The sequence below is a fragment of the Pinus tabuliformis genome, chromosome 7, assembly GCF_031772625.1.
Source record: "Pinus tabuliformis cultivar Carrire ecotype Pingquan chromosome 7, CPIR1, whole genome shotgun sequence".
NCBI lineage: Eukaryota > Viridiplantae > Streptophyta > Pinopsida > Pinales > Pinaceae > Pinus > Pinus tabuliformis.
This window is the reverse complement of record NC_142293.1, coordinates 1105457713-1105746070: the sequence shown is the minus strand read 5'-3', so window position 1 is coordinate 1105746070 and position 288358 is coordinate 1105457713. Positions and strand designations below refer to the sequence as shown.

Below are 288358 nucleotides of genomic sequence, written 5' to 3'. Positions count from 1 at the left end.
ATATGTATGATAGGATTGAGAGTACTGTTGAGATGGTCTCCATTGTTGCTGTGGGTGGTTTTGGTGCTGCCATGGCATGGGTACATTCCATGAATTCTGTGCATACATTTGATCATTTACAGGAAATTGCAAATTTTGATTTGGAAATATACCTTGAGGTGCTGGCCTTGGCTGCCATGGTCTCTTTGTGCCCATGTAATACACGTTTTCCATCTCTGCATTGGCTGCCATATTACAGTTCTGCAAAACCTTAACTTTAGGACAATTAAACATATCATGATGTTCAGTACAGAAAGCACAAACTTGGATATTTTCTAGTGGGCAGTCTTTTAATGCATGTTTCTTCCGGAATTTTGGGCAGAAGATAGCCATTATCTGATCTTCATCTTCTTGTTTCTTCTTAGCTTTTAAAGTGTCAATTTGGTTCCCTAGGGTGCTTAACAGATCTGTTTTAAACTCTTCTAACAGATTCCCTATTTCAGCCCTTGTGACACTTGCGGAGGCAGATTTTGTGACTTTGGATGATAGGGTTCTTTTTCCCATTTTAGCTTTGCTCCTTGAATACTTTTTGCACAACTCAACGATTTCTTCAAAGGGTAAGGCAGAAATGTCACCTTTGCCCATCAAGTTAAGATCATCCATGTATTCCTCTCGGATACCTTTCAAGAATATTGTGCGGATCAGATCAAGAGGCATAGTTCGGTGTTTGGATTTTTGTAAGTTGTAGACAAACCGTTCTAAGTATTCCTCTAAGGTTTCATCCTCTTGCTGGCTCATTCTAAAGATATCATCTTTATAATATTTGGATCTACAATAAGGTTGATATTTCCTTAGAAATATTCTTCTCATGCCATCCCAATCAACTATAGCATGCTCACCAAGCCTCATGAACCATCTTAAGGCTGATGCCTTTAATGTTGCTGGGAAGAGTCTAAGCCTATGGGCATCATCTGTATAGCCATATGTTCGACATACAATGTAAAACTCGAACAAGAATGAGTCTGGATCTTCCGAAGCCATACCATAAAAGTTTGGTAGCACGGATGGGGGTATGTTTTTCATTTTGATCTCATCATCTTCTTGTGGTTCATGTATAGGAAACTTAAAAGTTGACTCCTCTTCATCTCTCTGTCCTTGATGTGGTACTGATCCAGCTCCTTCCTCAGCCATTCTAATAGGTCTCTCTGTGTCAGTGTCACTTGTTTGAAAGAGGAGATTAAAGAAAGATTGTTCGGTCACTGTGCTACTTTCTCCTTGTGTGGAAGATCTAGGAAAGTGCTTCTTCTGCAATTTATGTGTGAATAAAGTTTGCCTTTCGATGAGAGTAAGTCTTTGTCCTGACTTTTGTTTTTCTTCTAATGCTTGGATGACTTCCTCAGCTGGTGTTGTATTCCCTAAAGAGTCTGCTCCTGATGATGATGGGTTAGTTTTTAGATGGTGGGGGGTTTTTACGAATCTACCCTGACTGTCTCTAAATCTAGGCATAAATGAACATGATTTCTAACTGTGTTTTTGCTTGTTTTTGTTTATTGAATTTTTTTATTTTTAAATCCTTTAAGTACGCCTCCCCGGCAACGGCGCCAAAATGTAGTGTCCTATCTAGGGTGCTATACTAGGCTATATTTATTATCGACCAGGATGCGTAGACTTAGAGGCATGCGTCTAAAGTATATAGACATAAAGGATTATTAGCTAAGTGGTTATGATGGTAGGTCACAGGACTTCTTTACGGAAGATTGAGGTATGTTACCTATCACCCAAACACTTAGGTCACTCAGTTAATCTACTTAATTACAACACTGTCACTCAATGCATTTACCAAATTAAAACACTGTGTATCACTTCAAACCAAGATTTCAATCTCCTTACAGAGACACCATGCACGAAACCCCTGTTCAGCAAATACTCAACATTCACTAATATTCATGCAAGATAAAGACATATGGAAATTATAAACATACTTTGAAATGAAAGCAGAGTTCATGACATTGCTTTAAAAGACAACAAAGGATCGAATCCCTTACAGGATACGATTCACGATCTCAGTGATGAACTGCTCAAGCACTATCATAAACATAAACCATACACATTCTATTGAAATCGAAAACCAATCTTAACTGCTATGAACATCATTTAATACCCTAACTTGCAAGTAAAAAGGAAATAACAGTATACCAGTTTAACGCAGGGCCCGTCCGCGTTCCAGAGGTATACTGGACTGTGATCAACCGATTATGAAATCAACGCAACAAGACAAAGATCGTGACTGCAACTGTGTTCTTGATATTAAGTTCAAACTCTGTTTTCAACGATACAATGATAACCAAAACATTGACTACTCAGAACTGTTTTTACATATGTTTTTACAACCCTTACATTTCGAAAACGAATGTACATTCATGATATGGCTGTTGCCGCTTTTATCATGTCGATATTTTTAAAATGTTTCTATCATAAACTGATTTAAAAAAGGAACAAAACTAAATCAATTTAGAATGCTTTGCTGTTGCTGCCTTTGTCGCCAACATGCTATACTTTGACCATTGTTGATCGCGCATGTAGGAGGGTCGATTCTGCTGTAGGATAGGTATTCGTCCATGCTTGGACATTCTACTTTTCATCCCTACCCTTCGCTCTAGCCTAGCTGTCATGCCACATGTCAAACAATGAACCAATTACAGGATGTTGGAACTTCCTGTAGCCATTTTACCAAAAATTCCTAATTCTTTAACATAAAACTCCTAAATCAATTTTAATGCATTTTAATAACTATAGGACTATTAACTAATCAATTTTCAAGGGATCTAAGAGATATATTATGGAAAGAAGTAGGCAAATGATATGTTTTAGGAGGAAAAAGGAGGTCATAGGATGGTACCAACAAGGAGCAACTTCGAAAGGAACATGAGCTGCGCAAACTTGAGAGGGAAGCGCAACAATAATAGGTACAACAGGGGGTGCAACATGTGAAGATGGATGAAACAACGCCCGTATAGGTAGTGGACTCATCAGAACAGCTGGCATCAGACAAACAAGGTGAACCATCGCAGGAGTAGGACTTTGCTAAGGAGATAGAGCGAGCACTTGAACATATGGACACAGACATGGAGCAACATGAGTTAGAGTAGGACATCGACCTCATGTCTCACCACCAAGAGGTCGACCACCATCTTCGCCACATCTAGAAGATGAGAAAGTCCCAAGCAACCAAGGAGACACTGAGATCCTTGGAGATCAGCGGGAAGGAGAGATGCATAACATCTCATTCGAGGAGTCTCAACATAGAGTTGTGCAATCTCATAGTATCAACTCTAGAAGATCATAAATTTCTTGTGCAGTATGAGGAACGAGTGATCATGTGTGACGTGCACAAACATCCAACAACATTAGCTGATGCCACTAGAGCATATGTCGAAGCCACTAGCTGAAGCGTTTTCTTTCTGATAGCTGAGAATGAGCGAATGGCTAAGGAGCTGCAATCGACCAAGCAAGGAGGAGAGTTGGTGACAACGTCTGCCCAAGCAGAACTGAACTTGAAGGAAATACTAGATGAAGTATTGTCCCTTGACATAGTTATGCAGGCGTTGTATTCCAAGTTTGGTACCCTGCATAAGGAAATTGTCCATCTCAACGGATGGCGGCCGCAATGTGCTAGAAGACCACGTATCTTGTCGAACATGCATGCTACCATTGATTACATGCAAACATGGACGATGAGATACAAGGGAGCCCCGCTTCACTTACCTAAGATGATGAAGCCTAGAGCGGTCGAGTTGAAGGCACATATCTGGAGTCAGATCCGAAACTATGAAGAGCTCCCGCAACTCATCACCAGTCTACAGGCTTCCCATACACGAGTATTCAAGACTATGGTTGTTGTGGTGTGCGCACATGCGATCCCATCTATTAGGACTCTCACCCAAGTGAAGACAAAGGCATAGGTCCGAATAGAGCTTGACTCATACTTTGACAAGTTAATGCGCATATCCACCAGCTCAAACTTGCCAATTAGTACAAACACCATGCACAAGTATGTTGCTGACCCGACTACATTGAAGACAATGATGCACATGCTTTCAGGCGAGTTGGATAAAGGAGCCCGAGCAGTGTACCCAGATTCTATGGAGGCAAGAGTTAGGTTCTAGAAAGATGTCATTTTGGAGTACACAGACACCAATGTGGACTACTGATCTTGGTATCAGTATGCTACTATTGATCATCGTGAGGATGTTGAAGAGTTGGACTTCCCAAGATTGTCCGAGTCATAGTGATGTCTTGCATGTCTTTCTCAAGCCATTTTGTCTCACATGGGTACATGTGCATTATAATGTAACATCTTGTCAAGTGTAAGCTCAAGTGTCGATAGTTGGATGTAATAGTCATAGAGTAGATGAAGAGTCATGAGGGTAGATGAACTGTCAAAAAGGGGAATGTTAAGGGTCACCCCACCCTTTGCTATAAGTAGACCCTCATAACTCATTGTAAAGGCTTTTGGTTAGCCAAGATTCCAATAGGACTGTCTTAGAGAGAGCTTGGATAGTATCGTAATAAGCCTTGGCTTCTCCACTACACAGAGCTCGTACATCTCTTTGGAGGAGTAGGTGTTTGTGGCTGTAACATTCCACTGTCGGAAGTGGTTCATGGTTGTATTGTATGTCTGGAACTTACACTTCTTAATATAACAAGAGCCGACACATTTCATGGATATGTTGTATTGTATTTCAACTATCTGTTTACTCTAAATGATATATGTATTTGTTTGATTACGCATGCATGTATAACTATTCTGTGTATGTATGTATGAGTCTTCCTGAAATGTGTTGTTGGTTTAACCATCACTTTGGATTTCTAGCTAACTTGGCTTCCATGTTGTGATGTATCCTTGCTCATGTGTTCCCTTCTTAACTCCATGCAATCATAGGTTTCCAAGGGGCACACTCATCTCAACCCCCATGTGTTAGAAACTCTCATGCACCTTACGTTATATACCTAGGGGGGATAATATGGGGTACCAAGGGAGGTACCCAAGGTAATAATGTAATAATGGGATGGGCCATAGTAATAAATGGTATCAGAGCTATGATACCACTTGTTATAGCTCTGATACCACTTGTTATATATCTGATCCAAAAAATAAGAGAATAGAAATAAACCCAAGAATAACAAGATCAAATATAGATAAATGCTTCTTTATTGATCAAACCCTTAAGGTAGGGCAACACCATACATTCACTCCTTAAGGAAGGAGAACACTCCACAAACCATATGCCTGTTCATACAATAATCCTTCACTATCTCTCTATGTGGAGTCTCTAGCCTCTATATAGGCCTCATACATACAATACCATGGATCATTACCATGGTTCCCTCATACCATCAACTAATACCATGGGCCCATTACATTATTATTAACTACTTGCGGTCCCTTACATGATATGGGTTAACCACCTTATTTATTACTATGGCCCATCCCATTATTACATTATTACCTTGGGTACCTCCCTTGGTACCCCATATTATCCCCCCTAGGTATATAACAAACTTAGAAAAGGAATTCACGCCTTACTTTGTCAAATGCATTATCCATGTCTATTTTTATGACGATTCCCATCTTTTTGTTGAATTGATTGATGTTTGATAAATTATTGAAGAATAATAGTGATATATTATCCATATTTTCTTTATAAATCTCATTGATTCTCCAAGATAACATAAGATAGAATATGACTCAACTAATTTGTTGACATTTTTTCCAGGATTTTGTAGGGAGTGATACATAGAAAAAATATGTCTAAATTCGGAAAATGAGATGGGATTTTTTTTTTCAAGGAGCTAGAATGAATGAAATTATCCCTCCTCCCAATTTTAGCTTCCATATTGATCTATGTAGAATATGATCACGATTATGCTTGATAATGTTCTAAAAACCCTTGTAGAAGTGAATAATTAATCCATATAGCCCTAGTGTCTTCTCTAGTTCAATACCACAAATAATAGGATTAACTTCCTCTACTTCAAATAAGCCTCATCATCTTGAGCCTCAATCTCTAGTAATGTATTCTTCCTTCCCCAAGGAAATTTAGTAAAATTCATCACTAAGAGATTACTAGTCATATAATCAATCCTTAAATCATCAATACCAAAATTAAAATCATTTGATTTTACATCAATTTACACCTTTGGCTTAACCATTCCAATACTGCTATATGTGATAGCATATAAAATCTACATCATCATGGTTTAATTTCCTATAATGCTTAATTCACTTGCACAAAGTAATGATTAATCCATAGTGATTTATCCATCACTTTTTATAATTATTCATCCCCACAAGGACTGAATCATCTCATCATGTTGCCAACTCAATACCCCTTGATTTCTTTTATTGTAGATGTACCCTTCTTCAATTTGGACTAGGGATTCTTCCCCTTCATCTTTGGGCCTGTCCGATACTATTTTTGGTTTAGAATTTGAATCACTTGAAACCACTACTACCACTATCGTTCAAAAAAAGGTTTTGTATATCTGACATACTTGGGAAATAACTTATTTCAATGTTAATGGTACAAATTAATAAGTTTCTTTATATGATGTCTAATAATAATCAACCCACTCATGAAACAATGAGTGTAAAACAATCAATTAGACACTCTATTAGTCAATTTGTGTATAATTCTTCTCAAGGTCTCCTTATGGAATTTACAGAAATATTCGTTCTTACACTTCAAATTTTATCTTCAACCATTTAAAACCTTAAGCATCTATTTTGCTATCACTTATCATCCTACATCAACTAAGTGTTATGGTTCATAGTTGAAAATCTTGACACTTTAGAATTATGTGACTTATGTGAGTCATCAATATAACCCTCCAAGTCATCACCAATCATCATTTGTGTTTCTCGATATGCTTAGTCTACATCGTTAAGAGGGCTTGGCATTAACAGAGACACTCCTTCATTGTCATCACATAAGTTGGTCATAGGATTTATTACATTTTCATAGTTAAACGTAATACTTAAATGTTGTTCACTAGGTGTAAATCCCAAGGAAGTTGGCTAAGATTTAATCAACTTCTTTAATTAAAGGATTTCCATATTATTGTTATTCAATGGGGTACCTTACTTAACTATCAGTAATAGTTGACTAGCTAGGAGATTATTTCATTTACGCTAGAGAGTTTCCTCTTTTCCCTCTTTTGCCTTCTTGTTTCCAACCTACAAGTACTAATTTTGTCTAATGCCATCATAGTTTCTATGGCTCCTTAAAATGATCTTCATCATTATCATGATCATTAACTTCTATGATTCCACAACCGTTTGTCACATGGTTAATTGTTCACTTGATACCTTAAGAGTGTCGAGTTATTTAATCATGATTATTCCCTCAATCCAAAATTCACCATGTTTTAGGATAAGGTACTACTTCTTGTTGATTACTTCTACTTGCTTGTGAAATTCCTACTCACTCACCTTAAGTATTTATTTATTACCACTTTATTCACTCATGTATCTATCTATGAATCATTTCAATTCATCTCTTCCTTCAAAGTTGGTTTATGATTATGAATAAAGTAATAATCTATCATCATTGGAGAATCTATTGTAATGAATTATATATACCTATTAATGGTTGAAAATCAATACTTAAAAAACCTTCTTTCCTTTCTTAAAATCCTTTTTTCTCTACACTTATATTTTCATCTTCCCACTTTATAGATAGGTTAACCATCTTTCTAGGTGCAACAAATATTTATAGTATAAACACTTTATCCGAGTTTTGACTTAATTTTATGTGTACCCATGCTCTCAAATTGATCAATAATTTCCTCACATCTTGCTTAAATAGTGAATTACATAGGATAGTTTAGCACATTAAGTGATGCTAAAGGACTTCATGCTTGATGATCTCTTCGTAATGTCCATAACCAAGGTTCTAATTCTATAATATCAAGCATAAAGGAAACAAATAAGACACATTTTGATTCTTATCCTGCACTCATTAGTGCATGTCAACATAATTTTGTTATCTTCTTGGTTTGATTATGAGCATTGACATGCTATAAGGAACATATCGAAGGGTGTTTTCATCCCAATTGAACTAGCTACAAGTTTCTTCTCCACGTTAACATATGGGATTTCATATCAGTATCCTTTTAGGATATATTATCATTCTTTCCTCTTCAAGGAGTGACAACCTTAGAGTAATGTTGACCAATTAAACTTTTGGTATACCCAAATGACTATGAGAATTCAATCACATATTCTTCAATCATACAAATTGTTGGAATCACAATTTTCGTTAGAACAAACTTGTAGGCATTAGTCTCCACTACAATCACCCGAGTTAGGATCCATGAGAGGCAATTAGTCCATGTCGTGAAACACACGGGGAGCGCTAAACCCAATGTCCAAAAATCTCCCCCCAACATGAGCTGAGTGAGTTTTGAACTTGAAACTTGTCACTCTGATACCACTTGTTGGAATCACGATTGTATTTAGACCAAAACCTACAAGCATTAGTCTCCTCTACAATCACCAGAGTTAATATCCATGAGAGGTAGTTAGTCCATGTCATGAAACGCACGAGGAGCGCCGAACCTAATGTTCAACACAAATTGCATCTATATCATTATATAAACCAGCATAGATCCATCTTAAATATGGATCTAACATGAGCTGAGAGGGATCCAATTTCTTCACGTGCAATTCTTTTTATGAGCCAATGTTATGTACATGTTTTTGTATAAATATTTTTTTTTTAGTTTTTTTTGGCCAATATAAGAGAAATTTCAACTTTGATGATAGACCGACATTACACATCATAAATGTTTTTGTATAGCTATTAAATTTTTTATTTTGGCCAGTATAAGAAAACTTTCAACTTTGATGACAGACGTACAACATTACACATCATACTGGGCTGTAGAACAAGCCTCTTGACTCAATGATACTCCCAACCGTAAATGACAACCCAAAATCACACAAATGTACACCCTTGTAAGGTAAAACTGTTACATGAATTCCATAAAAAGATAAAATGCTAGCAACTAGGATACAACATAGAGATTGATCACATTATTGCAACCAACTCATGAATAAATATATTTAGCATTATCAAAATAATCAATAAATTATATTTTAGATGACTTACTATAGATCAACAACAAGACAAAACTTGGTACATCTATAATCAATTACTGAAATCAAGTCATGATTGACACAACATAAAAAGACTCACATAATTCAATAAGGGACACCATATTATCAATTAAAAAACTAATGTTGACAAGGTCTAGAGAATTCTCCCTAGGTCAAATGTAAATCTAATATATTAGTACCAACAACATTAATTTCTAGAACAAAATAAACACAAACGATAAATAAAATTTACATCCTAACTTAATAAAAAAGCATACATTAGGTAAGAAATCAATATTTTTTAAAACTAAAAGATTGAGTTTCCAACAAGGTGCATTATTTGAATGAAAAGACATGGTTTAAAGAACAACATCCCATATTTATTAGTCCCTTGTGGTCAAAGTACATTGAATCTGCATTATTTTGCAGTGTTTTTGCAATTTTAACTAAAGTTTCAGGAAAATGCTGAATATTTCCTTTTTTCATAAATTCAATTTTTTTCTTTCTTTCTAATTTTTGGAAATATTATTTCTAATTTTCGATTGGCCTAGCGAGCTACGATGAACATAATTCCCCTGGTGGAGGGCATTTTATTTTTGGTATTTGTTAGGGCCTCACAATTCATTAAAAAAAAAATAATAAAAAAAATTGTGAATGGTCATTCGCTTGGTGAGTGCTACACTGATACTTTTATGCTACTGCTTTTCCCAATGATTGCATAATTGACATAGTTTTAGGCCCTTTACCTAGGCAGGGAGAGGGCTGAAAAAAATATCCAATTAATGTAATTATGTTTCATTATGCAGAGCTTTCCTTCTATGGAGCTTTCACTATGCGGAGGAACAGAGTGTGGAAGAGCCCCCACTCTTGGAGCTTGGTAATGGTTTCTAATCATGACCAATGGCTACTTACCACTTGGTTTGAAACTTTCTTTGCTAATAATTGTGTTTGTTGAATAATTCATTGGCATATCGAGATGGAGGTGCCTTTGAATTTACCGCTTCTGTTTCTATCTTAAAAAATACAAAGAGATTATAGGAAATACTTAGTCACATTTAATGAGATCACTATTTAATCAAAACATTTTCCATCTTCCGTGAGTGAGGAATTTATCGATGGAAGACTGAACCCCTCGCGACCTTTAAAAGGTATGAACCCTGCCATGTTGAGCTTTTAGGTTTTCTATGTACCATTTTGTTGCAGTTCTTTTCACATTTGTTCCTATGATCGTTTTTCTGTAGTTGTTACCTTCGATTTCGTTTACAAATAACGAGAGGTAATCATGCTTCAAACATCATTTAGCTTTGGATTTTTGTTCAAATATTTGATTTTCAAGATGACTTATGTATTGATTTCTCTATCCAGATGTGTAAACGTCGCACTATTGATTGTGCATTATTGCCTTAAAAAATTGCTCTTGAAGTAAGATTGTTAATGTGGATAGCTTCAACTGTGCGGAATGCAGAGGAAGTTCATTGTGCATCTACACTCCACATAATGAACTGGCTACTTCGGGAAATTTTTATGGTGTCTTTATTGATGAGCTATTCCAAATAGGTGATGTATATATACATACACAAGCACAAGCCCTTGCAAAAAGCACCAAGCGTAAGAGTTACATTGTTATTATAGTATGCATGTTTTGAAGTTTTGGTTCTTAAGGGCTTTGATGAAACTTGGCTAGCCGTGATGTATATTGCACGTGCTCCATATCATGTTTCCCTCTCAATTCACTTTCCCTGGTACAAAAATAAATGCAATGTAATTCAATCAACAAACAAACAAATAAACAGGGAGGAGTGGCGCACAATTTTTAATTTGAGTGAACACGTCAAGTGTCGTTTTCGATTTGGGTGGCAGACATGTTTATATATAAAGGATGAGAAAGCAAGAGAAGAAAATAAAGGAGATTCCACCAAAGTTTCCAAAACTTGGGCTCAAGTTATTAGCAATTCTGCTAATAAGGAAGGAGAAACAAACATTCGAGTTGACAACATGCAAGATAAAGAAGGCAAGGAAAGACAAAATAGGGCAGCAAACATAATTATTGAAGGGGTGAAATACTATGGGAAAAATGAATGTACTCTTGACCTTGCAAGAGACTTCTTGAAAGACAAGTTGCTATGGCAAAGATAAATATGCTAAGGATGGAGGGTGGGTAAGTTTAACGGTGAGAGAGCCAGGCCCATAAAAGTCATCATGCCTAGCTTGCGTGATAAATATATCATTCTAAGCAAGAAGCATCTCTTGAGGGGTTCTTGCTTTTTTCTAGAAGAAGATTTAACTATAAGACAACAGGAGGAAAGGAGGGAGGAAATGTTAAAGGTTAGGGAAGCAAGAGATGAAGGCAAGAGAGCATGGATTTATAAAGGTAAAGTTGTGATAGCGCGATTTGGACCTCCTTCCAAAATAGAGCAACAAGATGGTAATAAAGAAGAGGCAACAAAATCTTCAACAGGAAATCAGGAAGCAAGGTTAGTATGGGAAAGCAGGGACAAAGACTCAAATGTGAGTCTTGCATGTCAAAATAAATAGAAATCAAGTCATACCTAGGTTTCCTTAAGATTAGTTTGTTGGAACTGCAGAGGTTACCCATGGAGATGAGGACCCGGGTTAGGGCCTATTGCGTAAGATAGAGACATAATTTGTCTCATAGAAACACATGAACATGAAGGGCGCAAGACACCTTTGTTTGAAGGATACTGGAAGATGGAAGTGTGGAACAAGGTAGCAGGGAACGACAAAGGGAACGAGGGTATCATGGTTTTAGTGAGGGAGAAAGAAGGTCATCTCATACAATTAGAAAAATAAGACTCAAATAAACAATTCATTTGGCTTAAAATATCAGAAAATGGAAACCACATCAGAATTGCATCATGCCATTTTGCACCGCAAGTTTCAAAAATCTACAAAGGTAGAGCGCTTCACCATAAAGATCCATTTACAACCTTAAAAGCAGATATTGCAACATATTCTCATCTAGGTGAAGTCCTTATAGTGGTTGATTTCAATGCTAGGACTGCAAGTGAGCAAGCTAGCATTCTTTGCTGTAAAGAAGATTGTGACCCTATTTGGCTTACAGAAGAGAGTAATAATCAGTGGGAAATAATTTCAGAGCACAAGGGCTGCAATCTCTTTGGTGCACAATTGCTTACTCTATGTGGGGCATTTGATTTAGTCATTTGTAATGGCTTGAATAGATGGAAAAGTCCGGTAGTTTCACTTGCATTACTTACAATGGAGAAAGTGTAGTAGATTATGTAATTTTATCGCATGGTTTGTGTGAGAAAATGGAGGAAGTTTTGAGTGGAGATCATCTTTGGGACTTAAAATCAGATCACAAGCCAATTTATTTAAGTTTCTCTTGGATTGGAAAGAAACAATTAGAGTAAAAAATTAAGCATGTCCAACAAAATCTCCCAAAGGGCAGAATTCTTTTGACTCCATAAAGTTGTAGTACCTTCAAAATGATGCTAGAGAGGCTCTTTGAGAAGGATAAAATCATAATTCACGACCTTCATAGTCATGAATTAACACATTTAATTCAATGCGCACTTGCAGAGTGCAAAAGAGAAAAAAATTACAAGTCTAAAAAAAATTGCTTTTTGGTTAATGCTTGGTTTGATGAGGAATGCAAAAAGGCAAGGAGAATGTGGAAAGAGTCAAACAAGGATAACATAAAGCTCAAAGCTTAGAAGCAGTTATTAAGCAAGAAAAAGGCTAATTTCATGGTTTCAATGAGGGAAGAACTAATCTTCCTTGGGAAAAAAATCCCAAATTATTTTTGAAGGAGCTCCAATTGAAAAAGATACAAATTGGAAATAATATTACAACTTCTAAATGGTTTGACTATGAAAGACAAATATATGAGAAGGATGCCAAGGTTGACCCTCCCCCCCTTGGTCAACACTGATATTGAACTCTTCATGGTGAAAGAGGTAGAGATGGGTATCAAGAAGTTGGGTGTTGGAAAAGCAAAAGACTTAGCTAAACTCCAAGCAGAATATCTAAAGTGGGACTCAAAGATTCTTGCACCTCACATTACAAAAAATTTCAACAACATCTTACAACAGGGGCTCCCCACAGATTGGAAAACTAGTATGGAAATACCTCTTTTAAAGAGCGATGACATTAATAATCCCTCCAATTATAGGACCATCATGATAAACCCTTTGTTTGCAAACATATTTGGAAGCATGCTAGAAAATAAAATTAACAAGTGGAAAGAAGAAAGAGATAATCCTGTTACAGGGAAATCATGTTTTAGACCTAAACATTCCACAGTTGATCATTGTATAATTTTAAGGCACATCATTGAAAAATTTTGGGAGAAAAAGGAAGAAGTCTTTTGTTGTTTTGTTGATTTCAGAAAAAGCGTTTGACATAGTTCCTAGGAATAAGCTTTGGCAAAGAATGGAGGAACTTGAGGTTCCTAAAAATTTGAGAGCAACTATGCATAGGCTGTATGAAGAGGTGAAAGTCAAAATTTGAACTTCAACAGGCATTTTTGAAAGTCTTAGAAGTGATATTGGGGTCAAGCAAGGTTTCCCACTGTCTCCTACCCTTTTTGGTTTGTATATCAACAAGCTTGAGGAGTGGTTAAATTTGCAAGAGGGTGATGGTATCTATTTGGGTAAGTTTGTTATAAGGCTTCTTTTGTATGCATATGACCTTATTCTGATTGCTAAATCGGCTCTTGGTTTGCAAGATCACTTACTATCCCTTGAGCATTTTTTTGGAAGTGCAGGGATGCAAGTTAATATCAGAAAAATGAAAGTAGTGGTTTTATCTAAAAAAAGAAAACATAACCAACATAAGTTATACTTTGAAGGCAACATTTTGGAAGAAGTTGCGGATTGCAAATACCTCGGAATTGACTTCAACAAAAATCTAAGCTGGGATGGTTGTAGAAAGAAGAGAACTTTGGGGGGTTGGAAATCATTTTATGCTTTTCAAAATAGGTGTAGAGAGGCAAAGTTATGGGGCTGGAAAACCGCTCAAACTCTTTTTAGGTTTCTAGTGATTCCAATGATTCTCTATGGTTGTGAAATATGGGATAGTAGTACATCTGACATGCAGTGGAAACAAATTGAGACAATTTAGAAGCGTTTGATTACAAACAAGTTCAAGATTAAAAGTGCAGTTCCTTATGCTATATTGTTAAGTGAAACGGGGGTTGCTCCTATTGAAGCAATTGTTATGGTGCGAGTCATAAGGTATTTAAAAAAAATTGAGCAAATGGAAGAGGATATACAACCTAAGGTTGTATTTAATGACATATTGTGCAACAAAAAAAAGACTTGGATGCAACAAAATAAGAAATGGTTTAGTAAATGGGGTATTTGGTTGAAAACGTGTCCCATAAACAAAAAAGAGATAAAATCTTTTGTTATGGAAAAGTTCCACAATCGTACTTGGGATAAGGAGCTAGGAAGAAATAAAAAGTACTATATTGAAGTGTTTAATCCCACTCATAGTCATCAACCAAAAGCATACATAGAGGCCAATATCTCTTGGAGAGCCAAAATTCCTATTTCTCAGTTAAGTACTAGTTCTCATCAACTCTGTTGTGAAACAGGGCGCTGGAAACGGCCAAAAGAAGTGTGGGAGGAAAGAGTATACATTTTTGTTCTTCCGAAAAAGTGGAAACAAAAGAATTTCATTTTCGAATGTGAGGCCTTCAAAGACAACAGGGAAATTTATGTAGATATGCTGGCAACTAGCTCTTGGGATAATCTATTTAGTGAGGTCTTTGTCGAGAAGTTGAGAGAATTTATTGTGAGGCTTCATAGAAAAAGGGCCGAATACATCAAGTAGATGAAGAAGCAATATGTCCCATAGGCTATCTTTAGCCTCATGGACGTTAAAATAATTTTCTTTCTTTCTATATCCTCCTCGCTTATTTGTCGTTTAGTGCCCCGCGTTGTTGAGCATATTTGAGCGTTAAAGATAAAAAATGATTAAATTAAAATGAGAAAAATTCAAAGTATCAAAAAAATTCAAAAGTAAAATTGAATCCTTTAATGAGCATGAAATTCAATGAGGACTTCATTGTATCAATCAATATTTCAAATAAAAGTGCTTATGCAACTTGGAATCATAAATGCATTAATATTTTAACCATGGATCCAATACAATGGGAAAATTGGGATGGTTGCGCTGAATGCAGAGGTGGATTTTATTGTGTGGACCTAGTTTTTCAATTCACACAATAAAAGCCACCTCTGCACTCCGTACAACAATTTCCATAAGTTGATGAAGTTGAAATTGTTTTGAATAATACGTATAAGGATTTTTAATTAAAATTTATGCTGAGTGCGAAGAAAACTATGCACGATAAAATCTCTCAACATAATGAAAAATCTGAGCACAATGAAAATTCTTTACACAATAAACCCATTAAAACATGAAAATTCAACACATTTTAACTTCAAGCATAATAACATACTAAGATTAACATATTAATATATCCTCGTTTGTTTAACATGCAACTCTGCTAATTCAATATTTACAAGTAGGCGCAACTCACCTGGATTTAAAAATGTATAGTACAATTATTCCTGACATGTATTAAAGAGTCATTAAACTAAAAGAAGGTGCGTTAGGGGAGGGACGCCTTTACCTGTGCGCCCTCCCCTCCACCTGGCGGAGAAGCACGTGGACGACACGCGGCGGTGTACGACACGCATCTAGCTTGGAGAGCCACCTGTTCTGCAGTGTGTCAACCATTAAAACTTCAACTGCCGACCTCCCGCCCGCTCGTTTCCGCCTTTACGCCGCGATGTGTGGTTTGCCTGTGGGTTTTTTGTTCGGGTTCGGTGTTTGTTCGAAGCCCTCCGCCGACGATGGCGCGGGAGGGCTCCATTACCTGCGCATGATGTCCGCCATGGTTGAGCTCATGTCCGCCATTGCTTGCTTGCACGAATCCATAGTTGGAACAGGGTTTCTATTGTTCTTGTGGTTTTCCGCTTGCAATTGTTGTTCAGTCTGGACCGCCGGTGGTTTAAGGTTTCCTGGGTGGTTGTTTAATTCGTGCTATTTGCTGTTTGGGGAGGAGACAGTATCAATTTCAGCCAGTTCGAGGTCGAAGGTGGCATTTACAGGTAATTGCAGGTTTTGGTGGTATTTGTGTGGTTTTTTGGGGTTTTTTTTTCTCCATTTGCTCATTTGCTAATTTTTCCCACTTGTTGCAGGTGTGGCAGGTCCGGCGAGCGCTGGAGAAGGTACGCCGAATGTGTGGCGAGCTCTGGACTTATGGATTTAGTGAGCTCTGGACTTATGGCTTCTATCTGATAGGAATTTAATCCTACCAACCATTTTCTGAAGTGTTTTTCAACACCTCACTGTGTGTTTCTCAACACCTCACCTGGTTTATTGGAATTTTTGTTAAATTTGGAGATAGGTTTTGGGTTTTGTCAATTAAGCCATGGGATGTTGTTGGGTTTTGAGAAAAGTAATACCTGTATATAAAGATAGAGTGTCTTTTTTTTTTTGTCAAATGTTAACCTGAAAATCTTGAAAAGTTGTTGTACTTCAGAATCTCCAATAAACAGGGCTTGCAGTCTGACCATTTCAGCTGAAAAATTGAGAACAGTTTCCATGTCAGACACCCTAGTATACATATGACTCAACAAATTGAAACATCCAAGTAATCTGTCTACAAATGCTTACCGAATATACAACCAACAGACCATATGTCTACAGGTGTAGAGTAGTGAGTAGCCCCCAAAAGAACTTCAGGAGCCCTGTACCAGAGAGTGACAATCTGCAGCACGAGCCCACTAGTTTGTCAAAGGAGAAAGAACCTTGTCATGATAATGATAAGAAAGATTTCTCCACCCTTAACCCTTTTTTATTCCTTTGTAATATAGAAAGCTATGAAGGTAAGTTTTATGAAGAGGATATATAAAGTTACAAGCAATAACCCACTCAGCACTGTAACTCTCGAAATTGAATCAAAACTTGTTATTGCATTAAATTTCACGCTGTTTGATTGAGAGGTCTAACAAGCTCTGTAAATGGTTGCTTTTGAAAGGCCAAGCAAAGGGTCAAACCTGGTCTTACGTCCCCACTATAGAAAGAAAAGGGTTACAAATACGATGTGAATCCTCAGCCTATGACAGTAATCCTATATGTCCAAAAACCCTAAACCTCTTCCCTTATACCTAGAAGTTAAATGATATACACTATGAAACCTAAACGACCAAAATCAGGAATGGCCAAATTTCCTGCTAAACCCAGAAGCAAATGTGGACTATTCCCAAAATATGAATACAGAAAATGTGAGTCTGACATGCTCTGCAAAGGGTTGATCCTAAAAGGCCAAATCGTCCAACAAGAAGTTGAACACTCGAAACCTCTAACCTTAGTGCTAAAAATTAGATATTATTCACCAAGAAACCAGAACCAAACCGTCTCTAAAATCCGCGAGGACAAAATTTCTACAAAAACCAGTAGCAAATGTGGAAAATGCAGTTAAAGCACTCACCTCATGTGTATATTTCTTAATAGGAATTGTAAATGCTCTTCCGAGGCCAAGATCTGCTATTTTTACTACACCTCTTTGCTTATCCACTAGGAGATTGTGAGGCTTCAGGTCCCTGCCATATTATAGGCTGCCTTTCAATATTGGAGCATGAACAGAGAATGTTTTAATGACATCCTATTCCTCCTTGGGTATCCTTCGCATTTATGGGAATTTTCTTGTGTAACCAAATTCCTCCATGATAGGTTTGCAATAGTAACAACCTTACACTCTTTATCATCATCAAAGAGTTTCCAAAACATGGGATAGGCAAGAGGATGGTAATACTGGATTTGAATAAGCAATTGAATGACATGAAAATATTGGTCTTCACATCCTTCAATTTGAGTGCTTCGGATTTTGAGTTTAGATGTGCCCAAAGAGATTATTTTATGTTCGAACTCATGTAATTTGACAAATCTGGCCCTATTGACTTATCTTTTATTGTTTCAACTCCCTTTCGAGCTTTTTTGCCATTCCATATAATTTATTAGTGCTTGCAGTAGCTTGGGTTAGGTTCCTAAAGACTATCTCCCATGTCTGCCTATGCCATTCAATTTTGTCTATCACATGCATTTTGTTCGTTTCCTTGGAACAATTCTTAGCTCAATTATTTTAGAACTATATATGACTACATATTTGATTGTATTAAAATTAGATTTGTTGGATTTATTTACTTATTTATGGTTGAGAATTTATTTGCAGCTCTGTGTCTTATTATCTCAGTGTTTCAGGTTTTATTCAGCAAATTTAAATAATAATTACTTCAAAAATGAAGAAAATGACTTCAAAGAGTCCACTAATTCCAATTGTAACTCTTTATGATCTTTGTGGAGTACATATGTTGTGTAGGCTTTAAGTTTAGTTTAGTTTTGAGGGTGCATGCATGGTCCGTTTTTCAAATAGCGTACATCCTTAGGCTGCCCAAGGTTCTTTTATGGGAGTTGTCTATTTCTGGATGAGAGCTTAGTTCTATAGCAGGCACCAACAGATTTGCCTGATGTGTAGTTATCCATGGAGCTAGGGTGTACTAGGTGTTCTGAGTAGGGTTAGGGTTTGACACAGTGAAACCAAGTTCTTATTGCATGTGTTTAGAGACATTATTTTACCTTATTCTGTTATCTAAGAAAGGAAATGTAGGGTGCGCCACTGTGTTGGTTAGTGAGTTTTGGTTTTGAGCTATTGTTGTGTGTTAACTTCTTTCTGTATTCAATAGAAGATGGATGTGTTTGAGAGTTAAAATATTTTACAGAAGTATGTGCTTGTAGGTAAGCTTACTTAGATCTAGGTTATTCTTTCAAAGTTGGAAAACTGCTTACAACGGCCTGCTTTCTATGATCCTTGTTGACTGCAACGAATGATTAGATCTGAAGAATATTGCTATTGTGACTTAATAAATACCATAAGACAATAATAATAAGCCCAAGACCATTTCACATTGACCATAAGAGGCTAATAAAGTCATATGTTTTTCTGTTGGTGACTTTTCAAGTGCTTTTCTAAGGTCTGGTATATGTTTTATGATATCTAAAATATGCTTTTCGAAATCTGGTGTACTTGTTTCAGTAAGAAGAAATCAATTTTCTAAGGTTTAATATCCATAAGAAATCACTTATCAGTCTTCGGAGCATCATTTTGAAGCTAATGGTGAAGTATTAAGTGATTTATTTTGTGAAATATTGTTCATCTTTGCAGTGGAAAAAGATGCCCCAAGACATAATATGAATTGACATAACAATTTCAAAAGGGGAATAAGTATCTAAGTTATCATTGTAGCATCTTTTGTGGACTGATATCATTTGTGCTTAGCTCGCAAATAAAACTGCTTTACAACCAACCAAGCTACTGTTGGCTTTTCAATGTAGTGAATGCATAGAACCATAATGTTGTTAGCATTTGAAAGCAATAAAACAACCTAGGTTGTAAGCCAGAATGTTTCTGTGACAAGAAAAAGACACAATCCATCCAAAATCCACATCATAATGTGGTTACAACCAAAAACATATGACACCCCTATTCTTTATGGCCCTGAGAATCTTGAGTGCCAAAACTCCCCGAGTTACCTTCTTGAGCCAGGTAGGTTGGCCTACCTGTCAAGGTTTGATTAGGAAATGGTTGATTGCTGCCATATTATTGAATCCAATTTGCAGCTTCCAACCATGGAGTTATTGAGTACCCATACCTCACCTTTGCACTACTGACCCCTGCATTAAGTGGAGGTGTGTAATGAGCATACATAGAATTGGAACCAACTCTGGTAGGAATAAGGCAAGTGGGTAAACCCTCAGTTTGATAGTGAGGCACTTGAATGTTTATGAGATCATGGAATAATGGTGTATTATCTGCAATGAAGTTCAATGTGTTTGAAATAATCCTGGTTTCATTAGCTATTCTTGTATCGTTGTCAACCATATTGATCATCCCTTGTTCCTTTTCAAGCATTTGTTGTGCCTTTTGTTTTTCCTTTTCCTGTCTTGCCATTTGCTTTTGTTGGTCCTTAACTTGCCTTGCTTTATCTCTTTCAATCCTTTCATCTGCTCGATGTTGTGCTGCAACAATCCTTGCTGCCTTCTTCTCCTTGACTAGATCCTTATTTTTCTATTTTAATTCTTGCATTTCAATTTTTTTTTTTGTTTTTTGTTTTTTGTTTTTTGTTTTTTTGTTTTGTTTTGTTTTGTTTTTGTTTTTGTTTTGTTTTGTTTTGTTTTGTTTTGTTTTTTTTTTTTTTTCAGACTCAACTAACAGGTTTATATAGTCCTCTGAGGTGAGTAACTGTGAGCTTCGACCTAGACGAAGACTACCCGGTGCACCTTGCTTTTTTTCATTGATACTCTCTGTATTGGTAGCTTTAGGAACCGTCCAAGTGTCTTGTCCACCCCTCCCACTTGCATGTCATTGCTTGGTACTTCCCTTTCAGTATCTGTTGGAACTGATTGAACTATATCATTATCTTCATTTGATGCCTCATTATGTCCTTCATCTTCTTCCATTGATCTATTGTCCACAAAAAAGTGAACAATTTCACTATTCAATTTTGCTGGTTGTGAGGGCATGTTCATGCTTTCTTCATTGGTTGGTGAGACACTATGTGCATTCATATTCATCATTGCTTCTGCTAGCCATGAAGGTGGGGTTACTTGGCTTGGCAATGTCGATTGGTCATTGTCAACTGCATGTTCAACAATATCATTAACAATATCAGCAACAAGAATTTCATGTTCTTGAGTTGGTGGAACGATCTCCATGTTACTGCGAATTTGTTCATTGTTATATTGTGTTTCACATACAGTTTCATCATCTTCAGCATTTAAGTGTCCTTGAGACAAGGAAATCATATTACTAGCTGCAACAACATCATCTTGGTCATCTACTTCTTGCACTTCAACACCTGTTTGGGCATTCCCTTCTTCCTGACCATCCACATGAAACGCTTGGCTACAACCAGTATCATGCATAAGAGCATCATAGTTCAGTGGCCAGATTCTTGTCCTCCTAAAGCCAACCTTGATATTTGATGGTGTCAAATCCCTTTTAAAAGCTTTACTTGCAAGCTCTGCTAGCTCAAACCTTTTCACCTCAACCCCTGGATTCTTTGCCACCCATGTAGCGCGCTCCGACCTGAAATAGTTCTTGAAAGGGCCAAACACACTAACATCAAGGGGTTGCAGTCTATGAGTGGTATGAGTTGGCAATGTCAACAGGTCGATGCCTAAATTGTTTGCTTCCTCAATTGTTTGTACATCCATGTGGTTCCCATGGCCATCTAATATCAAAAGGTGTTTGTTATTAGGCGAGACACCACCTGGTATCGATGCAGCAAAGTGAAAAAGCCAACTTAGAAACAATTCTTTAGTCATCCATGCATGGGGATGTGCAACCATGCATGCACCTGGTTCACAGTTCTGCATATAGTTTTTTCAGTTGATTTTTACCTTTGAATAGATAAAATCCTGGGATTGAAGTACCAATTGCATTGACACAACATAAAATAGTTATCCACTCCCTGCCCTTGGGCAAAATCTTTGGCACATTTCGACTCCCTCTCTTGGCAATTACCCGCATGCCACAATTCCTCCCTGTCTGTAAACCTGTTTCATCACAGTTCCATATATGGTCTGCTCCATAAGAATGTTTATCGTAAGCACTAGAAAGTGTGTCATAGAACTTTTGCACAACTGCAGGGCGCAAATTTAATGCTCTGTCTCTGTCAAGGCCCTCAGCAGTACGCAATACAAGTTCTGGATGCCTTTTTTTAAACCCAAACCACCATGATTTACGAGGAAACCCATCTTTGAATGGGTTTGGCCTCCCTTTACAGATTTGAGCAACTGTTGATTTGAGTTGTATCAACTCTAGCCCATGTCCCAGTTGGGCCATCTCTTTACACCACTCAACCACCTCGGCCTCCTCCTCCTCAATCATAACTGTAAGAGGCCCTCTACGTTTTGTATGAGTCAGTCCATTTATCCAATAATGTATTGATGAGGGAGGAATACCATGTATTTTTGCAGATGCCCGAACTGAGTGTCCATGAAACTATATGTCGTAAATTGGAACTAACATTTGTTCTTTTGTCCATCCTCTTATAGCACTGATCTTTTTAGTTGAGCTTTCCCCTTGGACTATTGTTGATGGTGGTTCTGTGGTTGATGGTGTGTTAACATCAGCTGCTGTCACATGGTCATCCTCAACAATGTTCTCTGGTGCATTGTTGGCATTGACATCTGCTGGCCTGTCATCGTCAGACGATGTGCATCGCAGCTGTGCACCCCTTGTCACTCTCCTGCCACTTCTCCTTGTATGAGTAGAGTAACTTCCTTTTGCCATAGATGCAACAACCTGTAAAATTATTGCTTGCATTTAGACATTAGAATATTTGTAAATTATGCTTTATTACTTCTGCAAAAATACTTTTCCTTTATTACAGGAAATTATCAGCATTTATGTTACAGGAAATCGAATTGCATTACTTATGTTACAGGAAATTGAATTGCATTACCTGTTTTGCGTTTCTGATGTTGTTTCTTGTTGATGTGGCTTAGATTCATTTGAAATGATGTTTTTTGCATGTATTAATAGCCTTACAATGGATCGGGGGTTTTGATACACAGCCTAAGTGTTTTTGCTTTAAACCCTTGTAAATCTATCTGTGCCAGATTCCTTGAAGAGTCCAATAGTTCCAATTGTAACTCTTTATGATCTTTGTGGAGTACATATGTTGTGTAGGCTGACAATGGCACCAAATGACCGACAATGTAACACTTGCTTATAAATTCTTATAACCCAAACCCACAGTGATCCAAGAAATTTTGCAATTAAGCTATTTTTCCATGTATTCATCTGTTTTCATAATGAGAGTAAATGTTTCACTTTCATAGGGCAGTGTCAAAATTTTGCAAATGTCATTCCAAGTAAATCCATAGTTCATCAATTTAGCAACTTTTATATGGATTCAAGTAGGATTCTATGATAGTTGTTTCAAATATCATTTTCCATTTACTTTCAACAGCTTCATACAGCTAAACCAATGATGTATGTAAACATGTATGAATTACGCCATTCTCCTTATACCTGTTAAAGATTAGGGAATACAGGTAATAAGCAGGTCTATTCAATATGTACTTACCCTATAGAGTAGAGTGTAATCATTACTAATGGTTGAATCACTGCCATAAGTAGAACCATGGAATCAACGTAATGAGGAAACAGAGCTTGTTACATTAGGATATGCGTATACAGTGATTACAGTCTATCCATATGTATTGATTATGGAGAGAACAATACTCTATATACCAATAAGAAAAAAGGTATTTATATAATAGGAATGACTAAGAGAGAGAACCCTGGGATATCATGTTGTATATTGATTAGCTTGTCACCTTTGTACCTTATCTAAGCTTATGACAATCTATGGAATTAGAACACAGTAGTTACACATGACTCTTTCTAACCATGCTTGTTTACCTAATCACTTGCTTGTCTCATTCTCATTACACTCGGCATAAGTAATAGCACAGATATTTTATAAGTAACATCATCTAAAGGTTGACCTATCAGTACTAACCTAAGAAATACATGTATAGATATGATAAAGTACGTGTATCATAGGTTGGTTATCTCCCTAATAGATTGGACTCAACTTTAATATAGATGTAACATATGTAATTATACAGAGCTTTGTTCTAGCTCACTCATAGATAAGGGTGAACTAAAACCATGTTTAGATACTAATACGAGCCTTTTAGTGTATAGAGCTTACTAGTGATAGAGATGAATGAGATCCATTGAATATGATACATACCTTTGTTCAATGTATTATGTTATATATCTTATACAACTTAGCTTCATACTAGATCACGTATTGAGTAAGATACACGAGTTTCATCAATTCCAGTACTCTGACCGTAATCATACTAGTATACCTGTTCTAACTTATAAGTAATCTGTATAGGTCTATCCCTAATTAACACTATCATAACATGTAAGAAACATAGACCCTTAGTAATACATGTTCCTTATCACTAGTCTCAAGCTTCATTAGTATCACTAAACAGTTACTTAGCTTAGGCTATGATCAGAGCTTGTATCGTTTCATCATAGTTCATAAGGTAAGCATATCCATATTCAACATACAAAAAACAACACGTTTTAAGCATAAGATGTAATCAGAGCTATGACCAAGTTGGTTGATTAGATGGATACGACTGTATTCAATAGGTTCAATTCCTATAAGCTAAACAAGCTGTGACTACAATACTAACACGACATACGTAACCTCTGTGATATGTAAGTTGTAATCACTATGAAGCTGATGATCGAATAAGTGTTGCCATAATAAGCTAGAACACATACATGAACTCTGTATAAAAAAGGTTAACTATAACCCTATGGACAGAACTGTAAGAACAACGGCTTTCAATGGCTGTTTGTGAAACCATCCAGGTATCCTTCTAGCAGTTATGGCCAGACAGATCATGTAAGAAATCTGATAAGTGAAAACAATGAAAACAGAACTATAAGAAGAATGAGTTGTAATTCATATAACTAACTTGGATATATTGGCCACTATTTTGTGATGTTGTCTTCAAGTTTGCTTAATAGTTTGAAAGCATAAGATGCAACTTCAACAGTGGGTGGACTTCTTTTATAGTTTTGGGTACTTGAATTTAATTGGTGGACATGGATGCACATGGATTGCAATGGCTTCATTTTGAATGTGTGGTATGGATTTAATTTGATGTGATCTAATGGTTGGGAATTGGTTATTTGTTGATCCATGTGCTTTGATATGTTTTAATGAGAAATAGAGTGAGTTGGGTGTCATTTATTGCAGTTATTGGGTCTGGGTGTCATTTATTGAACAAAGTCGGTTTAAATGTTATTGGGTTGGGTGTCATTTATTGAACATAGGGTGTTTAGTTGTTGAACAACACAACAATTATGGCTGACATACATTCCCTTTTGTTAGGTGTAGGTAGGCATATTTATTTGGGATGCAAAGCTGCAGTTCTGATGAGTGGGGGTTGAAGTGGCTGCTGCTTTGTACTTCTGGAATAGACCATTTTGGAAGCCTTTATGGCTTTAGCTGTTTTCTACTTGGGTCAATATGGTTTGCAGTATTAAGTAGTAAAATACTATTTATGGACAGTTGTGGGCCCAGTCAATGTATGGGGAAATTTTGGACATAAACTAATACTTATTTATACTTAATATTATTTATTTTTCTTTAAATTTTGGTTTCAAAAGTCTTAATTTATGGTGGTTTGGTGGGACCAGTACTATATCAATTACTGGTCCCTGCACAACATTAGGAATCTCTCCCCTAGTGGAGAAATCTGGTGAACTCTTTGTTGAAAGTGAGGACAACTTACATAATTGTTTCATTGTCCAACTCATCGCTCAAACATGAGGTGAATACGATGCACCAAATGGTGGCTTAATTGGTAGTACTTAATTGATTATATACGTATAGGCTTCTATGCAATTTGTTGGTCCTACCTTCAACATGAATTATAACAGTGAATTATGACTGCCCGTACTCACAATGCACTTTAGGGAATCAGTCCGGATTATCATCCACCAACTTTTCAATTGATGTTTTACATTGCAATTCCATACCAATTATAGAAAATGTACATCGATGAGTTGTTCTATAAGCACATGTCCCTATGAATTAATGGATCTTCTTTTAGTGGGCTCAATTTCTGATTCCAACTCAAATGGGAGACCATAGTTAGCGGCCTTGGGATAGGCACTTTGGTCCATCGGGATACCACAGTTCCACCTTTGCCACTAGTTCTCGACCAACATATCCCCGATGGTGCCAGATTTTAAGGTCGCGACCTTAAGGCAGCCCTTAACATTGTGAAGAAACTATATAAGCACTCAAAATTAATTAAAATAATATGTTGTAGAGACATTACCTATGAACATTAGTGAAGGGACTGACATAATGCATTGGTGTAGCACTCTAACTAGTCTTGTGAGAATCACAATTGTAGTGCTGTAGTTAGCACTGAGAAGATCTAGCACTTTCATGTGTCAAGAGATGCTCGTTTTCATTTCAATCATTTCAAATACTTCCTTAATACTATTTATGCAACATTTATGATTGTATATGATCACATTAATAATACGGCCCTAGTATTAGGCATGTAAATTTTATCATCTACAATTATACTACATAAGCATTAGACACTAAGTTATGCAACATTTATCACTACATTATGAAATTTACGGAGTTGAATATGTGGACATCTACATGCAACATGTAAATATGAGATTAAATGACAAGAGATGTTGCATGGCTTGTGTTGAATGATTTCCGGATGCTATGCATAATGAATGAACATGATTTTGAATAATTTTTTGGCCAGGGTAAAAATTAAAATGACAAACATTATCAAGAGCCTCACAGTAGTCTTTGACAATGGTTTGTGATGTCAAAAGATATGGGCCAATTAAAACTCAATATTATATACAATGATGTAGAGCAATAGTTTCTATAAAAACACAATGTTAGAGAGGAGCTATATGATTAGTTTCTTTGTGTTTTTCCTAATGGCTATGGGAAAGAAGTCCAATCTAATTGAATATTTCTATAGAACGAGACTATTCATAGAGTCAAGGAAGCTCCAACTCACTATGTGGAGAGGAGGTTTATTGTGTGGGAGTGTGAAGTGCAGAGGTTTATGTTCCTTACCTACACACCATCCTTCTGCACATATTTGAAAGTGTTATGTTGTTATTTTGAAGCAAGGGCATTGATTTTGTTGGGGCCTGACCTCATTATGCGGAAGTTCTGAGGTTTATGTTCCTTGTCATTTTGAAGCAAGGGCATTGATTTTGTTGGGGCCTGGACTCGTTATGCGGAAGTGTTGAGGTTTATGTTCTTTGCTCTGCACACCATCCTCCCACACATATTTGAAAGCATTATGTTTTCATTTCAAATCTTTAATAAGTGGGGACTAGGTGCCTTGTTGGACAAGCTTTACAACTGCACAACATAGATATAATTTTCCATCTTCACAATCACAATACTATTTCACATGGAGCTATGGATAGGTTCTCTGTCGACGTTCTACCAAGTTCCTTCAATCTGCTAACAAATTGTTAGCCTTTGCTACGTGAGAGTGGTTGTAGTATGTATTCATAAAACTAATAAATAATCCCTCCTCCATAAGATCCAAGGCCACTTGCATCATGGGATTTATGTGGCCTTGCACAGGAAAAGGAACGACAAAAAAATGGTTTTTCTTGCTGTAACTGATATCCATAATTCCTCCCTTTCTTGATGCCATGATCTTAGCAATTAGATTCAGTTTTTCATCCCGATTGATATGACAAGTACGTCGTTCCTGGTCTTCAGATTGATGCTTTATTATCTATAACAATGTGTGTGACAGGTCCTTGTTGTTTTTTAGGGTTTAGGTGGGGTTTCTCTACCTTTTGTAATGTGGAATAATCACCCACATGATACTCAACACCCTTTGAATTCTTCATTATCATACCCTGCAACGCTTTCCAAAAACGAAAGAAAATGTTAGGAAAAATACTAAGAGGTGGGAGGGGGTGAATCAATATTTTTATTTCACTTAATCTTCAATTTCAAATTCAGAGAAGTGTACGCTACTATTATTGAGACAACTCATGTGTTTACGCTCGTTTAGTGAATGAAAATTGCGTATGTGCAGAACACTGTTTTTTCATAATTTCGATTAGTTGTTTAACCATTGCATCATTATTTCATTAGCCATTCATTAATAATGAGTTGTAAGGAGCAGATAATCCATAATAGGTAAACAAAACATCAACACATAAGGACACCAAGATTTTAGGTGGAAACCCAATGTGGGAGAAAACCATCGTTGCTGTCAATCTCTGTCTTTTTTCTTATTATAAAGAAAATCTTCATACATCTAGTACCGGTGCAGGCTCTTACCAACACACAAGCTTCTACCTGTAGGAGACTATAACCTCCACAAATTCTCCAGCTTCTATTAGAAGGAAGCTACTACTCCCTGTCAAGTTTACCGACCCCTACTGGAAAGAAGCTACCCTCAGTAACTCTATGGACCATGTTTCAGAATTTTCATACTGGATCCACCTGTCTCAAACATAAACCAAAAATTGTGGGCCACCATCCACATTCATAGGAAACTGAATGCCGAGATAGAAAATACTGATCAAACTGAACCACGTATACCAATGTACTAAATCACTGAACACCAATTATACCTCTATAATCAATCACTCATCAAATCAATATGCTCATACCAATATAAATAATCTACGAATCATAGATTAACCAAATTCTGACCAATAACCAACATAATAATAATTAATACATCCTTGGTGAACAACAAAAAACAACAAAAGGATTATTTAGTGTCATAGTAAGAGAAACACTGCAAACCCTACACAATTCAGAATGTACATGCTACTATCATTAGGGTTATCCACATATGTATGCGACTCTTGTACATGAAACCAATGTACGTATCTCAGTTCATTATCAACTAAGTCAACCTCTTTGCCAAACTTTCCATGCAATAAACATAGCCTATAAATCCAGCCAAACAAGTAAGCCACCCAGTCATTTTATTCTTTGTAATAACATGAGAATATATATGCGACTGCTTTGAAGAAAAATTGCATATATACACATTTAGAATGCATAAGAACTGCGTACATATCTAAAATCAATATTTATCAAGCTCTGGTAGTAAACCATTCATCACAATGACTTCATCAAGCTCTGTCAATCATCAACCAATAACAGAAAGGACCATATTCATCTATAAGTGACAACATTAACCAAACCACAAATATTCGGAATATATACGTGACTTTTCAAAAACAGATTCATGCATGTACATGAGATTCAAGAATGCAGGTACTGTACAGATCACAAAACAATTAGACAGTCAACCATATCTCAAAGGAGCAATAAGCATAGACAGATCTACTGTAAATAAATTTTGCATAATCCCTGCATAAGCACATTCATATTGATATGCAATTATTAGATCATTTCATTTTCCCTCCAATATACTTGCAATGCATTCATTACTTTACTTACACAACTTGAAATCTTTTATAGTTGTTCCTCCTCCTTGGTGCACAACTATTCCAGATTAGATACATATGTGTATAACTTATTGAATGCACACACAACTCCTTGATCTCATTCTCCTTTTATAGCTATTTGTCTTGCTAATACCATAGGCAAATCCCTTGGGTTTATTGTTAGTAATTGTTTGACCGGATCAAATATCTATTGTCATCACAAAAATATAGGACATTACCATGGGAAAAGTTCATTTTTTATTGGTATTTTCCATGGGTAGGGCTCGTATGCGACTCTTTTTCATTAAACCTGTGTATATACACACTTTTGCTTCACAAAGGTCACGTATACTTTACCAAATTCAGTTTTTCATCCAAATATTGTCGGAAATATTAATCCCAACCACTGCCTTAAACACACTGACAAACACCATGCTTGCCAAGTCAACTATTGCAGGTTGCGATTTTGTTTGCAGGCGGAAGGACTAAATTTCTGAGCATAAGTATAACGCTGACCATTCCGCAACACAACCAATATTTTAAGGCACTTAATGAATTTTGGTAAACACGTATGGGCAAATATTCACTCCGTGACTGTTATCTACACTCCACAACACCTACAAGTTCAGAAAACCATTTATTATGTAAAATCGTCCATACTATGTATTAATGTTTTGTATAGTTATGAATTAATGAGTCAAAAGTATGTTCTAGATAAATATGAAAGTAAAAGTCATTTGTATGGTCGAGCAAGTTGAGAGGAGTCGAGGGTGAAAGTCTATGAGGTAGTGCAACATCAAGCACAAGCTTGACTAATCCTTAGATACCTCAGTTTAATGGAAAAAATTATGATTATTGGGCTATTACAATGAAGGCCCTGTTTTCTTCTCAAGACATTTAGGATTTGGTGGAGAATGGTTTTCAAGAACCAACAGATGCAACAATATGCAATGCCTTGTCTCAAGAAGAAAAGGATTTGTTGAGGGACAATAGGAAGAAGGATGAAAAATCCCTCTTCTACATTTTTCAAGCAGTTCATGAAAGTAGTTTCCCAAGGGTTGAAACAACAACGAAGTCCAAGCAAGCATGGGAAACTCTTGAGACAACCTACCAAGGCATGGCAAAAGTGAAGACATAAAAGCTACAAATGCTAAGGAGAGACTTTGAGACACTTTGTATGAAAGAGTTTGAGAATGTAGACTCATTTTTTACACATGTAATTGGGTTGGTTACTCAAATAAGGTCTCATGGTGAGACACTTGAGGAAAGGAGAATATTTGAGAAAGTTTTGAGAAGTTTTCCAACAAGGTTTGATGCCATTGTTGTGGCCATAGAAGAGACAAAGGATCTCTCACAGTTCTCAGTGGATGAGCTTCATGCATCACTGATTTCTCATGAACATAGACTGAATAGAGAAACAATCTCCTCATTGGAGCATGCCTTCAAGACACAAGTTTCATTTGGTCAAGGTAGAGGGTGCTAGAGGAAGAGGAAGAAGCCCACACAGAGGTGGAAGAAGCAACCTTTCAAGCTCAAGTGGAAGGGGAAGTAATCAAAATCCAAGTCAAGGCCCAAGCCAAAATCAAGCACAAGGTCAGAGGTATGATAAATCTCAAGTCCAATGTCATTACTATAAGAAGTATAGTCATTATAAAAATGAGTGTAGAAAGAAGCAATATGACATTAGTAACAAACCAAGTGTAATTTTCACAAAAGAAAATCAGAATCATGATAGCATGTTTTTAGCTTGTAATGTAGCATAAGAAAAATAAAGTGATATATGGTATCCAGATTTAGGGTGTAGCAACCACGTCAGGGAACAAAGAAATGTTTTCCAATCTAGATGAAAGTGTGAAATCTAAAGTGACATTAGGGACTGATAGCAAAGTCTCTGTCATGGGAAAAGGAAGATTAAATATCCTAACAAATAAGGGGGAGAAGAAGTACATCTCAGATGTTTACTTTTTCCCCAGTTTGAAGCATAACCTCATAAGCATTGAACAACTCATGCAAAAGCGTTACAATGTCTTTTTCAAAAATGATGACTGTAAAATTTTGGATAAGACTCCAAGCAAACAACTAATTGCAAAAGTTCAGATGACAAACAATAGAATGTTTCCCCTAAATATAAGATAATATTTGAAAGAAGAAGGTGCACAAGCACAACTATCAATGAAATCACAAGAGGATGGAAGAAAAGATGCAACTGTCACACAAATCCCTTAGGCAAAAAGTTATTTTTAAGGTTTAAAATTTCATAATCATCATTGATTATTTCTTCTATTTCTACTTTTTCTAAGTTATATATTTCTACTCTAGTGAATTTAGTGGGTTTATTTACATCTAGAGCATTTATATCTATCTCAATATTTATGATGTTATGGAATTTGAGATTATTTCAACTTTGGAGGTTTGAATTTGCTTCATAGGAAAGGCATGGTGAAGGGGTTTCCACTCATAGAAAAACCAGACAACCTATGTGAAGGATGTATCCTGGGCAAACAACATGGTGAGACATTTCCAACAGGAAAGTCAGTAAGGGCAAAGGCACCTTTGGAGATTGTCCATTCAGATTTATGTGGATCAATGCAAACACCATCAATTGGAGGCAGCCATTACTTATTGACCTTCATAGATGACTACACAAGGAAGACATGGGTCTATCTCCTAAAACAGAAAAGTGAAGTGTTTGAGCGCTTCCGTCAATACAAAGCTCTTGTTGAGAAGCAAAGTGGACACTACATCAAACTCTTGAGGACTGACAGAGGTGGCAAATATATCTCAAATAATTTATATCTCAAATAATTTCCTTAGGTTTTGCAAGGATCATGGAATTCACAAGCAATTTACAACAAGGTATACACCTCAACAAAATGGTGTCACAGAAAGGGAGAATATGACCATTATGGAAATTGCATGGATCATGGAATTCACAAGCAATTTACAACAAGGTATACACCTCAACAAAATGGTGTCGTAGAAAGGAAGAATAGGACCATTATGGAAATTTCAAGGAGTATGTTGAAGGCAAAGCATTTGCCAAATGATTATTGGGCTGAAGCTGTCGCTTGTGCAACATATATAATTAATAGGTTTCCAACTAAAAGTGTCAAGAATGTGGTTCCTGAAGAGGCATGGAGTGGAAGAAAGCACAATGTCACTCACATGAGAGTGTTTGGATGTGTGGCGCATGCACATGTCCCGAATGAGTTGAGGAAGAAGTTGGACAACAAGGGGGAGAAATGCATATTTGTTGGATATAGTGATGAATACAAGGAATACAAGCTTTACAATCTATCAACCAAGAAGGTCATAATCAGCAGAGATGTGCAGTTCATAGAAGAGGAAGCATGGGATGGAAATTTAGAGAAGACAGTCAATGTGAAAGCATGTACACCACATGAGGACAAAGAGGAATTGACAACAACAAGCAATTCCTCAACAATGACTCCATCTACTGCTATTCAAGCACAACAAAGCATGCAACAAGTAACACCGTCAACAAATAATGTGACAACGTCACGCAGTCAAGCAAAGCACGCCGCAAAGTGCAACACGAAGTGACATGTCAAGCCCATCTTCAACAAGCACAAGAAGACCAAATGAGATTTATGAGCAAGATGAAGTTGATAGTAGCGCTGGTCTAAATTCCTTATTTGCATTATTTTGTCATGTAGATGACCCAATCCATTTTGAGGATGCAGTCAAAGAAGAAAAACGGGTTGCGGCAATGGAGGAAGAAATAAAAGCAATAGAAAAGAATGACACATGGGAGCTAGTGAACCTTCCGCAAGGAAAATATGTCATTTGAGTGAAGTGGATCTATAAGATGAAGAACAATGTTGAGGGAAAGATTGAAAGGCATAAAGCAAGGCTAGTTGTTAAAGGATACAAGCAGTAACATGGAAGAGATTATTCAGAGACATTTGTGACAGTCGCGAGGATGGAGACAGTGCATACAGTTGTAGCGATTTCCATGCAACATAAATAGAAAGTGTATCAAATGGACGTAAAATCAACGTTCTTGAATGGAGCGCTGAAAGAGGAAGTTTATGTTGCGCAACCACCTGGTTATGAGGTTGAAGGCAAAGAAGACAAGGTGTGTAGGTTGAGGAAAGCTCTTTATGGGCTGAAGCAAGCACCATGTGCATGGTATAGAAAGATAAATGCTTACTTGTTGGGCAATGGTTTCGATAAATGTGACGGTGAGCTCACTCTCTACATCAAAGAGAACGATGGTAAGATTCTTATTGTTGTCTTATATGTAGATGATTTGATTTTTACAGGCAGTGATGATTTCCTCATCACTAATTTCAAATAAGTCATGAAGAGGGAATTTGAAATGAATGACTTGGGGTTGTTAAGATATTTTTTGGGCATAGAAGTGAAAGAAAACACCATTTTTATTTCTCAAGCAAAGTACGTAGCATACATTTTGGAGAGGTTTAATATGTAGAACAACAAGCCTGCACCAACTCCAACTGTCATGGGGTTGAAGTTGAACAAAGAATATTGCAGCAACAATGTCAATTTGACATTATACAAAAGTATGATAGACAGTTTGATGTATTTGACCGCTACTAGGGCAGATATAATGTATGCAGTGAGTTTGGTGTCGAGGTTCATGGAGACACCCAAGTAGACACATTGGAAAGAAATGAAAAGGATTCTAAGATATGTCAATGGGATAAAGGAGTATGGTGTTCAGTATGCCGCAGCAAATTATTTCACGCTAGTTGGTTACACTAATAGTGATTGGGCAGGAAGTGTCGATGACAGAAAAAACACTTCAGGTTATGTTTTTCATTTGGGTTCCAGATCCATTTCACGGACCTCCAAAAAGCAGCCAATAGTGTCACTGTCAACAATAGAAGCTGAATATGTCGTCGCAACAACAACAATGTGTTGGGCAGTTGGATGAGAAGGATGTTGAGGGATCTTCGCCATGACCGAGAAGGAACGACAACTATTTTATGCAACAACACTTCCGTAATTGCATTGTCAAAGAATTCTGTCTTTCACAAAAGGACCAAGCATATTGATGCTAAATATCATTTTATTAGAGAGTTGATTAACAATGGTGAAATTGTGTTGTAGCACTGCAGGTCACATGAACAATTTGATATTTTCACAAATCCATTGGCACGTGAAATTTTTGTTTATCTTAGAGACTGTTTGGGAATCGTCAATAGCGACAGTTGTGATTAAGGGGGAGTGTTGGAAATATTAATCCTAACCACCCCCTTAAACACACTGACAAACCCCATGTTTGCCAAGTCAACTATTGCAGGGTGCGATTTTGTTTGTAGGCGGAAGGACTAAAGTTCTGAGCAAAAGTATAACGCTGACCATTCTGCAACACATCGAAGATTTTAAGGCACTTAATGAATTTTGGTAAACACGTATGGGCAAATATTCACTTTGCGACTGTTATCTACACTCCACAACACCTACAAGTTCAGAAAACCATTTATTATGTAAAATCGTCTATACTATATATTAATGTTTTGCATAGTTATGAATTAATGAGTCAAAATGTTTGTTTTAGATAAATATGAATGTAAAAATCATTTGTATGGTTGAGCTAGTTGAGAGGAGTCGAGGATGAAAGTATTTATATATATTTTATGATATAATTCAAAGTTTGGTTTGTTACAATATGGCCTTAAACTTTGATGAGTAGATTTACCCAACCACATTGCTTTATTCTTTGGCGGTGAATTATTTTGTGTGTTTTACTTAAATCTCTGTCCAATTGCGATTTGCTTACTGCAGATTTGACTTGCTGCAACTGTTCTCGAGTCAAACTCCTCTCCTATGCGCCCTTAAAATTTTTCCAACAAATATGTGACGAGACTTCCAATACACTTCCACATTTCTGCTATCCCTGTACCAATATTTATGTCATCTGCAACAATTCTATGATCCTTAAAGACAACAAATCATAGTTGACATCATGGACACATTTGACACATCAATGACATATTTGACATGCAAGTTGTCACAAAACACAACATATTAGCCATAATGGCAACAAAAAATCTATCAGGTAGTTCTATAGTGTCTGCTTTTTAAAAGTTTTTAGCTTATGACCTGCAACTTGCAACTGGGAAGCTTTCCGGTTACGAAACGGGCCCAGAGGTGACCCCATTTGCCTCCTGAACGGAAAACCATGAAGGAACTGCAGCAGATTCAGAAATGATTCGGGGTTCAATTCTTATTCACGCTCCTCTTTCGGAGGGTGTAGACGATGACAAGTAAGGTTTTGAGCAAAATAGTGTATCGAACGAAATGGAGTCGAGAAAAAAATTTACGCGAAAGATTCTGATCGAAGCTTGTGAGTCGAGTCAAGGCAAGAAGGGCCACACCAAAAACATGAGAGCTATTACAAAAAAAATTATTTCTTGCAGCCATTCACATGCACATGCAATGGCTAATTACGACACAGACTTTGAATTTTGTGTCGTAAGTAGGAGTTGCAATGGCTGGAATTCAACCTCTGAATAAAATCTCCTCATTGTTGCTGACGAACTGTTAATGGATGACAAAATTCTGCTTTTAATTCCTAGGCATCGAGCTTATGCAATAATATTCAATTTGACGCTGAGTATCTTGGTGAGCAAAAGCCAAGATTATAGGTCGAATACGACAAAGCTGAAACGAAGGCGAAACATACATGTAGTAGAAGCAAAACCAGTTCAGGACGGGCTTTGGACAGTGAACGAACTATCAGAAGGGTTCTTGGTGAGTTGGAGAATTCCATTACTAGAGATGCAAAAGCTGCCAGCTTGGATTCCCCACAGCCTGGAAGACCGATGGTGGAGGCTTCCTTACAACTCAATGGCAACAAAGGAGGCATGCGTCTGAGTCCGGCGTGGAATGTGGGAGGCAGCTGGAATGGGGCTTCTTCTTCAAAAGATGCAATAAGCAACCACATGCATTTGATCATTACAATCATGCCTCTACTTCAATTCCCCTGGTTATCATCTCTTCAAAAGCATTGTTTATCATGAGATGTTGCCCCAAATTCATCTTTGTTAATTGGAATATATGATGTTTCGAGCTACACTTCTGTGCAAGGATAGGAACTTTATATTAACTCTATTTTAGTTCCGTGCTTATGCCCTCCATTGCTTTAATGGAGCTGTGAATGCTTACAAATGCATGCATTTTTTTTTGCGACGACTTCCAAAATTTGCATCATCCAGTGATATTGTCATGACCAATCTGTAAGTTCTAAGGCCCATAATAACGATTTTGAAGCCACTGAGAATGTTGGGTATTTTTGATGGGAAAATACCAAAAACAAACAAAACTAAACACAGAGGCAATGCTCTGTTTCCTTCACTCCAGGATCTTTGCACAGAGAAGCTATTTAAAAGAAATTATCTCAGAACAAACCATTACACAGCCATAACACATTTCTATTGATTAAAAACAAAAGACTGATACAAACTTCATCCTCTTTTACTGAGAGGGATTTACCAAAAATAATATTCAACCAAAACTCTGTTTTCACCTGAGAATTTACTGAGCTGGGTTTACTGCTGTAAAACCCCTTTTACATTCACTGCTGTGAAAAACACTTTACTGCTGTAATAAAAATTTACATATGCATACAAAAATGCGCTCCACCATTTTCTTTATGCACTGCTGTGCAATATCTTCACATGCTTCATGTGCATTCCCCTGGTTTTTTTAAGCTGCGTGCTACAACTCTCACACATACAACCAATACAACAACGAGCATATATTTCACTTGGGTCGTAATAATAAAAAACTACCATGGGGTTTTTTTTAATACATATGGTCAACGCTCTATAAAAAAATATAACACGTTTTTATGAACATTAATATATGCCGTATAAAAAAAACTTAACTATTCACCTACATATATGACACTTCATTAATTAAAAGGTATGGTCAACCAAAATTGACATTCACTCCACGCAATCCTTGATTTAATGCGGGCCCATATGCAACTTCAGACAATCGACGGTGGAGAGTGATGGAAACAATCGAACGGTGGAGGAGAATATCGGAAGGCCTCATTTGAGTGAACGATAGCTCCCGAAAAGTTGAACTTGCTGACGTATGGTGAGAGCCACGCGTCTGCACCATATCGTATCGGAGTCGATCGCCGGATTATTCCTTCGCCGGAAGGCTGGTGCGAAATATTTCAGGCGGGTATGTTGAACGGATTCGGGCGTTGTACGCATGCGTTGAAATTACGACTTCAACACTCCCCTTTAATTTCAACAGCTGGGCATTCGGTCATACCGAGACACTTCCTCAAAAATTCAAAGCTTTTCTGATCCAGTGGCTTTGTCAAGATGTCTGCTACCTGTTCTTGGGTCCTGCAATGTTCTAGGACAATTTCTCCATTGTTCACCAATTCTCTGATGTAGTGAAACCTTGTATCAATGTGTTTCGTTCTCTTATGAAACACTGAATTCTTTGACAATGCAATAGCTGAGCTATTGTCACAAAAGATCACTGTCGCTTTTGCCTGCTCTTGGCCTAAGCTTCTCAACATTCTTCTCATCCACACTGCTTGACATGCTGCTGCTGTAGCTGCCACATATTCAGCCTCTGCTGTAGACAATGCTACAATGGACTGCTTCTTAGAAGCCCATGAAATGGCTCCTGAACACATATGAAAGACATAACCGGAAGTGCTTTTCCGATCATCTACACTTCCAGCCCAATCACTATCAGTGTATCCAACCAAATCTGAATGTTCTGAGACATTATATAAAATTCCAAACATTTTGGTACCTTTGACATACCTCAAAATTCTTTTTGCTGCCTGCCAATGTGCCTCCTTTGGCCTCTCCATGAATCTGGAAATTAAACTAACAGCATACATAATGTTAGGCCTAGTAGCTGTTAAATACATAAGGCTGCCTACAATACTCTTGTACAAACTAGGATCAAAATCCTTGCTGCTGTCCTCTCTGCTGAGTTTTAATCCCATTACTGTGGGAGTGATCGCTGCCTTGCATTCTTGCATGTTAAATCTGCTCAATACTTGATTTATATATCTTGCTTGTGAGATAAAAATTCCTTTTTCATTTTGATCTACTTCTATGCCTAAGAAGTATCTCAAGAAACCCATGTCAGTCATTTCAAATTCCTCTTTCATGACTGATTTAAAATTCTCAATGAGCTGATTATCATTACTTGTGAAAATAACATCATCAACATATAAGACAACAATAAAAAATTTACCATCTTTTTCTTTGATGTAGACTGTGGGTTCTCCTTCACATTTGTCAAATTCATTATCCAATAGATATGAATCTATTCTGCTGTACCATGCTCTTGGCGCTTGCTTCAGCCCATAAAGAGCCTTCTTCAATTTGCATACTTTGTGCTCTTCACCTTTCTTCTCATAGCCTAGAGGCTGTTCAAGGTAAACCTCTTCCTTTAACACTCCATTTAGGAATGCTGACTTCACGTCCATTTGGTAGACTTTCCATTTGTTTTGTGCTGCTATGGACAACACTGCTCTCACGGTTTCCATTCTTGCAACCGATGCGAAAGTCTCCTCATAATCTCTCCCATACTGCTGCTTGTACCCTTTGACAACCAGCCTTGCCTTGTGCCTTTCTATCTTACCTTCAGCATTGCTCTTGGTCTTGTAAACCCATTTCACTCCAATGACTTCTTTGCCTTTTGGTAGCTCAACCAAATCCCATGTTTTGTTTCTCTCTATGGCATTCATTTCCTCATCCATAGCTTCTATCCATTTCTTATCTTTAATTGCATCCTCGAAATGAATAGGATCATCAACATGACAGTACAAGGCAAATAAGGAATTCATTCCTTCATTATAAATATCACTTAGATTTCTAAATTTCTTACCTCTTTCACTTGGTGTGCAAGTGCTTGAAGATGCACTTGAATTTCCTCCTTGTGGTGTGCTTGGAGAAGCACTCTCATTGATCCTCAATGGTGTCCCTTGCTGTCCTTGTGTTGGCGCTGCTGTTTGGGGATGCATTTCAGCCACCTCCTCTTCATCTTCATCATGAGACACAGTTTTTAACATTCACTGTTTTCTCTATGCTTCCATCCCAAGCTTCCTCTTCAATGAATTGAACATCTCTACTGACAAAAAACTTCTTGGTGGATGGGATATACAACCTGTAGGCTTTGGATTCCTCACTGTATCCAATGAAAAGACATTTCTCCCCTTTGCTGTCCAACTTCCTCCTTAGCTGATCTGGTATGTGTGCATAAGCCACACATCCAAAAACTCTCATGTGGGTGACTCCTTGCTTTCTCCCACTCCATGCTTCTTCTGGCACCTTGTTCATCACTGCTTTTGTAGGACACCTGTTCAAAATATACACTGCACAATTTACAGCTTCAGCCCAATAATCATTTGGAAAATGCTTTGCCTTTAGCATGCTCCTCGCCATATCCATGATGGTCCTGTTTTTCCTTTCAGCAACTCCATTTTGCTGTGGGGTGTACCTTGCTGTAAACTGTTTATGTATACCATTTTCTCTACAAAATCTTAGGAATTCCTTGGAGATATACTCACCTCCTCTATCAGTTCTCAAAACTTTAATATGCAGCCCGCTTTGGTTTTCCACAAATGCCTTGAAATTTTGGAATTTCTCAAACATTTCACTTTTGTTTTTAAGGAAATATATCCAAGTTTTTCTTGTAAAGTCATCAATAAATGTTAGGAAATATTGGCTGCCTGCTAATGATGGAGCTTGCATTGGTCCACATAAATCTGAGTGGATGATTTCTAAGGGTGCCTTTGCCCTTATGCTCTTCCATGATGGAAAACTTTCTCTATGTTGTTTTCCCAAAATGCAACCTTCACAAAGGCTGTTCGGTTTCTCTATCAATGGTAATCCTCTTACCATTCCTTTCCTACTCAACAAATTTAGACCTCCAAAATTGAGATGTCCAAATCTCAAGTGCCACAACCAATTTTCATCCTTTGGCATGCTTTGGAAAGCCTCTTGGGTAACTGCTGCAATTTCTCCTTTGTTTTTCAAATCTGCCCTTATTCGGGGAGGGAACATCCTGTTCCTTGTCATTTTTACTTCAGCAATGCATCTTTTGCTGGGTGCTATATCCATGATGGTGCATACATCATTTTTAAAGAAAACATTGTACCCCTTATGGACACGCTGTCCAATACTCAAGAGGTTACATCTCATTCCAGGGACATAGTAGACATCTGCTATGGTTTTCCTTTCTCCTTGCTTTGTAAATATTTTTACCTCACCTTTTCCCATAACAGATACTTTGCTATCAGTTCCTAATGTGACTTCTGATTTCACATTTTTATCTAGGGCAGAAAAGAAGGCTATGTTTCCTGTCATATGGTTGCTGCAACCTGAGTCTAAAAACCATATGTCTTCACTGTTTGTTTCAGCCATGTTACATGCTAACAACACATTATTTTGACTGCTGTTTTCTCTAGTAACATTTGCATTTGGTCTATTATTTATATCATGCTCCTTCTTCCTACATTCACTGGCATAGTGCCCATATTTTTTACAATAATAGCATTGGACATTGGATTTTTCATACCTTTGTCCTTGAGCATGATGTTGTCCTCTTTGTTGGCTGCTGCCTTGGCTTTGGTTCTGATTTGGATTGCTGCCTCTTCCTTGAGCATTTGCTGGACTGTTCCTTCCACCTCTGTTTTGGCTTCTGCCTCTTCCTCTTTTGTTTCCTCTGCCTTGACCTCTTCCTCTTCCAAAGGACATCTGGGTCTTGAAGGCTTGCTCTAGAGATGAGTTTTCATTCCTACTCAACCTCTGCTCATGTGTTATCAGTGATGCATGTAGCTCATCAACTGAATAGTTTGAGAGATCCTTTGTCTCTTCAATGGTGGTGACTATGGCATCAAACCTTGAGGGTAAGACCCTCAATATTTTCTCCACAATCCTTCTATCTTCAATGGTTTCTCCATGAGTTCTCATTTGTGTGATTACACCAATCACATGAGTGAAGAATGAGTCAATGTTATCTGACTCCTTCATGCACAGATTCTCAAAATCTTTTCTCAGCAATTGTAGTTTTGCTGTCTTCACTCTCTCCATGCCTTGATAGGCTGTCTTGAGGGTTTGCCATGCTTCATTTGCTGTCTTAGCTGCTGCTAACCTTGGAAACACACTCTGGTCTACTGCTAGATACAACAACATACGGGCTTTTGAATCCTTCTTCCTATTGCTCTTCAGCTGATCTCTCTCTCTCCCTGAGTTAATGCATTGAACTCAGTTTCATCTGCTGGTTCTTCAAAACCATCTTCAACTATTTCCCATAAATCTTGAGAGGCAAACAGGGCTGTCATAGTTATTGCCCAATAGTCATAGTTTTTCCCATTAAACTGTGGGAGCTGGGTAATAAACATACCCATACCAGTGCTTGTGCTGGCCATTCCTTGCATTCTGATCTATGCCTCTAAATCCTTGACTGTATGTTTAAAACAACTGACTGTTTCTTCAGCAACACAAAAAAAACTTTGTGAAATACCTGAGTATTTTCCTGACTGAGCCTTCACTCTGCTTGAGAAGTTTTACTGCTGCAACAAGCTCCTCCCTTCAGCTTCTTTGTCACCTTCACAGAGCCCAAGCCTGCTTTGATACCACTGTTGGGTATTTTTGATGGGAAAATACCAAAAACAAACAAAACCAAACACAGAGGCAATGCTATGTTTCCTTCACTCCAGGATCTTTGCACAGAGAAGCTATTTAAAAGAAATTATCTCAGAACAAACCATTACACAGCCATAACACATTTCTATTGATTAAAAACAAAAGACTGATACAAACTTCATCCTCTTTTACTGATAGGGATTTACCAAAAATAATATTCAACCAAAACTCTGTTTTCACCTAAGAATTTACTGAGCTGGGTTTACTGCTGTAAAACCCCTTTTACATTCACTGCTGTGAAAAACACTTTACTGCTGTAATAAAAATTTACATATGCATACAAAAATGCGCTCCACCATTTTCTTTATGCACTGCTGTGCAATATCTTCACATGCTTCATGTGCATTCCCCTGGTTTTTTTAAGCTGCGTGCTACAACTCTCACACATACAACCAATACAACAACGAGCATATATTTCACTTGGCTCGTAATAATAAAAAACTACCGTGGGGTTTTTTTTAATACATATGGTCAACGCTCTATAAAAAAATATAACACGTTTTTATGAACATTAATATATGCCGTATAAAAAAAACTTAACTATTCACCTACATATATGACACTTCATTAATTAAAAGGTATGGTCAACCAAAATTGACATTCACTCCACGCAATCCTTGATTTAATGCGGGCCCATATGCAACTTCAGACAATCGACAGTGGAGAGCGATGGAAACAATCGAACGGTGGAGGAGAATATCGGAAGGCCTCATTTGAGTGAACGATAGCTCCCGAAAAGTTGAACTTGCTGACGTATGGTGAGAGCCACGCGTCTGCACCATATCGTATCGGAGTCGATCGCCGGATTATTCCTTCGCCGGAAGGCTGGTGCGAAATATTTCAGGCGGGTATGTTGAATGGATTCGGGCGTTGTACGCATGCGTTGAAATTACGACTTCAACAGAGAAGACTTATAACACGTGTTTTACATAATTCTGACTCATAAACTAGAATACTTCGCATCTTACAGCCAATATTTGATTTCTAGGGCACAAAAGAACGATTTTGAAGCCATAGAAAAGATCTTACCACAGCATAAACATGCCAACCTTTGAAACACTGTTTTCTTCGGTGTGCCATGTTCCTAGAGATGCTGCGATTACCTGTAATGTGAGTTGTAGTTTAATCAGATTGTTTTTCCTTGAAAATTATAGAAATTTTGGTAATATTTGATAAATAATGATGCTTAATCTATTTCCACCATCAAACATATGACTTAAATACTACTTTTGCAAGATTTATTGAATTTTTTTGGTTTCGGATTCCAACTATTTTTAACCAAACAAATCCTCCGCCTCCGCCTCTATAGAGTACACTGTAATTTGATAGATACTGCAATGAATCACGGTAATTTGTTGTCATTTTCCCACAATTCGTGTTGATAAAAAATAACTGCACTTCAGTACGTATAAACATAAACATTGTGCGGTTGTGCGGAGGCTTTTATTGTGACTGTTCTTACTCCACACCTCCGCACAATGGTTATATGTATGGAAGTGTGGCTATTTTTAGACCAACGGGAATTGCAGGAATATAACGACAAATTCTTGGGTTCCCTGCAACCAAGGAAATGGCACTGGCAGTAATACCCACATTATTTGTCGAGCATTCAACATTCTATCACTTATATTCTTAATATCTTTGAACTCCTAAGTTAGCATCGTATGTGGTTCCGGAAACCCTTATGCTTACATTTAAAACGATTAGCAAGTGGCTTAGAAGGAGACTTTAGGAACTATAAGGAATTTGGAAATTGCAGGCTTCTCTAGCTACCACTTGCAGGCTTCTCCTCTTTGTCTCCATATTGTGGTTTAAATTGATGTGCCTGTCATCGAATTTGCATTGTATTGGTTAATGTTAATGAATCAACTATCTCTACTTTTTTTTCCATTAAAAAAGAAAAGAGAAACATGTCTTCATTTCTAGAGGCATAACATCTATTGTAGGTCTTGCCCAATCTACTTAGCCAGATTGTTAGCTCCAGAATATAAATAAAATTGAACCACTGATATGCCATTAGAACATCACTATGAGATTGTCATAAAAGAGTACTCACACAGAGAACAAAACAAATGTAGATAGACAAAGTACAAAATTCCCTGGAAAAAGCTAAAATTTTGAAAAGGGTAGAAAGTTACCGGAATGTCTCTCCTTCAGATCTCAAAATATCCTTGGCCATAAATGATACCATCAACCTTGTATTCATAAGTCACATGCCTATCGGAGAAAGCCACACCACGCTATACATGCTGAAATGACACATCATATAGGGAGGTCTTCAAGTCTCGAATTCATTGCATCCAATTGCATAATGGAAGGACATCTGGGTCGCTCCTGCCCTGTATCCACTGAATTAAAGTGAGGGAGTCTCCAATGATCTTAACCTTCTCAATACCTATCCACGAGACACATTGAAGAGCTCCCCATAAAGCAATCATCTCTGCCCTGCAATTGTCCGAAACCCACCAAACCAATAAAAATGATATAGAGAAGAGGGATCAATACAAAGGTATACACCACATCCACATCTTCCCCTTGTAGATGCACCATCAAAGTAACATATGGGGAATATACCATCCAAATCTACCAAAGTGACCGATCAAGAAGTAGCCTTTGGATGCCATGGTCCAATTTCATTGAAGTATGCAACAATATTGAGGGCCAACATCTTGATATCTGAGACTTTACCCTAAAAAATGAGGTCGTTCCTGGCTCGCGAAATCCCCCAAAACATATAAAATGGGATTTCCCTGTAAGCTCTGGCATGTTGGGCCCATGATATGAGACAATATGTAATTGAAAATACTTCACAAGTGACATAAACTCCCAGGAGATGAGATACCTCCTCCCAAACAACACTAACAAAAGGGCATTTCAAAAATAGGTGAGAGCTGTCATAGAAATCTGATTTACAAATAATGCATCTGCGAGGACCGATAAATCCCAATTTCATCATTCTATCCCAAGTCAAAATGCGGTTGTGGATGGTTAACCAAACAAAGCATTTTAATTTCAAAGGGACATGCCAACTCCACATATGAGCTATCCAGTCAGCATAAGGAAGGGACGCGATGTTTGAGGAGATGAGTGTATATGCTTTCTTGGCACAAATCCTCTCGTTCACTATGTGACCATTCCATACAAGCTGATCCCTACACTGTGCAAGTACGATGCCCTCTTAGTAGAGTAGGTTCCAATAGCTCTCCCACTCCTCTTCAAAGAGTTGAGGAATTCCAAGATGCCATGCATGGGGCCATACGGAGGAAGACAACGAGATGTAGCCCCCCATCCTCATACTGGCTAGAGTATCTGTCCCCTATTGATTTAGGACATGGATCAAAGGGGCAAAGAGAAAATGGCATCTCGATACACCCTTAATGATATCCCTTCCAATTAAAATACTATGTCCATTCCCCACTAGCCAATGAAGGTTGTTACATAACCATGGGATCACATTCTTGAGGCTTCACCATATGATAGAGGAACAAGCATTCGAGGGTGCCCCTGCTCTAACCCATTCCTCCATGCTTTGTTGGTTGATGTATTTACCAAAACAAATTCACTTCCATGGGCCATATTCATTGAATACCCTCCGCAAGTTTGTTGCCAAAATAACCAGATTGAACCTTCTGGAAACTAGAATGCACCATCCACCCAAATGTGTCAACTTAGAGATCCCTGATAGCCTTATTAGATGTATCTTGCTAGAGTTACCAGAACCAAACCATAGAAATTTTGAGATTTTGGCATCAATCTTGTGTATGATTTCCAATGGGATGTGAAAGAGGTGCATCCAATATACTAGAATACCTTGTAAAACAACTTTAATCATTATGACCTGACCTCCAAGGGAAAGCCACTTATGGTCCCAATAGTGAAGTTTCTTTCCAAATTTTGCAAGCAATCAATCCAAATCTTGATTTTTGCGCTTATCTTCTTTTAAAAAGCATCCCAAATACTTAAACTTGATGTGTAGGGGGCAGACTCTCACTCCAAATAATGCAACAATATTTTGGATTTGTTCCGAGTCGACCTCATATATGATAATCTCCGATTTGCTGTCGCTGATGTGAAGACTTGAGGCTTTTCCAAAATGGTCAAAAACTTTGTGGAAAGATATCCATTCACCTATGTTTACCTTCCCCGCACAAAGGACGTCATCCACAAATAATATATGAGACATTGTGTAATTCCTGGCAGCTTTACAACCCACAATATGACCAATCTCCATCTTGGATTTTATACCTCTACTGAATGCATCCATTAGAAGTATGAATGCATCCATTACAAGTTAATGTGAAGACTAGAGGCATTTCCAAAATGGTCAACGACTTTGTGGAAATATATCCATTCACCTATGTTTACCTTCTCCACACATACAATGTCATCCGCAATAATATATGATACATTGTGCAATTCTTGGCAGCCTTACAACCCACAATATGACCAGTCTCCATCTTGGCTTCTATAACTCTACTAAATGCATCCATTACAATATGGAAACAATTTATCTCATCCTTTTAAAGCTAGTAGAGTTGCTACTGCATTTATGGAAACAATTCAAAAGCTTCATGGAAACACAAAGATTATTGTAAATGACAGAGATCTTATTTTAATTGGAGAGTTTTGGACGGAATTATTTTATTGTCTTGGTACTCAATTAGCTCATAGCTCATCTTATCATCCTCATTTTGATGGGAAAATTGAAATAGTGAACACATGTTTGGAAGGATATCTTCGTTGCTTTGTATATGATAAACAAACACAATGGGTCGAGTGGTTACCTCTAGCTGAATGGTGGTATAATACTTACTTCCATACTACAACAAAAATGACCCCATTTATGGCACTTTATGATCCGAATTGGATCCATAAAGACCTGTCAAAGAACCATCATTGTATCAGGTCGGGAAGACTTCAAAGAATCGAAGACAGCGATCAAAAACACCCTGAACCAGTGGTAATGGCAGCCAACGTGGAACGATGAGGACCTCGGTCAAAGCGTGCTGACCGAGGCCCATGGAGACTGCGTAGGAGGCCGAATTAGCCCCTGGGAGGCCTGAATCGGGAAACGGAGATGGATTTTGATGCGCGCACGCTAATCGCACATTGCTGGGCGAAAAGGCTTGAAATGGAGAAGCCCCGAGCTACGATCGCATGGAAGAGCCGGAGAACCGAAGGACAAGGTGGGACTCGCACTTCGAAAAACCGGTGGTATTGATTAGGGCGCCCTCAAATGGTAAGCATTTTTGGAGAAATTGGAGCGATCCCACTCAACGATCGATGTGTGGCAAGCGGAGGAGAGAGAAAACTGCCGTTGATCGTGCACTAAAGGTCGAGCAAGTCAACCGCGCGAAACGTGCGTATGGCGTTGGATCTGGGGAATCCAGATCGAACAACTGAGATCACTCTCGATGGGGAAGTGGAATCGACGAAGGAATGAGCCGCGATTTAGAAGGATTTGGAGTCCGTTTTGACTGCCACGGTGGAGGAAGACTTCATCCATGACGTAACTGAAGAATCGAATCGACGAAGCAGGCTGGCACCGTTTACAGGAGGACATGTGGCCACTCCCTGCGAGCTGATGATGATGTCGAGCCAGGGAACTCCAAGCGTAGTTGCAGAAGGTGATTCGCGGAGGTGGAAGAGGAACCGAACATACAGGGGAGCGAATGGCTTCAAAGCCATGAACAGAGATAGAAGACAAAGAAGGAATCCCGAGAGGAGGACGAAACACAGAGAGACAGAAAACAGAGAGAAGAAGACAGTGAAGCAAAAGCAGAAGAAGACAGAGGGCTGAGCTGACCAAAGGCAGCATCGAGCACCAGAGAGCTTGAGAGATTCAAGCCATCCCAGAGAGGATTTGTCCGGACTGAGCTCCACATTGGGCTCTTTCCACTGTAGACCAGAAGATCACAGAGCTGGTAGGCAAACAGAGTCTGTGCACTCCAGTGGCTTGGGGAATCCAAGAACCACCCTGCCAAGCAAATTTGTTTTAGGTGACTCATATTGAGCTCTTGCACTGTAATTCTCTGCTTAAGACACAATAAAACAAGGCCACCACTGAAAGTTGGACCAGAGATGTAGCCCTGGAGAATAGGGTGAACTCCTTATTAATTTCTTGTGTTCTTGTATTTGCTTACTATATTTCTCTGTTGTCTTTCCATTTAAATGTCTGTGTATTGGCAATCTGATCGATCCGTTGCTTAAATAACATAGACACACACCAGCACATGAGTCTGTAATACCTTTATTCAATAAATCTTTAACTGAGGTCACTCATAGGGTGATTATCAGATCAAGTGGTATAAGAGCTTTAGGCTGTAAGGTTAGACAAGCTTGTGTTGGTTTAACTGTGAATGCTCACTAGATCAAAGCTCAAATTAGGAGAAGGAGAGTTGGTGGAAACTAATCCTGAAATTGAGAGAGTCTATCCTCGGAAGACAATGTCAGAGGAAGGTTCTGTGGGGCCAAACCCTCAATTCATAGAAAGTTTCCTAGCTATAAAGTCTATGGTAGAAGAAATGTACAGGGGCTTTAGAAAGCATAAGGTTGAAGACTCCTCAGGTTCTAAGCAAGATAAAGAAGAAGATAAGTCTCACTTCCATGACCACTCCAAAGGAAAAGGGAAAGAGGAAAGCTTTCTCACACCTCCTAATAGCCCTGTGCATAATAAGAAAGAATCTTTGATCAAGCTAGATGTTAAATTTGATTTGCATATATATGATTAGATAAATTGATGTGTATTGCAGGGTACAGAACATAGACTCATACAAGAGTAAGATTCAGCTGGCAAGCCTACGCCTAGGAGGCATTGCCTTGGTTTGGTGGGAAGGTAGGACCCAAGCTGATATGAAAAGACATGGTAAGACATCTCTGTCTGGAGTGAATTTGTTTCTGCAATCAAAAAGCAGTTCTATCCATTGGCCTACATGCAACAAGCCATGATGAGTTGGCAAACTCTCCGACAGTTGAAGGGGTAAAGTGTGCAAGAGTATACTCAAGAATTTAGAAAGAGAGCATTGATGTTGGGTATCTCATTAGACTCACCAGAGACTCTTTTGAAGTACATTGGTGGTCTACACAACTACATGAGGCATACCATCCTCATGTTCAATCCCACTAGTATAGATGAGGTATCTGTACAAGCTACTCATCTAGAAGCTAGAGGAAAGAATGGAAATCCAGAAGTTGGGGGACCATCCCAACCCACTATAAGCAAGAGAAAGGAGAAAATAAAACAGAAGTGGAAAGCAAGGAAGGCTAACACTGCATAGAAAAGCAAAGCTTCATGCACTCACTGTAAAAAGGATGGGCATGATGATGAGCATTGTTGGATTCTGCATCCAGAGCTGAGACCTAAGAAGTCCGAGGGCAGGAAGAAGAAGAATGCTGCAGCTATTCATAAAGATTTGGAGTCAGACTCAGGAGATGAAACAACTATAGCAGCCACAGGTATAAAAGGTAAGAATTCTGAAGCATCTATTAGTAATTCTGGTCAATCTGTTATTGATGAAGAAAATGAGAGAAAAAGGCATGAGCTTTTCCATATTCGAGTTATTTCCAAAAATCAAAAGATTGATACTTTGTTTGATAGTGGCTCACAACTAAATCTAATTTCTTAAGAAATTGTAAAGAAATTGGGATTAGCAACTACACCTCACAAGAAACCATACCCATTAGGATGGTTGAATGATAAGGCACAACTACAAGTGACTAGACAGTGCAAACTCAAGTTCACTTTTGGGTCAACATTTGTAGATGAGGTTGAGTTGACATAATTCATTTGGATATATGTGGAATTGTTTTAGGAAGTCCTTACTTGTATGATAGAAAGGTTATTTTCTATAGAGTTGAGAACAAGTATCTGCTTGTTAAATATGGAATCAAATACTTTATAAGAGCTCATAAGCTCAGGAATAATTATACTCTCATAAACTCAGGGTAGATGAAAAGAATGATAAATTCATGCAAACAATTCTTACTGATGGTTGTAAAGGAAAAGAAACCTAATAAAACCAATGTATTTGAGGGCTGTAATGCTGAACAACAAGCTGATATAGAAAAGGTTGTTTCAGAGTATGATGTATTATTTCAAGAACCTAAAGGTCTGCCACCCAAAAAGGGAATAGTACATGATATTATTTTGCAGTAAGATGTTCCATTGCCTAACATTGGGATGTACAGGTTGTCTGCTTTAGAGAATACTGAAATCAAGAAGCAGGTGCAGGAGTTGCTCGAGAAAGGGTTCATCAGGCCTAGCACATCACCATGTGGGTCACTAATCGTTTTGGTGAGAAAGAATGATGGCTCATGGAGAATGTGCATTGATTACCGAGCACTGAATAAGATAACAATAAAAAATCGTTACCCCCTTCCTCGCATAGATGATCTTCTAGATCAATTGAAAGAAGCTGTTTATTTCACCAAGCGGGATTTGCACAGTGGATACCATCAGGTCAGGGTTGCAGAGCAAGATGCATGGAAGACTGCTTTCAAAACAAAGCAGTGATTGTATGAATGGCTAGTTATGCCTTTTGGCTTAACCAATGCTCCTACTACTTTCATGAGATTAATGAATGATGTACTCAGACCTTTTCTTGATGATTTTGTTATTGTGTACCTGGATGACATTCTAATTTTTAGTAAAACGTGGGAAGAACATTTAAAGCATGTTAAGCAAACACTAGATGTTTTGAAAAGAGAAAAACTTTATGTTAAACTCTCAAAATGTGAATTTGGCAAAACATCTCTAAACTACTTGGGTCATATAGTAGGGGGAGGTGAACTGAAAATAGATCCCTCTAAAGTGGCAGTCATTGTGAACTGGCCTAAACCCAGGTCTGCTACAGAAGTGAGAAGCTTCTTAGGAGTAGCACAATATTGGAGAAAGTTCATTTTTAACTTTTCCTCAATTGTAGCTCCCTTACATGCTTTAACAGGATTGAACAAGGTGTTTCAGTGGGGAGACAAACATCAAAAAGCCTTTGACACCTTAAAAGAAAAGATTAGTACAACACCTATACTAGCACTGCCAGATCTGCAAAGACCATTTGAGATCCAAATTAATGCCAGTGACTATGCCATGGGAGCAGTGTTGACATAGCACGGTAAACCCATATGTTATCATTCTGACACTTTTAATCCTGCAGTAGTTAACTATCCTACATATGATAAAGAATTGTATGCATTAGTTCAGAGTGTGAAAAAGTGGAAACATTACTTAATGGGCAAAGAGACAGCAATACATACTGATCATCAACCAATTCAATATCTACACTCCCAAACTAAGTTGCAGCAATCAGGACATTACAGATGGATGGGGTTTCTACAACAGTTTCATTTAGTCATCAGATATAAAAAGGGCATACATAACAAGGTTGTAGACATGTTATCTAGACCCATTATAAATGCATCTACCATACTTAAGCATAATTCTGTACTACATGAGAGCTACATTGAAAAATATGCTCAGGATATGGACTTTAAAGATGTATATGTAACTTTGAGTCAAGGAAAAAGAGTAGAAGAATTGGACTATCACATGAAGGACTGACTCTTATACCATTGTGGGAAACTCTGCATTCCACATACTGAGAGAGTAAAGATAATTAGGGAGGCACATACTTCTTTGATATCAGGTCACTTTGGGGTAAGCAAAACAGTTGCACAACTGTAAAGGTTTTGTTATTGGCCGAAAATGAATGAGACAGTTTCTAGATATGTAAGAGGGTGTACTATGTGTGCTAAAAGCAAGCCTAGCAATAGAAAACTAGGCTTGTACACTCCATTGCCAGTTCCTTCTCACCCTTGGGAAAGTGTTTCCATGGATTTTGTTGGAGGACTGCCTAAATCTAGGAAAGGTCATGATTATCTATATGTTGTTGTGGATAGGTTAAGCAAAATGTGTATTTTGATACATTGTAATAAACATATTACAGCTGAATAGACTGCAAAATTGTTCTTTGAACATGTATGGGTTCATTTTGGATTACTCACTTCCATTGTATCTGGTCGAGACACCCGATTTATGGGGAAGTTTTGGTCAAGTTTGTGGGAACTGATGGACACCAAACTGAAGAAAAGCACAGCTTTTCATCCACAAACAGATGGCTAGACAGAAGTAGTTAACAAAATAGTGATCCAGTTACTGAGAGGATATTGCAGCAAACATCCTAAGCTTTGGGATGAAAACTTGTGTTATGTGCAGCACGCTTAACAGAGAAAAATACTCTTCTACACATAGATCTCCATTTGAGACCTGTTTTGGTTTCACACTAAGGTCTCCTTTGGATTTTGTCTTTGGTAAAGATACCATGGTTGATGGACACAGTGATGTGGATAGGGCAACTAGGTTCATTGAACAGATCCGGAGATCCACCAGGCAGTACATGAACAACTGGAAAAGAGCCAAGCCAAGTACAAGGCTAGGCATGATAAGCATCGGATGGAACATAGTTTTCAAGTTGGAGACCAGGTCTGGCTATATATCAGCAAGGACAGGATGCAAGGTGAAGGTAAAAAGCTAAAGCCTATCAGGTATGGACCCTTGAGGATACTTGAGAAGATTGGTGAAAATGATTTTTGCCTTGATTTACTAGCTTACATGCACATCTACTCAGTCATTAATGCAGATTGCTTGAGATTGTTTGAATCTTCAATGATTGAGGACCCTGAAGAGTAGAGTCAATTGCCTTATATTGATGACCTACTACCTGAATATCTTAATGAATTGCAGGAAGACACAGTGCTGGACATGAAGGTGAGGACAATGCGCAGGGGAGATGTGGAGTACCTCAGGATTGGGCTCAAAGGTTCAAAGCCGAGCAGTGCAAAGTGGATTGAGATTGGACAAGTGAGAAAACAATACCCTCACTTAGTTGATGCTTGAAAACTAACTTTTGGTGGTCGAAAAGCTTTTTCAGTGGGAAGGTCGTGATCCGAATTGGATCCATAAAGAACTGTCAAAGAACCATGACTGTATCAGATCGGGAAGACTTCAAAGAATCTAAGACAGCGATCAAAAACACATTGAACCAGTGGCAATGGCAGCCAGCGTGGAACAATGAGGACCTTGGTCAAAGAGCGTTGACCGAGGCCCATGGAGACTGTGCGGGAGGCCGAATTAGCCCTTAGGAAGCCCGGATCGGGAAACAGAGGTGGAATTTGATGCGCGCGCATTGCTGGGTGAAAAAGCTTGAAATGGAGAAGCCCCGAGCGATGGTTGCATGGAAAAGCCGGAGAACTGAAGGACAAAGAGGGACCCGCGCTCCGAAAAACCGGCGGTATTGATCGAGGCGCCCTCAAACGGTAAGCAGTTTTGGAGAAATTGGAGCAATCCCACTCAAAGATTGATGCGTGGCAAGCGGAGGAGAGAGAAAACCACCGTTGATCGCGCACTAAAGGTCGAGCAAGTCAACCGCGCGAAACGTGTGTATGGCGTTGGATTTGGGGAATCCAGATTGGATGGCTGAGATCACGCCCGGTGGGGAAGCAGAATCGATGAAGGAATGAGCCGCGACCTAGAAGGATTTGGAGTCCGTTTTGGCCGCCACAGTGGAGGAAGACTCCATCCAAGACGTAACTGAAGAATCGAACCGACGAAGCAAGCTGGCGCCGTTTACAGGAGGACATGTGGCCACTCCCTACGAGTTGATGATGACACTGAGCCAGGGAACTCCAAGCGCAGCTGCAGAAGGTGATTCGACGGAGGTGGAAGAGGAACCGAACAGACATGGGAACGAATGGCTTCAAAGCCATGAACAGAGACAGAAGACAAAGAAGGAATCTTGAGAGGAGGACGAAACACAGAGAGACAGAAAACAGAGAGAAGAAGACAGTGAAGCAAAAGCAGAAGAAGACAAAGGGCCGAGCTGACCAAAGGCAGCATCGAGCACCAGAGAGCTTGAGAGATTCAAGCCATCCCAAAGAGGATCTGTCTAGATTGAGCACCACATTGGGCTCTTTCCACTGTAGACCAGAAGGTCACAGAGCTGGTAGGCAAATAGAGTCTGTGCACTCCAATGGCTTGGGGAATCCAAGAACCACCCTGCCAAGCAAATTTGTTTCAGGTGACTCATATTGAGCTCCTGCACTGTAATTCTCTGCTTAAGACACAATAAAACAAGGCCACCACTGAAAGCTAGACTGGAGATGTAGCCTTGGAGAATAGGGTGAACTCCTTATTAATTTCTTGTGTTCTTGTATTTGCTTACTGTATTTCTCTGTTGTCTTTCCATTTAAATGTCTGTGTATTGGCAATCTGATCAATCCGTTGCTTAAATAACATAGACACACACCAACACATGAGTCTGTAATACCTTTATTCAATAAATCTTTAGCTGAGGTCACTCATAGGGTGATTATCAGATCACTTTATGGATATTGTCCACCATCCATCACATCATCTTTAAGAGAAAAGTCTAAGGTTCAAGCGGTGGAGATCACATCGAGCATTAACAACAAGTTCTCCAACTCTTAAAAGACAACCTCACTCTGGTGCAAAATCGAATGAAACAACACGCAAATCAAAATCGTAGTGAAATAAGTTTTGACATAGGCGACTAGGTATTTTTATGACTACAACCATACAAGAAAATGTCCCTTAAGCAAGCTAAGAAGGATAATAAATTATCGCCCAAGTACTATGGTCCTTACAAGGTGTTGCAAAAGATTGGTACTATGGCATACAAATTGGAGTTGCCTACATCTTCCTGAGTACACCCAGTTTTCCATGTTTCATGCTTAAAGAAGGTTATTGGTGACAACCTTCGAGTTCAAATAGTGTTTCCAGAACTTGACGAAGAAGGAAAAATTATACTTGAGCTTGGAGTAGTCACGGAAACAAGAACTCGACAACTACGGAATCAATCAATTTCAAAGTATCTGATTAAGTGGAAGAACTTAACCGCTGAAGATTCCACATGGGAGGATGAGAATTTTATACAGGAGCATCCAAAACTACTCAAGCGTTGAGGAAAACACTTTTTTGAAGGAGATGGGCATGTTAGATCCCTACAATACTAGTGTAGCCCCCTTATTGTTATTGTTGTGCCCATTTAGTCCCCATATTTTTATTGTTGTGCCCCATAAAATCCCATTATTGTTATTGTTATACCCTTACATTATTATTGTTATGTAGGCTCTGATTATATTGTTACCCCTTAGACTCCTATATATACAAAGGAGGTATTTTCATTTTTATCATCCAAAAATTGTTCATTTATGTAATGCAAAGGAGGTTTCCCCCTCGAAGAGGATAATTTTTAAGTCATTGATCTATCTATTTGTGAGATTAACAGTTTATGTTGCTAACCATTTTTGTAATGTTTTTTCTTTGCATAAACCACTTTGTTTAAATTTACTTAATCTTATATACAATGCATATAAGTTTAGTTATATACTTAAATTTTGAGTTTGGGATATCAAATGTCAAGGTGAAAATCAAATTATGATTAATGAGAACAACTTATGGAAAATCTTGTATATAAATCACGTGGATAAAATTGGTGATGTGTATGGATTATAGGTGGTAGGGGCGGTATGGAAATTGGGATAAAATTATGTAAGCAACTAATATTAGCAAATGTACAATTGAAGGACAACAACAACAGTACAATAGTGTATGTAGCAAGGGCACCAAATAGTACAGAATGTAGATTGAAAATACAACTATGTATGGATTAAGCTTATGAATTAATTAATGGTTGTGTACAATTGTAATTCACTATGAGGTATGAAAGAATGGGAAATACATGTGCTTTGCCAATTATATTGTATAATAACAGTGATTTGTACAAAATGTCCAACTATTTGAATTTGACAAACTATGTACAATGGACATGATATGTGTTCTTTGGTAGAAATAACCCATAAATTGGCCAAGAGTTGACTCTAATACCAAACTAGATAAACAATTCATGTTATTACAAGATTGATAGAGTATTTTTACAATTATGTAGAATATTGAATAATGATTGATAGTACGAATTAATAATTACAACGAGCCTTGTGACACTGAAATTATATGCATTGATTAGCCACAAGGTGAAGAGGTATTTGACCTTTGACCTTTTATTAACTTTATTATTATTATTATTATACAACACGTTGAAAACAAAGTCCCCTAAAGGATTTGAGATATGTTTCAAAGAAGGGCGTTATTGCATGGGTAGATTGTTAGCCTTTTGGCTCCTAATCTAATTCATTGACCAACTTTATGTACATATTATGATAGAGCCTTACCCCAAGTATTATGTACTCAATTACATGTTATAGTTCACTATTATATGATGGCCTATTATAAGATGGTTATGATTAATACATTATATAATATACTTCATTATGTGAATATAATTAATTGGTTTTTGGACATTTTTTCCACTTCCTTTTTGGTCGCATTTCATGATGTTTTTTATTTTTATTTTTTTCAATAAGTACCATGGCATGCTTACAACCAAAACTTATAGTTAGGAAGGCATTTCTATTACAAGGACACTAGTTTCCCTTCAATGACAATTGTTTTTTTCCTTGTTTGAAAAGTAAAGGGTTTGGGAGGAGAATGGAAATTTAAGAAGAAACAATTGCCATATAAGATTCCTACAAAAGAGACTCAAGATAAGTATTTAGATTTTATTAATGCACCTACGGTAACTCTCCTCTGAATGATAATACCATGGATCACATTAGCATCCACTAAGGAAGATATGAGTCATTGATTGGAAGATATGCATTGATGTATTTAAATATAGTTTAAATAGGTTGGTGTTTGTTCTTTATCAAACTATAATGTACATCAAAAGATATACATGGATTTAGTGAACTCTACAAGGTGGTTGATTGATATATTTTCTACAATTACAACATGTTGTTTCTTATATCTCAACCCATAGTGAAGAATGGTCCATAATGCATTTGTGATAGCAATATCAATTCAAAAAATCATAACAAAATTTAGAGGAATTGTTTGGATCATGTACTTCATTGTGGTGCTAAAAGAAATGTTAGAAAAGGCGTTATGACAAATGAAATGAGAGAGGAAATCATTACATATTCGTTGTAGCATAGACCTAAGTGTATCAAGAAAAAGTGCATGGTTCTTGCCATGAAGGTTGTTCCTCACTTGGATTGCATATGGTTCAGTTTGATAATAGACTCATTGAGAACAATATTTTCTTGCCTCTATTACCATTTGGGATGTATAAACGGTCATTTGTTTCTTATTTATCTAATTATTGTATTTTGTATCCAAGTGATTTCTTCTTCCAAAAGATGGCTCTAAATGCATTGTGTTTGTCTTATTATTGTATTTGTATTTCCTAAGGTTTTAAGTGATTTCTTCTTCCAAAAGGTGGCTTGCATCATGTGTTGTCTAAAGTAGAAGGCAACTGGTTGAACTTGAAGAGGTCTTGAGATATGTGTCAAGAGAGGCATATCTTGTATTGAACGAGAAGATCCCCGGTATGGGCATAATTTCCATGACCAACCAACATCTCTACTCTTTATGTAGATCAACAACTCTAGTGAAAACATGGAGCTTCACAAGAAGGCAAAGAAGGGTCCATCAATAAGCGTTTTCTACACATCCAAAGTCGAAGACTACCATATATAGAAGGCTACTAATACACAAGTGAAAATTAATTGGCCATAAAGTTAATATCTTAAATGTTTTACTTAATGTTGGGTCCCTATAATACTAGTGATTACCCCATTACTATTGTAGTTATACCCCTATTTATGTTGTTGTGCCCCTATTACCCCCATATTGTTACTATTATGCCACATAGAATCCCTCTATTGTTATTGTTGTGCCCTACAATATTATTGTTAGGTAGGCTTTGATTGTATTGTGACCACTTAGACTCCTATATATAGAAAGGAGGTATTTTCATTTGTATCATCCAAGAATTGTTCATTTATGTAATGTAAAGGAGGTTGCCCCCTCGAAGAGGCTGAATTCTAAGGCGTGGATCTATCTTTTCTATCTTTTCTTGAGCTGGTTTCATAACATTTGGTATCAGAGCTTTGGATTCTAGGGTTTCGCTGCTCCAAACAGGTCATCGTGGCATTTTCGCTATAACTTTTTTCTGTGACGTTTCAGAAGTCACAAAAAAAACCCATTTGAGAAGAATTGACGCTGAACCTTGGGTCCGAATTTCAGAGCTTTTCGCGCGATATTTTCGGAGATATGATCTGAGGAAGTTGGTCTTTTTGCAGACTCCTGAATTACATTCAAAACAGGTGACCTGGGGAAAATCGTCATAACTCTCTCTCTGAGGATCGGATTGAAATTTCGTAAAAAGGTACAGAAAGAGGACGGACTGTAGTTTCTTGTGTGTGTGTTTCAGATTCAAAGGTTGAAACAGTGACTCGTGGCACGTCGTACAAGTTCGCTCTACTGAACCAGTCTAAAAGCAAGTCACTGTGGGAGATTTCACATAACTCTTCCTTGGAGAATCCAATTTGGCTCAGACTTGTGGCATTGGAAAGAGGACACAGAAGGCTACTACAGGTAGCAATTTCAGAATTGGATGATTCGAAATTACAGAGATACATCAGATTCAATATCAGGCTTCTATAAAGTGAAAAAAGGTGTGTAGTTTTTTTTTTAATTTTTGTGTAAGCTTGGTTTAACGGAATTCAAAGGGCATAGTAAAGCATTATTATCGGTAACTGATGCCCCGAGGAAAGAAAATGCAAACACCTAGTAAGGAACCTGAAAGCTCTAGCATGACTCATGAAGAAGAGGAAGAAATGCTACATGATATATCAAAATTACAAGAACAAGTGCAACAAATGTCACGCTCACAAAAGCTAACAGAAGCTAAGATAAGTGGCGTGGAATCTAAGATAAAGGGCATGGAAGCTAAGGTGAATGGCATGGACGCTAAAATTGATGGCATGGATGATAAGATGGATGAATTGAAGAAGTTGCTACAAGAAAGGGTCACTAATGGTGAAAAGGTAGTAAAGGAAACTCATGATGAGAACAAAAGAAATGTTAATCATGATTCCATAGACTCTAATGTTGGATCGAAGAATCACCATGTTCCAAAAATCGATATGAGGAAGTTTGATGGCAAGGATCCCGCCACATGGATATTACAGATGGAGCAATTCTTCGATCTCAATAATGTGCAAAACACACAAAAGGTACGTATGGCAACTTTATATTTGGAACCAAATCAGTTTGTATGGTATCAATGGCTTTGTTCTCGTAAACAATTTATCACTTGGGCAATTTTTACGGAAGAATTGATAGCACATTATGAGGATACAAAAAGCAACACTTTTTTTAGCCAATTGATAAGTCTCAAACAAAAGGGTTCAATAATGGAGCACATTGAGGAGTTCCAAAAATTGAACATAAGGGTAAAAGATATTCCAGAGGAGCATAGGATTGATGTGTTCATAGGGTCTTTAAAGGATAATATCCAACATGATGTGCGCCTTTGGGAACCTGATTCATTAGAGAAGGCATTCAGGTTAGCAAGAAAAATGGAAAGCAAAATTATGGCAACTAGGAAGCATACCACTCACAACTATAAAGACGGAAGTGTTGTTGCCCATAGTCTTCCACAACCTACAAGGTTGACACCACAACAATTGGAAGAAAAAAGAGCAAAAGGGCTTTGTTACAATTGTGATAGCAAATACACAAAAGGTCATAAGTGTGCTGAGAAGAAATTATTCTACATAGATTGTGAAGAGGAAGAAGAAAAGGAGCAAGAAAGGTCAAAAGAAGAGGATATATTCCAGGAACAAAGCCTAGATGAAGAACAAATAAATCCGACCATATCTTGTAATGCATTGGCGGGAATTACCACTCCTCAAACCATCAAGATAGAAGGACAAATCAAGAAGAAAAAGGTAATAGTGTTGATTGATTCAGGAAGCACCCACAATTTTATTCATTGTAGGGTAGCAAAAGAATTGAATTGCTTCCTATATCCAGCACCAGAGTGTCAAGTGATGATTGCAAATGGAGGAACAATAAATTGTTCTGGAAAGTGCCATAATATCAAGCTATCCATGGGAGAATATGTATTGACTAGCCCAATGCTTTCCATTCCAATGGGAGGTGCTGATGTTGTACTAGGAGTCCAATGGCTACAATCCTTGGGTACAATAGCTTTTAATTTTCAAGAACTTTTCATGAAATTTTCTGTGGAAGGAAAGGAAGTTGAATTAAGGGGTATTGCAGGGAAACCAGGAAAGATAATCAGCTCTAATGGCATGACAAAGCTTCTAAAAAAGGAGCAAAGAGGTGTAATTGCACAATTATGTTCGCTAGATGTTTCCACATTGGAATCATCTATTTCTCCAGATCTCCAAAAAGTCCTGGACAATCATTCCAAGGTATTTGAGACTCCCAAAGGTCTCCCACCTATGCGTGATCATGATCATGCTATTCATCTGATTCCAGGAAGTGTTCCTCCAAACATCAGGCCGTACAGATATCCCTATGTCCAAAAAAGTGAAATTGAACGTATGGTTGCAGAAATGCTAGAGGCTGGTATAATTCAACCGAGTCAAAGTTCTTTCTCAGCTCCAGTAGTATTGGTGCACAAGAAGGATGGATCATGGCGCATGTGTCCAGATTATAGGGAGCTCAACAAGCTCACTATTAAAGATAAGTTCCCCATTCCTGTCATTGATGAATTACTGGATGAATTGCATGGATCAATTTACTTCACCAAGTTGGATCTTCGTTCGGGATATCATCAAATCAGAATGAAGATTGAAGACATTCCAAAAACGGCATTTAGAACTCATGAGGGTCATTATGAATTTTTGGTCATGCCTTTTGGCCTTACCAATGCACCTTCAACATTTCAAGGTTTGATGAATTCAATTTTCAAACCATTCCTTAGAAAATTTGTGTTAGTATTTTTTGATGATATACTAATCTACAGCAAGTCTTGGAAGGATCATGTTGAACATGTTGACAGGGTGCTACAACTATTGGAGGAGAAACAATTATATGCAAAAAGATCCAAATGTTTCTTTGGAGTCCAGGAGGTGGAATATTTGGGTCATATTGTATCTCATGAAGGAGTTAAGGTAGACCCTAGCAAAATTAAAGCCATTAAGGAATGGAAAATCCCCACATCCATAAAGCATCTGCGAGGATTTCTTGGGTTGACAGGGTATTATCGCAAGTTTGTTAAGAATTATGGGAGAATAGCAGCACCTCTAACAACATTATTGAAGAAAGATTCATTTTCATGGACTCCGGAAGCAACAAAGGCCTTTGAACATCTTAAAGAGGCAATGTGCCAAGCACCGGTCTTAGCTACACCGGACTTCACAAAAACCTTTATTGTGGAATGTGATGCTTCAGGAAATGGAATTGGTGCTGTTCTAATGCAAGATGAAAGACCCATTGCTTTTGAAAGTCGTCCAATCAAGGGAAAGTTTTTAAGCAAAGCTATTTATGAGAAGGAAATGTTGGCAATACTCCATGCACTTAAGAAATGGCGACCCTACCTAATGGGAAGACACTTCAAGGTAAAAACGGATCATGATAGCCTTAAATACTTTTTAGAACAAAGATTATCCTCTGAAGAGCAACAAAAGTGGGTCACAAAGATGTTGGGTTATGACTTTGAAATCATCTACAAAAAAGGGAAGCAAAATGTGGTGGCAGATGCACTCTCAAGAAAGGATGAGGATGTGGAAGCATTGTTGTGTGCCATTTCTATTATCCAACCAGATTGGATAAACGAAGCAAGGGAGGAATGGAAGAATGACGAAGAAGTGTGGGCACTTATTCGAAAGCTACAACAAGATTCCAGTACTTCTGATACATTTAGCTGGCAAAATGATTCGTTATGGTACAAAGATCGCTTATACCTCTGTAAGAATTCCCAGCTAAAACAAAAGATTCTTATGGAATTGCACACTTCTCCCTTAGGAGGGCACTCAGGATTTTTAAAAACTTACCACAGGGTTAAGAAGGAATTTTTTTGGGATGGCCTTAAATCAGATATTCAAAAGTTTGTGGCGGAATGTTTGGTTTGCCAACAAAATAAAGTTGAAACAATTAAGACACCGGGTCTATTACAACCTTTATCCATTCCAAGCCAACGTTGGGAGGAGGTTTCAATGGATTTTATCACAGGTTTACCCAAGTCTGAGGGAAAGAGTGTCATCATGGTGGTAGTTGACAGACTTACCAAGTATGCACACTTTTGTGCATTATCACATCCATTTAAAGCCAGTACAGTTTCTACTGCATTTATGGAAACAGTTCAAAAGCTACATGGAAACCCAAAGATTATTGTAAGTGACAGAGATCCCATTTTCACTGGAAATTTTTGGACAGAATTATTTTCTTGTCTTGGTACTCAGTTAGCTCATAGCTCATCTTATCATCCTCAATCTGATGGGCAAACTGAGATAGTAAACAAATGTTTGGAAGGATATCTTCGTTGCTTTGTATCTGATAAACAGACACAATGGGTCAAATGGTTGCCTCTGGCTGAATGGTGGTATAACACTTCCTTCCATACAGCAACAAAAATGACCCCATTTATGGCACTTTATGGGTATCAACCACCATCCATCACATCATATTTAAGAGAAAATTCTAAGGTTCAGGCAGTGGAACATCAACAAGTCCTCCAACTCTTAAAGGATAACCTCGTGTTGGCACAAAATAGAATGAAACAACAGGCAGATCAACATCGCAGTGAAAGAAGTTTTGATGTAGGTGATTGGGTATTCCTACGGCTACAACCATATAAGCAAATGTCCCTAAAGCAAGCTAAGAAGGATAATAAATTATCACCAAAGTATTATGGTCCGTACAAGGTGTTGCAAAAGATTGGTACTATGGCATACAAATTGGAGCTTCCTGCAGCTTCTCGATTGCACCCAGTTTTCCATGTTTCATGTTTAAAGAAGGTTATAGGTGACAAGCTCCCAATTCAAACAATATTGCCAGAACTTGACGAGGAAGGAAAAATTATATTGGAACCGGAAGCAGTCACAGAAACAAGAACTCGACAGCTACGAAATCGATCAATTTCAGAGTATCTTATCAAGTGGAAGAACTTATCCGCTGAAGATTCCACATGGGAGGATGAGAATTTTATGCAGAAGTATCCAGAACTACTCAAGCGTTGAGGACAACACTTTTTTGAAGGAGAGGGGCATGTTGGGTCCCTATAATACTAGTGATTACCCCATTACTATTGTAGTTATACCCCTATTTATATTGTTGTGCCCCTATTACCCCCATATTGTTACTATTGTGCCCCATAGAATCCCTCATTGTTATTTTTGTGCCTTACAATATTATTGTTATGTAGGCTTTGATTGTATTGGGACCCTTAGACTCCTATATATAGAAAGGAGGTTTTTCATTTGTATCATCCAAGAATTGTTCATTTATGTAATGTAAAGGAGGTTGCCCCCTCGAAGAGGCTGAATTCTAAGGCGTGGATTTATCTTTTCTATCTTTTCTTGAGCTGGTTTCATAACACTTAATTACATATTCTTGTCAACACATGTAGAGGTAGCGCTGCGGATGAGAGGTCTTTATGTACTTTCGAATATTTTTTTCATTGATGTGTTTACAATGAAGAAATTTTCAATAAAAATAGATACTTGGCAAGAAAAATATCCAATTCAAATTGCTCAATATGCATAAAACATTTCACACCTACATAAAAAACATAACACTTGATCAATAGTAGTGAGAGAGTGAATAAGAAAAGAAAATAGTTATAAAAAAACATAACATTCCTATCAATTCCATATTCAAACACAAAAATTTTCTCTTCCTATTTTCAAATTATTTTGCATAGAACATTTCACACCTACCTAAAGAATATAGAGATTGATTAATAAGTGCGTGCATGATAAAAGAAAACAATTTAGAAATTAAGAAAAAAGGTATTTTGGTATTTAGCTAATAGCAATTCCACTATTCAAACATGAAAATATTATTTTCCTCGTTTCAAATTAATTTGGTGATAGTGGTTTCAACGTATCTCACATGGAGAAAATGATGGAATAAATTGGGGTATACTGAATTGTGATACTTATTGTGAGAACAAATAATGCAGAAGTGAATGATGTATTGGAAAGGGAATGGTTCTACTAAAAGTTGAATGTGGTAAGGAAATTGAGTAAAAGATGTATTGGAAATGTGTGACTTGATTTAAATTGATTGTGGTGCGGCAACATAAATTCTTTAACAAGATAACATTTTTTAGGAAAATTGTGGTGGGACAATTTAATTTTTTTAATGAGGTAACATTTTTTAGGAAAATTTTGTGAAAAACACTTTTAAGGAAAACAATTTAATTTAATTTATTAATTTATTTATTTTTTAATAGAGGAGAGACAAGTTCAAATGTTTTATTAAATTTTTTAAGAAAAATGTTTTTCAAGAAGTTTTCTCAATTAAATTGTAAAAGCTAAACCTAGTTCAAATGTTTTATTAATTTCTATGAAAAACCTTTTAAGGAATGGGAAGGAATGTAACTATTCAAAGAGGTTTCCTAATTAAAAATTGTAAAGGGGAGACTCAATTCAAGTATATTATTAATTTTTCAAAGGAAACTTTCAAGGAAAGGGGTTTTCTTAATTAAACTTACAAAGGAGAGATTTAATTCAAATATTTTATTATTTTTTATATGAAATTTTTTTAGGTAAGAAATTTTTTTAAAAAGTTTTCACTTAAAATTGTAAAGGAGAAATCTAGTTCAAATGTTTTATCAAGGAAATTTTTGAGAAAATATATTTTTCAAGAATCTTTCTCAATTAAAATTGTAAAGGGAAGATCTAGTTCAAATGTTTTTTTATTTTTATTTTTCTAAGAAACTTCTTAAGAAAGGGGTTTTATCAATGAAAATTGTAAATGGAAAATCTAGTTCAAATGTTTTAGTTTTATTTTTTTAAATCTTTAAAGCCTTTTGTAAATGGGAACCTATTTCAAATGTTTTATTTTTACTTCTTTCTAAATGGGATACCCAATTCAAAGGTTTTTAGAAGAAATACAAGAAGAATTTCAAATTTGTAATTGTAGGGTTTTCAAGTCTTTGTAAAGGCTTAGAATTTTTCATAAAATATTATTGTTTTTTTCCTAAAGAGGAGACCCAATACAAATGTTTTATTTTTAAGTCTTTTGTAAAAGGGGACTTGGGTTAAATGCTTTCATAGATATAAGGAAAAGTTAACTTTTGTAATTTTCTAGTTCATTTAAAATTGTTTGCAATGGCTCATCTCCAAGTTTTCTTAAGAGTGTCTTTTATGTTTAAATAAAATTGAAGTTTTACACATGTTCTTGACCCATGTGAAATTGAATAGGGAACCTAACAAACTACGTACTAGTGATTCATGCTGATTTTTTTTGTGCCTTGTGATTGTACTAGCTCATTTATTTGCTTAGATTGTTTTGGCCAAACAAAATCAAATAAATACATTAAATAAGTTGGTATGTAAAGAAGGTAACTCATAAAAAATCAAAGCTAAGGGACAAATTCATAGTGGAAGACAATGCAATTTTCTTTTGACACATCAATGCACTTGGCAAATCAACACAAAATTTCAATTTGAAGTACTTTAGAAAGTCTTTGGAAGCCCTTTGTGTCAAGATTGATTGTATCCCTAAAGTTTGGGTATTTTTTTAAGTCTATCTCTCTGTGAGTCTTTTGGGATAAACGGTAGAGTTACTTATTCAAGATGTTTTTTTAATTGCCCACAAAATTGTGTAGATGAATCTTCCTAGAGTTTGATTAAGGAAGTCTTGTATGACTAATCTTAGAAGGCTCAATTTTCATGTCTAAAATAAGCTTTTATAAACGCCCCTAAAATTGAATAAGTGTGTTTGGAAAGGAGTCTTATCAATGTTTGTGTCTTAAAATAGTTTTTGTGCATCTTGCATCATTGGTTTGAAGATAGATAAATAGTGGCACAAGTCCAAAGAATGCTTTCTTTGTTGCAAACATTGACAAACATAACTACAAGATCAACAATTCTTATAAACAATGAAATACTTAGTAATGTTCTTGCTTATGGGTAATGCACAAAAGGGTGAATATGCTTCAAGCATAACATAATGTTTAACTAGAGCGTCAAAGTGACTTAATGATGACACCGATAACGTTGAGTTGGATGATTGCGCATTGAGGTTCTTTTCATTTGATGACAATGAAGTTAGTGAAAGACAACAGGAAGACATTGATGAGGAAACCGAGAGGAATAATTTCTAACCACATACTAAAACTAAATTTCAAAGAAAGTTGTCATACCTTTGTAAGAGTTGCAATTAAAGAAGAATAAATATGGCTTAGGTTGTACAAAGAATGAGTATGACTTCTTTCATATTCCTAACTACTCCAAACCTATTGTGTTTGTGAGCATATGGTTTCTTTACAATGATTTGTAAATCCATATTGCTTATGGGAGTTGAAGTTATAGAGAAGTAACATAAGAATGAGGATGACGCATTTGATGATCATAAAATTGATTATGATGATAATTAGCTGAAGCTACCATAGAGATGGTCATAATGAGTTGCATTATTTTGATATTATACGATGCAGTGTCCATGGAAGACAAACCACCTTTTAAAAAAGCGTCAAAGGCAAAAAGGTTCATCTAAAATAGGTATATTTTGGATGTTTAAGTACTTGGAACTAGAATTTGGAAGCGGAGCTATTTAAATGACCTTACCATCGAATTCATACACAAGTACAATTAGGTTTATTCAAAGAGGTTTCTCCTACATACGAACATGAATGTTTTTAAGGAATCAATGAGTTAGGCCATGATTAAGGCCCAATAACTTGGAGTCATCTTTAGCATTAAACAAGTCTTACGACTTTACTAAAAGACATTGTGGTCATTCTTTTCCACTTTTCGAGGGGTTATATTGATGGTGTCGATTTACAATAGATTTCTCACATTTTAATGGAGAGAGAATATATTGATGATAATTTTCAAAGATCAACTTTTGAAGTCTACTCAATTATTTTGAGGAATTTGCACTGTTCAAGATGATGGGCTAATGATTTTGATATTGATCGCTCAAAATTTTGAAATCTTTTTATGATTGATTTTGAGAATATTAGATTAGTTGATCTAACCTTTAGAGGATATTTGCTAAGACAATTTAACACTTTTGAGGATTTTCAGGATTTTAAAAGATATTGACATTAATTATATTTTGAAAGATGATTTGTCCTTTTTTCATTTGAGTATTCAGTAACTTATTTCAGGTTTGTGACTTACATGGTTAATTGACATGTTTTATCAATATTTTTATTTCAAATTTGAGGTATCAATAGTTCACTTGGTTTACCTAATGAATTTTTGGTGAGATTATGATTCCATTTTTGTTAAATCATTCGTGGGGTTTTATACACATTTCTTTGTATGAAAGATTGAGATGTTTACTATCACTTATTTCTATCAATTGGATTATTGACGATTTTTGTGTGATTTCTTAAGAGCAATTTTATAAACACATTTGTAGAGTCTTTCGACCTAGCAAAACACATCCAATTATTCTGTAATTTTGCTTAACACGTCAGATTGTGAAGTATCTTCGGTATCTGGGATGTTTTGGAACTTGGGACTTAAATTTTGGAATCACATCAATGAACATTTGCAAGTTATCTAGCTCAATTGTTGCATAATAATATTTTAAAACTTGGTATTCAACATCCACTTTTGGTGGTTGCTCAAGCGAATCTTCCTCAACTTGTGATGTTTCAAACCATGGGTTTCAAGTTGAAGACTTGGAAATGTTATCAATATTTGCACTGGTCTTTGTTGCCTAGCTGGTACACTTGTCCATGTATACCATCACTCTGCATGCAAAGTTAATTCACCCAGATAATAAATGTAAGTTGTACAATAACTGAGCATGAAATGAATATATCGTGAGCTAAAATCACATCTAGTACCTTCAAAAGTTAAAAATAAAATTAGACAAATTATAATTTAAATGAAAACAATTTGTTAAGACCTCTTCACTGATTTATATCCTTGCCTACATCTTTAGTGATGCCCAATGTACATTTTGGAATTCTTATTTGTCGGATTCTATTGTCTTGATCAAGAGAACTCTCGATACCGAAAAGAGATAATGATAGGCAATACTATTCAAAATAATTTGTTTCCTTCTTCTGGAATTCTTATTTGTCGGATTCTATTGTATTGATCAAAAGAACTCTCGATACCGAAAAGAGATAATGATAGGCAATATTATTCAAAATAATTTGTATTCTACCCAGCGTAGAAGACGAACCTACCCTGCATGTTGGGAGAAATTCAAGTTCTCTAGATACTATGCCTGTGAAATCCCCAGCATGGAAGATCTAAAAATATTTTTTACACAAAAGTTGCCATTCTGTCTGCTTCAGCTGAAGTTGCTGTTCGTGATATGAAAGTGCTTTGTCCAAAATTTATCTCCTTCATCCGAATTCAATATCTCATAACCATGGTTTTTAGGAATCTAAAGCATTCTCCAGATATTAACAACGCTCCTCACTCTTCATGAAATCCACAAATTCGTCGTTTATATGACCTTTATTTGTAGGCCTGAAATTTCTCGAAAAAATTTTGCTTCCAAGAAGCAAATCAAAATTTTAATTAAAATAAAATAGCATACTGCAATATTAACCCATAAAAAATAATGTCATGAAATCCACAAATTCGTCGTTTATATGACCTTTATTTGTAGGCCTGAAATTTCTCGAAAATTTTTTGCTTCCAAGAAGCAAATCAAAATTTTAATTAAAATAAAATAGCATACTGCAATATTAACCCATAAAAAATAATGTCATGGGTTCATGAGATCTTCGGATACCTTGCTTCTCATGTTACTGCCAGTGATAAGATGATAATTAGATGGGAGCATCTGGCTAAGCCTCCCGAATTTTTCTTCATAGCAGTTCCATATCTCAAACCTGGACATAAAGAAAGGCAGCACAATTGTTTGCTTAGTAGCACTTTGATTAGAACTCATTAAGGAAACATTGCATTCTCCTTCAAAAAAGCAAACTAAAGAAATATACTTGAATAAGAAACCTATTTTCAAATATAGAAACCTTCATAAGATTAAAAATTGTAGATTGTAGTAAATTACTACCAGTATGCTAAAAACTGAAAAGGGGCATATTTTCCATAGACCTCTTCAACTTCTCTTTGAACAGTACCTGTAGTGCATTGAGACCTCCCATGGACCTGAAAAAAAAGTCAAGTATTTATTTAAAGTCCTGGCAAACAACTTTAGACTGAGAAGAGGAAGTGCCATTATTTGGGCAGCATTGAATCACGATGTGTAGTACCACAGGGCAGGAAGAAGTATACGTTGGAGCCCATCACGTGGTGTGCTGGGGGCGTCATGACATGCTGGTGTTTGACCAACGTTCCCCCATGTTTCCAGGACATGGGAGTGGGGAAATGCACAATGGGGAGGAGACACCCCCAAATTTTAGAAAAAATCGTTGGGGGAGGGGGGCACATGTTGGAAATGTAACTAGTTTCGGTTTTCATAATTGTTGTTGTATTCATTTCAATATGTATTTTATGTAACAAACAAAAGAAGAAAAGAAAAAGTTACTATTTTAAAGCATGGATTTCACGCTCATTATTGATGGTCTTTTAGGTAAAAGCATGTTCTTCGTGCTTCTAGGATTTGTTAGGTCATAGGATATATTGTCATGAGTCAAAAGAGTCAACATCATGCTTATAAGGCCCTTCCAAGGAAAATATATCTTGTAAAAGAATTTATTTTGAGTCTAGAAAGTCCAGGAAACTTCCAAAGTACAAGTCGGCCCTAGAAGCTTCAAGTCAGCCTGAAGGAGGGAATTCGACCCCTTGGAAAGGCTACATAAAGGAGTAGTTCGACCTCATTTAGCACTCGCTCATTATCAAGTTCAACCTCTCTTGAAAATGTTTGATCGAAAGCAAGAAGAATCAAGGGAGGTGGAGCGAAGTTCGAGAACGCAAAAAAGGCAAAGAAATCTTGTTTTTGGGCTCTATCTCTCTCTCACACATGCGAGGTTGTAGGGTTACTGCAGCTACCAAGAAGGCTGAAACTGCAGGTCCAAGTTGCAGGAGGGCGAGGTGCAGTGTCAAGTTGCTGGAAGAAGAAATATTCTTTCTTGAATTCATTGACCTTGGCAAGAGCTATCTTTCTCTAAGAAGGATCTCTTGAAGAAGTACAATTAGGGTTTCTACAACAGCTTCAGGGCCGAAGTTGTAGGGTCGAAGTTGTGGTCAAGGTTGCAGCTAGAAGCAGGTTGATGCAAGATTGAGTTGTGATATTGGAAGGGCTGACTTGGTACTTGGAGGATGACTTGGTCTAGGGTTTGGGTCTTTCTGGTCTCATTTGAAGTAGATTCTATAAGGAGAGTTTCTGGGTTTTGCCCTGGCTTGGAGCCTAATTTTTGTGTCCATTGTCTTTATTATTTTGCTCTTGATACTTGTTTGATGAAGAAGATCTAATGAAGAAAACACAAGAATAATAATAAAGTTCACAAGCAAGTATTAAGGTCAAGGAAAATTGAATCAATAAGCGGCCACTCTGCATTTTCCAACAGCAAATCGAGGTCCCTAACATAAGGGACTTGTGTTTAAATTTTTTTAAAAATAGGTAAAAAATAAAATAAAAAATAAAAACTAAAAAAATTTCAACAATAACAATTCATCCCATGTAAATTCATCATCATGCAATGTAAATACTAAATTCAAATTTGTAAATGATAGACACGATTCATCAATCACCCTTGTTACTATCGTATTTCCTATTGATTCAATGATATACGAACATCCAAAGTCAAATTTATAACATTTTTCCAAGGAAATTCTCATGGAAAACCCTCCAAAGTACTGCCACATGTTCCATGGATGGTAAAATGGGTAAACAGTTGGCCCTAATTATGCAGCCTAAGTCCGAGGGATCAAAAGAATTGAACCCAATGCCTCTCCAACTTTAGGGGAAATATTTCACATCTGACTCATCACGGCTTGAGCTAATTTTCAGGGCTAGTTCAAATTGAGAACTTGTAACAAAATGAAATACATTTATTCAAATTCCAAAGAACGACAATTAAATAAATATTACTGCTATATAAATATTTACTACAAAGTATTAAATAGTAGACATGGTAATCTGAAATAGTAAATTTAAATTACTCAAAAAATAGTAATTAGTGACAAGTCAAATACTTAGTCACCAATATCTAAAGTCAACAGTTGCAACTGAAAATTAACCACGAGCAGTGAAAACTAAAAGTAGCTAAAAGAAATCAACATCAAATATGCATCAAGGACTTAATGCCATTGATTGGTCCTCTACATATGTCTATTGTATGAAGGCATCTAGACCATCAATGGGACTGTCACTCTATGTATTAAAGTCACTCTCATGAGTAACCAAGGCAAATTGTAACTTACTCTGTCAAATGTTAAATGACTTGTAAATGTCAAATAAGAGGGATGTATAGGTAAAGGTGAATTAAGTTTAGTAGTTTACTAAGTTTTCTTGGATCTTTTTTTAACATTTTTAAAGTTTCTTGTTCTTTTAAGTTTTTATGTATTTTGGAAAAAAAAATGGAAGGTTCCCACAAAAGTCCCCTTTTTGTCAAACACATCCCGCAACTTAATGAAATGATTTGGAGTGTGTTTTGCAAAGTTTCACCAAAAGGGGGGCATGGCAAAACATTTCGCTAGGTGCCCCTGTATCTCGTGGGCATGGGGAGCGAAGAGGGCATGCCCCCAACCCTATAGGATGCATCCCCATGAAACATTGTGTTTAAAGGAAACAGATCAAGAGAGGCAAGAGCCAAGCTAGGGCAGGTTTATGGACACAAAAGCAAGTTTCAAGGTCCCTCTGCACCCCCTAAGTTCATCCTCTTAATGGAAGTTAATGGCTCTTGTTTTGTTGTGGTACAATAATTTGATGCCTAATTCACTAGTTTGGGCACTAGTTTTGGGTTGCAAAATTTTAGACTAGCTATGAAGGATGTCTTTATGATGGGGTTGAGTCTCAATTCAAAGCCCACTAATCCAAGGTTTACTAGATTTTGTGGCAACATTTTTGACATCGTTGAAGGGGAGGAAGCGAGTCCACCTTCCCATAAGCATCTAGCTTATTTGAAGAGGTCAATTCTCTGATGACAAGATAGATCCTTTCTAGTGACTCCTAAATCAATTGGTTCTGAATTTCCAGAGGCTTCTCCTAAAAGAACCATAACTTCAAGAACTAGAATTGCTACTAGAAGGGGCATTGAGCCTATCCCTTCCCCTATTAGACAACCTACCCCTGCAGCTAGGCAACTCTTCCCTAATAATCCTCCTCCAACCATGAATAGGCCTTGGGAGCTTGCATCCTTCAAGCTTCTAGACTTTAGTAGGTTTCCTGATGCCCCTCATCCTCTACCTAACAAATACCATGAATGGATACCTAAATTTAGTGGCAATGAGGTCACCACCGCAGAAAGACATGTTCACAACTTCTACTAGGCAGTGGGTCCCAAGTGCATTGACCATGAGGATGTTATCATGATGCTCTTTGCTCTATCATTAGATGGTGATGCTAGGGATTGGTATTTTAGCCTTCCACAAGGAAGCATCACTAATTGGGATCAATTTCACGATGCATTCAAGAAGAGATGGGCATCTGAGTTGGATGGGAGTATGGCTCTTGATAGATTCCTAGCTATGGCTAAGACTGACAAGGAGAACATTAAAGAGTTCATCCAAAGGTTTGACAATCACCTTAGGGAAATTCTTGATAATCTTAAACCTAATAATGATTCATTAAAGGCTGTCGAGGGCACTTAACTTATGTCCTTAGAGACAAGGCCCCTAACTCCTTGACTGAGGCCAAGAAGATAGTGATGGTTGTTGAACAAAACTTAAATGTTGCACAAATTGACATGTTCAACTATCCTAGGGTTAAAGTTGAGTCTAAACCAAAGTCAAAATCTTATCTCGATGAGCTTATACAAGCCTTTGCTCAAAAAATAGAAAAATTCACCAATGAAGTCACTCAAGGCCAAAAGACTCTCATGAATAGAATGATCGTTTTAGAAAAAAAAACAAGAGTTTAGGTCAAATTTCCCTCCTAGAAATCAATTCAACAAGGACAAATCCTTCCCTAAGGAGGTCACCAAAGGAGACCAAACCATTCAACAAAATGTGTCAAACACTCTTGCTCCAACCAATTTGGTGGGGCAAGGAGGGTCACCTTTGGAACAACCTTTTGAGGATCCTCAGGAGGATAGTTCGTTTGAGCAAGAAGAAGAGGAGGAAGATCCTGAGCATTTAAACATTGTTGGAAAAATTCACCCCTTCAACATCTTTGCTTGGAGACTCCTATGTTCACCCACAACCCCATGAAGCTCAAACCAAAGCTAATCAAACTGAGCTGATACTAGCTGTGGAAAATGCTGGGAGGTTTAAGGGTCTACAATACTCTAGAAAGAGTAATGACCAAACCCAAGTAGGCTCTACCTTAGGAAATCCATCTCAAGGGAAGAACACTCCCCAAGGACCACCTGAAAGCAAGCCAAAACCCAAGCCTTGAAATGATGAAATTGAGTTGGATATGGACACTAGTAATGCAGTGGCTAAGCTCACTATGCAAGTCCCCATTAAAGAGATGGCTAAACTCCCTCATAGGAGACAAATAAAAAACGATTTAGGTCTCGATGACCCTCCCATTATATCACAAAACATGAACTTTGACAAAGGAAACAAATGCCATGAACCATTCTTATTATCCCTAGTGATCGATAGACTTATACCAATGTTGTTAAAAGCGCGAGCGGGATTAAATCGGCGCCGGGAATGAAGCGGAAAAAATCGGAAAAAGCGGGAAAAAAGCGGAAAAAAGCGGGAAAAAAGCGTTTGGTACAAAAATATTCATTTTTTTTCAATTTTTTTAATATCTAAACCATCTACAACATAAAATAAATACATTGACACATAAATATGATAAGAAAACTAATATATAAGATGTTTAATATCATTTCTAGCGCTAAAATCACACATAACATTGAATCATGTCCTGAATAGTAAGTCCTGACTCCTGAGTCCCAGCTCAGCCTCAAAATATCAACAAAAAATATGATAATGTATCTCATCATGTCATAATGTCATAGACTCATATACAATAAAATGAAAGTCTAATCCTATTGATTTCCTCTGCCCCTCTTGCGAGAAAATGTCACAGCTTTCTCTTTCCCTCTAGATGTAGATGCTGGTGCCTGTGCTGGTGGAAATGGCAATGGAGTCTGATGTGCTCTAGAAGCTGAAGAACTAGAAGTATGAGCTACAGGAGGTAGACCACGTCCTCTACTGGTCCTAGTGGTAGCCCGGGTAGGCGGTGTCACCTCCTCCTCCTGCTCCTCCTCCTGCTCCTCCTCCTCCTCCTCCTCCCCCTCATCCTGCACTAACCAATCATCAGTAGAATCCATGAGAGGCCTCTCGGCCTCAACCCTCCATGCAGCAGTGGTGTCAATCCCATCCAATGAGATGGCATCCACATCAGGTGTCCTCTCAAGTTGCCTCACCCACAATCGAAGATTGTAGTAGACGTAGACCATGTCATTAAGTCGCTAGGACTCCAACCTGTACAAAGATCATGAAATAATAATTAATAAATCCAAATTTTCATTATAAATCGTGCTGCCACGGACCCCCGAGCTTTTTTATGAAAAAAGCGCGCTTTTTTCGTTAAAAGCGGCAAAAAAAAATTTAGGCGCTTTTTTCCCATAAAAAGCGCGATTAAATCGGCTTAGGTAAAAAAGCTCGCTTTTTTGAAAAAAGCGCGATTTAATCGCGCTTTTAACAACACTGACTTATACTTCATAATTGTATGCTTGACTCAGGAGCTTCTGCTAATGTCATGCCATTAAAAGTCATGCATCAATTGGAATTGGAAATCACTAGGCCATATAAGAATGTGTGTGGTTTTGATTCTAGGTCAATCCTCGTTTATGGTCTTATTAAAGACCTTAAGGTTCTTTGGCTGCTAATAAAGACATTTTAGTGCTAATGGATGTTGTCTTCGTTGATGTGCTTGATGTTTGGGGGATGTTACTATCAAGGAAATGGAGTGCCTCGGTTGGTGGCCAATTACAAATGGACCTATCATATGCCACTATTCCTGATGGGACCCCCTTCATTCTCTATAGGGAACCCCAACTCCCAAATCATGTGGATAGTGACCCCTTTTCAATTATGAATCATCAACATGAGACCATGAACCAAAACCATTCAAGCAAGTCATCTAAGTTGGCCAAATCTCCCCCTTCTCAGGAAGTCTTCCATGTCAAGAAGTCAAACCCAACGCTGACTATTCCTAAGAAACAATGGGTCCAAAAACCAAAGAAAGATTTCCAAATAGGAGATCTTGTCTTGGTTAACAAGGACCTTGTCCCTGTCAAGATTCATGGGAAAGTGGTTGTAGGATACTTTTATATTGCCAAGTTTGATGGTGAACTTTTACCTTCACCGGTGAAAGGGAGCCGCCTCACCTCATTCATGTGACTTAACATTCACATGTTATGCATGGTATTGTAGGTGCATTGCATATTCTTTTTTCGCATGCTAATTTCACTCATATCATGTTCTCATATAGATTAAAATGCATTTAGATTAAACTTCCTGTATGGATTTACTATTATGAAAAACATGGGCGATGCCTTATGCCTAGTGCACATGCTCCCAAATAGGTTTATTTGTAATGTGTAGGATACAGGTCTGTGTTCCTAGGAGATTGTTCGAGTTCTCATCCACTCAACATTCAAGTACATGGATTTGCGCTCTACAGTGAGCTCACGTCCCAGTTGGAGCCATATGTTACCCACCAAAAGTGGGTGACCCCATAGGAGAATTTTATCTCCCATCGTCTCTTCCAATTGGCAACCAACAACCCCCAACAACCACTAGTAGCCAATGATGATGTGTTGTTCATTTCTACGCCACCTGCATCATTTATATGTTTTCTCGCCCATTTGGTAAGACCATAAGAGTGCATGTTGGAAGGTAGGCTTCCCATCAAAAGGTACTTTATTTATTTTCCAATTGAGGCTTATGGTTGTTTGTATTTTCAGTATTTGACATGGATTATTGGGTAGCCTGGAAGGAAGAGGGGTTTTGACCATGATCTTGTTCCTTCACCTTAAATGGGGAGTTAATATTTCATCCTAGTCGAATGGGACCTCTTGTAATGGCCCAATGGGTATAGGAGGGGCACTACTTGGGAAACATCTATTGAGATAGTGTAGTCCCATCTCTCCCTATTCCATACTTACTACTTTCCATCTCACACTACAAGCCCTATATTCCACCTTCCTTCTTCTGGTTCAACTGACCATTAGCTCTTCGGGATCTGGCACCATACTGTTAAATTTCAAATTGTTCCATGTTGTTTCAATTACTTTAGCCCAATTCAATTCTTGTATTAGAAATCTTTCAATAACAATTAATATTTCCAATCATCAACAGTAATTGAAGATAAAACAATAAATGCAATGATAAAGGAGACAATCAACACATCAACAAGAGACACCAGATTTGGTCAAAGACTAGGGAAAAACCCTTTACGGAGAAAACCCTTTGCAATTCTTCTTCTTGTTAGATTGTCATATAATGTTTAGCAGAGAGTACAATGAGCCCAATACAAAATCATCCAGCAAAATTAACCCAACAACATTTAGAAATATGTTCCCAGCATCAATCCAGATCAGAGTCAACTTGTCCTGCCTTCGGTCAACTGCGGTCAAATGTCAAAATCCAACCCTAGAGCCCAACCACACAAAGGAAGAAGGATGTGTGCGATTGATACCTTCCAACCGTACAGACGAGCTTGCGGTTGTAGCCAAAAATTGCCTGTGTGCAGCCTGTGATTGGAAATGAAAACCCTAAAACACGTACGAGCTTCAGACCCTGTAATCTTGGACACACCACTTTCCTTGTCCCAACTTCAAACTTGTGCGAACCAATCAATGAAGAAGAGAAGAAGAAGATGCTTGGTGATATCTAAATGAGCTTGAGGTCACTTGTATTTATATGCTTCCAAGGGTGACCAATTTCCTGTTAAGGCCGACCTGATCAAATGTGACATTGTGGACTTCAAATAAAAAATGCACTTTCCCTTGTCCAAATTGAGCACTTGAATAGTCAAAATTGGTCCTCTCGAAAAGAGGAATCTAGTCCCATGGTTGAAATTTGTCACTGAGTTTCCAAAATAACACTCCCTCTTAGCGAGGGAGAAATTCCAACTACATCATGTAATAATCGCCATATGTATCCAGTCATCATGTCCCATCTCTGCTCAACTCTATCTGTTGAAACATTCTCGAACCTAAAGAAGAAGAATCGTCGGGGAACATCAACTACCACCCTCACAAGACAATGATGAAGGTGCTATAGGACACTCTCACCTCATGTCATCACATAGGGGAGAAAACATCTTCCACCCTATGTTGAGCACTAGGAGTCATTGCATAGGGGAGCAACCATCTTCCACCTGTGTCAATGCAATGTCTCATCCATCTTATTGCTCCCTGATCTTCCCAGAAATGACCCTTAAGAGTCATATGATAGAACACCTGCATCATAATTAGCTTGGGTAACACAACTCCAAGCAGTCTCTCAACCTGTTGGCCAATCAGGGAGCGGTATTCCCAACAAGCCCTGCTTGTGGGTATGATGCCAACTAGGGTATACTCTACAAAGACCAAGATAGGGGAGCAACATCTCCAACCCTATGGGTAACAGATAGGGGTGATACCCTATTGTCCAGAGATCACTCAACCCCAGGAGCTCTCCATCTCAATTCCTCACCCTAGGAGCTCAGACAGGGGGGAAGAGTTAGCTCAGTGTTCTCGATCAGCGATGCCCCTTATTAGGAGGGGTCACATCCATCAATCCAAGCTGCTCTCTGAAGACCAAGAAATTCCCTTTCGGCAAAGCCTTGGTGAGAATATATGCAATCTGCTCATCTGTCGATATGTGATGGAGTCTAACGGCTCCTCTCTGCACCATGTCTCAAATGAAATGATATCGGATCTCTATGTGCTTGGACTTGTCATGAAACACAAGATTCTCTGCCAATTGGATCCCACTCTTGTTGTCGCAATATATCATTGTAGTATCTAGGACTTGCTCAAATAGCTCTCCAAAGAGATTCCTCAACCAAACTGCTTCGCAGCTAGCCATGCTAGCAACAATGTATTCTGCCTCAGCGATACTCAATGCAACAGACTTCTGCTTCCTCCTCATCTAAGATCTCATGGCAGATCCAAGGCTAAAACATCCAAACGTACTCTTCCTATCGACAACGTTTCCTGCCTAGTCAACATCTGTATATCCATGAAGTCGAACATCTCTGGCAGAATATCTCAGACCAAGGGTGATCGCTCATGCAAATATCTCAAAATGTGTTTAGAAGCAATCCAATGTGCATGGAGAAGTTCAGTCATGAATTGACCCAATGTGTTCACTGCATAGCATATGTTCGGACAGGTGTTCACTAAGAACATTAGAGCCCCAATTAACTGTCTATACTCGGATGGATTCGCCAAATCGGGTCCTGCAGCTTCTCCACATAACTTCTTAAAATTTATTTCCATTGGTGTGGGCAGGGACTTGCATTCTGTCATTCCAAATCTCTCCAACAACTTCACGACATATTTTCCTTGTGAAAGGAAAATATCACTGGGCCTTTGCCACACCTCAAGGCCTAGAAAGTAGTGCATGAGTCCAAGGTCCTTCATCTCGAATTCAGAGGTTAACTCCCTCTTACACTTGATCATTAGGTGCTCACTACCCGTCAAGAATAGATCGTCAACATATAAAACAAAAATCAACGGCATACCTTGGACTACCTCGAAGTAGAGATTGGGATCGACATTACTTCTTGTGAATCCTAGCTTCACTAAGTAACTGTCAATATGGGCGTACCATGCTTTGGGGGCTTTCTTCAAACCATACAATGCCTTCTTCAACCTACAAACATGTGTCTTTCGATCCTCTACTTCAAATCCCTGTGGTTGCTCAACATACACTTCTTCTTGTAACATGCCATGAAGGAATGCAGTGTTTACGTCCATCTGATGAAGAGTCCATCCTTGACTTGTGGAAAGAGCACATATTGAACGAATGGTTGTATATTGAACCACAGGTGCAAATATATCATCATAATCTTCTCCCTCTTTTTGGGAGAATCCTCGAGCCATGAACCTTGCCTTATATTTCTCAATGCTTCCATTGACTCCATGTTTGATCTTGAATAGCCATTTTGAAGTCACCACAGATTTCCCCTTCGGTCTCGGCACAACATCCCATACGTCATTCTTCATAATTGATTCATATTCTTCGACCATAGCATCCTTCCAAACTTGTTCTTTCACGACTTCTTCAAAGGTGGGAGGTTCGACTTGAATCATAGTGCTCATGGCTGCAACATATCCCTGGTACCTGCATGGCTTCTTACTTTCTCTAAATGATCTTCAAATGGGGACGTGTCTCTCGTCATCCTGTAACGTGTCACGAATCCAAAGAGGCCTCTTCCTGGCAGGAGGATCTAAGAGATCCATGGGCTCCATGGGATCATCAACAATGTCTATCTCAGATTTAGGCATGGAAGAACCATCTAAAATATCCATATCATCATTCTTCTTCTCAGGAGGAGGAGGTGGAGGAAGGTCCCTTGCTTTCCCAAGGGCAACATCTTCATCGAACGTTACATCCCTGCTAATTTAAACCTTCCTTTGACCAAGAATATATATTCTAAATGATTTAGAATTTTCACAATATACAAAAAATGTACCTTTTTTTCCTGTGGCTTCAAGTTTGTTTCTTTTGTCTTTCGACTCGTGGAAATATATGGGGCAACCAAAGATACAAAGATGGCCAACATCGGGCTTGACACCTGTGAACACTTCTTCGGGGGTCTTGTTGTCCAATGCTTGATGAGGTACCCTGTTTTGAACATATATGGCAACATTTGTTGCTTCTCCCCAAAGGAACTTCAACAAATTTTGATCATGGAGCATGGCACACGCAGCTTCCACAATAGAGCTATTCTTTCTTTCAACTACTCCATTTTGTTCGGGAGTATAGGGCACAATCGTCTCTTTCTTGATACCTTCCTTCTTGCAAAAATCGATGAACTCATTCAAAATGTACTCTCCACCATTGTCAGACCTGAATATCTTAATTTTCTTCCTTGTTTGATTTTCGACCAAAGCTTTGAACTCTTTGAATATTTCGAAGGCTTCATCCTTGTGCTTCAAATAATATATCCACGTCTTTCATGAGAAGGCATCAATGAAAGTGATGTAGTAGAGATGGCCACCAATAGAGTGTATGGGCATCCGACCACATATGTCGGAATGAATGAGATGGAGGACGTCATTTGTCTTGTCCTCGCTAGAGGGAAATGGTCCCCTTGTCTTCTTTCCACTCGCACAACCTAGACATACTCCATGTTGGGCTTGAACATCGGGAAGAACAGAGACCAATTTCTTCAATTTAGAGTATCATAATATAGATGGGCTAATCTTTGGTCCCTGTTACCGCTCAAACTAGCAGGGGTCCTAGGAGGGGATCCTATAGAGCAACTACTAGCTCAAGGGGCAAAAATGGAGCGATAGCCCATTGTCACCTCAACTAAGGCTCCCTACTCTTTACGGGCTTTCATCGATGGGAGGATGTCTTGTAGGAGGAACCACAATGATGAATATGTCACTAGAAAGGTAAAAAGGTGATTCCTAAGGCCTATTCACAAGAGAGACTCAAATCTATAGCTTTCTTGCTTGAAAAGCAAGGTGATAGGCTCTCTAGGAAGGGCTAAGAGGGATTTTGAGGTTAGGGTTTGAGAATATGTCTTATCAAGGAAGCCCCTAGACTCAAAAGGCCTTATGAATGCTTGGCTTCTAAGTGGTCTTTGTGGAATTGGAGTCAACAAGTTGCGGGACCACAAAGGGCCAAGTGGACCCAAAATTAGGTCAAGAATATGGAGTTGATCAACCAAGGATGTACTTGACCTAATTAGGAAAAGGAAGAGGATCAAATAAAGAATCTTCTTTTAATGATTTAATGATATGATCCTAATGAGGTCACTAGCCAATGGGAAACCAAGGGCAAGAATCAATCTTTGAGCTAGGGCTTGGAATATCTCAAGATCCCACTGTCGGAATTTCGTGAAACTTGTAGGGCCTCTAGATCACACACCAACGCATTGAGGGCAAGAGATCGAATTCTTTCGATGGTTAGACCGTGAGAAAAGTGATGCCCTAGGTGACCTATGGACGTTAGGCCTAAAAAAAGAGGGGAAGGTCAAAGAAATACGCTTTGAAAGTGATCACATATGGAGGATTAGTTCCTTGCACTTTGGGAGACATGGAGTCAAGGAGAATTTATTGTTCTGAAAAAGTTCACCCAATCAAGGAGGCCTTCAAACAACTTCGCATGGCATTAGGGCATGAGAACAACTGATTCAAGGACTTTATACTTCTACTTGCAATAATTGATGACTTATTGAGATACATTTAACACAAATTATCTCTAGGAATATTCACCCATTCATACATGGCCCATGACTTGTAAATTTCAGACTTGTATAGCAAAAATCCCAGCAACATTCATGTGACAAAAGTAAATAACAAGAATAAGCATGAAAATAACACATACATGTACAAAAGAGTATATCCAACCATCAAATTATGCCAATAATGAAGCTCCAAGACAAAAGAGAGAGATCCAAACATCAAAATTCATCCACATCATCCAAACTTGTCCTCCAAAAGGGATAGTGAAAATCTCACAAGAGCTAATAACCCAATCCAAGTGATGATGATGAAAATGAATCACCTCACTTGTATTTATACAATCTCTAATGAATTCGAATGGCCTAATTTGGACTAGTAATGCCCCTAAAAAAAAATAATGTGCATAATAACAATACTTTTGGTGACAAGCCCACCAAATAGCTCAATAACATAAAGATAACTCTCTAAAGAGGGTAGAATGATCAACATAATGAGTCATTGGGCATTTGAAGAAGCCTAATGAAGTCCAAGGGGTGTCGTGATGTGAAAATGGACTCCCAACATAGTAGACAAGGGGTTGGTCTCTTGTTTTCCAAGTAAGAACTTGTGGTGCTCCCAAGTGGGTGTGGGGGGCACAAGGACATCCTCATGTGTCTCCAAGTGGATCAAAAGTGCTTGTAGACCATTTGTAAGGCTTAGGATGATGATGTAAGCCCTCCCTCTGCAGTGGGAGACATCCTCTAGACCCTAGAACATTTCCAAGTGTATGGTGTAAGTATGGAGCTAATTGGGCATGGTGAACCAGGTGCATCATCCTCATCCAAAAGGTGGAACACAATCAATCGATGAGTGGTACTGGGGATCAATGACATACTCTCTGCTATGGTGGAGGCCCATGGCTCTCAACGTTCACCCTACAAGTGCCAATGTGGCCCTATGGAGGGCTAGGAGCCCGTATAGGGAGACTAAAATGGAGACCCACCTGCAATCTTGAATAAGATCCAATGTGTCCCCTTGCCCTCCACTACAACAAATCATTAGAATAATCAAGTAAAAGAGCTTATAAGTCATGGAATGAATGGGGCACTTCATGGTGGCATGCCCTTCCTGGTGGCCTCTAGCATGTACAAGTCTCTCCAAGTTCAATAAGGGGGTTAGCCAAGGGACCCTATTAGGTCGTTTCAACTTTTAAAGGGGGTGAATGTCCATGGTACATCCATCAGGTGGAAGGTGGCAAGTGACATAATAATGGAATGGAGTGGGGGTCAAGGGAATGATTCAGGGCATATGTGATGGGACAAAGGGTAGCTATAATTTGGGAAGCCCACACTTGAGTATATGAGTGTAGGAGAGAGAAATAGTGGTACATAAGTTACCCCGACCTTTGTTTTTCCACCCTTTTTCATATGTTTTTTTTCATTTATTGATTTTTCTTCGTAACTGCTTGGGGCTCAAGGGGATGAGAGCATGATGCGTAGTAGGTACCCCCTTTTAAGGTGGGGCTTTTCATTGCCCACTAGGGGTTGGGACAATCATCAGTTCCTTAATGTGGAGGGGGCTCATCTAGGGCCCATAAGAACCAGGGTGATGGCCATATATGAGGGGTAGATCTTATGTTCAACTTTTTCCCATGTGCTAAATTTGTATGTCATGACCATCTTTTGCATCTTGTGGTACATTTTCCTGTTGAGAGTGGCCAAATTATGCTTTTTCTTTTCTTTTTAGCTTCACCAACCTTCGGGGCATCGTTCTAGGCCTGATCCAAGGTGTGGGTAAGGGGAAGGGGAGGCTAACCCTATGTGGACCTAGTAGGCACATGTGGACCCGGACAGGATAAATGATGAATGGGGTCAAAAGGAGCAGAAAGGGGTGATGTATATGGTGTCGGGAAGCGAGACCACGCAACCAAAATCAGGATTTCTCATGTAGTGCCAGCCCTAGAGCCAATAGCCAGTAAAGGAGATCCCACAGGATTAGGATACAAGGTTAACCATCAAATTGGGCAGAGGAGACAAGAGCACAGACCTAGCCCACTCTTCCACTGAATCTCCCCACCAATATATGCCCAAAAGTGTCCATGAAAAGTAAACAAAATCACTCAATTAAATCAATGAAAAGTCATACCTTTGGGGTCTGGAGGCTCACCTTCAAACATACAATCATAACAGATGGACGAGGGACCACATGGCCGGTTCAAGTAGCAGAGAAAGTGGCACATTGAGCTGTCTGGTGGTTGCAAGGGGCTGCTGACTGCTGAGGACCATCTAGGAGAAAATTTTCACTTATGCATACTACCCACAGGTAATGGGTAACAGTGCCATAGCTCGCTTAGATGATTAGTATCATGGACCAATTCTAGAAGAGGTCTACCAGTGACTCTATAGAGTCCTTGAAATCTCGATCCCAATGTAAAAGCATCTTTCATAGAAGTTCCAACTGGCCAAGTAAAAACTTTTCCCTTGATGAAGGAAACCCTCATCCCTTTGTATTTCAAAGCAAATATTGATACCAAATTCTTCTGCAATCCCGTCACATACATCACATCATGGAGCAAAACAGAGTCCCTAAAATTAAAATGAAATTTGACAGACCCAAAGCCTTTGACGGGATGAGTGGAGTTGTCTCCAAGAATAATTTTCAAATTTGACTCCCTCTCTACCAAATTAGAGAGAACTTCGTTATACCTAGAGAAATGATGAGTAGCCCCACTATCAACCAACCATCCCACGAATCCAGAGGACAGAAACTAGTAAGAGCTGAAATAAGAATATATTCATATTGATTGCCAACATTACTTTCATACTTGGAGTATCTTGACTTCTTTTGAGGATGATGATCTTCTTCATGATCACTTGGAGCATCTCTTCTTCTTCTTAATCTCTTCCATTGCGATCATTCCTTTGGTCATCTCTTCTTCTTCGATCATCAAACCTGTTGTTGTTGCTTCTAGTGTTGTAGTGTGGACCTTTGTTCTTCTCGGGGCAATCTCGAGCATAATGACCTTTCTTGTGACAATTGAAACATTCAATGTGTGATGATTCTCTATCATTCCTTTTCTTTGAGCTTCGAGGAGGAGGCTTTCTTGAATTTGATGGACCTCCTTTTCCTTTCTTCTTCTTGTTTTGAGTGACGAATGCAGTGGTCTCTCCTTCTTCATGCTTTTGAATCCTGCCTCTTGATATCATCCTTGATTCTTCTTGAGTGAGCTTTCCAACAATCTCATCAAATGATGGGAAGGTATTGTTGTTGCTTATAGCCGTAATGAAGGTTTCCCAAATGGGAGGGAGACCTCTAAGAGATACAATCACCAATTCCCTGTCCGGCACGGATTCCCCAACTCTTTGCAATTGATCTCTAAGACGAGATATCCTCATAATGTAGGATTGCATAGAATCTCCTTTATTCATCTTCATATCTTTGAGTTGATCTTTCAAAGAGAGGATTCATTCAAATTGTTGACTTTGTACATGCCAACTATCTTATCATTCATGTCCTTAGACATCCTTAAATTTCCAACATATGCAAGTAAATTATCTTGTAAGCCATCAACTATAATTTGCTTTGCTTTTAAATCACCTTTCTTGTGCTTGTTATTGGCAGTAGCGGAAGCATTCTCCAGAGGCTCAAGTGCCTTCCTTGAATGAATTCTAAAACATCATTGATATCGGTTATGATCTCCAACCCGATTTTCCATGCAACAAAGTTAGATGAGTCACCCAACTTCTCATGTTCCTTGAAGAAAGAGGAAGACATCTTGACTTGACTAGATAGGCTCCTTCAACTTTCAAAAGATGATTGCTTCAAATCTTGACTCCTTTTGGGCTTGTCCTTCACCTTATCTCTGATACCATGCTAAATGTTAGATTGTTCTATGTTGTTTCAATTACTTTAGCCCAATTCAATTCTTGTATTAGCAATCTTTCAATAACAATTAATATTTCCAATCATCAATAGTAATTGAAGATAGAACAATAAATGCAATGACAAAAGAGACAATCAACAAGAGACACCAGATTTGGTCAAAGACCAAGGAAAAACCCACTATGGGGAAAACCCTTTGCAATTCTTCTTCTTATTAGATCATCATAAAATGTTCAACAAAGAGTACAATGAGCCCAATACAAAATCATCCAGCAGAATTAACCCAACAACATTAAGAAATATGTTCCCAACATCAATCTAGATCAAAGTCAACTTGTCTTGCCTTCGGTCAATTGCAGTCAACTGTAGTCAAATGTTAAAATCCAACCCTAGATCCTAACTGCACGGAGGAACAAGGATGTGTGGTTGAGACCTTCCAACTGCATGGACGAGCCTGCCAGCTTCTGGTTGTAGCTGAAAATTGCTTGTGTGCAGCCTGCTGTCGGAAATCAAAACCCTAAAACATGTGCGAGCTTTGAACCCTGTAATCTCGGACAAACCACTTTCCTTGTCCCAACCTCAGACTTGTGCAAGCCAATCAATGAAGAAGAGAAGAAGAAGATGCTTGGTGATATCCAAATGAGCTTGAGGTTGTTGAGAAATCTAGGGCATCGATATTAGGTGATTTTTCTTCTTTAGATAATTGCTTGCGAATGCTTTTTACTTTCTTAGATTAGGATCTCCCTTTGCTTATGTTATTAGTGTTTTTTTCATCAAACAATTACCTATGCGTAAACCATATAGAGACAAGAGACACAGAATATAGGCTACAACCGGGGCTAAAACCTCTCCTTCTTGAGAGGAAAACCCAAACAAATTCTTCTTCTTATAGAGATTCCAATTGACGAATACCAAGACTAAGACCCTAGACCTTTGTGCCACTCCAAGACCAAGTCACAAACCTCCCTTGATGAGATCCTTCTTGAAACAAACTTGTAGCACTTTCCTCCTTCTATAGTCAATGCAAGTCAAATTGTCTACACCAGTGTTACTTGGGAGCGGGAGCGGGAGCGACCATTTTCAGAAGCTCCCGGTTTGGGAGCGAATCCCGGAGCGATTTTTTAAAAATATATATATTTTTTATATTTTTTAATTTTTGATACATATATGTCAACAAAAACATGTAGAATGATGAAATAGACATAAAAAACATAAAAAAACATAAATTGATCATTGAACCATATCACATCAATCATCTAGAAATTATAATCGTCATCAACCTTAGTAAAATAATAAATTAAAATAACATTCAATTCAATAACATTTATCATCATTGATCACCAAAGTAACAAGTTGTACTTGTAAGCCAAGTTTAACCATTACAAGAAGTAATATCGAAGATATTTCTAAGTCCTAACTTCTAACTGTTAACATGATATGAAATGTTAAAAATTTATAAAATGAAACATGAATAATGAGATGAAATGAAACAACTTTAGTCTTTCACAAAGCATCATATTCATAATTCACAATCATTACCAATGAGTTATAATTGCCAAGGCCCAACTTCAAACTTCAAGTTTTCATTGTCACAGTGATATAATGTTTACAAAAAATATCATAATGTCATAATGATATGAAAGAGTCAAGAGTCAAGAGTCAAGGACTCAAAACTCAACACTGAACAGTTATGAAAACTAAAGTGACAAGTCTAATAGAAACTAAAAAAGACAAGTAAACTGTAAATCTACAAGTGGCCCTTGCCATGAGAGTCTCCAGGAGTATAAGTAGGTCGTGGTGGTCTTCTAGGAGTCTCCCGCCCAGACCGACGACCAGAACTAGAGCCTCCACGCGAGGGTGTCGATGGAGGTGGCGACAGCAATGGAACAAGACTCGGGCCCCGAGAACTGCTACTGGATGGTGGAGGTGGAGGTGGCATGGCTGCTGCAGCTGCTTCAGCTTCATCCCGTACAAGCTCATCTTCTAGTTCTTCCATATGTACAATGCCATCCTCCAAATTGTCGTCCTCAGGGTGATTGTCCCAAATTTTTTATATGTGGGATCTTCATTAGCCCGATCACAGTAATGGCTCAACAACCTCAAATTGTAGTGCACATAAACCAAGCTTTCTGCTCGGTTTTCGTTGAGCTTGTTTCTTTTCACATTATGTATATAACTGTAGGTGCTCCAACACCTCTCTGCAGAAGAAGAATTTACAACCTGTGCAAGAACTTTCAATGCCAATTTTCGCAAAAGTCCATCGCCGCCATATGTTTCCCACCATGTGAGAGAATCAAATTTATCTTTGTCGTCCATTGCATGGAAGTTACCATACAAACCACTGCCAGTGAAGTATCTGCCTATTTCAAGGCGCACAGCTGCACATTCCTCCCTGTCAGGCACCAACTTTTCTAATGCATCCAGATATCCTTTAGTTACCTCTCGATCTAAATGGGGTTTGGTCCTAACACCACCCCCTGCTGCAGGTTTGCCCAACCAAGAATCTGAGTAGTATTTTGGCGTAAGGATATACGCCAAGCAATGTAGTGGAAGGTTAAGCCTTTTCCACCGTTCACACACACAATCGTGAATCAGATTGTACAAGTCAGGATCTCTGTTATTAACAATGTCTTTTATTTCCCCCAACATGGTATCCATTTGCTCATACACCTCGCCAATCAATGGTTTGTCTGTATCTGCAAACCGAATCATGTTATAAATTGGCTTGGTGAAATCCAATACCTGTCTCACAGTTGTCCAAAACTGCCCATCAAGAGCGGCCTCCTCCACCGTTTCAAAACCTGCAATGTCAGCTACATTTGTAGCCCTTTCCTTTAACACCTGCCAATTTGGACTTGATACCATGCTAGCTAAACCCTCTCTTACCTTCAAAAGGCGCCTGAAGGTGAGGTAATAGCTACCAAATCTAGTCCTCGCAATCTTCAGCAACTCCAATCTCGAGTGACTGCGGAAAAGGCCATGGGTATTGCTATGATTTGTAATAAATTTTATCATTTTTTTTCCTTTCTTGTACAAATCACCAATCCATTGGTATTGTTCATTTTTGTTTTTGACAATATCATGCAACAGAAGGTTCAATGTGTGAACCAAACATCCAGACCAAAATATGTTCGGGTATCTATCCTCAATAATTGCTCCCGCTGCCTTACAATTAGGAGCATTATCAGTGATGACTTGGATGACATTGTATGGGCCAATACGCTCAATTGTTTCAAGCAATGCTTCTGCAATGTTGATAGCGGTCTTGAACTTGTCTGAGTAATCATGTGCAGCTAGAAAAATGGGACCACTTCGGGACACAGCAAGAACACTTATCAATGGCTTGCCTTTTACATTTGTCCATCCATCAGATACAATGGACACCCCATTGTCAGTCCAAGAACTTGTCATTTTATTCAAAGAATGTGATATTTTTGCTTTTTCATGATCAAGGCCAACAGTTCTTGCCTTGTCATACCCAGGGCTCTTGTATCCTTTAGGGGCATCATTTATGGCAGAAACCATTTCGTGCCAATAAGGTGAGCGTAGAACATTGAATGGTATCCCATTTGCATAGAGGAACCTGTAAATTTTTGAATCCACATCATTCCTACACCCCTCATCAAGGAAATCTGATATGGTTCTACGACGTAAAGATGATGACCCTGAGCCTCCATGTCCATATCCACTGCCTTGGGAGGATGCTGAAGGAGTTCTTTGTGAGCTTTCAAAGAAACCCCTTGATCTTTTTGCTCTGTATTGGGCGTCCTCCTCTTCCTTTATGTATTTGGCTCTATCTGCTGTTGACACCGCGTTGCAAGTTTTGATTCCTATTTGTTTCTCTCCATCCCATGCCCTTTTCCCGCAAAGGTGTCTTCTAGCACGGGTGTATGAGCCTGTGTAATCAGTGTTGCAATGGGGGCAATGAAATTTAGTGGTTCCACCCCCTCTCCCTGTTTCAGCCCTCTGAACATATTTCCACAATGGAGTTTGGTCTTGTTTAGTTTTTTGACCCTCATGTTCACCCTCCTCCACATCCTCCTCACTGGGGTTTTCACCTATTTGACTTCCTCCGGCTTCTTCATCCACCTCTTCAGTTTCAGGCCCCCTCCGTTTCCTACTCTCCACCACCATAATAACCAGAAAAGGGACCAGGAAGAGGAAAATGCCAATAAAAATCCCCAGGTCCATCGTGTTTGATGTTTGTAGGGTTTGAGTCTTGAATCTGCAAATTAATTTAGTTTATTGGGATTAATTCATTTAATTTATTAATTTAATTTAAATTAATGATCTTTAAACTCAAACAGGTAAATTAAACTAACCAAACTAACTACCTAACCAACTAAACTAACTAAATGATTAAGTTACTTACCTCTGCAAGCTTGCTCCTCGCTCCTTGGCACTTGCTCCTCGCTCCTCAGCTCTGGCTCCTTGCTCCTCAGCTCTTGCTCCTTGCTCCTTTGCTCTTCCTCAGCTCTCAAGCTTAAGCTCAATCTCATTGAAATGATTTTTTTTGGCCCATTGGGCTTATAAACCAAAAAAAATTAGTTAAATTTTTTTGTTTTTTCGGGTCCGGCGGAATTTTTTTCCGCCGAACCACTCCCGGTTTTTTAAAATTCGCTCCCGGAGCGTTTTTTAATGCCCGGGAGCGATCGCTCCCCGATCGCTCCCGGGCATTAAAAAGCGCTCTGGGAGCGCGGGAGCGATCGCTCCCTGAAGCGCTCCCTCACAGACCAGGGAGCGCAAATTTTTTTATGGGAGCGCGCTCCCGAAAATCGCTCCCGTCCGGGAGCGATTTGGGGAGCGCGCTCCCGACCCGCTCCCGCCCGGAGCGCGCTTCGGGAGCGGGTTCGAAGGGGGGGGGGGGCGCTCCCCCGCAACACTGGTCTACACTTGAAATTTTCGGTCTCTTCCACAAATCTGCAACTTTCAGCCTATTTGTACCTCTGTAATTTACACGTGTGGGTTGTTTGGAGGTATCTACCTTCTTCGCTTGACTAGGAGATTCTATGTTGTGACCTCGGCTAGCATGTATGCTGGTATGGAGAACTTCTTCTTGGCTTCTTTGCTAACTGTGGAAACCTTACTGCATAACCCTTAATATCAAACACACATATGAGGAGAAATAACCAAAAATTAGTGCCAAAACAGCTCGTATTCTCCTCCTTCCCACGCTAGTTGAGAGGCTTCTACTCCTGTTTCTCGCACTTTCTATTGTACTTTAGATGTATGACCGAAAACAGTTTCTAGAATGAAATCTGAGCTATCTGTAAATAGTAGTTTCCCATCATAATGAGTCGAAATGTCCTTTGGAGAGTTTACATTATTTCTTTTTGAAGCCGACTTGAGGTAAATGCTTGTGCTTGGTCTTGGAGGGCTACTTGACATTTCCATTGACTCATATACAAATATAATATGCCCAAGAAGGGTCCTTCATACATGACAATGACTTTTATGACTAGATGACAAAACCTAAAGGCTCACAATGGGAGCCATCACTAAAATAAAATTCCTTGCTCATGAAACCCATGAGACAAGCATTACAATAATAATTTTATTTTTCTTCTTTTCATCAATTACATAAAATCACAATTACACGTCATTATGAAGACCGAACCTAGTTACACTTTTCAACACTCCCTCTTAACTAGGGAGGTATTCATAATGGTACTTGGTCATTCTCAATATGAAGAATTTCTCATAAGAAGAGTCGGATTGGTAACCCATTTGTTTAGCATCATATCAACCAACATTGTCACATAGCAAGGCCTTGACTAACAACTCTATCTCTCCATGAGATCTGAGCACAATGCTGGCAAGACCAATGATGTATAGACACCCTCATCATTGTCTCTCTCGGAACATACCCCACTTGGGTTCTCAGGGTGTGTTCCACCAGGAATATTCTTATCTTGGATTCCCAGTCCTCAAAGAATATTGGTCCTCTATGACTACTCTTATCTTGGATGCCCTAACTAATTCTCAAAGAGTATCAGACGCCAGATGTTTACCCAATCCTCCATTCTGTCTTCCCAAACAAAGACAAGAATGATGTGTCTATCTTTCCCTCTTAATTAGAGAGGACATATCTATTCCAATAAAGGAATGCACTCATTCCTATGGAAAGAATGTACCTAAGCTCCCTCTTGGCTTAGGAATTTCTAAGTTTCTTCCAAGTAAGGAACTTGTTTCGAGGCTGCCTCTTAATTAGGGACCTACAACAATTCCTCAGGTGGAGACGATGGGACAACCAGCTGCTTGAAGAACTCCTCCTCATGATGTCATGAACTTCATTTCATTATCTAGGAGTCTTTCATGTTTGGGACTTCTACATAGGGCACCGACTATCCATCACTTTAATCCATGAGTCAGCCATGTCATTATCGGAAAGTGATCCATCAGTCCATATCTGGCCTTCCTTCATGCCATGTTTACGTAAGGATCTTTCATCCTACTACATGTGCATTGATGGTGGAAGACATCCATAGATCTTCCCTTGGTAGCCCTGCATAAACCCATCCATATATTTGTTCAAAAATAAAGGAATGAACATTAGAATCAACATTACCTTTGTGATGGTCTTTCATCATGACATCTTCTAGTTTGCATTAGCATCCTGCATACATATCCACAAATCACCCAAAGATATATATTGTCAAGGGTCTCTTTCTTTTTTAGACTCCATCAGAGTCTTCATATCTTCCATGGAGATATCCTATTCAAATCTTCTTGGTATTTTGGATATTGATTGCCTTTACCATGGTTGCATATTCCACGATCTCTTCCTTCCTTTCTTCACACATTTCATTCCCAGGAGCTTCCAATCAGAGTTCCTCAATTGTAGTTAACCACCTCATACTTCATATGAGGACATATTATGTTGATTTCATCTAGTGAATGTGTGACCCATGTGTTTTCGCATCCCTTTTGAGGGAGGATATCCTTTCTTTTGATCACGCTCTTAAGATAGAGCATTGGTCCATGTTACCTGCAACCATATGACATGACTCTTAAATATCAACTGTAAGCATACATACCTCATTTTCCTTTGGGTCATCCGGACTTCCTGCAGGAGCTTCCTTGATTGAAAGAGCTTTAATCCCTTGATCTACTTCACTTTTATGTCATCATACCATCATCCCATGAATTCCACAAGTTTGAAATTCTTGATGAAACATTTGCTTTCCCTCATGATCGGTGAACCTTTCAATGAAGATTCCATCAAAGAATTTTGAGAGTCTAAAGTATCCCCATCAGCAGATGTTTTCTTTTGGCAGATGTATGATGAACCTTCTACTAGATGACCTTGCCACTTGTGTTTTCAATGAGATTCCCAAGAGCTATATCCTTGAATTCAATAGATTCTAACCATCTTTCATGCTTCTCTATGATGATGTCCTGAGCTCTTGCTTTCAATGCTTCTATGATGCCTTGATGCATCCCATTATTTTACTTAGTGAATCATGATAGCCATATCTTACAACATAAGACTTCGGAACTTGAAAAGAACTTATGTGAGGAAGTCTATTTCAATAGTGGAGATCTATTACTTCCTCCTTCTTGGATTTCTTCTTTTCAGCTTCCTCCACTTCCTTGGTGATGTGGGCTTCTTCTCTTCTTCTTTTGTTATTGTACTTCTTGAGCTTAGGATAATCTCTCCTATAGTGCACATATTCTTGACACCCATAGCATTGTATTTTAGCCATGTTTTTCTTATTTTTCTGAGGACCAAACTTTCCAAATTGTCCCTTTCTTTTTGTCGTTGTAGCATAAACTTGATTTTGCTCACCTGCTCCCACTTTAGTTTTGGCCTTTAGTCTAGATTCTTCAATCTTTCATAGTGACCATAGATCCTGGAATGGAGTAGCTTCGTTCTTCCCATAAATACTTTAAGTAAAGTTATCCCACTCCTTTAGTAGTGCATTTAATACAACTTAGTCATTTCTCTATCAGACATGACTTCTCCCAAATCTTGTAGTTGACCTGGATCTGAGATATCCTAATAAAGTATGAGGCTATTCCATCTTCCCTTGACATCTTCAACTTGTAGAGTTCTTGCCTTAATGAGATGACTTCTCTAGCAGTGCTTACGAAATATAACTCTACTAGTTTGTCATAGATTTCTTTTGAAGTTTCGAGTTTAGATACATATGGGATGAGGGGATCCTTGATGGATTCTATGAGAATCCTTTGAGCCCTAATTTCCCCTTTCATATACTTTGCAAGAGCTTGAGCATCTTCCTTTCTTCGTTATGATGAAAGAACCTTTGACATGTTCCATAAACTCATTTTCAATGAGATTCAAATATGTCCTTTTCTTCAATGCAAGATAGTTTGGAGCCCCAACCAATTTGTTGCTTTCCTTACAAAAAGACATTTTGACAGATTTAGATGTGGACATAAATATACTTACTTGATAGGATGCTCCTTCTTCTTGTTGCTTCCTTGATGTTGATGATGATATAGAGGATAGAAAAATTCTCCTTGATGAAGGTAGTTTTCTTCAAGAATGATCCTTGGTCCCATAGAGAGTGAGATGACATTGCCTTTTGATCTAGCTTCCCTTGGATGAATAGTCTTCAAAACACTTTAAATTGAGTAGATGTAAGGTTTTAGCCTTCTTTTCTTGATGATGATCCCAATACTTCTTTGTATACTTCTTTGATCTAGGGTTATGATGCTTCCTTTGACTTCAAGATGATCTTTGCTTTGATGCCTTCCTTGAGATTTGATCCTTGAGTGTCCCTTGATAAGATGCCCTTCCTTGACTTAGTCGCCTTAGCTTTGAAACCATGTTGAGAAATCTAGGGCATCGATATCAGGGGATTTCACTTCTTTAGATAACTACTTGTGAATGCTTTTTTACTTTCTTAGATTAGGATCTTCCTTTGCTTATGTTATTAGTGTTCTTTTTCATCAAACAACTACCTATGCATAAACCATAAAGAGACAAGAGACACAGAATATAGGCTATCAGCCAGGGCCAAAACCTCTCCTTCTTGAGAGGAAAACCTGAACAAATTCTTCTTCTTATAGAGATTCCAATTAAGGAATACCAAGACCAAGACCCTATACCTTTGTGCTACTCCAAGACCAAGTCACAAACCTCCCTTGATGAGATCCTTCTTGAAACAAACTTGTAGCACTTTCCTCCTATAATCAACGCAAGTCAAACTGTGTCAACTTCTGAAATTTTCGGTCTCTTCCACAGATCTGCAACTTTCGGCCTATCTGTACCTATGTAATTTACACGTGTGGGTTGTTTGGAGGTATCTACCTTCTTCGCTTGACTAGGAGATTCTATCTTGTGACCTCGGCTAGCATGTATGCTGGTATGGAGAACTTATTCTTGGCTTCTTTGCTGACTGTGGAAACCTTACTGCAAAACCCTTAATATCAGACACACGTGTGAGGAAAAATAACCAAAAATCAGTGCCAAAACAACTCGTATTCTCCTCCTTCCCACGCTGGTTGAGAGGCTTCTACTCCTGTTTCTCACACTTTCTATTGTACTTAGATGTATGACCGAAAATCTGTGTCTAGAATGAAATCCGAGCTGTCTATAAATAGTAGTTTCCCATCATAATGAGCCGACATGTCCTTTGGAGAGTTTACATTATTTCTTTTTGAAGCCGACTTGAGGTAAATGCTTGTGCTTGGTCTTGGAGGGGTACTTGACATTTCCATTCACTCATATACAAGTACAATATGCCCAAGAAGGGTCCTTCATACATGACAATAACTTTTATGACTAGATGACAAAACCTAAAGTCTTACAATGCGAGTCATCACTAAAATAAAATTCCTTGCTCATGAAACCCATGAGACAAGCATTACAATAATAATTTTATTTTTCTTCTTTTCATCAATTATATAAAATCACAATTACACATGTCATTATGAAGACCGAACCTAGTTACACTTTTCATCAAAGGTCACTTGTATTTATAGGCTTCCAAGGGTGACCAATTTCCTATTAGAGCTGACCTGATCAAATGTGACATTGTGGGCTTCAATTCAAAAATGAACTTTCCCTTGTCCAAATTGAGCACTTCAATAGTCAAAATTGGTCTTCTCAAAAAGAGGAATCTAGTCCCATGGTTGGAATTTGTTATTGAGCTACCAAAATAACACATACATCCTCATACTTGGGTAGGGCTCGGAACTTGGCCTTGGGAGGTTGATGCAGCTAAAAGCGTTGAGAAACCAAATGCAAGTAGATAATGATGATTTCTCTTAACTTGATAATTACTTGTGAATGTTTGTTGACTTCTTATTAAATATTATGTTCTCTTCATCAAGCAATTACCAAAAACATAAAGATCACAAAGAGACAAAGAACACCAAAAATTAGGCTCCAAGCCAAGGCAAAACCCCACAAGGGGGAAAACCCAAAAATCCTCTTCTTATAGAATCAAATCAAAGTGAGATATCCAAGACCCAAGACCAAGACAAGACTGCCACAAAGACCCCAAGTCAACCCTCCTCCAAGTCTCCTCCAACAAACTCAGAGTCAACAAAGTCAACACTGGTCAAACCTTATCAAATCTAGTCAAATCACAAAATTTCAGACTTGAAATTTCGGACTTGTGATTTCGCAGAGTTTCCCTAGTACCTTCGCACGTGTGAACAAAAAAAGCTAGAAAACCGAATTTTTTCTCTCCTTTGACTTTTCTTCTCTCTCTTTTGACGTCGATAGATTTTCTTCTCATCTTGGCACAAAAATCGATGATATGATGATGATTAATGATTGGTATCCAAAGTGGTCAAGTTGCCTTGTATATATACACGTCTAGGAGGGTCAAATAGTTGTCCCTATAGCCGACTTGATCTTGTAGATGACATTTTCACTTTAATTCAAAACAAAAATAATTTTTCTTTTCTTACAAGAAGTCTAAATGGGACTTTAACTCAATTACATTTCTTTGACTCGTAACAAATTCTCTTTTGACTCAATTGACCCTATAAGCATGAAGAACATGCTTTGACTAGAAATAAAAATAATAATGATGAATATAATAAATAAATATAATAAGTACATCAATGATATATTTGTATTACATTATGAAGACTGACACTAGTTACATTTTCAACACTCCCTCTTAACTAGGGAGGTATTCATAATGACACAACATGATATTCTCAAATTGAAATATTCATATAAAAAGGGTTCAGATTGATAAGCATCATCATAACCAACATTGTCAAAAATAGCAAGGCCTTGACTAACAAGTTCTATCTCTCCACTAGATCATAGCACAATGTTGGGAGGCATAAATTTGGACACCACCATCTCTCTAGGCACATACCCCATCCAAATGTTCACCAGGTATGTCCTCACAAGACTATTCTTATCTTGGATACACATCCTCAAAGAATATCAGTCCTTGGGACTATTCTTATCTTGGATACAAATCCTCAAAGAATATCGGTCCCAGATGCTTATCCAATCCACCATTCTCCTTTGTGCCTTTACTAGGCTTACGACTGTTAGTCTTGGCCATAGTATGCAAGGAGAATATGACGTCCACCCTCACTCCCTCTCAACCAAGGAGGAGATATCCACAAGCCCAAGCTTATCTCTCAAATACTCAAGCTTCCTGTTAGGAAGAGACTTTGTCAATATATCTGCTACCTATTTGTCAATTGAAATGTACTATAGCTTCATGACCCCATCCCGCACCTTCTTCGAATGTAGTGATACTTGGTATTAATGTGCTTTGTCCTTGCATGGAAAATCGGGTCCTCTGTCAACCTTATGTAGCTCTAGTTGTCACAGCATATGATAGTAGAATCCAAAGGTCCTTCAAATAAATCTGTAAGCAACTTTCGGAGCCAAACTGCTTCTTGACCAACTTTATCGGTTGCTATATATTCAACTTCAACACTACTCAATGCATATGAGTCTTGTTTTTTGCTCATCCATGAAACCATAGAGGATCCCAAACAAAAACATCCACCTGTAGTACTTTTTCCATCTGCATCACTGCCTGCTCAATCTAAATCTGTGTAGCCCAATAATTGAATCTTATTTCTTGCAACGTATTTCAGACAATGATGAATAGTCCCATGAAGATATCACAAAATGCATTTGGATGCTATACAATGATCATGTTTTGTCTCCATATGACATCGGCTAAGAGTGTTTATTGCAAAACATATATCTGGTCGGGTGTTCACAAGGTACATCAAGGAACCAATCAACTATCGGTAGGATGTTGGATCAACAAAACTTGAGTCTGAACTCTTTAACTTCTTCAAATTGGTGATCATAGGAGTTGTCATCGGTTTACTATCCATCATACCAAATTTTTGTAAAATCTTGATCACATATTTTCCTTGACCAAGATAAATCTCGCCAGGTTTTTGCCACACTTCGAGTCCTAAGTAATAGTGCATTAGTCTAAGATCTTTCATATTCAGCTGCTAGTTCCTTCTTGCATTCACGAATACGATGTTCCACACCTGTTATTAGTAAGTCATCCACATAAAGTAATATGATCACGGGTTCATTCTTTACCACCTTGATGTAGAGATTTGGATCTGTAGTACTTTTGACGAAACCAAGTCTTAGTAGATAAGTATCCATTCTAGCATACCTTGCTCTAGGGGCTTGCTTCAAGCCATATAGAGCCTTCTTTAACCTGCAAACATTGTTAGTTTTTGTAGCATCAGAGGTGTTATAGTCTCAAAAAATTTGTGGAGAGGCTAAAGCACGTGTTCTCCATAACCCAAAAATCATTTTTGGAAATTCCACCTAGAAGTGTCTCAATTAGATTATTAACCTATTTTTTAATATTTCCTAAGTCTAAACTTAGGAAATCTGGTTAATTAATCATAATTAATTGAGATAAGGTGTGAATCATCTAGAAACTCACACGAATCGGGAATTAATCTAGGCCCTTGATTAAGTTTTAATCTTGGTCGTTGGAGGTCCAACAGAGGATTATAAGAAGAAGTTGATGGGTAGATGGAGAACACACTTGTGGAGTTCGATTTCCTTGGAGAGTTTGATTTTTCCAAAGAGCCAACAGTTGTCGAAAGAGTTCAAGCTTTAGAAGGTAGCAGAGACAATGAGGGGTAGGGACAGTGAGCTAGAGGAATATTTCTATATCCAGTGAGTGCATTGCAGAGAAAGGCTGAAATTTCTCTAGGAAGTTGCGTAGAGGCAACACAGACGCTTCAAAGGGCAATTCGATTTGTTGAGGAATGAAGACGTTTTCAGTTCCAGAGGTCGGGCAGAGATTCTAGAGGGTGTTAAAATTATGCAACTGCGGTCAAATTCCACTTTGGACAACTCATATGATGAAGATAATAATTGCAATAGATTCCTCTTTTCAAGAGGACCAAAATCGACCTAAAGATCACCTCATTTGGACAAGCAGAAGTTGGTTTTTGAATTTATGTTCCCACTCATGTATATTGGATTAGGTTGGCCCTATGCATATGTACAATTGGACAGGTCGGCCTCAACATCAAGTGGACCCTCATGGAAGCCTATAAATAGAAGAGACCTCAAGCTCATTTGGACACATTGATCAAGCCATCTTCTCTTCTCTTCTATTGTCTTGGTTCGCATAGGTCTGACGGAGAAAGTTCGCACAAGGGTCCGAAACTACAAGGTTGAAGCTCGCACGGATCTAGGGTTTCTGTTTCTCAATTGCATGCACGTAACTAAGTATTTTCAACCTCAGATGCACGCACAGAGTGGTCAAGGGTGCGACTGGGAAGTCTCAGTTGCTCGCACATAAGCCTGAAGGGAGCGTCTAGGGTTTCTGAAGTAGATTGGGCAATTTGGTCCCCAGACGCATGCACAGAGTGGTCAAGAGTGCGATTGGGGAGTCTCAAACGCTAACACATAAGCCTGAAGGGAGCGTCTAGGGTTTCTGAAGTAGATTAGGCAGTTTGGTCCCCAGAGGCATGCACAGAGTGGTCAAGGGTGCGTCTAGGCAGCGTCAATCGCTCGCATAATAGCTTGAAGGGTGGGATTGGGGATTTGAGGCAGATCTGAGTGTATTTGTCCCCATTCGCTCACATATAGTACATTGGGGAGCGACCAGGACTGCCATAGTCGCTTGCACAACTCCTCCTCCATGCTACCAGGACTAAAAGATGAAATTTCAGTATTCTGAAGACTCCGCTCAATGACAACAGTGTTCAGCGGTTGACTACAGACTGTGACAGTACATTACAGTCCTCAGAATCAGGGTTTTGAGTATAAGCATGATTAGGTTTATTTCATGGATGTCATAGTTGTTTTACTCGTTAGTTGCAAACCAATATCAGAGGTTACATAAATACTTCTTTGAAGGGGCAACCTCCTCTGCTCTCAATAAGTCGGGAGCCCTCTTCCACCTGTAAAATAAATAAGTGCCAAAGCACAATCCTACTAAATAAATAAATAAAAGGGGAAAGAAGAGAAAGGCTTCCTGCCCATGGAGGTGAAGCAAGTGACTTCGTCGGGGTATTGTCCAGGCTCGCTTGCAGCAAAGCAACACTTGTGCTCCTGTAGTGACTCCGCTAGGGTATTGTTCAAGCCCGCTGGCATCAGAACAACACCAGACATGAAACTCATACTCTGAATATCTTAAACTTGTCGTGCATATTACCCTTTCCTATATTGAAATAATTGTGATTTGGCAAGCCTTGATATGTGTTTAACCGAGTAAGGGAATGGAGGGGACTATATCTCTAACCGGGTTAAGTAGGGAAGCCAAGGTAATCTGCAAGATGAATCAATACTTCCTGAAAGACTGAGACCTTGCACTTAGAGAATTAAACCTAAACAGAGAAGTTGGAGTTCTACCAGTGTGTCGCCAAGTGTTGTCGTTGCGATCAACACCCTCCAAAATTTTTCTCACACTTGAATTTTGGAGCCTATTGAGGATCTTACAATCTGTCGCTCTATGGTTACTCCATGATCGTTTGATGTTTTGAAAAGCATTTAAGTCTTCAAGTCACTTGCACTCACATGCACAGTTTTCGATGAGTTCATGAGAACACTTCCTTTATGCAAGCTTGGATAGGCATAACACCATCCATCAAGACAATGCATGTGCGATTTTCAACTCATGTCAACAGTCAGTGTGCACTTTTATTGACAATCCCCCTCACTTTGTTGCATTTGTACTTCTATTTTGGTGAGTTTTCTCAATTGTCGTCTTTTGCGCATTTTCGCTTTCACAAGTGTCGCTTTCACATTCGCGGTTGTCGTTTTGACTTGCTTTTACTTTAGTAAGTGTCGTTTTCATTTTATCTTCGCTCTGACATATATCACTTTTAAGGTCATTCGCATTTTGCAAGTGTCGTCTTCATGTTTCCCTCTTGTCGTAGGTGTTGCTTTTGTGTTTTCACTCTTGCATGTGTCACACCTTTCCATATCACCAAAGTTAGTTCTGGCGCACTATTCTGCATTAGATGGTCTTACATATCATTGAAATATGCATAGAAACATTTTTGCAGCTTAGTGCACCTTTTGGCCACAGTTGTCACATCTATCGTAACTTGTGTTCTAAGTGTTTTAATGTGTCATTTCAACTATCGCACTTAGAAATAGGTTTCACTTTGCTATTGTTTTAAGCTGCAATTATTGTTCACGAGTCCTGTGCATTCCATTGGCTTGTATTGATGGCATTTATACATGTGACCTATGTTTGAGTCGTGTTAGGAATTCTCCTACTCTGCTAGTCCCAAACTTAGCCATTGTGAGAACTCTTCTTGGCCCTTCAACCTAGTGCAAGTTCTAAGGGGCATTAATCCTCTTACTAGGTGATAAGCGCAACTTATTCATGAGCCTCATTGACGTATATTTCCTCCCATACTCATGCACTAAGTCTTTTCTAAGGTATCCTCCCTCTCACAATGCATTAGTACTTCCTAAGGATAAGTCACCTAGCCTTGTGCTGCGTCCCATAGTGAAAAGAGCATTCCAAATGAACAAGTAGCCACCATTGAAGAGAACTCCACCCTTCCAAGCCTAAGTGCACTTCAAAAGAACGAAGCGCACTTTGAGACAACAAAACGCACTTCAAAATCATGAAGCGCACTTCAAACGCTCAGTGAAAAAAACACACTTCAGAAGAACAAGGACCTTCTCTCCTCTAAAAAGCGCACTCTAGACAAACAAGGACCTTCTTGCCTTCAAAAGCGCACTCTGAGAGCCTGAGTGCACTTCAGAACAACGAGCACACTTTGGGACTATGAGCACACTCCTTTGACTCGAAGAACTGTGCCCTCCTTGAGTGCATGGCACACTCACAAAGCATGAAGCTTCATTCTTCTCTTAGAGCGCATGGCGCACTCACGAAGCACGAAGCCTTAGAGCGCATGGCGCAATCATGAAGCACAAAGCCTCCATTTGAGCGCACTCCTTTGGCACGAAGAACTGCGTCCTCTTTGAGCACATGAGCATACCCTGAAGGCTTGAGTGTTTCTCCTTCGTCTCTTTGGCATGCACCCTTGCGCCCTCTTTGTCCTCATGAGTGCACCTTGAAGGCTTGAGTGTTTCTCCTTCGTCTCTTCGGCATGTGCCCTCCTTGTCCTCATGAGTGCACCTTAAAGGCTTGAAGGCCCGAAGCCTCACTCCTTTGTCTCTTCAAAGTGCGCCCTTGCACTTTCTTAGTCTCTTTGAGCACATGAGCGCATCTTGAAGGCCTAAAGCCTCACTCCTTCGTCTCTTCGGAGTGCGCCCCTGAGCTCTCTCTCTCTTGCTTGAGCACACAAGCACACCTTGAAGGCCTCTTGTGAACCTTGATGAGTTTGATTGTGCCCTCCTAATCAAGACTTCTTTTAACCCTTTCATCGACCTATTATGAGCAAATCATTCCATGAGCTAGGCAGTGATAGAATAGATGTTTTTAGACTCATTTTGCCTTGTCATAAATGATTTTCATTGGCGGGAATACCTTCTTAGCATGACAAAGTGATGCTCAAGAGGATATAGCAAGGAGAAAGCATAAAAACACCTGTGGAGAAGAAGGAAAAAAGAAAGTTATCATGGAGACATGAAGCAGATCATGGACTGAGACAAAAGGAGGACATTACATGATGACTCAGAGGATTCAAATATTGATCAAAATCCCTTTGGAGGGTGAAGATAAGCAACAAAGTGGATCTTTCATGAAGACGAAGCATTTATCAGATTTATAATCAAGAATGCAAGATGAAGCAACAAGGAAGATAGCTTGGCATTGCCACCTCATCATGAAGTTCATGCCATCATTATCAAGTTGTAATTTGTACCAATGTCATGATAGTAGTGTGTCCATGTGTCTTGCCACATCATGGGGAATGTAATGATGTATTCTCAAGAAAGGACAAAATGTAATGTATGGAAGTCCAAGAGTCATATATGGAACATGAAAAGTCATTTGGTCATACATGGACAAAATGTCTTTAGGAGAAGTCCAAAAGTCATTAGAAGTTCAAGAGTTGTTTATAAGTCCAAAGGACACATTAGAAGTCCAAGAGTCATGAGGGTAATTCAAGAGTCATAAGGATATGAAAGGCCATTCGCCTTATTATAAAAGCAACCTCATAACTCAAGCAAACGGATTTTGGAGGCTTAAGCTATGGAGAGCTAGTCTTGGTTTCTCTACTTCGCATAGGAGAAAATTATTCTTTGGAGAAGCAAGAAGTGACTTAAAGTTCCACTATTGGAACTAGGATCTCATCACTATAACTGTGTACTTGGATCTTTCACCTTATAATTGAATTTAATGAGCCAACACATATTCATGCATGTATCGCAAATGTTTTAGGAGTGTTCTTGGGATGTTTACGATATATGTTGTTTCATATGTACTAGAGAAATTGAACTATTCTGGTAGCTTTAGTGCTTATCCTGTTGAATTGTGTGTTGTATTTGCTTTACAATCATTATGTGAACTATTTCAATAATGAATCTTTTTATGCTCTCGTGTCTCTATTAGGTTAGTACTATTACTTCCTTCTAGCGGTTGGCTTTTTGTCTCCCTCTCGTGAAGGTCTCCTTTTACACATTGCAATCAATGTTTCATAATGTCAACTTACTTGATTATTCAAGGTTTATGTATATAATCTCTTATTTTATCCATTGAAACCAAGACGAACCTTTGCGTTATGGTGGTCAGGTCGATACTCCGGATGGGACTCCTACTTAGCACCGTCAACACATCTGTATTATGAATACCTCCCTAGTTAAGAGGGAATGTTGAAATCTATAACTAGGTTCGGTCTTCATAATGTCTTATGTAATCTTAATTTTATGTATTTGATGTTAAATGAAGAAAAAATTATTATTGTTATTTATAGCATGGGTTTCATGCTCAATGTTAATTTATTTATAGGTCAATCACCCATTGTGTGATTCTAGGGCTTTGTCATATAGTCAACGAGTCAAAAGAGTCATTATAATATCTAAAAGACCCTATTGGGCATCTTGTATCATATAAAGAGAATTTATGTAAGTCAAAATTGTGTCATAAAGTCCCTCCAAGACTAAGTCGGCTTGCAAGGGGACAAGTCGGCCTACAAGAGGGAAATCGACCTAATTTGGGTTTTTCGAACCTCACCAAGAAGCCTATTTATACAAGGCGCGTGACAACACTTGAAGAGCATCCATCCAAGTTCGATTACAAGGGAAAAAGAAGTCTCATAGCCAACGAAGAAGAGGAGAACATAAACGAAGGGAGATTGAAGTTTTAAGGACTGTTTTAGGGCTACATTCTCCCACAATGTGAAGGGTCTAGGGCATCGTTTGTTGTAGAAAATTACAGTCATCAAAGGAGCCAAAATCTGGTGTAAAAAGGATTAAGTTTGTAGGTTTAATTGTCAAGGAAGAATAAGTTCTCTAAGCGAAGCAAGAAAGAGACATATTTCACCATCTTTTCCCACACGTGCAAATTTAGGGTTTCTGCAATTAGGCTGAAATTGCAAGGCTAAAATTTTGAAGTTGAACAAGTTCTAAAGAAGGTTGACTTGGTCTTGGGTCTTTTGGCCCTGGCTAGCAGCCTATATTTTGTGTCCTCTTGTCTCATTCATCTTCATAGTATGGTAGTTGTTTGATGAGAAGAACATAATAATAATTAAGAGAAAGAAGAAGCTAATTTCACGTACATAAATAAAAGAACATCACAAGCAGTTATCAAAATAAGAGAAATCACCCTAATCTAGCTGCCCTAGATTTCTCAACCAGAAGCTCAAGTGAAATAAATTGCCAGGAAGTTTGAAACTAAATTCTCACTTGCTTCCTACCTTTCCTACCATATCAACCTCTGTGTGGTTACTAGATAGTGGAGCCGAGACATATGACAAGGGCATGAGAGCTATTTGACAAACTAATTGAGTGGGACTCAATGTTGCACGTGATGTTTGGTGTTGATGTCGAATATGTAGTGAAACGACTTGGAATAGTGATATTCTAGCTTGAGCCAGGAGGGAGACTGGAAGTGAAGGACGTGTTATGGGTGTCGAAACTCCAATGGAGTTTTCTCTTAGTCTCTATGATAGAGAAGAAGTGGTTTTGTGTAGCATTATAGGATGAACAAACATTGATAAAAAACATGGGATCTAGCTCTGATGAGAGCCACATCCTTGGAATTAATGAAAGCAACCTATATAGGCTAAAGGGCCAGTCTATTCAAGTAATGGAAAGAAGTAAAACAATGACAGAGAACAAGGAGCAAGAAGCTCGAAAGGTTGAGAAATTTAGAGGGAGTCAACCTTCATGTTTAGGTGAGGAGAAGTGGTCAACAAATCCTTCCAAGTTTGTCAAGAAGGTCTCCTGGTATGAGATGACCTTACAGGATGTTCAGGAAAGGGAGTCTTCTAGGAACAAGTCCAAAGAGAGAAAGTCTTCGAGGATGATTCCGAATTGTGAAAATTGCTAAAACTGCAACATCTGGAAATTATTCTCCTAACTTTAACAGTTTATTTGTTTTCTGTTAAATTATTAATGACAAATAGAGAGTAATTCACACTGCAATTCTTCACAATAAAATTACGTTGTGGAAATATAAAAATTGGAACTGAAAATTTGTTGAAATTGGCAACTAGGGCCAAACTTCACCTTGGACAGCTCATATGATGCAGCTGATATTTTTATTGGATTCCTCTCTCTGAGAGGTGTAGGATTGATCTAAAGATCATCCCATTTTGACATGTACAAATGGAATTATGAATTTATTTTGATTATGGGCAAATTGTCAAGATCGGCCAGCCATCAAAATTGCACCTCAACGTTGCATATAAATACAAGGAACCTCCTCATTTTGGCATCTCACTCACACTCATTCTTCGCTCTCCTTCATTGATAGGGTACAAATTTCAGAGGCAGCTTTCCACACTTGCGAAGAAGAGAAGGGTTTTTTGTCCCTGCATTAATCGAAGTTGCAGGAGGCCTGTTTTGACTTGCATTGACCAGCGTTGACCTGTTTTGACTGCAATTTTGTGTGGGGGTCTCTGTTTGGATAGGCCGCATTTCTAGGCATAGGAATCGAGGTTGTTTGACCACTATTTGACCAACGTTGACTGCAGAAGGGTTCGCTTCATTGACTAGATTTGACTAGACTTTTTCAGACTGTTTTGGGTTGATTTGACTCGCTGTTGGAGGCCGAGTTGAACAAGTTTGACCGTGTTGTTTTGGAGGTCAAAATCTGCCCTGTTGACCAGCATTGACTTTCTAGTTAGGGCTTTCTGTTACTGCTGTTTGACTGGTCAGATTTCACTTTGATTGGGCAAGTGAAAATTGCGTATTGTATTCTCTCTCTCTGCTGAATTTTGAAGAATTATAAGAAGAATTGATCAAGGGTTTCTCCACAGTGGGGTTTGTCCCTGGCTGGTGCCATATCTTGTGTCCTCTTATCTTGGCTTGTTTTCTATTGTTATTGTTTATGTTCTATCTGCATTTTACTACCATGTTGATGTGATTGCTAAAATGGATATTGATATTAGGCTTATAAGAAAATTGAAGTAAAATTGCTCTTAAGCATAGAACATACCATGGTTATCTAAAATTAACATGGTATCAAAGCTAAGGTGAAGACAAAGCCCAAGCAAGAGTGAGAAGAGCAATCACTAAGAGGAGCAATCATTGACTAAGGACAAGAGTCAATGGCCTCCACATCCTACTTCAAATCTGATGACAAGCTTCATGATAAGTTTGATTATCATGCATGGAAGATGTCTTTTGATTTGACTTTAGAAGAGCAAGATGCTATGGAGTATGTGGAAGGAAAGATTACTGAACCTCCTTCTAATGCACTGGCTGCTGCTAAGACAAAGTACAAGAAAGGTGAAGTCAAAGCAAATAAGATCATCAGGGATTCTATTCATAAGCATTTGGTTGCTTACATCTCTGACTTGAACACATCAAAGGAGATATATGATAGGTTGGTTGGCATGTTCAAATCTAACAATGCAAACCAAGTTGTCTTTCTCAAAAACAAGCTGAAGGATATAAAGAAGGGAAGAAATGAAGACATTCAATCCTACTTCATGAGGATTACTAAGATAAAAAATGATCTTCTTTCGATTGCAAAAGTTATCGCTGATAGGGAGCTTACTCTCATTGCCCTTGGATGACTCCCTCGTGAATGGCATGTGTTCAACACCACTATTCTTAACAATGAAAGGATTCCAGGTTTTGAAGAATTGCTGACTAGATGTTCGCAAGAAGAAACAAGGATGATGGAACTAGATATGCCTTCAAATAGGAATGATCCTACTGTATTCTTCGCTCATGCTAAAAATAAGAACAATGTAGGTTCAAAGAAGCAATGTCAAGGAAGGTTGGGTTTCAAAAATGGAAGAAAGGGAAGATGCTTTATTTGCAACAAGTTTGGCCACTATGCTAGGCAGTGTCCTAATATAAGGGATACAACTCATGATGATGACAACCACAACAAAAACAATTTCAGGGGCAACAACAATCAAAGGAATGGCAGATTCAACAACCGAGGAAAAAGGAATGCTCCCGCTCCTCATCAAGGAAATGGTCGCCCTCCCAAGAGATCAAGAAACATTAGGTATGATGAATCTAATGTTGTCGATAATAAGCAAAAATAGTTTTATCTTATATCTGCCCTCTCCACTACATCTCCTCCGCACACTTTGGGAAATTGGTTGATTGATAGTGGTGCCTCAAGGCATTTCACTGGGTATAAGGAAGCTCTTTCAAATCTTGGAGACAATGCCACCTATCCTGTGAAGGGAGTTGGGAATGTTACTCTTCAATTGAATCAAGGTAACACCATTCATCTACAAGAAGTACTATATGTACCCGATCTAAAAAAGAACTTGGTATCTAACTCGACGATGGAGGACAAAGGATTCAAGGTGGCATTCATCGATGGAAAGGTATGTGTGTGGAATAAAAATTTCAAAGATGCATTTACAATTGGCTCCAGGGTTGATAGCCTATATCAAGTTGGAGGAAGTCCATTGAGAGCTATGTCTTGCGACACATCACTTCAATCTGAATGATGGCACCAAAAGTTTGCTCATGTACATTATAAGGTTCTACCCGATGTGAAGAAGATGGTGACAAGTAGGCTCGAATTTAAAGTAGAACATGGTGTTTGTCAGGGGTGTGCCGAAGGAAAGCATACAAGGGGACCATTCCCCTCAAGTGATAGCAAGACTACCGACATATTGCAATTGGTTCATTCTGATCTATCTAGTATGATGCCTATGAACTCATTGGGAGGATATTTATATTATGCTATCTTTATGGATGATTTCAATCAAGGCCTGTATATATTTCTTGGAGAAGAAGGACGAAGATTCTCATGGTTCCGTTCTTTCAAAGCTTTGGTCGAAAATCAAACCGGGAAGAAGATCAAAATATTGAGGACCGATAATGGAACCGAATATGAATCAAATGAGTTCAATAATTATTGTAGAGAAGCTGGCATTAAGAGGGAGACTACTACCGCATATACTCTTGAGCAAAATGGTGTTGCTGAAAGGAAGAACCATTCTATCGTAGAAGCCACTCGTGCCATGCTTCATGATCAAAGCCTTTCGAAGTTCTTATGGGCCGAAGCTGCAAACACTGCCGTGTATGTTCAAAATAGATGCCCTCATCAAGCGTTGGACTCCAAAACTCCTGAAGAAGTTTTCACCGGTAAGAAACCTAATGTTTCTCACTTTATAATTTTTGGTAGCCCCGTATATTTTCATGTGCCGAAAGAAAAGAGAAGCAAATTGGATGCTTCTAGGAAGAAAGGAACATTTGTGGGCTACAATGAAACTTCTAAGGCATATAGAATCTATGTACTTGGTCAAAAAGAAGTGGAGATAAGCCATGATGGCACCTTCGAAGAGGATGCTGCCCTTGGGAAGATTAGTAACCTTCCTATTCCAAGGAAGGACAAAGAAACAGATTCAGGAAAGCAGGGAAAACCACAGGATGAGCCGATGCCTAATGCTGAAGGACCAATGGATCCCATTGATCCGCCCCCTCATGAGCCCTCCTCCAAAAAAAGGAGACCCTCATGGTTTAGGGAAACTCTTGAAGATGCCAAGAGACATGTTGCACCTAGAGGGGCATTTCGTGAAAGTAAGAAGCCGAATAGGTACCAAGGGTACTTAACTGCAATGAGCACCATTATTCAATCAGAGCCTTGAACATTCGAAGAAGTTGTGAAGCACCAAGTTTGGAAGGATGCTATGAATGAAGAGTATGAGTCAATTATGAAAAATTATGTTTGGGATGTGGTCCCTAGACCCAAGGACAAATTTGTTGTCACCTTGAAATGGCTCTACAAGATCAAGCATGGAGCTGATGGAAGTGCTGAAAAGTTCAAGGCTAGATTTGTTGCTCGAGGCTTCTCTCAAAAGGAAGGTGTGGATTACGATGAAATATTTGCACCTGTCGCCTGATATACCACCATCCGTTCAATTATAGCCCTTCTTGCCTCGCAAGGATGGAATCTACATCAGATGGATGTCAAGACCACCTTCTTACATGGTTCAATTAAGGAGGAAGTCTGTAGAACAACCTGAGGGGTTCGAAGTTCAAGATCGTTAGACACATGTATGCAAGTTGAAGAAAGCCCTCTATGGGTTGAAGCAAGCTCCCCGAGCTTGGTATGAGAGGATCAACAACTATCTGATGAAGCTGGGATTTACAAGAAGTGAAGCTGATCCGAACCTTTATTTTAAGTTTGAGAATGATAGACCTCTCATCTTGGTACTTTATGTGGACGATCTCTTTCTGACAGGTGCAGACCCTCTCATTCATCAATGTAAGATGGAGTTGGCTTCCAAATTCGAGATGAAGGACCTAGGACTATTGCATTACTTCCTAGGGTTGGAGGTTTGGCAAAAGCCAGGTGAGATTTTCCTTTTTGAAGGAAAATACATCCTGAAGCTACTTGAAAGATTTTGGATAGTGGATTGCAAGTCCGCGACTACTCCGATGGAACTTAACTTCAAGAAGTTATGTGGAATGCTCCTGGGCCCGATTTGGGAAATCCTTTTGAGTATCGTCAACTCGTGGGGGCCCTGATGTTCTCGGTGAACTCCCATCCGAACATATGTTTTGTAGTGAACACATTGAGTTAGTTTATGGTCGAGCCTCATCACATACACTGGATTGCTGCCAAGAATCTCTTGAGATATCTCTGGGGCACATTCACCTATGGACTGAGATACACTGTCGGGAATGTGAGGCTCCATTGTTACTCTGATGTAGACTGGGTTGGCAGTCTGGTGGATCATAAAAGCACATTTGGATGTTGCTTCTCTCTAGGTTCTACTTCGATGTCATGGATGAGCAGGAAGCAGAAGTTGGTTGCCTTGAGCACCGTTGAGGCTGAATACATTGCTGCTAGCATGGCCTCTTGTGAAGTTGTTTGGTTGAGGAAGCTCTTTAGTGAGTTGCTTGGACATGTGCTAGATACCACCATGATCTATAGCGACAACCAAAGTTGGGTTTGTCTTTCTGAGAATCCCGTGTTTCATGACCACTCCAAGCATATTGATATCAGGTACCACTTTATCCGGGATATGGTACAACGGGGAGCAATAAGCCTCCAACACATTGGGACTGATGATCACATTGTCGATATTCTTATGAAGCCCCTAGGGAAGGTCAAATTCTTAACCTTGCGTGAACAACTTGGAGTCGTTGAGAAATCCTCTTATGAGGGTTCTGTATAAGATGGATGTTGAGCTCTAGGAGCTCTGGAGGGCTTGGGGTACTTCTTGGAGCGATGAGCGACCATAGGGTGAGTGGTTCACCTTCCCCTAATGGTGCGCGATGTATAGGGTGAGTGGTTCACCTTCCCCTGTGATACCCCATGTTGAGATATGCATAGGATGAGTGGTTCACCTTCTCCTATGGCATATGAGTAGGATGAGTGGTTCACCTTCTCCTGCCGGTACATCCTACCCATGTAGTCTGGGACTCATGGGAAGTACCTCTCATCTGGCCAATGAGTAGGGAAATGAGGATAGGGACCATAGTACTACCGATGGACGCATCGTGTACTACTGTACTCCCTATGCTAGGATGTTGATATTGATTTGGGATCAATGGAAACTAACTTCGGGTCAGTTAAGAGTGGTATGACACACTCTATTATTGGAGACTGACTTTGGGTCAGTGGAGAATGGTATGATACATTCTCGATCATTTCTTCTTTCTTCATGGTTCAACAAAGCAGAGCAAAGATAGGGATGGTACAGATTGTCAGACAATTTGGTAGGTGAAGTTCTCCCTAGTTGAGAGGGAGTGTTAAATTTGGCAACTAGGGCCAAACTTCACCTTAGACAGCTCATACGAAGAAGCTGATATTTTTATTGGATTCCTCTCTCCGAGAGGTGTAGGATTGATCTAAAGATCATCCCATTTTGACATGTACAAATGGAATTATGAATTTATTTTGATTATGGACAAATTGTCAAGGTCGGCCAGCCATCAAAATTGCACCTCAACGTTGCATATAAATACAAGGAGCCTCCTCCTCATTTTGGCATCTCACTCACACTCATTCTTCTCTCTCCTTCATTGATTGGGTACGAATTTCAGAGGTATCTCTCCACACGTGTGAAGAAGAGAAGGGTTTTCTGTCCCTGCGTTAACCAACGTTGACCGAATTTGCAGGACCCTGTTTTGACTTGCGTTGACCAGCGCTGACCTGTTTTGACTGCAATTTTGTGTGGGGAATCTCTGTTTGGGTAGGCCTCATTTTTGGGCACAAAAATCGAGGTTGTTTGACCACTATTTGACCAGCATTGACTGCAGAGGGGTTTGTTGCAGTGTTGACTTTTGCTGACTAGATTTGACTGGACTTTTTCAGAGTATTTTTGGGTTGATTTGACTAGCTATCGGAGGTTGAGTTGACTGAGTTTGACCGAGTTGTTTTGGAGGTCAAAATCTACCCTGTTGACCAACGTTGACTTTCTGGTTAGGGCTTTCTGTTACTATTGTTTGACTGGTCAGATTTCACTTTGATTGGGCAAGTGAAAATTGTATATTGTACTCTCTTTGCTGAACTTTTGAAAAAGTATAAGAAGAATTAATCAAGGGTTTCCCCACATTGGGGTTTGTCCCTGGCTAGTGCCATATCTTGTGTCCTCTTGTCTTGGCTTGTCTTCTATTGTTATTTTTTATGTTCTATCTGCATTTTACTATCATGTTGATGTCATTGCTAAATTGGATATTCATATTGGGCTTATAAGAAAATTGAAGTAAAATTGCTCTTAAGCATAGAACATACCATTGTTATCTAAAATTAACAAAAATAAATGCACACACAATAAAAAAGACATTGTTATTTTTGGACAATAGTCCCTGAAAAAATCCCAAAGGAAAACCAGTGCAACAGATGATGGTTTTATTATTATGAAGCAAAAATAGAGAATTACAATTGGATGCCCAACTAGAAATCCTCCGACAATTTATTTCATTTCTCTACCTTGCAGCTCCTCTGCTTCGTTAAATTTGCCTCCTGCTACCCAACCCAACTGATTTCAAATATGTAACACACTCTTTGCATACCCAACATCTCAGTGCGTTCAACCATATACATTTGGCCACACTGTGTGCATTTGTTTGAGGTATACTGTCTGCGCATTTGCTCGAGGGTTGTGTATACTCTCTATGCGTTTGTTTGAAGGTTGTGCATTGTTTGCTAGCCAAAGGCGGTCCTAACTCAGTCGACTACATAAGGAACAAAAGACGCAGAGGAAAACCCAATTCACTGTGTTATGCATTCAATATTTCCCTCTTGCCTGTGATTGAACTGCTACAACAAAAGGAGGCATCACTAACAGTTAGCATGCGTTGTGCTGAAAGAAGGCAACATCTACTACCCATAATGGTTCATAGTTTTTGACCTTAATCATTTGAGCAAAAGCTTCTTTTGTGACGTTCAAAATTCCATGACTCGACCTTAAAAATTACAGTTAAAATTTCGATTACAGCGTCATGATTGATAAATTGGAGACTTGTGATTTAGATACACAGTTTTGGGCTTCATCTACGACAGATCCAGCAGATGGGTAGTTTTCTTCTTTGGCAATTTTGATGCCCTTATGTTCATAATGAGTTGATTGACTTTTTGGGATGCAGTTTGTCAAGGTCATGCACTGGTGCCTTCATTCCATGTCTGCACAAGGTAGAAATTGAGGGAGTAATGATTGCTCTAAACATGAGTTGATTGTTTTGTGGAATAAGAAATGTTAGTTATGCCAAAAGAACACACTAACGAAAGCTACCATTGTTGGATGTAAACACTAGCCACGGTCAAGGAGAATAGCTGCCACCATTACACGCGAAAGGAGTCAAATACATACCTACACCCAAGCCAAATCATGAAATAGTTTCTACCAAGGCCGTGAATCAAAGAGGCTAGATCTTCGGGAAGGTCGATATGTGATTAAAGTAAAGGATTGAGGCTATTGTGTAGCATTGTGTAGGAGGAGAGCCACAAAAATGAAATAGTATTTCTCACATTCGAGTGAAGCAGACTCAGAAGCAGCGAAGACGAACATACCATCGAAATCAATCCTTATATGTAATTATTGCATCACATTGAGTTCATATTGTTTAAAAAGGAAACACCCATTTAAAAAAAAGGCTAAAACTCAAAGTGATGGGTTTCTTCATGATGGTTTATCTTCACCTCTTTCAATCATGCTCCTCCACAACAACAGATTGTCAAATGCCAACATTGTGACATAATTGGCCATGTGAAAGATAATTGTTTTCATCATTATTTGCGCAAGCATTACGGTCAACACACTCATTCTTCAAGCAAATGCTTCAAAACCAAGCCTCCTGCAAGAACAAAGACTCATCTTGGATGGATCGCTTCTTGGCAATGGGCTTCAATAGCCAAGAAGATATTTCAGTCATATAACATAATTTGTTCTAGATTATTGAACAGTCTTGCAGTTGAGTTTTCTCCATCTTCTCACTTTGTATCTGACAGGGGGGGAAGTGATGGTCATATACAAATTTAAAAGCCACATCAAGCGAGCCTGAGCCACAACCTGCCATACTAGATTCAGAGTTGTAGACAGAGATATAGATGCCCCTGAACATGCCTTTGGTTGGTGGTCAGCCTTAAACCATCTATGCGAGGTTGAGACCTCCCTTTTCAGGTTGACCTTCTCCCTCTTCAAAGAATTAGGGACACTTCCTCTAGCAGAAGACTTTAGCTTCTTGCCAATTCTTGAAGAGTTCCAGGAATTGCATTAAGCATTCGAGAGTTGGTGGTCATCCTTCAACCACCGCAAGTTGTAGACCTCCATTTTCCATGTTGATGGTCTCCCTCTCCAAAGCATTAGGGACACTTCCTCTAGTAGAATATTTCAGCTTCTTGCAATATTTAAAAGAGTTCTGGGAATTGCACTAAGCGTTCCAGTGTTGGTGGTCATCCTTAAACCACCCCCTTATACCAACATTTCAGAGAGTACATTCTGCCTAGTGCTGCCATGCATTTTTGCACATTTTGAATTACAACTCTCTTCTTGGACCCATACATACCCCTTCGGATTAAGAAGGGGAATGTTGAACACCTAATCCTCTAAGGGATGGTGTGGAAGTTGAACAGTCAAAGGGAGTCCAAGAGACCACTTGGAATATGAAACCAAGGGTCACTAGACTTGTATAAATATGTATATCATGTGAATAATGAAAGACATTCAAGGCTGATCTATCTTATCTTTTGTCCATTGCTTGTGTCTTTAACAACCAACATGAGCTCTACCCCTATCATCCTGGCCATCACCTTTGTTCCTAGGGCCCCTATATTGGCCCCCTGCATCACTAAGGAATCCATAATCCATGATTGTCCCAACCCCTGGTGGGCAATGAAGTACCCAACCTTAAATGGGGTATTCACTGTTATATCATTCGCATCATGCTCTCATCCCCTGGAGCCCTGAGCAATTATAAAAGAAAAATCAATAAAAGGCAAAAGGCATATGAAGAAGAGTGGAAAAACAAAGGTCGGGGTAACTCATGTACCACGATTACTCCCTCCTACATATATACACCCAAGTGTGGGCTTCCCTCATCATAGCTACCCTTGTACCATGGCATGTGGCTTGGAGCCTTCCCTGATGCCCCACTTCATTCCATCACTATATCACATGACACCTACCATATAACGGATGTACCATCTGCCACTCCCTTAGTGGTTGAAACCACTTAATAGGGTCTTTGATTAACCTCCTTCTTGAACTTGGAAACAACTGTACACTCTAAAGCCCATTATGGAACGGGATGCCACTATGAAGTACCCACTTGGTTCCATGACTTATAAGCTCATTTGCTCAATTACACTAATGATTTGTTGCACTGGAAGGTGAGGAGACGCATTAGATCTTATGCAGGATTGCAAGTGGGTTTTCATCCTAGGGTTTGGTCTCCCTATACAGGGTCCAAGCCCTCCAGAGGGTCATATTGGCATTTATAGGGTGTGCGTTGAGAGCCATGGGCCTCCACTATAGCAGAGAGCAGATAGCCATGCCATGGGATCCTTCAGCACCATTCATTGCTCACTCATGTCCCACTTATTTGATGATGATGATGATGCACCTAAACCACCTTGCCCAGCCGGCTACACTCTTGCACCACACACTTAGCAGTTGATCCAGGGCCCAGATGGGGTTGTGTCTTACCATGGGAGACAAAGGGAGGGCTTGCATCATTATCCCAACCCTTGCAAATGGGGTACATGCTTGTTCGATTCAGTTGGAGACTCATGACGATGATTTTGTTCCCCCACAGACACTTGGGGGCACCATAGGTCATTTGCTTGGAGATCAAGGGCCATCCCCTTCATCACTACTTTTGGAGCCCTTCTATTCATTTTGGCACATGTTAGGCTTCATTCGGCCTTCCAACGACCCTCCTAGCTATTGTATTATCATTTTTGCCCTCTTGAGAGGTTTATTTTTCATATTATGGAGCTACTTGGTGGGTTTGTCACCAGAAGGATGTTATTTTGCACATCATTTTTATTGTAGGGGCATTATTAGGCCATTAGAATCCCTTGGAGGATCATATAAATATAAGAGAGGTTCATTTGATCTCTCATCATCACTTGGATTTGGGATATATCTTTCTAAAGATTTTGGACCTGCAATTTGTGGAATGATTTGGATGATTAAATGCATTTTGATGTGTGGAATATTTTCGTTATCTCTCTTGGAGCTTCTATTTGGCAAGTTTATGGATGGATATACTCTTTTTGTCATGTAAATGCTATTTTCATGTGAATTTCATAATATTTCATGTCTAATGTATGGAATACTATGTCATGACTTTACTTGTGCCCTAAAAACTAATGCGAATTTATGAAACACTTGTAATCTTGGCTCGTTGCATATGTTATTCATCTTGGCAAGAAGAACGAATTTTCCTAGGGGTAGGTTGTGCACCTTTTACCTTGAAACTCCATCAAATCTTGCATATTGAAGTATAAAAGTCTAAAGTTGTTGTGAAGCTGCATCCACAGAGAGCGTAGTTGCTTCTTTAGGCCTCCTTGAAGAGTGAAGTTCCTAAATCTTGATCATTTTGACTCCAATCTTCCCAATAGCCAGGCACTGGTCCTAGATCCTTGGTGATCACATTAACTTAATGAAATATCATTCTTTCACCTCTTTTCTTCCTCTTTTCTTCATCCCCTAAGGATAAGGAGATTTTCTAGGGCTTGGTGTGAAATTTTAGGGAGGAGGAATTTTAGGATTCCGTCCAAACAAGTTTCTTCATTTATGTCTCCTCTAGGCATCCTCCAGTTTTGAACGAATTTCGACAGTGGAATTTCAAATAAATTGATGCCCTAGCTATCACACCAAGAGGGAACCCTTGAAGCTACTTTGACTTGGGGATTTCTTGAAGGTTTGCACTTTGTAGTTCATCATTCAAAACATTTTCTCTTAACTATAGGTGATCATTGGATGAGCCTTTACCACAGTACATTTCTGAATCCTTAGTCTCTTATAGTATTTCTCTCAAGGGGCTTTTCGTGGAAAGTCACACTAGCTTCTCACAAAGCTCACACTTTACTTGAATCTTTCCATTAAATGAGCCATCCTTGCCTCACTTGGAACCCTAGTATAAACACATCAATCACAAGTGAGGGATTTTGGAAGTTTTGATCTTAGGCATTCATCATTTTTTAATATTCCTAAGCCCAAGGTCATCCTTCATAGGTCTTTCTTGGGGAGCCTTTCAACTTTTCTTTAAGTATTTGAACCATTAATTGAACCTCTCCTTTGAATGGGCCTAGGAAATTACATAAACTTTTCCATTGATCCAATTATTCAAGCAATTTCCCCCATATCGGGACTCCTCCCATCTGATAAAGTCTATAAAGAGCAAGGGGCAATGACTGAGGTGACAGTGGATGCTTGTCCCACTGTTGTCACTTGGTTTAGTAGTAGTCCCTCTGGAACCCCTCCTAGGACCCTTGCTAGATTGAGCAATAACATTTTTGGCGTCGTTGCTAGGGACACGAGACGTGTGTCTGGTTCCTATATGACATCATTGACATATCATTCTTAGCGACTCCATTAGAAGAACGAAGCCATGATTCTTCAATGAACTTAAAATTCAATGCTTGTAGGGTGAAGCAAGCATCTTTCAAGGCATTTCAAGTTAACCCTGTTAGCGCTCGAATTTGGCCTCAGGCTGAAAAAGACAAAATCCAAGGCAACATCAAACCACTTAGCCTCGTAGCTAGCCCTATGAGGACAGGAGAGGGCTCTCTCCGGGTCTATCTCGGCAAAAGGTCTTCAAAGGGCTGAGATGACCAATAAAGAACACTGATTTCAGGCTAGTAAACTGATAGGGAAAGTTTGATTTCAAATTTTTAGGGTTTTGTTGGAAACTAAGCACGGCAATTTTGGGTGCGGGGATGAGACACAGTTTTTGCAGAGGTCTTTTTGGGGCAAGGTAGGAGATTGTCTTGATGCCTTTGAAATAAGTGAATGGATAGATATGACCGGTGAGGAGCTAAGGAGAGCAAGAAACCATCGAGAGTTCTCCTTAAACAGATGAAAACATAGATATTAAGCAAACTTAAAGGCAGAGCATAGAAACCATGAATTCTACCTTAACACTTCATTTACTTAATTTGCAGAAGAGAAGAGTAGGAAAATGATACACATAACAAACTTACAAGTACATGAGAGAAACACACCATTAACACAAATCACCACAGGAATCCCAAATAGTGCTGCAAAACCCTGGTCTTTCCTTTGCCAAAATTGCAGAGATACAAAGAGTAATACAGTCTAAGCTTATCCCTCAAGAGTCCAACCATGAAAATGACTAAGAAGATACATAATATAGGCAAGCTAACACATTTCCTTGCCTCTAGGGGTCGAGCTCATCATCCTAGGAGTTGTTTCAACCAATTCTAAACTGAGCACTACAATCTAGGCAATCAAAACAACTTGCCTCTATAAGCTAGGAAACCAATTCATTCATTAATTTTTTTGCTATTTTATGAATGAATCTTCTAGAATATGTAAATAAGTGTCATGTCAACTTAAAATTACATTAATTACATCAAGGAGGGTGAAAAATCCCACCAAAAGTCAAAACTGGTCAAATGTTGCGTTTTCCTGAGCTGAAGATGAAAAATAGAGAAAATGTCCTGATGCGTAGCGCGCCATTTCTCAATGCGTAGCGCGCCTTTGAGCCCACTTTTGGGGCACTTCCCGGCATCCAAATGAGGCTCAAGTGGGCTTGTTGGAAAGGTCTGGATGTCTACTTTCCAGTCCAAGTGGAATTTCTCAATTTGGTGCCCATTTGCCCCTCCAAAATTGCAATCTCCCAAGACTGCTTCCTGTGTGTCCAAAAAGTGGCAGAAGGTCATTTTTTGCTTGTTTTTTGACCTTTTGGGGGCCTAACCTCAATGAAATGTCTTGGCAGTGGCTGAGCAAGTGTAATTTGTCATGACAAATCCAAAAATGCAGAGTTTTTGTGAAACGGACCTCCCCATATTCAGGGTAGCGCGCGGCGCGCTACGCGTTGAGGGCAAAAACCTGTTTTTAGCAAAAAAAATCAAAATTTACCAAAATTGCTCCAAATTTTCTGAATTTTGAGCTGAGGGTGTATCATTGAGCACCATGCTCCTTCAAGGTGGCTTCAGCCAAAATCTGAAGTGGATCGGGCCTTTTCCTCCTTTTTAGTGCTTTGGCCAATCGTCCTTTGAGTACCTTCATTTTCGCTTTGCACACATGCATGCGGGCCCAATAATGATTCTTCATGTGGCGGAGCATATCTTTGTCCCTGTTTGCCTTGGCTATCAACTTTTCTAAATGAGTGTTCACCTGAATGAGCATAGACCCTTGCTCAATAGGTGTCAAATCACCGGGTCTCTTGCGAGCCAAGTTCCGGTCTTCTCGGATCCTCCGCAACTCATCAAGAGTGTGTTCATCCTCTAACTGCTTGTTGCGCTGCTCTAAGTATGTGATTGTCCAATTTGCCATTTCCAACTTTTGCTGCAACAAGTGATTTTCAGCCTTTAGTTGCTGAATGATCTCCTTTGGCTCCGAGCTAGGAGAACTGATGTCAAGGTCAATGATGTCTATGTCCGGATCACCTGATGGTCCCTCATCAATCATGGGCTGCTTGCCTCTCTCCTGTACCTGTGCTGCTGTCGAAAGCGAGGCCCCTTCCACCTGATGTGGAGATAACACTCGCTGTGCTGATGAAGAAGGCGAGACCCCTTCCACCTGGTGTGGAGATAATACTCGCCGTGCAGATGCAAATAAGGCCCTGTGGCCTCTCTGATATGTAACACATGCTGGAGTGCTGACATGCTCGGGCTCTGGAATGTGAAACTGCTGTGAAGGCCCTCCCTCATCATGGACAATCTCAGGAGATGGCTGTGGCACCATGAAGAAGCCGCGAGAAATGAAATCCTCCCAAGCAATACCCTGTTGTGCCAACTGATGCATCACTATGATCTCGATCAGTGCATAATGATATATACTTTTGTGTTGCTGTGCGGGGTTCTTCCTTTGCACTACGGGCACCATCTTCTCTATATTTCGGCACATGAAAAATGGGATGTTCATCATTCGTACCCGGGTGAAATGCATCAACAAACGGATATGGTACGAATATAAACGTGAAAATCTGCCCTCACAAGTGAAATAGCGCATAATGAGCCTCATCAAGGGTGCATACTCATCCCTTAGGAATCTGAAAGGAAAAACAGCAGTTAGGTGTCTCATGCACCCGGGTTTGATATATGGTTGATAATGAAATCTGTCTAGCTGCTGACGCTTGTTCCACTCCTCCCCAACATTTGGTATCCCGGTGGCTTGAGCAACAATTTCGGGTGATAGGGTGAAATCCACTCCTGCAAGGTTCACATGACCATTGTGCAAATGTAGGATAAACAAGCGGACTAGTTCTCTGTGGTGTTGAATTTGTGAGATCCGCTCACAATATCCAAAGCATGATTGATACTGAAAACATGTCATTGCAAGTGGACAAGCTTGCAACTGAGCCAAAGAAGTGGGCTCCTCCCTGACATGCCGACCACCCTTACCACCCTTGTGATGCCTCCTTGGCACTTCTACCTCCGGTGTTGAATCACTGTCATAACTCTGCTGATAATCTGATTCGGTTTCTGACATGGTTTTGAAGGCAAGATGGCTGAAATGTATTGCCGACTTTTGCACCCAATTAACTGCTGTTTGACTTTTTCAAATGCTGTCACCAAGGGGACATAAATACAAGGGAATTGTTAGGGATAGGGGAACATGAGGGAATTAGGGACAATAAACATAAATAAGGAATTTAGGGAAGGGAACATGGGAAATCACAAAATTGTGGGATTTTAAGGTGAAGTAGGGTTTGGGAATTTAGTAGGTTTTAGGGATTTTAGAGAGGAAAATTATGAAATTTTATTGGAAAATTTGAAGGAGAATGTTGATGAAAATAAGGGAAAAGAGGGATCACAAATGGGAAACCTTGGACAGCAAAAAAAATTTGAAACCCTAACACCATTAAGTCTTTAAATCTTCCACAGCAATGTAGGGTTTTGACTTCTCCTTTTCATGGCATTTAAACATATTAATTTCTCATTCATCTTGCAAAACCAAATCTAGCCATAGAGGAGAGGCCTACCTGCAATTTGCTTGAGAGAAAAGTGGATTTGGTAGCTTGCTGACAGTTTGTTGGGCGAAAAACCCAACGCGTAGCGCGCCTTGCCCAACGTGTAGCGCCCCTCTGACGCGTAGCGCGCCCTCCCTGATGCGTAGCGCGCCTCTGAAACTGCCCAGTTTGCTCAATGACTCCTGAAATCGCCTTTGCAAGGATTCACTTAGCTTGTGAGAGGCAAATGAGCTGCTAATGAAGAGTGATGTGCTTTTATAGGCTTCCTTTAGATTTTTATTTGCCCAAAACCCACTTTATAATGTTTGAGTGTTGACACTTTTTTTTGAATTAATTGGCTCTGACTTTTGGTTTCCTTTCTTTGAAAAATTGGTTGAAATGATGATTTCTTCTGAAAATTTTTGCAGGGATAGCTTCTAAGATGCTTTGGCAAAGGAGACCAAGGCTGCACTTCAACATTTGGAGAATTTGAAATTTTGACAATTTTTACAAAAACGAGATAATGACCTTTGTTTTTCAAAAACAGAGTTTTGAAAACAAGGTGAAAATTTAACTGTACAATGATGAGAATTATTTGAAATGATGCTTTATGAAGGACATCCCTCTGGCCTGCTGGTCCTTTATGACCTCTCAAGACAAAAATTGACTCAACCCTAGACCTAAGACCTCGAAACTTAAAACAAGATGAATGACCCTTTGAAGATTTTATTAACTTAAACAAACCTGAACTAGCAGTGCCAAACAGGAGGGGAATAAAAAGACACAAACTCCCTCCACCAGGATTATGGCATGCCTAACGGAATGCAACATGATCACACTGATGGGACACCTAATCATGAAATGCAAAGAGTTTTGATCTCTGGTGGAGGGCTCCCAGACCGACTCTAACATTGGCTCCAATGGGGATGGTAGCTCCTTGGAGATGCCAAGAACCTCAGACCTCTGGGAGAGTAGGCCAGTGCTTTCAACCATTGGGCGATGGAGTCATTATTTACTCATTTGACACAAGCTCTGTCAGCTTTAGTGACTGCAGCGTTCTTTATTGGTCATCTCAGCCCTTTGAAGACCTTTTGCCGAGATAGACTCGGAGAGAGCCCTCTCCTGTCCTCGTAGGGCTAGCTACGAGGCTAAGTGGTTTGATGTTGCCTTGGATTCTGCCTTCCTCAGCCTGAGGCAAATTCGAGCGCTAACAAACCCTACATAATTTACATGTATATCTCAATAGGATGTCTTTCTTTGATGATTTTCCTGCTCTGGACACCATTAGCATCCTTGGGCACCCTAATCATGTCACAAGGAAGATGGTACGTCAGGTGACCATGTTTGATGGTGGTCTACTCTTTGCAATTGATTATGTAGAAAAAATTATTGCACATACTTCAAAGGTGCAAGTGGTCCATCAAGATGTCCTTATACTGTTGTTCATGAGATCCCTCCATGGTCATAATTCATGGTTGCATAATCACAAACATAGGAGCATCTCGTCTATTGAGGAATTCTTTGATGGCTTTCTTGGACATGCCCTACACTTTACATTCAAGAGGAAGCCTTCATTAAGCATCATGATGACCTTGGGAATCTAGATGATGAGCAGGAAGGAGGGTTCTCCCAGGGTCCACATGACGAAAAAGGTGATGAAGATAAGTTTCATAGCACGTGTGGTAGGGAGGATGAGTCTATGGAAAGTGAAGTTGAGGTTAACCCTACCTTTTCCGAAGATACTATTTTTGATAATCCACTCTTTGAAGACCTTAGAGAAGGTGATCCCATAACCCCTTCAAATATTGATATCAGTGATTACTTACATAATGAAGAAGGGAAATGGGATGTGCATCAAGGTCTCTATCTATGAAACCGATGATGAGGATACCAACAAGACCCTTGTCTCTCTTCACAATCCTAGGGTTGTAGTTGAGTCGCATGTGGACCCTTTCCTCAACCCTTCTTGTAGCAAAGAATCCTTTCTCTCGCCTAAATATGATCGTCATGAGCAACATGCTTGTTGTGTCTCCCCATGTCATCAATCTCCCTTTCCTGACCCTAGGGTGGCCATAAAGCACGATATGAATGATAAGGACCATGATGAGGATGATATCCCTGAGGTCGCCATCCATTGAAGTTTTATGAGCTTAATTGTTGATATCTCTATCTTTTGGTTGGAAGAAAGGATCTGTGGAGTAGATTACATCCCTCTGTTACCTCTTTCCCCGTGATACTCTATGTGTGGTCATTCTATTTTCCCACCTCTCGCCCTTGTAACCTTCCATATAGCCATTCTTGCCCTTGCCTTTGGATCTATTGCATGAGTAAGCAAAGGGGCAGTTGTTCTCATATTGATTGGATGATATGTTGGTTACATTGGGTCTATGATTACACTTAGTATTTGTATGATGTAATATGCATATTAGAGTAGGATGCATTGCATGTTGATTTTCACATTAGAACTAATATCATATTTTGTTCTCATGTTAAATTAGATGCATTTAGATTAAAATCGCATTTAGAATTAGATTTTATTTCTTGTTGATTTTTATGGCCTAACAAAAGCATGGGCGATCATAAGACGCCACAAAAACATGTTGCCCCATGTGCTTAGTCTTTGATGTGCAGGTAACAAGTCTACGGTCCCAAGAGATTGTTGGTGTTCTCATGACCTCCTCGTTCAAGTACGTTCATGCACTCTACTGAGAGATCATGTCCCAGTTGGAGCCAGATGTTACCCACCACTAGTGGGTGACACCCATAGGAGAAATTTTTCTCCTAGATTGTCTTCAGCTAGCAGCCAGCAACACCTTGCAGCCACCAGATAACTAGATGTGCCACCATATTTGCCACCTGAGCCAGCCATTATGTGCCCTCGCCCATCTACCATGATGATATGTTTGAATGTGAGCCTTCCAACCCTGAAGATATGACTTTTATTATGTACTTGGGTATTTTTGCTTACATATTATGCACACTTCTGGACACGGATTAGAGGGGGGATTCGGTGGAAAGAATGGGCTTGGTCTGTACTCTGGTCCCCTTGTCCAACTTGGTGGTTAACCTTGTATCCTAGTCCCGTGGGATCTCCTCTATTGGCTCCTAGCTTTAAGAATGGCGCTACATGGGAAACCTTGATTTTGATTGCATGGTCCCACTTCCCCACATTACATACATCACTCTCCTCTGCTCATTATACCCCTTTTCACATATTTCCCATTTGGGTTCACATTTGTCCATTGTGTCCACAAGGAGTTAGCCTCCCCCTTCCGTTGTCCACACTTTGGGTCAAGCCTGGAATGATGCCCCATAGGTTGATGCAACTAACAAAAAGTAACAAGCATAATTTGGCCACTCTCAACAAGTAATGTAACATAAAATGCAAAAGATGGTCAGGACATACAAACTTAGCACATGGGCAAAAGCCAACATGAGCTCTACCCGTATCATCACGACCATCACCTTGGTTCCTATGGCCCCTATATCGCCCCCCTGCATCACTAAGGAACCCATGATTGTCCCAACCATTGTTGGGTGATGAACTACCCAACCTCAAAGGGGGTATTCACTACTACAAAATTTGCATCATGCTCTCATCCCTTGGAGCCCTGAGCAATTATAAAAGAACAATTAATAAAAGGCAAAAGGCATATGAAAAAGGGTGGAAAAACAAAGGTTGGGGTAACTCATGTACCACGATTGCTTTCTCCTACATCTATACACCCAAGTGTGGGCTTCCCTCATCATAACTACCCTTGTCCCACGGCATGTGGCTTGGAGCCTTCCCCGATGCCCCACTCCGTTCCATCATTATATCACGTGACAGTGAACATATGATGAATGTACAATGGGCTTGTCACTCCCTTTGAGGTTGAACCCACTTAATAGGGTTCTTGATTAACCTCCTTGAACTTAGAGACACTTGTACACTCTAAAGCCCATTATGGAAGGGCATGCCACTATGAAGTGCCCACTTGGCTCCATGACTTGTAAGCTCATTTGCTCAATTACAATAATGGTTTGTTGTACTTGAAGGTGAGGAGACGCATTGGATGTTATGCAGGATTGCAGGTGGGTTTTCGTCTTGGGGTTTGGTCTCCCTATATGGGGTCCATGTCGTCCAGATGGTCATATTGGCATTTATAAGGTGTGCATTGAGAGCTATGGGCCTACACTATAGCAGAGAGCAGATAGCCATGCCATGGGATCCTTCAGCACCATTCAATGTTTGCTCGTGTCCCACTTATTTGATGATGATGATGATGATGATGCACCTGCACCACCTTGCCCAACCGACTGTGAAAATTCTATCACTGCAACATCTTATTTACTTTGCCTACTTATTTTCAATAAGCTATTTATGAAATTCCTTCAATAAACATTAAAATAAATTCTGCTGCAGATATCACACCATAATACAGAAACAAACACATGCACAAGAATCAACAGATCGACACATATTTTGGATAATAGTCCTTGGAAAAACCCAATGTGGGAAAACTAGTGCAGCAAGGGAGGATTTTATTATTCAGCAATTCTTCAGTGCAACCAGGTGACAAACTGGCATACCCAACAGAGAGAAAAATTCTCAGGCACTTCTCCCAGTCCCAGTGTCAGCCTTGTTGACCTTTGTGTAGCTCCCAGACACTCTGCATCAGCCCTGGGCCTCTCTGCGTCACCCACGCAAGCCCTCTAGTGACTGCACAGTCTCCTGCTGCCTCAACGTCTCCCTCTCCTGCCTCTGCACTGGTCTTCTGTTGTTGATCGTGACTCTCTGCTCCGTACTTGCTGCCTCCTGTTGCTCTCTAGACCACTAATTCGAATTTCTCAGCTAACCCCGCTCTAAAAATCAAACTGATTGGCCTCCCTCAGTGTGTTCTCCAACTGACCCTCAAGTCTCTTCTTATACTTTTCTCGTTGGTCCATCAACGACCGAGATTAAGTCCCTAATCAACGGCTAAGATTAGATCTGGCTTGATCCATGACTTTTGGACCATTCTAACTCAATTTTATATTAATTCACATTAATATTTTATTTTCCCTAAGTTTAGACTTAGGGACTCCATTAAAAATATTAATTATTTTAATATCTTCCAAACTGGTTAGATTCTGCCCAAACCATTTCTGGGTCTTGGAGATCTCATGTGCTTTAGCCTCTCCACCAATTTTCATGGCTAGAGCACATCTGATGCTACCCCAAATCAACACTCCCTCTTAGCGAGGACTGTGCTCTAGTAATACTCCTCACTGAGTATCACCCTGATCATCTGGCATTGGTCCCTATGCTGATGCTAAGCCTCCCTGCCCAACATCCTCTGCATTGCTGCATCCTGTACTGCTGCCCATGGCTCTGCTATTGCCACTACTGCATCTGTATGGCAGCTCCCTCTGCATCCGTGTCGCTGCTAGTCCTTTTCTCAACACTGCATCCGCACTGCAACTCCCTCTGTATCTGTGTTGCTATCACCCCTGTTTTTGCTACTGAAACGGGTTCTTTATCATCCCCATCTTTTCCCTGAAGTAATCAAACTTTGTCCTTCCAAGGGCCTTAGTGAGGATGTCCGCCACCTATTCTCCTGTAGGAGTGTAGCTCAATTGTATAGCTCCTCGTTGGACACAGTTTCTGACAAAGTGACACCAGATATCAATATGCTTTGACTGATCATGAAACGTTGGATTCTCAGAGAGATTGATGCAACTTTGATTATCACACATGATCCTAGTCGCCTCCATTTTCCTTTTGAATAGGTTCACAAGCAGTTTTCTAAGCCATATGGCCTCACACGAAGCTGTGCTCGCCACCATATATTTTGCCTCAGATGAGCTTAGAGCCACGGATTTCTATTTCCTACTGCACCAGGAAGTGATTCTTGATCCAATGTTGAAACAGTACCCAGAGGTACTTTTCCGATCCACTGAACTTCCTGCCCAATCTGCATCAGTAAATCCACTCAATTTGATATCCTTACCCCTACTGTACAAGAGTCCATAATCGATTGTTCCCTGTAAATACCTGAGAACGTGTTTGGTTGCTGCCCAATGCGCTCTCTTCGATTCCACCATGAACTGACTGAGGGTGTTGACAGTGTAGCAAATGTCTAGCCTGGTATTGACGAGATACATCAGGGACCCTATGAGCTGCCTGCATAGGGTGGGATCAACATCCTTGTCTTTTAAGTTTTGATGCATCAGTCTTCTTCCAGTTGGTGATCATTGGAGTAGCCATGGGTCTACAATCCTCCATCCTGAATCTTTTCAGGATTTCTGTAGCATACCTCCCCTGCCCAAGGAAGATCTCTCCCTTCTGTTGCCAAACTTCCAACCCTAGGAAGTAAAGCATTAGTCCCAAATCCTTCATATCAAATTCTGTGGCTAGATTCTTCTTGCAGTCCCTAATGAGTTTGGATGATCCTGTCAGAAAGAGATCATCCACATACAATACTAATATTAGTGGCTCATTCTCTATAACCAGATAGTAGAGATTCAGATCCGCGTCACTCTTGACAAATCCCATCTTCTGCAAGTAGCCATCGATTCAACCATACCATGCTCTAGGTGCCTCTTTCAGCGCATACAAGGCTTTCTTCAATCTGCATACATGAGACTTCTTCTCATGTGTCTCATTCAGAAAAGTCGTTTTGACATCCATCTGATGAATCTCCCACCCCATCTGAGATACAAGAGATATCACGGTCCTAATAGATGTATACCTGGCTATCGGGGCAAAGGTCTCCTTGTAGTCAATTCCTTTCTTTTGAGCATACCCCTTAGCGACAAACCTGGCCTTGTATTTCTCAACACTGCCGTCTGCAACGTATTTGATCTTGTAGATCCATCTTGAACCTACTACTAATCTGTCTTGAGGCCTTGGCACTACCTCCCAGACATCGTTCACCATTATGGAGTTGTACTCCTCTACCATCGCATGTAGCCAAACCTGATGTTGAGCTACCTCCTGGAAACTGACAGGCTCCCCATCCTGAGTTACTAATGCCTGATATCTATCTGGCTATTTTCGCTCCCTCTTATTGTTTCTTGGCGCACTGATGAAGTCCTCTGCATCTCGCACAATCTGACGAAGTTCCCTGCTAGTTCTTCCTCTGTCAGCAAGTGCCTCTGTTAGCTCCTCTTCATCCTGTGAATCTTCATGATCCGAGGAAGAATTCTTTAATTCTGTTGGTTGAAGAGGTTTAACCAACAACTCTTCATTTAACTGCTCCTCAAAAGGCATCTCACGAGATTTTCTGAAAGCCTTGTCCTCCATGAACTTTACATCTCGTTGAACCACTACCTTCCTGCTCCCTAGAAGATAGATTATGTATGCCTTAGCGTTCTCGCTATATCCCACTAGATATCCCTTTTCCGCAATTTGATCCAGCTTTTTCCTCTTTTCCTCGGGTATGCGGCAATATGCTAAACTCCCAAATATCCTGAAATGACTGACTTCAAGCGTCTTCCCTATGAAAACTTTCTTTGGAGTAATCTTGCCCAACGCCCGATGAGGAGTCCTGTTCTGAACATAGACTGTTGTGTTGCATGCTTCTTCCTGCAGGAATTTTGGCATATCTTGATCATACATCATGGCCCTACTTGCTTCTACAATAGTCCTGTTCTTCCTTTCTGCTACTCCATTCTACTCCGGATTGTACAGAGCTATCCACTCTCTTCTGATGCCCTCCTTAGCGCAAAAATCAATGAAGTCCTTATCGACATACTCTCCTCCATTATCTGAGCGCAAAATATTATTTTCTTCCCAGTTAGATTCTCCACCAGAGCCTTGAACTCTTTGAATCGACATAAAACTTCGTCCTTGATTTTCAGAAAATAAATTCAAGTTTTCCTTGAGTGCTCATCAATGAAGGTAAGGAAATACTTGACACCACTAAGAGCTTTGGTGGACATAGGTCTGCAGATACCTGAGTGTATCAATACTAGTACGCTCTTGGCCTTGTGTTTACTCCTAGGAAATGTTGCCTTGGCATACTTTCCTAGAGCACATTCTCTGCATACATCATCTCGTTCCGTACTAAGATCCGGAACTCCTGTTACAGTGCTCCCGAGAATTTTCAGAGCCCCATGGTGCAAATGTCCCATTCTTCTGTGCCGTAGTTTCAAGTCCTTGTCTCCATGACTGCCTATTAGTGCCATTGGTGATTCTAGTTATAATTTGTACAACCTATTACTTTTGATTCCTATCTGCACTTTCTTTTTCCAGCTCGGTTGTTTGACGTATACCTTCTCCTTGATGAAGTAGACATCATAGCCCTTGCCTTGAAGTTGCGACACAGAAAGTAAGTTCATCGCCAATCCTAGTACATGTAGCACATTTGTAGCGCGAAACTGTTCTCTCGATTTTGTCTGAAAAACTATGGGTCCCTTCCCTACTAGAGTACACTTTGCCTTGTTCCCCATGGTGATCTGAAAATTCATATTCTCTTCTCGATACTCTGAGAAACATTCCCTGATTCCCGTTATATGCCAAGAGGCTCCACTGTCTATATACCATACTTCTGATGATGCAAAACTAGTCATACAAGCCACTTCTTCTTCCATCCTGGAAGCCAACATGGAGAAATCGAAATCTCTTGTGCAATTTTCTGAAAATCTGTGTGAGTCCCCTGACGTGGATGCCTCTGCATCATGGTCTCGACCCATAACTGATTTTCCCTTCCTGTCTCTGATTACTTGCTCTGATACCATGTGAAAATTCTATCACTGCAACATCTGATTTACTTTGCCTACTTATTTTCAATAAGTTATTTATGAAATTCCTTCAATAAACATTAAAATAAATTATGCTGCAGATATCACACCATAATACAGAAACAAACACATGCACAAGAATCAACACATCGACACAGATATTTTGGACAAATGTCCCCTGAAAAACCCAATGAAGGAAAACCGGTGCAGCAAGGGAGGATTTTATTATTCAGCACTTCTTCAGTACAACCGTGTTAAAATTGGAAACTAGGGCCAAACTCCATGTGGGTCATCTTATTTATGGCAGCTCATATTTTTATTGGATCCCTCTCATTGAGAGGTGTAGGATTGATCTAAAGATCATCCGATTCCGATAAGTATTTATGAAGTTATGAATTTATTTATGTTATAAAATAAATTGTCAAGTCGGCCAACAACTTGAGTAGGCTCAGAAGCCCAATAGACATGTCTATTCATCATCTACGTTTTAGTATAAATAGAAGAGGATTTGAAGTCATTTACACACACATTCTTCATGTGATCTCCTCCTCTCCACGTCTTCGGTTTTTCGAGAAGGAGAAGACACTAAAGAATACGTTGGATGCCCTAGCTGCAGATGATGCCCTAATCCAATGCAGTCATTTACACGCAGTCAATAAAGACTCTTTCGCAGTTATGGAAGCCTTATATGTTGTTCATGGTGAAGCCGCAGTTGGAAGGAGCCCTACCACAGTTATACGCATGGCATGTCATGTACGTTGTTCATGTAACACCTTATACGCAGTCCATAAAAGAGGTTCTAAATGCAGTCAAGGATAGTTGCAGTAGAAAGAGCCATAGTCAAGCATGAGATAGCGCCATAGGCATACATGGTAGCCATAGTGGTAACGTAGTGAAGCTCATCATAATCCCGCAGGCATAGATGGTAGCTGCAGTAGATGGTAGCCGCAGTAATAAAGAGAAGGGCACAGTCATAATCCCGCAGGTATAGCTGGTAACCGCAGTAGATGATAGCCATATAGATGGTGGCCGCAGTAATAAAGAGAAGGCCGCAGTCAGGTGAGATAACTGCAGGCTCGCATGAAGGAGCCACAGTCAATACGCTATCCAAACAGCGCTTAACTTATCTGTTGTCCTAGCAACCCTAAACGCAGTCAAATGGAGACATCTAAGAGCAGCAAGGAGACCTGTTTTGTTGTAGGTGACAGCATGAGGATAAACGTTGAGTATAGATTCATGGTGACTAAGTGCTGTCATAGAAGAACCTTAGACAACATGGATTTGACTAGTAGTGCAGCCTCAAGGGTAAGCTATTCAAGGAGCAAGAGGGTTGCACTAACAGTACTAGAACCTCTCTTGGATCAATGAGAACAGCTCAGTGATATTTTGGTACAACACTAAGATGTTGGGCATGTTAGTAAAGGGCACCATGATCAGTAATGAGACTGCATATTGATGTAAAGGGCAGCATGATCAGTGAGACTACATAATGATGTAAAGGGCAGCATGATCAGTAATGAGACTGCATGATGATGGAAGATGCAGCATGATGGGCAACATGATGATGAGAGCAGATGAGAGCAGCTCAGTCATCAAGTCCAGCACTGTGATGGTACAACATGGTGCTACATGGCAAGGTGCTGCAAATGGACGAGATACAACACTACGATAGGTGAAGCAGTCACCTTAGAGAATCAGTTGAAGCAATATGTCTTCAACTGATCTCATGTGATATCAAAAGTCAAAATATTGACTTCTATTGTAAATGTACTATCTCTCTCACTTTCTCTGTTGAACTTTGAAGAACATAAAAGAAGAATTGATCAAGGGTTTCCCCACATTGGGGTTTGTCCCTGGCTAGCGCCACATCTTGTGTCCTCTTGTCTTGGCTTGTCTTCTGCGATTTATATTTATGTTCTATCTGCAGTTTACCTTAATGCTGATGTGATTGCTAACTGTGAAAATTTAAATAAATTGCTCTAGCATAGAACATACCTAAAATTAACATGGTATCAGAGCGAGGTGAAGACAATGCCCAAGCAAGAGTGAAAGAGAAATCACCAAAGACAGTTGGGACAAGGACAACAGGATCAATGGGTTCCACATCTCTCTTCTAAGTTCACAAAGGGTGAAGTCGAAGCAGAGCATATTATCAGAATGGCGCAGCGGAAGATGGAAGGAAAGGCAAATGCCTTGGTTGCAATAAGTTCGACCATCATGCGAAGGAGTGTCCGAAGGACAGGGACACATCTCTTGATGAAGATAACAATCATTCCAAGGACATCTTCAATGATCAAACGAATGACTGGTAATGCAGGTCATCAAGGAAATGGTCGACTCTTCAAATAAAGCAAGGAACCCCAAAACCTCTTTTATGTACCTGATCGCAAGAAGAACCTGGTGTCCATCTCGGAAATGGAAGTCAAAGGTTTCAGGGTGGCACTCGTCAATGGAAAGGTATGTGTTTTAGAATTTTCAAAGATGTTTTTGAGTTCAGGGTTGTATTAAGTTACAGGAAGTCCACTAGGGACCATGTCCATTGACACATAGCATCAGAGATCTGTGAGTCAGATGGTGACAGGGAAGCCTGAATTCAAAAAGAGCATGAAAGTACATGTCTGAGATGTACCGAAGGATAATATTACAAGGGGACCATTCCCCTCATGTAGTAGGTCCACAGGTGTGGAACAACCTGAGGGGTTTGAGATTGATAATCAGGAATCTCACATATGCAGGTGGAAGAAAGCCCTCTATGGCTTGAAGCAAAACACTTCGGGCGTAGTATGAGAGGATCGATAGCTTTCTAATGAAGCTGAGATTCACTAGGAGTGAAACCGATCCAAACCATCCAATGGTTGTGGATGATAGACCTCTCATACCAGCACCTTATGAGGACGACTTATTTCTGACAAGTGCAGACCCTCTCATTTGCAGGAGCAAGAGGGAGTTGGATTCCAGATGTGGAAAGATAAACTGCAAGTTTGTGACTACCTCGAGGATCTTAACTTACAGAAGTTATATGGTAGTGATGTCCGACCAGATTTGGGAAATGCCTCTAAGTTTCATAAACTCATTTGCATTGATGTTCTTGGTGAACCTCCGTCCGGACATATGTTTTGCAGATAGCATGGCGAGCTCATATTTGGTTGAGCTTCACTGGATTGGTGCCTAGAATCTTCTGAGATATCTTTAGGGCACAATCTCTCATGGATTGAGATACACTGCTAGAAATATGAAACCACATGATTATTCAAATGCTGAGTGGGCAGGCAATGTGGAGGATCACTAGAGCACTTCTCAGTGCTAGTTCTCCTTGGGATCTGCTTCGATATCCTGGATGAGCAACAAGCAGAAGTTGGTGGCTTTGAGCACCGCCGAGGCAGAGTATATTGCTGCTAGCATGGCCACCTGTGAGGCAGTCTGGTTACGAAAGCTCTTCAATGAGCTGTTTAGATTTACACTAGATACCATCGTGATCCTATATAACAACTAGAGTGGGATTCGTTTGTCAGAGAATCCCGTATTTCATGATCGCTCCAAGCATAACAATATCAAGTACCACTAAATTCAAGATATGGTGCAGCGGGGATCTATAAGGCTCCAACATATCGGTACAGATGAACAGGTCGTCGACATTTTGACAAAGCCCCTAGGAAAGGTCAAATTCCTAACTTTCCGAGAACGACTTGGTGTCGTTCAGAGACCCTCTAACGAAGGTCAAGTATGACGTACTGAGCTCTGGGAGCTCCGGGTACTTCTTGGAGCGACATATGACCACAGGGTGATTCACCATCCCCTGGTGGTGTATGTGACACCCCGTGGCGACTAAGTAGCAGGATGATTAGTTCTCCTATGAGGTCTAGATGATGTGTTCTCCATGATGATTATGTAGCAGGATGATTAGTTCTCCTGTGAGGTCTGGATGATGTGTTCTCCATGACGATTATGTAGCAGGATGATTAGTTCTCCTATGAGGTCTGGATGATGTGTTCTCCATGACGATTGTGTAGCAGGATGATTAGTTCTCCTGTGAGGCCTGGATGATGTGTTCTCCATGGCGATTGTGGACAGGATGATTCGCTCTCCTGTGGACAGGATGATTCGCTCTCCTGTGGACAAGATGATTCGCTCTCTTGTGGGACAAGATGATTCGCTCTCTTGTGGGACAGGATGATTCGCTCTCCTGTGGACATGATTGATTAGTTCTCCTGTCGAGGCATCCTACCCATGTAGTTTAGGACTCATGGGAAGTACCTCTCATTTGATCAATGAGCAGGGAAATGAGGATAGGGACCATAGTAGTACTGATGGACGCATCGCTGTATCTACCGTACTCCATATGCTAGGATGACCTTCATTAATCCGGGATCAATGACACTGGTCTGGGACTAGTGGTAGGAGTTGTACCCATTATGACACTGACTCTGGGTCGGTTGAGGACTGGTATGGGACCAGTGGTATATACTCTAAGACTGAATTCGAGTCAGTAGAGTACTGGTCTGGAACCAGTGGTAGGAGTTGTACCCACTATGACACTGACTTCGGGTCGGTTGAGGACTGGTCTGGGACCAGTGGTACATACTCTGAGACTAACTTCGAGTCAGTAGAGTACTGGTCTAGGACCAGTGGTAGGAGTTGTACCTACTATGACACTGACTTTGGGTTGGTTGAGGACTGGTCTGGGACCAGTGGTACACACTCTGAGACTGACTTCGGGTTAGTGGAGAATGGTATGACACATTCTTGATCAATTCTTCTTCTTCATGGTTCAGCAGAGCTAAGCAGAGCAGAGCGGAGCTAGCAGAGTTGAGCAGAGCAGAGCCAGCGAAGCAAAGTAGAGCCAGCTTAGCTGAGCAGAGCCAGCAGAGCTGAGGAGAGCTGAGGAGAGCTTAGCAGAGCAATGCAGGGCACTGATGGCAGAGATAGTACAGTCGGAAATATGGATCAGCGGATGGAGTTCTCCCTAGTTGAGAGGGAGTGTTAAAATAGACAACTAGGGCCAAACTCCATGTGAGTTATCTTATTTATGGTAGCTAATATTTTTATTGGATCCCTCTCATCGAGAGGTGTAGGATTGATCTAAAGATCATCTAATTCCGATAAGTATTTATGAAGTTATGAATTTATTTATGCTATAAAATAAATTGTCAAGTCGGCCAGCAAATTGAGTAGGCTCAAAAGCCCAATAGACATGTCTATTCATCATCTATGTTTTGGTAAAAATAGAAGAGGATTTGAAGTCATTTACACACACATTCTTCATGTGATCTCCTCCTCTCCACATCTTGGGTTTTTGGAGAAGGAGAAGACACTAAAGAATACGTTGGATGCCCTAGCTGCAGATGATGCCCTAATCCAACGCAGTCATTTACACACAGTCAATAAAGACTCTTTCGCAGTTATGGAAGCCTTATACGCTGTTCATGGTGAAGCCACAGTCAGAAGGAGCCCTACCACAGTTATACGCATGGCATGTCATGTACGTTGTTCATGTAACACCTTATACACAGTCCAGAAAAGAGGTTCTAAACGCAGTCAAGGATAGCTGCAGTAGAAAGAGCCACAATCAAGCATGAGATAGAGCTGCAGGCATACATGGTAGCCGCAGTGGTAACGTAGTGAAGCACGTCATAATCCCGCACGCCTAGATGGTAGCTGCAGTAGATGGTAGCCGTAGTAATAAAGAGAAGGCCGCAGTCAATCCGCAGTCATAATCCCGCAGGTATAGCTAGTAGCCGCAGTAGATGATAGCCATATAGATGGTGGTCGCAGTAATAAAGAGAAGGCCGCAGTCAGGTGAGATAACTGCAGGCTCGCATGAAGGAGCCACAGTCAATATGTTATCCAAACAACCCTTAACTTATCCGCTGTCCTAACAACCCTAAACGTAATCAAATAGAGACATCTAAGAGCAGCAAGGAGACCTATTTTGTTGTAGGTGACAGCGTGAGGATAAACGTCGACTATAGATTCACGGTGACTAAGTGCTGTCATAGAAGAACCTTAGACAACATGGATTTGACTAGTAGTGCAGCCTCAAGGATAAGCTATTCAAGGAGCAAGAGGGTTGCACTAACAGTACTGGAACCTCTCTTGGATCAATGAGAACAGCTCAGTGATATTTTGGTACAACACTAAGATGTTGGGCATGTTAGTAAAGGGCACCATGATCAATAATGAGACTGCATATTGATGTAAAGGGCAGCATGATCAGTATGACTACATAATGATGTAAAGGGCAGCATGATCAGTAATGAGACTGCATGATGATGGAAGATGCAGCATGATGGGCAGAGCAGATGAGAGTAGCTCAGTCATCAGGTCCAGCACTGTGATGGTACAGCATGGTGCTACACAGCAAGGTGCTGCAATGGACAAAATACAACACTACGATAGGTGAAGCAGTCATCTTAGAGAATCAGTTGAAGCAATATGTCTTCAACTGATCTCATGTGATATCAAAAGTCAAAATATTGACTTCTATTGTAAATGTACTATCTCTCTCACTTTCTTTGTTGAACTTTGAAGAACATAAAAGAAGAATTGATCAAGGGTTTCCCCACATTGGGGTTTGTCCCTAGCTAGCGCCACGTCTTGTGTCCTCTTGTCTTGGCTTGTCTTCTGCGATTTATATTTGTGTTCTATCTGCAGTTTACCTTAATGTTGATGTGATTGTTAACTGTGAAAATTTAAATAAATTACTCTAGCATAGAACATACCTAAAATTAACAAACCAGCTGCCAAACTGGCTTACCCAATAGAGAGAAAAATTCTCCAGCACTTCTCCCAATCCCAACGTTAGCCTGGCTGACCTCTCTGTAGCCCCCAGACACTCTGCGTCAACCCTGGGCCTCTCTGCGTCATCCACGCAGGCCCTCTAGTGACTGAGTAGTCTCCCGTTGCCTCAGCGTCTGCCCCTCTTGCCTCTGTGCTGGTCTTCTGTTGCTAATATTGACTCTCTGCTCCGTACTTGTTGCCTCTTGCTGCTCTCCAGACCACTAGTTCGAATTTCTCAGCTAACCCCGCTCCAGAAATCGAACTAACTAGTCTCCCTCAGTGTGTTCTCCAACTAACCTTCAAGACTCTTCTTATACTTTTCTCGTTGGTCCATCAACGGCCGAGATTAAGTCCCTAATCAATGGCTAAGATTAGATCTGGCTTGATCCATGACTTTTGGACCATTCTAACTCAGTTTTATATTAATTCACATTAATATTTTATTTTCCCTAAGTTTAGACTTAGGGACTCCATTAAAAATATTAATTATTTTAATATCTTCCAAACTGGTTAGATTCTGCCCAAACCATTTCTGGGTCTTGGAGATCTCATGTGCTTTAGCTTCTCCACCAATTTTTGTGGCTAGAGCACATCCGATGCTACCCAAATCAACCCCGGCTACACTCTTGCACCACACACTTGGCAGTTGATCCAGAGCTCAGACGGGGTTGTGTCTCTCCATGGGATACAGAGAAAGGGCTTGTATCATTGTTCCAGCCCTTGCAGATGGGATGCATGCTTGTTCGATTCAGTTGGAGACTCACAAGGATGATTATGTGCCCCACAATCACTTAGGGGCACCACAAATCATTTGCTTGGAGATCAAGGGGCCATCCCCTTCATCACTATTTTTGGACCCCTTCTATTCATTTTGGCACATGTTGGACTTCATTCAACCTTCCAATTGTTGAAAAATGTGTAACTAAGTTTGGTCTTCATAAATATGAAATGTACTTTTGATTCTTGTATATTGTAAAATGAAAGAAAAAATTATTATTATTATTTTTGGAGCATGGGTTTCATGCTCAAGCTCTTTTATTTTAGAGGTCAAGCACCCATTGAGTGCTTCTAGGGTTTGTCCTAGGTCAAGAAGTCAAAAGAGTCATTGTCATAAGTTGAAGACTGTGAAAATTCCTAGACTCGAAGGAAACCCTACTGCAGTAAATCTGAATCTACTTCACCTATTTGATTTTTAAATTACATTCATCAAGTTATTCTTCTGAATATTGAAGCAAATTACTTCTGCAGCCTGTTGAAGGAAAGGTAACTAGGTTCGGTTTTCATTATGACGTTGAACGATAATTTTATGAAGAAAATTGTTATTCCTTGCATCATGGGTTTCATGAGCAAGATGTGTTTACCATAGATAAAAGACTTCTTCTTGATGTCTTTAGGATTCGTATGTTTCATCATAAATATTATAAGAGTTATAAGGTCAAAGATCAAAGAGAAAGCTCCAAGATAAGTGTCACTATCTTCATGCAGAAACTCACTCTACAAACTGCACTTTAATGCATACACTATATGACGTATAGGACTGCGCATTGGTATACACAGTAACAAGTAGTGACATATCTTATCTCAAGTGTAATCAACGAAGGACTGTGACAAGTTGAGAAGAGAAAGTATCGAAGACAGTGACAAGACAGTGAAAGGCATAAGGAGAAGGAGAACAATGATGACAGTGAATCAAGCAGTGCAAAAGTTAGTGACAAATATCTTGGAGGTAACTTTGAATCTACTTTGTTAAGAGTCTTGGTATTCAACATCTAAATATCTATAAGAAGAGATTCAAGGGTTTTCCTCTCTAAGAGAGAGAGGTTTTGGCCCTAGCAGAGAGCCAACTTTTGTGTTCTTGTTCTTTGTTTTTGGTAGCAATTTGATGAAGTAAACACACACTAATTATAAGAAGAAGAAGATCAAGCTAATAAAGGGAAATTGCAAAAATACTTCACAAGTTGTTATCAAGTTTAAGAAGAATCCTACTATACATCACTGCCCTTGATTCTTCAACATGGTATCAGAGCTAAGGTGACACATCAAGGAAAGGGCATCTCAAGAACACTCATAAGATGACTCATCAAGGAAAGATATCTCAAGAGCAATGACAAGGTTCAAGCATCAAGCCAAGAAGTCTCAATTACATCAAAGACAAGAAAGATTTTCCATTTACTATCAATCAAGGAGGACTACAAAAGCAATAGGAGAAGCCTTTTGCATAAAGGCACGTTCAAGTAGAGCAAGCCAAAAGGGACCTCCATCAAGCTACACTACCTTCAAGGAGAAAAGTACTATAAGCCAGATCATCAAGCAAGTCCATTGGGAGAAAGCAACTTGAAGAGCATCTAAGAAGGCAAGCTATCAAATCTTCAAGAAGAAAGCAAGTCTATTACATCTCAAGTAAGTATATATATGTCCACTTCTGAACATTCAACAATGTCTTTTTGCAAGGAAAGTAACAAACTAGTTGGGACAACTAACTTCCTTGCATGGAAGAAGAAGACTGACTTACTTCTCAAGGAGAATGAACTCCTAGAACTTATCAAAGGGAATGTTACTATCCCTGCTAAGGAACAAACTCAAGCCTTAGCCAAATACAACAAGGATGAGACAAGAGCCCAAAGGATTCTAATAGAATCCATCAAAGACTCTCTCATTCCTTATGTCTCCAAGTTGGAGACATCCAAAGAAATCTATGATAAACTAGTAGAGCTATTCTCGGTAAGCACAGCTGGAGAAGTGATATCTCTTCGAAATGATTTGTACAAGATGAAGATATCCAAGGAAGGAATAGCTCCATATTTCATGAAGATCTCTGAGATGAGAGATCAACTTCAAGAGCTGGGAGAAGTCATTTCTAACAGAGAAATGACAACCATAGTACTCAATGCTCTGCCTGAGGATTGGGGCAGCTTCACATCAAACATATATGCCAAGAAGGAAGCTACCCCGCTAAGTGAATTATGGTCTCTATGCAAGATAGAGGAAACTAGACTCAAAGCAAAAGAGGATGTGGGATCAAAGAAGCAAGCATTTGCAACCATGGCCAAGAAAAGGGAAAATTTGGCAAACTTGGTCCATGAAGAACAAATAATAGAGATATGTCCAAAATCCAATGTTTTGGATGCCAAGAATATTGACACTACAAAAGGAATTGTCCTAAGCTTAAGAAGGAAAACAACAACAAAAGAAAGAGGGAATAAACTCACATGACTCAAGAAATGAAATAAGAAGAAAAGAAGCAAAAGAAGGAAGATCCTCTGGATCTCTACTATGACTAAGTCAAACTCTTTACTTCAAGTCTTATTTCAAAGTTTTGAGTAGGATAGGAGCATGTAGGAATAAAATAAAATTGCATGGCTAGAAACATCTTCTAGAATCTAGAAGCATGAAGTACATAGAGTTCTAGATACTCATGAAGATGTAGCATTTATAATGAGAATAAAAATGCACGGGTAGAAATATCTTCTAGAATATAGGAGCATGGTCGATATAGCTCAAGATATTCATATAGAAGGAGCATACCTAGAATAGGACCTCATCCACTATGAAAGAAAATTGATCATGAAAAAGAATCTTAGAAGACCTCCATCATCAAAAGAAAAGAAACATTTGCAAGGCAAGGGTCTTTAAGATCCTATGATGGAATCTTCAAAAGAAGGTTCATAAACCAAAGTAGATGTCTCATTGGGAATCCCATTCATGGGATTCAAGAAAAGGATGATATGCAGGCAAGCTAAGATGAAGCAAGAAGGGCCACACCAAGAAGCTAAGATGATCAAAGGAGAATCAAGATGAGGTATGTATGCATTAAAGTTTAGTCATGTTATCATTTGTATATTATTGAGTCATGGGAATAGTTCTATAACATGATCAAGTATGAAAGAATCCCTTTCACCAAGAACATGCTCGAAGGCGTGTACTATAATGCAATGAAAGTCAACAAAAGAATATGCTCACATAAGAAGTATAGTATTGTTGTCTACCAAGCAAGAAGAAATACTAACTAGTCCAAGAAGCAAGCAATGAAGAAATACTCTCACAAGAAGCATAAGATGGTTGACCTATCTATCTAAGAAGAAGCGAATGAAGAAAGAGATCAAGCATGTGAAGAACACCATGATTACCGAGAATCACTATCTGACAAGATACTTTGAAGATATCTCCCGAATGAATGCAGGACAACTTTGACAGAGGAAGGACCCTTGACACCTATGAAGGCCTTGGAGATATGAAAGATGTAGATTACTGATTCTACTCTACAAAGATGTCGTGATGAAGAAGCCATCCAACAAAAGAAAAAGCAATGTTGAAGCAATATCACGATGAAGTCATGATGGGCTACTAGGTCAAAGCATGTAAACAAACAAGTAGAACGAAGCATTCATAAGAGGTCAAAGCATGTAAACAAACAAGTAGAACGAAGCATTCATGAGAAGAGTATTCCGAAGCATGGACAAGATGACAAAGGAGTAGCCTAATGACAAGAAAACCTGATGTATGACAAGAAAGCCACTTTCCAATGACATGACAAACCAGGAAGGAAAGTGATCGATGGATGGTGCCCTACCTAGAAGAAGTTCGAACAAAGACTTCATGACATCAAAGAAAAGAAGGAGATCAAATAGCTGAAGGACCCACGAAGAAGAAGTTGTTGATGAATGAAAGAGTCCCTAGTTAAGAGGGAGCTCTGACAAGTCCCTGATCAAGAGGGAGTTTTGGATCACCCCTGATTACAAAGGAGTGACATTTGTGTTTTTTCTATCTCATAGGTCATGCACTAGACCAGGACTAACAGTCGTAAGTCTAGATGAAGGCCATGAATGGAAATGTAGACACGCGATAAACACAACATTCTTGTCTTCACTTGGGAAGAAAGAGCGGGAGGATTGGGTAATCATCTGGCATTCGATACTCTTTAAGGATGTGTAGGGCATCTAAGAGAAGAGTAGGAAAGAGGACCGATATTCTTTGAGGACTAGGAACCCAAGACAAGAATAGTCCTAGAAGGTCATACTCAGTGAACACCTGGGTGGGTATGTACCTTGAGAGACAATGACTAAGGTGTCTATAAGTCATTGGTCTTGCCAATATTGTGATCTGATCTATTGAGAGATAGAGTTGTTAGTCAAGGTCTTGCTATGTGACAATGTTGGTTATAATAATGCTAAACAGATGGATTACTAGCCTGACTTTTTTTATGAGATCTCTTATGTGAAAGTTCTATCACTGCAACAACTGATTTATTTTACCTACTTATTTCCCAATAAGTTATTTATGAAAATCTTTCAGTAAACATTAAAATAAATTCCACTGCAGATATCACATCATAATACAGAAACAAACACATGCACAAGAATTAACACATCGACACAAATATTTTGGACAATTAGTCCCCGGAAAAACCCAATGTGGGAAAACCAATGCAGCAAGGGAGGATTTTATTATTCAACAATTCTTCAGTACAACCGGGTGCCAAACTGCCTTACCCAACAGAGAGAAAATTCTTTAGCACTTCTCCTAGTCTCGGTGTGTTAAAATTGGAAACTAGGGCCAAACTCCATGTGGGTCATCTTATTAATGGAAGCTGATATTTTTCTTGGATCCCTCTCATCGAGAGGTGTAGGATTTCTATAAAGATCAACGGATTCTGATAAGTATTCATGGAGATATGAATTTATTTGTGTTATGGGACAATTCGTCAAGGTTGGCCAGCAACCAAATAAACCCCACTTGTGCTCAACGTTTTAGTATAAATAGAGGTAGCCTTCAAGTCATTTCAACACACTTGGGATCTCTTCCTCTCTACTTGTCTTTGGGTTTTAGTAGGAGGAGAGATTCTAAGGGATAACATTGCCCTAATCTAGAGGGAAAAAGCCGGAATTGCTGGAACTGCCGGGAAAAGCCGGAACTGTGGGAAATGCGGGGAAAATCCAGAACTGTTGAAACTGTCGGGAACTGCCGAGAAAAGCCGGAATTGCCGGGAAAAGCCGGAACAACCGGAACTACCGAGAATCGTCGGAACTGCCAGGAACTGTCGGGAAAAGCCGGAACTGCCGGGAACTATCGAGCACTACTGGGAAAAGCCAAAACTGCCCAGAAAAGCCAGAATTGTCGGAACTGTCGGGAATAGCCGAAATTACCGGAACTGCTGGAACTGTCGAGAATAGCCGGAATTGTCGGAACTGTCGGAATTGCCAGGAATAGCCAGAACTACCGGGAACAGCTGGAACTGCCAAAACATCCAGGAAAGCTGACGTAGAGGGCAGAAGCCAGAACTGCCGGGAATTGCCGAACTAGCATGCAACAACAAGCATGCAAAGGACAACAAGCAAGCAAGATGCAGCCAGCACATAGGTCAGTATGGAAACATGGTGCAACAATGGCACATAATGCAGTACAGTGATGGGTACAGTCATGATTAATGAAGCATGATGAGATGCAGCATAGTGATGAGGGGTGCAGCATGGTGAGGTGCAACATGATGACGAAATGCAGCACAACGATAAGTGAAGGAGTCACCTTGGAGAATCAATTGAAGCAGCATGTCTTCAACTAATCTCATGTATCATCTTCTTAGAGATGATCTATAATCTTATCTAGATAAGTCAAAGTGTTGACTTCCGTTGTAAGCGTACTCTCTCTCTCTCTCTGCTGAACTATTGAAGAACATATAAGAAGAATTGATCAAGGGTTTCCCCACATTGGGGTTTGTCCCTAGCTAGCGCCACATCTTGTGTCCTCTTGTCTTGGCTTGTCTTCTGCGATTTATGTTTATGTTCTATCTGCAGTTTACTTTAATGCTGATGTGATTGCTAATCTGGAAAAGATATTGAGCTAACTGTGAAAATTGAAATAAATTGCTCTAAGCATAGAACATACCTAAAATTAACATGGTATCAGAGCTAAGGTGAAGACAATGCCCAAGCAAGAGTGAAAGATCAATCACCGAAGATAGTTGGGAAAGGACAAAAGGATCAGTGGATTCTTCATCCCTTTTTAAATTCACCGAAGGTGAAGTCAAAGCAGAGAATATTATCAGAATGGCGCAGCGGAAGTTTCTGATGGCCTACCTAAAGATCACTTCATTGGGAAGTTCGGATCTAAGGGTGGAAGGAAAGGCAGATGCCTTAGTTGCAATAAGTTCGGCCATTATGCGAAGGAGTGTCTGAATGGCAGAGACACATCTCTTGATGAAGATAACAATCATTCCAGGGACATCCTCAATGATCAGAGGAATGACAGGTAATGCAAGTCATCAAGTAAACGTCTGACTCTTCAGAGAAAGCAAGGAATCCCAGGTATGAAGAATCAAATGTTGTTTCTGATAAGATAGAGAAGCGTTATCTTGTATTGGCCCTCTCCTTCAGATTCTTTGGGAATCTGGCTTATTGATTGTAGTGCTTCAAGGCACTTCATCGGATAGAAGGGTGCGCTCTCTAATTTGGTAGAGATGGAAACAATTGTGGGATTATACTTGGAGCCGATGCCACCTATCCCGAAAAGGGTGTAGGGAATGTTACCCCTCAATTGAATGAGGGTAACTCGATTCATTTACAAAATCTCTTTTATGTACCTGATCGTAAGAAAAACCTGGTGTCCATCTTGGAAATGGAAGTCAAAGGTTTCAAGGTGGCATTCATCGATGGAAAGGTGCGTGTTAAAAAATACAATTTTCAAAGATGCTTTTTCTCATGGGTTCAGGGTTGGCAATTTGTATCAAGTTGCAGGATGGTCCATTAGGGATCATGTCAATTGACATATCGCATCTATAATATTGGAGGTCTACCTATGGGGCCCTACCCGATGTGAGTCAGATGGTGATAGGGATGCCTGAATTGATGAAGAGCATGAAGGTACATGTTTGAGATGTGCCGAAGGAAAATTTTATAAGGGGATCATTCCCCTCATGCAGCAGGTCCACAAGCTTGGAACAACCCGAGTTTGAGATTCATGATCGGGAATCTCATGTACACGGGTGGAAGAAAGCCCTCTGTGGCTTGAAGCAAAACACCCCAGGCGTAGTATGAGAGGATTGATAGCTATCTGATGAAGCTGAGATTCACTAGGAGTGAAAGCGATCCAAACCATTACCCGAAGGTTGTGGATGGTAGACCTCTCATATCGGCACCTTATGAGGACAACCTATTTCTGACAGGTGCAGACCCTCTCATTTGCAGAAGTAAGAGGGAGTTAGATTCTAGATGTGGAATGATAAACTGCAAGCCTGTGACTACCTCGAGGATCTTAACTTTCAGAAGTTATATGGTAGTGATGTTGGACCAGATTTGGGAAATGCCTCTAAGTTTCATAAACTCATTCGCATTGATGTTCTTGGTGAACTTCCGTCCGGACATATGTTTTGCAGTTAGCATGGTGAGCTCATATTTGGTTGAGCCTCACTGGATTGGTGCCAAGAATCTTTTGAGATATCTTCGGGGCACAATCTCTCATAGATTGAGATACACTGCCGGAAATATGAAACTGCATGATTATTCGAATGCTGACTAGGTAGGCAGTGTGGAGGATCATTAGAGCACTTCTCAGTGCTGGTTCTCTTTGGATTCTGCTTCGATATCATGGATGAGCAGGAAGCAGAAGTCGGTTGCTATAAGCACCGCCGAGACCGAATACATAGCTACGAGTATGATCTCGTGTGAAGCTGCATGGTTGTAGAAGCTCTTAAGTGAGCTGTTTGTACACATGATGAATACCACTGTGATTCTCTGTGACAACCAGAGGGGGGATTCGATTATTGAGGAATCCCGTATTCGATGATTGCTCCAGCAGATAGACATCAGATACTGCCTTATCTGGGATATGGTAAGTTGATGAGCGAGGAGGCTCCATCGCATTGAGACTGATGTACAGGTCGTAGACATTTTGTCAAAGCCCCTGGGAAAGGTCAAATTTGTGACTTTCCCGAACGACTTGGAGTCATTAAGAAACCCTCTTATAAGGGTTCTGCATGTTGCATGCATTGAGCTCTGGGAGCTCTGGGGGGATTGGGGTACTTACTGGAGCAACATACGACCACAGGGCGACTCACCCTCCCCTAGTGGTGCGCTATGTACAAGATGATAGGTTCAACCTTCCCCTGTGATACCCCGTGGCGACTGTGGAACAGGATGATTAGTTCTCCTGTGGGCCGGGATGATTAGTTCTCCCATGGCAACTATGGAACGAGATGATTAGTTCTCCTGTGGGCCGGGATGATTAGTTCTCCCGTGGCAACTATGGAACAGGATGATTAGTTCTCCTGTGGGCCGAGATGATTAGTTCTCCCATGGCAACTGTGGAACAGGATGATTAGTTCTCCTGTGGGCCGGGATGATTAGTTCTCCCGTGGCAACTGTGAAACATGATGATTAGTTCTCCTGTGGGCCAGGATGATTAGTTCTCCCATGGCAATTGTGAAACAGGATGATTAGTTCTCCTGTGGGCCGGGATGATTAGTTCTCCCGTGGCGACTGTGGGGTAGGATGATTCGTTCTCCTGTGGACAGGATGATTAGTTCTCTTGTCAAGGCATCCCACCCATGTTGTCTGGGACTCATGGGAAGTACCTCTCATCTGATCAATAAGCAAGGAAATGGAATTAGGGACCATGGTAGTACTATCGATGGATGCATCGTTGTATCTACCGTACTCCCTATGCTAGGATGACCTCCATTGATCTGGGATCAATGAAAATGATCTGGGATCAGTATGAGTGGTTTGAGACACTCTCTTGTGATATTGATCTGGGATCAATAAAACTGACTTCGGGTCAGTAAGAGTGATGTGACACACTCTCTTCAGATGAAACTGACTTCAAGTCAGTAGAGAATGGTATGAGACATTCTCGATCAATTCTTCTTCTTCATGGTTCAGCATAGCAGAGCATAGCAAAGCAGAACTCAGCAGAGCAGAGCAGTGCAGGGCACTGATGGCAGAGATAGTACAGTCGGACATATGGATTAGTGGATGGAGTTCTCCCTAGTTGAGAGGGAGTGTTAAAATTGGCAACTAGGGCCAAACTCCATGTGGGTTATCTTATTAATGGAAGATGATATTTTTCTTGGATCCCTCTCATCGAGAGGTGTAGGATTGATATAAAGATCATCTGATTTTGATAAGTATTCATGGAGATATGAATTTATTTGTGTTATGGGACAATTCGTTAAGGTTGGCCAGCAACCAAATAAACCCCACTTGTGCTCAACGTTTTAGTATAAATAAAGGTGGCCTTCAAGTCATTTCAACACACTTGGGATCTCTTCCTCTCTACTTGTCTTTGGGTTTTAGTAGGAGGAGAGATCCTAAGGGATAACGTTGTCCTAATATAGAGGGAAAAAGCTGGAACTGTCGGGAAAAGTCGAAACTGCCGAAAAAAGGCGGAATTGTCGGAACTGCTGGGAAAAGCTGGGACTGCCGGGAAAAGCTGGGACTGCCGGGAAAAGCCGGAACTGCCGAAACTGCTGGGAATAGTCGGAATTGCCAAAACTGCTAGAACTACTGGGAAAGGCCGGAACTGCCGGGAAAAGCCGGAACTGCCGTAACTGCCCGAAAAAGCCGAAACTGCCCGAAAAAGCCAGAAGTGCCCGAAAAAGTCGGAACTGCCAGAACTACCGGGAATAGCCGAAATTGTCAGAATTGTCGGGAACTGTTGGGAATAGCTGAAATTGCCGGAACTGTCGGAACTGCTGGGAATAGTTGGAACTACCGGGAACAGCCGGAACAGCGGGGAAAGCTGACGCAGAGGGCAAAAGCTGGAACTGTCAGGAACTGCCGAACTAGCATGCAACAAGAAGCATGTAAAGGACAACAAGCATGCTAGGGACAACAAGCAAGCAAGATGCAGCCAGCACATAGGTCAGTATGGAAACATGGTGCAGCAATTGCACATAATGCAGTACAGTGATGGGTACAGTCATGATTAATGAAGCATGATGAGATGCAACATAGTGATGATGGGTGCAGCATGGTGCAGCATGGTGAGGTGCAACATGATGACAAAATGCAGCACAACGATAGGTGGAGTCACCTTGGAGAATCAGTTGAAGCAGCATTTCTTCAACTGATCTCATGTATCATCTTCGTAGAGATGATCTATACTCTTATCTAGATAAGTCAAAGTGTTGACTTCCGTTGTAAACATACTATTCTCTCTCTCTCTGTTGAACTATTGAAGAACATATAAGAAGAATTGATCAAGGGTTCCCCCACATTGGGGTTTGTCCCTGGCTAGCGCCACATCTTGTGTCCTCTTGTCTTGGTTTGTCTTCTACGATTTATATTTATGTTATATCTGTAGTTTACTTTAATGCAGATGTGATTGCTAATCTGGAAAAGATATTGAGCTAACTGTGAAAATTGAAATAAATTGCTCTAAGCATAGAACGTACCTAAAATTAACACAGTGTCAGCCTGGCTGACCTCTGCGTAGCTCCCAAACCCTCTGTGTCAGCCCCTGCCTCTCTGTGTCACCCATGCAGGCCCTCCAGCGATTACGCAATCTGCTGCCTCTATGTCTGCCTCTCCAACCTCTACGCTATTCCCCTGGTGTTGTTCCCAACTCTTTGTTCCGTACTTGCTGCCTCATGCTGCTCTCCAGAGCACTAGTTCGAATTTCTTAGTTAACCCTGCTCTAGAAATCGAACTGACTGGTCTCCCTCAGTGTGTTCTCCAACTGACCATCAAGCCTCTTCTTATACTTTTCCTGTTGGTCCTTCAACAGCCGAGATTAAATCTCTAATTAGCGGCTAGGATTAGATTTGGCTTGATCCATGACTTTTGGAACCTTCTAACCCAGTTTTATATTAATACCCATTAATATTTTATTTTTCCTAAGTTTAGACTTAGGAACTCCATTAAAAATATTAATTATTTTAATATCTCCCAAACCGGTTAGAATCTGCCCAAACCATTTCTGGGTCTTGGATATCTCATGTGCTTTAGCCTTTCCACCAATTTTCAAGGCTAGAGCACATCTGATGCTACCCCAAATCAACACTCTCTCTTAGCGAGGACTATGCTCTAGTAATACTCCACACTGAGCATTACTCTAATCATACAACATCAGTATCTATGCTGATGCTAAGCCTTCATTCCCATCATCCTCTGCACTGCTGCAACCTGTACTGCTGCCCATGGCTCTATCACTGCCACTGCTACATTTGTACTACAGCTCCCTCTACATCTGTGCTGCTGCTGGTCCATCTTCCCAACACTACATCTGCGCTGCAACTCGCTCTACATTCGTGTTGCTGGTGGTCCGTCTTCCCAACACTGCATCTGCACTGCAAACTCCTTCTCATCATGTTGCATCGTGCTAAATGCTACTGCATTGCAACATCATACCCATTTCTGCTATTGAAATGGATTCTTTATCATCCCCATCTTCTCCCTAAAATAATCAAACTTGGTTCTTCCAAGGGCCTTGGTAAGGATGTCTACCACTTGTTCTCCTGTAGGAGTGCAGCTCAACTGTACAACTCCTCGTTGGACACAGTCTCTGACATGGTGACGTCGGATATCAATATGCTTTGACCGATCGTGAAACACTGGATTCTCAGAGAACTTGATGCAACTCTGATTATCACACATGATCCTTGTCGTCTCCATCTTTCTTTTGAATAGGTTCACAAGAAGTTTTCTAAGCCATATGGCTTCGCACGAAGCTGTGCTTGCGGCCATATATTATGCCTCTGCTGAGCTCAGAGCCACGGATTTATGTTTCCTACTGCACTAGGAGGTCATTCCTGATCCAATGTTGAAACAGTACCCAGAGGTACTTTTCCAATCCACCGAACTTCCTACCCAATCTGCATCAGTAAATCCACTCAATCTGATATCCTTACTCCTGGTCTACAAGAGTCCATAATCGACTATTCCCTGTAAATATCTGAAAACATGTTTGGTTGCTGCCCATTGTGCCCTCTTCAGCTCCACCCTAAACTGACTGAGGGTGTTGACAACGTAACAAATGTCTGGCCTAGTATTGACCAAATACATCAGGGACCCTATGAGCTGCCTGTATAAGGTGGGATCAACATCCTTGTCTTCTGATGCATTAATCTTCTTCCAGTTGGTGATCATTGGAGTAGTCATGGGTCTACAGTCCTCCATCCTGAATCTCTTCAGGATTTCTGTAGCATATCTCCCTTGCCCAAGGAAGATCTCTCCCTTTTGCTGCCAAACTTCCAAACCCAGGAAATAATGCATTCATCCCAAATCTTTCATGTCGAATTCTGTGGCTAGATTCTTCTTGCAGTCCCCGATGAGCCTGGATGATCCTGTCAAGAAGAGATCATCCACATATAATACTAAGATTAAAGGCTCATTCTCTACAACCAAATAGTAGAGATTTGGATTTGCGTCACTCTTGACAAATCCCATTTTCTGTAGGTAGCCATCGATTTGACCATACCATGCTCTAGGTGCATGTTTCAGCGCATACAAGGCTTTCTTCAATCTGCATACATGAGACTTCTTCTCATGTGTCTCAAAGCCCTTTGGTTGTTCAATGTATACCTCTTCTTCTATCACTCTATTCAGAAATGTCGTTTTGACATCCATTTGATGGATCTCCCACCCCATCTGGGCTGTAAGAGATATCACGGTTCTAATAGATGTATACCTGGCTATTGGGGCGAAGGTCTCTTCGCAGTCAATTCCTTCCTTCTGAGCATACCCCTTAGCCACAAACCTGGCTTTATATTTCTCAACACTGCCTCATATTTGATCTTGTAGATCCATCTCGAACCTACTATTGATTTGTCTTGAGGCCTTGGCACTACCTCACATACATCGTTTACCATTATGTAGTTGTACTCCTCTATCATCGCATCTAGTGAAACATGATGTTGAGCTGCCTCTTGAAAGTTGGCAGGCTCCCCATCCTGAGCTACTAATGCCTGATATCTATCTGGTTGTTTTCGCTCCCTCTTATTGTTCCTTCGCGCACCGATGAAGTCCTCTGCATCTCGTAGAATCTCACAAAGTTCCCTGCTCGTTCTTCCTCTGCCAGTAGGTGCTTCTGTTAGCTCCTCATCCTGTGATTCCTCCTGACCCGAGGAAGAATTCTTTTCTTCTGTTGGTTGAAGAGGTTTGACCAACGGTTCCTCCTTTGACTGTGCCTCGGAAGGCATTTCTCGAGATTTTTTGAAGGCCCTCTCCTCCATGAACTTTACATTTCGTCAAACTCCTACCTTCTTGCTCCCTGGAAGATAGATTTTGTATGCCTTAGCATTCTCGCTATATCCCACTAGATATCCTTTCTCTGCATTTTGATCCAGCTTCTTCCTCTTTTCTTCGGGTATGCGACAATATGCTAAGCTCCCAAATATCTTGAAATGGCTGACTTCAGGGGTTTTCCCTGTGAAGACTTTCTCTTGAGTAATCTTGCCCAATGCCCGATGAGGAGTTCTATTCTGAACATAGACTATTGTGTTGCATGCTTCTGCCCACAGGAATTTTGGCATATCCTGATCATACATCATGGCCCTACCTGCTTCTACAATAGCCCTGTTCTTTCTTTCTGCTACTCCATTCTGCTATGGATTGTACGGAGCTGTCCACTCTCTTTTGATGCCCTCCTTAGCGCAAAATTAGTGAAGTCCTTATCGACATCCTCTCCACCATTATCTGAGCGCAAAACTTTTATTTTCTTCCTAGTCAAATTCTCCACCAGAGCCTTGAATTCTTTGAATCGACAAAAAACCTCCTCCTTGGTTTTCAGAAAATAAATCCAAGTTTTCTTTGAGTGATCATCAATGAAGGTAAGGAAGTACTCGACACCACTACGAGCTTTAGTGGACATGGGTCCACAGATATCTGAGTGTATCAATCCTAGTACACTCTTGGCCCTATTTTTACTTCTAGGAAATGTTGCTTTGGCATAGTTTCCTAGAGCACATCCTCTGCATATATCATCTCGTTCCATACTAAGATCCGAAACTCCTATTACAGTGCTCCTGAGAATTCTCAAAGCCCCATGGTGCAAATGTTCCATTCTTCCGTGCCATAATTCGTTCAAATCCTTGTCTCCATGACTGCCTATTAGTGCCATTAGTGATTCTAGTTGCAGTATGTACAACCTGTTACTTTTGATCCCGATTTGCACTTTCTTTTTCCAACTCGGGTGTTTGATGTATACTTTCTCCTTGATGAAGAAAACGTCATAGCCTTTGCCTTGAAGTTGCGACACAAAAATTAAGTTCATCTCCAATCCTGGTACATGTAGCACATTGGTAGCACGGAACCGCTCTCCTGTTTCTATTTGAAAAACTATGGTACCTCTCCCTATTGGAGTACATTTTGCCTTGTTCCCATTGTGATCTGAAAGTTCATCTTCTCCTCCCAATAATCTGAGAAACATTCCCAGATTCCCATCATATGCCAAGAGGCCCCACTGTCTATATACCATACCTCTGATGATGCAAAGCTAGTCACAGAAGCCACTTCTTCTTCCAACCTAGAAGCCAACATAGAGAAATCGAAATCACTTTCTCTTGTGTAATTTTCTGAAAATCTATGCGAGTCTCCTGACATAGATGCCTCTCCATCATTGTCTCGACCCATAATTGATTTTCCCTTCCTATCTCTGATTACTTGCTCTGATACCATGTGAAAATTCTATCACTGTAACAACTTATTTATTTTACCTATTTATTTCCCAATAAGTTATTTATGAAAATCTAAGTTGCACGAAATGGGGAAACAGGTACGAGTTTCTGAAACGAGTACAAGTACGAAACGCGACCTCCCCAAATTTTGGAAACGGGGAAACGCGAATATATATATATATATTAGAATTTAGGACATTTAAGAAATGTTATGTGCAATCATAAAGCATACATGATACATTATAATTTATTACATTTAAACATTATGATTAAATTTACATCACATTTACTCATGAATGATCACATAATGAAAATAAAAATATCGGAATATCCAAAAGCAACCTTTATTATATATCCAAATCTCAAAATCAGCCTTTATTATATATTAATATATGAGGCTGCAAGTACAATAAAGACTATAAGGTTGCAAGAACTATAGAGACAAAAGACTAATCCTCATCATCATAATCCTCATCAAAAATAGAAGCAGAACCATGCTCAACAGTGGATGGTGGTGCTGAAGAAGATGATGGGCCAATTCCACTTCCAGGTTGGACCTCAATATTCAGGGTAGCAAGAGAGAGATCCAAATCAGGACTTTCTGCATCCACATCCCATTCTTTAGAAGGACCACTGTTGTATTCTGGACCCCTACAAGATGCAAGGCGAAGGTTGCAGTGCACATAAACAAGATCCTATACCTTCTGTGAGCCCAACCTATTGCGCTTCACAAAATGAATAAAACCATAAGTGTTCCAATTCCTTTCTGTTGATGAAGACCTTGCCACTTGTGAAAGAATACGAATGGCAAGGTTTTGCAAATGTACACCATTTGCTCCATGACAAATCCACCACCTAACTGGCTTCATGGTGCTTCTCTCATCCAAAGCTGATATATCTGCATAATCATCTATTCCTGCAGCAAAACTGGCAAATTCTTCCTTTACCTCCCTGTGTAGATGAGAAGGAAACATTCTCATAAGGGCCTTTTTCACCCCATTAGCCACCTCTCTATCCTTATGGGGTGCCTTCCTCTTCCCATTGCTTTGAGTAATAAGCCCCTCATCATAAAATTTGGGGTTCAAGGCATGTGCTAAAGTGTGCAATGGAGTGTTGAAATTGTTCCACCTATCAACAATGATTTTCTTGACTAAACCAGCAAAATGATCATCAACAAACAAAAAATATGGAGAGTCTTGCGAAATGATTTCCATAGTTTTCTCAACCATGGAATCCATGCCATCATATACCTCTCCTAAAAAAGGTTGGTCAGTGTCAGCACTCCGAAGAAGCTCAAATGCAGGGGTTGTGAACTTTAGCAAGAAATCTACCTTGCTCCACTAATCCTCATCAAGGCACAATCTACGCACCATATATCCCTGCTCTGAATCTGCTTGTCTCCACTCAATCCAAAGTTGACTCACCACCATAGAAACTAATGCATGCTTAACCTCAACAAGGCGGCACAACATCAGAAAGTTTGAGGCATATCTTGTCTCAACAACTTTTAACAACTCCATTTTGGAGTACTCTCGAAATATGGCTTGAGATTGGTGGTGGTTGGTGATGAATTTGACAATCTCTCTTGCTTCCCCTGTGATTTCCTTTATCCATGAAACTTTGTTGTCGATCTCCTCGAAGATCAAATTCAGATTATGGACAATGCATGGTGTCCAAAAGATGTGGTCATACCTCCCCTCAATAATTAAACCTGCAGCTTTGCAAACTGGTGCATTATCCGTGATAACTTGCACCACCTTGTTAGGCCCTATTTGTTCAATAGCTTTTATAATAACATCAACAATGAACTATGCATCTTTTACCTCTCCTAAGAAGTCTTCCACCTTGATAAACATTGCTCCTTTGGGGGAAGTGGCAATGATATTTATCAATGGTCTGCGCCTTGTATTTGTCCATCCATCTAAGACTATGGTAACCCCAGAGCTACTCCAGGAAGAACGAATTGGTGATAAAATATCCTCCACAAGCTCCTTCTCATTTTTGAGAAGCTGAGTTCTGACTTTCTCATAGTTGGGCCCCTTGTACCCTTGAGGAGCTTTGTTAATTGCCCTTATCATATCTTGCTAGTAAGGAGAGCGAACAACATTGAATGGGATACCACATGCATAAATGCACCTAGCCACTCTGGAATCAGTTTCTTCTCTCGCTTGCACATTCACCAATTTAGCAATTTTGCTATCCTGAATTGAAGGGGATGCCCCTTTGGTATTTTTGGGTGCTGGTTGTTCATGTTGTTGAGTGGCATCGACTCTCCTCTTTCTTGCTTCAACTACAATCCTTGGCTCAATGTTAGATGGAGCTTAAAGAGTAGCTTGAGTAAGCTCATCATGCCTTCTCTTAATAACATCTGCCTCATCTTTCTCTCTTTGATATGCCCTCCTTGCCAATGGGTCTGTTGTTTTTGTGCAACCCACAACCCCCTGTCCTCCTCCATGCAAAAGATGTGCCTTCACTCTTGGGTAGGAGCCCTTGTACGAATTATTGCAAAGATTACATCGCCATTCCCATGAGCCACCACCTCCACATTTTTGAAGCTTCTGAACATGCCTCCAAAGAGGATAATATTCAGCCCTTGGGTTGGCCCTAGGGCTTGAACTTGCAGCTGCACTTTGGTTGGAAGCCATTGCTGCAAAAATAAATTAAAAAACAAACCTGTAAATAAAAACGTTTTTCATATTTTTGGCAGCATAAACCCTCGAAAAATTGAAGAAATAGTGGAAAAAACTAAGAAAAAGAATGTTGCTTACCCAAATTAATTTTCTGTAGCTGAAGCTACCCCAAAATGCTAGAAAAGACGAGAAATATGGTTGTAGCTGAGCCAAAAAGCCAAGAATGTTGTAGCTGGAAACTCTGCACTCCAAATCTGCTGCTGAAATCTCTTTCTCTTGCTGCTGAAATCTCCTTTGCTCACTGTTGAAAACACCCTAGCTGAAACCACTGCTCTCTTCCTCTCTTCTCCTTTGCTAAAATCGCCAGTCTCCAAGAGAAACGACTTGCTCAATTGTGTGATGAGAGAATGAGGCGAAGGTCACTTTTATAACTTGAGAGAGGCATCTAGAAGCAACTAGAAGCCACTTTAGTCGCCCAATTAAAAAATAGAAAACAAAATAATAATAATAATAAAATAAGAAAAAGTCAATCTGCGTGGGGAAACTCCGCCGTACGGCCTGGAAACTCGTTTCCGGCCATACTGGCCATGTTTCCTCCTCGAGAAACGGGCTAGTACAGCCGGAAACGAGTTTTCGGGCGTACCGTACAGGTTTCCCCGTTTCCGTTTTGTTTTCGTACGGAAACGGACCCTGGACCCACGTTTCCTGCAACTTAGATGAAAATCCTTCAGTAAACATTAAAATAAATTCTGTTGCAGATATCACATCATAATACAGAAACAAACACATGCACAAAAATTAATACATTGACAAATATTTTGGACAATCAGTCCCCAGAAAACCCAATGTGGGAAAACCGATGCAGCAAGGGAGGATTTTATTATTCAACAATTCTTCAATACAACCTGGTGCCAAACTGGCTTACCCAAAAGAGAGAAAATTCTTCAGCACTTCTCCTAGTCTCAGCATCAGCCTGGCTGACCTCTGCGTAGCTCCCAGACCCTCTACGTCAGCCCCTGCCTCTATGCATCAACATTGGGCCTCTTTGCGTCACCCACGCAAGCCCTCCAGTGACTGCGTAGTCTGCTGCCTTTGCGTCTGCCTGAGAGGCTCTGTGTCTGCCTCTCCAACCTCTACGTTGTTCCCCTGGTGTTGTTCCCGACTCTCTATTCCGTACTTGTTGCCTCCTGCTGCTCTCCAGACCACTAGTTCGAATTTCTCAGCTAACCCCGCTCCAAAAATCGAACTGACTGGTCTCCCTCAGTGTGTTCTCCAACTGACCCTCAAGCCTCTTCTTATACTTTTCCTGTTGGTCCTTCAACGACCGAGATTAAATCTCTAATCAACGGCTAAGATTAGATTTGGCTTGATCCATGACTTTTGGAACCTTCTAACCCAGTTTTATATTAATACCCATTAATATTTTATTTTTCCTAAGTTTAGACTTAGGAACTCCATTAAAAATATTAATTATTTTAATATCTCCCAAACCAGTTAGAATTTGCCCAAACCATTTCTAGGTCTTGGAGATCTCATGTGCTTTAGCTTTTCCACCAATCTTCAAGGCTAGAGCACATCCGATGCTACCCCAAATCAATTTTTAGTGTTGAATAACCATGTACCATTTAATGAATACCTCCCTAGTTAAGAGGGAGTGTTGAAGGAAAGGTAACTAGGTTCGGTTTTCATTATGAAGTTGAACGATAATTTTATGAAGAAAATTGTTATTCCTCGCATCATGGGTTTCATGAGCAAGATGTGTTTACCATGGATAAAAGACTTCTTCTTGATGTCTTTAGGATTTGTATGTTTCATCATAAATATTATAAGAGTCATAAGGTCAAAGATCAAAGAGAACGCTCCAAGATAAGTGTCACTATCTTCATGCAGAAACTCACTCTACAAACTGCAGTATATCTCCTTGGAATGTCGGCTCAGATTTGAAAACTCTCCTGTTGGCTTGAAGCATTATCGGTGACCTGTATATATACATGGGTAACGAAGAATAAAGAAACATAAGTCTTCGGATCACAAGTCTTCGAATATACAAGGAAGGGTCTCGACATATATCCCAGTCATCGAGTATACAAGGAAGGGTCTCAACATATATCTCAAATACACAGTGAAGGATAGAGCTTTGACGTTTATCTCATAAGCTCATAGCTCGAAGGATGAAGTCTCGGCATATACCACAAGAGCTGGGACATGTCTCAAAAGTAGAGTCTCAATATGTATCTAGTCTCAGCATATATATCTCAGGAATCTCGGTGTATATAGTCTCAGCATATATATCTCATAAATCTCGGTGTATATAGTCTCGGCATATATATCTCAGAAGTCTTGCCTCGGCATATGTCTCAAAAGTCTCGGTGAAGCATCGAAGTATATCTTAGAGCCTCAGTATTTATCTCAGAGCATCGAAGAAGTTTCAGAACTACTCTTGATAGATATATTTCAGGGTCTCGGTTCAACTATATGTGAAAGGCTTTCCGAAAGCCTGTAAGAATATGAAGATACATAAGTCGAGAAAGTATTCTCAGGACATCCTTCGAAAGGACACTCATTGTAATGCATACACTATATGACTTATAGGGCTATGCATTGGTGTACACAGTAACAAGCAGTGACATATCTTATCTCAAGTGTAATCAACGAAGGACTGTGACAAGTTGAGAAGAGAAAGTATCGAAGACAGTGAAAAGACAATGAAAGGCATACGTTGAAGGAGAACAGTGATGACAGTGAATCAAGTAGTGCAGAAGTTAGTGATAAATATCTTGGAGGTAACTTTGAATCTACTTTGTTAAGAGTCTTGGTATTCAACATCTAAATATCTATAAGAAGAGATTCAATGGTTTTCGTCTCTAAGAGAGAGAGGTTTTGGCCCTGGCAGCAAGCCAACTTTTGTGTTATTGTTCTTTGTTTTTGGTAGCAATTTGAAGTAAATACACACTAATTATAAGAAGAAGAAGATCAAGCTAATAAAGGGAAATTGCAAAAATAGTTCACAAGTTGTTATCAAGTCTAAGAAGAATCCTACTATACGTCACTGCCCTTGATTCTTCAACACAGCCTACACTAATTAAATATTTGATTTCATGAAACAAAAAATAGAGCAAAGAACAAGATACATAGGACATACTTATTTTTGGACATAATAGTCTCCGGAAAAACCCAATGCAGGAAAAACAGTGCAATAGTTTTGAGGGTTTATTATTATGCAAGAGAAATATCTGAATACAAATCTAGGATGCTCATCTAGCAATCATTTACAGAGAAAATACTGGCGGAAAATCTGAGTGAGTTTTACTTCACTTCACCCCGCAGAATTTTGGCTGATCCAACAAAAGATTGGCTAACCCTGGCTATTTCTGCGTTGGCTCTGCGCAGTGTTGCAGGGGAGCGCCCCCGCCCCCCCCCCCGATCCCACTCCCAATCTGCGCTCCGGGCGAGAGCGACTTGAGAGCGGATCGGGAGCGCGCTCCCTAAAAAAAAAATGCTCCCTGCCTTTTCGGGAGCATTTAGCTTTTGTTGCAAAAAAAAATTTGCAGTAATGTTCCAAATGCAATTTTTTTCAAAGAAACAAATAAGTTTGAGTGAGGCAACTTAATGATCAAGCCTATGGCCCTAGTATTGATATGCGATTCATGGTAATGTTAAATTCTTAAAGTAAAAGTTGCATTCTCCTTAATCTTCATTTTCATCCTTTTACTTAAATTTTTAACATTACCATGAAATGACTAAGGATGTTTGAGAGTGGTCTCGACCTCATTGGATTTCATATGGAGAAAGTAGAATTTTAGATTTCATTCAAAATCTAGTAGACTTATTAGTTTTTCAGGATTTTAGGATTGCAATGTTTCCATTGAATTTTTTCATGTATTAGGGTATGGAACTCATATTTAATCAAGAGCACCAATCCCTATATGTACCTTGATGTTAGTGACATTGGTTGTCGAACTCCTCTATCATGACCCTCCTTAAAATGTACGCATCACTCAAACAAAATCTTGACTTGACATGCTATGTTTTTTCTATCTTATGTTAATGCTTAGAGGGTGATATTAATGACAAAGATCCCTATACAGATACAGAGGTAATGACAAAGATACCTCTGGATATTAATGCTTAGAGGGTGATATTAATGACAAAGAGCCTGATTTTCCAACAAGACTGAAAAATTAGACATTTCTCGTGGTGGCAAGAGGCCCAAGCATAAGCAATAGATAATAGATTTACTTGTCTTTTCTAGTTTCTAGTAGTTTTTATAACTATTGACTCTTTCATATTTATTATGATATATTTTTAAACAATATATGACAATTTAAGTTTGAAGTTGGTAATTATAGCTCATTAGTAATGAATTATGAATATGATGCTTCATGAAAGTTGAAAGTTGTTCCATTTCATTTTATAACATTTCATTTCATGTTAGATATTATTTGTTGTAATGGTTACACTTAGCTTACAAGTACAACTTTGGTGATCAATGATGATAAATGTTATATATTGAATTTTGAAAGCTTGAAACTTTAAGATTGATGAATCATGAGACTCAATATGTTGTATGTTACTATGTTACTAACTTGTGGACGTGGTTGATGAAGATTATAACTTCTAGATGATTGTTGTTATATTGTTCAATCCATGTTTATTTATGTTTTCTATATCTAATTCATCATTCTACATGTTTTTGTTGACATATATGTATCAAAATATAAAAATATAAAAAATATATATATTATATAAAAAACGCTCCGGGATTCGCTCCCAAACCAGGAGCTTTTGAAAATGTCGCTCCCGCACCCGTTTTCGCTCCCGCTCCCCGTTTTCACTCCTGCTCCCAAATAACACTGGCTCTGCGTCACCTTCTCTACCCTCTGCGTCAGCTCTCCCGGTTGTTCCGACAGTTCCCGACAGTTCCAACATTTCTGGATTTTGCGTGACAAGCAACTTTTCTACGTCAGCTCTCCCGACTATTCCCGACAGTTTTTGTTGTTCTACCAATTCTGGATTTTGCGTGACAGGAAGCTTTTCTGCATCAACTCTCCCGACTACTGCGCTGCCTCTCTACAAGCTCTCTCTACCTCTCTGTTATGTATTCTCCGGAAAGTCCTTCTCCTGGATTCTCTCTGCCCCTCAACTGCAAGATCTCCCCAATCGATTTTCCTCCTGAGAACTTCTCACCTCAGAAAATCGATTTCCTCAATCTCTCTGTGTGTGTTTCCAAATGAACCCCAAGCCTCCATTTTATACTTTTCCTGTTGAGTCTTCAACGACTGAGATTAAGTCTCTAATCAACGGCTGAGATTAAGTCTCTATTACTTGATCTGCCTTCTAGATCATTCTCACCCATATTTTGATTAATACCCATTAATATTTTAATTTCCCTAAGTTTAGACTTAGGAACTCCATTAAAAATATTAATTATTTTAATAAAATACAATCCGGGTGGAATTTCACCAAACGGTTTCTGGGTTCTTTAGAACTCACGTGCCTTAGCCTCTCCACCAAATTTCAAGGCTAGAGCACTTCCAATGCTACCAAAAACTAACAAAGACCCCATTAGGCACATTGTAACTTGTAAAGAAAATTTATTTTGTCATTAAAAGTGTCAAAATACCCTTCAAGACCACGTCGGCCTAGCAACGGGAAAGTCAACCTAAATTGAGGAGACACGTCCACCTTAATAAAACTATATAAAGGAGGGAACTCGACCTCTTTGGAAGACATTCATTCAATCACTCATCCAAGTGAAGAAGAAGGGCAAGAAAGGCAGCAAAGAAGGAAGAGTACAAAGAAATCTTGTTCTAGGTTATTTCTCTCTCACAGGTGCGATGGAAGGCTAGCGTTTCTGCTGTTAGACTAGGGTTTTTATTCTGCAAGTTCAATCTTGAAGAATGAAGAGAAAGAAGGTCAGCGAACATCACATTGAGTCATCCTCAAGCACTAGAAGAAGGATAAAATCCAAGCGAAGGTATGAGGAAGCCTTGGGAGGCAAGAATAAGCTCACACGCGTGGCAGCATTTGCTGCTAGGGGGGTGAAATTTCAGACCTACAGTAAAGGCCGAAATTCTGAAGTTGGAAGTCGAAGTTGTGCTACTGGAAGAGATTTGACTAGGTTTGACTTGATCTAAGGAAGCACATCATCCGGAAGGGTTGGAATTGGTCTTGGAGGGTATTTGTCATGGTTTAGATGTCGTGGAATTCGTCAACTGAAGAATCTATAAGAAGAGAAGAGATTTATAGGTTTTCCTCTCAAGTGAAGAGGTTTTGGCCCTGACTTGCAGCCTACATTTTGTGTTCTTGCGTACTATTGTTCTTCTTGTTTTGGTAGTTGTTTGACAATACACAAACATGGTAATAAGTGAAGAAACTAATAAGTAAGAAAAAGTAAAAATACATCACACGCAATTATCAAGAAAAGACAAATCACTCTAATCATTGCCCTCTAGATTTTTCAACATGGTTCAAAGGTAGCAAGCCATCTCAAGAAGAGCTTGGAATCTTCTATTTACTCCAAGAAGTAAGTGATCAAGACAAAGGACGAAGGACTCTTCTTAACACTCACTGGCACATTTCAAGATGAGAGCATTTGGGTGATTGATAGTGGAGCATCAAGACATATGACCGACCATCACAAGCAACTAAAAAAATTGTCAAAAGGAAAGTCCTCTTACTCTGTATAGCTTGGTGATAATAAAACTATCCTGTGAGAGGAATTGGATCAACCTCACTATAGTTGGAGACTAGAGGGAATATCCATCTCAACAACATCCTATTTGTTCCAGGTTTGCACAAGAATTTACTTTCCATTTCAAGTCTAGAAGATAAAGGTGATAGAGTGACTTTCATTGATGGAAAAATTGTAGTATGGGATAAAAACTCAAGCATAGAAAATGCAAGAATGATTGGGATTTGAGAAGGAAGACATTACAAGTTGCTAAATCCCCTTGAGCACATTGAAATTAGCCCATGTGAACTTTGGCACAAAAGATTCAGTCATCTCCACTTCAAAATCCTTCCAACCCTAAATTCAATAGTAGATGGAATCCCCAAACTGAAAGATCACGAATGAGTATGCAAGGGATGTGCAATGCGTACGAACACTAAGAGACCATTTGGAACCAGTGCTTCAAGGTCAAAAGAAATCTTGGATCTTATTCATTCCGATGTTTGTGGTCCTATGACTCCCAAATCACTTGGAGGTCATCTATATTATGTCACATTTATAGATGACCATTCAAGGAAAACTTGGGTTTACTTAATAAAATCCAAGGATGAAGCATTTACCAAATTTCAAGAATTCAAAGTTGAAATAGAGAACCTTACAGAAAGAAAGATCAAGATATTAAAATCTGATAATGGAGGATAATACACATCCAAGGAAATTATAGCCTTTTGTAAGGATTCTGGAATTAAGAGGGAGTTGAGTGTCCCATATAATCTTGAACAAAATGGAGTTGCAAAATGAAAGAATCGATACATTGAAAAAAGCATAAAAGCTATGCTACATGATCAAGATTTACCATAATTTCTGTGGGGTGAAGCTAAGCAGACAGTTGTATACATACAAAATCGAAGTCCCCACAAGTCACTAGATAATAGGACTCCCAAAGAAGTATTCACTGGAAAGAAACCAACCATATATCATCTCTGAATTTTTGGTTGTCCTATCTATATACATATACCTAAGGACAAAATAAAGAAGTTGGATCCATTTGGCATGAAGGGAACCTTTGTGGGCTACAGTAACTCTTCTAAGGCTTATAGGATCTACATAAAGGAAGGACACCAAATAGAAGTTAATCGAGATGTGATATTTGACGAAACTATTGCATTCAAGAAATCAAAGGATCTCCCTATACACTCTGATGATGAAGAACTTCCGATATTCGATGGAAGAAGTGTTAAGTTATGGTATGTTCTATGCTTATAACAGTTTACTTCTTTTTCTTATTATATTCCACAGATTAGCAATCACATGTACATAAAGTAAAGCGCAGATAGAACATTAAACGATTGACAGAAAACAAGCCAAGACAAGAGACACAAGATGTCGCGGCTAACCAAGGACAAACCCCACAATGTGTGGGGAAACCCTTTGATCAAATCTTCTCTTATCTTCAATAATTCAGCAGAGAGAAATAGTACAATAAATCTAATTCATATCAGCAGTAGCAAACCCTAGATCAGCAGCATCAGCATTAGCGGCTTCTTTATCAAACTAGGGCAGACGATATCTCACAAACTGACCGTCGGATTGACTTCATTCCACCACGAAAAGTTGCGGCTTCCAGAGGAGGTTCAGATGAACCTACAGGATAGTTCAGATGAGGAGATCTTCTAGGCCACGCAAGTCAATCTTTACTTCTGCAGTTGCAGCTTCAGTTTCAGCAGTTTCCGGCTTCAAACTAGGGCAGTTGATATCTTGCAAACCGTTCGTCGGATTGACTTCATTCCACCACCAAAAGTTGCGGCTTTCAGAGGAGGTTCAAATGAACCTACAACGCAGTTCAGATGAGGAAATCTTCTAGGCCACGCAGGTCAATCTTTACTTCTGCAATTGCAGCTTCAGTTTCAGCAGTTTTCGGCTTCAAACTAGGGCAGTCGATATCTTGAAAACCGTTCGTCGGATTGACTTCATTCCACCACCAAAAGTTGTGGCTTTCAGAGGAGGTTCAGATGAACCTACAACGCAGTTCCAAAGAGGAGATATTCTAGGCCACGCAGGTCAATCTTTGGATCTGCAGTTGCAACTTCAAGTTCAACAGCTTCCGACTTCACATGTGTGAGAGAGAGACCCATTTCTGCGCAATAGAGAAGAGACTCATTTCTGTGCAGTAAAGAGAGAGATGTGATGAGAAGAGTGTGTGCAAATGAGGAAAAGTCTTATATTTATACACAACGTTGGTGTTTGAATAGATGCGACTGTTGGGCTTTTGAGCCTACATGAGTTGTAGGTCGGCTTGACAATAATTCCATAATCAAAATAAATTCATATCTCCATGAATACTTATCGGAATCGGATGATCTTTATATCAATCCTACACCTCTCGACGAGAGAAATCTAATAAAAATATTATCAGCCATGAATAAGATGACCCACATGAAGTTTTGTCCTAGTTTCCAATTTTAACACTCCCTCTCAACCAAGGAGAACTTCATCTACAATCTGTCTATCGGTCGTTACTATTCATCCATCAAATGCACTGTCCTGTACAGCCTGACGATTGCCCTGCTCTGCTCTATTCTGCCTGTTCTGCTTTGTCTTGTTCTGCCCTATACTGACCGATACTGTTTTGCTCTGTTCTGCTCTGCTCCTGCATTGTTTTGTTCTGCTCTTCTTTTGTCCGAATTATGAAGAAGAAGAAATGATCGAGGATGTATCATACTAACTCAAAGTCAGTCTCAGAGTATGTACCACTGGTCCCAGACCAGTCTCAACCAACCCAAAGTCAGCGTCATAGTGAGTACAACTCCACTGGTCCTAGACCAATATCATCCTCCACTGACTCAAAATCAGTCTCAGAATGCGTACCACTGGTCCTAGACCAGTCTCAGCCGACTCGAAGTCAGCTTCATAGTAAGTAACACTCCTACCACTGGTCCCAGACCAGTATTGCAGTCTCAGAGAGTGTACCACTGGTCCCAGACCAGTCTCAACCGACCTGAAGTCAGCGTCATAGTATGTACCACTCTCACTGGTCCCAGACCAGTCTCAACCGACCTGAAGTCAGCGTCATAGTATGTACCACTCTCACTGGTCCCAGACCAGTCTCAACCGACCTGAAGTCAGCGTCATAGTATGTACCACTCTCACTGGTCCCAGACCAGTATTGCACTGACACGAAGTCAGTCTCGGAGTATGTACCACTGGTCCCAGACCAGTCTCAACCGACTCGAAGTCAGCATCATAGTATGGTACAACTCCTACCACTGGTCCTAGACCAGTATCATTGATCCCAGATCAATGTAGGTCATCCTAGCGTAGGGAGTGCGGTAGATACAACGATGCGTCCATCGGTACTACTATGGTCCCTAACTTCATTTCCCTTTTCATTGATCAGATGAGAGGTACTTCCCATGAGTCCCAGACTGCATGGGTAGGATGCCTCGATAGGAGAACTAATCAATCCTGTCATCACAGGAGAACACATCAATCCTGCTACAATCGCCATGGAGAACACATCAATCCAGGCCGCCATGGAGAACACATCAATCCAGGCCTCATAGGAGAACACATCAATCCTGCTACACAGGAGAGCGAATCATCTTGTTCCACAAGAGAGCAAATCATCTTGTCCCACAAGAGAGCGAGTCATCTTGTCCCACAAGAGAGCGAGTCATCTTGTTCCAGTGCGCACCACCAGGGGAGGGTGAGTCACCCTGTGGTCGTATGTTGCTCCAGTAAGAACCGCAAGCCCTCAGAGCTCCTAGAGCTCAATGTATGCAACATGCAAGACCCTTGTACAAGGGTTTCTTGACGACTCCAAGTCGTTTGGGAAAATCACAGATTAGATCTTTTCTTGGGGCTTTGACAAGGTGTATCGACCTGTACATCATCTTAATGCGATGGAGCCTCCTTGCTCATCGAATTACCATATCCCAGATGATGTCTATCTGCTGGAGCAATCGACGAATACGGGATTCCTCAATAATCGAATCCCACCTCTGGTTGTTACAGAGAATCACAATGGTATGTGTTCAAACAGCTCACTGAAGAGCTTTCCCAACCAGGCAGCTTCATACGAGATCATACTCGTAGATATGTATCCGGTCTCGGTGGTGCTTATGGCGACTGACTTCTGCTTCCTACTCATCCACTATATTGAAGCAGAATCCCAAGAGAAACAACACTAAAAAGCGCTCCAGTGATCCTCCACACTACCTGCCTAATCAGCATTCGAATAATCATGCAATTTCATATTTCCAGTAGTGTATCTCAATCCATTAGTAATTGTGCCATGAAGATATCTTAGAAGATTCTTGGCATCAATGTAGTGAGGCTCAACCAAATACGAGCTCACAGTGCTAACTACAAAACATATGTTCGAACGAAGGTTCACCAAGAACATCAACGCAAATGAGTTTTTGAAACTCAGAGGCATTTCCCAAATCTGGTCCGACATCACTACCATATAACTTCTAAAAGTTAAGATCCTCGAGGTAGTCACAAGCTTGTAGTCCATCATACCAAATCTTTCCAATATCTTTACCACATATTTTCCTTGAGATAGGAAAATTTCCCTTGGCTTCTGCCATACTCCAAGTCCTTGGTCCTTCATTTCAAATTCAGAAGCCAACTCCCTCTTACATTTGTGAATGAGAGGGTCTGCACCTGTTAGAAAGAGGTCGTCCACATACAGCACCAGTATGAGACGCTTGTCATCTTCAACCTTAAAGTAAAGGTTAGGATCGGCTTCACTCCTACTGAATCCCAGCTTCATCAAGTAGCTGTCGATCCTCTCATACCATGCTCGAGGTGCTTGCTTCAGCCCATAGAGAGCCTTCTTCAACCTACATACATGAGATTTTCGATCATAAATTTCAAATCCTTCGGGTTGCTCCATGTAGACCTCTTCTTTGATCGAGCTGTGTAAGAACGCAGTCTTGACATTCATCTGATGTAGGTTCCATCCTTGTGAAGCGACAAGGGCTATGATTGAGCGGATGGTCGTATATCTGGCAAAAGGTGCAAATATCACATCAACAAAACGAACCTTATACTTTTCCGTACTTCCATCTGCTGCATGCTTTATCTTGTAAAGCCATTTGGAAGTAACAACTGTCTTGTCTTGGGGTCTGGGAACTACTTCCCAGACATCATTCTTCATGATAGACTCATATTCTTCGGTCATAGCATCCTTCCATACTTGATGCTTGACGGTGTCTGAGAATGATGAAGGCTTATTTTGTATGATCGTGCTCATGATGGTCAGGTATCCCTGATACCTATTAGGTTTCTTACTTTCACGAAAGGTTCCTCGGGGTGCAGCATGTCCTTTAGCATCATCAAGTAGCCCCCTAAGCCATGAAGGCCTCTTCCTAGAAGAGGAAGGCTCATGTGGAGGAGGATCAATCGGATCCATGGGTTCTTCTACATCAGGCATTGATTCATCATCCTTTTCTTTCGGTTCCCTGGTGTCGGCTTCTTGAGAGCTCCTCAAAGTCGGAATATTGTTCACCTTGCTGAGATCCATATCTTCGTCAAAGGTGACATCATGACTAATTACGACTTCCCTTTGACCGGCTACATAGATTCTATAGCCTTTATTATTTTCACCATAGCCCACGAAAATTCCCTTCTTTCCAAATGCACCCAATTTATTTCTTTTCTCTTTCGGCACATGAAAATATACAAGGCTTCCAAAAATTCTAAAATGAGAAACATCAGGTTTCTTACCGGTGAACTTTTCTTTAGGAGTCTTGGAACCCAATGCTATACGGCAGTGTTTGTAGTTTCATCCCATAGAAACTTCGGAAGTCTTTGATCATGTAGCATGGCCTGGACAACTTCCACAATTGTGCGGTTCTTCCTTCCCGCCACACCATTCTGCTCAGGAGTACGTGGTGTAGTAGTCTCCCTCTTAATGCCAGCCTCAGATATGCCTGCAGCCTGAGTGAACCAACTGTAATATATCGGAGGTCTTGCTTAGGCTTGAGGGGAATGGTCCCCTTTTGAGCTTTCCTTCAGCACATCCCGGACATACACCTTCCTTCTCTACTTGGAATTCGGGCATCCCTGTTACCATCTGTCTTACATCGGGTAGAGCTTTGTAATGAAGGTGGGCAAACCTTCGATGCCAAAGTTCGGACTAAAGAGTTGTGTCACAAGACATGGCACCTAGCGGACTTCCATCGACCTGATATAATGAATCAACACTAAACCCAAGAGTAAAGGTATCTTTAACATTATTTTTCCATATACATACCTTGCCATTGCTGAAGGTTACCTTGTAGCCTTTGTCTTCCATTGCCAAGATGGACACTCGGTTCTTATTAAGGTCAGGTGCATTTAATACATCCTGGGCTTTCTAGCCTTCTTGAATGGTTGTCCTCTTCCTCGATCCCCGGCTCTCCTCTTACCTTTGTTGTTCAATTTGTCATTCCTTTGATTTGCCATCAGAGGGATTTTGATCATTGTCCCGGTGTGAGTCCTTTCTATCAGGGCACTCCCTTGCATAGTGACCTGCTTTATCGCAGATGTAACATCGTCCTTCTCTTCCACCCTTAGGTCCATCCTTTCCTTTTGATTTAGTCCCGGAATTATTTCTTTTCTTAGCATGAGAAGAAAAGGCAGTAGGAGGACCTTTAGGCATGGACATTTCTTGCTCTTCTTCCCTTGTTTATTCTTGAATGCATTTAGCCATTAATTCCTCGAAACCAGGAATTACATTATAGTTCAGAAGAGTAGTCCTGAACACGTACCATTCAGATGGTAATCCTCCAAGAGTCGTGAGTGCCACTTCCCAGTCTATCGTAGATTTCCTTGGAGGTGTCCAGTTCAGAGATCTAGGCCACCAAGTGCTTGTCGATAGAGTCCCGGATGATCTTCCATTTTGACTTCTTGGGTTTTCTATTTGTTCCATGCAGCAGCGGATGCATTTGATGGAGGCTCAACAATATTGCCTCTTACATGGTCCAGCACTCCTGGATCTTCTAGGGTTAGATCGATAGACATCTTCCATCCGTGATAGTCATCTTTCTTATGAAGCTTGCCTTTGGCAGAGTGTTGAGGACCCCATAGTTCTTTTAGGATAGCCTTGCCAATCTTCTCTTCAGTGATTGCTCTTGCTCTTGCTCTTGCTCGGGCTTTGTCTTCACGTCAGCTCTGATACCATGTTAAGTTATGGTATGTTCTATGCTTATAACAGTTTACTTCTTTTTCTTATTATATTCCACAGATTAGCAATCACATGTACATAAAGTAAAGTGCAGATAGAACATTAAACGATCGACAGAAAACAAGCCAATACAAGAGACACAAGATGTGGCGGCTAGCCAAGGACAAACCCCACAATGTGTGGGGAAACCCTTTGATCAAATCTTCTCTTATCTTCAATAATTCAGCAGAGAGAAATAGTACAATAAATCTAATTCATATCAGCAGTAGCAAACCCTAGATTAGCAGCATCAGCATTAGCTGCTTCTTTATCAAACTAGGGCAGACGATATCTCACAAACCGACCGTCAGATTGACTTCATTCCACCACCAAAAGTTGCGGCTTCCAGAGGAGGTTTAGATGAACCTACAGCATAGTTCAGATGAGGAGATCTTCTAAGCCACGCAGGTCAATCTTTACTTCTGCAGTTGCAGCTTCAGTTTCAGCAGTTTCCGGCTTCAAACTAGGGTAGTTGATATCTTGCAAACCATTCGTCGGATTGACTTCATTCCACCACCAAAAGTTGCGGCTTTTAGAGAAGGTTCAAATGAACCTACAACGCAGTTCAGATGAGGAGATCTTCTAGGCCACGCAGTTCAATCTTTACTTCTACAGTTGCAGCTTCAGTTTCAGCAGTTTCCGGCTTCAAACTAGGGCAGTCGATATCTTGCAAACCGTTCGTCGGATTGACTTCATTCCACCACCAAAAGTTGCAGCTTTCAGAGGAGGTTCATATGAACCTACAGTGCAATTCCAAAGAGGAGATCTTCTAGGCCACGCAGGTCAATCTTTGGATCTGCAGTTGCAGCTTCAAGTTCAACAGCTTTCGGCTTCACATGTGTGAGAGAGAGACCCATTTCTGTGCAGTAGAGAAGAGACTCATTTCTGCGCAGTAGAGAGAGAGAGATGTGATGAGAAGAGTGTGTGCAAATGAGGAAAAGTCCTCTTATATTTATACACAACGTTGGTGTTTGAATAGATGCGACTGTTGGGCTTTTGAGCCTACATGAGTTGTAGGTCGGCTTGATAATAATTCCATAATCAAAATAAATTCATATCTCCATGAATACTTATCGGAATTGGATGATCTTTATATCAATCCTACACCTCTCGACGAGAGGAATCTAATAAAAATATTATCAGTGATGAATAAGATGACCCACATTAAGTTTTGCCCTGGTTGCCAATTTTAACAAGAAGTTACTAGGGAAGAAGAACAATCAAACCATGAAGATGAAGGTCCTTATCAACCAATACAACCTGTGGTAATTCCCGAAACCAAAAAAGACCTAACTGGTTGAAGTCTACACTTCTAGATGCAGAAGGTCATGGAGCAGCTCAAGGTACATTCAGGGAAAGCAAGAAGCGCATACGATATTCTGGGTATGTAGTATACATGACAAAACTAATTGAAGCAGAGCCATCCACTTTTGAAGAAGTTGTCAATCACCAAGAATGGAAGGATGCCATGAATGAAGAATATCAATCTATAATGAAGAATGGAGTCTGGGAGATCGTACCTAGGCCTAAAGACAAATTTGTGGTAACTTCCAAATGGATCTACAAGATCAAACATACAACAAATGGAAGTATTGACAAGTATAAGGCAAGATTTTGGCTAGGGGCTTCTTTCAACAAGGCGGCATCGACTATGAAGAGACATTTTCTCTGACAGCAAGGTATACAACTATTTGTTCGTTGGTCTCTTTGGCAACATCAATGGGATGGAACATCCACCAAATGGATGTCAAGACTGCATTCCTGAATGGCACAATTGATGAGGAAGTCTATATAGAACAACCCTTGGGATTTGAAGTTAAAGATAGAAAGGCATATATTTGCATATTGAAGAAGGCATTTTATGGCCTCAAGCAAGCACCAAGGGCATGGTATGCTAGGATGGATGCATACCTACAGAGATTAGGCTTCACCAAGAGTTTTGTTGATCCCAACCTTTATATTAAGGTTGTGATGGGAAACCCAATAATCATTCTTCTATATGTCGATGATCTTCTCTTGACAGTTGTGGAAGGTCGAATTGAAGAATGTAAGAAGCATCTAGCAGCAGAATTTGACATGAAGGATCTAGGGATGATGCAATACTATTTGGGACAGGAAGTCTGGCAAGCACCAGATAAAATATATCTAGGTCAAGGAAAGTATGTGATCAAGATGTTGAAGAGGTTTGACATGATGGATTGCAAACCAATGACAACCCAATGATCACAAACTTAAAAAGACTAAGGAGTTCCGAATCAAGTCCTATGGATCCTTCCAAGTATAGGCAATTGATTGGCTCACTGATGTACCTGGTGAATACTTGACCAGACATATGTTTTGCAATAAATATTCTCAGTCAGTTCCAAGTGAAACCAAAGCATGATCATCAGATAGCAGCAAAACACATATTGAGATATCTGCAAGGAATAATCCACTGCTGCCTAAAATATGATAGGAGGAATGATGTCCACTTGATTGGATATACAGATTCTGACTGGATTGGTAGTGAGAAGGATCGAAGAAGCACTACAGGAGGATGTTTTAGTTTGGGATCATCCATGATCTCATGGATAAGCAGAAAGCAAGATACGGTTGCTTTGAGTAGTGTTGAAGCTAAGTACATTGCAACCGGTGACGTAAGTAGATAAGTTGTCTAGTTAAGGAAGCTACTATCGGACGTATTTGAAGGACCAATGGACCCTACAGTGATACATTGTGATAACACCAGTTGTATATGATTGTTTGAAGACCCAATATTTCATGGAAAGACAAAGCATATCAACAACAAATATCACTACATTCGGAAACTAGTACAAGATGGTGTGTTGCAACTACAATGTATCTCCATTGATGAGCAAGTCGCTGACATATTGACAAAATCTCTTCCTAATAAGAAGCTTTTGTATTTGAGAGACAAGCTTGGTTTGGTTGATGTATCCTCCCTAGTTGAGAGGGAGAGATAGGCACATCATTCTTGTCTTCACTTGGGAAGACAGAATGGAGGATTGGGTAAACATCTGGCATCCGATACTCTTGAGGATGAGGTAGGGCATCCAAGATAAGAGTAGTTGCGGACCGATATTATTTGAGGACTAGCTATCCAAGATAAGAATAATCCAAAGAAACTCATACTTTGTGAACACCCGGGTGGAGTATGTACTTTGAGAGACAATGATGACGGTGTCTATAAATCATTGGTCTCGCCAGCATTGTGCTCTGATCTTGTGGAGAGAAAGAGTTGTTAGTCAAGGCCTTGCTATGTGACAATGCTGGTTGATATGGTGCTAAATAGATGGGTTACCAATCTGACTCTTATGAGATCTCTTCAGATTGAGAATGTCCATGTACCATTTATGAATACCTCCCTAGTTAAGGGGGAGAGTTGAAAAATGTGTAACTAGGTTCGGTCTTCATAAATATGAAATGTACTTTTTCATTCTTGTAAATTGTAAAAAATTATTATTATTTTTTTGGAGCATGGGTTTCATGCTCAAGGGCTTTTATTTTATAAGTGAAGCACCCATTGAGTGCTTCTAGGGTTTGTCCTAGGTCAAGAAGTCAAAAAAGTCATTGTCATAAGTTGAAGACCCCTTCAAACACATTATAACTTGTAAAGAAAATTATTTTTGTCTTTAAAAGTGTCAAAATACCCTTCAAGACCAAGTCGGCCTGGCAGCTGGCAAGTCAGCCTAAAATGAGGAGCCACGTCCACCTTGAGGAGCCTATATAAAGGAGGAAACTCGACCTCCTTGAAGCACATTCATCTCTCACTCATTCAAGCGAAGGAAGAGGAAGAAGAAGGCAACAAAAAGGAAGAGGACAAAGAAGACTTGGTTTTGGGCTATTTCTCTCTCACACGTGCGAAGGAAGGCTAGGGTTTTTGCAGCAGATCTAGGGTTTTCCTCTACAAGTTCGATCTTGAAGAAGGGAAGGCAAGAAGGTCAAGCGAAGGTCACAAGAAGCCATCCTCAAGCTCCAGAAGTCAGAGAAAGCCAAGCGAAGGTCTAAGGAAGCCTTGGAAGGCTAAAACGAAGCTCACACGTGTGGCAGCAGCAACTGTAGGAGGGCCAAAAATTTCAGGTCTGTAGTGGAGGCCGAAATTCTGCAGCAGGGGGTCAAAGTTGTGCTATTGGAAGAGATTGGACTAGGTTTGACTTGTTCAAGGAAAGCACATCATTTGGAAAGGTTGGACTTGTTCTTGGAGGGTATTGATCTTGGTCTAGAGGTCTTGGAATTCATCAATTGAAGAATCTATAAGGAAGAAAAGAGATTTGTGGGTTTTCCTCTCAATTGGTGAGGTTTTAATCCTGGCTTGCAGCCGATATTCTGTGTTCTTGTTCTTCTTGTTTTGGTAGCCATTTGATGATATACAGACATAATAATAAGTTAATAAGTATGAAAAAGTTAAAATACATCACAAGCAGTTATCAAGAAAAGAGAAATCACTCTAATCATTGCCCTATAGATTTATCAACACTTGGATTGCTGGGTTGTGAAGAGTTGTCAGAAGTTCATTGAGGGTCAGCATTCAGTTCTTCCCATGGGCAGAATGCATTGACAGGCAGCCCTGCTTGGAAGTTGCAGCTATTTGGTTCAATCCTTTTACATTGGTATTTGGCATTGTCTAAGGATCTCTGTTCTGTTTTATCCTCTGGAAGATCTGTTGTCGGTCTGTTTTTGATGATGAGAACAGTTCTTCATCTGCTTTCTGTATATATGTTGTGGTTGGCCAAAGTTTTTTCACTTGTTAAAAATGCCAAGTCTCTATATCCAATGGCATACTCCAATTTTATTTCCATTTTAATAGCTCTTAAAAAGAGGATTTAATAGCTCTTGTTTTGCTGATGTAAATATTTTCTGTATATATATGACATGTTTTTCAAAAAGAAAAAAATTTAAAGACACAGAAATTGTGCAGACCTGTTTCAAATGTCTGACAGTCTCAGTATCAGCTGGAATACTTTGATAGTTTCCCATGCACATCAAAACAATTGCACATGTGAATGGACCAATACCATCCAGCTTAAGGAGATGTTCTTTCATGTCATCAAAACACATCCCTATCTTGGTTGATCCATTGGAGTTTTCAAGAGAGCTTAGATCAATAATATCTTCACAAATGTCCCTTGCAAGCTTCACAATGCGTTTTGCCCTGTAACCAAGAACACAACGCTTTTCCAAAAACTTTTCATCAAGGTTTGCCAGTTCACTGGGAGTGGGAAAATCCCCTGAACTAAACAGTAAATCCAGATCACATCGTCTCAAACTTTGGGACTCTGCGCTTGAGCTTATATCTGGCGAGTTAGAAAGCTGGCAATAGTGCTCTGAACATTTTCTCTGTTCTAGGTCCCCAGGACTATTTCTGGAATCTACTGATCTTATACCCGATGTCTGTGAAACTGTATCCTTGCCAACTGAAGTGGTTGATTGTAGTGTTGCAATTGTCTCTGATTTCTCTCTATTTTTCTGTTTTTTCCTAAGTTGTTCAGGCTGCCGAGTTTTCTGAGATTTTTCAACTTTTTCAGATTCCAAATTATGCTTTCCAAGTTTTCCTGTTTTTTTCCCCAAATGGTTGGCCCTTCAGCTCTGACTGAAGATCACAGAGTGATTTGACCATGGCCAATGTCCTTCCCCACCTACAGTCATCAACAAGAAGAAAAGACACTTATGCATGGCAAATACAACGTCTTATCATGAAAATGAAAAAGGAGAAATAACATAAATCCCATCGGGGGGCATAACACATAGCATTAATGTAAAATCCATCAAAGATAACATTGTCAGTAATAAATTATAATATCCTACTAATCAACACAGACTTGATCTAGAAACAAATGTGAAACACTTTTTGGGAGACAGAAAAACAGTCTGCAAGAGAAGTCTTCAGGCTAAGGATATAGAAAAAGCAATTAAGACATGAAAAGGTAAGTGATTCAAATGGTTCTTGAAAAATTCCTGTAAAGCAGTGTGAGTGAAAAGAAGATATAATTGTAAGCGTACTATCCAATGCACAAGAAGTTTATTTGGCCAAATATCAATGTGAGATAGATAAAAGTACTTTTTATGGTGTTTAGGCTCTTTTTGGTCCTATCACAAGGCATTAAAGAAAACTCCACAGTTGAAATTGTCGAGTGTTCAAATTGAAAAAGAAAACAATCATAGTCTCTGGACCAATGTTATCAGAACCGAACCGGTCATTGAACCAAAAACCTTGTGGACTAGGAACCGGAAAAAAACTGGTTCACCAAAAACACATAAAATATTCATATTTTAAAGAAAAAACAGATAAATTCATGTGCTTCCATATGAATCCAAACCATTTATACACAAATATGCAAAAGTTCTCATTTATATAGCAAGTAATAGTGCATATAACCAAAATAGCACTTAGTGCAAAACATTGTTAAACCAAAAATGTTACAAACATCAAGAAGTAGGCTCTAAAAGGCCTTTATAGTCCAAAATAACATGATAGATCATAGTATTAGACTACAACATACAATGCTACAAGCTACAGCTACAACAAATCAATGATCAAATCATCAATCATCATCCGGTTCCTGATCATCCTCCTCTCATCCTCATTTGAAGAATGAGTAGCATCCAAGTCTGCAATGGAATTATGGCTTGATTCCCCTGGCCCTGAAGCTGCTACTGGTGCTTCTGATATATCTACCTCTGCATCTTGTGGAGGTGGGTCCAAGTCCAACCAAGAAAGGTCTTCATTGTTAAATGTTGGTGCTTGACTCTCCACAACCCATTCTGATGTTGGATCAAAGTCACCCAAGACAATGTTGCTTGATTTAAGAGTTTTATTCACCAATTGGTTTCGCCTCAACCTAACGTTGTACTGAACAAAAACCATGTCATTTAACCGCTTTTGCTCCAAACGGTTCTTCATCTTAGTGTGTATACGCTCAAACACACTCTCCAACAGCTCTCCAAGACTCCAATCAACTCTTCAAATCTGCAAAAAATCTTCTTCAGAACAACCATGCAAAAAACTCTCTAAATTCTCCTCACCGAACTTATCTCAAGAATTGCTAGAGACTCAAATGAATAGTGTGAGGGGATAGGGGTGTTTAAATAGCTTTAGGGGGTGCTAGAGTAGCGTTAGAAACTAGGAAAAATAATTAAAAAAACAAAAAATTAAAAGAAAAATTGTTTTTTATGCCCAAGCCGCACAGTCGTGGGCCTTGCGAACTGGTGGAACTTGTCTCTGAACTGGTCCGGACCGGTTCGGTACTGAACCGGTCTTTTTTGGTTCGGACCGGTTTTGCCCCCAAACTGATCGGTATGGCCGGTTCCGATAAAACTGTTCTAGATTGATTAGAGTGAGGAAACAGATTTACGACACTTCATAGTATCCCCTGTCCATGCAATTAACACACTTGTTATGAAATCCGAACCCTTCATTCTTAAAATCTATTGTAGATGAGATGCAATCCTTCCATTTTTAATATTAACTGCAGACAAACTGCAAGCATATTTAGAGATCACTTTGTTATTATCATCTACTCTTGATTCTTTGTGATTCGCAACATTGTTTCCCTCTCTTTATATAATCTCATTCTATTACCACTATCACAAAATACCATGAAAACCCCAAATGCAATCCAGACTCCATATTGAACTTCAGCCTTATAGACTTACACCTATATTCTATCCATCTAATTCTTCTGCTTCTCTTAGAAGATGTCCCCTTACTAGAATTCACAAGTTCATTTATTTGTTTAAACCTAAAAGTTGGCAAAAACATCCACCGCTCACATTTAAGGATAATAGATCGCAACAACAAATTGGCTTCTTTGAACAAAAGACATTCCTGCCTCTAAGGTATGTTTTCTCTACATGCTCTGAATCTGTAGCATCCCCTTGACACTACCTAATTGACCCTACATTTTTTAATAACTATATCGATTTCAGTACAGCTTAGCTTCATAAGCGAGCTCAATAAGTCTGATAGTAACCGTAGTTTCTTTCATGAAATACAGGATGCAAGTTTTAATGTGTCTGTAGCTAGAAGAGTGGACCCTAACCCTGAGCTTCCACCTTCCCTCGCAACTCATACAAGGGACCATATTTTTGTCCAAGAGAATCAAATTAGGAAATAGGTTGTTTTCTGGGTGTAAGCCCTTACTGGACTATTCAATTACTCTATGTTGATGTTTCGAGTAGCATTGGGAGTATTCTCACATGTGCGGCAAGTGGACTAAGTGATGGGGGTTTGCACCCATAGACCTATGGTATTTTGATGACCCATGGCATTCTGATGACCTATCTGATAACCCATGGTATAGACCCATGGTATTGCACCCTTTATAAAAGTATAAGTACAAGGGCGAGTGATTCATTCTTGTTGTTGGAAAGAGAGCATCTTATGGAGGAGAAGGCCAAGTAGGCCTCAGACCTGTGGAGGGCCAAGAGGACTTGTAGAAAGTAGGCCTTAGACAGGCCAAGTAAGATTGTTGTGTATGTTTTAGCTGTGACAACAAAAGGGATAGGCCGAGGCTAGAAGAAGGTTGAGAGAACTGGAAAGGAGAGGCCATAGCCCTTGTGGAGAACTGCAACCGAGAAAGTTAAGGTTGCATCCCTAAAGGAGTGGTCACAGACCTGAGGATAGGATGCAGCACAACTAAAGGCTGCAGGCCTGTGGGAGACAGGTCGAGGCCCTAAGTTACCAGCATTTGGATCTGGATACGGATACAGATCTGTTAGTTTCTTGAAAAGCCAGGATCCGGATACGGCATGGAAACAACAAGTACAAACAATAAAAATATATGTTTTATAATTTTTAAAAATAATATTTATATGAAAAATCTAAATTTTATAAAATATAACTTTAAAATATTTATAATATGAAACACTTACATGAAATAATTAATATATTAAATTAATAAAGTTAGATTAATAAAATTAACAAATTAAAATTAGAATAAATAATGTTAACATTAATAATCAATATGTAATATATAAATTAATTAATATGTTAACTAAGAATTAATATATTTGTAATTTGTACTTAATTTATTTCTTCCCCTAGCCATTTGGGTTGGGTTTTCCCAAATATGGTAAGTGTACCCCGCTATTTATTTGAATCTGCTCTAGCCCACTCAATTACGGTTGGGACCTCTACCACGCTTCCCTCATATGCATCTTTGTTCTTTGGTCTCCCTGACCTTGAAGCACTGAACCTCCCCACCACGACCAATGGCAAGAAGAAGAATGGGATGTCAAAATGAAACTAGGTGAGTGGAAATGCAGATGTGCTTGGAAATATGTGAGTGAGGTGGAAAGACTCTTCTATTCCCTTCCGCTAGATGGAAACAAATAAAATCTCCCAGCATGTAACTACAGGTTGGTGTAGGGGCTTACACAACAAAACTGAAAATAGCCCCACGTGCACCATGTGCTAGCGAGTTGGAAGCCTCCATGTGATGCCTATAAATTTAGATAAACTAAGTCATATCATTTAACATACATCATTGGGGGACAAGCCCTCCAAATTACACTGCGCAGGTGTTTCAAATTCGCAGTTAATCAAGTGACATGCCACAGAGCAGATCCCAAGCAAATCTTGGTGGATCTGAATCCGAATCCATGTCCGATTTGGGAATTCGTGGATCCAGCCACCCAGCCTCACAAATCCAATAACATAGTCGAGGCCTATGGAAGACTTTGTTTGCCCCTGTTTAGACAACAGAGAAGGGTTGAGTTTGCCCCTGTTTGCACAGTAGAAAAGGGTTGAGTTTTCCCTTGACCTCCAATGATTGGACAGCTACAAAAGCAACCAACAATGAGCAAATTGTGGCATGCACAATGAGCAAATTGTGCTAGGCACAGTTAGCAAATTGTGGCAAGGAGGAAAAGGAGGATTTCAGCAATAAGGACAAGCATTTTTCTATGTAAGTTTTCCCTTGTAATTTGGCATTTTACTGAGCATTGTAAAAGGGTCATTTTCCCTTGTACGGGAGCCCTAGATTCTTGTTGAAGGACTAATAAGAATTCTATTTTTGGGGCTGAATTTTTGTGTTACTATGCATGATCTAATTGCTAGTTTTAAAGTTTCCATTGTGTAAAAGTTAGACACATTAGTGTGTTTCAGTTTATTAGCTGAGTAAAGTTAAGTGGAAGTTGTTACCAGATCTAGTGTGTGTGTGCACTGAGTCTACTGCCCAAAATCTAACACTCTATTCCATGAATTTCCCTAGGGAATCTAAACCTGTCTCCTGCAATATTTTGCAGCACTAAAGAATTTCACACTTGTGTTCCATGGATCAAATTTAAATGAGAATCTACAGTGTCCAAATGCAATATTTCCTTTATTGGGATCTAGAGTACAGACATCACGTAGGTACTTGGAAAAAGGACTTTTGGTCTAATCGATTTCTAATAGAGCTCCTTTGGATTATGCTACTAATAATCTCTTGTACCATTGCTCTGATTATGTGAACAAGATAAGCTACTAATTGCCTATGTAATCACAAGCATATGCAACAAACTCTAATCAACACACGTACTTTTCTTCTTTCAACATTGCCTCTGTTGTCGCTCAAATTGTACATGTGATTGTGACAATGCTTGGGGTAGGGGTTGTCACTTTGATCCCAACCCTCTCCGTTTAAGTTGTCTTCCTACAGCAGGCTAAGGGAGAGTAGTCACTATGGATGAAACAAGAGTTCGGGAGACGCAACTGAATGGCCTAGCAACTTGGTTGAAAATTATTGGCAAGTGAAGATTATTTAGCACAATTTGATTAGATTTAAGAATTTATTATAAGTCTAGTACCTTCGGAGTCAAATTACTTGCACAATATAGATTAATTTCCAAATTACCAGATGAATAGTTGCTACTAGGATGAGAACTATCCTATATGAGATGCAACACCAAGAACTAAGTGAAATGCAAACTCTTGGTTACTTTTAGATTAAATGCCTATTCTAAGTGAATCCTCTCTCTCAATTGTTTTGGACCCAAGGGAAGGAAACTATGGCTTTATTAGCGATACCTCCCCTGGAGTTCTAACCACCCGAATGCCTCTGGCACTGTAGGGACTGTGGTCTTTATTACTGCTTAAACTAGCAAGGGTCCTAGGAGGGTTTCCTACAGAGCAACTACTAGGTCAAGTGGCAACAATGGAGCAATAGCCCACTGTCACCTCAGCTAAAGCTCCTTGCTCTTTACAGGATTTCACCAATGGGGGGAATCCTGGTATTAGGGAAATCACTAGGAGAAATATATCAATGGTGTGAAGGTAGTGATTCCAAGAGCCTATTCAAAGGAGAGACTCTAATGATAGGGATTGCTTGCTTTAGAAGCAAGATGAATGGCTCTCCAAGAAGGGCTAGAAGGAGACCTAGACCTAGGGTTGAGGAGTATTTCTTGATGTGAAGTGCCTTAGACCAAAGAATCCTAGAAGAATAGGGTTTCCAAGCAATCCTTGTGAAATTGGAGTGACAAGGTTGCGAGACCACAAAGAAGCCCTAGTGGACCCAAACGAGGTCAAGGATTTAGAGTGAAGCTTCAAACAAAGGGTCTTGACCAAGTGAGGGAGAAGAAAAGGATCAAAGAGATAAGATTTGACTTTAATGTTTAATGCAATGATCCTTGAAGAAGCCACTAACAAAGTGAGACCTAGGGAGAATGGCTTTTGAACTAGGGCTTGGCAAAACTTGAGATTCAACCGTCGAAATGGCTTCAAATTTGGAGGACCTCTCAAGGACACACCAACGCAATTCTTGACCAAGTTTCATCAATTTTGGATGGCCACAATAGATTTTGTATGATGCCCTAGGAGACACTAGGGTTAGGGCTTAGAAAAAGAAGAGAGGAGGTGAGAAAGATTTTCGTTTGGTGATCACCTAGGACTAGACCAGTGCCTAGCCTATTGGGAGAATGGAGTCAATGAGATTTGATGTTTAAAGATTCTTATACCCAATCAAGGAGTTCCCCAACAACTTCGCATGGCCTTAAGGGCAGCAATTAGGTTACTAGGAAAATTTATACTTCTTTGATGCTGCAATTGATGACTTATCAAGGCAATTATGAACAATCATATACCCCTAGAACATATATTCACTATACTTTGCATGAAACATATGAAAAAAAACCCCACAAAAACAAGATTCAATAAATTTTCATTTCATTAAGGCATCTACTCATGCTTCATGAGCGAAAATTTCCATACATTACATATGTGACATAAATGAGAAATAGATCATGAAAAAGACACTTACAAGTATAGCGAAATCTTCCAATCATCAATAGAGACAAAAATCGAAGCTCCAAGATTAAAGACAAGCCTTCCAAACATCAAAATGCATCAAGATATCCAATTCGTCCTTCAATAGGTCTAGCGAAATTCTCAAGAAGAGATAATGATCCAAATCCAAGTGATGATCAAATGAAATGATCATCACATCAATATATATCCTCCTCTAAGGGGTTCAATTTGCCTAATTAGGCCTAATGATGCCCCAACTAATAAAATAATGTGCAAAAATAATATTACTTGGTGACAAGCCCACCAAGATAGCTCCATAATACAAAAGCAAGCCTCTCAAGAGGGAAAAATGATAGATACAATAGGTCGAGAGGCCATTAAAGAGGCCTAGTGGAGTCCAATATGTGCCAACATGAATGAATGGGCTCCAAACATAGTGATTAAGGGGGTGGCCCCTTGATATCCAAGCAAAATGACCTGTGGTGCCCCTAAGCGGCTGTGGGGGGCACAAAACATAGTCATGGTTCTCCAAATGGATCGAAAATGCCTGTATCCAATCTCTAAGGGAGAAGGATGATGCAAACCCTCCCTTTGTCTCCCTTGGTGAGACACATTCTCATCTAGGCCCTAGACCAGCTGCCAAGTGTGTGGTGCAAGAGTGTAGTCATTGGGCAAGGTGGTCTAGGTGCATCATCATCGTCAAATAAATGGAACATGAGCAAGCAATGAGTGGAACTAAAGGATCCCATGACATGGCAATCAGTTCTCTGCTATGGTGGAGGCCCATGGCTCTCAATGCCCACCCTACAAATGCCAATATGACCCTCTGGAGGGCTTGGACCCTGTATAGGGAGACCAAACCCATGATGAAGACCCACGTGCAATCCTGTGTAAGATCCAATGCGTTCCGTCACCTTCCAATACAACAAATCATTACTGCAGTTGAGTAAATAAGCTTACAAATCATGGAACCATGTGGACACTTCATAGTGGCATGCCCTTCCATAATGGTCTTTGGAACGTACAAGTATCTCCAAGTTAAAGAACAAGGTTAACCAAGGACCCTATTAGGTGGTTTGAACCTCAAAGGGGAGTGACATGTCTATGGTACATCCATCAAATGGCAAGTGGCATGTGATATAATGATGGAACGGAGTGGCACATCAGGAGAAGGCTCCAAGCCACATGCGATAGTACAAGGGTAACTATAATGAAAGAAGTCCAAACTTGGGTGTATGAATGTAGGAGGGAGCAATCATGGTACATGAGTTACCCCAACCTTTATTTTTCCACCCTTCTTCATATGCTTTTTGCCTTTTATTGATTTTTCTTTTCATAACTACTCGAGGCTCCAAGGGATGAGAACATGATGTGTAAGATATAGCAGTGAATATGTCATGTCCCTTCCTAAACTATTTTGGAGCAGTATTAACTTCTACATTTTGGGGCCAATTTTGGAGGTGATGGGGGCCCATTTGATTGTATTAGGAGGCTAGACTTAGGAGAAGTTATTACGATGTGGTTAAGTATACGTGGGGGCCACCCATACTAGGGGAATACGCATTCCCTAGTTCGATTTGCATGGAGGGGAATCGATGGTTAGGTGAGGAACCCACAATGGAGGGAAAATGGAGGGAAAAGTGCTCCACAAAATCTATATAAGGAAGGCAACTCTCCTCATTTGGATATCTTATCTTTTGACATATTGAACTCAATCTTAGTTGCTCGAGATGCTTAGCCGAGTTATTGTGTTGTTTAGCACACGAGTGTCTCCGAGCGGAGATCTCAACCCTTGCTTCGGTGGACTTCGAGTGCCAGCCCTAGAAGGGAGTTCTTATTCATCTCAATTAGTAGCAGCAGCAGGGAGATGAGTTACAACAGCTATAAGTCAAGTACCAGCAGCAGGGGGATTAATGACAACGTTGGGATTGCGCAATCACAGCGTGAGGTACTCCAAGAAGTTGGGGAGACAGGAGCATCCTTCATCATTTTCAGGAGTATAGAGGGCAACTACATACAAGAGGGCCATCCTACACGCAACTCTCATTTCATCACACGTAGGACTGCGTCATCTCCTCCATGACTGCGTAGTCATTGGAGTGAAACTCTTTGGGGCAGCACCATCCGAGGGAGTTTAGAGCTGGGAGGCTGGGAGATCATTTGGAGGGCCATTTGAGGAGGATTGCTGGAGTTGGGAGAGAAGAGATTGACAAGATCAATCACAAGCAACAGAATTCGAAATTGGAGGAAGGCCAAGTTGTGAAAGGTCAAATTTTGAAGGTTGGAACCAAGGGAAACCCCTGGGTTTTGGGCGAGGATCACACTCCTAATTTAATAGAATTTTCTGGGTAGATCTAAGGGATCAAACAGGGGTTCCAACTTAGTGAGCAGCTAGAGGAGCTAAGGGGAATTTGGGCCAAAATTTCGAGGTCAACATTTGGCCAATTCCTTCGTGGGTTATTCTGAGTATTTGGTGGAGAGGCCGGGGTTAATTTCCCATAATTTTTTGAGCTTCGGAGGTGGGGTTTCTAGCAACATCTTTGTTGTAGACAGCACAGTTTCACAAGGGCAGCGAAGGGCATCATTGCAGCAGTTATTTGTGCCATCTTGGCTTGACATATTACCACCTAGGCTTGATCACACTTTCCATTGAGGCAAGCTCAGGGGCACCACTTCCACATTATTGTACTTTTCTCCCAAATTATAATAAAATGGCTCAATTGTTGGTTATTCCTGGACTTTTTATGGGTGTGCACTGAATGTTTCAATTTTATGGTGTTGTTTTTATTGTTTGTTTTGCATAACACTATTTTTCCTAGTTTGGAACATTACAGTGGTATCAAAGCATGATCTTGGCCCAGTTGTGGAAATTAGATAGAAGATCATGGAAGCTTTGGTTATGAGTGCACAATGATGGGTGAAACCGAAGACAAACCCATGGCTCAAGAGAAATCCAGTATGCAGAAATTCTGGGGTAGAATTCATTATGACAATGACAGGTTGGCCTAGTTCAGGAGGGTGACAGACCAAACCCATCCTCACCCTTACAATAGAGACATTAGAGGTGAACAAGCCATGGGGGTGCAACCATCTACATCATGTGGGGAAAGTCGACCAGATCAAGGCACCAGATCTCCTGAAAAGGAGCAGGAAAGACAGAGACGGTTAGAGGGTGAGACCAGGGGAGCGCTTTTGCTGGTGGCGACCTAGCTTTAGACATCAGGAGCCTGAGGAGGAGGTTGAGCATGATGTTGAGAGCCCACAGGGTGGTGAGGAGCACATCGATATACCCGGTGTGGCGCAGGAGTCACCTATATTAGAAACCTCTTTGGTAGCCCTAATTGACACCTTGGTGGAGAGGATAGAGCCTACACACATAGAACCATATGTTCAGGGGGTGTCACCCATGGACGAGATGCCAACAGTTGTCGAGGTATCTGGAGTCGTGACCGAGTTTTCAGGTGATAGATGCCCATGATGGTTCCATCAGTTTCAGGCCGACCTTCTAGCATTAAAGAGGAAGGTTGCGTTAGTGAGAGAGGCTATTCTCTAGCAGAACAAGGAGCTGGAGGGCATGAGAGAGGTTTGTGTCGAGTCCACGACCAAATTGACTTACGTTGGGGAGCAGTTGGATTCCCTACTGGTGCAGCTAGAGTGCACGTTGGGGCATGAGAGCAACCCTCTTCGAGCATACATAGATGGGGCTGGCAGCACTGTGAGGTTACCTTTACCCATTAGACAGAGAGAGACAGAGCGACCTCGTCAAATTTCATGTGTTGACCAGGGTAGCGAGATGAGACGACCTGAGTTGCACAGGGTGCAACACCCGCATGTTGGGGTTGTTCTATGTGCGGGAGTTCGTGCATTCGATCCCTCTCTTGGGGTTGGATGGCGAGAGATTCTGAGTTGGTACCCTATGGAGTGGGCTATGGAGATGGTGGTGGACTTGGGTGTAGCTCAGCAGGAGCTTCCAAGCACTGGGGATACCGACAGCGCAGACTGGCATTGGGTTCCCAGTGGGACTACCTATCATTTCCCAGGTATGTCGGTTGACTACAACCTGGATGGTACAGTTGACCTAGCAGTTGAGCGTGCACATTCGCTAGGGGAGTTCTGATCAGCACCAATGGCCAACCAGTTTATGGACAGACTCTTTTGGTTGTCTTGGTATGGCATTTCTACACAAGATCATTGGGTGATCAGTGTACTATGGCAAGAGTTTGTTGGAGGAAGTGGCATTGGCAGGCCACCAGACGGTGCCTTGTATGGAGTTGGGGATTCTTCGCATTTGTGTGGGACACAGAGGAGCAGAGCAGTGGTGGCATCGCTGCTGACACCTAGGGAGATTCACTTCTTGGGTCCCTTAGGGAGGACTTGGAGGGGAGGTCCCCTCATCGAAGAGCATGGTGATGCGACAGTGGAGGTGATGATACGGGTTGGATGCGAGCCGACGCATATGGACATAGCTTTAGGCCATCTCATTTAGGGATGGGTAGGAGCATCTAGCGTGGAGCAGTGGTCTGCAGATGGGCATGGAGACGCATGGGGGTGTGTCGTAGTATGTTGGATTGCGCTGTGGAGTGGGAGTGCCTCACATCGCATTGAGTACATGCGGGGAGTGACAGGTACAATGACACAGGAGGGACACAGGCCAGTATAGGATGGCATAGCCGTAGCCGAGGGTATCCAGTGGTGTACAGGGGTAGGTCGCGATGTACAGTGGCATGTCCAGGAGTACTGGGATGATCAGTGGTATGCAGGGGTGTATAGTGTTGCACAGCGAGGTCTTGGAGTGTTGCCTCCAGGGAGACCCTTGGATGGAAACATCAGGCATACCTTTGGGCGTAGTTCACCCAGGATCGACGGGGACACAGATGAGCGATACTTGATGGTATCCACGGGGACTCACACACCTGACCCTCTTCTACATCCCTCACGGGCGCAGTCAATTTTGCTGTCGACTTTCTGCACTCTGGGCATGAGCAGCGGGGGACGAGGAGCTCACCCGAGATATTTGGGTGACACTCAACGCACTAAGGGGGAGACTTTTCAGCGGTGGCATTGGGTTGGTGTTGGAATTTCTAAGTCTAACTGTTAGAAATCCTTCATGTACTTTCTGATTTATTTCTTCCTACTTGTTATGTTAATTAACAAGTTATTTACCATGTAAATACTGAAAATAAATACAATTACATGTTCAACACATTACAGATCATCAACTGAAGGAAAAACAAGCACACAAGTGACACTGTTGTTTTTGGACCAATGTCCTCGGAAAAACACAATGCGGGAAAACCGGTGTAGCTATCTGAGGGTTTTATTATTAAGCAGTTTCAAAATACAATCTAGGTGCCAAACCGGCTCACCCAATAGAGAATGATCTCAATAGTAGTACCTCTCAGTCGAAGACAGATATTCCGGCTAAAACCCTGAATGAACAATCCCACAGCTCTCAGCTCCAATCTGCCCCACGAATTCTCCAGTGTCTGCCTCTAGGGACTACATTAGCCTCTCTGGCCCACCGTCAGCCTAGCATCACCCCAACTCGCCCTGCGCCAGCCTCTAGAGTTGTTGCATCACCCACGCTGGCTCTCTCTGGCAGTGCACAGCTCCTGGCTGCCTTTGTGTGGGCGTGGACTGGCTTTGTGTGGCCTCTAGCTAGCTCTGCGTCCCTCTCTCTCGACTTTTGCGCTGATGCTCCTGGTACCCTCTCTACCTCTCTGCTTCTGTATTCACTGCCCCTCAGCTGCAACTCTAATCACTCCTTCGATTTCCTCAGCAAGCCCTACCCTAGAAAATCGAATTCTTGATCAACTCAGTGTATTTTCCAAGTGACCCTCAAGCCTCCTCTTATACTTTTCTCGTTTACAATTCAATGGCCGAGATCAAGTCCCTAATCAATGGATAACATTAACCCTAGCTTGATCCATGACTTTTGGACCCTTCTAACACAGTTTTATATTAATTCACATTAATATTTTATTTTCCCTAAGTTTAGACTTAGGGACTCCATTAAAAATATTAATTATTTTAATATCTCCCAAACTGTTTAGAATCTGCCCAAACCATTTCTGTGTATTGGAGATGTCATGTGCTTTAGCCTCTCCACCAATTTTCATGGCTAAAGCACATCGATGCTACCCCAAATCAACAATTGATGCGTCAATTGACAGCGACAGGTTGGGGGATGAGGTGATCATCTACAGGGGTGGCATATCGTTCATCGTTGAGCCTACGTCTAGGGAGCTAGTCACGAGGGAGACATGTGTCACTCTTTTCTCAGGGCATGTCGGGACCACGCATGAGTAGAGGATACCGGGTACCACTGAGGTAGTTTCCCAATATGTGTCCGGGCTCTAGACCTTATATTGGCACATTATCGAGAGGGCAGATGATAGACCCAGGGGAGATGGTTGGCAGGGACAGGAGGGCTCCGCATACCCTGAGTCGATTACGAGTGTCGGATACCCATCTTTTGGTTGCATTCAAAGGGTAGCTATTTAGCACACGTGGCTTCTAGCGATCATCGGTACTACATAGTGGCAGGCACAAGGCAGATTAGCATGCATCATATTAGCCCATTATATATGGAGCCTATATATTGATCACATGCAAGGACTAGAGATGAGGCATGGATGTATTCCTGTAGTTGCCAGAGCTATGTTGCAGCAAGTCCAACTAGGGGATGCAGGGATTCAGTTGATCAATGTGGCAAAGAGTGATATAGTTCGCTCTTGGGATGACACATGGGGTTTCACAAAGGGTTTCATCATATGGGGAGGCAGACATTTTCTATTGTTACACAGGTTCGGAGATAGATTTGGATAGGTAGGCCTTGGCACCATGAATATGCCTAAGCAAGATGTGTCTCGCCTCTTTTAGTATTCCACCATCGGGTTCCAGGAGAGGAGGATACTGTCTGGGCACAATGGGGAGTATGACATAGTCAGAGTAGTGCAGCATCAACATGGTGGCACCACTTTGGGACTAGCAGGGAACTAGGGCATCACAGCTCTTCACAGCTCAATAACATTTAGGGATGCGTCAGCTACTGTAGGGGGAGATCATACAGATCTTCCATTGGGCTTTAGCGAGTTACTAATGGAGCAGGGGACTTCTAGTACTTGCACCGGGCAGGATAGTGAGTGGAGCAAGGGGAGCCTCATGTTGGACAGGATGGCATCCGGGTATTGAAGCATTCTTTCATATCAGGACAGTGCTGAGGTTAGGGACGATTCAGTGGCACATCTGGGACCCTAGCACATGTTGCAATGATAGTGGGGAGCAACAGTTAGAGAGGATGCTCGTTCAAGCATTGCTTGAGGCCAAATGATTTTTGGTACATTGGAGGAGCTTGCCGATTAAGAATGCTACTTGGGAGGGTGAGCACATACTTGAGTGTCCAGCACTGAAGTTGCTTGGGGACAAGCAACATTTGGGAGGGGAGGACTGTCATGTCCCTTCCTAAATTATTTTGGAGTAGTATTAATTTCTACATTTTGGGGCCAATTTTGGAGGTGATGGGGGCCCATTTGATTTTATTAGGAGGCTAGACTTAGGAGAAGTTATTTCGATGTGGTTAAGTATATGTGGGGGCCAACCATACTAGAGGAATACGCATTCCCTAGTTTGATTTGCATGGAGGGGAAATCAATGGTTAGGTGAGGGACCCACCAATGGAGGGAAAATGGAGGGAAAAGTGTTCCACGAAATCTATATAAGGAAGGCAACTTTCCTCATTTGGATATCTTATCTTTTGACATATTGAACTCAACCTTAGTTGCTCAAGCTGCTTAGTCGGGTTACTGTGTTGTTTAGCACACAAGTGTCTCTGAGCGGAGATCTCAACCCTTTCTTCAGTGAACTTCGAGTGCCAACCCTAGAAGGGAGTTCTTATTCATCTCAGTTCGTAGCAGCAACAGGGAGACGAGTTACAACAACTATAAGTCGAGCACCAGCAGCAGGGGGATTAACAACAGCACAGGGATTGCACAGTCACAGCGTGAAGCACTTCGGGAAGATGGAGAGACAGGAGCATCCTTCATCATTCTCAAGAGTATAGAGGGCAGCTACAGACAAGAGGGCCATCCTACACGCAGGACTGCGTCATCTCCTCCATTTACTGTGCAGTCATTGGAGTCAGACTCTTTGGGGCAGCGCCATCCGAGGGAATTTGGAGCTGGGACGCTGGGAGATCATTTGGAGGGCCATTTGAGGAGAATTGTTGGAGTTGGGAGAGCAGAGGTTGAAGAGATCCGTCACAACAACAGAATTCGAAATTGGAGGGCAAAGTTGTGAAGGGTCAATTTTTGAAGGTTGGAACCAAGGGAAACCCTTTCTGGGTTTTTCTAGGTTTTGGGCAAGGATCACACTCCTAATTTTATAGAATTTTTTGGGTAGATCTAAGGGGTCAAATAGGGGTCCCAATGCAGCCAGAAGCTAGAGGACCTAAGAGGGATTTGGGCCAAAATTCTGAGGTCAACATTTCGCCAATTCCTTCGTGGCTTATTCTAGGTATTTGGTGGAGAGGTCGGGGTTAATTTCCCATAATTTTCTTAGCTCCGGAGGTAGGGTTTCTAGCAACAACTTTGTTGTAGACAACACAGTTTCACAAGAGCAGCGCAGGGCATCATTGCAACAGTTATTTATGCCATCTGGGTTTGACATATTACCACCTAGACTTGATCACGCTTGCCATTGAGGCAAGCCCAGGTGCACCACTTCCACATTATTGTACTTTTCTCCCAGATTATAATAAAATTGCTCAGCTGTTGGTTATTCCTAGACTTTTTATGGGTGTGCACTGAATGTTTCAGTTTTATGGTGTTGTTTTTATTGTTTGTTTTTCATAGCACTATTTTTCCTAGTTTAGAACATTACAGAATACCTCCTTAAGGTGGGGCATTTCATCACCCACCAGGGGCTGGAACTTGGGACAATCATGGGTTCCTTAATGATGAAAGGAGTCGATGTAAGGGGCCCTAGGAACCAAGGTGATGGCCATAATGATAGGGCATGGAGCTCATGATGCCTTTTGCCCACGCACTAAATTTGTATGTCCCAGCCATTTTTTGCATTTTATGGTACCTTTCCTGTTGGGAGTGGCCAAATTATGCTTTTAACTATCTTTCCATCTGCTTCAACCTCTGAGGCATCGTTCTAAGCCCAACCCAAAGTGTGGAGAAGGGGATGGGAAGGCTAACTCCTTATGGACCCAATGGACAAATGTGGACCCAAATGGGAAATATGTGGAAAGGGGTTATAATGAGCAGAGGGGAATGATGTATGTGGTGTCGAGAAGCGGGACCACACAGCCAAAATCGGGATTTCCCATGTAGTGGCACCCCTAAAGCTAATAGCTAATAAAGGAGATCCCATGGGACTAGGATACAAGGTTAACCACCAATTTGGACAAGGGGCCAAGAGTACAAACTGAGCCCATTTTTTCCGCTGAATCCACCCACTAAGCCATGTCTAGGAGTGTCCATGATAAGTAAGCAAAGATATCCAACTACGTAATGAAAAGCCATACCTTCAGGGTTGGAAGGCCCACCTTCAAACATAAGATCATAACAAATGGGCAAGGAATCATAATGGTTGGCTCAGGTGGTGGAGATAATGGCACATCGAGCTATTTGGTAGCTGCAAGGGGTGGTTGGCTGTCGGCTGAGGACCATCTAGAAAAATTTCTCCTATGGTTGTCACCCACGGGTGGTGGGTAACAACCCTGACGACTACAAGGTCACCGTGTTAATCACAAGTGAGGTATAAACTTCGCAAGTTGGGTGAGAAAGGTGGTCCTATCTTCTTTCAACCAAGCTTACGCTTGGACCTAAACTAATTAATGCACAACGAATCCTAGGATGAAGTGCAAGCTATGAGTGAATGTCTTAAATGAGATTATTACATGATCCTCTTAAGTACTTTCAAGTTAAATTAGATGTTTATGATGTTCAATTCATGAGCACAAATAAGTACTTAAAAAGGGCAATTATAGAGACAATCTCAACTAAGACAATGTGCAAGATCAACAAGATGCCCAAATATAAGTCACTTCAAAGTTTTATTCAATGATTAGCAATCTCAATGTAACGAATGCTCAAATGAATCCTTTAGCAATTTGATACGTGAATTGGAAACCAAAGATTAGCAATACCAATGGAGCAAGATGATATTAACACATGCCAATATCACAATTTTGACCACAATATTACCCAAAGGAGATGATATCACAAGATTATCTTTAGATCACCATGAAATTAAGCAAGATAATATTCTTATCTGATGAGCAACCAATTCATTATGTCACTTATCAATTAATAGGTTACCTACAAGAGTAAGATGCAATAAATTCATATCAATAGCATTCATTTTCTCAATGAACCAATACAATACCAATGCTCAGTAATTAAAGCACAACCTTCTTTGAGGTGAGATTACTAACAGTGATTTTTAGAAGTAAAATGCACTAATGCAAATGCCCAAAATGCAAGAGATCAATGATCTTCTATCACAAGACATAAAAAATTAGAAGAGTAGTCCACTTATCACTTGCATATGAGGACAAAATGAAATATAGTAACACCTTAAGCTATGAGAATGAATTCTTATGACTTTTTAATGCTTCTTAAGATATTTCCTTACTGTTGTAACATGTATATCAGACTGAGAATATTATATATCAGACTTGCGAAATCACATAGAACACCCTAGCAATAATGACACAAGTATTTCTTATTACTTGAGATTAAGTGTGAAATGATTGTAGACTTATGCGATGTATTTTAGAGCTTATTAAGGGGTTTATATCAAATTTTACCACTATTTAAATGAATGCTTCAGATCTGATTACAAAGAACAGGAAGGAGAATATGAGGAAAGAGAGAAAACCCTTAGGCCTAGAGGCCTACTAAGTGAATGCTCCAGATCTGATTACAAAGAACAGTAAGGAGAATATGAGGAAAGAGAGCAAACCCTTAGGCCTAGAGGCCTACTAAGTCTGCAAAACAAATAGTTAGCAAAGAAACCCAAGATTTATGGCTCAAAAATGATGGAAATCAATTACGAACAATTAAAAAACGTACCCTAGGCCTGCAACCACAGAGATTAGTGTCAAATTAGATGTCAAAACCCCACAAATATGCCAAAAAATGCCAACAATGGAGAGAAAATGCCCAGTAAGGCTTGCGGCTAGGGTAAGAGGGCCCTCTAGGTCTACAGCCTAGGGCTGCAAGGCCTCTAAGGCCTGCGGCTACCCCAGAGAAAGCCCACAAGGGCTTCAGCTGCCACAAAAAGGCCTTCTAGGCCTGCAACAAGGATGAGGAAGCCCTGAAAGGGCTGTCGCAAGACCAATTAGGGCTGCAGTTGGGCAAGAAAGGCTCACAAAGGGTCGCAGCCAAGCCTAGATAGGTTGTTGCTAGGGAAAAGAGGCCACAAAGGGCCTGTAGCTAAGCCTTAGAGGTTGTCGCTAGGATAGGAGGGGCCCACAAGGGCTGCGCTAGCCTCCAAGAGGCACGGACCCCTGTAAACAAGAGAAAAACCCTCAAAAAGTGATGAAACCTTCCTCCAAGGGTTACGGCTTCCTTTCTTCAACTGGACGTTGAGTTGTTGGGAGCCGGTAAGGCTAGATCAGTACCCTTAAGGCTAGATCAATACCCTCTAGGGCCTAGATCAGCCTTCCTCTCTTGAATGAATAGGCCAAAAATTAATTATTGCTTCAAACCCTTGAGCTATCAACTGCACATATGAAAAAATGGAAAGCCCAAAAACCCAATATATACAAAATTTAAAATTCAAAACCCCAAACCCCAAATGATATACAAAATTAAAAAATAGCTTAGATTTAAAATACAAGGGCTAGAAGAATTATTTACAATATTTACAAAATAAAATTTGCCCTTATTAGCATGTAAATTTCGTTATAGCACAAGAGAAAAAAAATCGATATTTTAAAATGAATGATGTATGTAAATAAATCACCAGCCAAAACCCTTCTGCAAAGTACCCTGCAAAATGAAAGCTCAGAATCCAAACACGGTCGATTCTTCCCCACAGCCTGTGAATTTTGAGACCAAGGGCTATGGCTTCCTTTCTTCAGATGGACTTTGAGTTGTTGGGAGCCGGTAAGGCTAGATCTTTACCCTCTAGGGCCTAAATCAGCGTTTCTCTCTTGAATGAATAGCCCAAAAATTATATATTGCTTCCAACCCTTGAGTTATCACCCGCATATGAAAAATGGAAAGTCCAAATACCCAATATATAAAATTTAAAATTCAAAACCCCAAATGTTATACAAAATTAAAAATGGGTTAGATTTAAAATAAAAGGGTTAGAACTTAAAAGAATTATTTACAAATATTTACAATATTTACAAAATAAAATTTGCCCTTATTAGCATGTAAATTTCGTTATAGCACATAAAAAAGAATTGAGATTTTAAAATGAATGATGTATGTAAATAAATCACCAGCCAAAACCCTTCTGCAAAGTATCCTACAAAATGAAAGCTCAGAATCCAAACACGGTCGATTCTTCCCCACAACCTTTGAACTTTGAGATCAAGGGCTAGCGTACCTATAGATCTCTATTCAAACTTAAAAGATGAATTGTTAGATCATAAGAGATTTAGATCTATAGATCTAAACCCAACACCTAAGGAAAGATATCTGTACCAATAGATGTTCCGTTATGCAACAAATGAAATAATAATTATAAAGCACATATAATATAGCGCATGAAAAATTACTAACACATATAATATAGAGCATGAAAAATTACTAGCACATACCACAGATCAGCAGATAGAAGAACACCATGAATTGAAACCCCAAAGTCTTTCTATTATGAGAAATACAATTCTAGCAGAGCAAGGCTTAGTACATGTGTTACAGATTACATCATCCAAAGATGAGATGAGGAGCTTGATAGCTTCCTTATATAGAAAATAAGAAAATAGAACCCCTCCAAGTGGAAATAACGGCTAGTTGGCTTGATCTTCGTCAAAATAATCTCGTCTGTTGATCTTCTTTCGAAAATAACTTGATCTCCACCATTGATTTTTTATTTTTTGAGGAAAAATTCGAATTTCTCTTAAACCCCTCTTTTATTAATCCAAAGAAAAATATTTTGGACTAATATCCTCAAAAAATTCACTTTGACTTAACCACCAAGGTCCAAGGGGTCAAATTTCCTTAAAAAATCTATTTTTCCTTTGGTGGAGGACCTCCAAAAATTAATTCTTATTTGACCCACGAATTTTTTATTATTTTCCACTTGGAGAGAATTTAATCTCTCAAATTATTATTCTGGCGTAAAATTAATTAATTTTTTGGATTAGGATTTTTATTTAATTTTTCCAGAAAAAAGAGCTAATTAAATGACTAGAGGGGATTAATTATTTTTTCCACCCTCAAATATTTTAGCCATGGTGTCTAACTCTGAGTATCAATGCTCTAAAATTTTGTTTACATCAAGATATTACAATTTAATTCAACCCTTAGAAGGGGAAAAACACATTTAAACATAGACCCTCAAGACACCACGCGATTCTGCGACACAATATGATCTAGTATGAAACCAAATGTGTCTATAATAAAAACATTTAGCCATGGTGTCTAACTATGAGTAACCATGCACTAAAATATTTCCTAAAAACACTTTTACATAGACTCGATAGACACTAGGACTCACCTAAGACCTTGTCAATGAATTCCACATTAGCTTTGGCGTTATAACTAGGACAAAAAATTTGTCGATTATCCGTGTTTACAAACACACATAGTTCGGGGAGGTTAAAAGACACCCTAGGATGAAACCCTTTGACAAAAATCATAGGCTTACCTAGGTGTTATTACATGGTTCAATGGTCATATTAGTATCATTTACAATAATTCTTGCGAAATTGGGTTTACAATGATAATACTGGAAATTGAATGATGACATTGGTTTGAAAAATTTTGATCTGTTGCTTTGTACTCTGGTTCTTGGACTATTGACAAAATGTGGTCAACATCTGGCTCTGCTTGGGGACACATTGCTTTGCTTGAAGGAATGTGAGAATCCAAAATCATGTATCCAAGAAAACAAAACAACATCAAATAGATATCCGCTCAAAATCAAATCATCATGTATACATCATCAAATATAAAATTATCTGTTGGAATAGAAATCCTATCCTAACATATGAAAGATATAGACATATAATATAAATGCATGGAAAAGAAACTAACTAATGACATATATGAAATCTTATCTAAGAGAGTAGGGTTAGAGATACAATACAAAGGATGTACTATGGCATCAAATGTTATCCTTGTGGCTCAATCCGAAGAACTTGTCTGCTCACAAGTGAATTGTAGTGTCCCTTCCTGAACTATTTTTGAACAAGATTAATTTCTACATTTTGGGGTCAATTTTGGAGGTGATGGGGCCCATTCAATTTTATTAGGAGGCTAGAAGTTATTTTGATGTAATTAAGTTATACGTGGGGGCCACCCACACTAGAAAAATATGCATTCCCTATTTCGATTTGCATGGAGGGAAAATCGATGGTTAACTAAGGGACCCACGGTGGAGGGAAAATGGAGGGAAAAGTTCTCCACAAAATCTATATAAGGAAGGCAACTCTTCTCATTTCATCATCTTTGGCATATCGAATTTCTCTTTGGTTGCTCGAGCTGCGTAGCCGAATCACTTGTTGTTTAGCAAGAGTTCTTTAAGCGAAGAGCTCACCCTTTCTTCGGGGGACTTCAAGTGCTACCCTAGGAAGGTTTTTCTTCATTTCTTCAAGAAGAGGATCTCATTGTGATTTCCAACGATTGCATTCATCTCTGAGTGGTGCGTATTATTGGAGGGCGCAGTGAAGAGGAGGTTGCTTTTGCTTGTGGTGTCTTGCAGTGGATTTTGGGTGAGAGATTTTCCGGGGAGGAGGCATCAGAGGATTGTTGGCATTTGGGAGAGTTTTGGAGGTGGAGGAGTGTGCTACCTTGCAGGGTGATTTTCGCACTTCCCGGGCCAGCGCAGAGGCAGCACTAGGTGTTCACGTGGAGGGTAGAGTATCAATATTTGAGGTTGAACTTCACTGTGGAGGTTAAGGGAAATATTTGGAGAGGTGATTGCTACATTTTTGGACCTTGGAGGAGGATTTTGTTGGTGTTCCTTGCAGACCGTATTCCTTGCGTAGTTTGGAGGGCGTAGGGTCTATTGGAGGCCGAATTTGGAAGGTCAAAATCCGGCCAAACTATTTCTGGGTTTTTGACAAGGATCCCAGATATAAAGTTTCAGAATTTTCTGAGCACCAAAAGTGGGGTTTCCAGCCGTATCTTTGCAGCAGACAGTGCAAAATTGCTAGGGATTGCACAGTGCCTTTGGGGGTCGATTTTGGGAGGTCAAAATCGGGCCAAACCATTTCTAGGTTTTTGTGGGTTTTGGTCAAGGAGCTTGGGGTTAAATTTGCAGCATTTTCTGAGCATCGGAGGTGGAGTTTCTTGCAGTCCCTTTCCAGCCAGCAGTGTAGTTTTCTGGGCAGCGCAGAGCATTAGAGGAGCAGTCATTTCCAACATTTGAGATCATTGTATTAGCACCTGGGTTCTGTCACGCTTGCCATTGAGGCAAGCCCAGGTTCATTCCTCCATACTATTGTACTTGCTCCATTGATTAATAAAATGGCTCAGTTGGTTCTTACTTCTGGAGTTTTTATGAGCATTTGTTGATTGTTTAAAATTTATGTGTTGTAAATCATTTTTGCTTTGCATATCACTATTTATTTAAGTTTGGAACATTACATGAATCCATCGGTTGTTTATTAGACGTTCCCTGTTGAATTCTGGTTCTTTTTGGTTGATGAAGGATCTCACCGTTGCATCACATATCTTTATCAAATTTGATCCTTTCCTTTTCTCATTTGTGAGATGAGATGAAAAGGAATCTTGGACAAGATGAAAGAACTCAATTACTATTGCATTGTATTTTGAAGGATGCCCCTATGCTTCAACCTCTTCAACGTCTGGCCTCTTCGGATTCTCAACATGATACCTTCTTTCTACTTCCCTGTATAACCTGACCATACCACTTGTTGTTGCAGGAATAGTAGCATATGATAACCAACTGAATACATCCTCCCAGATCAGCTACAAATTTTCTCGATAAAAGCATTCCCCATACATCAAGCACATCTATGATAGCAATGTCCATGGTGATTATTCAATATGGGTAATTAGCCAAAGTTACTTGCAAATCCTTCATTACACCCAACACTTCAATCTTATTTTGTTAATTTTAGGATAAAAATTTTACTTCAATTTTCTTTATTAGCCCAATATCATATCTAGTATAGTAATCACATCAAAATGATAGTAAAATGAAGATAGAACATAAACAATAACAGTAGAAGACAAGCCAACACAAGAGGACAAAAGATATGGCACCAGCCAGTGACAAACCCCAATGTGTGGAAACCCTTGATCAATTCTTCTTATAATTCTTCAAAAGTTCAGCACAGAGAGAGAGTAAAATTTACAATATTCACTTGCCCAAACTGATCAGTCAAAACAGCAAAAACAGAAAGCCCTAACCAAAAAGTCAACGCTGGTCAACAAGGCTGAAATTGACCTCCAAAACAGCTTGGTCAACCTTGGTCAACTCAGCCTCCAATAGCAAGATAATGCAGCCCAAAACAGTCCGAAAATAACTAGTCAAATTTGGTCAACAAAAGTCAACGCAACAACTTGAATTAGGGCAGTCAACGCAGGGGTCAAACTGCCTCGGTTTTTGTGCCCAAAACAACGGCCTACCCAAACAAAAGTCTCCCTCACAAAACCGAAGTCAAACAAGGTCAACGTTGGTCAAAGTCAGCGTCCTGAAATTTCGGTCAAATCTGGTCAATGCAGCAGCTAGAAAAGACAATCTTCCTTTCGCACGTGTGGAGAGAGAGAGGCCCAGAAATCCGTACCCAATCAAGATGAGAGAGAGAAAGATGAATAAGATGAGATGCCAAAATGACGAGGATGCACCTTGTATTTATATGCAACGTTGAAGGCTGGAGGAGCCTAATTTGATGGTTGGTCGACCTTGACAATTTGTCCATAATCAAAATAGATTCATAACTCCATTTGATATTGTCAGAATGGGATGATCTTTAGATCAATCCTACACCTCTAGGAAAGAGGAATCCTAGAAATATATCAACTGCCTCATAAGTGCTGTCCAAAGTGATGTTTGGCCCTAGTTGCCAAATTTAACACTCCTCAACTAGGGAGAACATCACCTGCCAAACTGTCTGACAATCTATACCATCCCTATCACTGCACTGCTTTGCTCTATTCTGGTCTGCTCTGCTAAACCATGAAGAAAGAAGAAATGATCGAGAATGTATCATACCATTCTCCACTAACCCGAAGTCAGTCTCCAACAGAGAGTGTGTCATACCACTCTTAACTGATCCGTAGTCAGTTTCCATTGATCCCAGATCAATATCAACATCCTAGCGTAGGGAGTACAGTAATACACGATGCGTCCATCGGTAGTACTATGGTCCCTATCCTCATTTCCCTACTCATTAGCCAGATGAGAGTTACTTCCCATGAGTCTCGGACTGCATGGGTAGGATGTGTCGGCAGGAGAAGATGAACCATTCATCCTGCTCATATGTCATAAGGGAGGGTGAACCACTCAGCCTATGCATATGCCACCATGAGGTATCACAGGGGAAGGTGAACCATTCACCCTGTACACAGCACACCACTAGGGGAGGATGAGTCACCCTATGGTCGCTCATCGCTCCAAGAAGTACCCCAAGCACCCCGGAGCTGTGAAAGCTCACTATCCATCTCATACAAGACCCTCATAAGACGGTCTCTCCACGAATCCAAGTCGTTGACAAAAGGTTAAGAATTTGACCTTCCCGAGGGACTTCATAAGAATATCGACGACCTGCTCATCGGTCCCAATATGATGGAGCCGTATTGCTCCCGGTTGTAACATATCCCGGATAAAGTGTTACCTAATATCAATATGCTTGGAGCGATCATGAAACATAGGATTCTCAGAAAGACGAATCCCACTCTGGTTGTCACAGAAGATCACGGTGGTATTCAGCACATGTCCAAACAGCTCACTAAAGAGCTTCCTTAACCAGAAAGTTGCACAAGAGTTCAAACTAGCAACAATGTTTTCAGCCTCAGCGATGCTTAAAGCAACCGACTTCTGCTTCCTACTCATCCATGATATTGAAGCAGAACCTAGAGAGAAGCAACATCCCGATGTGCTTTTGCGATCCACCACACTGTCAACCCAGTCTGCATCAGAGTAACCGTGGAGCCTCACATTCCTGACAATGTATCTCAGTCCATAAGTGATTGTGCCCCGAAGATATCTCAAGAGATTCTTGGCAGCAATCCAATGTATATGATGAGGCTCGACCATAAACTGACTCAATGTGTTCACTACAAAACATATGTTCGGACGAGAGTTCACCAAGAACATCAGGGCCACTATGAGTTGACGATACTCAGAAAGATTTCCTAAATCGAGCCCGACATCACTTCCACATAACTTGTTGAAGTTAAGTTCCATCGGAGTAATCACAGACTTGCAGTCCACCATCCCAAATCTTTCAAGTAGCTTCACAACATATTTTCCCTGAGAAAGGAAAATCTCCCTTGGCTTTTGCCAAACCTCCAACCCTAGGAAGTAATGCATCAGTCCTAGGTCCTTCATATCAAATTCGGAAGCCAAATCTCTCTTACATTGATGAATAAGAGGGTTTGCACCTGTCAAAAAGAGATCGTCCACATAGAGTACCAATATGAGAGGTCTATCATTCTCAACCTTAAAGTTCGGATCAGCTTCACTTCTTGTAAATCCCAGCTTCATCAGATAGCTATCAATCCTCTCATACCAAGCCCAAGGTGCTTGCTTCAACCCATAGAGGTCTTTCTTCAACCTGCATACATGTGTCTGACAATCTTGAACTTCAAACCCCTCAGGTTGTTCCACATAGACTTCCTCCTTAAGTGAACCATGCAAGAAGGCAGTCTTGACATCCATTTGGTGTAGATTCCATCCTTGGGAGGCAACAAGAGCTATAATCGAATGGATGGTGGTGTAGCGAGCAACGAGTGCAAATATCTCATCATAATCTACACCTTCCTTTTGAGAGAAGCCTCAAGCAACAAATCTGGCCTTGAACTTCTCAGCACTTCCATCAGCACCATGCTTGATCTTGTAGAGCCATTTAGAGGTGACAACAGATTTGTCCTAGGGTCTAGGGACCACATCCCAAACATCATTCTTCATAATTGACTCGTACTCTTCATTCATAGCATCCTTCCATACTTGTTGCTTCACAGCTTCTTCGAATGAGCAAGGTTCAGACTGAATAATGGTGCTCATAGCAGTTAAGTACCCTTGGTACCTATTAGGCTTCTTGCTTTCACGAAATGTCCCCCTTGGTGCAACATGTCTCTTGGCATCTTCGAGAGTTTCCCTCAGCCATGAGGGTCTCCTTTTGGAGGAGGAGGGCTCATGAGGAGGAGGATCAATGGGATCCATCAGTTCTTCAACATCAGGCATCGGCTCATCCTGCAAATCTCCCTGATTTCCTGCATCTGCTTCTTTGTCCTTCCTTGCAATAGGAAGGTTGCTAATCTTCCTTAGGGCAATGTCCTCATCAAAGGTGACATCATGAGTCCTTCCTTGCAATAGGAAGGTTGCTAATCTTCCTCAGGGCAGCATCCTCATCGAAGCTGACATCATGACTCAACCCTACTTCTCTTTGACCAGGCATATAGATTCTATATGCCTTAGAAGTTTCATTGTAGCCCACAAAAGTTCCTTTCTTCCCAGATGCCTCCAATTTACTTCTCTTTTTTTTCGGCACATGAAAGTATACGGGACTACCAAAAAATCTAAAATGAGAAACATCAGGTTTCTTACCGGTGAAAACTTCTTCGGGAGTTTTGGAGTCCAATGCTTGATGAGGGCATCGATTTTGAACATACACAACAGTGTTGGCAGCTTCTCCCCATAGGAACTTTGGAAGTCCTTGACCATGAAGCATGGCACGAGTGGCTTCTATAATGGAATGATTCCTCCTTTCAGCAACACCATTTTACTTAGGAGTATATGCAATAGTAGTCTCCCTCTTAATGCCAACTTCCCTGCAATAGTCATTGAATTCATTTGACTCAGACTTAGTTCTATTATCGGTCCTCAATATCTTGATCTTCTTCCCTGTTTGATTTTCCACCAAGGCTTTGAAGGCACGGAACCATGAGAATATTTCCTCCTTCTTCTTCAATAAATATATCCAAGTTTTGCGAGAGAAGGCATCCACAAAGACAACATAATATAAATATCCTCCTAATGATGTCACAGGCAACATACCAGATAGATTAGAATGAACCAATTGCTATATGTTTGTGGTCTTGCTATCACTTGAGGGGAATGGTCCCCTTGTATGTTTTCCCTCAGCACATCCCTGACATACACCTTCATGCTCTATTTTGAATTCAGGCATACCTATAACCATGTTCCTTGCATCAAGTAGAGCCTTATAATGAAGATGAGCAAACCTCTGGTGCCATAGTTCGGATTGAAGAGATGTGTCACAAGACATGGCTCCCAGTGGACTTCCTCCAACTTGATATAAACTGTCAACCCTGAATCCAAGAGTAAATTCTTCTTTGAAATTTCTTTTCCACACACGCACCTTTCCATCGATGAATGCCACCTTGAATCCTTTGTCTTCCATCGCCGAGATGGACACTAGATCCTTCTTTAGATCAGGTACACATAGTACTTCTTGAAGATGAACAGTGTTACCTTGATTCAATTGAAGGGTAACATTCCCAACTCCCTTCACGGTTTAGCTGGCATTGTCTCCAAGGATAATTTCCAAATTTGTATCCTTCTCTCTCAGATTTGAAAGAGCTTCCTTGTACCCAATGAAGTGCTTTGAGGCACCACTAACTATCAACCAATTTCCCAAAGTATTCGGAGGAGAGGCGGTAGAGAGGACAGATATAAGATAAAATTCCTTTTGCTTAGAATTTACAACATTAGACTCATCATACCTGGAGTTTCTTGTTCTTTTAGAAGCTCGATCATTTCCAAGTTGAGTAGCGGAAGCATTCCTTTTCCCTTTGTTGTTGAACCTGCCATTCCTTTGATTGTTGTTGTTGCCCCTGGAATGATTGTGATCATCATCATGAGATGTGTCCCTTCTATTTGGACACTCCCTGGCATAGTGACCAAACTTGTTGCAAACGAAGCATCTTCCCTTCCTTCCATTTTTGAATCTCGATCTTCCTTGACTTTGCTTCTTTGAACCTACATTGTTCTTCCTCTTGGCATGAGCGAAGAATGCGGTAGGATTATTCCTATTCGAAGGCATCTCCAATTCCATCATCCTTGTTTCTTCTTGAGAACATCTAGTCAACAATTCTTCAAAACTTGGAATTTTGTCGTTATTGACAATAGTAGTGTTAAACACATGCCATTCGAGGGGAAGACCTCCAAGGGCAATGAGAGTGAGTTCCCTGTCAGCAATAGCTTCACCAATCGAAAGAAGATCATTTTTGATCTTGAGTTCCCTTCTTTATATCCTTTAGCTTGTTCTTGAGGAAAAGAATTTGATTTGCATTGCTAAATTTGAACATGCCAACCAACCCGTCATATATCTCCTTTGATGTATTCAAATCAGAGATGTAAGCAACTAAGTGCTTATGAATAGAATCCCTGATGATCTTCTTGGCTTTGACTTCACCTTTCTTGTTCTTTGTCTTAGCAGCAGCCGATGCATTTGAAACAGGTTCCAGAATCTTTCCCTGCACATAATCCATGACATCTTGCTCTTCTAAAGTCAAATCAAGAGACATATTCCATGCATGATAGTCGGACTTATCATAAAGCTTATCATCAGACTTAAAGTAGGATGTGGAGGCCATTGAGACTTGTTCTTGATCAATGATTGCTCCTCTTAGTGATTGCTCTTCACTCTTGCTTGGGCTTTGTTTTCACCTCAAGGCTGATACCATGCTAATTTTAGGATAACAATGGTATGTTCTATGCTTAGAGCAATTTTACTTCAATTTTCTTTATTAGACCAATATCATATCCAGTATAGCAATCACATCAACATGATAGTAAAATGCAAATAGAACATAAACAATAACAGTAGAAGACAAGCCAACACAAGAGGACACAAGATATGGCACCAGCCAGGGACAAAACCCAATGTGGGGAAACCCTTGATCAATTCTTCTTATAATTCTTCAAAAGTTCAGCAGAGAGAGAGTACAATTTACAATATTCACTTGCCCAAATTGATTAGTCAAAACAGCAGAAACAGAAAGCCCTAACCAGAAAGTCAACGTTGGTCAACAGGGTTGAAATTGACCTCCAAAACAACTCAGTCAACCTTGGTCAACTCGGCCTCCAACAGCAAGATAATGCAACCCAAACAGTTCAAAAATAACCAGTCAAATCTGGTCAACAAAATTCAATGCAGCAACCTGAATTAGGGCAGTCAACGCTGGTCAATGCAGGGGTCAAACTCCCTCAGTTTTTGTGCCCAGAATAGCGGCCTGCCCAAACAGAAGTCTCTCTCACAAAACCAAAGTCAAATCGGGTCAACGTTGGTCAAAGTCAGCCTCCTAAAATTTCGGTCAACTCTGGTCAATGCAGCAACTAGAAAAGACAATCTTCCTTTCACACGTGTGGAGATAGAGAGGCCCAGAAATCCATACCCAATCAAGATAAGAGAGAGAAAGATGAATGAGATGAGATGCCAAAATGAGGAGGAGGCACCTTGTATTTATATGCAACGTTGAACGCTGGAGGAGGCTAATTTGATGGTTGGCCGACCTTGGCAATTTGTCCATAATCAAAATAAATTCATAACTTCATTTGTACATGTCAGAATGGGATGATCTTTAGATCAATCCTACACCTCTCGAAAAGAGGAATCCAAGAAAAATATCAGTTGCCTCATAAGAGTTGTCCAAAGTGATGTTTGGCCCTAGTTTCCAAATTTAACATCTTTGAATCCATTGAGAAAATATTATGATAAGGCCTAGAAATCTTTACGTTCAATTGGTCCATGACCTTCTTAGTCATGACATTAGTTGAGGCCCTTGAATCTAGCATATAATTGGGAAGCAAGCGATAATTTATTTCAAAGGTCAGGAAGAAAGGATGATCTTCATTTGTCATATAACAATTTAAATCCTTTAAATTAATTTCTTCATCTTTATGGTGCACATCAATCTTATCCTACTGAGATATGACTAAGGCCTTCAAAATGCAGTGCTTTGAGATGGAATGTTTAGGAGCTCCAAGACTGGGACAAAGATTTTAGCATTGTTTATCCATGAGACCTAGTCAATCTTTAGCCCTGACTGATAAGTATTAGATGCAATTTGTTGCTTTTTTTATTATGATCTTTACCTCACTTTTGGTAAGTGTACCCTTTACTTCTAGCAATCTCGAAAATCTACTCTTGAGAGGGATTACCACCATATATCTGTATAATAGGATCCTTTTCATCATTGAAATTATTAATGGTAAAAGATGAAGCGATCATTTCCATGCAACAATTATCATTCTGAGAACCCTGGCTAATATTATTTATTTGTTCACTTGTTCCTTCATCCAAGATCCTTCTAGCGATGGCACACAAACTTTCTGTCGGGCCAAGAGGTAACTCCACAATGCGAATTGTGTTTTTGCATTAAGATTGCTCATGGATATATACATGGAGGAGGAGACTTTTGGGCTTCACCTCCCAATGTCTCTTCATATTCCTAATCTTCTTATTTTCTATTTACATAAATTTCCTAATCCCAAAAATTAGGTGTTAACATTCCCCCCTTAATCTAAAGGGATGTTGGTAAGTCCAAACATCATTCGGAATCTTTTGAACTTTTCTCTTCCAAGCGCCTTGGTGAAGATGTCTACAATCTGCTCATTTGTGGAACAATGGCGTAGATGGATTGCTTGGCCTCAACATGATGTTGAATCAAATGGCATTTTATATTGATGTGTTTCGTTCAATCATGGAACTTTGGGTTCTTGGCCAACTTTATTGCAGAAGTGTTGTCAATCATGAGTGGAGTTGAATGCACTTGTTTCATCTGCACATCTTCCAGAATTTTCTTGAGCCACACAATTTCCTTTGTTCCTTCAACTGCTGCCACCTATTCTGCCTCAGTTGTGGAATCTACTGGAACTGATTGTTTGCGTGATCTCCAGGAGACAGCTCCTGATCCAAGACTCATAGCATAATCTGAAGTAGATACCCCAGTTTCTTTGTCTCCATCAAAGTTTGAATCAGAGTATCCAATAAAATTTGAGTCCAGAGCCTTGAGTTCCCTTCAAGTACTTTAGAACTCTTTTTGCAACAGACCAATGTCCCTCACAAGGCTTTTGCATAAACCTAGAGAGAATTCCAACAGCAAATGAAATGTTCGGTCTAATAGTAGTCAAGTAGTTGAGACTTCCTACAAGTTGTATATTACATTATTGCATCCTCAAATTCTTTTCCTTCAATGGATGTGAGCTTCAGGTTCTGTTCCATTAGAGTAGTCAAAGGATTGCACTCAGTCATGCCAAACTTGTTCAACAGATCTCCAATGTACTTCTTCTGAGAGAGGAATATAAACTTCAGATGTTGAGTTACTTCAATACCAAGATAGTAGTGAACATAGCCAAAGTGAGTCATTTCAAAACCTTTCCTCAATTCCTTCTTTATGGATGCAATGTAGCTCTCATTGTTCCCTGTCATCAAAAGATCATCTACATACACCACAAGATATACAATTGTTTTGCCAACTTTCTTGACAAACAAAGTTGCATCATCGAGATCATAACGTTTGAAGTTGAGTTTCAGAAGATGCTTCATCAACTTCTCGTACCAAACTCGCGGTGCTTGGTTGAGGCCATACAAGGAATTTACAAGATTGCATACTTCATGTTCTTGACCCTGTTGAAATTTCTAAGTATTACCCGTTAGAAATTTTATCTGTATTCTCTGGTTTATTTCTCCTACTTGTTTAATTACTAACAAGTTATTTACTTATATAAACAATGAAATAAACACAATACAGTCTCAACCATCTACAGATCAGCAGCTGAAAGAAATAGACAAACACACAAGTGACACCGTTATTTTTGGACAAACGTCCCCGGAAAAACCCAACTTGGGAAAACCAGTGCAACAGTTCTAAGGTTTTATTATTATGCAGTTTTTCCTTGAGTACAACTGGGTGCCAAACTGGCTCACCCGACAGAGAAAAAATAACCCGGTAGTAGTACCTCTCTATTCGGAAGCAGATATTCAGAAAGTCTGCCCCACGAAACCCCTCTCCAGCGCAATCTGAAGCTCAGCGTCAGCCCTCCTGGCCTCTGCGTCAGCCCAATACCCTTTCAGTGTCACCTCCTTTGTGTCACTCCTGCAGCCTGCATGGATGACGCAAGCCCGTTTGGCCTCTGCGCAGTCTCTTCTGCCTCTGCGTGGCTCCCTTTAGCTCAGCGTCTGCCTCTGCACTGGACTTTCAGCACTATCTCTGCCTTTTTGCCTCGTACTCACTGCCCCTCGCTGCAACTTTGATCACTGATTCGATTTCTCTTAGCAAACCCCGCTCTAGAAAATCGAATGACTAATCACTCTAATGTGTTCTCCAACTGACCCTCAAGCCTCCTCTTATACTTTTCCTGTTGGTCCTTCAACGGTTGGGATTACATCTCTAATCAACGGCTAAGATTACATTTGGCTTGAACAATGTCATTTAGAACCTTCTAACCTAGTTTTATATTAATACTCATTAGTATTTTATTTTTCCTAAGTTTAGACTTAGAAACTCCATTAAAAATATTAATTATTTTAATATCTCCTTAACCAGGTAGAATTTGCCCAAACCATTTCTTGGTCTTGGAGATTTCATGTGCTTTAGCCTCTCCACCAATTTTCATGGCTAAAGCACATCCAATGCTACCCCAAATCAATAGACCGTTCACAACAAATCCTTCTGGCTGGGACATAAAAACATTCTCTTTCAGATCTCCATTCAAGAAAGCAGTTTTTACATCCATTTGATGGACTTTCCAACCATTATGAGCTGCCAAGGCAAAGAGCGTCTGGATGGTAGCCCATTTTGTTGTGGGGGCAAAAGTCTCCTCATAATCGACTCCTTCCTTCTATGCAAAACCTTTTGCCACATCCTGGCTTTGTGCTTGTCACGTGAGCCATCAGCTTTATACTTGTTCTTGTAGACCCACTAGCAGCCAATTGGTTTGGTTCCCAATGGAGGATCAACCAACTTCCAAGTGTCATTTTTTATCAAGGCATCATACTTTTTCTGCATTACTTCTTTCCATTCATCATGAGAAGAGGCTTCTTTGAAGGAAGTTGGTTCAAAATCTATAGTCGAATTCAATTCACAATCATAAGAAAAATCCATATCAACAAGTGAATCAGAATCATCTACATCACCTCCAATTTCCCTGGTTGAATTTCTTGTTCCTGTCTTTCCAACCTCATCAAGATGAACACTTTCAAGTGTCTTTGTTAGCCATTTTGGAGGACCTTTCTGAGATGGCCCAGGCTGCTCAATTGACTGAGTTGGGACTAAGATTTAGTCTCCCAATTCTGTCAATCACATCACTCAAAGTATCATCTGTGGTTGGAGCTTCATGTGAGGGAGAGAGTGCTTTAGAAGAAGATTCCACAGATTGATCCAGTATAGGAATCCCCCCTTCAAGATGTGGAATTAGATTATTAAATTCTTGAAACGACTTTGCATGTCTAAATCTATCGAAGCGATCAAGCTGCCGCTCAACAACATTGTCAGCCTTGGAAGATTCAAGAAAGATCACATCTCTAGATACAACAAACTTCTTATTAACTTCATCATAGAGACGGTATGCTTTGGAGGTATTTGAATACCCCAAGAAGATACACTTATGACTCCTTGCACCAAATTTGTTTCTTTGTTCCTTTGGTATCAAGGCATAACAAGTGGAACCAAAGACCCTGAGATGCTTTATTGAAGGAATGTGGTCATACCACATTTCACAAAGAGTCTTGTTTCTAATAGCATTAGATGGACACTTATTCTTTACATACGCAACACATAGCACTGCATTAGCCCAAAACATCAATTTTACATTCTTGAAAAACATCATGGAACATACAATATTTAAGATTATCCTATTCATTCTTTCAGCTACTTCATTCTGTTCGGGATTATAAGGCACAGTTGTTTGATGTTTGATCCCATGCTGGCAAAGATAGTTATCAAATTCATTTGAAGTGTGTTCTTTTCCATTATCAGTACGAATACAACCAATATGAGATTGTGCAACATTTTCAATCCATGCATGAAAGTTCTTGAATGTTTGAAAAGCATCAGATTTGTTCTTTAATAAATAAGCCCAACACATTCTGGTGTAGTCATCAATAAATATCATCATATATTTATTTCCATTTGTGGAAGAAACAGGCATTGGGCCAACTAAGTATGAATGAATGAGTTCAAGTTTTCTATGTGCTCTGGAATGTGAATCACGAAAACACTGTTTGTTATGCTTTCCACAAGCAACACATTGCTTAAGTTTTCTAGGAATTGTAGACAAACCAGTAACACCATTTTTCTTCAACAAGCGAAGGTTGTCATAGTTCAAGTGTCCAAATCTAGCATGCCATAAAAGACTTGATGGAAATGTACGTTCATCGTAATGAGAACTGTATGAGAAGTTGTGTGCACAAGCAGAGGTACATTGCAGCTTCAGAAGTCTTCCTTCTTCTATCCCTATCATGACAAGTGAGCGATCTGATGCTTTTCTGAATGGAGTGTTCTCGCTCGCAGATGTGGACCAAAGACAACAAGTTTCTCCTCAGCTCTAGGAGATATAAAACATCATGCAGAAAAAGTCAGAAAGACCAGGCAATTTGAGCCTAATGGTGCCAAGCCTGATGGCTTGAGTTATGATTTGTCTGCAAAGTATACTGCTCCATCAACATTGTCAGTAAATTCTGCAAACAAATCTCTTCTAAACGTCATGTGGCAAGTTGCCCCTGAATCAAGCAACCAATCATTTTTCCAAGAAGCAAGTGAAGCATTAAACAAGTAGCAGATTTGGGTGCTTTACTTTTCTCTTTGTCATGGGTTTTACCTTTGGCTTCATTTCTTTCCTGCTCAATTTTGTCCCAAAGCAATTTACATGTGGATGTATCGTGTCCACCTCTATTGCAACGTATGCAATGAAGATCAGACTTTTCCCCTTGGAAATGTTTGCCCCCCTGCCTCTAAAATTTCTTCTTCCTCTTCCTCTTCGGCCACCTCTTCCTCTAGAAGAATCTTGAACATGATTCTTCTCTCTATGTGCAAGACACACAGCTTCTTCAAAAGACTTGGAAGTTGTCTTCTTCCCAAAAGCCTTCTCTCTCTCAGCAAACTTCTTCTCAAGGGAATCAAAGGTAATCTCCTTGAGGTTTCCACTTACTTGCAATGACTCAAGATAGTTTGAATAAGTGGGATATAGTGCCTTAACATAAGCTATGAGAGGAATGTGTATTTGAACACCAGTGGTTTTGGTGTCATGAATAATAGATCTTACTTCTGATGTTAAAGAAAGAGGGTCGTCATTTTTCAATTCAAGACCGAACAATTTAATCATCAATTGGACAACTTCAAGTTCAAAGTGTGAGTCATAAAGTTCCTTCAACTTTTGTAAGACTTCAAAGGCATTTGAAAATGGTGAAATATGGTGACTCACCTCTTCATTTACAGATACTACAATCAATGCATGGGCCTTGCTATTCTTGTTTTCCCAAATGGCGATCTCCTTATCTGAAGTGGGCTTTGCAGGTTCATCATATCCTTCTCCTAAACAAACATCTTTCCACAACTCATTGAAAATGAGAGTGTATTTTATCTTCCACGACCATTCAAGATAGTTCAATTTCTCAAAGAGAACTACTCCAACAATAGATATCAATGAATGCATTTAAACGTATACTGCAAAAAAATTGTACTTCTGGTGGAAAAAAAATGTAGTTCTAGTGGCAAAAAATGCACTTCTGGTGTAAAAACAAATGCACTCTAATATATGGGACAGAGGTATTACTTGGGGCAGTTGTTATAAGAGGGAGGTTGTATGTGGGAAGGGTATTATATGGGGAAGGGTTTTATGGGGAGCAATGTTATTGGAATGGGCCGGTCCGACCGGTTTGGGGGAAAAACCGACCCTCGAAAAGGAAAAGACCGGTTCAGTACCAAATGGTAATGTCCCAATTGAAATAAATTTGGAACAACTCGAATTTTAACTCAGAAAATCTCCAGATAAAAATTCTATTCATAAACAGAAGATTGCCATGTAAAATAGAACATATAAAATGCATGCAATTCTATAACATGATAAGCAGAAACAATCTCAGTTTTATTATAATATATGAACTAGGGTTTTACATGCTAGAATAACAAAATAGTTGAGATAGCTGGCCTCAACAGATCTACAATAATGCCACAATGGGCCTCCCAAAACACACTAAAAATCAAATAACTGCAACTTGTGAACCCTGAATGGATCCACCAAGGGAAGATGGGTGCTCGCCCAATCTCTCTAAATCACCCAAGGGTTTTCGTCCTGGGGCTACCAATGGAGTAGAGAACCAGGTTCTCAACTTCTCATACAAGAAACAATACTCAATCCAAGATGTCCTCCAATGGCCTCCTCCTCCTCTTTTACAGATCTGATGGACCCCTCTAGAATCTTCTATTTATTATTATTTTAACATAGGTCACTTTTCCCTCTTTTATTTTAATTAAAATATTCTTTTTAATGCGGGAAAAGGGTAAATTGGCCACCATGTCTCGTCAGGTCACTGAAACTCCCATCCAAAGTCCCATCATGTAGATCTTCTCGTTCCTGTTCCAATGAGCTATTACACTGATGTGTTCCATCAATTAATCTCCCTGAAATGCCACCTCGAGCATAATTAATTAAGTTATGCCCAATAATAACATTGATTTTTTAATGTTGTCGGAATGCAACAGAACAAAAGGCAAACTGTGTTGATGATGGAATATGCCAAGCGAATGCCATCAAATCCCATAAAAACTCCTCAAAAATCCATCAGGACCCCTGATGACATAAACCTACTCCTCTGACCTGGCCATCCCCTGTCTTGGAAATCCACCTTGGCTGTACTATGAAGAAGAATAAAAATGGGGACATGACAGTCCTCCCACCCCAATATTGCTTTCCCTCAAGCAATCCAAATCTGTGGACCAATCTGGTGGCCCAACGCCACTAAGACCCAATGCCCGGATCCCATATGAACCACTGGTCCACGTCACATCTCCAATCTATTGAAACATGACTGGATCCTCCAATACATGGATCCCATGTCCATCTCTGACTCAACTTGCTATGAGTAGATCCACCTAGATCCCAATGCCACCAAGGAGCATTAATGCTACATGGTTCCTGTTGTGTTGTAGCTTTGGTTGTGAATGCTGCCCTACCAACTATGTACCAGCTCATCACCTCTCTCCAATCTAATCCTTGGCTTACCCCAAGGTCAGTCTCACCATACTAATGTTGCGCTGGGATACTGATGAGTGGCCAACCCACATTCTGCTGCCGACTGGAGCATGTAATATCCCCCACCTCTAAGGGCTCTTGCAATACACTGCTCCTGACTAAGAATGGTACTCCATCAATAGGATACCGACTCATGGTCTCTCGTCAATCTAAGTCATGGACTCCTGTGTAAGGAACAAGTCTGTTATGTTGATGCTGGTCCATGCTCAACTCGTGCTGCCCTATTTGGTTGGTCAGCAATATCCATCGAGAAAGTCCTGCCTCTCTCCCTATAATGGGTACAAGTAGCCAAATTGTGTTGCAAGCCCTGTCTATGTACTCTTGGAGAGGGTTGCTGCCTGAAAATGTTGCAGCTCGGCTAGCTACCACTACACCTGTTTGCACCTCATCAATGGGTAGACCCAAAGATGGATGCACTATCATCTCCCTCGCCTAATACAAAACTCTGCACCCTTCCAATCCACCAATCTCCTGCCAAACTGTCTTGTCATACTCCTGCATCTCCTGAGGACGAGAGTCAGCGAACATCGTCACCCTGCGAGTTGTCTGTACATCTGTCTACTCCTCATCAATGACTGACCCCAAGGGTAGTTGCTCATCCTCCATCATCACGGGTTCAATATCAACCTCCAACTGGCTCTCCCAAAAAGGCTCATCATGCATACTGTGTGCCTCATCCTCCTCAGCTGACTCACGCTCCATCGTATGTTGCTCATGTTGACTCATCGTTGGTGACTCACTATCCTGAATGTCTCTCCTAGGACCCACAAACCGCTCATCATATAAATCTTGCCTGATGTCAATGACTCACCATGACTCATGCTCCTCTATGTGCTCTCTATGTTGAATCATCAGTCGCTCATCTGCTCCCTGATCTCTTTCCCTCATGGGAACAATCAGCTGCTCCTCGTACTCCTCTACCACACATGGATGCATATCTGGGCTACTGTCATCAACTCCATATGATTGCTCGTGCTCCTCTAAGGTATCATCGTATGAACCCATGGACTCGTCCAACGAAGAGTCCTCATCCTGACAGACATAAAGAATATCTCCCTACTCTACCGCTGTCATCTCCTCAGTGTCACTCAAGCATGAGTGGTCAGGTCCCCAAGGTCCTTTGCAGATGAAGCAAAGTCCCTTCCTCCTCATCTCATTCTTGTTGCATGAGCCCCCAAACCTGAGTTGCTCCTCCCTGGTCAACTGTCTCCTGAACAGCCCAATGTTCTTCTCAACCAACCTCTCAGCTAGACCATAAGCAACAAGTGAGACCAACTGCTCTCTCCTCCAAACAGACAACAATCAAGACTGCAACTCTCGACAGATGGCATCACGGCCTCTCATACATGATGATAAGATGGACTGCATGTGCGCTATGACTGTGTCAGAATGATGTTTCCTAATGCTGAAGAAGCATTGGAACATCTGCAGGATCAAACCATTGCACTCAAGATCAAACATGATTTCATAAGTCCTAGTCATAGCCATAACTCCTAAAATCTCAAGCTTCTTCCTAAAGGTAGGACCTGCACTGTTGTCTAAGTCCTGAAAAGTATCCATTATCAGCTTGAAAACTCTCCTCAGAACATCATCATTATAAGGAGCTCTAGGGGCGGTTAGTCTCATGATGTCACTGAGATAAGATGCAACTGGAAGTTTAACCCCTTCACAAGGTTCCCCCAAGAACTTGGGTTGTATGAGAGCAAGCATAGCTAGTTTTAGCGCCCAAATCAGTTTTCTCCCTTCTAACTGGTTCACTTCAGCAAGGAGTGCATCTAGTTCATCCAGTTTGAAAAGAACTTTCCATGTAACCCTCATGTGCTTTAAGTTTGTCCCTAGTGCAAGGATTTTTTGTCCCATTTCCTAGTCCTTCTGCACATCCTTTGATTGTTCTCTCTGAAGAATGGCATAGACCCCCTTTGAGAAGGGTCTTGTTTGTTGCTGTTGGTTTATTAAGAGAGACTATAAAAGTTTGATCCATGTTTTAGTTCAATGAGGAATGTCAAGTGCATCAGGCTGCTTTTATCTAATTATGATTGACCAATACATGAACTTCTCACATTTTACTAGTGGCATACTTGGCATAACAACTCAGCAATCAAGCACTCAACTACTTAACAAATTCTAGCACACCCACTTTTCCCTTAACTCTGTTTAGACAATGTTCTAGGATTAGGCAGTATGTGACTTGATCAACGCCATATAAGGCAAAAGACCAATACTGACAACAAGGGTAAGTAATTCCAACTCACACCCTAGCTCACGGACTCCATACAATAGTGACTAAACAATTTACAAAACCCTGTCAAGAATGTCATACAGTACCCAACTTGGTTTATGTTCAGGTTCAGCGTCATATTCTTATAGGTAGCTTGTATAGGGAGTGTTGAGGGTAACTTTTTTATCCTCAATAACATACACAGTGAACTTAAATGCTAGACAAAATTCAATACAACCTGAATGTTACAACACTCATCAAATAGCAAGACCCATACCTGCTTGCATGAATGGTTCCAGCCAGCAATGAGAGATCAATTAAGAAATACCAGTGAGTAGATTGTATATGGAAGCCACCACTCTTCAGGATTTAAGGCATCAACAAAATATTATGCCCTATACCTGTGATTAACTCAATCACCGCTGGAAAGAAAAATGCAGTCCCTCTGATTGTCTAATCGGAATGGTTTTCAAGTTTTCTTGAGGTTTACGTGCATACAAAAATGCAACAGCATAATATATATGGCATACACCATACCCTTGACATTCTCAGCATTACATGGCTTGGCAAGCATATAATCATTTTGCACGCCCGGTTAAACTTCAACCACAAACCCTGGCTACAGTAATGAACTTAGGTGACTCCATACATAGGCTTTGACCATCAAATATCTGAATACAAGGTAGCGACAACCTCTCTCACACAGTGTAAACAGTTGAGACATCCGCAATCCTCAGTCACTATGATTCATGCTCTGCTATAGGTTTACAACACATTCACGGTCTGTGCTAATTTAAATATACCACGGGCCAAAATACTAATGTGTTTGATCCGCTACCATAGATGAACTCCAACCTTCAACGCTAAAATGATTTTTGCATCCAACCGATCAATGGAGCGCCTGAAGCTACCAACAGAGAACAATCTCTTATATCCCCTTCAGCGATCAAGGCTTCACAACAGAGCAAATTGTGGTTGTCGTAGTGTTCTCAGTTTCTCGTAATGATATGCACGTAGTTGCTAGTTGTAAACAACTGCTTTGTAAATTTTATCACCCTCTCCTATATCATATAGTGGATTGACCATGACACCGAACTCAGCTTATCTCCCCTGGCAATGCTCGGGATATCCCACAAGTGTGGCGGCAGATTCGAGTCGGTGGTCATGCAACGTCCTCCTCGAAGCATATGGACAACACTTCACGTAGTTCAGTGATTGGCATTAAAACATTTCACTCTCGATGCAAGTACGTGAACCTGGTGGCTCGATCTGGTAGTTACGACTCAACCGTGGTTGTTAATGCAGCACATGGATCAACTTGTTGACGCGGATGCAAATGTTTCTACATGCACTCAGTATGCAGATCGACGAGAATTATGCACAGGCACCCCCTTTTCTCGAATGGTCTATGGCTCAACTCCCGCCAGACCGCTGCCTCACACGACCTCTTGTGCCATTGTGGTCCCCTCCATTCCATTCGATGGCCACTCGTGACTTGTGATGCTCCCTAATTAATCCATTGACGCCTAGCTACGCAGTTGGTGATACTTCGATTTCCCAATTGGCCCAGCCGCTAGGATGTCACTACGGGATTCTCAGCCTAAATTTTCCCTACAGGATGATCCTTACACCGATCAATTCCTCTTTGTGAAATTGTGTTGGTGGTCACAGTGCTGACGCAACTCCTAGAAATGAATAGACGACTTCAAATTTTAATGGCGGCTCTCACCAATTCGAACTCAGCCTTCTCAGAAACTGTGCTCTCGTCCCTTCAAATTATCTGGCACTTTCTAAATTTGATTTCGCAAAACAAAGATTCGGTACCACAATCAATCAGTGACCATAAACGGTTTGACTTCCTGGAATTATTCCAAGGCCATAATAAAATCGGCTCGGCCCACAAACTTCGAAATAAAAATGCGATGGCCCTTTTTGCGATGCCATGATTTTTACAATAGTAACATTTGCTTTATGTCAAAAATAATTTGGCCAAATCTTGCGAAATTATTGCAAATAGTTCGAAACCCTTGCTTCAAATCACATTTAATAATTCTTGATCTAAGGATCTCATCTACGCACCAGAATAGGGGCGTTCCAATCCAACGCAGGCAGCGACAATCTTTGCATTACTCCATACACGTGTACTGGGCATACACGCTATCTCAACAAATAACCTGCGACAATAATGAATTATACCCAAAATTAACCCTTAGGATAATGGTTTTGTTCCAGGAAAATTCTGCTCCAAAACACCTCCAATAATCGCTGCAACTGAACATTGAAAACCCGCAGGCTGAGCCAAGACCAAGGCTCTGACACCACTATGATGTCCCAATTGAAACAACTTTGGAACAACTCCAATCTTAACTAAGTAAATCTCCAAATAAAAATTCTATTCATAAACAGAAGATTGCCATGTAAAATAGAACATATAAAATGCATGCAATTCTATAACATGATAAGCAGAAATAATCTTAGCTTTATTATAATATATGAACTAGGATTTTACATGTTGGAATAACAAAACAGTTGAGATAGCTGGCCTCAACAAATCTACAATAATGCCACAATGGGCCTCCTAAAACACATTAAAATCAAATAACTGCAAACTATGAACCCTGAATGGATCCACCAAGGGAAGATGGGTGCTCGCCCAATCTCTCTAAATCACCCGAGGGTTTTTGTCCTGGGGCTACCAATGGAGTAGAGAACCGGGTTCTCAACTTCTCATACAAGAAACAATACTCAATCCATGATGTCCTCCAATGGCCTCCTCCTCCTCTTTTATAGATCTGATGGACCCCTTTAGAATCTTCTATTTATTATTATTTTAATCATGGGGCACTTTTCCCTCTTTATTTTAATTAAAATATTCTTTTTAATGCGGGAAAAAGGTAAGTTGAGCACCATGTCTCCTCAGGTCATTGAAACTCCCATCCAAAAGTCCCATCATGTAGATCTTCTCATCCCGGTTCCAACGAGCTATTACACAGAGATGTTCCATCAATTAATCTCCCCGGAATGCCACCTCGAACATAATTAATTAAGTTATGCCCAATAATAATGCTGATTTTTGAAAGTTTTCGAAATGCAACAAAACGAAAGGCAAATTGTGTTGATGATGGAATATGCCAAGCGAATGCCATCAAATCCCATAAAAACTCCTCAAAACTCCATCAGGACCCCTGATGACATAAGCCTACTCCTCTGACCTGGCCATCCCCTGTCCTGGAAATCCACCCTGGTTGTACTATGAAGAAGAATAAAAATGGGGACATGACACGAACCGACCGGTTTCATAACCGAACCGGTTCCACCGGTTCATAAGGCCCACGGTCGCACAACAAGGGCATAAAAAAAACGTTATCCCCTAAAGCTATTTAAACACCCCCATCCCCTCTATTTCGCCCACACTATTCATTCGAGTCTCTTGCAATTCTTGAGCTAAGTTCAGTGAGGAGAATTCAGAGAGTTTTTTGCATGGTTGTTTTGAGGGAGATTTTTTGGAGATTTGAAGAGTTGATTGGAGTCTTGGAGAGTTGTTGGAGAGTGTGTTTGAGCGTATACACACTAAGAAGATGAACTGTTTTGAGCAAAAGTGGTTAAATGACATGGTTTTTTATCAGTACAACCTTAGGTTGAGGCAAAACCAATTGCTGAATAAAACTCCTAAATCAAGCAACATTGTTTTGGGTGACTTTGATCCAACATCAAAATGGGTTGTGGAGAGTCAAGCACCAACATTTAAGAATGAAGACCTTTCTTGGTTGGGCTTGGACCCACCTCCACAGGATGCAGAGGCAGATATATCAGAAGCAACAATAGCAGCTTCAGGGCCAACGGAATCAAGCCATAATCCCATTGCAGACTTGGATGCTACTCATTCTTCAAATGAGAATGAGAGGAGGATGATCAAGAATTGGATGATGATGATTGATGATTTGATCATTGAGTTGTTGTAGTTTTAGCTTGTAGTATTGTAGGTTGTAGTATAATACTATGATCTATCATGTTACTTTGGACTATAAAGGCCTTTTAGAGCCTGCTTCTTGATGTTTGTAACATTTTTGGTTCAATGATGTTTTGCACTAAGTGCTATTTTGGTTATATGCACTATTACTTGCTATATAAATGAGAACTTTTGCATATTTGCGTATAAATGGTTTGGATTCATATGGAAGCACATGGATTTATCTGTTTTAACTTTTTTCTTTAAAATATGAATATTTTATGTGTTTTTGGTAAACCAATTTTTTTCCCGGCTTCGGTCCGGTTCCGACTGGTTCCCAGTCCACAAGGTTTTTCGGTTCAAGGACCGGTTCGGTTTTGATAACATTGATGGGGGAGGGGATCAACGTATCACCGGTGGGAACCAAATTGTATTGATACATATGATCGGTGAAAACCAAATTGTATTGATACATATCATTGGAGGGAACCGAATTGTATGAAACGGTATGAACAGTGGGAGAAGAGTGATACTACATAGGTGGTATATACACAGGTGGCTTGGACTCAAAACAGTGGTATTCAATGTTGAAGTTTCTAAGTTTACTTAATTTAGAAACCCTTCATGCACTTTTTCTGATTTATTCCTACCTACTTGTTAATTTTTCTTTAACAAGTTATTTACAAAGTAAATACTGAAAATAAACACCAGTGCATGCTCAACATATTACAGATCAGCAACTAAAAGAAACAAGAACAAACACACCACATGACACCATTATTTTTGGACCAATGTCCCCGGAAAAACCCAATGCGGGAAAACCGGTGCAACTATCTGAGGGTTTTCTTATTAAGCAATATCAGAGTACAATCTGGGTGTCGTAACTGGCCTACCCAACAGAGAATTTCCTTAGCAGCTATACCTCACAGTTTGAGATAAATCTCCTAGTTGAAACTCCAGAAAACCCTTTCAGTAGCTCCTCAGCACAAAATTGCTCCTGCAACCCCAGCGTCTGCCCAATCTGGACTGCGTCAACACCTCTCTGTCTCACGTTAGCCCTGTGTCAGCCCCAGGAGGCCCTGCGTCAACTTTCTGGGCCTCTGCATCAGACACGCTGGCCTCTCTGGTGCTCTACGCAACACTTGGTTGCCTCTGCGTGGCCCTGCGTGAGCCCTTGCTGGCTCTGCGTCACTCTCCTTGGCTACTACGCTGCTCTCTCGGCACAATCTCTACCTTCTCTGTTTCTCTGTACTCAATGCCCCTCAGCTGCTCTCCCGATCACTGATTCTATCTCTCTTAGCAAACCTCGCTCTAGAGAATAGAATGACTGATCACTCTAGTGTATTCTCCAAGTGACCCTCAAGCCTCCTCTTATACTTTTCTTGTTGACATCTCAATAGCCAAGATTAAGTACCTGATCAATGGCTAAGATTAGATCTAGCTTGATCCATGTCTTCTGGACCATTCTAACACAGATTCATATTAATACACATTAATATTTTATTTTCCCTAAGTTTAGACTTAGGGACTCCATTAAAAATATTAATTATTTTAATATCTCCTGGTCTGTTTAGAATCTTCCCAAACCCTTTATGGGTATTGGATATCTTATGTGCCCCAACCTCTCCACCAAATTTCGTGGCTAGAGCACATCTGATGCTACCCCAAATCAACACTCCCTCTTAGCGAGGACTGTGCTCTAGCAATACTCCTCACTAAGTATTACTCTGATCATCCGGCATCAGTACCTGTGCTGATGCTAGGCCTTCCTGCCCAACATCCTCTGCACTGCTGCCTCCTGTACTGTTGCCCATGGTTCTGCCACTGCCACTGCTGCATCTGTACGACAGCTCCCTCTGCATCCGTGCTGCTACTGGTCCTTTCTCCCAGCACTGCATCCGCACTGCACCTCCTCTCATCATGCTGCATCGTGCTGCCCACTGCTGCACTGCAACTCAGTTACTAAGAAGTAAGTAACTGATCTCCCAACAAACCTCCCTGTTGGGCTAGAAACAATGATTGATGTTGAAGCTCCCTCTACCGCTGACAAGTGCTCCCTCTCTCTGACCTCTGTGCTACTGCAACAACTCCCTGCATCTCGCACCGTTGCACACCTCGCTATGCCTACCTGCACTGGTGCAACACTCCTGTGCCTCTAGCACTGTTGCAGCCTGCTAGCTCTGCGCTATCTTGGGACTCCTGCATTGTAGCTCTCTCTGCCGCTCCATCCACATCCGTCTCTACCCACTCAGCCAGTCCTGCTACTCCTCGTCGGGGCTCCCATAGCAAGGTCTAATCCAAGAGGCTAGGTACCTCAAGGATCCTACCCCTCATCGCCTATAGTCCATCTGACTACAGCTCGATGTCTCCCCACTTTCGCTCAAGTGGTGCGTGTGCACTCATGGCATAGTCATCGTCTGTCAAAACTTCCTTCTCTGCCCGTGTTGGCATTGCCTTAGTCTCAGAAGACTCTCCCTTACTCTTCTTCCTTGGGCACTAGGTCGCATAATGACCCATCTCCCCACAGTGGAAGCACTTGATCTTGGAGAGATCTTTCTTCTTCCGCTTCTCCTGCTTTCCCTCAGATGCTAGGGCCACATCCTCCTCCTCCTGCTTGACCTTGATCCCTTTGCTGCTGCTACCTGTCTTTGACTGCCATCTGATCTCTTCCTAGCGAAGAGCTGCCCACATCTCGTCCCAAGGTAGGAGAATCCCTCTGCCCAGGATGCTCTAGACAAACACTTCCCACTCTTCTGAGACAGCGTTCAGGGTTGTCCTCACCATAAGCTACTGATTCGGTGTCGCTCCTATAGCAGTCAACTGATCTCGGATCTCATTCAGTCCTCCGAGGAAGGAGTCAATCGATTGACCCTTCTTCATCTGATACCACCTCATCTGGTTCTCGAGCAGCATTCTTCTCTGCACAGAAGTATGCTGGTATAGGTTTTTGAGAGCCTCCCACATCTCAACTGTCATTTCCTTCTTGGCTATATGCGGTACCACATGATCCTTGACCCCATCAAGGATAATGCACTTGGCCCTTGCCATCGCCTCCTCGTACTTGTCGTTATCATTGGGGTCGACTGGGATAGCTATAACCTTCAAGCCAAAGTTCTTGATATGATTCTTGTCAAGCACTGATAAGATTTTGGCCTTCCAGACCGCGAAGTTCGATGCTCCATCCAGTCTATCCTAGTCTCTTACCCCGTGTAGTGCCATGATGCTCCTTTACTTCCTTCTTGGAAGTTCTCTGTTCGACTCCTCTGAGTCTCTACTTCCCGTCTAGAAGTTCTCTTATGGACTCCCTCTGAGTCCTGATTTCCCTCCTGGAAATCCTTTTGCCGCTTATGAGATGCCCCCTACTCTGATCGTCTTGAGCAACTGCACTGCTGATCCGGGTTCCTCGGCTAGAAACCCTCGGTAACAACTCCTCTGGCCCTACTCTGTCAGGTACTATTCTGACTACAGTACCTCACCAGCTCCACTCTGCAATATTCCTGCAACCTTCTAGACCCTAGCAATTGCCTCTCTGTGAATTGTGTCATCCCCTCTCTACCTCACGCTGCCTCTGCGTGACCCTAGATGGGTCTGCGTCAGCCCTGGGATGACCTACGTCAGCCCTCTGGCCCTCTGCATCAGCAACGTTGGCCTCTCTGAGGCTCTGTGCAGTTCCCGACTTCTTCTGCGTCGCTCTGGCTGGCTCTGCGTCACACTTCCTTGGCTTCTACGCTGCTAGAAACAGATTTTGTCACCTTGGGACCGTTTTTTTTTGTTGCTATTGCACCGCTCGACTAATGTCTTTTAGTCCTCCTGTGATCTACAATCACGCTCTGATACCATGTTAAAGTTTCTAAGTTTACTTAATTTAGAAACCCTTCATGCACTTTTTCTGATTTATTCCTACCTACTTGTTAATTTTTCTTTAACAAATTATTTACAAAATAAATACTGAAAATAAACACTAGTGCATGCTCAACATATTACAGATCAGCAACTAAAAGAAACAAGAACAAACACACCACATGACACCATTATTTTTGGACCAATGTCCCCGGAAAAACCCAATGCGGGAAACTCGGTGCAACCATCTAAGGGTTTTCTTATTAAGCAATATTAGAGTACAATCCGGGTGCCATAACTGGCTACAATCCGGGTGCCATAACTGGCCTACCCAACAAAGAATTTCCTTAGCAGCTATACCTCACAGTTTGAGAGAAATCTCCTGGCTGAAACCCCGGAAAACCCTTCCGATAGCTCATCAGCACAAAACTGCTCCTACAACCCCAGCGTCTGCCCACTCTGGACTGCGTCAACCCCTCTTTGTCTCACGTTGGCCCTGCATTAGCCTTGGCTTACGTCAACCCCAAGAGGCCCTGCGTCAAACACGCTGGCCTCTTTGGTGCTCTACGCAGCACTTGGTTGCCTCTGCGTGGCCCTGTGTGAGCCCTTGTTGGCTTTGCGTCACTCTCCTTGGCTGCTGCACTGCTCTTCCAGTACAATCTCTGCCTCCTCTATTTCTCTGTACTCAATGCCCCTCAGCTGCTCTCCCGATCACTGATTCTATCTCTCTTAGCAAATCCCACTCTAGAGAATAGAATGACTGATCACTCTACTGTATTCTCCAAGTGACCCTCAAGCCTCCTCTTATACTTTTCCTACTGACATCTCAACGACCGAGATTAAGTACCTAATCAACGGCTAAGATTAGATCTGGCTTGATCCATGTCTTTTGGACCATTCTAACATAGATTCATATTAATACACATTAATATTTTATTTTCCCTAAGTTTAGACTTAGGGACTCCATTAAAAATATTAATTATTTTAATATCTCCTAATTTGTTTAGAATCTTCCCAAACCCTTTCTGGTATTATGTGCCCCAACCTATCCACCAAATTTTGTGGCTAGAGCACATCCGGTGCTACCCCAAATCAACATTCAACCGCACATAAATCATAGTTAAAAACTGGAGCAAATTCACACGATGATATTCAACGTCTAGACCGAGGGTTATATATATTCAACGTATGGACTATGTATTGGTATGGCAGCATGGTAGGCAGCGTATGGTAGGCGCACCACTATACCATGGTGTGCACCAACACTTTTAAAGCAGCGTGACAGAGGCAACGGATGGGGTATGTCATGTTATACATGAACGTGGACAGTGTAATGGTATTACAGTCAAAAACCGGGAGTGGATACCACCAATGCGGGAGGAGCGCGGTATGGGGGCATTGTTTCGAGGAAACCGAAGTTGTATGGAGGGTAATCCACTCTGGAGAGGTTATATACCATCCAACGTTAAAAAAACATCCAATGTTAAAAAAAATGGGAGTTCCGCTGCGGATGGGATGGGGAGAGTTGGGACTAGTGGCAGAGGGGACCAAAGTAACCAGTAGCGGTGGTATTATGGAGTGAATTTAAAAACTGGAAGTGATGAGAATAGTGGGTATGGAGGAGCGTGGGAGGAGTTTGAGCGCGGTGGAATGGACTGTGGCGTATTCATAGATATATGCCACACCAGAATATCACTGTACAAAGCCAAAATATAAACTGTATCAAATACAAAACCTCAGCCTTCACAAAAAAATACTCACAGTGGATATTCGCTGCAGCCTTGAGGAATATAAATGCACAAAATCTTGCAGAGAATATGGCAGGGAATATAGGAACAGAATATGGCAGAGAACTGACAGGAGTTACAACACATAAACTAATTTGGGAGCTGACTCTAATACCATGTCAGGCCAGGAGGTAACTCCACAATGCGAATTGTGTTTTTGCATTAAGATTGCTCATGGATATATACATGGAGGGAGAGACTCTTGGGCTTCACCTCCCAATGTCTCTTCATATTCCTAATCTCCTTATTTTCTATTTACATAAATTTCCTAATCCCAAAGATTAGGTGTCAACACTTTCATCATGAAAACCTTCACAAGATCTGCAGAAAGGCACAGGTTGATCAACAACATTGCTAGATTCAAGCGGATTCAACGATCTCTACTCATTTGGAGGATTCCTTCTTGGTCATGCATTATTATTACCTCTGTTATTATTATTATTCCTAGGCTGCATATTTTGAGCTTGATTTCTTTCCATTTGAATTAGCCTAGCTTGCATGGCATTCATCTCTCTAGCATGCTCAATTCTCATTTCCTTGATCATTTGAGTTAATTCTTTAATTGGATCATGTTCTACTTCTTTTACCTCTTTTCCCTTAAGCTTTAACCGAAACTCTTTCAAAACCAGGAATTTCATACTTTCCTGATGTTTTTTTATCCTTTTCCAATTCCTCAGCTAAGGCTTGAGCAGCAGCTAGATTATTTGGCTTAGATCTTCTCAACTCATAAGAGGTATCAACAACAAATGCATCAAGATACTGTTCTAACAAAGATTTATCAGTTGGCTTTTAGTCTTGATGCATTTCCCTGACAATGCCATTGAACCTTTTATTGAATTCCTCAACCGTCTCATTTTCATTCTTCTTAATGGTGTTGATAGCTTTAAGAAAATATCTTCCTTCCCTCTTATCCCCATATTTATCTTTAAATGCATTGATGAGAACTTGCAAAGAGTCGAAAGAATTATTAGGCTTGTCGAAGTACCAATGCATTGCATCTTGTTCTAGAGAAAGGACAAAGAGTCTCATCTTAACATCTTCATGATTATCTACAGCTCTGCTACAATGTTTGGCCAAGAAGGTTGTAAATGCTATAAGATGGTATCTTGTCCAAATCAGAATCTGGAAGTTCATGAGGTTGACCTTGAATGTTGGCAAAGTTGCAAGGAGCAAATAGATCCATGATGTCTTGCTTGACGGGGTCAAGGAAAAGCAAGTGGATATCAAAGAGGGCTTCCTACCCGAGAAATATTAAATGCTTACTAGAATATAACTTGTTTAACCAAGCTCTAAGGGCCTTTTCAAAATCAGGAGCGACGTTAACCAAGCAACTAGGATTTCTTCTAGTATAAGCTCTTGTAAATGGATGAATAAGTGGAGTCGCCACCCAAACAAGGAACTAACCTGAATGTCCAGGTACTAAAGGTGCAGATAGGAACTAGAAAATGTGCAAATTGACAGAATCAAAAGAGGAGATAGAAGGGTGCTAGAAGATGTTGGTGATGGTGGACAAGGTGATGAACAAATGAGAAGATTAATGAAAAAAGGATGTTGAAGCGCCAGAAAAAATGTCGCTTGACGGGTGAAAAATAAAATGTGATAGAAAGATGTCATCAAAGCGTCGAGAACAAGATAAACTTATCCCCGACAACGGCGCTAGAAAATGTTGTCGCTCAATTTGTACATGTGAATGCGACAAAGCTCAAGGCAAGGGTTGTCACTCTAATCCCAACTCTCTCCGTTTAAGTTGTCTCCCTATAGCAGGCTAAGGGGGGTAGTCCCTATACATGAAACAATGAGTTTGGGAGTGTTGAATAAAGTTGTCATTGATGGCATCATAGTTGAATTGTTGAAGCTAGCCTTGTTGAATGATCCTCATAATGCCCTAAGGTATGAAACCCTAATCCTAAATGCATACCCTAGATGCCTAATGTACATCATGATGCCCTAACCATCCATGAAAACCCGAGCATTGCTCATAATGTCCTAACATCTAGCCTATGAACATAAATGAAATCCAATCTATCGATGATATAAACCATTGACTGTAACGAGATTAGTGATTAAGGAATGCTATCAACCCGAACATTGGATGTCCTGGAGAAGCTACATGTACAAAATTAGTTGTGGATATTAAAGGTAGAGAAGATGTAATTTGGCAGTATAGCATTTCTACTAAATGCTAAAGAGCACAGACAATGGGAAATAAATACTCAAAATGTTGATCACGGAATAGCTAAAACTCATCCTAGTGTAAGATCAAGTGTGAGAAAATTTATCCAAATTGGACATATTTTTTAGCGGGCCTAGAGTTGTATAATGATCTCTACTAGTGATGCTATTATAATAATGGATGGGAATGTTGACAAAGGATCGATCTAAGTGCTTCTCTAGATAAAGATGTGGTTAAGGGATCTGACACCTCTTTGGATTATTAAATGTTTCTAAGAACTTGCCATCCATGTTCACAGAAAATAAAGTGTCTCCTCTACCATCTTGTTGTTCAAATAAGAGTATTCATTGCTTTTCAAGAGATTGACTGTAGAATTTTTTTTACTATTAAGTAAAGATCTTGAAGATTCAAGTTTTTATCATCATATTTGAAGTTGCTAAGGCATCAAAATATGGAAATCCTTCATCAGTGTCAACATATCATTAACAATCCTAAGATGGTCTGTCAACTACTAAACAAAAAGATCTTTAAAGACTTCAAACTAGTATTCCAACAGAAAGTTGATTGCTAGTCAAAAGAAAAAAGCATAAATATTTAATGCAGGTCGGCTTCTTCATACTAATGTCACCTCTCATGTCAGCTCCTTCACCCAACAGACACATATCTTCATAGAATGGGTCAAGTGTGTGCCCTTGTCCCCTAGACCCCTTTTGGATATTAACTTTGCATTCTAGTCCCATGGAATCTCTTTTACTGACCACTTGGCTTAAGGATGGTATTTCATGGGAAACCCCGATTTTGGTTACGTGGTCCTACTCCCTTATTCACTCATATTACCCCCTTTCCAGTCATTATTACCCCGTTCATCATTTCTCTCGCCTGGGTCCACATTCCTCCACTGGGTCCACATAGGGTTAGCTCGCCCCTTCCCCCTGCCCACACCTTGGGTCGGGCTTGGAATGATGCCCCGGAGGTTGCTGCAGCTAAAATTAAAGATAAAAGCATATTTGGCCACATTCAACAGGAAAATATACCATAAAATGAAAAAGATGGTTGGGATAAACACATTTAGCACGTGAGCAAACGCCAATACATGAGCTCTACCCCATCATCATGGCCATCACCCTGGTTCCTACAGGTTTTACGAGCCTCTTTCATCATATAAGAACCCATGATTGTCCCAACCCCTGGTGGGCAATGAACTTCCCTACCTTAAAAGGGGGTATTCACTACTATATCTTATGCATCATGCTCTTACCCCTTGAGCCCAGAGTAGTTAATTAAAGAAAAATCATGAAAAAGGCATAAGGCATATAAAGAAGGGTGGAAAAATTAAGGTCGGGGCACCTCATGTACCACGATTGATCCCTCCTATACATTATATACCCAAGTGTGGGTTTCCCTTTTATTAGTTACCCTTGTACCTTAGCATGTAGCCCAGGGCTGGCCCTTCTCATCCCTACTCCATTCACTTCTTTATCACATACCACTACCTTTTAAAGGATGTACCTTGGACACATTATCCCCTTTAGAAGTAGAAACCGCCTAATAGGATAGTTGGTTAACCCCATTTGGAGTTTAGAGACATTAGTACATCCCGAAGCCCATTATGGAAGGGCAAGCCACTATGAAGTCCCCACCTGTGGTCCATGGTTTGTAAGTTCTTTTACTCGATTTCTTTGATGACTTGTTGCACTGGAAGGCTAGGGGACAAATTGGATCTTATGCAAGGTTGCAGGTGGTCTCCATCTTGGGTTTGGTCTCCCTATACGAGGTCGTAACCCTCCAGAGGGCTACATTGGCACATGTAGGGTGTGCGTTGAGAACCATGGGCCTCCACGACAGTAGATAACACTCTATGGATCCCCGAGGATGTTCAAAGATTCATCGAGATTCACTTATTAGATGAGGAAGATGCACCTAGTTCACCTTTGCCCAGCGAGCCCCACAGATGCACCATGCACTTGGCAGCTAACCCAGGACTTGTAGGATGATGTGGCATCACCTACACCATCATTGGAGCCCCGTAATGACCCATTTCAATCTATAAGCAAAAGAGTATTAGCATGCATACAATGTATGCATATGATAGCTACATATGCACACATCGCATTTCTTGCACTAGTATACTTATTAAATAATTAGGAAAAAGTTAAATGAATGAAAAGGGACTAAAACACCTAAATTATCAAGAAGAGAGATATTACCTAAAATCCGACATTCAAAAGATACATATGAAACACTTCGTACTTATAAGGTGTTAAATAAAATTTATAATTCCAATCATTCTAAGATAAATATTGATCATTATAGAGTTTAAAGTTAATATATATGTATATAAATATTTATATAAGTCAAAGTTTTTCAATTAATATCATAAACATTTGATAACTATTGAATTTGTTATTATAATTAAAAATGCATAAAAGATAAAATTTTATAAAAGATAAAATCATTAAAGTTTAAAAACATGACAAAGACTTTAAGATTTATATTCATATCCTTACCTCATTCTACACGTAAAGTTAATTTGCCAAATAAAATCTAACGAGGGCGGTGGAAGAAGGTTGTGACCGCCTAGGAAGGTTATTTATCCCAAGAACGCAGAGGCAGAAGGTTGTCACCGCCTAGGAAGGTTATTTATCCCAAGGACGCAGAGGCAAAAGGGAGGTTTCTTGGGGAAGAGGAAGATTGGAAGGAGAATAGGAGATCTAAATCAGAGTTGGGGTTTCGATTATTCTTGAAGCTTTTGGGCACGGGGGACCAAAATACTCCAATTGGGAAGTATTTTGGAGTTGAGTACCAAGGCTGTGCTCAGCTTGGTTAGGAGGTTTTGGTCTTTTGCTTATGGGGGCGGGAGAAAATTGGGATCGTCTTCAAGCTAATTTCCAGGTATTCCTCTGCACTTAATTTTTCAAATTCTATGTCTAGTTAATGATAGATTCAAGGTAAATTAAGGATTATGATATAATTGTTAGGATAGATGTATATATATATTATGTAAATGAGGACCTTACAAGCCCTTACAAATGATCTACAGGCATCTTCAACTCATTTAGAGACCCATGAGGTTATTATTGTGCCCGCACACCCACTGGGAGCACCACAAGCTTATTGTTTGGAGAACAAGGGGCCAACCCCTTGTCCATCACTTTTGAGGGTCCTATTCTTCATTATGGCACCTATGGGCCTCATCAGGTCTCCTTGAGGGCCCTACGACATGTATTGTTTATCATTTGACCTCTTAAGAGGCTTATTATTTCATTTGTGAACTAGTTTGGTGGGCTTGTCACCAAAAGTTAGGTTATTAGCACATTATTTTATTTTTGGGGCTTATGTAGGCCTTAGAGACTAAATTCAAACTCCTCATTAGTGTATAAATACAAGTGAGATGAGTTCATTTTCTCATCATCACTTTAGATTGGATCTTTTCTCTCTTGATAATTCCGCACTCTTTCTAGAGGATGAATTGGAGCTTTATGGATGAATTTTGATGTGTGGATATTGGCCATTCTTATCTTGGAGCTTCTCTTTTGTCAATTGTGGATGGTTGGATACATTCTATTACATGTAAGTACATGCTTTTAATGTTATTCTTGTTTTACTTTGTATATACATTGGCCTGGGATTTTCGCTATTTTTAGGGATAATTGCTGCATGCATTTACTGCTTCAATTGTGGAATTTTGTCTCTATATAGCATCTCCCAATGTATAGGCCATGTAATGTGAATGAAATTTGCTAGGGGTAATTCTATCAATGAATCTTTATAAGCCATTACCTTTTGCACATCGAAGTATAAAAGTTGCAAGATTACTTCTCTTGACCTAGAAGGCTAGCAAAGTAGTCTTGAGGCCTCCTTGACTAGGAACCAAAGGTCCTCACTCATATTCATCATAGACTCCATTCTCCCAAGACTAAAGGAACTGATCTACCAAAAGGTGGTCACCTTAAACCAACTTCTTTCACCTTTTCCTGGGTCTAGCCAATTTGGGTCACCTAGGGCATCATTTTCCCGGCAAACAAGCCCTCCAAAAAGTTTGATCTCCTAGCCCCTCCCGCACTAGTGTTTCCTCAAGACTTCCTCCAAATTTGAGACCATTCTGATGATGGAGTTGTGAGAAAAGCCAAGCCCTAGCTCCAAGATCAAACTTTGCCCTAGCATCCCCAAAGGCTAGTACCTTATTGGATCAATGCAACACCTTTAAGTGAATATTCTTTCTTTGATCCATTCCCCTACCTTGTCTAGGCTAAGGGCATCATTGGTTGCTAAACTCCTTCCTCCTGACCTAGACTGGGTCCACTTTGGTCCTGTGTGGTACCGTTCCCTTGAAAAGGCAATTCTTCAAGAACCATCTAGGGTACCAATTTCAACAAAGATTTTAGGGATTGGGAAACTCCTTCATAAGTAATATCCCATAAACCTAACCCTCAAATCCTCCCTTCCTTCTAGAAGACATTACACCTTGCTTAGAAAGCAAGCAAGCTCTACCCTTCAAACTCTTCTAGAAAGGGGATTATTTGGGTCACTCCACACCCATTCATTGATTTATCCTTCATCAGTGACTCCATAATATACTAAGTCTCCTCCCATCGGTGAAAGTTCGTAAATAGAAGGGAGCCTTAGTTGAGGTAACAGTGGGCTAAGTCTCCATTTGTTGCCCCTGGTCTAGCATTTCCCATCTAGGGATCCCCTTTAGGTCCCCTGCTAGTTTGAGCAGTAACATTTTGGAGTCATCGGGGACACGAAATGTGTGTTTTGTTCCCATACGACATATTGACATATCATTATTGGCGACTCCATTGGAAGAACGAAGTCCTAGTTCTTCATTGAACTTTAATGTCGATGCTTGTAGGGTGAAGCGGGCATTTTTCTAGGCATCTTTAAATTCACCCTGGGGACTCCTACATATTTTTCATGTATAACTCAAATAGGTTGTCTTTCTTTGATAAATTTTCCACTTTGGACATTTGCTAGCATCCCTAGTCATCCTAATCATGTCGCGGGAAGGAAAGGTAAGTGGGGTGCCCGTGTTTGATGGTGATCTACTCTCCGCAATTGACCACGTGGAAAGATTTAATGCACATGCTTCAAGAGAGAAGGTTGTTCACCAACATGTCCTTATGTTATTGTTCATGGGATCTCTTGATGGTCATAACTCATGGTTGCATGATCATGAACCTAGGAGCATCTCACCTATTGAAGAGTTCGTTAATGGCTTTCTTAGACCATTTCAAGTACACCCTACATTAAGCATCCGAGAGGAAGCCTTCATCGAGCATCATCAAGACATCAAAAATCTAGGTAATGAGCAGGAAGACGAGTCCTCCTTGGGACCACATGATGAAAATGATGATTTTGAGGACACGTGCTAGGAAGGATGATTTTATGAAAAATGAAATTGAGGCCAACCTTACCTTTTTCAAGGATATTACTCTCGATGAATCCTCTTTTGAAAACCTTCAGAAAGATGATCCCATTAGCCCCTTGGAAGATGACATTGGAGATTACTTCCGCATTGAAAAGTAGAAGTGGGAAATCATTGGTCCTCAATTTGATTATGCTCCCCTTTAAGATACTAACAAAGAAGATGAGGTTGAGATTGGCTTTCCCTTTATCCCGGGTGTTACTTGCGATGACATATCCATCGATACCCTTGGGAAGGAAAATTATTATTTTCCCTTGCATGAAGAAAGACAGTTGGAAGTGATTGATTCTCCTTTTAATGAAAACCCAATCTTTGATGCCTGTTGACCACTGGAGTGGCACTTGATGATTATATGAAAGACTCAATGCCCAAGGATGATCCAGAGGACACTTGTACCATCAGATATCATCAGTCAACGGAGTTTTTAACTCTACTTCTATCTTATCATCATCTTTCTTGTACCCAGATTCCACACCCTACGGGGAATTGTAATAAGTGATACTAGTAATGATGAGTTTTTGAGTCTGTAATAGGCCTAGGATGCTGGGACTCGATCAGTAAACGAGTACACCTTGGAGTGTTTTTTTTATATGATTAATTATCCCTTCTTTTTCAGAGGCGGATAATTTTTTGGGTTTTTTCACTCACTTTTTACCCCAAAGTCGGGATGACTGTTTGAAGGTTGAGCGCCTAACACATTTTAGTGTCTAGAGTCAATGTATATTACCATACTAGATCACACAAAAAATTTCGTGGAATTTGGCTAGGTCTAAATAGGATTTTTTAATAATTAAAAATTTCCTGCAAAATAGGATTTTTTAATTTATTTCTATGCAATGATGTAAAAATGTGGCCTTAGGAAATGTCTGGGGTGTATGACTACTTGAAATTCATCGCCCAGCATTATCCTAGGGCCCACTTTGAGGGTCAAAAAATGACTTATAAGTTATAGTCCCTCAAAAGTTGATTTTCCTAATATCAATGGAAAAAATTCAAAAAAATTAATAATTGGAAAAAATCATAATTTTTTCCAAGGTCAAAATAAGTCAAACAAGTGACAAGGTGTTAATTTTAGGTATGTTCTATGCTTAGAGAAGTTTATTTCCATTTTCACAATTAGCTCTATATCTTTTCCAGATTAGCAATCACATCAACACAATAATAAATTGCAGATAGAACATAAACATGAATCGCAGAAGACAAGCCAAGACAAGAGGACACAAGATGTGGCGCTAGCCAGGGACAACCCCAATGTGGGGAAACCCTTGATCAATTCTTCTTATATGTTCTTCAATAGTTCAGCAAAGAGAGAGAGAGATAGTACATATACAACAAAAGTCAACACTTTGACTTATCTAAATAAGAGCATAGATCATCTCTAAGAAGATGATACACGAGGTAGCTGGACTCAGTTGAAGACATGTTGCTTCAACTGATTCTCCTAGGTGACTCCATCGCCTTGCTACACCTATCATTGTGCTGCTCCTCATCATCATGTTGCACCTCACTGTGTTGCACCATGCTGCACTCATCATCACTATGCTGCATCTCGTTATGCTTCACTAATCATGACTGTCCCCGTCACTTATTGCATGATGTACCATTGTTGTCCCATGTGCCATTGTTGTACCATGTTGCCACACTATTGTCCCATGTGGCATGATGTACCATGTTGCTATATTGTTGTCCCACGTGCTTGCAGCACCATGCTTGCCACAGTTGTCCCATGTGCTTGTTGCACCATGCTTGCCACTGTTGTCCCATGTGCTTGTTGCAGTTGTCCCATGTGCTTGCTGCACCATGCTTGCCACTGCTGTCCCATGTGCTTGTTGCAGTTGTCCCATGTGCTTGCTGCACCATGCTTGCCACTGCTGTCCCATGTGCTTGTTGCACCATGCTTGCCACTGATGTCCCATGTGCTTGCTGCACCATGCTTTCCATATTGATGTCCCATGTGCTTGCTGCACCATGCTTGCCAATGTTGTCCCATGTGCTTGCTGCACCATGCTTGACATACTACTGTCCCAATGTCCTTGTTGCTCCTATGTGGCATTGCTATGTGTTTTGACATTGTTGCACCATGTTGTCAAACTACTAGCACTATTGTCCTGCTGTTAGTCAGCAAGATTGGCCCTCTAGTGTTGCGGCCAACCTAGGAGAGGCTCCTCCATACCACGTTGGCCTCTTGAGGGTCTGTCCACCTCAACGCAGCCCTAGAAGAACTCCAACAGCTTGCTATGGCTTGCGGCCTAGCTTGTTGTAGCTTTCAGTCTCCTCAACGTGCCTAAACAGTCACTTAATTTCCAACATTTAACTCCTCCCCTACTCAACCTAGCAGCCTACCCTCTCGGCCCTAGATCCTTGGCCCTCCATCCAACAATTCGATCACTTGAAGTGGCCTGCAGCTAGGGCATCATAGGCCTGCATATGGGGCAGCATGAATAGGCTTTAGATTAGCCAGGTTAGGGCAACGTATGAGGGTCTTCTTTACTGCAGTGAGGGCATCTCCTTGTCAGCATCTAAGGGTTGAACAGCGTATAGATTAGGGTTGTCTTCCTTGATAGCATTAGGGCTTTTCTTCTTCCTAACATGACTGCGTCCTCTAGATTATGTGTAAAGCTGTCATAGGCTAGGGTTGTGCTAGGACTGCGTTATGACCTTCATGCATAGGCTTCTTTCCTCCTGCGTTTAGGGCTTCCTCTCCTAGATTTCTCTTCCACTAAAACCCAAAGCGAGTGGAGAGAAATCAAGAGTGAAGTGAGTGTGCAAATGACTCTCAAGTCACCTCCTTTTATACTAAAACGTTGAGCACATGTGAGGGTTATTTGGTTGTTGGCTGACCTTGACGAATTGTCCCATTAACACAAATAAATTCATATCTCCATGAATACTTATCGGAATCGAATGATCTTTAGATCAATCCTCCACCTCTCGATGAGAGGGATCCAAGAAAAATATCAACTGCCATAAATAAGATGACCCACATGGAGTTTGGCCCTAGTTGCCAATTTTAACACTCCCTCTCAACTAGGGAGAACTCCACCCACTGATCCATCTGCCAGACTATACTATCTCTGCCATCAGTGCCCTGCTCTGCTCTGCTCTATTGAACCATGAAGAAGAAGAATTGATCGAGAATGTCTCATACCATTCTCTACTGACCCGAAGTCAATCCCATATGAAGAGAGTGTGGCATACCACTCTTACTGATCCCAGATCAGTTCCTCAACGTGCCCAAATAGTCACTTAATTTCCAGCATTTAACTCCTCCCCTACTCGGCCTAGCAGCCTACCCTCTCAGCGCTAGATCCTTGGCCCTCCATCCAACAATTCGGTCACTTGAAGTGGCTTGCGGCTAAGGCATCATAGGTCTGCGAATGGGGCAGCGTGAATAGGCTTTAGATCAGCCAGGTTAGGGCAGCATATGAGGGTCTTCTCTACTGCGGTGAGGGCATCTCCCTGTCAGCATCTAGGGGTTGAACACTGTATAGATTAGGGTTGTCTTCCTTGATAGCGTTAGGGCTTTTCTTCTTCCTAACATGACTGCGTCATCTAGATTATGCGTAAAGTTGTCATAGGCTAGGGTTGTGCTAGGACTACATTATGACCTTCATGCTTAGGCTTCTTTCCTCTTGCGTTTAGGGCTTCCTCTCCTAGATTTATCTTCCACTAAAACCCAAAGCGAGTGGAGAGAAATCAAGAGTGAAGTGAATGTGCAAATGACTCTCAAGTCACCTCCTTTTATACTAAAACGTTGAGCACATGTGGGGGTTATTTGGTTGTTGGTCGACCTTGATGAATTGTCCCATTAACACAAATAATTTCATATGTCCATGAATACTTATCGGAATCGGATGACCTTTAGATCAATCCTACACCTCTCGATGACAGGGATCCAAGAAAAATAGCAGTTGCCATAAATAAGATGACCCACATGGAGTTTGGCCCTAGTTTCCAATTTTAACACTCCCTCTCAAGTAGGGAGAACTCCATCTGCTGATCCATCTGCTAGACTGTATTATCTCTGCCATCAGTGCCCTGCACTGCTCTGCTCTGTTGAACCATGAAGAAGAAGAATTGATCGAGAATGTCTCATACCATTCTCTACTGACCTGAAGTCAGTCCCATATGAAGAGAGTGTGTCATACCACTCTTACTGATCCTAGATCAGTTCCTCAATGTGCCCAAATAGTCACTTAATTTCCAGCGTTTCACTCCTCCCCTACTCGGCCTAGCAGCCTACCCTCTCGACCCTAGATCCTTGGCCCTCCATCCAACAATTCGATCACTTGAATGGCCTGCGGCTAGGGCATCATGACCCTGCTACTAGGGCATCATAGGCCTGCGTATGGGGCAACGTGAATAGGCTTTAGATCAACTAGGTTAGGGCAGCGTATGAGGGTCTTCTTTACTGCGGTGAGCGCATCTCCTTGTCAACATCTAAGAGCTGAACAACGTATAGATTAGGGATGTCTTCCTCGATAGCGTTAGGGCTTTTCTTCTTCCTAACATGACTGCATCCTCTAGATTATGCGTAAAGCTGTCATAGACTAGGGCTGTGCTAGGAGGGTTCTTTCCTCTTGCGTTTAGGGCTTCCTCTCCTAGATTTCTCTTCCACTAAAACCCAAAGCGAGTGGAGAGAAATCAAGAGTGAAGTGAGTGTGCAAATGACTCTCAAGTCACCTCCTTTTATACTAAAACGTTGAGCACATGTGGGGGTTATTTGGTTGCTGGTCGACCTTGACGAATTGTCCCATTAACACAAATAAATTCATATCTCCATGAATACTTATCGGAATCGGATGATCTTTAGATCAATCCTACACCTCTCGATGAGAGGGATCCAAGAAAAATATTAGCTGCCATAAATAACATGACCCACATGGAGTTTGGCCCTAGTTGCCAATTTTAACACTCCCTCTCAACTAGGGAGAACTCCACCCACTGATCCATCTGCCAGACTATACTGTCTCTGCCATCAGTGCCCTGCACTGCTCTGCTCTGTTAAACCATGAAGAAGAAGAATTGATCGAGAATGTGTCATACCATTCTCTACTGACCCGAAGTCAGTCCCATATGAAGAGAGTGTGTCATACCACTCTTATTGATCCCAAATCAGTTCCAAAAGAGAGTGAGTTATATCACTCTTACTGACCTGAAGTCGGTTTCATTGATCCCAAATCAATATCACAAGAGAGTGTCTCAAACCACTCATACTGACCCGAAGTCAGTTTCATTGATCCCAGATCAATATCAAAAGAGAGTGAGCTATATCGCTCTTACTGATCCCAGATTAGTGCCAAAAGAGAGTGAGCTATATCATTCTTAGTGACCCGAAGTCAGGTCCAATTGATCCCAAATCAATGTAGGTCATCCTAGCATAGGGAGTACGGTAGATACAACGATGCGTCCATCGATAGTACAACAATGGTCCCTAACCCCATTTCCATATTCATTGGCTAGATGAGAGGTACTTCCCATGAGTCTCAGAGTGCATGGGTAGGATGCATCGAGAGGAGAACCACTCAACCTGTCCATAAGTTGCCATGGGGTATCACAGGAGAACGTTGAACCATTCACCATGTACACAGCGCACCATTAGGGGAGGGTGAGTCGCCCTATGGTCGCTTTTTGCTCCAAGAAGTACCCCAAGCCCCCCAAAGCTCCCAAAGCTCAATGCATGCATCATATAGGACCCTCATAAGAGGGTCTCTGAACGACTCCAAGTCGTTCTGGAAAGTCACAAATTTGACCTTTCCTCGAGGCTCCGACAAAATGTCTGTGACTTGCACATCACTCCCAATGCGATGGAGCCTTCTTTCTCATCGATGTACCATATCGCAGATAATGTAGTATATGATGTCTATATGCTGGAGCAATCATAGAATACGGGATTCCTCAAAAATCGAATCCCCCTCTCTGGTTGACACAAAAGATCATGGTGGTATCCATCATGTGTACAAACAGCTCACTGAAGAGCTTCCACAACCAGGCAACTTCACACGAGCTCATACTCGTAGCTATGTATTCAGTCTCAGCGGTTCTCAAAGCAACCATCATCTGCTTCCTGCTCATCTAGGATATCGAGCAGAACCCAAAGAGAACCAGCACCCAAAAGTGCTCTTGCAATCCTCCACACTGCCTACCGAGTCAGCATTCGAATAGTCATGCAGCTTCACATTTTCGGCAGTGTATCTCAATCCATGAGAGATTGTGCCTCGAAGACATCTCAGAAGATTCTTGGCACCAATCTAGTGAGGCTCAACCATATATGAGCTCAACATGCTAACTGCAAAACATATATCCGGACGGAAGTTCACCAAGAACATCAATGCTAGAATGAGTTTATGAAACTCAGAGGCATTTCCCAAATCAGATCCGGCATCCCTACCACATAACTTTTGAAAGTTAAGCTCCATCGAGGTAGTCACGGGCTTGCAGTTCACCATTCCAAATTCGAAATCCAACTCCCTCTTAATTTTGCAAATGAGAGGGTCTGCACCTGTCAGAAAGAGGTCGTCCTCAGAAGGTTCCAGTATGAGAGGTCTATCATCCACAACCTTCAAGCAAAGGTTTGGATCGGCTTCACTCCTAGTGAATCTCAGCTTCATCAGACAGCTATCAATCCTCTCATATCAAGCCCGAGGTGTTTTGCTTCAAGCCATAGAGGGCTTTCTTCCACCTGCATACATGAGATTCCCGATCATGAATCTCAAACCCCTCGAGTTGTTCCAAACCTATGGACCTGCTACATGAGGGGAATGGTCCCCTTGTAAGATTTTCCTTTGGTACATCTCGAACATGTACCTTCATGCTCTTCTTGAATTCAGGCATCCCAGTCACCATCTGACTCACATCGGGTAGGGCCCCATAATAAGCATACCTTTGGTGCTATAGGAGAGATGTGTCCACTGACATGGTCCCCAATGGACTTCCTGCAACTTGATACAAATTTCCAACCCTGAATAAAAGCATCTTTGAAAATTCCAAAACTCGTACCTTTCCATCGATGAATGTCACCTTGAAGCCTTTGATTTCCATTGCTGAAATGGACACCAGGTTCTTCTTGCGATCAGGTACATAAAGAGATTCTTATAAATGAATCAAGTTACCCTCATTCAATTGAGAGGTAACATTCCCTACACCCTTTCGGGATAGGTGGCATTGACTCCAAATATAATCCCATGATTGTTTCCATCTCTACCAAATTAGAGAGTGCACCCTTCTATCCGATGAAGTGCCTTGAAGCACTACATTCAATAAGCCAGATTCCCAAAGAATCTGGAGGAGAGGACCAATATACGATAATGTTGCTTTATCTGACCAAAGACAACATTTGATTCTTCATACCTGGAGTTCCTTGCTTTCTTTGAAGAGTCAATCGTTTCCTTGATGACCTACATTACCTGTCATTCCTTCGATCATTGAAGATGTCCCTGGAATGATTGTTATCATCATCAAGTGATGTGTCCCTACCATTCAGACACTCCTTTGCATAATGGCCGAACTTATTACAACCAAGGCATCTGCCTTTCCTTCCACCCTTATATCCGGACTTCCCATTAAAGTGATCTTTAGGTAGGCGATTAAAAACTTCCGCTGCATCATTCTAATAATATTCTCTGCTTCGACTTCACCCTTGGTGAATTTGAAGAGGGATGAGGAATCCATTGAGCCTTTGATCTTGTCCATCTGTCTTCGGTGATTGCTCTTTCACTCTTGCTTGGGCTTTGTCTTCACCTCAGCTCTGATACCATGTTAATTTTAGGTATGTTCTATGCTTAGAGCAATTTATTTCAATTTTCACAGTTAGCTCAATATCTTTTCCAGATTAGTAATCACATCAGCATAATAGTAAATTGTAGATAGAACATAAACACGAATCGCCAAAGAAAAGCCAAGACAAGAGGACACAAGATGTGGCGCTAGACAAGGACAAACCCCAATGTGGGGAAACCCTTTGATCAATTCTTCTTATATGTTCTTCAACAGTTCAACAGAGAGAGAGAGAGAAATAGTACATATACAACAGAAGTCAACACCTTGACTTATCTAAATAAGAGCATAGATCATCTCTAAGAAGATGATACATGAGGTAGCTGGACTTTGTTGAAGACATGCTACTTCAACTGATTCTCCTAGGTGACTCCATCACCTTGCTGCATCTATCATTGTGTTGCTCCTCATCATTATGTTGCACCTCACTATGCTGCACCATGCTGCACTCATCATCACTATGCTGCATCTCGTCATGCTTCACTAATCATGATTGTACCCATCACTGTACTGCATCATGTACCATTGCTGTCCCATGTGCCATTACTGCACCATGTTGCCACATTGTTGTCCCATGTGGCATGTTGTACCATGTTGCCATACTGTTGTCCCATGTGCTTGTTGCACCATGCTTGCCACTGTTGTCCCATGTGCTTGCTGCACCATGCTTGCCACTAACGTCCCATGTGCTTGTTCCACCATGCTTGCCATACTGTTGTCCCATGTGCTTGTTGCACCAAGTTGGCCACGGCTGTCCCATGTGCTTGCTGCACCATGCTTGCCATACTACTGTCCCAATGTGCTTGTTGCTCCTATACCCTATTTAGGTGGTGTAGACTATGCAATATGGTAGATTTTACCTTTGGATAATTCATAGATGCAATTCCTAAATTTTGAGCCACAAACATTCACTCAAACCACACTTATATACATAAATCCGCCCCACAAACATCCACTCAAACCACACTTATATGCATAAATCTGCCCTAGAAATCCTAGTGGCTACCCTAGCCGTCTAGGAGAGAGAAAAGGAAATGAATTTCATTTGAGTTTATGGATGATCAACACACTCTAGATCAGCGGATTCTCCTACTAAGGTTCAATGGAGTCTTTGGCGCAAAAATTCAAGGGAAGGAAATTGATGGAGTAAGGGAATAAAACCCTAGCTATTGCCACTTTTAAAACCCTAGTTATTGCTCTTGTGAGGGGAGAAATTAAATATAGGGTCTGCACATGAAGAATTTCCCTATAAGCCTTGGAGAGAACAATTTTACATGCAGTAATGAAGCAAAATTTCAACAATGATGAAGCTTTGGATTGACATTGTTCTGGGAGGTTTCAATGACAAATTTCAACAATGATGAAGCATTGAATTGACATTGTTCTGGAGGTTTCAATAATTTGTATTTTAATTGATGGCATCTCAAGTTGAATAGCAACAGACACACCTGCCTGTACCATTTTATTCAAAGTATAGGCATTGCTGTGATCAGTGACCCTGCTATGTCACAAGAACTTAACTGGAACAATTATAAACCTTATACAGGTCCATGTAACCTGTAACAGTGTCCTCTATCAGCCTGTGTTTCAAAATAGAACCTCTACTTTATCCACTAGAAGACTACACGGGATAACAGCAATATCCTATTTGCAGATAGTTTGTTGAAGAGTGTCAAGCTATATATCTAAATTCTAAACTAGTTGAAGTGATGTGATTTGATTCACTAGTATAAAATGTTTTTTTTGGGGTTAGTAAAACTTACACTGTTTATTTATTAAGATAAAAAATATGGGAGTGGCAGGTAAATATAAAAAATACTACCATATATATTGGGGTGGCAGGTGTGAGAGGAGCTCTCAGCAGTTTCAAAGGAACATTGATTTATGCATATGCATGGAATCTGGAATCGCTTCCAATAACAAGACCAAAGCTTATGGGCTCTCGTAAGGATTGAACTTAGCGTACACCCTTTGCATACAAAAGTTAATTGTAGTGGGGTACTCCAAGAATATCATAAGATATGATTTTGACTCTTGAGCACCGCTCCTCTTGATTTAACACTTGCCTCAATCCTTGACAGGATCAGATAAGTCTTGCATTCCTTTTCTCCTATTGATTTCTACCATGCACCAAGGGTAAACGAAGCCAGAGCCGATTGATATGCAAATAAGGCCATTTATGAAAAAGCAGCTGTTATCATCATCAACACCAAAGTTTATTACCAACCTAATCCCTAGTGTCATTTGCCATTTCATAGGGCATTTAAACATGGGGTACTTGGCCAGTATACATGGTGACGGGTCCCTCACAGTGACACAACAATTCTTGTGTCACGTACCTTCGTCTCACTTCAATTCTCATTGTGAAACTTCCATCTGAATCCTGCAAACTCCCAGTGGGATTAATTTCCATGGAATAATCATTCTCGTAAGTAGACTTGGGTCACGGGCATCAGTGTTGTGTACAAGATAATGGTAAACCATTTATCTTTTGGAAGCAAGAGGCCATCTTCCACTCTCTTCTATCTGCCAATTGGTATGCATTCGCGGAGGTTGGTGATATTGCATACTGTGCTTTGTATTTCAACTTTTCTCTGTGGTTTTTGGCTCACGACCTTAGTTACCCCTCTCTTCGCTAGGTTTGCTTCCCCTCAGGTTTTCTGAGTACTTACTCAAGTCTGGTGGTCTCTTTCTTTCAATCCCTGTTATGGAATACTGAAAACTTCAAGGGCTGCGCAGAATGTTACAAAGGCAGGAAGGGTTGATAGAAGCAAATTCTCGTAGCATACAAACTCTTTCTCCGCAAAATCAGGTCAAGGACGCCTAATTCTCAGCACAATTGGAAGTGGTAATGGGGATTCTCATGCAACAGAGACAAATTTTAAAGGTGGTTGAAGGTGAGTGCTTGGCGTTACGAAACAAATTCGAAAGACTCTCTCACGGGCATCAGACAGGGCTTTGGAATCATATCCTCTCAGCAAATTCCATTACTGGACAGAATATAGACCAATCAGTATATCAGATACCAGATTTAAATTTGAGGGCGCCTAAAACTGAACTTTGAACATGAAGCAGTGTTGGTAATTGACAACTAATTAATGTAAATTTGGGTAAAATTGTATTAGTTATTGACAAGTTAGTTTCATACCGAATCAGCAGTTATGTAACTGAGGAGGCTCATATAAAACTGATGAATGCCCGAACTATTGTAAGGAGAATCATTTATTGATTGAATAGAAATTCCAATCCCTTGCCCCGTGGATGTTTCCTTGACACCCTGTCAAGGTTTTACCATGTAAATCTTGAGTTTTTACTTGTGTGGTTGTATTCAGTTTCTTTTCCTTTCTTGTTTGATAACCTCCTGTAACTACAAATGGTATCAGAGCAAGTTGAGTTGAGTTGGAGGCGAATGCTGGTGAAAGAAAATAAAAGCTACGTGAAACCCTGCGTGATTATCTTTGGAGGCGAACGCTGGTGAAAGGTGAAAACTGTGAGTGTTTGCAGATTATAATTTTTTGAAGGCAACACTCTGCCCGTCGAGGACCGACGAGGAAGGCAACACTCTGCGTGCCCGTTTGTTGGCCTATCCAATCCGTCGAGGAAGGCAACACTGCATGCCCGTTGCTGGCCCTGTCCAGAACTGTCTGCTGGTTTGCGTCGAGGAGAGCCCTGTCCAGAGCCTGCGTGGACCACTGCTAGTGTTATCTGCGTGGACCACTGCTGGTGTTACCTGCGTGGACCAGAACCGGAGGACCGTCGAGGAAGGTCGTTGTTGGCTTGTCTAGAACCGTCGAGGAGCGAGGAGGTTGTTGCTGGCCCAGAGCCGTCGAGGACCTCTGCGTGGATTTTTGGAGCCCTGTCTTGAAAAACGCAAGTGCATTCTGTCTAGAAAAGCATCGAGAGAACGAAAAATGCAGTCTTCGATCAACAGAAAGAATCCAAGTATTTTTTTTTCTTCACCAGAAATATGATTTCTGTTGAGCACTATTGAGCGTTGAGCGCTGGTGAATTTGAAAAAATAGGGTTTAAAGTTTCTGGAAAAATGTTTCCTTTGTTTTTGGGGAAATTTCAAGAATTTTTTAAAGAATCTATGGAGGAAGCTTGAAAAGAAACTCTGGAAATTAATTAAGAGAATTTTTTGGAAATTTCTTAAGAGTTAAAAAAAAAGGAACAGAATCAGATTTTGTGTAGAAAATCAAAATCAGAAAGAAATTTTTTTGTAAACCCTAGCTGGAAGAAGGAAAATCAGAATATTTTAGTTGAAAGACTAAAACCCTAGGAGGAAAGAAATGGCCAAGATGACGAATGCAAAGTTTGAGGTGGAGAAATTCACCGGCCAGAACAACTTTGCTCTCTAGAAACTAAAAGTTAGGGATTTGCTGGTGCAACAAGGGTTGCACAAAGCTTTGGACGGGGTAAATAAGAAACTTGCTAGCATGAGAGATTCGAACTAGGAGGACTTGGATGCCCAAGCTCTCAGTACCATCAGGTTATGCCTGGCGGATGAAGTTCTCTTCAACATTGTTGAAGAGAGTACAGCGTTAGGCTTATGAGGAAAACTTGAAAAACTATATATGACAAAGTCGTTAACCAATAGAATTTATTTGAAAAGACAATTGTACAGTCTTCGGATGAAGGAGGGTTCAAAAGTTGCAGAGCATTTAAATGTTTTTAATACACTTATATGCCAATTATCAGATATGGAAGTTAAAATTCAGAAAGAAGACAAAGCTATAACCTTGTTGTGTTCTCTGCCCGAGTCATGGAACCACTTCATAACTTCAATCAGTTTGAGCACCGCTAATTCTTTGAAATTTGAATCAGTTGTGGGAGCTCTCTTATCTGAAGAAGTACGAAGGAAATCCAGTACTGAAACAGCAACACCAAAAGCCATGATAGCTAGAGGACGGTCAAAGGAAAGAGGAGAAAAAACAGGGGGTCTTCCAGATCTAAATCAAAGGGAAAGAAGTGTAAGGCAAAATGTTGGCACTACAACAAAATTGGACACCTTAAGAAAGACTGTTGGAAACGAAAAGAGTCTGATAACCCGAAGAAGGAAGCAAATCAGGTTGATTCAAGTATGACAGACGAAGTTTTATCTGTTGAAGAATTATGTATGATAGATGAAACTTTACCTGTATGTAATGTCTCTCAGGGTTTTGAAAGTTGGCTGTTAGACTCTGGTGCTTCTCATCACATGTGTCCACACAGAAATTGGTTTACTTCATATGAAGATGTAAATGGTAGTTATGTGTTTATGGGTAATAATGTATCATGTCAAACTATTGGGATGGGAAATATCAGGATTAAAATGTATGATAACACAGTTAGAACATTAATTAGTGTTAAACATGTACCTGAATTGAAGAAAAATTTGATTTCTTTAAGAGTGTTGGATTCGGATGGTTATAAGTTTACAGGTTAGAATGGAGTGTTGAAAGTCTCTAAAAGCGCCCTAGTTGTTATGAAAGCAAAAAAGGTCAGAAATATTTACAGACTCAAAGGAAGTACTCAGGTCAGTGAAGCAACGATTGTCTCAGAAAAAGAAGAAGAAGGTACTCGCCCATGGCATCAGCGATTGGGTCACATGAGCGAGAAAGGTCTTCAGATACTAATGAAACGTAAATCTCTTCTTGATCTGAAATCTTTGAAGTTGGATTTCTGTAAACATTGTGTGTATGGAAAATAGTGTAAACAGAGATTTAAAACTCAGTGTTCCACGGGGACGCGTCCCCCAGGGTCGGGTGCACGCACCCCTCGCACCCCACGCACCCGGGACGGGGAGTCTCTTGGGGGTGCGTTTCCCCACGCACCCTTTTTGGGGAGTCTTGGGGAGACGCAAGGGGGTGCGTTTCCCCAGTGTGGGAGTCTAGACTCCCCAAAAAGGGTGCTTCTGGGCGTCCCCCTTCAGTATGGGAGTCTAGACTCCCCAAAAAGGGTGCGCCTGGGCGTCCCCCTTTAAATTTGTCTAATAAGACTTAAAAATTCAAAATTCAAAATCAAAAATTCAAAACTCAAAACCATTAAATTTTATTTTTTTTAAACTAAATAACTAAAACTTAAAAGTCTAAAAAAAAATTAAAATTAAAACTAAATAACTAAAACTTAAAAGCCTAAACCTTAAAGTTAAAAGCTCATTTCATTTCAACCCAAAGTCATTTCCATTTCACTCTTAACTATTTTTGAGTTTGAACTTTGAAACTTTGAGTTATATAGATTTAGTGTTCAAACTTTGAAAATATACTAGTATGTTTTGCTTTCAATTTAGATTCTAGAATGATGGATGATGAATTTAGTTTTTAAATCAATGTAGATTGTAGAATGATGAACCATTGAATGATGAATGATATCGATCAATGTATTTGAATATTTTATTATTGATTTTTATTTTTGTTTTTCGAATCTCATGGTATGTATGAATAATAATTAATTCAATAATGAGACCTGTCACTTGAGTATGTCATATGAATGATGTATGTATCAAAATGAATGATGAGGATGGATCAATGATTCAAATTTCAGTTGTCTATTTAATATTTTTATGCTTTCATTATTGAACAGTGAACAATGAATATGAACTTGAATTATATATATATATATATATATATATATATATATATATATATATACATATACATATACACCTCGACGACTCCCCGCACCCCCGAAATTTCCCTAAAATTTGAGGGTACTCCCACACGTCCCCCCTGTGCGTCTCCCCGCACCCGCGTCTCCCCGCACCGGAGTCTTGGTGGAACATTGTTAAAACTGGAAATCATAATAGTAAAGATATTTTAGACTATATTCATTCTGATCTGTGGGGACCATCTCCTGTTGTATCATATGGAGGTGCTCTATATTTTTTAACGTTTATTGATGATTTCTCCCATAAAGTTTGGGTCTTTATGCTAAAAAAGAAAGCTGATGTATTCAATATCTTTAAACAATTTAAAGCAATGGTAGAGAAAAGAACAGGCAAATCAATTAAATGTTTAAGAACTGACAATGGTGGTGAATTTACTTCAATAGAATTTGAACAATACTGTAAGGATGAAGGAATTGTTAGACACAAAATTGTTGTTTATACTCCTCAGCAAAATGGTGTTGCTGAACGTATGAATCGGACTCTTATGGAAAGAGCCAAAAGCATGATTAGCAATGCTAACTTGCAAAAGGAGTTGTGGGCAGAAGCAGTATCCATTGCTTGTTATTTAGTTAACAGATCACCTTCAATAGCAATTAATTGTAAAATTCCTGAAGAAGTTTGGTCAGGTCAGTCTTGTGATTATTCACATTTAAGGATATTTGGTTGTGATGCTTATGCTCTTATTCCTAAAAATCAGTGTTCAAAATTAGATCCAAAATCGAAATGTTATGTCTTTGTTGGGTATGACTATGCGGTGAAAGGATACAGGTTGTGGGATCCTACATCGCGGAAGATAGTCATTAGTAGAGATGTAACATTTGATGAATCTTCTTTTTTTAAATCAAATGTTGAAAGAATTGAACAGGAACAGGTATCGCCAAATCAACAAATTCAGTTGGAGGCTAGACCTTTCGATGACAGTCCAAAGGAAGAAGAGACTTCTGGAGAAAAAGGTATTGAAGATACAAAGGAAGCTGTTGAAGTTTCTGAACCAATTCAGCAACCAGTCACTCTAAGAAAGTCTACAAGGGAAAGAAAAACTCCCAAAAGGTACGAAGATTCTGCTTCATCTTTTGCTTTGATTACTGAAGATGGGGAACCTTCTTGTTATCAGGAAGCAGTAGATGATACGAATAGCGAAAAATAGAAAACGGCTATGGAAGAAGAAATGGATTCCTTAGCCAGGAACAATACCTAGGATCTTGTAGAACTTCCTGAAGGGAGAAGTGTTGTTGGATCCAAATGGGTATTCAAACTGAAACGAAAAGTTGATGGAAGTATCGAAAGATATAAGGCGAGACTGGTAGCAAAAGGTATTCTCAGGTTGAAGGTATCGACTTTCATGAGATTTTTTCACCAGTTGTAAAACTTGTTTCTATTCGCACTGTGTTGGCACTAACTGCATTACTTAACCTTGAGTTAGAACAGTTAGATGTTAAAACAGCTTTTCTACATGGTGATTTGAATGAAGAGTTATATATGGAACGACCAGAGGGTTTTGTACAAGGTCGCAGCAGAAGATTAGTTTGCAAGCTCAAAAAATCATTGTATGGTTGAGGCAGTCTCCCAGACAATGGTACAAGAAGTTTGACTCCTTCATGGTGAACTAGAACTTTATTAGAAGTGAGTATGATCATTGTGTATACTTCAAAAGTTTCAATGGCATAATCACTATCTTAGCTTTGTATGTTGACGATATGCTTATTGCAAGCAAAAGCATGGAAGAGATCAACAAGTTAAAGGCTCAACTCTCTAGGACGTTTGATATGAAGGATCTTGGAGCAGCAAAACATGTCTTGGGCATGAAGATACACAAAGACAGGAAAAATGGTAAGCTTTGGTTATCACAACAGAAGTATGTGGAAAAAGTACTTGAAAAGTTCTGTATGAACAATGTGAAACCTGTTAATGTTCCATTAGCTTCCCATTTTAAGCCTTCTTCGGTTTTGAGTCCTAGAACTGATGAAGAAAAGCAGAGTATGTCTCATGTACCATATGCAAATGTTGTAGGCAACTTAATGTATGCGATGGTATCTACAAGACCTGACATTTCACATGCAGTTGGAGTTGTCAACAGGTTCATGGCAAATCCAGGTGAAGAACATTGGCAAGCAGTGAAATGGGTAATTCGATATCTAAGAGGCACAAGTGACCATTGCATCATCTTTAATGGTAGTGAAGGATCAATCTGCGGATATATAGATGTTGATTATGCAAGTGATTTGGACAAAAGAAGATCTACTACAGGTTATGTCTTTACTCTTGCAGGTGGAGCAATTAGTTGGATGTCAAAGCTTCGAGAAACAGTTGCGTTGTCCACTACCGAAGCAAAATATATAGCTGCTTCAAATGCCAGTAAAGAAGCAATCTGGTTAAAGGGTCTACTTGATGAGATTGGAAGAACGCAGGAGAAAGTGAATGTACTTTGTGACAGTCAGAGTGCTATTCACTTGGCTACAAATCCTGTTTATCACAGCAAAACCAAGCACATTGATGTAAGGTATCATTTTCTGAGACATGTGATTGATGGCGGAAAAGTAGCTCTTCAAAAGGTCCATACACGGGAGAATTGTGCAGACATATTCACAAAGCCAGTTACAATAGAGAAGCTGTGATGGTGTTTAGCTTCTTTTGGCTTGTAGAAGAGATAATGAATGGGCATGGGCAAGGGATTAGAAAAATTGTTGTCAAGGTGGAGTTTGTTGGTAATTGACAAGTAATTAATGTAAATTTGGATAAAATTGTATTAGTTATTGACAAGTTAGTTTCATACCGAATCAGCAGTTATGTAACTGAGGAGGCTCATATAAAGCTGATGAATGTCCGAACTATTGTAAAGAGAATCATTTATTGATTGAATAGAAATTCCAATCCCTTGCCCAGTGGATGTTTCCTTGACAACCTATCAGGGTTTTACCACGTAAATCTTGAGTTTTTACTTGTGTGGTTGTATTCAATTTCTTTTCCTTTCTTGTTTGATAGCCCCCTGTAACTACAAGCAGCTGAAACAGTCTGCATCAAGCTCGACCCCTGGTTAACTCTGATGTTTTTTAAGATATACAGACTCAGGTTTTTTTGGACTTCCGTATTTAAAACTGTTTGTACTGACCAGTCTTCTCTGTTTTAAAAGGCCGTAGACCGTAGTTTACTTGTTATACATTTTAGAGTTTTTGGGCATATTAAATTTGCCCAGAATTTGGTAAGGAATTTGAATTATGAAAGATCGATTTGAAAAAAAATGTTTCGCATAATTCCTGCCAACAACTCCAAAACATCCAATAGTTAGACAACGCCAACGCCAACGCCTTTGCCGAATTCTCCTTCGAACTTCTCTCTGCTGTACATTTGCCGCATGCATTTGTGACAGGTTTTCGGTTAATATAAATATCCTCCAAGTTATTGTTAAAAATAGTAACAATACAAGCATATATCGTCATCATCTGCCTTTAGTATTAGCAATAGCAAGATATCTGCCTTTAGTATTAGCAATACCAAGATGTTAAGAAGAAACAGTGCGAAATAAATGAAGAGGAGAAAGTCGGAGGTGGTCCGCACCCGCAGTTGCATAGGAGGATACCTTTCACAATATCCTCAAACAAGGTCGGAGAACGAAAAAGCCTACCAAAACCTTTAGCCTTAGCTTCCGGATGCAGCGCATGGAACTCACTAATTGCCGACTCCTCCATTTCCGATAACCTCAACATGCGACTCACTTGAGCCTGCCCAAAACACAGCACACCATAGTGACCACTGTTTTGCAAATGCCAAATAGCAAACATATTTGAATTTCACCAGACCCAAATATGTCCGCAGAATGAATAATTCATTATTAATTACCAGTAAGTATTGTTCATCTTCATTAGTAAGAGTTTCCAGTCCAAGTAACCTAATCCTGATCAGAAGATTAAGAGAAGAGTTCAATTTGTCCTGTGAAATACACGCCATGACTGATCTCTCATCTGGTAATCTCAAGGGTCTCTGAAGAGTGCAAGTGGAAGGAATCCAGAGGTTGGGTGCCATCATGAAGAAGCCGTAACTGCAAACAGCTTTCTCTAAGTCAAATGTATCTTTCACAGGCAGAGTAAACCTGCATTCAGAGCACCCTCCTTCACTACCGTTATCAGTAGCCATTCGTCCAGCTCGCGCCCTCTCTATTTGTCACAGCCCCGCCCTTAGGGTGACTCCCCGGGTTAAAAAATAGGTTATGGAAGCTAACGAGTGCAGACGGAACTTTAAAAATAAAATATAGTTTTGTTTTTAACAGGAAATGTATGAACGTGGGTGTAAAACCACGGAAATGTAAGAACAGGGATGTAAAAACCACGAAGAAAACATGTACAAAAGGAAGAGTAGAGGAACAATGTGTGAACATGGATGTAAAAACCACGATGAAAACATGTAGAAAAAGAGTGGAGGGACCCTGATGAAACTACTCACGTTTGAAGATGCAATCGTAAAATTATTTTTATTTTTGTATGTGGAGGAAAAGTATAAACGTGAGAGGAAAAAAATAGCTACATCCAGATGGCAAACATAATTATTAAAAGGGTGAAAGACTATGGAAAAAATGAATGTATTTTTGACTTTGCAAGAGTCTTCTTGAAAGACAAGTTGTTATGGCAAGGACAAGTATGCCAAGCATGGATGGTGGGTAAGTTTAACGGAGAGAGAGCCAGGCTCATAAAAGTCAGTATGCCTAGCTTGCGTGATAAATATATTATTCTAAGCAAGAAGCATCTCTTGAGGGGTTCTCGTTTTTTCCTAGAAAAAGATTTAGCTGTAAAACAACAGGAGGAAATAAGAGAGGAAATTTTAAAGGTTAGGGCAGCAAGAGATGAAGGAAAGAGAGCATGGATTTATAAAGGCAAAGCTGTGATAGCGCAATTTGGACCTCCTTCCAAAACAAAGCAGCAAGTTGGTAATAAAGAAGAGGCAACAAACTCTTCAACGGGAAATCAGAAAGCAAGGTCAATATGGGAAAACAGGGACAAAGACTCAAATGTGAGTCTTGCATGTCAAAATAAATAGCAATCAAGCCATACCCAGGTTTCCTTGAGATTAGTTTGTTGGAACTGCAAAGGTTACCCATGGAGACGAGGACCTGGGTTAGGGCCTATTGCGGAAAATAGAGACATAATTTGCCTCATAGAAACACATGAGTATGAAGGGTGCAAGACACCTTTGTTTGAAGGATACTGGAAGATGGCAGTGTGGAACAAGGCAGCAGGGAATGGCAAAGGACACGGGGGTATCATGGTTTTAGTCATGGAGAAAGAAGGTCGTCTCATTCAGTTAGAAAAAGAAGACCCAAATAAGCAATTCATTTGGTTTAAAATATCAGAAAATGGAAACCACATCAGAATTGCACATGTTATTTTGCGCCACAGGTCTCAAAAATCTACAAAGGTAGAGGGCTTGACCACAAAGATCCATTTGCAGCTTCAAAGCGGATATTGCAACATATTCTCAGCTAGGTGAAGTCCTTATAGTGGGTGATTTCAATGCTAGGACTGCAAGTGAGCAAGCTAGCATTCTTTGTTGTAAAGATGATTGTGACCCTATTTGGCTTACAGAAGAAAGCAATCATCAGTGGGAAAGAATTTCAGAGGACAAGGGCTGCAATCTCTTTGGTGAACAATTGCTTACTCTATGTGGGGCCTTTGATTTAGTCATTTGTAATGGCTTGACTAGATGGGCAAAGTCCGGTAATTTCACTTGCAATACTTACAATGGAGCAAGTGTGGTAGATTATGTAATTTGCTCGCATGGTTGGTGTGAGAAAATGGAAGAAATTTTGGTCGAAGATCAGCTGTGGGATTTGAAATTAGATCACAAGCCAATTTATTTATGTTTCTCTTGGATTGGAAAGAAACAATTAGAGTCAAACATTCAGCATGTCCAACAAAATCTCCCACATGGCAGAATTCTTTTGACCCCAGAAAATTGTAATACCTTCAAAATGACGCTAGAGAGACTCTTTGAGAAGGAGAAAATTACAACTCACAGCCTTCATAATCATGAATTAACACATTTAATTCAATGCGCACTTGCAAAGTGCAAAAGAACAAAAATTAAGAAGTCTTAAACAAATTGCTTTCCGGTTAATGCTTGGTTTGATGAGGAATGCAAAAAGGCAAGGAGAATGTGGAAAGAGTCAAACAAGGATAACATAAAGCTCAAATCTTACAAGCATTTATTAAGCAAGAAAAAGGCTGATTTCATGGTTTCAAGGAGGGAAGAACTAATCTTCCTTGGGAAAAATAATCCCAAATTATTTTGGAAGGAGCTCCAACCGAAAAAGATACAAATTGGAAATAATATTACAGCTTCTAAATGGTTTGACTATGCAAGACAACTCTATGAGCAGGTTCCCAAGGTTGACCCTCCCCCCTTGGTCAACACTGGTACTAAACTCTTCACGGTACAAGAGGTAGAGATGGGTATCAAGAAGTTGGGTGTTGGAAAAGCAAAAGACTTAGCTGAACTCCAAGCAGAATATCTAAAGTGGGGCTCAAAGATTCTTGCACCTCACATTACAAAAATCTTCAACAACATCATACAACAAGGGTTCCCCATAGATTGGACAACTAGTCTGGCAATACCTCTTTTCAAGAGGGGCGACATCAATAATCCCTCCAATTATAGGACCATCATGATAAACCCTTTGTTTGCAAAGCTATTTGAAAGCATGCTAGAAAACAAAATTAGCAAGTGGGCAGAAGAAAGAAATAAGCGTGCTAAAGGGCAAGCAGGTTTTAGACCTAAGCATTCCACAGTTGATCATTGCATAACTTTAAGGCACATCATTGAAAAAGTTTGGGAGAAGAAGGAAGAAGTCTTTTGTTGCTTTGTTGATTTCAGAAAAGCATTTGACTCGATTCCTAGGGATAAACTTTGGCAAAGAATGGAGGAACTTGGGGTTCCTAAACATTTGAGAGCAGCTGTGCATAGGCTGTATGAAGAGGTGAAAGTCAAAATTAGAACTTCAGCAGGCATTTCCGAAAGTTTTAGAAGCGATATCGAGGTCAAGCAAGGTTGCCCACTGTCTCCTACCCTTTTTGGTTTATATATCGACAAGCTTGAGGAGTGGTTAAATTCGCAAGGGGTGATGGTATCTATTTGTGCAAGTTTGTTATAAGGCTTCTTCTGTATGCAGATGACCTTATTCTGATTGCTAAATCGGCTCTTGGTTTGCAAGAGCACTTACTATCTCTTGAGCATTTTTGTAGAAGTGTGGGGATGCAAGTCAATATCAGCAAAACGAAAGTAGTGGTCTTCTCTAAGAAAAGGAAACATAACCAACATAAGTTCTACTTTGAAGGCAACATTCTGGAAGAAGTTGCGGATTACAAATATCTCAGAATTGACTTCAACAAAAATCTAAGCTGGAATGGTTGTAGAAAGAAAAGAACTTTTGGGGGGTTGGAAAGCATTTTATGCTTTTCAAAATAGGTGTAGAGAGGCAGAGTTATGGGACTGGAAGACCACTCAAACTCTTTTTGGGCTTCTAGTGATTCCAGTGATTCTATATGGTTGTGAACTGTGGGCTAGCAGTACTTCCGACATGCAGTGGAGACAAATTGAGAAAATTCAGAAGCGTTTGATTACAAACAAATTTAAGATTAAAAGTGCAGTTCCTTATGATATCTTGTTAAGTGAAACAGGGACTGCTCCTATTGAAGCAATTGCTATGGTGCGAGTCATAAGGTATTTAAAAAAAATTGAGCAAATGGAAGAGGGTAGATGGCCTAAGGTTGTCTTTAATGATAGATTGTGCAAGAGAAAAAAAACTTGGATGCAGCTAAATAACAAATGGTTTAGTAAATGGAATATTTGCTTGAACGCGTGCCCCATAAACAACAAAGAGATAAAAGCTTTTGTTATGGAAAAGTTCTACAAACGTACTTGGGAGAAGGAGCTAGGAAGAAAGAAAAATTACTATATTGAAGTGTTTAATCCCACTCATAATCATCAACCAAAAGCATACATAGATGCCAATATTTCTTGGAGAGCCAAAATTCTTATTGCTCAGTTAAGGACTAATTCTCATCAACTCCGTTGTGAAACAGGGCGCTGGAAAAGGCCAAAGGAAGTGTGGGAGGAAAGGGTATGCATTTTTTGTTCTTCCGGAAAAGTGGAAACAGAAAAACATTTCATTTGAGAATGTGAGGCATTCAAAGACAACAAGGAAAGTTATGCAGATACGCTCACAGCTAGCTCTTGGGATAATCTATTTAACGAGGGGTTTGTCGAGAAGATGAGAGCATTTATTGTGAAGCTTCACAAAAAAAGGGTCGAATACATCAAGCAGATGAAGGAGAAATCTGTCCCATAGGCTATCTTTAGCCTCGTGGACGTTAAAATAATTTCTTTCTTTCTTTCTTTCTTTCTATGGGATTTTTGGAGCGATAATATTTAGTTTTTAAGATGTATTTTTAAAGTGAAAATATTTTGTTTACAAAGATTAGAAGGTGATTGAGTGTTTTGTTAAGTAAAGTTTCAATTTTTCGTTAAATTTTACACCGGGATTATTAGGGTGATATATTGGACATGTTAAATATGTAGTCTTCTCAAGCTTAAAAAGAAAAAAGAAAAAAGTGATATATTTCATTGATATTCTAATTATAGAATTTAAAAAAATAAATAAAACTAAACAAAAAATTATCATTTAAACAAAATTTTAATTTATTTCCAATGTTAATATTTTTTAAATTTTAATTATTATTTTTACTTTAAGATCTTTCCCAATTTAAAAATTAAAAAATTAAAAATTAAAAAAATTGTTGTCACCACCAGACACACTCCCTCTTAAAAAAACAAAACAAACATATATATTTAAACAATAGTAATCAATATCTCTTTATTTGAAAAAGATTGAATCATAAATAATAACATAAATTTGTTGTCACCGCTCAACACTCTCTCTCTTAGAAAAACAAAACATATATATATATATATATAAACAATAGTATTTAATATGTCTTTATCTGAAAAAAGATTGAATCATAAATAATAACATGATGCAAGGTAAAATAATTGTTGTGACTTAAGCTATTGTAATCGTTCTAAAGAACTTGAAAAATTAAGCGATCAAATCCAAAACTTGCTCATTCATTTATATAGGAGATAATATATATGTATAAAGTGCAAGAGACGAGATCGATTTTAGTTACGTAGTTGCAAAATAACCAACTAGACAACAAAATTTATTCATTCATAAATATTAATCATTAGTCATTGAGGGTGGTGTAAATCTGATCAACTTTGATCACTATAAATCGTGGGCATGTGGATCAATTGAAATATAAGATTCTACCACTATGGCCAACAAATCTAGATATGGGATTCCACGATTAAATGCATGTTGATATATCAAAGATGTCATGCATATAAAAAATTGAATGTAGGATCAATGGTGCTACAAAAAATCAAGTACAAAGCACTGACATGAGTAACTATGACAAGATCTAGGAGTTGGTAACATCACAGGAATGTGACAAAACCTAAGGGTTCGCCTTTCTCTACTGCACTAAAGGCTAACAAGTTCATATCACATACCAACACTAAGATATAATTCAATAGTAGCCCCCACATAGCAAGGAAGTAATGGTCTCAATCCCCACTGTGTTAGAGGTAGAAGTGTTAGTCCCCGTTATAGTAGAATTGGATGCTAAAAAAAAAAAAAATAGAGCATTGTCTACCAAGTGGAGATAGTTTTTGTCACACTTGCTCAAGCATGAAATAGTTGGCTTATGTAAGAAATTGACTTGTCTTGGCAATGCAAGAGAGTTTTGTAGCCTTATTGCATGTGTAGTGTATCCTCTTAATAGTGGATTGGTCAAACAAAGCCCATTTGTTGATTCTAGATCAGTTTATATTTGATGATTTGGTTGTGTTGTGTTTCACTAGAGTATAAAAGGATTATGAGGTCATAAAAGGTCCATGTTTAAAAATGGGTGTATGTTGAGTTATGAAGACAACAAGATTGAACACATTATACTACTTAATGATAGTGTATGGACATTATTTGTAGTGGCTCGAGCTTACAATGAGAACCCTTGTATCTTGCAAATATGAATATAGACTATGTCCTTAATTTCAAAGTTGTGCATGACAAGATGCTTATCATATAGTTGCTTCTTTCTCATGGAGATGTGTCACAAAATCTCATGGACTAGTCTCTAAATATCATGAACTTGCTTAATAAAAGCAGTCACTTTGTCAACCTCTTTATGTGTGGATACAAAAATGTCTACTATAGGAGGACTTAGATAAGCAATGTCCATACACGTTGCAGGTCAAAAGCCAGAACAAACCTTAGATTGGATTTGTTTGTGTCGCATTATGATGAGCGTACTTGTAGTCATATTGCTCGAATGTAAGGTTTATAAGTTGCTAGTAGATCTAAAAGATAACATGAACATTGATAAGTTTTCAACTTCCCAACAAACGGAAAGGCCATAGGAATTTTATATTGATAGTGAAGAGGGGTTCCTTACAAGACACTAGAGAAAGTTTCTATCATCTAGAAGTAGAGGCATTCCCTTTTGTGGCTCGAGGAGTGTAACGAAGGGTTTATTAATGGATGGGACAATTATGGTCATTGGTGATGGTTGTCAATTAAATCATTAGTGAAAGGAATAGAGAGGTGTAGTTAATTAAATTTTGGCATTACTTAGCTAAAAACAAATCTATTTAATTTTTGCTTTATCTCCAAATGTAGAATAATCATCCTTTAACGTCAAGGATCATGCTCTAATGTCATGACTCATAAATGCCTTTTCTCCACCATTAGTATGGTTTTCTTACCAAAGTAGCAAAAAATATCGAGGGGTGCAACTACACAAATTACTTCATCATTCCAAAGGATATATACTATAAAATGAAAAGTACTTGATGTGTTACACATTTTTATTTCCTTGATTAGTGGCGTCCAAAGATATAGATTTGGATATGGAGGTAGGTTGTTAATTCAAGTCAATGTAAAACAGCTATAGAAATCATAATTTTTTACTTCCATTGTTGACGATGAAATAGGGAAGCTATTAATGTGCCACGTTTCATTATGGAGAAATATTTTTTTCTCTTCTTCCAATTCAATTATGCTTAATGAGGGAGTCATGTTTATATGTTGTGAGTATAACAATGTTGGAGGATTCAAATGCATGGATGGTAATGCACTTACCCTTATTGAGATCTTATGAAAGGGATTGTGTGACTTGCACTAAAAGAACCTTGTGCAAATGCAATTTTTTCTCGTCATGGTTGTACTTCATGTGAGTGTCACATCACTTACCCATGCCACACTTGTTTGCTTCTATTTAGCCTACTTATCATGATTAGTGAACTTGCATTGTCAATTATCATGACCAAAAGCTTTGCATGTTCTTCTTTATATAAACTTAATGAAAATAACTTTATTAGCTCGATGACAACCAATAAATTTGTGTGTGGTGCAATTGTGTATTGGGTGATTTTTAGTAAAATACATTTCAGTGAGTAGAATTGATATGTGAATACCATGGATATCCCGCTAGAATAATTTGTCACAATACATATAATAAAATACTAAAATATTTACTTTGATGGTTAATTTCCTTTAGATCTCAGGTTCCTTAATTATTAGTTTCATGCTTAGATGTATGAATTAATTGAAATGTGAAAAATTGTTAAGCAACCAGCTCACAAAACAGAATAAAAAATAGACCAACTACTTAAAAATTATACTCTTCAAGGGGGGAACCTCTTTTACTTACATAAATGAATAATTCTTGGATGATACAAATGATAAGACCTCCTTGGTATATATAGGAGCCTAAGGGGTCACAATATAATCAGATTCTACATAACAATAATAATGTAAGGGTACAACAATAACAATAGTGGGCTTTTATGGGGCACAATAATAACAATATGGGGGATACATGGGCACAATAATAACAATAGGGGCTACACTTAAATAACAATAAGGGGGATACACTAGTATTATAAGGACCTAACATTCCCCTCTCCTTCAAAAAAGTGTTGTCCTCAACGCTTGAGTAGTTATGGATCCTTTGATATAAAATTTTCATCTTCCCATGTGGAATTTTCAGCGGGTAAGTTCTTCCACTTAATGTGGATGATATCTATAAAGTGCCATAAATGGGGCTATTTTTGTCGCAGTATTGAAGGAAGTGTATACCACCATTCATATAGAGGTAACCACTTGACCCATTGTGTTTGTTTATCAAATACAAAGCAACGAAGATATCCTTCCAAATATTTGTTCACTATCTCAGTTTTCCAATCAGATCAAGGATGATAAGATGAGTTATGAGCTAACTGAGTACCAAGACAAGAAAATAATTCCGTCCAAAAATTTCCAATGAAAACAGGACCTTTGTCACTTACAACAATCTTTGGGTTTCCATGTAGCTTTTGAATTGTTTCCATAAATGCAGTAGCAATTGTATTGGCTTTAAAAGGATAAGCTAATGGGAAAAAGTGTGCATACTTGATAAGTCTATCAACTACCACCATGGTGACACTCTTTTCTTCAGACTTTGGTAATCCTATGATAAAATCCATTGAGACCTCCTCCCAACGCTGACTTTGAATGGCTAAAGATTGTAATAAACCCAGGGTCTTAATTGTCTAAGCTTTAATTTTTTGCCAACCCAAACATTCTGACACAAACTTCTGAATATCAAGTTTAAGGCCATAAAAAAAAATCCTTCTTGACCCTGTGGTAAGTTTTGAAAATTCTAGGTGCCTTCCTAAGGGGGAGGTGTGCAATTCCAAAAAAATATTTTGTTTGAGTTGGGAATTCTTACAAAGATATAAGTGATATTTGTACCATAATGAATCATTTTTTCGGCTAAATGTATCAGATGTACTAGTATCTTGCTATAAATTTTGAATGAGTGTCCACACCTCTTCATCATTCTTCCATTCATCCCTTGCTTTGGTTATCCAACCAGGTTAGATAATGGAAATGGCACAAAGTAGTGCTTCCTCATCCTCATCCTTTCTTGAGAGTGCATATGAAACAATATTTTTCTTCCCTTTTTTGTTGATGATTCCAAATTTATAACCCAACATCTTTGTGATCCATTTTTGCTGCTCTTATCAAGATAATCTTTGTTCCAAAAAGTATTAAAGACTATCATGATGTGTTTTTACCTTGAAGTATCTTCCCATTAGGTAAGGTCGCCATTGCTTTAGTGCATGTAGTATTGTCAACATTTCATTCTCATAAATAGGTTTGTGTAAATACTTTCCTTTGATTGGATGACTTTCAAAAGCAATGGGTCTTCCTTGTTGATTAAAATAGCACCAATTCCATTTCCTAAGGCATCAATTCCACAATAAAGGTTTTTGTGAAGTTTGGCATAGCTAAGGTCAGTGCTTGGCACATTGCCTCCTTAAGATGTTCAAAGGCCTTAGTTGCTTATGGAGTCCAAGAAAATGCATCTTTCTTCAGTAATGTTCTTAGAGGTGTTGTTATTCTCCCATAATTCTTAACAAACTTGCGATAATACCCTATCAACTCGAGAAATTCTCGAAGATGCTTTATGGTTGTGGGGATTTTCCATTCCTTAATGGATTTAATTTTGTTAGGGTCTACCTTAACACCCTCATGAGATACAATATGACCCAAATATTCCACCTCCTATACTCCAAAAAAACATTTGGAGGTTTTTGCATATAATTGTTTCTCCTCCAATAGTTTGAGAACCCTGTCAACATGTTGAACATGATCCCTCCAAGACTTGTTGTAGATTAGTATATCATCAAAAAAAACTAACACAAAATTTCTAAGGAATGGTTTGAAAATGGAATTCATCAAACCTTGAAATGTGGAAGGTGCATTAGTAAGGCCAAAAGGCATGACCAAAAATTCATAATGACCCTCATGAGTTCTGAATGTTGTTTTTGGAATGTCTTCAGTCTTCATTCTAATTTGATGATATCCTGAATGAAGATCCAACTTGGTGAAGTAAATTTCTCCATGTAATTCATCAATAATAGTAATGAGAAATTTATATTTAATAGTGAACTTGTTGAGCTCCCTATAATTGAGACACATATGCCATGATCTATCCTTCTTGTGCACAAATACTACACCAGCAGAGAAATAACTTTGGCAAGGTTGAATTATACCAGCATGTATCATTTTTGCAACCATACGTTCAATTTCACTATTTTGGGCATAAGGATATCTGCAAGGCATGATGTTTGGAGGTGTTGAATATGTAGTCTTCTCAAGCTTAAAAAAAAAAAGGTGATAATATTTCATTGATATTTTAATTATAGAATTAAAAAAAAACAACAACAACAACAACAAAAAATATCATTTAAACAAAATTTTAATTTATTTTCATTGTTAATATTTTTTTAACTTTTAATTATTATTTTTACTTTAAGATCTTTCCTAATTAAAAATAAATTTGTTGTCACCACTCAAAACACTATTTCTTAAAAATTGAATCATAAATAATAACATAAATTTGTTGTCACCACACAACACTCTCTCTCTCTTAAAAAAATAAAACAAATAAATAAATATATATATATATATATATATATAAACAATAGTATTCAATATGTCTTTATTTGAAAAAGATTGAATCATAAATAATAACATGATGCAATGTAAAATAATTGTTGTGACTTCAGCTATTGTAATCGTTCTAAAGAACTTGAAAAATTAAGTGATCAAATCCAAAACTTGCTCATTCATTTATATAGGAGATAATATATATGTATAAAGTGCAAGAGACAAGATCGATTTTAGTTAAGTAGATGCAAAATAACCAACTAGACAACAAAATTTATTCGATCATAGATATCAATCTTTTGTCATTGAAGGTGGTGTAAATCTAGTCAACTTTGATCACTATAAACCGTGGGCATGTGGATCAATTGAAATATGAGGTTCTACCACTGTGGCCAACAGATGTAGATATGGGATTCCACGACTAAATACATGTTGATATATCAAAGATGCCATACATATAAAAAATTGAATGTAGGATCAATGGCACTATAAAAATCAAGTACAAAGCACTAACATGAGTAATTGTGACAAGATCTAGGAGTTGGTAACATGAAAGGAATGTGACAAAACCTAAGGGTTCGCCTTTCTCTATTGCATTAAAGGCTAACAAGTTCATATCACATACCAACACTAAGATATAATTCAATAGTAGCCCCCACATCGCAAGTAAGTAATGGTCTCAATCCCCACAGTGTTAGAGGTAGAAGTGTTAGTCCCTGTTATAGTAGAATTGGATGCTAAAAAAAAATAGAGCATTGTTTACCAAGTGGAGATAGTTTTTGTCACACTTGCTCAAACATGAAATACTTAGCTTATGTAAGAAATTGACTTGTCTTGGCAATGCAAGAGAGTTTAGTAGCCTTATTGCATGTGTAGTGTATCCTCTTGTTAGTGGCTCGGTCAAACAAAGCCCATTTGTTGATTCTAGATCAATTTATATTTGACGATTTGGTTGTGTTGTGTTTCACTAGAGTATAATAGGATTATGAGATCATAAAAGCTCCACGTTTAAAAATGGGTGTATGTTGAGTTATGAAGACAAAACAAGATTGAACACATTATACTACTTAATGATATTGTATGGACATTATCTCTAGTGGCTCGATCTTAAAATGAGAACCCTTGTATCTTGCAGATATGAATATAGACTATGCCCCTAATTTCAAAGTTGTGCATGACAATATGCTTATCATATAGTCGTTTCTTTCTCATGGAGAGGTGTCACAAAATCTCATGGACTAGTCTCTAAATATCATGAACTTGCTTAATAAAAGTAGTCACTTTGTCAACCTCTTTATGTGTGGATACAAAAATGTCTATTATAAGAGGACTTAGATAAGCAATGTTCATACACGTTGCAAGTCGAAAGCCCGAACAAACCTCATATGGGATTTGTTTGTGTCACATTATGATGAGCATACTTGCTAGTAGATCTAAAATATAACATGGACATTGATAAGTTTTCAACTTCCCAAAAAAGGGAAAGGCCATGGGAATTTTATATTGACAGTGAAGAGGGATTCCTTACAGGACACTAGAGAATGTTTTTATCATCTAGAAGTAGAGGTATTCCCTATTGTGGCTCGGGGAGTGTATCGAAGGTTTTATTAATGGATGGGACAATTATGATCATTGGTGATGGTTGTCAATTGAATCATTAGTGAAAGGAATAGCGGGGTGTATTTAATTAAATTTTGGCATTACTTAGCTAAAACCAAATCTATTTATTTTTTGTTTTTATCTCCAAAGGTAGAATTTTCATCCTTTAATAACAAGGATCATGCTCTAATGTCATGACTCATAAATGCCTTTTCTCCCCCATTAGAATGGTTTTCTTACCAAAGTAGCAAAAAATATCGAGGGGTGCAACTACACAAATTACTTCATCGTTCCAAAGGATATATACTATAAAATGAAAAGTACTTGATGTGTTACACATTTTTATTGCTTTGATTAGTGGCATCCAAAGCTATAGATTTGGAGATGGAGGTAGGTTGTTAATTCAATTCAATGTAAAACAACCATAGAAATCATATTTTTTACTTCCATTGTTGACAATGAAATAGGGAAGCTATTAATGTGCCACATTTTCTTATGGAACAATATTTTTTTCTCTTCTTCCAGTTCAATTTTTCTTAATGAGGGAGTCATGTTTATATGTTGTGAGTATAGCAATGTTGGAGGATTCAAGTGCATGGGTGGTAATGCACTTATCCTACCCTTATTGAGATGTTGTGAAAGGATTGTGTGACTTTCACTAAAAGAACCTTGTGCAAATGAAATTTTATCTTGTCATGGTTGTACTTCATGTGAGTGTCACATCACTTATCCATGTCACACTTGTTTGCTTCTATTTAGTCTACTTATCATTATTAGTGAACTTGCATTGTCAATAATCATGACCAAAATCTTTGCATGTTCTTCTTTATATAAACTTAATGAAAATAACTTTATTAGCTCGATGACAACCAATAAATATGTGTGTGATACAGTTGTGTATTGGGTGATTTTTAGTAAAATACATTTCAGTGAGTAGAATTGATATGTCAATACCATGGATATCCCGCTAGAACAATTTCTCATAATACATATGATAAAATACTAAAACATTTACTTTAATGGTTAACTTCCTTTAGATCTTAGATTCTTTAATTATTAGTTTCATGCTTAGATGTATTAATTAATTGCAATGTGAAGGGTTGTTATGCAACTAGCTCACAAAACAGAATAAAAAATAGACCAAAGACTTAAAAATTATCCTCTTCAAGGGAGAAACCTCTTTTAATTGCATAAATGAATAATTCTTGGATGGTACAAATGATAAGACCTCCTTCGTATATATAAGAGTATAAGGAGTCACAATATAATCAGAGTCTACATAACAATAATAATGTAAGGGCACAACAATAACAATAGTGGGCTTTTATGGGGCACAACAATAACAATATGGGGGATACATGGGCACAATAATAACAATAGGGTTTACACTTAAATAACAATGAGGGGGATACAATAGTATAATAAGGACCTAACATTCCCCTCTCCTTCAAAAAAGTGTTGTCCTGAACGCTTGAGTAGTTCTAGATCCTTCGATATAAAATTCTAATCCTCCCATGTGGAATCTTCAACGGGTAAGTTTTTCCACTTAATGAGATACTCTAAAATTAATTGATTCCATAGTTGTCAGGTTCTTGTTTCTATGACTACTTCAGGGTCAAATATGATTTTTCCTTATTCATCAAAATCTGGCAACATTATTTGAATTAGGAGCTTGTCACTGATAAACTTCTTTAAGCATGAAACATGGAAAACTATGTGTACTTGAGAAGATGCAGACAAATCCAATTTGTAATCCATAGTACAAATATTTTGTAACACCTTGTAAGGACCATAGTACTTGGGTGATAATTTATTATCCTTCTTATCATTCTTGAGGGACATTTGTTTGTATTGTTGTAGCCTTAAAAATACCCAGTCGCCTACGTCAAAACTTATTTCACTGTGATTCTAATACGCTTGTTGTTCCATTCGGTTATGCACCAGAGTGAGGTTATTCTTTAAGAGTTGGAGAACTTCTTGTTGATTCTCGATGTGATCTTCCACTGCTTGAACCTTTGAATTTTCTCTTAAAGATGATGTGATGAATGGTGGACGATATCTTTAAAGTACAATAAATGGGGTCATTTTTGTCGCAATATGGAAGGAAGTGTTAAACCACCATTCAGCTAGAGGTAACCACTTGACCCATTGTGTTTGTTTATCAAATACAAAGCAACAAAGATATTCTTCCAAACATTTGTTCACTATCTCAGTTTTCCGATCAGATTGAGGATGATAAGATGAGTTATGAGCTAATTGAGTACCAAGACAAGAAAATTTTTCCAAAAATTTCTAGTGAAAACCGGATCTCTGTCACTTAAAATAATCTTTGGGTTTCCATGTAGCTTTTGAATTGTTTCCATAAATGCAGTAGCAACTATACTGGATTTAAAAGGATAAACTAATGTGCAAGAGTGTGCATACTTAATAAGTCTACCAACTACCACCATGAAGACACTCTTTTCTTCAGACTTGGGTAATCCTACGATAAAATCCATTGAGACCTCCTCCCAATGCTGACTTTGAATGGCTAAAGGTTGTAATAAACCTGGGGTCTTAATTGTCTCAACTTTGTTTTGTTGGAAACCCGAACATTCTGACACAAACCTTTGAATATCAGATTTAAAGCCATCCCAAAAAAATCGCTTCTTGACCCTATGGTAAGTTTTTGAAAATCCTGAGTGCCCTCCTAAGGGGGAGGTGTGCAATTCCAAAAATAACTTTTGTTTGAGTTGGGAATTCTTACAAATATATAAGTGATCTTTGTACCATAATGAATCATTTTTCCGGCTAAATGTATCAGATGTACTAGGATATTTCTATAAATTTTGAATGAGTGTCCACACCTCTTCATCATTCTTCCATTCATCCCTTGATTCAGTTATCTAATCAGGCTAAATAATAGAAATGGCATAATGCAGTGCTTCCACGTCCTCATCCTTTCTTGAGAGTGCACATGCAACAACATTTTGCTACCCTTTTTTGTTGATGATTTCAACGTCATAACCCAACATCTTTGTGACCCATTTTTGCTACTCTTATCAAGATAATCTTTGTTCCAAAAAGTATTAAAGACTACCCTGACATGATTTTACCTTGAAGTATCTTCCCATTAGGTAGGGTCGTCATTTCTTTAGTGCATGTAGTATTGTCAACATTTCATTCTCATAAATAGGTTTGTGTAAATACTTTCCTTTGATTGGATGACTTTCAAAAGCAATGGGTCTTCCTTCTTGATTAAAATAGCACCAATTCCATTTCTTGAGGCATCACATTCCACAATAAAGGTCTTTATGAAGTTTGGCATAGCTAAGACCGATGCTTGGCACATTGCCTCCTTAAGATGTTCAAATGCCTTAGTAGCTTATGGAGTCCAAGAAAATGCATATTTCTTCAATAATGTTCTTAGAGGTGTTGTTATTCTCCTATAATTTTTAACAAACTTGCGATAATACCCTATCAACTTGAGAAATCCTCAAAGATGATTTATGGTTGTGGGGATTTTCCATTCCTTAATGGATTTAATTTTGTTAGGGTCTACCTTAACACCCTCATGAGATACAATATGACCCAAATATTCCACCTCCTATACTCCAAAGATACATTTGGAGGTTTTAGCATATAATTGTTTCTCCTTCAATAGTTTGAGTACCCTGTCAACATGTTGAACATGATCCCTCCAAGACTTCTTGTAGATTAGTATATCGTTAAAAAACACTAACACAAAATTTCTAAGGAATGGTTTGAAAATGGAATTCATCAAACCTTGAAATGTGGAAGGTGCATTAGTAATGCCAAAAGGCATGACCAAAAATTCATAATGACCCTCATGAGTTTTGAATGTTGTTTTTGGAATGTCTTCAATCTTCATTCTAATTTGACGATATCCTGAACGAATATCCAACTTGGTGAAGTAAATTGCTCCATGTAATTCATCAATAACAACAATGAGAAATTTATATTTAATAGTGAGCTTGTTGAGCTCCCTATAATTCAAACACATATGCCATGATCTGTCCTTCCTGTGCACAAATACTACTAGAGCAGAGAAAGAACTTTGACTAGGTTGAATTATACTAGCGTGTAGCATTTTTGCAACCATACGTTCAATTTCACTCTTTTGGGCATAGGGATATCTGCAAGGCATGATGTTTGGAGGTGTTGAATATGTAGTCTTCTCAAGATTAAAAAAAAAAGTGATAATATTTCATTGATATTCTAATTATAGAATAAAAAAAAAAAAAAAACAAAACAAAACAAAACAAAAATTTAATTTATTTTCAATGTTAATGATTTTTTTTTAAAACTTTTAATTATTATTTTTACTTTAAGATCTTTCTTAATTAAAAATAAATTTATGTTCACCACTCAACACACTCTCTCTTAAAAAAAACAAAACACACACACACACACACACATATATGAATTGTAAACAATAGCATTCAATATCTCCTTATTTGAAAAAGATTGAATCATTAATAATCACATAAATTTGTTGTCACCACTCAACTCTCTCTTAAAAAAACTATATGTATATATATGTGTGTGTGTGTATGAATTATAAACTATAGTATTCAATATGTCTTTATTTGAAAAAGATTGAATCATAAGTAATAACATGATGCAATGTAAAATCATTGTTGTGACTTAAGCTATTGTAATCGTTCTAAAGAACTTGAAAAATTAAGTGATCAAATCCAAAACTTGCTCGTTCATTTATATAGGAGATAATATATATGTATAAAGTGCAAGAGACAAGATCGATTTTAGTTAAATTGTTGCAAAATAACTAACTAGACAACAAAAATTATTCATTCATAAATATCCATCATTAGTCATTGAAGGTGGTGTGAATCCAGTCAACTTTGATCAATATAAATCGTGGGCATGTGGAATAATTGAAATATAAGGTTCTACTATTGTGGCCAACAAATCTAGATATGGGATTCCACGATTAAATGCATGTTGATATATCAAGGATGCCATGCATATAAGAAATTGAATGTAGGATCAATGGCACTACAAAAATCAAGTACAAAGAAATGACATGAGTAATTGTGACAAGATCTAGGAGTTGGTAACATGAAAGGAATAGGACAAAGCCTAAGGGTTCCCCTTTCTCTATTGCACTAAAGGCTAACAAGTTCATATCACATACAACCACTAAGGTATAATTCAATAGTAGCCTCCACATCGCAAGGAAGTAATCGTCTCAATCCCCACTATGTTAGAGGTAGAAGTGTTAGTCCCCGTTATAGTAGAATTGGATGCTAAAAAAAATTAGAGCATTGTTTACCAAGTGGACATAGTTTTTATCACACTTTCTCAAGCATGAAATAGTTGGCTTATGTAAGAAATTGGCTTGTCTTGGCAATGCAAGAGATTTAGTAGCCTTATTGTAGTGTAGTGTATCCTCTTATTAGTGGCTTGGTCAAACAAAGCCCATTTGTTGATTCTAGATAAGTTTATATTTGACGATTTGGTTGTGTTGTTTTTCACTCGAGTATAAAAGGATTATGAGGTCATAAAAGCTCCAGATTTAAAAATGGGTGCATGCTGAGTTATGAAGACAAAACAAGATTGAACACATTATACTAGTTAATGATAGTGTATGGACATTATCTCTGGTGGCTCGAGCTTACAATGAGAACCCTTGTATCTTGCAAATATGAATATAGACTATGTCCCTAATTTTAAAGTTGTGCATGACAATATGTGTATCATATAGTTGCTTCTCTCTCATTGAGATGTGGCACAAAATCTCATGGACTAGTCTCTAAATATCATGAACTTGCTTAATAAAAGTAGTCACTTTGTCAACCTCTTTATGTGTGGATACAAAAATGTCTACTATAGGAGGACTTAGATAAGCAATGTCCACATGCGTTACAGGTTGAACGCAAGAACAAACCTTTAGATGGGATTCATTTGTGTCGCATTGTGATGAGTGTACTTGTAGTCATATTTCTCGAATGTAAGGTTTCTAAGTTGCTAGTAGATGTAAAAGATAACACGAACATTAATAAGTTTTCAACTTCCCAACAAAGGGAAAGGCCATGGGAAATTTATATTGACAGTGAAGAGGGATTCCTTACAGGACACTAGAGAAAGTTTCTATCATCAAGAAGTAGAGGTATTCCATTTTGTGGCTCGAGGAGTGTGATGGAGGGTTTATTAATGGATGGGACAATTATGGTCATTGGCAATGGTTGTCAGTTGAGTCATTAGTGAAAGGAATTGAGGGGTGTATTTAATTAAATTTTAGCATTACTTGGCTAAAACCAAATCTATTTAATTTTTGCTTTATCTCCAAATGTAGAATAATCATCCTTTAATGTCAAGGGTCATGCTCTAATGTCATGACTCATAAATGCCTTTTCTCCCCCATTAGTATGGTTTGCTTACCAAAGTAGCAAAAAATATTGAGGGGCGCAACTACACAAATCACTTCATCGTTCCAAAGGATATATACTATAAAATGAAAAGTACTTGATGTGTTACACAATTTTATTTCCTTGATTAGTGGCATCGAAAGCTATAGATTTGGAGATGGAGGTAGGTTGTTAATTCAAGTCAATGTAAAACAACTATAGAAATAATATTTTTTTACTTCCATTGTTCACGATGAAATAGGGAAGTTATTAATGTGCCACATTTTATTATGGAACAATATTCTTTTCTCTTGTTCCAATTCAGTTTTTCTTAATGAGGGAGTCATGTTTATATGTTGTGAGTATAACAATGTTGGAGGATTAAAGTGCATGGGTGGTAATGAACTTACCCTTATTGAGACATTGTAAAAGGAATTGTGTGACTTGCACTAAAAGAACCTTGTGCAAATGAAATTTTATCTTGTCATGGTTGTACTTCATGTGAGTTTCACATCACTTACCCATGTCACACTCGTTTGCTTCTATTTAGTCTACTTATCATGATTAGTGAACATTGTCAATAATCATGGCCAAAAGATTTGCATGTTCTTCTTTATATAAACTTAATGAAAATAACTTTATTAGCTCAATGACAACCAATAAATTTGTGTGTGGTGCAGTTGTGTATTGGGTGATTTTTAGTAAAATACATTTGAGTGAGTAGAATTGATATGTGAATACCATGGATATCCCTCTAGAATAATTTGTCACAATACACATGATAAAATACTAAAATATTTACTTTGATGGTTAATTTCCTTTAGATTTCAGATTCTTTAATTATTAGTTTCATGCTTAGATGTATGAATTAATTGACATGTGAAAATTTGTTAAGCAACCAGCTCACAAAGCAGAATAAAAGATAGACCAATGACTTAAAAATTATCATCTTCAAGGGGGAAACATGTTTTACTTACATAAATGAATAATTATTGGATGATACAAATGATAGGACCTCCTTGGTATATATAGGAGTCTAAGGGGTCAAAATATAATCAGAGTCTACATAACAATAATAATGTAAGTGTACAACAATAACAATAGTGGGCTTCTATGGGGCACAACAATAACAATATGGAGGTTACATGGGCACAATAATAACAACAGGGGCTACACTTAAATAACAATAACAGGGATACACTAGTATTATAAGGACCTATCATTCCCCTCTCCTTCAAAAAAGTGTTGTCCTCAACGTTGAGTAGTTCCGGATCCTTCTATATAAAATTCTCATCCTCCCATGTGGAATCTTCAGCAGGTAAGTTCTTCCACTTAATGAGACACTTTGAAATTAATCGAACCCGTAGTTGTCAGGTTCTTGTTTCTGTGATTGCTTCAGGCTCAAATATGATTTTTCCTTCTTCGTTAAGTTCTGGCAACATTGTTTGAATTAGGAGCTTGTCACCAATAAGCTTCTTTAAGCATGAAACATGGAAAACTGGGTGTACTCGGGAAGATAGAGACAACTCCAATTTGTATGTAATAGTACCAATATTTTGCAATACCTTGTAAGGACCATAGTACTTTGGTGATAATTTATTATTTCCTTAGCATGCTTGAGGGACATTTGTTTGTATGGTTGTAGCCGTAAAAATACCCAGTCATCTACATCAAAATTTCTTTCACTATGATGCTAATATGATTGTTGTTTCATTCGATTATGCGCCAAAGTGAGGTTATCCTTTAAGAGTCAGAGAACTTGTTGTTGATGCTCGATGTGATCTTCCACTACTTGAACCTTTCTCTTAAAGATGATGTGACGAATGGTGGATGACATCTATAAAGTGCCATAAATGGGGTCATTTTTTCCGCAGTATGGAAGTGTTATACCACCATTCAGCTAGAGGTAACCACTTGACCCATTGTGTTTATTTATCAAATACAAAGCAACTAAGATATCCTTCCAAAGATTTGTTCACCATCTCAGTTTTCCCGTGAGACTAAGTATGATAAGATGAGCTATGAGCTAATTGAGTACCAAGACAAGAAAATAGTTTCGTTCAAAAATTTTGTTATGAAACCAGCTCAAGAAAAGATAGAAAAGATAGATCAATGCCTTATAATTCAGCCTCTTCGAGGGGGCAACCTCCTTTACATTACATAAATGAACAATTCTTGGATGATACAAATGAAAAGACCTCCTTTCTATATATAGGAGTCCAAGGGGTCATAACATAATCAGAGCCGACATAACAATAATAATGTAAGGGCACAATAATAACAATAGTGGGCTTCTATGGGGCACAATAGTAACAACATGGGCACTACATGGGTACATCAATATAATAAGTGGGTTGTACTAATAACAATAAGGGGTTACACTAGTAGTATAGGGGCCTAACATGCCCCTCTCCTTCAAAAAGCATTGTCCTCAACGCTTGAGTAGTTCTTGATGCTTCTATATAAAATTCTTGTCCTCCCATGTGGAATCTTCAGCGGGTAAGTTCTTCCACTTGATGAAATAATCTGAAATTGATCGATTTCGTAGCTGTCGGGTTCTTGTTTCTGTGATTGCTCTAGGTTCCAATCTGATTTTTCCTTCCTCTTCAATTTCTGGAAATATTGTTTGAATTGGGATCTTTTGCAACTTTTGAATAAGTGGCCATACTTCTTCATCCTTCTTCCATTCATCCCTTGTTTCGTTTATCCAATCTGGTTGGATAATAGAAATAGCACAAAACAATGCTTCCACATCCTCATCCTTGAAGAGTCTTCCCATTCGGTAAGGTCGTCATTTTTTAAGTGCATGTAGTATTGCCAACATTTGCTTCTCATAAATATCTTGCTTGAGATGTAGCAGTGAAAATACCCAATCACCTACATCAAAACATTTTTCACTACGATGTTGATCTACCTGTTGTTTCGTTTGATTTTGCACCGAAGTGGCGTTATCCTTTAAAATTTGGAGAACTTGTTGTTGATGCTCAATGTGATCTTTCACTGCTTGGACCTTTTTCTTCTTGATATGTCCTTCTATCTCTGGAGTTTGAGGAGTGGTAATTTCCTCCAATCCTTTACAAGATATGGTCGGATTCATTTCTTGATTCTCGATGTGATATTTCACTTCTTGAACATTTTTCTTCTTGATATGTCCTTCTATCTTGATAGTTTGAGGAGTGGTAATTTTGAACAATGAATTACAAGATATGGTTGGATTCATTTCTTCTTTCTCGATGTGATCTTTCACTTCTTTTACCTTTTTCTTCTTGATATGTCCTTCTATCTTGAGAGTTTGAGGAGTGGTAATTCTTGCCAATGCTTTACAAGATATGGTCTGATCATTTCTTCTTTCTCTGGGGTGGGGTCCTGGCGTATATCTTCTTCTTTTGATGTTTCTTGATCCTTTTCTTCCTCCTCTTCATATTCAATGTAAAATAATTTCTTCTTAGCACACTTATGACCTTTAGTGCATTTGCTATCACAATTGTAACAAAGCCATTTTTCTCTTTTTTCTTCCAATTGTTGTGGCGTAACCCTTGTAGGTTGTGGAAGGCTAGGAGAAACAACACTTCCATCTTTATAGTTGTGAGGGGTATGCTTTTCGGTTTCCATAATTTTTCTTTCCAATATGTCACAAAGCCCTTTTACTCTTTCCAATTGTTGTGGTGTTGCTCTAAAGAAGGTGTTGCTCTTTGTATCCTCATAATGTGCTATCATTTCCTCCGTGAAAATTGACCACGTAACAAGTTGTTTACGAGAACAAAACCTTTCATACCATAAAAATTGATCTGGTTCTAAATATGAAGATGCAATACATACCTTTTGTAATAGTGGTACACCATGTAGATCAAAATATTGTTCCATCTGAAGTATCCAATTTACCGGATCCTTGCCATCAAACTTCCTCATCTTGCTTTTTCTTGATTTTAGGAGCTTGATCTTCAAACGACTGTAACTCTGTACTTTCGGATCTTCAAGTTCTAAAATTGTGACCTGAAGTAGCCCTCTGTGTCCTCTTTCCAATGCCACAAGTCTGACCCAAATTGGGTTCTCCAAGGAAGATTTATGCGAAATCTCCCACAGTGACTTGATTATAGACTAGTTCAGTAGAGCGAACTTGTACGATGTGCCAGGAGTCACTGTTTCGACATTTGGATCTGAAAAATGAATGCAAGAAACTACAGTCCGTCCTCTTTCTGTACCTTCTTACAAAATTTCAATCCGATCCCCAGAGAGAAAGTTATGACGATTTTCCCCAGGTCACCTGTTTGGAATGTAATTCAGGAGTCTGCAAAAAGACCAACTTCCTCAGATCATATCTCCGCCAATATAGCGCGAAAAGCTCTGAAATTTGGACCTACGGTCCAGCGCGATTTCTTCTCAAATGGGTTTTTTTTTGCAACTTCTGAAATGTCGCAGAAAAAAAGTTATAGCGAAAATGCCACGATGACCTGTTTGGAGCAGCGAAACCCTAGAATCCAAAGCTCTGATACCAAATGTTATGAAACCAGCTCAAGAAAAGATAGAAAAGATAGATCAACGCCTTAGAATTCAGCCTATTCGAGGGGGCAACCTCCTTTACATTACATAAATGAACAATTCTTGGATGATACAAATGAAAAGACCTCCTTTCTATATATAGAAGTCCAAGGGGTCATAACATAATCAGAGCCGACATAACAATAATAATGTAAGGGCACAATAATAACAATAGTGGACTTCTATGGGGCACAATAGTAACAATATGGGCACTACATGGGTACATCAATATAATAAGTGGGTTGTACTAATAACAATAAGGGGTTACACTAGTAGTATAGGGGCCTAACAAATTTCCTGTGAAAACGAGATCTCTGTCACTTATGATAATCTTTGGGTTTCCATGTAGCTTTTGAATTGTTTCCATAAATGCACTAGCAATTATACTGGATTTAAAAGGATAAGCTAATGCGCAAAAGTGTGCATACTTGATAAGTCTATCAATTACCACCATTATGGCACTCTTTTCTTCAGACTTGGGTAATCCTATGATAAAATCCATTGGGACCTCCTCCCAACGTTGACTTTGAATGGCTAAAGATTGTAATAAACTCGGGTTCTTAATTGTCTCAACTTTATTTTGTTGGCAACCCAAGAATTTTAACACAAACTTCTGAATATCGAATTTACGACCATCCCAAAAAAAATCCTTCTTGACCCTGTGGTAAGTTTTTGAAAATCCTAAGTGCCTTCCTAAGGGGGAGGTGTGCAATTCCAAAGGAATCTTTTGTTTGAGTTGGGAATTACTACAAATATATAAGTGATCTTTGTACCATAATGAATCATTTTTCCGGCCAAATGTATTAGATGTACTAGGATATTGCTATAAATTTTAAATGAGTGTCCACACTTCTTCATCATTCTTCCATTCATCCCTTGCTTTAGTTATCCAATCAAGTTAGATAATAAAAATGGCATAAAGCAATGCTTCCACATCCTCATCCTTTCTTGAGAGTGCATATGCAGCAACATTTTGCTTTCCTTTTTTGTTGATGATTTCAAATTCATAACCCAACATCTTTGTGACCCATTTTTGCTACTGTTATCAAGATAATCTTTGTTCCAAAAAGTATTAAAGACTATCATGATATGTTTTTACCTTAAAGTATCTTCCCATTAGGTAAGGTTGCCATTGCTTTAGTGCATGTAGTATTGTCAACATTTCAATCTCATAAATAGGTTTGTGTAAATACTTTCCTTTGATTTGATGACTTTCAAAAGCAATGGGTCTTCCTTGTTGATTAAAATAGCACCAATTCCATTTCGCAAGGCATCACATTCCACAATAAAGGTTTTTGTGAAGTCTAGCATAGCTAAGACATGTGCTTGGCACATCACCTCCTTAAGATGTTCAAAGGCCTTAGTTGCTTATGGAGTCCAAGAAAATGCATCTTTCTTCAGTAATGTTCTTAGAGTTGTTGTTATTCTCCCATAATTCTTAACAAACTTGCAATAATACCCTATCAACTCGAAAAATCCTTGAATATGCTTTATGGTTGTGGGGATTTTCCATTCCTTAATGGATTTAATTTTATTAGGGTCTACCTTAACACCCTTATGAGATACAATATGATCGAAATATTCCACCTCCTATACTCTAAACAAACTTTTGGAGGTTTTAGCATGTAATTGTTTCTCCTCCAATAGTTTGAACATCCTATCAACATGTTGAACATGACCCCTCCAAGACTTGTTGTAGATTAGTATATCATCAAAAAACAGTAACACAAAATTTCTAAGGAATGGTTTGAAAATGGAATTCATTAAACCTTGAAATGTGGAAGGTGCATTAGTAAGGCCCAAAGGCATGACCATAATTCATAATGACCCTCATGAGTTCTGAATGTTGTTTTTGGAATGTCTTCAGTCTTCATTTAATTTTATGATATCCTGAATGAAGATCTAACTTGATGAACTAAATTGCTCCATGTAATTCATCAATAGTAGGAATGAGTAATTTATATTTATTAGTGAGCTTGTTGAGCTCCCTATAATTTGAACACATATGCCATGATTTGTCCTTCTTGTGCACAAATACTGCTGGAACAAAGAAAGAACTTTGACTAGGTTGAATTATAGTAGCCTCTAGCATTTTTGCAATGACACGTTCAATTTCACTCTTTTGGGCATAGGGATATCTGCAAGGCATGATTTTTGGAGGTGTTGTCATCTACCACGCACATCTATGTTAGTGAGAAAAACCCTTAACCTGACAACATTTGGTTTGTGGAAAATTTAAGAGATGGCGTTGTCACTTATTCCCAGCTCTATGTTTAAGCTCTCTCCTAGGTAAGCTAAGGGGGGTTGTTCCTAAATGGAAAAATAAGTTGAAAGGGTGATGTGAGTTTTTTAGGAGATGTCAAAATTTGGATTACTTGAGATTATGAGCAAATATAATGAGAAACATGAAATGAGTTAAACTTTAATAACCATCAACACATGATATAAATATTAGCATATGTAAAACCAGTGTCTTCAATATTGTTTAAAGAATAAATAATTATTTCTCAAAATAAAATGAAGTGTTTCAAATTAAAATACAAACAACCGTGTCAATCAAACAAAAGATGTTAGCAAGATATGATACCAATGTAAGATATAAATAATCCTTTCAAGAAATACTTTTAAAATATATGATCATTCATAAATTCAAAACATGTAAGGAAGCAATATGGAAATGACTTGCAAAGGGACCAAGTAAGAACTTTACTTGCAAAAATAAATAAATGAGATTATACTTGCCTAAATAAACTATTCAATTCAAAACATTTTCATTAATGACAAGTACATGAATAATTTGCAAGTAAAATAGTAAAATGTATTAGCATGACATACACTTAAACTAAAGTTTGATGCAATTATCTTGGTTATTTTTAATCTAAATGCCTAGTCTAGATGTAAGCTTTCTCTCGATTGTTTTGAAACAATTCTCTTATGTGATTTGTGGAAGGGGTCCAAGAGAAAGACAACAATGGTTATATTAATGATACCTTCCTTGGATTACCCAAGACACGCGATGCCTCCGACGTTGTAGAGATTGTGGCTCTGATGACTGCAAGGTCACTATGTTAACCACATAATAGGGTCTATGTCCCTCAAGTTGATGAAAGAAAGGGGTCCCTAAAAATGTCTTTCAACCAAGCTTATGCTTGGAGACAAAAGTTAAAAATGCAACTATATCAAAATGCCTAATATGTTATGCAAGTAAGCTATAAATGCTTTGTAAATATGGAAATGCTTCAAGTAATAGAAATATGCTCAAGAAAATAACTTGGATAGGTTCTCAAAATAATGCAAGGTGCATAAGCCTCATAAACATATAAGATTGTAAGTTGAAAATAATTGTTTTGACAAATGATAAACCAATAACCAACTAAAGAAATGAAGCTTGAAATTTATATGCTTGCAAAATGAGCAAATAACTTAAAATAAATGAGTGTGTAAACAATAAGCCTATTGTGAGGCCAACATGAAACAAATTGTTAAACTAATGAAATCAACTTTGCTACTTGAAATGAGATGCTTTGCACAAAATAAAATAAATTGCTCGAAAAGTAAAATTCAAAATTTCACTTTAAAGCAAAACTTAAAGTGGTAAAGCATAAAATGGAAATAAATAGCAAAAACAAATTCAGAAAATTAGGTTATAAAAGTGAGGTTGTGTTAATTTTAAGGCGTGCAAGATGAAGATTAAGAAAACAAGCTCAAGACCAAACCACCTACGTGTTCCTCCTTTAAAAAAAGGAGAAAAGTATGCCTTAGGTGAAAACCCAAACTCCCACAAGAAAAACTAAGCTTTTATTAGATGTTACAAAATTAGGAACCTTCCAAGAGGTCTCAAGTAAAACTTCAAGAGGGATCTTTACAATGCATGAAGTTATTCAAGCTCTAGATCTCCTTCTTGAAAGTCAAATTCAGAAAATGAAGTAAGTATAATGAGAAAAACTCTCAAGATTGAAGAAGTTAAGTCTCTCTTGATGCCCCAAGACTTGGCCTCCAAAGGTGAATGAAATGTTGCACAAAACAAGGAGCCAATCCTCCTCAAATGCCCACAACCTCCCAAAAAGATCAACCTTGGAAAGATTTGAGAGGTCCTACAAGGAAAAGTGTTAGAGTTTACATGATCCTTTCTTGGTGCTCTTATCACCAACACTCTACCTATGAGTTGCAAGATCAATAAACAAATTAGTGTAAAGAGAATATGAAAACAATTAAATAAAATATAAATAATATGCAAGAAACCAAATCAAATTATGGGAGTGAACTCCATCACTTGGTTTAATTAAGAAAAGCTCTCAAATAGCCAATATGAATCAATGAAACATTACTTCAAAGATTTAAATTTTTAAAATAATTGCTTGTATACAAGCTATGACTAAATGAATTCCTACAAGACACTTTTCATAAGATTAACTAAGTGAATTCAAATAACTAATGAGAGTTCCTTTAAAGGTGCTAAAAGAGTGGGTTGATCTCCCAAAGAATTCCCCTCACGCTTGATTAAAAAAACAGAATCTACAATACTCAAATCAAACATTAGTCCATGTAGATTTAGATAAACAAACAATGAATTGAAACTTCTAGAATTTTATTTGAAAATAAACTAGAACTTTCAAACTCTAGAGCCTACTTTCAAATCAAATGCTAATACAAGATAGTTTTGCACTGGAAAATTTTCAAGAGTATATAGAAAATGATATAATTCAAAGCAAGAAAGATTAGACCAATAACTCGCAATGCCCCATGCTCCAAAGGAAGAACACCGGTGAATGGACCCCCAAAGTCTTTTTATTGATATTCTTGAAAAGTGTGTAAAGTAGCAGTGCTTCCACAAGCACAATAGCTAGTAAACAATGGATCTACAAGTGAAAGCGCAAAGCTCTTATTATATAGAAGCTTGAGAGTCAATCCTAAGGCAAACAGTGACACTCACAAAGCAAATGGGTGACAATCCCAAAGCACCTTCATGCAAATTCGAATTTCCCAAGTGGCATCGAGAACCCCTCAAGCAAAATTGAATTCCATGATGAAATGGCAAGTGTATATTGGTCGGAATCAATGTAGGGACAAATTCCCATAAAAATCTCTGTCAAATATTCTCCCAAATCCTCCCAAATGTGCATTAACTCCACAAATTCGAATTTCTTAGTCAAAAGTTGTTACATTTATGTCAAGAAATTTGATTTCCTTGAGTGGGCCATGTATTTATGATGCAAGATGCCAAATCATCCTCCAACTTGTCCTTTGACTCATTCCTTTGACTTGAGATAATTTCCAAGTCATTTGCATGTCATTTTGTTACATGGAGCAATTTATTTCTCTCAATTTAATTAATTTTTAGTTTAATTTATTGCGAGAATTCCTACTAAACTTAGGAAAAATGGGTTTTAAGAGTTTAGAACACATTTTAACCCCTCAACATGTGTCATAGTAGAAATTTGAGGGTGAGAGGTGTAATTTTTATTACTCATATTCCATACAACTTCTCTAGACATCACTTATTACATTTCATATACAAATTTTTTTCCAATTTCCGCCCTGCGGGAAATTTTAAAAAATAAAAAATGACCCCCCTAGACCTAATCAATTTCCACAATTTTTTTGTGTGATCTAGTATGGTAATATACAATGACCCTAGACACTAGGCCTCACCATCAAGCCGTACTTCGGCTATGGCGGTATGCTTGGAGGAAAAAACGCAATTAATTACTCAGTCCTCGTAAAGATATGATAATTAACCAAGTGAAAAAAAACCTCCTAGAGTAATACTCACTTGATGGTAAGATCCCAGACCACGTGGGCCTATTACATGACTCGACTCCTCATACTAGTATCACTTTTATATTGTCCCTGTAGGACTTGTGGAATTTGAGTACAACAAAAAAATATGAGAAGAAGAAGTAGAGTTCAAAAACTTTGGTGATATGATTATATATGATGGTACAAGCATCCTTTGGTACATCCTTGGGCATGGAGTCTTCAAAAAATCTTCAAATGCCACTCCAGTGGTCAACATTTGGCTCCACATAGGGATGCATGCTAGATAGAAAGTGATAGCATTCAAGGACCTAGTATCTGCATGCACCAACAAAAGACACATATCAGTACATGAATGGAAATATTGTAAAAGCATAAATGACAATTTATTAAAAAATGAAACTACTTAACCAAAATGACAAAGAATAAAGTTAGAAATATAATACAGAGATGCCCCATGACATCAGATGTCTTCGGTGAAATCCATCTTGAGAACCTACATACTCACAAGCAGATCCATAGGCTACTTTTCTTATGTGCCCTGTCCAATTCTGAATATCTTAGGACTTTGATCCATCCCAACACTGTGTTGTACATGGTCATCAAATTTACCAAATCCTTTCCGTTTTTTTCTTTTCTTCTTAATAGATTGTGATGTTGATGTTGATGCGATCAAAGTAGACCTTTCTACCCGATCTTGAAGATGCTCAGATGGAAAATTTGAAGTATCCAAGACTTTTGTGACCTGCCTTTCTCCATTCTGCATCTGCTCTGACATGGGTGATGGATCAATCTCATAAGTATACACCTGATTCCCCTCAGTTTCCTTGTTATCCAAGTTGCCTTCAATTGACCATTTTTCAATGGAATAAATGATCTCTTCATAATAACATGAAGCTTGCTTCAGTGGATTGGGAGGCTTATGTTTTGTTTATTTTTTCTTTTCCCATTCCTAATCTTACCTAAGTTGAAAATTTTGTACCTATAATCTTTCCATTTCCTCCAATTTATTCTAAAAAGTGATCTGATTAGCCTTCATAACACTTATTTCCTTGGCATTAATTGTTTCCATGGTGTTGATTACTTGCATTTGTTTTTCTTCCAGGGCGAGCAACCTATTTTGAAGAGCAGTCATTTGACTAGCATGGTACTCATTTCCTTCACATGATCTGCTATTGATCTTGTTTGATTGAGTTTCGTGTTTTTAATGAGTTGATCTTGGTTGAATTTCATATCCTTAATCATTTGAGTCAACTCCTTGATGATATTATTATAATTTGCTTCAGCGTTCATTTTGATATTTCTTCCATCTCCATATTTTTCTTCAAAGGCGTTAATGATTGATTCTAGAGAATCGAAATTGTTAGCAGGTAAGTCTATAAACCAATCCATATCATCACCATCTAATGAAAAGATGAAAAGTCTCATTTTAACATCCCCATGGTTAATATCATGGCACCATTTTCTCACACAAAGGTGGAAATTCCTAAGGTGAGTTTCAGTACTAATAGCATTGTTACCTAGAAAACTAGGTAGCTCTTCAATAGCCTCAATGAATTCCTCCAAAATAAAATTCTGATATCTTGGAATGTTAGTAAAATCACAAGGGGCAAACTAATTATTCACGATGCATGCTCACTTGACCCTGAAAGAGGAAATGGATACCAAAGAGAGACTCATGTCCAAGATTAACAAGAAGTCTACGAGAAGAAGGTTTTAAGCAGAAATCCTCATAGAAAATGAAATAAGCGGAGTCACCACTTGAATAGTAATTTAACTCTAAAATCCAACATTCAAAAAACCAAAATTTATTCCTATTCTAGGTACAAGAGGACTTTTCCCCAACAACGACGCTAAAAGAATGTTTTGTCACCTGTCACACACTTACATCAATGAGAAAATCCCTTAACTCCACAACGTTTGGTTGGTGGAAAATTTAAGAGATGGGTCTATCACCTATTCCCAACTCTCTTTGTTTAAGCTCTATCCTAGGTAAGCTAAGGGGGGTGGTCTTTAAATGGAAATCTAAGTTAAAAGGGTGATGTGAGGTTTCTAGGAGATGTCAAAAATTGGACTACTTGAGATTATGAACAAATATATTGAGTAACATGAAATGAGATAAACTTTAATAACCATCAAGAAATGAGATAAATATTAGCATATATAAAATCATTGTCTTCAATATTGTTTTAAGAATAAACAATACTTATTCAAAATAAAATGAAGTGTTTCAAATTGAAATACAAGCAACCCTGTCAATAAAACAAAAGATGTTAGCGAGATATGATACCAATGCAAGATATAAAATATGCTTTCAAGAAATACTTTTAAAATATATGATCATTCGTAAATTCAAAGCATGCAAGGAAGCAATATGGAAATGAATTGCAAAGGGAATAAGTTAGAACTTTACTTGAAAAAATAAATAAATGAGATGATACTTGCCTAAATAAACTATTCAATTCAAAATATATTCATCAATGACAAGTACATGGATAATTTCCAAGTAAAATAGTAAAATGTATTAGCATGAAATGCATGTAAACTAAAGTTTGATGCAATTATCTTCGTTACTCTTAATCTAAATACCTAGTCTAGATGTAACCTTTCTCCCGATTGTTTTGAAACAAGTCTCTTATTTGAGTTGTGAAAGGGGTCCAAGAGAAAGATAATAACAATTATATTAACAATACCTTTTTTGGATTACCTAACACACTTGATGCCTTTGACGTTGCAAAGACTGTGGCTCTGACGACTGCAAGGTCACCGTGTTAACCACATAAGAGGGTCTATGTCCCTCAAGTTAATGAAAGAAAGGGGTCCCTAAAAATGTCTTCCAACCAAGCTTATGCTTGGAGGTAAATTAAGTTAAAAATGCAACTGCATTAAAATGTCTAATATGCTATGAAAGTAAGCTTACAAATGCTTTGCAAAAATGGAAATGCTTCAAGTAATAGAAATATGTTCAACAAGATAACTTGGATAGTTGCTAAAAATAATGCAAGATACATAAGCCTCATAAACATATAAGGCTGTAAGTTGAAAATAATTGTTTTGACAAATGATAAACCAATAACCAACTAAAGAAATGAAGCTTGAAATTTGTATGCTTGCAAAATAAGCAAATAACTTAAAATAAATGAACGTGTAAACAATGAGCCTATTGTGAGGTTAACATGAAGTAAATTGTTAAACTAACTAAATCAACTTTGCTATTTGAAATGAGATGCTTTGGACAAAATAAAATAAATTGCTCCAAAATTAAAATTAAAAATTGTGCTTTAAAGCAAAACTTGAAGTGGTAAAGCATAAAATGGAAATAAGTAGCAAAAGAAAATTCAAAAAAATAGAATTTGAAAGTGAGGTTGTGTTAATTTTAAGGCATGCAAGATGAAAATTAAGAAAATAAGCTCAAGATCAAACCACACACATGTTACTCCTCTAAAAAAAAAGATAAAATGATGCCTTGGGTGAAAACCCAAGCTCCTACAAGAAAAACTAAGTTTTTATTAGATGTTACAAAATGAGGAACCTTTCAAGAGGTCTTAAGTAAAACTTCAAGAGATACCTTTACAATGCATGAAGCTATTCAAACTCTAGATCTCCTTCTTGAAAGTCAAATTTAGAAAATGAAGTAAGTGCAATGAGAAAAGCTCTCAAGATTGAAGAAGTTAAGTGTGTTTTGATGCCCCAAGGCTTGGTCTCCAAAGGTGAATGAAATGTTGCACAAAACAAGGAGCCAATCCTCTTCAAATGCCCACGACCTCCCCAAAAAATCAACCTTGGAAAGAGTTGAGAGGTCCTACAATGAAAAGTGTTAAAGTTTACGCCATCCTTCCTTGATGCTCTTATCACCAACACTCTACCTATGGGTTGCAAGATCAAGAAACAAATTAGTATAGAGAGAATATGAAAACAATTAAATAAAATACAAATAATATACAAGAAACCAAATCAAGTGATGGGAGTGAACCCCATCACTTGGTTTAGTTAAGAAAAAATCTCAAATAGTCAATATGAATAAAGGAAGCACTATTTCAAAGATTTAAAATTTTAAAATAATTGCTTGTATACAAGTTATGCCCAAATGAATCATTGCAAGACATTTTTGTAAGATAAACTAAGTGAATCCAAATAACTAATGAGAGTTCCTTTGAAAGTGCTCCAAGGGTGGGTTGGTCTCCCAAAGGCTTCCACTCACGCTTGACCCAACAAATTTTTTCTACAATACTCAAATCAAACATTAGTCCATATAGATTTCGATAAATAAATAATGAATTGAAATTTCTAGAAATTCATTTGAAAATAAACTAGAACTTTCAAACTCTAGAGTCTAATTTCAAATAAAATGCTAATATAAGATAACTTCGCACTAGCAAGTTTACAAAAATATATGTAAAATGAAATAATTCAAAGCACAGAAAGGTTATACCAATAGCTCATAATGTCCCATGCTCCAAAGGAATAACACCTATGAATGGACCCCCATAATATTTTTATTGATATTCTTGAAAATTGTACAAAGTAGCAGTGCATTCGCAAGCACATTAGCTAGTAAACAATGGATCTACAAATGAGAGCAAAAAGATTTTATTATATATAAGCTTGAGAGTCAATCCCAAGGCAAATTGTGACAATCCCAAAACAAATGGGTAACAATCCCAAAGTACCTTCATGCAAACTTGAATTTCCCAAGTGGCATCAAGAATCCCTCAAGCAAAATCAAATTCTATGATGAAATGATAAGTGTATATGGGTGGGAACCAATGTGGGGACAATTTCCCATAAAAAAATCTACCAAATATTCTCTCAAATCCTCCCAAATATGCATTAACTCCACAAATTTGAATTTCCTAGTCAAAAGTTGTTGCGTTTATGCCAAGAAATTCTATTTCCTTGAGTGGACCATATATTTATGATGCAAAGTGCCAAATCATCATTAAGCTTGTCATTTCACTCATCCTTTTGACTTGAGATAATTTCCAAGTCATTTCCATGTCATTTTGTCACATGGAACAATTTATTTATCTTCATTTAATTTATTGTTTGATTTCCCACCAAACTTAGGAAAAATGAGTTTTGAGGGTCTAAAACACATTTTTAACCCCTTAAAGTGTGTCATAGTGGAAAGTCGATGGTGAGAGGTGTAATTTTTATTGCCCATACCACATATAAATTCTCTAGACATCACTTATTACATTTCATATACAAATTTTATTCTAATTTCTATCGAGTGGGAAATCTAAAAAAATAAAAAATGACCCCAAAGACCTAATCAAATTCCACGAATTTTTTGTGTGTGTGATCTAGTATGGTAATATACAATAACTCTAGACACTATGCATCACCCAATGCCTCACCATCAATCCGTACTCCAGCTTTGAGGGTATGCTTGGAGGAAAAAAATCAATTAATTATTAAGTCCTCGCATTGAGATGATAATTAACCAAGTGAAAAAAAAAACCTCAGAGAGTAATACTCACTTGATGATAAGGTCCCAAGCCACCCAAGCCTATTACATGACTTGAATCCTCATACTAGTATCATTTTTACATTGTCCTCGTAGGGCTTGTGGAATTTGAGTACAACATAAAAAAGATGAGAAGAAGTAGTAGAGTTGGAAAAATCTGGTGATATGATGATACATGATGGTACAAACATCCTTTGGTACATCCTTGGGCATGGAATCTTAAAAAAATATTTAGGTGCCACTCCAGTGTTCAATAGGGGGAACACTTCCTGGAATCAAATGAATAACATGATCATGATCAAAAATAGTTGGGAGGCCTTTGAGGGTCTCAAATACCTTGGAATGATTGTCTAATACTTTTCAGAGATATTGATAAATAAATTATTTCTATGTTTGAACCTCTAGTGAGCATAATTGTGAAATTACTCCTCTTTGTTCTTTCTTCAGAATCTTTTTCATGCCATTATAGTTGATTAACTTTCCTAGTTTCCATGTGATACCCTTTAATTCAACTTCCTTTCCTTCCCAAAAAAATTCAAGGAAAGTTCTTGAAAATTAAAAGCTATTGTCCCCAAAGATTGTAACCATTGGACTCCTAGTACACCATCAACACCACCTATTAGAATGGAAAACATTGGACTATTCAATACATATTACCCCATTGTTAATTTGATATTATGGCACTTTCCAAAGAAATTTATAATTCCTCCATTTGCAACCATCACTTGACACTTTGGTGCTGAATATAGGAAGCAATTCAATTCCTTGGTTATCTTACAATGAATAAAATTATGGGTACAACCTGAATCAATCAACACTATTACCTCTTTTTTTTCATGATATATCCTTCTATCTTGGGAGTTTGAGGAGTGGTAATTCCTGCCAATGCATTACAAGCTATGGTCAGATTAATTTCTTCTTTCTCTAAGGTTGGTTCCTGGTGTATATCCTCCTCTTTCGATGTTTCTTGTTCCTTTTCTTCGTCCTCTTTACAATCTATGTAAAGTAATTTCTTCTCAACACACTTATGACCTTTAGTGTATTTTCTAGCACCACTGTAACAAAACCCTTTTGCTCTTTTTTCCTCTAATTTTTGTGGTGTCAACCTTGTAGGTTGTGGAAGGCTAAGAGAAACAACACTTCCATCTTTATAGTTGTGAGTGGTAGACTTCCTTATTGCCATAATTTTGCTTTCAACTTTTCTTGCCACCCTGAATGCCTTCTCCAATGAATCAGGTTCCCAAAGGCGAACCTCATGTTGGATGTTATCCTTTAAAGTCCCTATGAAGGCATTGATCATATGCTCCTCTGGAATATGAGTTACCCTGATATTCAATTTTTGGAAGTCCTCAATGTGCTCCACCATTGAACTCTTTTGTTTGAGATTTATCAATTGGCTAAAGAAGGTGTTGCTCTTTGTATCCTCATAATGTGCTATCATTTCTTCCATAAATATTGACCAAGTGACAAGTGGTTTGCAAGAACAAAATGTAGCTAAAATGACCCTGCAAGTTGATTCCTCTAATTTTTTCCACTCTGAAAGCTTTGATATAGAGTACAAATAATACAATGATTCAATCTAGATCATACCTCCATATTTAGGGAGGCTTTTGGTCCCCAAAAGCCTTACTAAATGAGGTGTGGAAATTTTTCCTCTGCCTTCTCCCTGGAGTACCACTTTGCTTTGCCTAGAAGTTGTCCTTTCAACCCAATATGCCGAAGGTCATGATGACCATTTTTGTAGTTTTGGATATCTTATGAAAAATTATGTCCTCTCCCAACTTTGCCTAAGAATCTAGTGCTAAGTCCTCTATGGATGGTAGGACCTACTCCATTTCTTGATCCAACATGGAGGACTCGTAGAGTTTGATATTATCTACATTCATTATTGAGTAAATACGCATGTATGGGCGTATATTAAGTCTGTAGATGTTATCTCTCACCTTTTCCAATATCTTGGAAGGACCATACCACAAGGCCTTAGTCTTCTAACCAAAAAAATGTAGTCTTCCTTGTTCAATTGTAATCGAATATTGTTCCCCATTTTGAATAACTTATCTATTCTATGTTGATCACGCCTGCCCTTATATTTCTCATATGTCTTCTTCATTGTTGTGTATATACTTGCAATTGGATCTACCTAATCATCTCAATAATTATTTTTTCTCTTAATGTATCTCCTGTAAGGTCCTCTCTCGCTCCTCCGTACTGTCCATATACAACATCCATGGGTGAATGATCCAGACTATTTTAGGAATGAGACAAAATGTTGAAAATAACAAAATGTCACGAGTGCATAAAAGAAATGATGTAGAGTAAAGTCGTATGAAAATAGTTTAATTATTAAATGGTAAAAAATATCATTGGACTACATTATGAGAAAAACTTGTATGCTTTTACAATAATGAAGGCTTCTATTTATATTATGTTCTATGCCTTTTTACCTAGAGTCATGAATTTTCATCATATGTTCAATACTATGGGTTACAAAAGCCATGGGAGGATACCATAAATCACAATGGTAAAAACTAACTAATAGTTATATATGGTAAAGCTAATTGTATGATTATATTTTTATTTTGTTTTATTCCACCTCTCAAATACCATGGGTGGATAACATGGTTCACCAAAACCATGGGCTTGGAAACCAACAATAGTAAAAAGAAAGTATTGATCATGGTGATTTGATGGAAAAGGTTGATAGCCACCAATTTCCACTCAGATTAGTGAAGGTGACAAATATCCAAAACATGCTTCAAAAGGTAACTTACCAATATTGGGCTTGCTAGTACAACAAAGTATACATCCTTAAATATACCATGCTATATCTTCTTGTGTTCTAGGCCAATACATAGGTCTCTATAAGTTGGCAGTTGTTTTCCAAACACCAAAATGTCCTACAACCTTGGAGATGTGAGCCTTTATAAACACAAAGCTTGTAGAGCTTGTAGAGTAACCAATTCTAGAAATGATAGTCAGTCTTGCTATCATGATTTCTACATGGAGTTGGCCCTGTAGTTACTTAAACACCTCATTGAAGTCCTTATCTTCTATTCATGCCTCTTTATATGCATCATGGGTAAGAGGGTTCCATTTACATTTAAGTTCCCAAATTTGTAATCTTGGATGGGGGTGGCCTCGAAAGCATGCTTTCCAACCTGCTTGTTCTACTCTTCTTAAAAACCCCTTTAATTTGTAATATTTGGTTTTTTGTGGCTTACTTTGGGCCTAAAAATATTGTAGCTAGTGATTTGTGTGGATGATGGTCCTCTTTGCCATCAAATAGTGCTCCACTTCTTGACAACTTGAACTAGAGCATAGAGTTCTTTGTCATAGGTAATGTGATTGAGAATTGCTCGATAACATATTTCAAAGTTAAATTATATAAGCCTTCCTCCTTCCATCAAGATTTATCCCATGACATACCCACTTATATATGTCTCCATTTTAATGGGCTTCTACAAGTTTGGTAATGTGAGTATTGGTTCTTGGCTAATTTTTCTTTTCATCTCATCAAAAGGATTTTGTTGATTCTCCCCCCAATGGAATCTCTAACTTCTCATTGTTATGGCATGGAGTGGTGTAACTACCACTAAAGATGAAGCTATGAACTTTCACAAGTATTGTGCTAGCCCACCAAAGCTCCTACCTTCATTAACATTTATGGGAACTGGACATTTCATGATAGCCAATGCCTTTGCATGATCTATATTGAGCTCCCATCCACCGATCACATACACTAATGACAATTGAGAAAACTCAAATTTCTTGAGGTAAGTTAGTAGTCAGTGTTTCTTCAAATTATTGAACACCTACATATGGCGTGAGATGTGCTCCTTCCATATAGCACTAGAAACCAATATATTATCCAAATTAACTATAATAAATTAATCTAAATATGGGCATAATACATCAACCATCAGACTCATAAATGTAGTTGGTGTGTTTCTTAAACTAAATGGAATGACCAACCATTCATACAACCCTTTCCTTGTCTTGAAAGTGGTCTTCAAATTATCTTCTTCTTTGAATCAAACTTGGTGGTATGTCGATTTCATATTGAGCTTGGTGAAGTACTTGGCATGCTATAATTGTTACATAAAATCATTGATCCTAGGCAGAGGGTATCAATTCTTTAGTGTCGTCTTATTCAAAGCCCTATAGTTGATACACATCCTCCAAGTCTCATCCTTCTTGGGCACAACTAGGATAAGTGACCCACAAGGTGAGGTACATGGTTGAATCACTCCCTACTCCAAAAATATCTTACAAATGCTTCTTCGCTTCATTTGCTTTGAAAATAGATTGTTTATATAACCCAATATTTGGTAACGGGGAGTTAATAATTATATTTTGTGCTCCACATTCCTTTTGAGTGTGATCCCTTTAGGATCTTGAAACACTCCTCTATGTGCTTGCAACAACTCCTCCAACTGACATTTATGCTCCTTAGTACACCCCTCCAACGATGCCTTTACTCTTGCCAATTCCCCATCTAATTGATTCTCTCTTTAGAAAAATAAAAGATATTTCTTATTGGAACTGATCAATTTCTTGGCTTGGTTGGTACTTACTAGGATATCTTTGAATTTCCTTTTTGTGCATTGACGATGGGGGGGGAGGGGGTCCCATCATTGATTGGGTGGTATTGGTTTGCTCCCTACATAAAGATTGCATCCCTCATATATATGTAGGGGCTTCCAATCACTACTCCACATATGTCAAGGGGTCATATGTGCAATTCCAATTCATGAATAAAATAAACACTTGACAACAAATTTAACATTACGCGATATCGTTACCTTGATATCTACATCCTTGTTTACCCATCCTAATGGATATGGGCTATGATGACCACAAAAATCTAATCAAATCTTGTTAATCAAATCTATAGCTATGAGATTAACATGTAAATCGAAGTCAAACAAAGCATCTATCCTAGTTTTCTAGACCTAGATCT

General features: G+C 39.3%; 1 protein-coding gene across 11 annotated transcripts; it reads right to left on the bottom strand.

The window, feature by feature from the left end:
* Window positions 1–68050: 68050 nt before the first annotated feature.
* LOC149251414 (uncharacterized) lies at window positions 68051–249438 on the bottom strand. 11 transcript variants are annotated; one of them, XM_089459413.1, is made up of 5 exons: window positions 248958–249436; window positions 248698–248839; window positions 69097–69124; window positions 68748–68847; window positions 68051–68503 (listed from the first exon to the last, which is right to left on the bottom strand). In XM_089459413.1, exons 1-5 carry the CDS (start codon window positions 249249–249251, stop codon window positions 68468–68470), a joined length of 600 nt encoding a protein of 199 aa, XP_089315539.1. In that variant the 5' UTR covers window positions 249252–249436; the 3' UTR covers window positions 68051–68467. The 11 variants fall into 11 exon arrangements, 9 of the variants coding, with proteins under 9 accessions (XP_089315539.1, XP_089315541.1, XP_089315542.1 ...); XM_089459415.1 differs by having other exon boundaries at window positions 68051–68430; XM_089459416.1 differs by having other exon boundaries at window positions 68051–68479; window positions 248958–249434.
* Window positions 249439–288358: the final 38920 nt, after the last annotated feature.

Excerpts from the sequence above, each read along its gene's own strand:
- LOC149251414 (XM_089459414.1), bottom strand. The coding sequence starts at position 249,251 with ATGGCTACTGATAACGGTAGTGAAGGAGGGTGCTCTGAATGCAGGTTT. Across the intron at positions 248,840-248,957 it reads AAGATGAACAATACTTACTG|GCTCAAGTGAGTCGCATGTT; the intron begins GTAATTAATAAT and ends TGTTTTGGGCAG. Across the intron at positions 69,125-248,697 it reads GTTTGAGGATATTGTGAAAG|GTCCATGGGAGGTCTCAATG; the intron begins GTATCCTCCTAT and ends CTTTTTTTTCAG.